This window comes from Doryrhamphus excisus, chromosome 5, assembly GCF_030265055.1.
Source record: "Doryrhamphus excisus isolate RoL2022-K1 chromosome 5, RoL_Dexc_1.0, whole genome shotgun sequence".
NCBI lineage: Eukaryota > Metazoa > Chordata > Actinopteri > Syngnathiformes > Syngnathidae > Doryrhamphus > Doryrhamphus excisus.
In genome coordinates, this window is record NC_080470.1 from 6,767,132 (window position 1) to 7,023,713 (window position 256,582).

A 256,582-nucleotide genomic window follows, 5' to 3' on the forward strand; every position below is an offset into this window, starting at 1 on the left:
CATTCACAATCACTTAGGTTAGAAAAAGATTCCTCTTGAAATCAGTGAACCCTGCTATTAACGTGTATTTACAAGATGAGACGGAAGCATCTTCTGATCTCAAAATCATTTCCCCCGACAAACCAATAAATATATTGCATTTTTCTTCCTCTGTGACACAAAGGAACCAATTGAGCAAAATTCCTGCAACTCCATGGTATAGGTATAGTATGATTGCAAGGTGAGTACTTGCGTAGCAAAAATGTGCTAATTACCACAAAAGGGATCAATAATTAGAGGGAGGGAATTGAATTGTGATACTTTCATTGTTTCGTGTTATACTGTGGAACCCTAGAGCACCGTTAAATGTGGGTGACATCATCTACAGTAGTTTGTCTCACCTAATTGGTTCCAGATCCAATTAGGATCTTCCAGATTCCCGTGTTCCTTATACAATGTGTACTGTAAATCAAATATTTTGGATTGGAGAATAGATCAACACCAAGGGAAAGGGAAAACATAATAATAATGCATTTGTTTTTGTTTACAAACAGCAGCTTTTACTGCATGGACGAATCATGTAAATAGTCAATCAATGCATTTCGAATACAAGAAGTGAATACGGATTAATAAAACGTGGGCCGTACACTGACAAAGTGTCTTTCTCATAATGGAGCCATGAACACTAATTTTAACTGAGGCCAGTGAGGCCTAGAGGTCTTTGGATGTTGTTGTGGGGTCTTTTGTGACCTCTTGAATTAGTCATCGCTGCGCTCTTGGGGTCATTTTAGTTGGCTTACCACAGTTGGAAAGGTTCACCACTGTTCCATGTTTTTACCATTTGGGGATAATAGCTCTCACTGTGGTTTGCTGGAGTCCCAAAGCTTTTGGCACTGGAACTCAAGTGTGATAATCCACAGTTATGTTTTAAAGGGAGGCAATCAGTTTTTCACACAGGGCTGTGTAGATATATATATATATTTTTCTCCCATAATTATAAATTCTCATTGCTGATAATAGGCTGATAATAGGCTGATAATAGACTGATAATAGGCTGATAATAGGCTGATAATTGGCTGATAATAGGCTGGTATCGGCGATACAGATCCAATATTGATAGTGAGGCTACATTCACACTGCAGTGTTTGATGCAAAATTCAGATTTTTCTGTGTCTTTATTGCACAGTATTTCAAATCAAAACATAAAAAAAGATTTATTGACGTATTTAAACCCATGAATATATTGAGGTAGTGAGGTGTTACAATACAATACAACCATGCTAAAAAAAACAAAGGACGCAATCACATGTCATAACAAAAGTATCACTATTTTCATTTCAGACTCAGCTTTAAAACATGAAGAATCTGGTATCAAAGTATCGATATTTTAGTATTGATCAACCCTTTACTAGCGTGTTCTCTTTAGCACGTTTGCAATTTCATGTAGACAGGAACCAAATGATTCTGTGACCTGCATATGACTAATAAGAACATTTAGAAACATAAAGTGGGGTATAGGCCTAACAATTGTTTTACATCCAAAAAGTAATACTGTTTCCCATTTCATTTGACAGCATCACAGATACAATATACACCAGAATTGTTTTGTCGGGTCACTCGTCAGAGTAGAAACTTTCCAGTTCTATTCATTTTAAAGCCATCCTATAGTAGATACCAATTAGACCATCTGTCATACACCTTCCTATCTTCTCACCATATTAACGACTCTGATCCCAATCGAGCCCCTCATCCTACAACCTCCATCCTCCCCTTTGAAATTCCATTCTGCTTATGTCAGAATCTAAATGAGTGTGTGTGTGTGTGTGCCTGTTCATCTGCACTAAGGGGTCAGACTTGGTTGCTAGGACGATAGGTACTCCAACAGCTTTCTGCACCAGCGCTTTGAGCCTCTAACCCTCCTCAAAGAATCTTGGGAAAACAATCAAAATCCCCTCCAAATCTCTTTCTTCTTTTTTATTCCTCTCTTTGTCCTTGTATCCTGACCTCTATCTCCCCATCCCTGTTTCTCTAACTTTGGCTGAACCCCAATTCTACCCCTTGGCCCTTCCCCTTTGTCGTACCTCTACGCATTAAAACTTAGGGCCAAGGGGAAGAAAATGGGACACCACTTGATTCTCATTACATCATCAACCTTCACTGATTTCTGACTGTGACATAAGCAGATGAGATAACTAAATTGTTCATAATAAATGTTTCCTACCAATACTTTTTTAACATTTTTCAGGCTTTTTACAAGCGAAAATGCAGGTGATAGCTTGTAAATGTGTATTTATGTGGACAGACATTTTTATAACATGGGCTTGGGAAATGGAAAAAAAAAATGAAACCATCCATTTTTGTTTGGACATGGCCATAAAATGGTTGAAAAAGCTTTTCAGGGTGAGTAATGCAAGCAGGACTCCGATCACGCCTGAGCGCAATAAGGTCAACCACTGATGAGCAATATAAGTCAACTAGATTTTTAGTCAAAACGCGCACAAATTGAAGGCTGTGAGAACATGTTCAAAATCTTTAACTGAACTGAAAAAAAAAAGGTTGACCAGAATATTTGCCAAATGCCAAGACCAGTCAAAGTTACAAAAACTTGCTATCAATAGTCAGGTTGAATGCCCTGTGAACTGCCTCACTGAAATACTGTAAATATCGTAGATGTGGTTGATCATTCAGGGGCAGGAGATCACACACTTGTAGAATATGGTAGTAAACAACACTTATTGCCAGACCAAACTTATCTGCCACTTGACCCACTCGTGTATAAACCGATAGAATCTTTCTTCGTTGTAAAAATGCTTTGCAAAACCACATCCATTTCATATTTCTTTATTTCATTTTGTGCAATCCTTTTTTTGCAACATATCAATGTGCCTTTTCGTGCGATTAGATATAAATATGTTTGTTTAATTGTGATGTCCTTTTTATCGCACACCGCTTTTCTACAACTTTCAGTTTTTTCTTAGTAACTTTGTGCTTTTTTGTTTTATTTTTCCACTTTTATTTGATATTTGGTTTCGTTCACCGGCCCATAAAAATGCAGTCCACAAATGCCCCACAGGCCGCATTGTCGACATCTCATATTTCATAGGCTGCATACAGGCTTCCACAGTGGTGCACACACACCGGGTTGAGAAGGTGTGCTCCGGCAGACATCCCTGGCACAAAGACGGTGTTGTAGTCAACGAGCCTGTATCGGGAGGAGCTCTGTGTGACCGGCCAATCACAAAGCGTGAAGAGTGAATACATAATGAGCATGGTCTTGAAAAATGGATACGGATAATGACAAAATGTACTTATTCCGTACTCGTATCTGGCAAAAATGCATTATCTCTATTATATTATATGGTCATATTAAATGCTTGAAGTCGGGTGTGGATGTATTCGAAGATAAATTGTTAAGTGTGTGTCTTGCTTTATTAATAATGGCATTTTAGCAATCTGACAGTTTTCCAGCATTAGAGTTTGTGTTTTTGTAAGCAGCTAAATGGCGCAGTGGGTAGTCTGTGTATACAGGCAGTGCTGATGTACAGCTATTTGGAAGTTTCTAAAGATTAAAGCGATATTTCAACTACCACTTTTGAAAAAGATTCCCCTCCGTTTTAGTTTTTTCACAGTTTATAAACTTAAATGTACTCCTATCCACTTTATCGTTCTTGCCTTTCTTCCCCCGATTTGTATTCCCTTCTGTTCACTTCCTCAGCCCTCAGTCAGTCAATATGACACACATCAAACGATGCCCTTTTATTGTTTCAGATGCTAATTTGGACAAGAATCAGAATGAAATAAATGGCTCCTCATAAGTGACTCGTTCATACACAATAGAAAAAAATGTCGGATTTAACACAATGGCATTTTTTCATCCTTTGTCCTCCTTTAGCGCCCCGCCTCATTTACATTTTCGGGAATATCCTAAAAAAAAGTCGACCCCAAAATGTTCAACTCTGATTATCATTACTAATGGTGATGCGGAGGCAGGCCTTTACATGGGCATCATGGGAAAAGGGAGGTGTCACAAGGACAAATGCAGCCTTTTCTCTCTTTGTGAGTGGATAAATGCTACATGTCACTGTCATGTTTAAAGACGCGCCGCATGATATCTTTGTCATCGGGGCCGACAGAAATCATGGTTGGCAGCGAATGGCATGCCCACTTGTCACAACAAACCCCCGAGAGAGCAGGATGGAAAGGTGTAATTTAGAATCAAATGAATTATCAATGACTTTACTAAGCATGTCAGAGAGATGAATATGTGAAAGAAAATGTTAATGTGAAGTAAATTACTGGAGCTTCAGAAATTATTTCTGCTGTAGTACAAATTTAACAAGACCGAGAATGTCCTTATTGAATTTGGGATTGTATAGAAAATAATCAAAATCTGGATAGATAAAAGTGTCATCTGTAAAATTTATGAACTTGCTTGATGTACCTGTCAACCCAGAAAAGATCTCACAATGTCTGTGCCAAGGCAGGGGTGACCAACGTGTGGCCTGGGGGCCATTTGCTCACAGCATTGAAGCACGTTTGAAAGTTAGTGCACTCTGGGAAGATGTATAGTCAATTTCAGTAGCCAGTAAGGAGCAGCAATAATTTAATCCAGTTCAATTTTTATACTATATAATGCCAAATAACAACAGCAGTCATCTAATGACACTTTACACATGAAGGTCACGTTCATAAATGAGAACCATCAAATGTCCAAATCTCCTATTTACAGTTGGTCTTTCACTGTTTTTCCTGAGTAGCCTGGGGAAAGCCCAATTATTGTCCAGACCACTACTTTGAAGGAAGGTAGTCAACTGTTGCTCCACAGAGCGCACCTCCGGCTCCCCACGATCCACAGCGCAGTTCGATCTGTAATCCAGAGATGACAACATAATTTACATGAGAATACTGTTCCAACTCCGCTCCATATACGAAATGCATCGTTTTTTTTCTGGAGGCGCAGAGTTTTCACCTCAGTCACTAAATCCAGAAGATCCTTTTGCTGCATACTGACAGTTGCACCAAGACACAAGCAACAAAGGTTCCACTGCGTCCGTTAATTCCCTGAGATCCAATGCAAAGCAGCGGCGGCTAGTTCCTATACCCCCGGTAAGATGTCATTTTGTCGTATTGGCCGGCGTGGTGCAGGAATTTGACAGATGAGATGCAGGCGGTCGATCTCACACGAGTTGTTGTTGAAGCACATCTTGATCTGTGGAGGGTGATTTGACTTCGTAGTTGAGTCAGTTACTTAATTCCAACAATCTTAAGTCTACAATCTATAGACCATCCTGCTTAGTATCTGGAATAGATTGCGGCGTTAGCCAATGGGGAGGGTAATTCCGATGAACAGATTTGCCTTCGCAGTTGAGTCAGTTGCTTAAACTCCAATGACCTTAAACCCACAAGATAGAAGCTCCTGCAGATTTGCCTTCACAGTTTAAGTCAGTTGCTTAACTCCAACAACCTGAAGCCAACAAGATAGAAGCTTATGCTTATTATCTGGAGTAAATTGTGGTGGGGGTAATTCCGAACAATAGTTATTGTTTAGGTAAGGTGTACGACAAACCGCCATCTTGATCGGCAGTATGGAGAAAAAGCAGCAGCAGGGCTGAGATTTGGTCTCTTGACAATTGACAATGTGGACTTACGGAAAAATGGCTGAGCTGGAAAATATACTCAATGTTTCTAAAAAACGATTGCGTTGGGGCACAGTTGTTGCCCTAATAGCTAAACAGCACAAGTGGGTCTACTAGTAAGTCTAAGTTGAAGTCATAATTTATCTACTTCACAGGATATTTCATTTGCATGTTCTCCTTGTGCTTGCACAGGGTTTCTCCATACACTCAGGCTGTGTAAAGACCACATAAATATGAGTAATTTTAAGTTTTGACTGTAAGAAAGGAAAATTTTTAACTGTAACCCATCAATCATGCATACCATATTTTCTGGACTATAAGTCCCACAAAGCCAAAAATGCATAATTCGGGAGAAAAAAATATTTGATACGTTTTGTATGTATGTTAACAGTGCTGCTGGGAAGCTGTTATGTATTCAATAGAATTGTTGTCACAGCTTGTAAAAATGTATGCCTTTTATTAAAAAGACACACCTTACTTTATGCTGGTATTAAAAAAAATCAAAATTGGACATATTTTGGGAATGTTATTGTTACATTTTTTTTGCCTAAATTAATTTTTTTTCAAGCATGAAAATTGTTAAATTAAATACAATTTGTTCGAGGATGTTGATGATATGTAAAATTCTACATTGGTCACTAGGTGTAAATCACGTTGCTGTCGTATTTGGCGAGACATCCACCAGACTTGATTATTGATTATTAACAGATGCAATCATCCCTGAAAACCCCAAAAATTCCACAACAAAAACAAAGGCCACTGTTGTGGCTGAAACCCAAACCAAGCAGAAACGCAATTCTGAAACCTTGACGTATTCCTCATTCAACATATTAGAAGGTCGTGCACAGGTTTTCTATGCAATTTCTAAATAAGTAATTGTACTTTACCTTCTAAATTAACTTATCACGGTCTTGTTTGGAACCAATTAATCATAAATCATAAATGATAAACGAGGGAGAGCAGTTATAGCCATGAAAGGAACTGGAAGAATCGGGAAGAAACATCAAACTTTATTGATTTTTTTGTATTGATTGGCATTTCCAAGCAGTTCATATTTCCGACAAATAATGACAAGATTGACATTTAATGTGTCTATTTTCAGTGCATTTATTGATAACTCAAAGATAGATTAGCATGCTGATAGATCAGAAGATTAAAAAAAAATAGTTACACATCATTTCCATCACTTTCGTATGATGGACAACAGGGGCTAACACGCAGCTTAATCCACACATCCAAATAGAAGAAAAAAACTATACACAACGTCAGTGAACAATCACTGTCTATCTCCCCTAGTGAGGAAATAATTGAGAAAAAGCAAAGGACGGACCAAGAACAAAGAAGCAACACGGGCCTTAAAAGACAATTTGTCTTCAACCTTAAGACACACACACACACAAAGTTCTGGCTGGAAGGTCTGGACCGGGTTATGTCCAGGTTTTCAGGTAAAAATTGGCGATGAAAATTCAGAGCTGGCATCACCGTTTTTCCTGATTATATACTCCATCTATAAGCAAGATAGATTTTGAGCCAAGGAAATATGCTAGATAAGATCACACAAGGACTAGATATAAAATGCAATATGAAATATTAATAATTAGACCAATGTGAGCAGATGTAAATATTCTTGCAACTCAGGAAAGAGTTTATAAATACATATAAAGTACTTTATTAGCACAATAATGAAACCGCTGCAGTCGGACAGGAAACCAACTGAATCCCAACCATCGATGTTTTTACATTGGTATCGATTAAACATTGGGATCGATACGATCGATATTTGGATTGATTCGCCCACCACTAGTATTTGAAAACAAGAAGACATATTTCAAAGATGAAAAAAGGAAGTTGCTTTTTCAATTCATTTATTTTTTAAACAAATACGTGCTAAAATGTTAAAATTGTGCAATCTTAAACCTTGATAAAGGCTAGTAGAGTATAGTCAGTATAATAAATCCGTGTTAGCATTATTCTGGCAGCGGTCCATCCTCGCTCTATTGGTGGCGACAGTGTTGCTTTTAGCAATCATAATCTTTTGGGAACTCCCCATAACGATCCATAATAATTATTCATTCATTAATTTTCTACTGCTTATCCTCACGAGGGTCGCTGGGTCCCTGGATTGGTCGCCAGCCAATCACAGGGCACATATAGACAAACAACCATTCACACTCACATTCATACCTATGGACAATTTGGAGTCGCCAATTAACCTAGCATGTTTTTGGAATGTGGGAGGAAACCGGAGTACCCGGAGAAAACCCACGCATGCACAAGGAGAACATGCAAACTCCACACAGAGAGGCCGAGGGTGGAATTGAACTCGGGTCTCCTAGCTGTGAGGCCTGCTTGTTAACTGGCCATAATAATTATGTACTCATTTTTTTGTAAGTGAGTGAAACCGTTATTTGAACTTGACAAAGTTAACTGATGACCACCATTGTAGTACAGTTGAGTTCTTTTGGGGGAATTTAGGTTTTGTTGAGCTGCATATTCAGCACAAAGTCTGGGTTGGTTGAGCCACTTTCACAGAAATACCCCCCCCCCTCTCCTCCCTCCCAACACATACAATCCATGGTGGTGGATAACATTAGATGGACAACATCCCTATTCCCCATATTGACATGTGAATGTGTGGCTTTGTGTGATTTTACTACTTCTTCTGTCAACTCTGACTGTATCCAAAAGCACACCCACCGGTATCTTGGCAAATTCAAGGGTGAGACAAATACACCCATTTCCCCCCCATTTCCTTCCATCGCTCTCCTGGCCTAAATGCTGTTTTGACAGTCATCATGGGTGAGGCTAACAGGTCTGCACAGACATGTGAAGTGTGTCTGTCAAATTTAGGGTTGGGGAAAATGGTTGCCGAGAGGACTCTGCTGTTTTGCAATGTCTCTCTCCATTCTTTCAACATACTCTGCGGTTGCTTTACGATGCATAAACTCAATGTAAGAGCCACAATTTTGATTTTTCATTTGAATATGAATACAAGTGTCTTTTGGATTGTGCATCTTGATTGCTATGAGCATCAGGTACCAAATATTTCCATGTGCTGGGAACAGTTTCCACTATGACTTGTCAATCATCCATACATCTGCAGCCAAACAGGACTGAAAGAATGGATGTTGGGATGATGTTGTTTTTTTTTTAGCATGACACCTTCAATGTTTGTCTGACACCACGTCAAGGTGATGATAGCAGGACAGAGTATAAACTGCAAATTGTCATTGATTTGCCTCAACTTTCATGTACCAAGAACAAGGTTTGTTTTACTTCCCTAGGCTCCAGCACCCCAGCAACCCTCGTGAGGATAAACGGTAGAAAATTAATGAATGAATGAATTAATGGTTCTGATTGATTTTCCATCTCTCTCAAATTCATAATGGCTTGTTTTTCACCCATAGGCAGCTCTCTGGTTTCAATGTTGTTTTCACCTCTAATTACACATTCAGGGATATTTATTGTTTGAATCGGCAGTGTAATAGGACACCTGAGCAAAAGAACACACCCACCAGTCACATGTTCCAATACTTTTGCTCACATGAGAAATGGTAGGTCATTCATTCATTTTCTACCGCTTTTTCCTCACGAGGGTCGCGGGGGGTACTGAAGCCTATCCCAGCTGTCTTCGGGTGAGAGGCGGGGTACACCCTGGACTGGTCGCCAGCCAATCACAGGGCACATATAGACAAACAACCATTCACACTCACATTCATACCTATGGACAATTTGGAGTCGCCAATTAACCTAGCATGTTTTTGGAATGTGGGAGGAAACCGGAGTACCCGGAGAAAACCCACGCATGCACGGGGAGAACATGCAAACTCCACACAGAGATGGCCGAGGGTGGAATTGAACCCTAGTCTCCTAGCTGTGAAGTCTGCGCGCTAACCACTAGACCGCCGTGCCGCCCAGAAATGGGGGGTGATATATTTAAATTGGGTATCCAATCCAGATGTAAATATTTCAATATGAAAGTTAATATGTTGCTCTCTGGTCTGGCAAAAATAAAGTTCAAATTCTTTTCTAGGGCACACAACATACTGGGGGGGGAGGAGGGGGGGTTGCTGTTATGATTCTGGGATTTGGAATCTCCGTTTGACGTCATAGTGCAGGGGTGTTAAAGTCAATCCCACAGCGGGACCAAAAGTCCGACTGATCGTGGAGGGTGTGTTCACAATCGCAACACCAGTGCAAATGTTCAACAGCAAACACATCTCGGTTACATTTAAATGAATTAAAATATAAATTAGTATTTAAATATTATATATTGAAGTTTCCAATGCTAGTTTCTAAAGATTATTTGGTTCATCTGTCATGTTGCCCTGTGACAAACATACTTTTCTGAGCTTGGAATGGCGTTCAAGGTTGCTTTGATAATGAAGTTCTGTCCACCTGTGCAACAGAAACTAGCAATAAAATACAATTGTCTGCTCTCTCTGCCACATCTGCACCCTCCCGATTTCCCCACCATCCATCAGCCCCTCTCCATTAGAGCAAAGGTGTTCGACGCCACATTGAAACATGTCTGCTGATTAATTGCTGCCTGATCACTTCTGATGCTGTTCCCTGCTAATTTCTATCTCGCTTGGATTTTTACAGCCAGTAGCAGCCTGGGTGTGAGGGTTTCAAGTGCTAATTGCACAGTATTTGTTGCTAATAGGATAATAATTGGAGCAGGTGCAGATAGCTGGGCGGTTATTTGGAGAGGAGAGATGTAGTTTGGCATGGTGCCAGGGATGCATGCTGTGCAGCAACATTATGCCCACGTAAAATACATACTTAAAAAAAAAACAGGCCCAGTGGGAGGGAAATTATCATTGTCCTTTTTTTTTAAACAAATATTTCCCATCTAACTCAATCAGCTTCCCAGGAAATCTTTTACATTGTTTCACAATTTGTATTTGCAGTAATTTGCCACATTTATCTACTGGTTTGTACCCCCTACCCAGCTCCCCCCACCCTTTTTTATTTCCTATTGCTTTTTCCTTCATTCATACAACACAATACTTTACAGAATGAAGCAAGAAATCACACTGATGGTACAATCCAAAACTGTATATACATACAATATACATGTGTAGGGGTTGAGTATCCGATACTTGTTCCAGCAGTGCCCAAACTGGTAGTTAAAACATCGGAAAACAATGTCTTGAACACAATATTAATTTAAATACTACAATAATATAAATACAATTATTACAAAGTAATACATGTACCGACAACAAATAATAATTACCACCGCAAAACAAGCAGCATTACAGACCACTGGGAACTTGTTATAATATTTCCAAGTACTTTAAGTGCACACATTCCATACAATTCAAGCAGTAATTGATTATTGATACACAATTCTGATTATGTTAGACTACCCTTATAACTGTGTTAAGTTAATTTAATTAATCCTTTAGCTAGTTAATACTTTCTTTAATCTAGTTAATCCTACATAGAAAATGAAGTTAGTTAAACGACCTGCTTATGTTGTAATGTAATATTGAGTATATATTGATAATGTGATGTTATTTGTGCTGGTGTGAACAGCAACAGTGGATGCGAGTTGGCACTGCTGAGCACTGCTGTTGGCGATAAAGTCATGCTTCTGTTGTGACGCAACCTTACTTACTGGTTCAGGTGTCTGTCTGCATGAATTTGGCAGGGAAATGCCATTATGGTATGGCGTTTCAGTTTCAGTTTTAGTGCTCTCCAGTTTCGGCTTCAGTTTCAGCAATAAATTCTGTCCTTTAATGGGGACATGACAGAAAATAATAGAGACCCAGTGGGCTAAATCGATGTCGCTGATTGACCAGGCCTTCACCATCGTTGAAGATAGCGACCTTACCCTTTACAGCCATAGTACTTCATACATACTTCTGATCTTTTGTTGATAGTAGTGATGTCATCCAATTTAGTTTTGGCTGCACAGTGACTAAGTGGTTAGCGCACAGGCCTCACAGCTAGGAGACCCGAGTTCAATTCCACCCTGGGTCGGCCATCTCTGTGTGGAGTTTGCATGTTCTCCTCGTGCATGCGTGGGTTTTCTCCGGGTACTCCGCTTTCCTCCCACATTCCAAAAACATGCTAGGTTAATTGGCGACTCCAAATTGTGAGTGTGAATGGTAGTTTGTTTATACATATGTGCCCTGTGATTGGCTGGGGACCAGTCCAGGGTGTACCCTGCCTCTCGGCCGAAGACAGCTGGGATAGGCTCCAGCACCTCCGCGACCCTCGTGAGGATAAGCGGTAGAAAATGAATGAACAAAGTTATCTATATTGGCTTATAAAATATATAGTCCATCCCTAGTTTACAGGGAGATTTATTACATACGGTAACTTTCTACAGTTTGGGTAATGCCATTAATCTACAGTAACCGTGTGACATGTGTGGACAATAGACTGCAGAGAGACGTCATCTAGACAGTTCTCACACCTTGGAATGGAATTTATAAATGGCGGTGTCTCACCAGCTATGAACCCCAGCGTTCATCACTGAAATTGTAGGTGCTGTGTTGGACATTTTCACACTTTGATAAAAGGTTGTCCATTTACAGTTGTGAGAAGAAAGTACATGTGTAAATAGTGGAAAAAAGATCTGGTTTAATTAGATACATAATGGGGGGGATCCTGTGAAAGTGCTGAGTAACACCTCTAACTCTTTAAAGCAGGCAAATCTGCAGTAGAGTGAGAAGCATCTCCTCAGTAAGGTCATGCTTTCAAAGAGTGCGATGCCATATTCGGGCAGCAATGGTATTGTCATAATCGCCCCTCTCATGTTCCCCTCTGAGACTTCTCAGTCTCGAATACGGTGATGATATTAATACTAATCGTAATATACCCGACGATAGATATAGGCTCTGTTGCTTTGAACTGTAAATGGGTTGTGTTCGGGGGAAGAGACGCGATTAAGCGCATCCAGACTCTATAAGACGTTAAATCTGGAGAAGCACAGGCGTTACAGCCCCCCCCACTATAAACAAATAATCCAACGCTCCTTCCAAAACCCCCCTATGCCATCTCAAATCAGTTTGGATTAGGACAGAATACTGGGATGTTCCCTTTAATGTCATACTAAGAGAGTATGCATCTTCGCAACCCCCCCCCGCCTGCACCTCCACCATGCACTGTGTTTAGCCCCGCTTAGCCAAATGAGCTCCTAATAAATGCGCCGCTGAGCCCCTGTGCTGAGGAGCCGCTTATAATTGGAGGGCTTTCTTCTTCGATTTGGAGGAGAGTATTAATGAAGCGGTAGAGGGAAAGGTGTGTTTTGAGGGTGTGTGCATGTGTGAGAGTGTTTGTTAGGTGGAGAGCATGACTGGCGTCAGTGGGTGAGAGTGTGTGCAAAAGGTGGAGTGTGTGAAGGCAAAGGAAGGTGTGAGCGTGAGAGAATATATATATATATACTGTGTTTATAGTTATTATGTGTACGTGCGCCGTACCTGTGTCTCGTTCATATGTAAATGAGGCTGCATGTCTTCAATTTAAAGCAGCGGTTTACTCAACCTGATATCATCAGCCCACTTTGACTCAATTGAACTCTTTTCCTCTCCTATCGTTCTCGCCCGTTAATTCCTGCTTGTCACATCCCAGTGCTCGGAAGGATATAGTTTTGTACTCAACAATAGGGAAATTATAGGTTAATAGATATGGTGCATTTTGTTTGCTTGGAGCATGCACCATTTAGAGACCCTCGGGTACTTAATTGTGTATCCCTCTTGGACTTCACAAAGCGGTATGTGTCACTATAACACAATGTTGCTTCGAATGGAGAATACAAATGTTGAGCACATGAAATGCACTTTTTAAAGTATCATATTGTGCATAATAATCAAAATAGTTGATTGATTCTATATAGTGCCTTATACAGTACCTTTATATTGTACCAGGCACACATTGGTGTTGGTAATGTACATCTGTTGGTAATGTACATCATCTACAGCTGAAAAAAAAGGTGTAGGCATCACTGGAGAAAAGGTTGGTTAAGTGTCAATAACAGTGACCTTCCGGTTTCTGGATGACCTGCTCTACCTGTTGAGTCAATGCCGCCTATAGTTGCTCAATGTGGTGTATCCATCCATCCATTTTCTATCCATTCACTCACCCCCAAGTCATCTGGGGTATGCTGGAGCCTATCCCAGATGACTTGGGGCGAGAGGCGGTGTACACCCTGGACTGGTCGCCAGCCAATCGCAGGGCACATATAGACAAACATTCACACTTCACCTCCCACACTTTTGGAATGGGGAGAACATGCAAAATCGACATAGAGATGCCCTAGCAGAGATTCAAACCCATGGCTTCCTGATCTCCAGACTGTATGGCCAACATGCTAACCACTTGTGGTGTAAAAAATTACAATAGTAAAAGAAAAAAGCAATTAAATTTAATAAACAAGAGATGGCTGTAAACAGATGTCCCTTATTGTTATTGTGGTTGATTGGTTCCACACCTGACCCCGATAAGTGAATTTCTGTGAATTAGGATTCAGTATTTATAAGCAAAATATTATTATAGTAAGAAGATAGAAACCTACACACATTCATACAGTCCTATTTTTATTTTAATCATGAAATTGGGCCATAAGAGTAAGAAATAGATTTCCCTGTGCATTTCACACAGAACCCAGCAAAGCTGTATAACACTTTGGCATTTCGACTACTTCTGTGTCAGCCTCTGGTGAAATACACAATTCTTGTCAGCTTGTGGAAATCACCGGGTGTTGAACTATGTATTCCAAACCTGGCATTGCAGCCCACGCTTCACCTTGCTTCTGTCATGACACTGTTACTACCTCCAGATTCTGAAAATTGCCATTTGGTGCTGTTCACACAGAACAGCATAACCACAGTGATAAAAATAATGGCAGACATCAGTGACCTTTCATGGCTACGGCCACGTGTTTAAGAGTAAAGAGCAGAGTGGGCCTGCCATGTTCAGCTTTATCACCAAATGAAGTGACCCTGGACTCAACTCTGACACAACAGTGTGATGGATGGGAGAGTGATGAAAGAGTGTTTGAGACAGCTATAGGAAGAGATTAGACACCTTTGTGATTATCTATGGTGGGGTGAGATGTTTACTCAAAGTATTTCTGACAGATGTTATGATGGATGTATTCCGTAATAAAGTTTATTTCTCTAGTGATGGTTGCCCCCTAAGGTCCTTGGCACTTTTTGAATATTTTGGTGGCAGGGTCATATCATTCTGTAGACTACAAAATATGACAATGTTTCTCTTTGTTTCCTGTATATTACCTTATTTCAACTTTCATCCATAAACAATGTATTTTCCATTATTTTAATGTCCCCAATTTAAAAATTCTGATGTTGACAGGTATGGTGTGGATGGCTAAAATTGGCCTTTGAACTGTGCGGAACAAAGTCCATCCATCCATCCATTCACCCGCCCATTTCCTACTCGAAGTGGGCCAAGTAAATACTACACGTCCAGTACTGCTGATACCACAACCTTTTCTTGAAATTTGTCAAGATTCAATGATTTTGTCTTCAATATTGGCATTAATGACTGTAATGCACTGCATGGGTGTAGTAAGGTGTCTTCTAGGAATGAGTCGGATACTCATTATAGACAAGTATCCATTACAGATAATGCATTTTTGCCGAGTACATACATGAAGCGAGTACTGCCCATCATTGGAATCCTCCCACAGAGGGAAAGTCAGCGTTTTTTTAATGCAGTAAAAATATTTTTATGCTCTGCTGAATATAATTCCTAATATCAGTGTCATTAGCACTGTAGTACCCAATCAAACAATGAAAAGACCATTAGATATCGATCAGTGAGTTGGAGGGATACTCCCAAACTCCCAATCTACTGTGTTGTACTATTATAATTTGTTTGCGTTCAGAGTGAACTTCCTTTTTTTGTATGGCTATCTATGAAAAAAAGGGATTCACCATTACATTTTCAGGATCTATAAATAGTGATTTGGGATAGAGAATAGATGAAAAAAGAAGGAAAAACACAGATTTAATACCAGTGTAAATGTAGGGATTAAGTGCGCACAAAATCTAGTAGTAGAGAGTTTAAAGTCAGCTGCAATCAGTGTGCTGCCTTAAATTCTAGTAATATGGACTCAGGCGGGGTGCCGGACTAGCGATAGAGCTGTCCTTCATATAGTCGGAATGTCTTTTCTTGGAATTCCCTGATGTAGACATTGATAAGAGCTAAAAAGGGGTTCAGGGCTTTATATCACTGAGACGGAAGAAGGAAGCACAGCTTAGTACTTGGGAATCATGTCCCACCTGAAATCATAGTCGTGTATCGTTTAATGAAAGGCCTTGAGCAGTGACACTTGCTGAGGAGAATTCCTGGATACATCCCATATGATATGATAAAAGGAACCAAAAACCATACATATATCATTTGTGAAACTTCCAAAGGATGAGACCCGGTGTCTTCCATCGCTGAGAAAGGCTGGTCATCTTGTCTGATGAATTCAGTTATTTTAACGTGCTACCCCCACCAGATATTTTTAGGAAATTTGAAGGAACATGATGCCCGAGACGTGACACTGCATGCAGGGATCGCTACGGGCTGCATGCTGAAATAGTGCTAACCACAGGTGATCGGCTTTTGAAAGGCACATGCAGACCGCATGCTTTTTCACGAAAATCACCCAATACTGATCTGTGGCTGATTGATCAGAGCATCTTTAGTTGTCTGCCATCTTATGGTCGACAATTTGATCTGTAACACTGTACTTGTATGGTTGATTAACCCGAACTCTGCACTTTGAAAAAGAAAGTGAGAAACACTATTAAATTCAAGAAAGAGCTTGTAGCAAATTGTGAAGGTCTGACCTGTTACAAAAGGAATGAAATTTAAAGGTTCTTTGTTAACACAGATTGCAGAGGGAACTGTTTGAGGGAGACACAATGATGATTGTACCCGCTACTGAAGTTTACAATAAAATTTAAGACATATGTATTTCACATTGTATGTCACATTTGCAGGGGGTGCTGGAGCCTATCCCAGCTGTCTTGGGGCGGGAGGCGTGGTACATATAGAAAAACAACCATTCACACTCACATTCATACCTATGGACAATTTGGAGTCGCCAATTAACCTAGCATGTTTTTGGAATGTGGGAGGAAACCGGAGTACCCGGAGAAAACCTACGCATGAACGGGGAGTACAGGGGTGGAATCGAACTCGGGTCTACCAGCTGTGTGGCTAACCACAGTGAGCAGTAAAAAGGGACTTGAATAGCAATGAGGGTGAACCATACGTCAAGAATATATATTTTTATGGGTGTATCAATTAGTCACAGCTTTTCACCTTTCGCTGTTGGTCCTGAATGCAACCCCTGTTAAAAAAAGCAGCAATCTACTGTCCTGTAAGGTTTAATGTAAGGTTCATGGATGAAGCCGGAATGACTACAAACATTGTTGTAGAAATCAGAATAGGATAAATAGGATAAACATGTCTTTTTCGACGCAAAACATTTTACGGCATTGAAGAATTTCTTATTTCCACCAGCCTACACATGATGGGGCTTTAACCTTGAAATATAATAGGAATACAGAGATGGAAAAATAGAGTTAAAGCAACACATCATGTATAGATAAAATTGTGCATCGCCACGAAGGAAAATACAACAGATTTGCTTTGGGGCGTGATCAGTGTGTCGGTGTTAATAGCGCAGGAATAAGAAGAGCCAGATTTGAATGTGTGTGTGTGTGTGTGTGAGCAAGCCACAAGGTCATGTTCATTATGCGAAGCAGCAAAAGAAGGAATTCTACCCTGAAAAGAGGTTGACCCCAGCCATACAGCGAGCTGCCTACAGAAAAGCCAGTGTATGGAAAAAAGAAGACAAAATGAAACAAGACAAATAGAAGAAAGAAGACGCAATGTGTCTCTCATCAACACTGACAATAAGGTCTTGGCTGTCTTTTGTTGATTCTCCTGTCCCTCCTCTCACTCTGTTTTCAGTGCTAATTTGATTTCTGGAAATCAGGGTTTTGTCTCATCAAGTGACTGACAGTTGCCGTTGCGTTAATGAATGCTGAGTGAAAGAAAGAGGAAAAAAGATTGGTATGGATAATGCTTCTCCTGCTTTTGCCTCTTCTGTTATATCAAGCTCCGGTAATTAATTCACGCACATATCTGCAACATTAGTTCCAGAGGAGATAATTAAGAAAATGATTTTGGTATTGTTCCCCAGCATCTATCCAGACAACGCCGCTATCTGTTGCTAGAAAAGCTACTCGTCACCAATAACATATCTTTAAAGGGCAGTGCTTTTGCATTTTGTAATTGCATGATGGATTTGAAGCAACGCTATTAATTGAGTGTAGTATCAAGTGTGCATGTGTGTGAGCTGTGAGAGCGAGATAGTGTGTAAGCATGTGTTTCACCTATCTCTCGGCCCCATTCATTGTCATTTGCCAGTGATTTATTTTACCCCAATCAAGCAGCAAACTTTTTTTTTTATTTTTTTTTATTTTAGCATTGAGCGTTGGGCTACTGCATTTTATATTTTATTGCATTTTTACTGTTTAGCTAGCTTACAAATTTCCCCACTGAGGGACGAATAAAGGCATATCTTAAGGCATATCTTAGCTTAGAATCTTGGTTATGAGGCCTTATTTTTATGTGAAATAAATCGGAGAGAAGAAGATTATAGTCATCCCTCATTTATCACGGTTAATTGGTGCCAGACCCGACCTCATTAAGTGAACTCAAACAAAATATTTTTGTAGTTAGACCATAGAAAACCTGTTTAATAATACATTTTATTTGTATAGCGCTTTTCAAAATACTCAAATACACTTTACAGAAGAATGAAGTTGAATAAAGCAAGTAAACAGAAAAGAAGACACACCAAAATACAACATTCATTGGTTAATACACAGTTAAAACATGAGTAAAAGCATTAATAGAGCCCTGTAGACAAGAAATAACACCCCTATATCTACCTTTACACTCCTATTACCCATAGCAGACAGAATATAATCAGAGAAGACAAAGTAAGTCATTCAGGAAATGTCTTCTGGACATCCAGGATTTAGACCACAACAGCAGCTTGTTATTATGATTATGAAAAATATGCATGTTCGGTTAATTGGAGACTCTAAATCGCCTATAAGCGTGAATGTGAGTGTAAATGGTTAGTTGTGTATATGTGCCCTGTGATTGGGGTATCCCCTGCCTCTCGCCCAAAGTCATCTGGGATAGGTTCCAGCATACCCCTATGACCCTAGTGAGGACAAGATAACAATAAATGATAAATGATAACGTCTTTATTATGTCTGTTTCCTGTTTAGACTGAATGATTCGCCTTTGCTCTGGTTAAAGGCAGCTGGAAGTGACCCTGTGTATGTGTAATTAGGGTTCTATTTCATCTGATGGCTGGTTCATTATTGTTCCTCGGACTATGGTTACCTGAGTGTTTGATGCATTATGCTGCATTTATGTTCTGTTTCTGTTTCCAGCTCCCATGCTGTGTTTTGTGTTTGCCCTAGCTGTACTTCCTGGTTATTTTATTTTTTACTTTGCCTTTGCATGAGCTTATCTTTTGTTAATTATAGACTTTATTGAACCAACCTGCCACCATTTCCTTGTATCCCGGGGTAATGCTACATGAAATCATAGCGAAACATGACACTTTTCCTTTGATATTTTCTGCCTCCTCAGTGTCACAGTGAGCCACTCACCACTCTACTGTAGTCTCTGACACCCAGACTGAGCACACTTCCAACTATTCACATTTACCTCAAACTTCAATCATTCATATCCACATTTTTTTTTTTACCAATAGAAATCATTGAAGTATCCCAGGTCTATTGCTGTAGAGAAGTCTCTCACACAAAAATAAATGCTTTGTACTCTGGAGCTTCCAAATATGCATTTTTAATAATATAACATGTACTTACATCTGTACAAAGATATGTGATTGACAATGATGCTTGAAGTTCTGTGGTTCAAGGTATTCCATTTGCTTTGATGAGATGTTATGAGAAACCTCTGTAGTGAGTAGCGGGTACAATCAGAACCCAGTAACTTAAAAATATACTTAAGGAGGAGCCAGGGAAAAAGTACTGATAGTACTATTGTCCAACTCTGGCTCCTCACTATCTGCCCCGAAGCAACAATGCAGCAGGTGTTTCAAACCTTGTTGGTGGTACTTTGCATCCAGCTGTCAAGCCTATTTTGTAACATTAGCCCTGACAGATACTAAATTGTATTGCTGTAAAAGAAAATTATTCCCCTCAAACATGAATATTTTATATAAAGTTAAAAATACAGTATAAGTATAGTGATCCCTCTTTTATCACAGTTAATTGGTTCCTGACTTGACTGTTGGAAGTGGCTCATATTCATCAATCAATGTTTTCATAGTTGGAGCACAGAAAACCTATTTTTTTAGAGCCCTCTTAACATGAAATAACACACCTATAGTCACCTTTGCAGCCATATGACCCAACATAGTATAATGATCACAAAAAGGAAGTCACGATTCACGCTTGTGTGTGTTGTAATAAATGTGGTCCAGGGAATTACATGGGGGTTCAGACTTGAGTGGATTACGGCTTCTAAAATTTTTTCCCAATCATGAAAATTTATATTTAAAAAATGCTCTATACAACACATATGAAAAGTGTGTAACACATCGGCTGATATCAGTATTGGAAATTGAGAGTTGGACAATATCGGCATATTGGTTTTCAGCAAAAAAAATGATGTCGGACATCCCTAAATATTATTCTGATTATGTAGTTGTTATTGTGACTGAGATAATTCAACCATTAAATTGTTAAAGCCTGTTGTACAGGCGATCTGGTCTGGTGCTTGTGTGTCTCACAGAACAGACACATACAATATCAGTGTAGAATACTATATCAGCTCTTATACTAATATTTGTATTTTGGTTAATTTAGACATTTTCATGCTTGAAAATTCTTAATCACAAAAACATATATATATGTATAAAATGTGCTTAAATATGCAGTTTTTTTACTAATAATAACCTGTATTAATTTCAACCGTGAGTGTGTATCAATACAGAACTATATTAGTTTGTATATTTATGAATATGTTTGCTGAAAAGTGGTGAAATGCTAAAGAGATTTTTGATTTTTTAAAACTGTATTCCTGTTGAAATGATCCATTAAATTGTTTATGCAGCCATAAGCTGAAGTTATCAATCGTCTACAAATAAAGTTGTAATCAGTCAAGTCTACAATGTAGGCATGGTGTGTGTGTGTGTGTGTGTGTGTGTTTATGTTAGGGAGGAGAGCAACTATGTCATGCAAGCACATGTGTCATGATTGATTTAATAATGTTCTAAAGTTAAAACAAAAGAGCTTAATATACAATTTTAATTCTTTTTATGTAAATCCTCTGACTTGTGAGAGGTTTTTGTGTGCTCGCGTGCCAATAAATTGCAAATGAATGACACCTTTAAAGCGTGACTTTATTAGAAAGCTTATGATAAAGAAACAACAATATGCCAGGTTAGCATTCATGCGCTGCCCTTAATTTTTTTTTTTTTTTTTACTCTCCACACATAATTGTTGCAGCACATTCCTGCACCATTTTAATATCAAACATGTTTTCAGGGTCACAGCACAGACACACAGAAAAAAAAATGCGTTGAGGATAAATTGCCATACCTTACATTTTCCTTGAAAGTTGCTTGACATGCTGAAATCTCCTGGTTTTGCCTCAAATTGCAGATGTAGCCTGAAAGAATTTAAAAATGAATGCAAATCTATCTCTCTCTCTCTCTCTGCCTGAGGAAGCGCTATCTGTCCTTTGATTCCAGGGTGAGACGGTTGCATTTCAGTGAGGCAGTCAAAATTGCAGCGGTTGACTTAATATGGATATGCAGCCATGACATTAAAGAGCAAGACATAATTGAAGAACATAACTACAGGACATCCCAGAATAAGGTGGGGTGATGGTTGTCACAGTGACGAATTGGCCATAAGATGTTGTAGCGGAGAATGTCTTTTCTCCTTCAATCTGTCACCCTGTAATTTCCATGTCAATCTGCATCAATGCTGCATCTCTAATTTCGACATCCTCATGCTAAAATGATGCCTGCCGATAGCTTATAGCGTATCCAAACTGAAACAATACTTCAGTCTGACTCTTTCCAAAGAGCACCCTAATACACATCAATTTAATGGCTCCAAAAGCAGAGTACAGCAGGTACAACAGTCTTGATCATTGCTTCTGCATTCTCCTTCTCCTGGTCCCTGTAGTCTGTTTTAAAGGGGATCTATTATGCTCATTTTCCCACCCTTTGTATTGACTTGTGGACTCCTATAGAGCAGCTACACACAATAACCAGCACAGAAAACTTTCTAGATCTTCCAGAATCTGCACCTATTACAGCTGTACTTCCAAAATGGTCTGTTTTGATTTATTCCACCCATGGCACGCCCACTCCGATGTGATTGGTCACACTCTCAAAGTGCTTCCTATCTCTGAACAAACCCCAGGAGTTGATAATAAATAAAGTCTTTGGAGAGCTAATTGTTTAGGAGCTACTTACTAGCTGGAGGCCCCTGACTTGCCGTGAATGAACTCAAAGAATAGGCACGGCTGGTGCTCCTCCAACCTCGCCTGCCCGAGCACTCATTGTCGCAGACACTTTGTCAGTGGAGCTCAGGAGAACCGGGAAGCCTGCATTGTTTAACACGAGAATACAACATTCTAACTGCATTTGTAGGTCAGAAAAGTGGAAAAAAGTATAATAGGTCCTCTTTAAGCTACTTCAAATGTTTATGATGTGCTCCAGGGTTTGGAGCCATCCATCCTTTGTATTTCTTTGTAGACTGGGAGTTTTCCAAACAGCAATGGATCTCCTCATGTGTCCACTGTAGCTTTAGGACCCATTGTTTCACACTTTTCTTGCTCTTTACTTGTCAGTTTTAGAAATGGTTGAGTGTTTGTGTTGTATCTATGATTCAGCTAACCTCGCTCCTGTGTGTGACATATCCGTTTTTGGCTGAAGAGCAGCAATGAGTCGGTAAAAGGCAGCGATGGCAGCCTCCGCCAGGAACTGTCAGCATGTTGGTGTGTGCACACACATGAGCATGCATTCCAAATCAATGAATATATCTCAAGTGAATTGCAGTTACCCAAGGGCATCATCATGTTTGCAAACAACTACCACACACACATTCGTACACACACGCACATGCAGGCACACTCCCTGAGGAGTAGCGATTGTTTAATGATTCAATTAGCTGTGTAGCGTGCTGAGAGCTAGAGGCTAGATTGAGAGATAATTGATAAACATGTTTAATCCTGAGTGAAAGAGGTGGGGTGAGAGATAACACCAGACGGCAGGAAGGCAGTGCACGCACAGTTCATTTGTTCCGAACCAGAACGGAGTTACATGTGAAGCAGTGGTCTTTAATAAAAGAATCAGCATGTATATTGTATGTGTGTGTGTGATGAGTAGCTACGCAATTCTTGTTAATTACAACAAAATTTTGGTTTGGGCAAGTTTGATACCAGTGTTTCCAGGAGTCTAGTGGGAATATTGCTCCATGTGGTAAAGATGACTTCATGGAAGTCATCCTTGCTATACATCCCCAAATGCTCTCAACTGGATTCACATCAGGCCATAGTCAGGCAGGGAACGACAGCATCCTATTGAAAAATACGGTTCCCATTCATCACCTCCACCCCGGACATAGACTCTTCGAGACGCTCCCCTCTGGCAGGAGGCTGCGGTCCATCAGGACCAAAACCTCACGCCACAAGAACAGTTTCTTCCCTGTCAGCCTCATCAACAAGGCCCGGAACCCCACCTGACACTCTTCACACCCCACCTCTGCCTCATCCTGCCACTTTGACACTTTCACTATATGCGTTACATTAACGCCCAGTTTGGACTTTTAGGAAAAATAATCAGACTGCACTTCCGGAATAACAAACAAAAAACAGACTGTGTACATATACATATTTATACAGTTTATTCTGTATATTTTGTATTTTTCATTCTTTTTTAATAGCTGTGTCTGCACCTACTATACCAAAAACAAATTCCTAGTATGTGTTTGATCATACCTGGCAATAAACCCTTTTCTGATTCTGATAACTGGGTGCCGTTTGACACCCCTGCACAAGCTTTATTGTTTCATTCGGAAAAAAACCCTGATCATGATGGTGCCAGGAGTACAGAATTCAGGGCTGCATTACAAAGTTGAGACTGGGATGTTCAGTGCCTTGCTCAGTGGCACCTTGATATTAGTCAGAAAGCAGACAAGAATTTTTCCAACAAAGTCTCTCATTTTTGTCTGCAATTCAACACAAACTCTGACCCTCCGATTCCGAAACCCAAGTCCTTACTGACTGAGCCTCTGTTCATAACGTTAGAGGAAAGAAATGAAGAAAAAAAAAACAAATATTCTCCCTCTGCTTTGGTCTCTCAGGTGAACAGCAGCCAGATGGTAAACGGCGGCATAAAAGAATTGCTGTGTGTATGTGCATGAATGCGTGTGTGTTTGTGTGCGTGTTATACAGTCATCTGTGTCCATTTCAAAGGCTCCTCTCAAACAGACATCTCCTTTTAATTCTACCACCCAGCAGGATACATCTCTCTCTCTCTCTCTATCGCTCACTCTTTCGCTCTCACTCGCACATACACACACAGGCACACACTCCTCTCTGTCTGGGGCTAATGGGGTGCAGTGAGTGTCTCTCCGTCTGAACAGGGGGTTCTCTTGAGGGTGGGCAAAGCTCTGAAGGTCCTAGGTCCTTATCATGACATGTTAGGATGTGCCCCTTAATAAGGGGCATCAGTTTGCTTCCTAATCTGGGTCAGGACCCTGATTTGCCTCCTCACACAAGAACAATTTTGGTGTGAAAACAGACAGCTGCAGAAGCTGGAGTACAGTATACTATGTGTTTGTGTAGATTTCAGGTTCATGGTGTATGGTCATAACTTGTTGATTCTATTGCTGGGAATATCATTAACAATTTAACCTGTTTTGAATGCCAATAAATAATTGATGATAAATAATACTTATGATGTTATGCGGACTACATGATAATTGCTAGGTCCCATTGTAAATTTAATATTTAATTTTAATCTTTTCAGTTATTGCATTATTGAACTAGTACTTCTACACACAGTATCTATATTTCATATATGATTTTTTTGTTTTAAATTTTGATGACCATTATGTTACCAGGGTCCGCCTGTTATTCTGCAGCCAAAGGCCAAGGCAGGAAGGTAAAGTCAATGTTTTTTCGAAATACAAAAGGTCTTGCTGATGTCCCCTGTTTATCATCCGCTCTTGTATACACACAAACGCACACACACACACACACACACACGCAGGAAACACAAATGCAGGCCCATCGAGACACAGCAAACACACACACATAGAGCAGCTGTTTAAACTCTCCCTCCATAGACTCCATACAGTGCTGAAAGGCAGCATATAAATACATTTCACTAAGTGTGTAATATGGAGGCAAACGGTTGCAGCAACAGCTCAACAGCAGATTAGTGTCTCATTTGTGTTTTTTTAAGAAGGAAATGTTAAAACGGACAAGAGTAATGTGAAATAAAATATGTGTTGTAATGTTTTAGAGACTAGAAGTACACATTAGGGGCTGCACAGCGGGCGAGTGGTTAGTGCGCAGACCTCACAGCTAGGAGACCAGGGTTCAATTCCACCCTCTGCCATCTCTGTGTGGAGTTTGCATGTTCTCCCAGTGCATGTGTGGGTTTTCTCCAGGTACTCTGGTTTCCTCCCACATTCCAAAAACATGCTAGGTTAATTGGTGACTCCAAATTGTCCATAGGTATGAATCTCGCCTGAAGACATCTGGGATAGGCTCCAGCACTCCATGCGACCCTAGTGAGGATAAGTGGTAGAAAATAAATGAATGAATTAAGTACACATTAGGGATTATTGCTCCTGGTGGTGGAGATGGCTTCACAGAGGTAGGGATGTAACACTCTCTTCAATCATGACAGATGCTTCCTACAATATGTACACATAGCTAGCTACCATCTAACACCCCTGCACAACCAGAAGATGCATTGTTTCATTGAAGGAAAAAGCCCCCTAGATCATGATGGCGTCCCCTTCTCTGTGCCGTGTAGATTTCCATTTTTCAAGCCAGTTTGTTGTTTTCGCTATTTGTCTATAATGGCTCTCACTGTGGTTTGCTGGAGTCCCAAAGCTTTTCACACAGGGCCATGTAGATTCGGACTTTAATAATACAAAGTTGCATTGAAAAACTGCATTATGTATTCAGTTGTGTTGTCACTGACTAATATTTAAATGAGTTTAATGATCTGAAACTTTCATGTGTGCCAAACATGCATATACACACACATATATAGGTAAGTTGAGGATGAGAAATATATATCATCTTAGTCCCTCACCTGGCCTCCACACCTGTCCGGCTAATGTGGGCCACACCTTAGACCAACATGCTAATGCTCACTCTCTCTGACTGCTCTGCAAACTGTTACTCCGCTGCAAGACCAAGCCTGCCCCTCAAACTTTGTTTTTCCTCAGCATATGTGTGTGTGTGTGTGTGTGTGAAAGCGATGCAGGGCTAGGGCGTTGCTCCGGCTAGTTTACTCACTCCGAGCAAACAAATCTCTGATGTGTTTTTCTAGCCCTGATAGCTGCAGCTGACATCAAGTCGACAAACTAGGAGACGTAAAAATCTATTCCTTCTATTTTTATTTTCATCTTTTTCTTTATTCTTTTCTAACTGTGTTTTGTTAACAGCTTTCATTTTTAGCGTTCTTTTGTCTTCATCTTCCAGGTCCTCCCTCAACGCTGGTTTCCTTTCTCTTTGCATGCTCAATGCCGATCCACCCCTGTCTTTCTTTCTTTGACGAGAAAGAGAAAGCCGTAACCGCAGACGTTGTATTTAAAAAGGAAGTGACTGAGCCCCGCTTCTCACACTGTTTAGTGAGCTCTGTTACTAATTTGTATCCACGTCTATGAAGCTCCTGTTTGTGTGTTTGTTTGAGCCCAGCCAGGTGCTCTGGGTGTGAGCCAACCCAGATTAAAACCTCAAATCCCATTTCCTATTATATATAGATGTTATAATAGCTTGCTTTGATGTATTTTTTCCTCTTCTATTGAAAGTTTAGTTTGCAAAGTCACAGAGGTGCTGAGTAAGTTTCATGGCCTCAGGCTTCGTGAGACCATTTCAAAACAAATGCACAGGAATCGCAGATGCAGTCAAACATTTAAAAAAAAAAAGTCCATGACCTGTCACCATCACAGCAGAAAGTTATATCAGTACAAAATCCAAACATCTCTCAACACAGGATGTATTTGTTTAATTACAAACTTTAATGATACTATATATTTATTATGCTCAACATTACCAGTATATATTTGCCAATATATAATTTCTTATGATACTTTTTTCCGATTAAGACATTTACATCTGTTGAAAAATGTCATGGTTTGTATGACAAAGAAGAAGTTCTTGATCCAGAAGTGGGATGATACTTCACGTTCACCCGTGTTCATTGAAGTGGCAATGGTTCAGTGGTGGAGTGGTTGTTTTCCACCCTGCAAGATTTGGTTTGAATATAATGATATGAATATGTCAAGGTATCCGTGAGCAAGATACTGAACTGAAGATGAATTGTCAGAGTGTGTCAAAGTGCTTTGAGCACCTTGAAAGTAAAAAATACAAAATAAAACACAAGTGACAGCACATTTTACCATTTAGGCAGAACGCCACAAGAGTCCTTCTTCCACAAACATTCCCAGAACTCTCGGAGAGATGGACGGGTTCATAAAAGTTCGGCGAGTCCGTAAGAAGCATTTCATATACAGTCATAACTCATTGCGGTTAATTGGTTAGTGCATTTTGGCAAAATAGGATTAATTTTGACCCTCTAAATATAGTTTTTAACATCGTTAGAGCCCTCAAGAGAGGAATTAACACCCCTATAGTCACCTTTATGCTCGTATTACCCAATTATATTAGACATGAAATCAGAAAATAAGCAATTTGAGACAAGAATACGACACTGTGTTGCTATAAATATGCTCTTGTGTTGGGGTTCAATGTTCAGTGTAATCCCATTTCAAATCTTACTCCAAAAATTCAGTACAGTGGAACCATTAATCCGTTCCAGAAGGTCAGGTGAAACTAGAAACCAAATACTTTTTTTTCCCTAAAACATATTCAATGAATCTGTATCTATTTTTTTAGTAACTTTTATTGCAAACAAGCATTAAAATGAAACAGTCTGTTCATCAGCTGATCAAATGTTTTAGACCACAGCCTTTAAAAAGCAAAACCTTGGCAAAAATGTGGAATTCAGTGTAATTTTCTGTCAGGAAAAAAAAATGTGATTGCAAAGGCAAAAAAGCTTTCTCTCATTGAACATGGTTGAATTGTTGAGCTACATAGCCTGGAAGCAGTAGGACAATCATTCTAAACTTCTTCAAAGATCCCAAGAGTTAATTGGTATAGACCCCAAAAATGTCACAGGCCCTGAGCCGGAGGATGCGATTGGCTGTCCATCAAGACATGAGATCATCCTCGGGCCAAATGAAGGTTGTTTGTTAATAACCATCAGTCCACTTCTGTGAGAGAAGGGATTAAAAACAACAATGAGGGTCCCATCTCCTTCAATGCCACAAAATTGCCCATTTGGAATTTGTACAAGCGCATTCAAACATGGGACATGGATAGGTGGAAAAACATTATTAAAAATGTAACCTTGACGACCCTGATGACTTCCAATGTTACTGGCATTACAAGGAGATCTAAGGTGTGTTCAACATGGCATTGTGGAGGAGCGTCAAAATTGCCCAAAAAAATTGTCAAAAATATTAGTCCATATTTTTTGTTACATCAAGAAAATAAATGTTTGGAAAGAACAAAAAAATTAAGTAATCAACAAACGTGACATTGACAGTAGTGGTGTGTTGCCATCCATCCTTTAACTCCCCTGGTGGTTGAAACCCTGGAAGGAGGTATGTTAAAACCTTGTTGAACTATTATGGGTGGTGAATCATACCTTCACTGCTATACATATACACATGCACACTCACTGTGGTGTTTTGACTGGTATGTCAGGGTTAAGAGATCAGTGCAGACCACCCTAGAAGAATGAAAAGAAGAGGAACGGATTATAGTTTTAATGTTTTTTCCTCTTAAATCAGAATGCTGACATTCAAAACACAACCTAAGGCATGAACAGTAAAAAAAAAGGGGTAGTGCGACATACATACATGCAACATCTGCATTTGAAATGCACAGAAAAAGAATAAAAATGAATTATATTGGAAAATGAATGTAGCTGTTTTGAAGATTGTTTCACTTAAAAAAATTAACATTGACAATTAAAACAGCCGTACAAATTGAATATGTACATCAAAGTTTTTGCAAAAACTATGGATGAAAGGTCATGGCAACACATTAGAATACGTTTTTCTCCGTCTGGGGACCGAGTCCAGTCGGTCCGGTTTGTGTTGTGTCTCTCCACATCACAGCTAAGCCTTCTTCTGTGTAACCTGTGTTCCCTTGTGTTTAGTCTCACGGTAGAGCCGCCCTCACTCTGGACAAATACCTTCCGGAAAATATCCGCTCCGCCTCAAAACCACTTCTATCACTGGCCCAGACAATGCACCTCACAAAGACCTTGGAAAAGACTGGGACTACTACACTAAAGTACCAGCACAGGTTTACGGATTTATTTAGCGGTACTTCAAATAGTTTGCTTCAGTACAAATGATTTCCCACACCATTTTTATTGTAGTGTATATATTTAATTATACAAAGATTAATTAATATAATAATCCGCTTATATGCCGTTTATCAGGTTAAAAATCAAATAAAACTTTATCTATAAAGCACTTTTCAGGGGTTTTAAATTCAAAGTATTTTATGGACTATAAGTCACCCCGGAGTATGAGTTGCACTAGCCAAAAATGCACAATGAAGACCAAAAAAAAACCATATATAAGGTAGTAATGATTTAATTTTATTTGAACATGCATCAGGTTACAATTGAATGCATCACATAATCAATTCACAGTTCCACATTTACAGTTGTTCACTTTTTGCCTTCCTTAATTTTAATTTTAATTTTAATTTTAATTTTAATTTTAATTTTAATTTTAATTTTAATTTTAATTTTAATTTTAATTTTAATTTTAATTTTAATTTTAATTTTAATTTTAATTTTAATTTTAATACTGAAGTACAAGGTAATGTAACTAGATAATGACGTAATGGTTACCATAGTTACCATCAAAATAGTGATATATAACACAACATGACTTGTTCAAGACTCCTCATCCTTGTATTTAGCAAACATGAACTGCTTGTATTGGTTCTTGAATTCTTGAGATCCTGCACTGGACAATATGTTTATATTTATATTTACCTTCCAGTGTTTCCATTTTTGTGATATTAATTTGTAGCGTTGCCTACCACACACTTTGCCCTCTGTTTCCTTCCCAGGTCGCCTGTATTTCGTGGAGGGGTGGAACAATGAGGCACACCCGGAGCCGATTGGCAATCAGTACACTTTTTACGCATGCATCTCCACAGGAAGACAGCGGATCATTCCTTTTGCATTCCTTTGCATGACTACCCCACATCCAGTCCCTGAGAGAGCTACTCCTCCTTTCTCATTTTCTTAGTTTTTGTCAGTCTTCCATGACGGCTGCATGGGACTCTTTGTATTTTCTATTATTGCTCTTACTCCTTTTTGGTATGGTTAAGAGTTACTTGGCTATGTCTGTCTGCTTTGCCTCATTGTGTGATCAGTTAGGTTTGTTTCACGGGGCTTTAGTCACCTTTTGTTCTTGTTTTTGTCATTTCCACGCATTTGTGCTTTTCCTTTGCTGCCTCTGTCGCTCTGTCGCTAGTAAAAATTATAGAATTACAAGAAAAAGTCATAATTTTATGAAAATAATGTAATATGGGGGAAAATAACATTTTAGTAGGACAAAGTTGAAATATCATTTATTTTCTAGTATTAGGGAAACGTTATGAGAATAAAGTCAAAATATTATGAGAATAAAGTCACAATTACGTGAATAAAATTTACAACAAGTTGTAAACCAGTTGTAATTTTATGACATGATAAAAAGTTGCATTGTAACAAGAAAAAAATATAATACATAAAAAATAATGTCATTTTAGTTGCACAGTGTTTTGGATTTGGGCATTTTTGCTTAAAATTAATATGTTTTGAAAATATTTGCACTTCTTTATCATAGAAGTGACTGCTTGTACTGTACATTTTTACCATATTTTACATACATTTTCTAGGTATTCTGAACTTCTGACCTTATCTTTATTTATGACCTGAGCCAAGAAAAAATACACAACTTTTGTACCAGAAGCATTTTGCTTGTAAATGAGTGTAATTTATGAAAAAAACAAATTAAAAATGTTTGACACCCCTAATCTAATATGAATAAAATGTAGATTACTATAGTAATAATAATTAATTTATATATAAATAATTAATTTATTGTGCATCAAATGTTAGCAGGATCGAAAAAAATACACTCCCACATCTTTAATCTACTTAAGAAACTTAGCTAATAGACATGGTCTATGTTTACACACACACACACACACCAGTACACACAAATGTTCATACTATATAGAGACCAGACAGGTTGGAATGAACAGCATGCACTGCAATGTTTTGACAAAGAGTTGGGTGTCGAGTGACAGGCAAAGCTTTAACTTGACATCAATCTGGACTGACATCCTCAGCACTGATCTGATACAACAAAAGCACTTCCCTTCCTAATTAGGTACCATATACTTTTAGATTTGTATCATCAAACTGTTGTGAAAAGATATCATCAGAATGGAAGACGTCTAACAAAACGTGTCTTGTGAGCATGTAATTTAAGAAACTGCGGGTTTGCCTCGGTTTGTGTAATATTTCGTAATGTATTTTTATCAAAAGCATCCCCGTTGGCATAGAAACCGGAACCGGAAATCATTATTCCCCAGCTACATCTCCCGCCAATGACATCATCAGTGGTTGACTCTGTAGTTCTTTGCTAACTCACACAGTTACACCACAAGTCACTGGAAATAATTCATAGCAAAAAAAAAAGTAGGTGTCTGTGTGATTCTGCGCTAGCTTCTGCGTCATAGCCGTCTTTGACAGACAGACAGACTACAGTACTTTGTCAGCAATCAAGTCTCCAATCAAGGTAAAAAAGACAACAAATAATGTAAAACAAATTCTGGTTTTGTCCACCTCCCGGACCAGAAAAGTGTTGTTTAAACACACTGAAAAAATTAGAATTCACGACAGCCGCACACCAGAAAAATGGGCAAAAAACGAACTGCGTAAAACTAATTGTACAACTGTTATAGTGTTTTGTGTTAACTGATGAATTGGTTCTGTCCGTTAACGGAGGTTCCACTGTATATTTATGTGATCATTGCAAATAGCAAGCATTATCATCTTCCAGAATGGCATCACACACAATATTAGTGCTCATAAGCATAAATATGATGTTTATAAGTTGGTAGGATGATAAGTGAGGCATCCACATTTAGTTTCTTTGTGTGATTGTTGTCAGTTAAAACATCCGTCTTTGCCTCAATGTGGGATAACCTGAAATTGTTTATCAGGAACCAACTTTTTGGCTTCGGACCATTGTTCAAGTTGAGGGATGTGCCAGAATCGGGGTGGGTGTGGGTTGCCTCTATTGAATGCAGCTTAAAGTCTAACTCTCGGTGAAGGGCCAGGCTAGTTGTCTGGGAGGGAACCTGTTGGAAAACAATTACCTTTTTCCTGTCCGGATTCACGGTGATATTTTCACTTTGAATGGAATGTTCAGTTAGCATAAAGTTGTAAAGCTAGATTTGAATGGAATGCACTGTTAACCGAAAGGATTAATAGAAGCTTTGACATGAATGGTGGACTGACTTAAAGGAGAGGAAGATGTCTGGGGCAGTTCTTAGAGTTTAAGCATCACTCATTCATAAATATAGCAAATGTTCCCATCCCTCTTCTCGCTATGTCTCTCACCCATACACATACACACTTACTTCCTGTTGTTGGTGTTTGTGGCATGTCGGTCTCGGTCTGGTCTAATCCTCACACTTCAGCCAGACAGACAGGCCCACCCATGTGTATGAATGTACACTTAAGTAGAACATGTGTTTCTGCATGCTTGTTTATGTGTGTGCATGAGCGGGTGTGGATGACGAAAAAAATAATTATGAAAAAAAAGTGGGAGGAGCCACTTTGACATTTTACATTTTGTACATCAACCCATGTAGATATGCAAATAATTTTTTTGTACTTCAAGAAAAACAATCTGCATCTTTGTGATATAAATATAAAGTGTTTAAGTGCTGTAAACCTTTTCTTCTTAATTCACATTTTTGTTTTTCCATGTCTACTCTTGTGTTAAAAAGCCATTGCATTTCAGTATGTGGAATCAAACTAGTGTAGTAAGGACCTCAAACAATGCACAAGGATGAGCGAATTCAAGAAACAATACAAGCAGTTGATGTTTGCTAAATACAAGGATGAAGAGTCTTGAACCAGTCATGATGTGCTATACATATCACTATATTGACACTTACTATGGTACCCATTATGGCATTGGATGGTCATGTCACCTTGTACTTCGGTACGAGGTGCATTATTAAAAAAAAAAAAAACCTAAACTATATTAGGAAAGCAGGAAGTGAACAAATCTTTTCCCTGTCTTTGATATTTGTACATTTGTATGTATACTTTCTTGCACAACTTATAAAGCTTCACTGCCTTTTATTATATTGACAGTTACTATGGTAATGATTATGTCATTGTATGGTCATATCACCTCGTACTACAATACGTGATAAAAAAAAAACTTAAACTATATTAGGAAAGCAGGAAGTGAACAAATGTAACAGTTACTGATTGTAAAAGTACCAGATGGAGGGGTAGGATTTAATAAGCTTTGCTTCTTCCTACTCCTTTTAGACATGTGGAACTGTGAACTGATTATGTGATGCATTCAATTGTAATCTGATGCATGTTCAAATGAAATTAAACAATTACCATTACATTTACATTTTCTGAATATACACACAAAATATTTTGATATTAACTTTTTTTTCCAACATACAAATTTTCCCAGATATGAAATTTAAAAATGTTTTTTCCTCATAATATGATGACTTTATTCTCCTAATGCTGTCTGTATTATGTCTGCTTAGATAACAAACAACTTTAACCAGGCAGTTGTTGGTTTGACTCCCAACCAGTTGAGACGCTGATCTTGCACCTGCTCCCTGGGTAAAACTTGCATGTGCAGTACTGCATTAGTTCTACACTTTTAATTATATTGTGTCATATGGTTATCTGGTGCCTGAGCTCCTGCAACTTAAAATGTCAACAATATAACTATGACTTTGAGGATTAAAAAAAAAGTAATCCATGTTCAAGCCATCCCCAGCTGACATTAAAAGCTGAGTTGCATTTTATATTTAAGTGAGACATGTTGCAACTATACTTTATGCACCGCATGTGACAAATAGCTAATCTTTATTTATGCCATGCCTTGCCTGTCGTATATTAAGCTGCAACTGCATTATGGCCAGTGGCAGGTAAAATACAGTAAGCCTGACTAGATTTGGCAGCACTCCGACACACACTTTTTTTTTCTTCTTAAATTACAGATATATTATATTAGATATATTATATAATTATATACATGTTCATCATCCACAATCCACATGAACACATATGTCTTTCTCTTTTCTGTGCGTTTTAAAGATACGACAACAGATAAAAAGCGATTACTCAGTACTACACGTAAAGAGACCCTCTGACACAGGCCGCTATTAAAACACTTGAAAAACCTCTAACAATATTGTATATACATGCTGTAAGCATGTAGTAACATATATATCTATGATAACATTTAATACAGTATTTTGTGTACAGCAATACCGGAACTTCCTTGCTCAGCGCATTGATTCCACATAGGGGGGTTGTGAGTGCAACACTGACACTCTGCTGGCAAGTCTGTAGTGAAGCTCGTCCACTAGTAGCGAGCCAGTGTGTTCGATCCGCCTAACAATGTTTATAATAATGATAATAACAATGTCACTGTTGTTTGGTTAATATGGACACATTATATGTAAATGTGCATTGATGGCATTTTTGGAGACTTTTTCACACACATAGCCACAATATATCATTATAGTAATAAATAATAAGTACATCCCATACATGCAGTAATGAGTTATCTTGTTTTAGCTGTTTTAATATCTTTAAAACATACGTGTTTCACATAAAGATTATGGATGATGGACAAAATTCCCCCCAAAAAGCCTCATAAGTTGACTTGAAAGTTGAAGAGTCACCATGAAATTTGGCACACATGTTTAGGAGACTGACAAGCACATAACCGTAATCAGGCAACATGTCTTTGCAGGGGAACATGAGGCCGTAGCAACTCATTGTCTAAAACTTTGAGGATATCTGCATTACATACACGGTAGTACTTTATGTCTTCCAAACGGCTTTTAGCACAACCTAAAGGGGGTGCCACATTGATCAATACGTTGATCAATCTGGATAAACATCCAGTATAATTCTATGATATATTAGACAATGATGTTAGATCAACATCATGAAAAGTAGCATGTGTTAAATTCCTTGATCCTGTTTGAGGAAAGCACTGAAAAACGGATTGCAGGTGAAGAGGCTTCTTGCGAAGATGGGTAATTTACGTGACATGATTACACCAGCATGTGTGTGTGTGTGTGAGAGAGAGAGAGACACACAGGAAAACAGCCATGAAATCAGGATTTAACATCAAAATGGTTCTAAACACCTACAAGTATGAGCACAGGACTCACTTAAAACAAAGAGTGAGGTTCATGATTGAAAGAAAGAAAGAAGGTGGATAGTGTGTTTGGTGGTGGGTTGGGGGGGGGGGGCAGGTATGGTGCAGCAAGATGAGTACAGGGAAAGTAAGACATGGAAAAATGGTAATAGTAATGGTTTTATTTCTTTTGAACATGCATCAGATTACAATTGAATGCATCACATAATCAGTTCACAGTTCCACATGTCCAAAAGGAGTAGGAAGAAGCAAAGCTTATTAAATCTTACCCCTCTATCTGGTACTTTTACTATCAGTAATTGTTACATTTGTTCACTTCCTGCTTTCCTAATATAGTTTAAGTTTTTTTTTATCACGTACCGAAGTACGAGGTGATATGACCATACAATGACATAATCATTACCATAGTAACTGTCAATATAGTAAAAGACAGTGAAGCTTTACAAATGTACAAATATCAAAGACAAGGAAAATGTTTGCGCGGACGCAGGTGACGGACGGCATGGTCAAACTTGCTGCAAAGCACCTGAAGAAACAACACAAGACTGACATGATAACATCTTCTCTGAATCGTCCTTGCAGCTGCTGGAGTAAGGATATGTGTCTTTAGAAGTCTGCCAATTTCACTTATTTGTATTTTCTATTGTCTGAACAATGCCTATGAGCACTGAGGTGATCTTTATGAATTAGTGTCACTTGCAAGCATCTAAGATGTCATACACCACCTAACTTAATCTTTTGCACAATGGACACATGACTCAGTGAATATCCACAAAAAAAAATAATTAAAATTAAATACAATACAAAAAAACTAAAGATTTACACACATTTTGACACCTTGCCGCTCTCCAGGAACGCAGCCTTGCCCTGCAGCTTTCACAAGTTGACAGGGAGAAAGACGGAGACAGTGCACAACTATGCGACTACTCACACAACTGTAATTATTGCACATTTTGTGGCTCAAAATCTCCCTCCGCTACCTCAAAATGAAGGCACAAATATGACTCCAGAGATTTGCACCTCCAAAAAAATGCTGCTGGTTAGGACTGACTGTTATAACTAAGGCTCCTTTCCCCTCAACCACCATCACTTGCCATCACAAGAGTCGTAGTTTCGGTCATAGAGCTGATGCCGCTAGCCCAACCCAGATGAAGATCCACAAAAGTAGGGGTGCTCAAAGTGCAACTCAGGGCTCATCTTTTAAACTATGCCATGATAGCCCGTGGTGTTGTTTTTATATTTCCTGGTTTTAAAAATTAATTTGGAGCAAGTTGCATTTTAAAACTCATTCATTCATTTTCTACCGCTTTTTCCTCACGAAGGTCGCGGGGGGTGCTGGAGCCTATCCCAGCTGTCTTCGGGCGAGAGGTGGGGTACACCCTGGACTGGTCACCAGCCAATAACAGGGCACATATAGACAAACAACCATTCACACTCACATTCATACCTATGGACAATTTGGAGTGGCCAATTAACCTAGCATGTTTTTGGAATGTGGGAAAAAACCGGAGTACCCGGAGAAAACCCACACATGCATGGGGAGAACATGCAAACTCCACACAGAGATGGCCGAGGGTGGAATTGAACCCTGGTCGCATTTTAAAACTTTCATTCAAAAAAATCATAAATACAAATTAAGCAAATATAAAGGTGAGTATCTATGAAGGAATACAATTCCGTGCTAATGCGATTTGGGAATGTACAACCACATCCGAGGCCTGCCCTTATACTGTGTGACATTCTAGTTCACCTATTTCTTTTTTTGGCCGTTTTCTGGATCGCCCAAGCAGTGTTGGATTAGCTGAGTTCTGCTCCGTTTACTTCCACCTGTCAACGCTGTTAGGCCTTGTGTATGTGTGTGTATGTGTGTGTGTGAGAGAGACTACCTTTGAGAATGTGTGTGTGTGTGTGTGTGTGTGTGCATTCAGCCGTGAGAAACTACCTCTAAGACCCTGCATCATGGGTTCGTGTGTAGGTGACAGCTAAACAGACCCACCCATTACGCACACACACACCGAGGGATGCCACACAAGCCAAATAAGTTATATCGATATATCAAATATCATCAGTGGCGATACCCAAAATATGGACTTGATACCTTGAACTATCCTCCTGATATGTTTCTTCAACTGTGAAAGACACACAGCTAAAGACAAAAAGTAACAACAGTGTGTTGTCATGTTGTGTGGTCCCGTGTGAACACGAGGAAGCTGCACCTCCATGCTTCACTGACACCCCCCCACCCCCCCAGCATCGAGAGCCTGCTCTGGCCTGTTTGCAGGAAGTTTCTCCCCAGCTGACATACATGCACTAAATGTTAAGATGGTCCTCGGGATCACCGTGGACCTCAGAGACAACGTCTGAACCTCTGCAAAAACAAGATCTTGAGCTTTGCAATGGAATTTGTATGCTTGTCTGCAGAGATATCTACACAATCAGTGAGTGGTACATCTTAACCCTCGCCACTTACATTAGGAATTAGTTATTCATAAGCACATACTGTATGTTTTGGTCTCTTATGAATGTATTCTGTGCCTGTAATGTTTGAAATCTTCAGTTTCCTGTTGGGATGTTCCGATCAGGGTTTTATTATGCCAATACTGATCCTGATTATCCACAAGCTACCAATACCATTTACATACATAGATGAGTGTAAATGTTTAAATGTACTACTGGCTATATTTGGAGAAATGGAAATGGCCAAGAGCAACTCATATATGTAACGTTTATTTTTTGTAGCCAAACAAAGCCAATAAGATTGTTTCAGATAGAACTCAAAGTGTGAGGTGTGACAATCTCTGTTTAGCTGTTCTGTCAGTCACAAGGTGTGCCAAAGAGCTCTGTTCTGGGCCCACTTCTATTCACTATTTATATACAGTAAATAATGTGTGCCTTGATGTAATAGATACAATAGATCACATTTATGCTAATGATGTGGTTATTTACTCATGTGCATCATGATTTACAGTATATAAGATGTTGAATACAAACTAAAACGAACATTTACATGTATGTATGTATGTATTTCCCATAAGCCCCCTCTCAATAAAAATACTAATGTTTCCTATTCGGTACCCAAGCATCATAACCAAAATTAATTTGTGATTGAGAGTGCAGCCCTTAAACACAACAGCAATACCAGAGCCTCCAAATGAAACGGAAAACTTTTCAGTTCTGCTGTGTCTTCCCTTCCTGTGAGTTCAGAGAGGGGTGGCGTGTCTAAATACCTGAGTTACTGTGTAAAAGAGAGAGAGGGGGCAGGAAAAAGGTAATTAGAATGCAGTGATTAATGTACTAATGAGTTTATTCTCCAAGGGGATTAACATGGAAGCTAATATCAGTTGTGCTAAAAACACTCACAAAATTCCAAAACACAGGAGACAAAAGGACGTCAAGTACGTAGGATTTACGGGTCTAAGAGAAGAAACAACATACGTGTATTTGGTGTTGTTTTTAGAGTTTAGTCTAGTTAGACTAAACACTTATGTCTTTCTCTTTTCTGTACGTTGTAAAGATACAAAAACAGCTAAAAAAAAGTCAAGATTCAACACATACAGTACATGTTATCATGAAAGTGCCTGTTACTACTTGGTTGCTGCATGGATATAAAACCATAAAAACTCATTAGAAGTTTTAGGCCACATAGGTATGTTCCATTACATGCATTTGATGTCTCTTTTTGGCTGTTTTTGTATCTTTAGAATGCACAGAAAAGGTAAAGGCAAGTGTGTTTCATTCATTCATTTTCTACCGCTTATCCTCACGAGGGTCGCGGTGGGTGCTGGAGCCTATCCCAGCTATCTTCGGGCGAGACGCGGGGTACACCCTGGACTGGTCGCCAGCCAATCACAGGGCACATATAGACAAACAACCATTCACAACACATTCATACCTATGGAAAATTTGGAGTCGCCAATTAACCTAGCATGTTTAATGTTAAAGTACCCGGAGAAAACCCACACATGCACGGGGGGAGAACATGCAAACTCCACACAGAGATAGCTGAGGGTGGAATTGAACCCAGGTCTCCTAGCTGTGAGGTCTGCATGCTAACCACTCGACCACCGTACAGCCCTGCAAGTGTGTTGATAAGAAAAATAAGGATACATAAGGATTGTGGATGATGGGCAAAAAAAGTGCAGTTTCCTTAAAAAGGATGAAATCAGAACTGCCCATTAGCCAATAAATGGTCTTCTTTCAGCTAAGAGGACTCTGCATGTGAAGAACATGGTTTCAACTAAAGCAAGAATACATAATGTCAACATAGTATGATGACATATACAAACTTTTTTTTTTCTGATTAGGTGCATCAATGTACAATTTCCAAATATTACTATCATCCACTGCAGACGTCCCCAAAATAAATGTGATTTTTCCTCCAAGTGACGAGATGTTGACTTAGTCGAAGTGAGAGGAAGCTGAGACAAACAAATAAGGGAAACTAAAAAGAGGCGAATATGTATCCTTGTAAGCAAAGATAGGTAGAGTGACACTTGTGTTGCTTTATCCCTATTCTGGAGGAAAAGGAGAGATTAAGACAATCTGCAGTCGGACACCTTCCCTATGCCAAGGTGCTTAGGGACCCTCGGAGCAAAGAGGATTTTAGGAGAGAAAGGACTCGTGGGATAGTGTTGAGGAATCTTAGAGGGCATTAGTACTAACAATCTCTACCTGAGATAGAAAGTGAGAGGACCATATTCGCAGCACAGGACACTTTTGTTGACAGTTTTAGTGAACTTCTGTAAGACACAAACACACACAGTACACTTTAGGAGAACCTATCTGCACACACACACACACACACACAGATACATCAAAATTCTCTCAAAGGTGCTTGTTGTGTTTCTTTTCTGCTGCTGACAAAATTCAACTTGCATTAGTCAAGGTGTCATCCTGACCTACACGACCTGTATTCACTTCACTGTGCTACTGACAGCCAAATGTTGGAAATGGAAAGGAGTTTTATTATTATTTACAGCAGGGGTGCCCAAACATTTCCACCCAGGAGCTGCAGACAGATGTTGGGGGACACTTTGATACATTTTGTGCATTAAAGATGCTAAAGCCGATCCAGTCTAGGTCAAAATATGCGAAGATAGCTATGTCTTATACGTGAGAGTGATATCAAATTATATACTGTGGAATTTTGGTTAGTGTACGCCCAGGTTTTTGCCTGTATTTTCAAAAATGTGTACTTCCGGGTTAGCCTACTATATGGTGTATTTTTGTCACAAAACATCCTTGTTAGCAGCGTGTTTGCCTCCTCGTCCCTCAGCTTCAGCACCCATCTATGACATCATCACCTGTTGACGATGTAGTTCTTTGATAACTACTAAAGTTAATTGGTTTTTTTTATCGATGACGGCTGCAAAATCCCACAAGAGCCAAACAAATTTGCATCTTTCTGCACTTTTACAGAGAAGGTGAGAAATATTAAGGAAATAATTCATAGCAAAACATGTAGGTGGTTTTGATCTCATGCAGAGATGTCATTGCCAACAATCAAAAAAATTATTTTCAAGCACGCAGCCAGGTTGCACAGGGCCATGTGTCGTAAGTTTAAAAGTACATCGTGTACATTGGCCAGCAATTACAGTGGCTTCACTTTTGGCGGGCGGCGGGCAACGTACTCCTCCAGTTATACACTCCTGATCTCTGTGGATGCACGGCGGCATAGCATATCTGACATTAATGGCCATGACAGGCAGCTTCTCTTGGCCAACTCTCTGGTTGTCCTGGTCAGAATAGCAATTGGTACTTTAGGAAACCAATACGCCCATATTGCAATTAAAGTGAGCGGACTACATCGGACTCGTACAATGCCCACACACATGTGCTGGGTGAGTGGCCTTACATGAAGTGCACCTAATTCTCACGAGTCACACACACGACTTCCTCTATGTGCTGCCCACGGCCAACATATTTCCCCAAAATTGTGTAAGTCCTGGTTTACTTTGTGTGATCAGGTTGGATCCCCTGCAAAACGGTTGACTCAGTATTTTGCATTAATTCTTTTTTTTACTGTATTTCTGCATTTCACAGCAATGCTACATTGTAGCAGAAGTTAACTGTAATCTGACTTTTGCTAGCTTGTACCTTTAAATGAGACATTGATGAATTAAAGTGGAGATTAAGGTGAGAAAGATCATCTACGAGAGAGTTTATTTGTGAAGTTGAAACATGGATTGGGATGATTTTGGGATTATAGGCTGTGTGAGTTGAAGCGTTTGACTTAAAAAAAATCCCCTTGTGTGCAGTCGTGCTGTCCCGCTGCTACACTCACATGTGAATATTGTACACAGATTCACACTGTGATCTGCTTTTTTTCCGTTAAGATCAGCTGTTACTGTCTTTGTTAAGAAAGTGATTCATGTGGCAGTAGAAAGGCCTCCCGGCACTCTGTGTGTGTGTGTGTGTGTGTGTGTCTATGTGTGTGTTCATGCCCTGCAGCTGTGAGAGGCAACAGAAGAAAAACCAACCTCCCTGCTTCTCCATAGAACATAATGGCAGCCTCAAAAACATTAAGTTGTGTTCAAAGCCAATTGATATGGTTTTGAACCATTTGTCTACAGCGTCTCTACTCCATAACTTTCTCCCTTCTATACAATTGTAGGTCTTCTGTAACAGGTGGGCCTTAGAGGAGGCCCAGATCAGTATGATGGATTGATGGTGGCAATGGATGGTGCCAACCTCTGTGACAAGGAGAAGCAGCTGAAACAGAAGGTCCCCTCCTCTTGATTTGCGTCTATGTGAGTGCATTTGTTGTCACACTGCATTGGCAGGGGTGGCACCACCATCTGCCGTGCCATGTGTATTTTTGTGTGGGTGTGCATGTGTGTATTTCACGATGGAGACAAGTTTGGATAAACGAGTGATTAAGTGTTTTCGGCTGCTTGATGTAATTGAATAGACTACTGGCACTGGTAGATCTACAGTCAGCTGTATCCATACGACATTAGGCTATGGTTGACCTGCTTGGAGCACATGCAGTGTTTGCTTACCAAGTGTTTGTGTGCAGAAATCTCATTAAAGGAAATGTACTATTTGTATTTGCTGATTACAACATTGTTTAGGTTTTTTAATATACATATATATAATTTTTTGTTAGAGTCATTTTTGGAAGTGGAAAAAAATGCAAATGTAACGAATGCCAGCTGGTGTGGCTGTGCAGAAATACGTTGGACGACGACTTGACAGCTTGACAGCTAGTATTGCTGAACACTCATCTTTGGTCCCTGGTGTGTGCAGGGGTACATAAAGTCTTGTTAGATCTAGAATTTCACTATTTCCTGTAAACTAGTGGTCAAAATGTCATTGTCCTCTCATTCATAGAACGACTATTACCAAAAATAGCAGATCATTAACAAGACAGGACCAATGAGGATCTCAGTATCCTTTACAAAGTAATCTTTGACTGATGTTTGAGTTGGTCACATGTTCAGACACAGTCTCAAGTTCTTGTTTTTTAATGCACAAGATTAGACACATGCAATCCAGAAAATGATATGTAAATGTTACACTTGCCCACTTAAATTGCCAATAAAAGCACAAATACTGCAGATTTCAAGTCTGAAAGTCTGTAAAATTAAATAATTTAAAAAAAAATCCAAAAATTGTTACAACTATAATGATGAAAATGGTAATATTAATGATTATTATAATAACGGTGATAATAATAACAATAATAATGGTAATAATGATAAAGATTATAACAATAATGATAATAACAATAATAATATTACAATGACAAAAATAACAGGGGAAAACAAGACTGTGGCATGAACATGATTATATCTTGCAAAAAGGGGTAGGCATTTATAAGCTTTTGCTTCAGCCTACTCCTTTTGGGCTTGTGATCAGATAGTTGAATACAAATGTAAATAATGGAAAGTTATATTTTGATTGAAATTGTAAGAAATGCACTGTAATGTTTCATATATTTGCCCCCCCCCCCAAAAAAAATCTTCTCCTTATATTTTTTTATTCTCCTTATATTTAGACTGTCACTTGACAGTTTTGTCCTTCTGTCTGTCTTCTCTATTTCCATCTCCACTTCTGACTTGGACAGAATTCATTGTGGTCGACTAAAGCAATACAATCTGTTGTAATTGCACTTGTCTGTCTGCAGCCTATTGACTATCTGCTCAACTGAAACCTATAAATGTGTGTGTGTGTGTTCCGGCCTGCTTAGTTGAAACCATACCACTCTAGGGTTCCACTCTAGTGTCACACAGAGGTGATGCATTCATGGCAGACTGATTCAACTGAGAAATGAATGTGTAAAAATAAGTTTTATGGTAATGATCCAAATAGTGTTGTTTTGTAGTAGTCATTTCAGTGTTTCCTAGGCCATAAATTAATTACTGCTGGGAAGTTACGATGGAGTTCCGTGAAGTCTGCTTAGCAACAAGTGGCCAACATTATGTAAGCAATTCTGCTGATTATATACTCAACAAAAGACATATTGTTCACAATTCTGTCTCAATCTATGCTAGTGACCATTCATAATCCATCCACCTCATTGATGTGGCATTGCATGTGTGTTCTTTAGGCTTACCACGATAATAGGCCTTTTATTATAGCCAGTCAAAGGCATTAGTGCTGTTAATTTTGACTCATCAGTGCTGACTAATACAGATTTTGACAAATCTGTGAATAGAATTACAGGCCCTTTGAGTAGATATAAAAAATGCTACACCTAAATCTAAAAAATGGGAGCAAAAACAAAGTGTTGCATTTATATTATAGTCGCTTGTACATTTTTTGCTGCATCTGTACAACATTAAAGTTGCCCGAAATCATTTTTGTTTGCTATATAATTTTGGATATTTCATGATAAACTTGTAGTAGTTAACTAAACTTAACTAAAAAATAATGTTATAATGTTAAATACTGTCAATATTTATTGAAATTGTAAACAAATGTAATTTACAATGGCTCATGATAATGAAAAGGATGGTGAATGTGTATTTGTTTTAATTCCAACATGAGAATGGTATTATATTATTGTTGTAATTCCTTTAAAACTTTAGTATTCAGCACCTAGTATGAAAAAAAAAACAAAAACGCCATTGATTAAGGAATTGCTACTTCTAATCAAAGGTACGACAAGTCCTCGTGTGTTCGGTCAAACTCTGTATCGGGGCATCTGCCTCATCCACCTCTCTAGTCATTTTACTTCCACTCATCTGTCCCCCTCCCCACCCCTCTTTGACTTATAAGCTTTCGCCCTCTCCTCCCTCCCTCCTCGTCCTACCTGCCAGCTGCCGCTCAGGGCCTCCTGGCTTTTACAGTTTTCCACCAGACAAAAGAATGGACAGAACTTCAAAAAAAAAAGAAAAAGAGAATGACTAACAGCAATGAACTTCTTTGTTCTGTGGACTAGTTTACCCTCATTCGCTGCTGTTTTATCCCTGAGGGAGTTTTCATGGTCTCTGGTGTCTCGGTCATGTCTAACGGTCACTCACACCATCTTGCCCTCACGACTTGAACTACAATGGCCCTGTTTTCTGCTAGAGCAAAATGAAGGATTTTTATCTGTAGGGCTTCAACAGATGCTCAGTCTTTCCTTTCAATCAAGGCTGACCATGACTGCAAGTAACATTTTTACATTATGTCTCATTTTGTCTGGCTCTCAAGTGTTTTGGAAAGTTTTTCTCGCCTGTCCTCACCTGAGCCAAGTACATTCTCATCGAGACCGAGCTACCCAGCTACTTGACCACCTGTCTGCGCTCACCTTGTTGCCCTTGGGCCTCTTAATAATAGAAGAGGAACTAATTTTAAATTTGACACCAATGAATGATTGCCTGGCTTCAGCTTTACAAAACGTCTCCTCCATGAATTATTGACAAAGCAAAATCCACTGACACTGAGTCCAACTGAAATTGATTATTTATTTAAGAGTATGTTTATTGATTATAATAATTATTATGGAAACAAACCTATATGACCCTGTGTAAAAAAGTGATTTCCCCCTAAATGGGTCACCCTTAGCATTTACAACTGCAATCTAGCATTTGCAATAACTTGGTATGAGTCTCTTACAACGCTGTGAAGGAATTTCATCCCACCCATTTTGCAGAATTGTTGTAATTCAACCACACTGGAGGGTTTTACAGCATAAATCGCATTTTTAGGGTCATGCCACAGCATCTCAATAGGATTCAGGTCAGGATTTTGACTAGAACACTCCAAAGTCTTCACTTTGTTGTTCTTCATCCATTCAGAGGTGGACTTGCGTGTACACTTGCGTGTACACTTGGTGTGTTTTGGATCATTGTCCTGCTGCAGAACCCATGCTGTCAGGGACAGAGGGCCGGACAGTAACCTTCAGGATTTTTTGGTAGACATCAGAATTCACGGTTCCATTTATCACCAGCTCCTTAAGCAGCAAAACAGCACCAGACCATCACACTACCACCACCATGTTTTACTGTTGGTATTTTTTTTTAAAAATGAAGCATTACTTTTACTTTGGGACACACAACTCATCTCGTCAGACCACAGCGTATATTCCTAAAGGTCTTTGGGATCATCAAGATTCTAGCAAGACTGGGACAAACCTTATTGTTGTTTTTGTTCTGCACTGGTTTTTGTCTTGGAGGTCTGCCTAGTGTCTTTCTTATGGTAGAGTATTGAACAATGACCCTGGGAAAGTGAGGCTTGCAGTTCTTGGGATGTTGTTGTGGGGTCTTGGATGAGTCGTCATCAAGGTTCACCACTTTTTGGAATTTGTGGATAGTCACTTTTTCCACACACGGCCATGTAGGTTTGGATTTTAATAATAAAAACAATCTAAAATCTGCAGTGTGTGTTCAGTTGTGTTATCACTGACTAATATTTAAATTTGTTTGATTATTAGTGTGAAAAAAAAGAAAGGAAGAGGACATACATGTACAATATATATTATACATACATACCTGGACAGGAATCCGGAAGCAGACTTAGTATTTTATATTTATAGTCGCATTAATATAAAATATAGTATTTTATATAGTATTTTCTGTTGTCATAAATTAATATGATATTATGAGCACAGTTACACTGGCCATAAAAAATGTATTAATTTATATTATTGTGTTAATATTGTGTAAATATTAATTTATATTTTTCAGTTGGGGAAATTAAGTCAAATGCTTGTCACTGAACTAAATGTGAATTTTTTTACAGCTCATGGGTGAGCTGGAGCCTATCCCAGCTTACTCTAGGTGGGTAGTTTTGAATCTTTAATAGCCTAAAACCAAGTTTTATACCTATAATACCTGTTTGACATTGTTCTATTGTGCATCAAATTCAGTGTACATTCTACACTCAAGTATGATCACCATCATTATCTTATGTTAACCTACATTTTTCTTTCCTAGCTGCTAAATCCCACCCGGCAATCCAGTTGGGAAACACAGAGAACCACAACAGAGGAAAAACTGGTGCGTGAGTTTGATGTAGAGTGAGGATTACTGAAGCTAATACCAGGTGTTAAAGACCAATCACCCAGTCCATGTACACACAAGTACACACACACACACACACACAAACATGTGCGCGCCATAGCCTGTCTCCAAACACTGCCGCTCTCCATCAGCACACAGATAAGACAAACACACCCACAGAAAAAAAAAAAAACCTGTGTGAGTCATTTCACACACACATACAGGTATGCGCGGATATGTACACCTGTGAGCTCACAATCTGAGTGAAAAACATGTATACATTAGCACACACATCATAGTGCATTTCCAGAGCTGGCTCGGAGCCTAAGCTGCTAATTACACCTGTCCTGTGTGTGTAGGTGTGTCTGCATGCGTGTATGTGTGTGTGTGTGTGTGTGTGTAAGAGAGAGACCTCTCACTCTCAGTGCAGTGTCAAACAAGCCAACTTTAAACAGCAGAGAGTGAGAACCTCGGGAAGCTCCTCTATAATCCATATTTAATGGCTTATTTTGTTGCAGCTAGTGTTCAGCCTGTGTTTTCATTACGATAATTAGAAGGATATTTAAAGACACAATCTGTTCCGCTTATCATATATCTGCGTGTATAAAATGACTGTATCAAATGGCACTGCACATTTTGACCTTTTTCCATTGCAGCCAAAAGGTGGGCTGATGTCAATTTATTCCATGTTCATGCCCAATATGCTAACTATCCATAATAGAACATGTATGGTTTTTGGCTGTTATCAGGGCTCGCCAATAACGATGTACCGATGGCCCGGGGTTAGTAAGTTAAAACAAAATTAGGGCAAGTAAATCCACATTGTGCACTTTGGCATGCCATACTGCCAAGAGTTTTTTAAAAAGCGGTTCTTGTTGGGTGTTGGTAAAACACGGACTGCGTAATTCCGGTGGTAATTTGCAAACCAATCCTTGCAAGTCTTGAAACGGACCAATCAGAATCGTTTATTTAGACGATTTATTAGTTTTACCAACACCCGTTCTTGTTCGCAATCAACCAATCAGCGATCGTTTGACTAGAAAAACATCTATCATGGCGTCCCTGCCAACATTGTCTAATTCTTCAACAACTTGTGAAGGAAAACACCAAAAAGTGATGAAACAGTGCCTCCTAAACAAGTATTTTATTAGCGGCAGCAAATCAAATGATGGCACAGGTGAGTGAATCACATTGCTGTGACAATTTGAAGCGGTCACAATGAAACACCACCGATTAGATCCAATACCAAGTGCTGATTTTGCACAAGCGACAAAATCTAGCGGTTCCATTTCTCTGTGTATTTTTCTCACCTTTGCTTCACAAATTATTGTTTGAGCGTTGAGCATTTTTTTCTGCATTAAAAACACTTTACTAGTACACAAATGTGTTTATTCAATAATGTTTCATTGTGGTGCACAACTTATAAAAGGAAGTCTAGAAGTCTCTTGACAATCCAGATTTCCATGCAACGTCATGATCTATGTAGGAAAACCACAAGAAATGATAATCATTTCATCTTTATTTGAGATTCTCATGTGATGCCACAAAAAATAAATGATATCATTATAGTCTTTTCATTTTACATGGGGCAAGTTCGGGCAAGTAGTTCTCACCTTAAGGATTCCCCATGGGCAAGTCATTTTGGTTTTTAATGTAGAGCCCTGGTTATAAACAGAATGGTAGCACAGTGGCAGTATATGTACCACGTCCGACTTGTGTTTGCGTGTGGTCACTCTGGGTCCATCCCCCAATCAGGGGAGTAGCACCAGATTCTGGTCCCCCCAGTACATTCTAAAGAAACTCCCCCCACACCTAAAACCCCTCCCACCACCGCTATTACACACACACACATTGCATATGTTTTAGGGACAGTTCCTCCTGCTGCTCAGAGTGCGCCAACTTTCGAACACATTGCAATTTTATGTCTTGCTGTTTCCTGATTTAAGTACGCTGATGTAACACACACACACACACACAAACACTTCTTTTAGCTAATGATAGCAATTTGACAAAGTTTAGCGACTAATAGTTATTTCATGAATGTCTGATCAGTTTTACAGTATAATGAAATATTGTGCACAAACATGTTTTGCAGGTGCAACTAAAGTTCATTGCACAAAGTTCATTGCACATTCTCATTGTTCTGATATTCCGGTGTATATGTGTGTATGCAAGCATGCATATCCCTCAATTATGGCTGTTCTGTCTCTTCATGTGTGTGTATGTGGGTGTGTGTGTGTGTGTGTGTGTGCCCACAATTGTGTCAAGGATGAGGTGTTGACAGAGGAGGAAGGTAACAGTTCCAAAGTTTTGGAGTTGAATGCCTCTACGGATGCCTCTGGCTATAAAATAACCACAGATATGTAGTACAGCACAATAATGGGTGTTAAACCAGGTATTGGAGAAAGGTTACACATATTTATCACGCTGACCTCATTGCGGCATAACCCAGGGTCACATCCTCTATGACACCCGTTCCCCCTGTATACAGAAATATTGAAGGTGATAAGTGGTTAAAACCAATTTAATGTTGATATATGCGAACATTTCTGAACAAAACATTTTGTGTTATAGGTGACAATGTAAATTAGTGTCTTAACTAATAATTACTTTCATTTTTAGAAAGGTCCCAAAAAAAAACCCAAGATGAAAACTGTCCTGGGATGCACTCTGGACACTCCTTCTCTATAAAATGTATTTAAAATGTATTTTATTTAATTTTAATTATAAAAAAGCACAGGTCGTCAATTAAATTTAAGTCAGGTTGGTTTTTGATTTTTTTTTCCCAGTGAAGGTGTATTACTCTACTCCACTAAGTGCTTCCTAACTATGAACCATATAGGGAAGTCCACCCCTCTGTGACATCACAAAGGGGCAGTTTTACTACGCCTTTTGAAACCGAGCATTTTCAGCCATTCCAAACTTCTTTCAGGGCTCACTTCCAAATGTGCAAACCTCATTATCTGAAACTTTTGCTTTGTTTAACACTGGAATACAACATTCTAACTACTTTTCAAGGTCAGAAAAGTAGAAAAAGCAGAATATGTCCCCTTTAACAGTTACTTAAAAGCAAAATTTTTTGAAGATTTGATCATATTTAAATTTTTTTACAGGAAGGAAATAAATCCGTTGAGATTTTTACACTGAGAATTATATCCAATGTGTATTCAAAATCTTTTGAAGAGCAAAAAAACTGAAGAAGAAAAAGCAGTGGCATTTTTAAAGTTGAACAATCATAAAGGTCATACCATTTGGAAAATACTTTTTTGTTGTTACTAAAATGTTAACTTGTGTTCACACTCAAATGAACTGAATGTCACTCAAAACGCTCGGTGTGGTGGAAAAAGGGTATTGAGGAAATTTGTTTTGTGTTGCATATGAATGAATATTGCTCTGTTTTGGTGTGGAAAAAGTCTAAACAAAACAAAAATAATATCTCTTTTGCCCTGAAAAGGTCAACGGCAATTGTATGTAATGTAACAATTAAGAACTAAATCTTTCAAGGCCCAGCCAGCTGCTGAGTGTGTGTGTGTGTGTGTGTGTGTGTGTGTGTGTGTGTGTGTGTACAGGAGGAAGTGGTAAGGATGAGCCTCTGTCAGCAGGCAGGATTAAATGCACAACAGCGACAACAAGAACAACCTTTTCAGTACTTTTCATCAAAGATCCTCCACCAAGGTTCACACACTCACTTCCACACATAAACCAATGCTTCCTGTACAGTTTGACACTGTGTGACTAAATCTGTGTTCACACTAGGTGCAGCACACCTGTTGGTGTGTGTGTGTGTGTGTGTGTGTTTGTGTGCAAGCCCTCTTTCAAGCAGCAGGGTTTTAGCAAGTACTCTCAGGGTGATAATGCTGTCGATTCAACTCCCCCCAACCAAATACACCTGAAAACACTCACACAGGTGTGTGTGTGTGTGTGTGTGTGTGTGTGTGTGTGTGTGTGTGTGTGAGTGGGGATAGGAATAGGAGGGAAGGTGTGAAAGGGAGGGAAAGTGAAAATGGCACACAACCACCAGTTCTCGTGCATGAAAACAAACATACAAGCTCACTCTTATATATATTTTTTGTTTCCACACACACATATACACACACAGACACACAAAGGGAAGCAACATACACATTTATGCAGGATTTACAGGCAGGGGATTATCTCCTGAAAGATTATCTACAATGTGAAACACAAGGAGTGCTTCACCTGAACTGTAAAACTAATTCAATAATTACCTCTGCCAGGGTGGTGTTTCCTTTCCACTCTAGTTTTAGTTGGCTGGGTGGGTTGGTGGTTCGGTGCCAGATCCCTGTCTGTCATTTCTAAATCAGCCCTGCTAAGTCTAACTAGCGGTCAGCACAGACAACCCAGTTTTTCACAAGTAAGTGGATGAGAATAAAAAGATATTCTCCTTAAAGGGGACCTATTATGCTCATTTTCGGAACTTTGTATTGAGTTGTGGATTCAAACACAAAGCTTTCTAGATCTTCCAGATTCTGCACCTCTTTCTGCAGTGTTACCATTGACTTCCTGCTTCCGACTCACACGGTTTGTTTAAATTACTCTATTGGTACGCCCACTCTGCTGTGATTGGACACACTTTCAAGTGCTCCTGAGGACTTCCAGATATGTATGTTTCTGGAAACTTTTGTCAGGGCTCACTTCCAAACCTCATTATCTGACGCTTTGGCATCGTTTAACATGGAAATACAACATTGTAACAACATTTGAATCCCAAATGACAGGACAATACTAGACAAAGTGTATTCCTGTACTTTCTTTATTTTGCAGTACACATTCTAGTTGAATTTACATTATTATTATACTTATTTAAATACTTAAATTTAATTTGGAAATGCATGTCAGTGATTCTGATTGTGCTGACGGTGCACCACACGTTACAAACATGACTCGTTTTTTTATTCCATGACAGATTTAATAAGAAATTGTAACAAAAAAAAAAATCTAAAGTAACCTTTTGCTCTGTTTCTGTCTGATTTCTTCCATTCTACTTGCTCTACCTGTGTGTGTCCTGTTAATTATCAGACCACACAGGATTTAGCAGTTCGCTGTAAGAATAGTGTGTATTGTCGTTTCCATGGTAACATAATATATAGGGCACACTGGAGGTTTCAAGCCCTACTGACTCACCTGGTTTGCTACTTTGACAAAGGCTCGCACGTAGCTTTCAAGTGGCAGTTACAGATGACTTCTGCCTTCTCAACAAGGTGTTACATGTAACTCACATGCTGTACGTGGCAGCAAACCTTCACCACAACCCACAACTTCACAACTTCACTACACTATAACCTTTGTTTGCAGTACTTAAATATTTTCTGTTCTTACTGTGACTTGCCTCGTGTTCTTAGCAGGAATGACACTTGACGGATAATACTGGAATATTGGTTAATTATTGTTGACATTTTTGGGAATGTTGATAATGGTAATGATGAATAATCCAGCAATGTGCAGTTGCTCATTAAGAGGATAACGAAAAAAAAAAGAACTTTGGTCAAAAAATGTTTTTCAAATTGTTTTCAGATACTTCTTATTTGTTTTGTTATGAACTGAAAAACATTTGTGTTTTTGCCTTCTACTATATATGAAGTACCTGAACCCTCCTTCAACAGTCTTATCACCTCCTGGTGAGGTTGCGTAAACAATCCTCAATCAAAATCATGCATTGATTTATAAGCTTATGAAATAGCGTGCATTTGACTTGTTTGAAAAATGTATCTGTAGTCGACAGTGCTGTTTGCATATGTCAACATTTTTCCTCACGTGTCAAGTACCTTCCAGTTCATGCACGCCTGACCCTTTGAGGATGCATCGTTACTGGAAGTGCAGTATTGTCCAATTAGCAAGAATGATCATATAATGCTTACATTACCGACATTAAACAGGATTTAGCAAGTCATTGTGTATAATAAATGTTTCTGAAATCAATGTGCACTCAAATTATACACGAGGCTACACTCATAGTGGCCTCATCTTAGGTTCATGTAATAAATAATAGATGTCTATGTAGGTTGTGATACAAAACATAGCCAGTCAACAGTACCAGGGCTGAGAAGCCATCTCTTTCCACCTGGTGCTCCAGCTCCGAGTAACCATGTATAAGATAAATTTTAAATGGCCTCTCTTAATCATACTAATGCAAATGCAAAAGAAATTCATATAAATACGAATTAAATTCATTGTCTAATTAATACTAGAAGTAGTTGTCTAGTGAATTTACTCACACAGCATGAAGCTAATCCAGGGTAATAACAAACATTGAAGCTTTGTGATGGAAATATCCATGGATGAATGATGGATAAAAACCCAACAACATAAACAAAAACAATGGTGAGCTCACACTCTAACATTGGTGGTCTTGACGTGTGTGTCACTGTCAACTCACTCCCACCGAGTGAGCATGCATACAATGTCTATATTCAGTTTAAAGTCATGGAAACGTGCGCGAGTGGATGTTGTGTGTGTGGACCACATGAGCTCATTGTAGCACTATGAATGGTAATCACACAGACCCCTCTCAGCAGCCGTGTGTAACCCACTGAAACCCAAACAGGAGATGGAGTGTGATAATGCAGACACACTTGCACACACAGATTGATAGGAGACGCTGGGCTATTGTGGAACTTGAACCCTCATGTCTCACTAGCAGGTGAGCTCATGTTTTGGCCGAATAAAGAAGAAGTGAACGAGAAAGAGAGAAAGAGGAAGACAGAATTTAAGAATTTCATCTTAGAATGGCTTCACAGTCAGAAGATTGAGAGTTTGAATCCTTTTTTGGGGCATCTGTGTGTTTGCATGTTTCCATGCAGGTTTGTTCCCATGCCTGAAGAACATGCATGTCCATTGGTGACTCTATTGTACGTAGGTGTAAATTGTTATTTATTGTCTTTGTTTATTATTGGCTGCACCCATGCTATTGGCTGTTTGATCTGAAAATAAGGGAACCAGAAAATCACATGAATTTAGACAAACAACAGGAGACTATGGAGCTATGTATGGCAGGGCTTCCGGGTAGCACAACTGGGCTCCAAGTGACAGAAAAGCTGGTCATGTAGTCTGAAGCATTCAATTATTCTTCCGGTTATTTGCTTATCCTTCGGGCTGAACGGTGGTCGAGTGGTTAGCGCGCAAACCCTAGGAGACCCGGGTTCAATCCCACCCTCGGCCATCTCTGTGTGGAGTTTGCATGTTCTGTTGCATGACTGTTGCTGCACTATGGGCCTCCAAAAATGTCAGGTTAAATTAATAAGCAAGATTTTGTATGGTAAGTCTTGCAGAATGCTTACTTTCATCACTCTCACACATCATAACGTTATTGCCTGCACAGTATGAAGCAAAGAGAAATGGGTGCACATTTTTATTATATCCTATACATTACCATATTTGTTTTCTTGCCTAAAGTCTTCTTTTATAAACCCTGTCAGCCACACAAACAAACACATTCACATACGAACACCCTGAAGACCCCCTACCATCTTCTTGACCTCTGACCTTAAGGTGTAAACAAGTGCAAACTTAGAATAATCACCTTAATTAGTTTGGTGGCCTGGAAATACTAACATCTCACTTCTTCCAGCTCTTCTTTGACACATTTTAAGAAAAAAAAAAAAAGAAAGAGAAAGACAGCAATCATGTCTACACAGGCGGTCCTCGTTATGATGTTTCATGATTGCACGCCCTTAAATTAATACTGCTCGTAAAGAAAAATACAACTAGTCATGTGGGTGGAGCAGAAGAAAGCATAAACCACTGAGGACATCACTTTTCATCTTTTTACTTAACGTTTTTGCAATCAATTATCATTAACATTAAAGTTGGTATCTTTGAAGACGTCTAAGCGCAGGGATCTTTTATTACTATATTTTATATGCTCTTCATGTGTTCTGTGTACAGTGATACAGACTTGTATCGCTGTTATTTTAGGTATTTTTGACATTGTATTTTTGGACCTTGTACTATTGGGGATATTTCAGGATCTTTCTCACAAATTTTGAATTATAGTATTAAACCTATACAACAATTTTAACTGTTTCATAAGCGATACATTGACTTCAATGTGCAGAGACTCTGTTAAGAGGACAGATACGTCAATGGCTGAGAAGACACAGTCGGGTGAGGAAAAAGGAGGGAAGAAGAGACCCAAAAAAAGGAGGGAGGCAGGGTAAAAGGGATGTAGGGAGCAATGGAGGGCAGTCACCTGTGGTGTGGGAATGGAGCAGCACTCTCCACGGGGGTTGGTGGTCTCTTTTACCCCCTCCTCACACTTACCTCATCCCCCTCATCGCTCCGTCCTCTTCCAGCTGCAACAGAGCCTCATTGGGAGGGGTGGAGTCATGCACAAAAAAAATCATAGAAAAGTGAGGAGAACGTAAAGATGACGCTCGTAGATGATAATTTAAATGGACTCTACTTTGTGTGCTAGTAGCTTTAAAAATGAGGGCTCTGCAACTAGTTTGCTACAAAGTCCTATTTTGCAAATCATCATTTTATGTTAAGTAACATGTTAGTAATAATTTCCTATTCAAAATAATTCAATTCACAAATTTTCCATTTTGGGGAGAGTCAAGATTTCTTGAACTTGAACTCCATTGTGTCAAATTTGCTTCAATACCCCATTTTTTCATCAACTGTTGGCAGTATTTCCAAAACTGTGAAGACAACTTATCAAAGTACATGTGATGACATCCCTTTTAATGGCCGTAGTATGTGTGTGTGCTGCCCTCTGTTCCCTAGGCAGCTGCTTCCAGATGACCCCCAGCAGCGAGCTGTCACTAGACATCTGCATCACACACACTTGTGTGTGTGTGTGTGTGTGTGTGATTCATGAATTTGAGTATCTGTACGGACATACAAGTGTGGTGGCCTCTTTTCTGCTTGGCTGGGCTTCTGTCACAAGTATTTGAGGCGTCTCCCAGCCACACACACTGACAACCGCTAACATACACAGAAATGTAGCTTTGGTGGGTGTCATTCCTCAACGCATAATAGACCTTCAACAAGGCCCAAGGTTTCTATGAAACACCAAACCAATAAAATAGTATCCTATATCAGCCTGGCAAATGAATCAGAAAAAAAAATTGCAAGATACAAGCAGACACAAAGTCAGAATGTTCAATTCCCAGTCGTCTCCCTGTAGACATGACAAAACATGACTATAGTCACATTTACGTATACTCTTTTTATTTACAACATATTGCGCAACTGCAGGGTCTTGAGACACATGCTAACTCGCAAACTAGAGAGCTACCGACCTAAACGGTAGTCTCCAAGTTATTTCCTTTAAACTTATAAAGCCAAAAACGTACCACTTCCACACGGATAGGGAGGATAACTATTAACAAGTTATTTAACCTTTAACATGAACATTAATCAAATGTAATATTTTTTTCTGGGTACATGATACCATACAGCATCCATATCAAACTTGCGCGGGCCACACTAACATTAAACTTTCATATCAAGGCGGGGACCTCAAACTAGTGTCCTGCTGGCCACATTTGGCCCACGGGCCGCGTGTTTGAGACCCCTGGTTTACATGCATATACCGTATTTTCTGGACTATAAATCACTCCGGAGTATCCTCAACGCATAATAGACCTTCAACAAGGCCCAAGGTTTCTATGAAACACCAAACCAATAAAATAGTATTCTATATCAGCCTGGCAAATGAATCAGAAAAAAAATGCAATATACAAACAGACCAAGTCAGAACGTTCAATTCCCAGTCGTCTCCTAGTCGGTCTGCTGCGGACACAAGCTGCACGTCTGACAGAGCAATCTCCTCTAATCTGTTGAAACAATGTGATGAGGTGTGTGTGTCAGTGGGAGAATAGAGTATGGGTAGACTCGGGTCCCACACCACTGTGATTGGGGTCAAAGGTTGTCAGGGAACCGGGGGGCTGTCATGCCCCATTACATGGTGCTATACCGGACAGAGCTAAAAGTGCAGCGCACTAAAAAATGGTTTAGGTCGCTTAATTAACAGCCTCGTTTTACACTCATTTGGACACACACATACTGTACGGCGGTGCTTATTACGATGTAGAGGGTAGAAAAGTGCATGTTCATATTAGCGTACTAAAATAAATCATGTCTTATATTGCATTAGATAATTATGAGGCCAGTTAGCAATGACACGATGCCACCACATGCGAAAGGAGATCATTTGTAAGCATTTTGACTGCTCCATCACAGGTTGATCACCCCTGAAGCATGAAAACGAGCACTGAAGAATGTTGATTCGAGAGGTTTATGCTTTCGTCAGAGCCCATATTCCCACCAGCATATTGTCTGTTTCCCTGACAGACGGTCCTCACGGCTGTCCACAGTCTATTCATCACTCCAACAGGTTGGCTGACTTTATGTCTGCTCACCCTGCAGAGAGACACGTGATGATGGAGAGTACGGCAGGTGTGTGTGTGTCTGTGTGCGTGCATGCATGTGTTTATCTTCATCTTGTCTGGTTAAACCTTGACATGCGTGATAGGATAAAAGATATAGAATTGACTATTAGCGATAAACACAGTTTTATGTTCTTCCTCAAGGTCAAATTCCAAAACTTTTGAGAACATTTTTTAAGTTTTGTCAGCAATTTTATATCAGTTTAATCAGAGTACATAAGTATTTAGTATCATTTATGTACTGTTTACATGCATATACCGTATTTTCTGGACTATAAGTCGCTGCGGAGTATAAGTCGCACAAGGCCAAAAATGCATAATTAGGTAGAAAAAAAACATAAATAAGTCACACTGGAGTATATGTTGCATTTTTTGTGGGTAATTTATTTTACAAACTACTTGACCAAAACAGACATTACGTCATCTTGGAAGGCAAGTTCTAACAATAAAAGAATAGAGAACAGGCTGAATAGGTGTAAGATATGCTTACACTATTTTTTAGTGATTTTTTTAGCGATTATTCAGCTACACAAAAATAAACATGAACAGAAAAGGTGTCCAGTGTTTATGTAACATAAATATTTTTTTCCTATGTAAGTCGCTCTGGAGTATAAGTCGCGGGAACAGCCAACCTATGAAAAAAAGTGTGATTTATAGTCCGGAAAATATGGTAAATCTAAATTATTATGTTTGTGTTTTGTTTTATGACTTAAAAAACACTTTTTAAAACACATTAAATTGTAAAACTGTTCAGATTAGGGATACTCCAATCAATCAATCAATCAACCACTGATCAGTATCGGCCAATTTCCATGAAAAATCATGTGGATTGCAGTCTGTAATCCCTGCATACAGTGTAGCATCTTCCTCCTACTTTCCTTTACACTGTGCAGATGTGCCAAAACATAAACAATCATGTCTGCTGTTTGGAAATGACCTGCTAAAACATGACATTTTAAATATGTAGTGGTGGGGTAATATGTTAAAAAGCTTTAATTTAATATGGCATTTGAAGAACCCTTGATGGCATATGGTAAGTTTGAGGCCAACAAGTACGACACTCGACATTTTTGATGAAAATTAATTCAGTTAATCGGACAAGATGACCGGCCTGTGTCAGCAGTGGAACACACTAGCAGGAAGTCCTGTTACGGCTCCAACAATGAACACTCATTAGAAACATTTATAATGAATCCACGGCTGCATGGCAGGCGAGTGGTTAGTGTGCAGGCCTCACAGCTAGGAGACCCGACTTCAGTTCCACCCTCGGGCATCTCTGTGTGGAGTTTGCATGTTCTCCCCGTATATGCGTGGGTTTTCTCCGGGTACTCCGATTTCCTCCCACATTCCAAAAACATGCTAGGTTAATTGGCGACTCCAAATTGTCCATTGGTATGAATGTGAGTGTTAATGGTTGTTTGTCTATATGTGCCGTGTGATTGGCTGTCCAGTCCAGGGTGTACCCTGCCTCTCGCTCGAAGACAGCTGGGATAGGCTCCAGCACCCCTGCGACCCTTAAGTGGTACAAAATGAATGAATAATGAATCCATGTTATCTGTATCAGATGATTTCACTCATGGATGATTGGTACTGGAATCAGCAGTGTCAAACCCTGACTGAAGCATCCCTAGTATAGATTCATTTCCCTTCATTTGTAGTTTAGAGATGCTTGAAAGGTGGTGAAAGTGGGCGGCTGTAGGTTGAGAACCGGTACTGACCAAAAACTATGGAGCACACCAACATTCTGAAACTGGGACTGGTTGACTGCCAGCAAAGGAGAGTTATACAAAAAACGCTGTGGCTCTTGTAAAAGTACATATAATCAAATATACAGTATCCATATAATAGCTTGTATCACATCATTTCTGTTTTTATGCTGCTACCAGTACCACCAGCATTCTTTTGCAGCATTGCCCTGTCGGACAACTTTTGCCTGTTGATAAGGACACACAAAGGTAACCTGTGAGAACTGTTGTTGCTGAGATGTTGGGATTCCCAGCAGGTCTGTGTGAAGTGGGCGGTGATGGTGCAAGCCGCTCCAAAGCAAGCAGCTCATGTTTAGTCGAAGTCGAATGAAAAAAAAAAAACAAAAACTGGCCTAACCTGTCCCATAGTCCTTCTGCTATGTCACTGATGGTGTGTGTGGGCTAACTTACCTCACTGGCTGCTGCAGAAAAACATCCGAACATTCATCAAAACACAGATAAAGATAAGGCGGACTGATGTATGACATGTCTGTTTTTACCGCGTGTCCCCCCTCACCCTAGAAGAAGAGAGAGGTAGGCACTACCTACAGTAGTGTTTGGGAGGGACAACCAACAGGTCACAGCTTGTTTTCAAGGCTTACGCTGCCACCAGGTCAAATGTCTGCCTTTGATTGGAATGCTCATGGAGTGCAGATAAGAAAAGCAGCATCAGTGATGTGTGGAGATCTTTTTCGGTTCTGATAACATTAAAAGGGAGTTCCGCCCAAGCATCTTTTTGAACAGTGTAGGTGGGCGAAGCATCCTAAAAAAAAATATAGAACATGGGTGGTTTTGCTTCCCTGTTGCCACAGAAAAAAATATGATCATGACAAGATTACAAGCAGAAACAGAGTCAGTTGTACTTAATGTAATTTACTAAACCAACACTTGACACTAGAGACCTGTAAAAGTTCTCATGTTTCTAGGTGAGCTACCATGCACCTGTCCAAAGGGCTTCGACCACACAAACCCTCTGTGGAAAATTACCGGTTATGCTTTGAGTTAGAATCCCTTCCTGCTCACACTTAGTTTCTCTCAGGTGAAGATGTGTATACAGCAAATTTTGATCTTTGGAATAAACTCCATGTGAGTTAAAATTAACTCAATCTGATTGTACATGCGTGACCATCTATTGACTACACAAGAGAGTTAATATAACTTTGCTTTTGGAGTTGATCTTTTACCCCCTATTCAGAGTTAAAACGGAACTCTTCTTGGTGTTAAAATACTAATCTTTAGAGAGTAAAATGTGACTCTTGAATGGAGTTGATTTATATATTATTAACTCTTAACCGGTGTTAAAAGCCAACACTTAATATATAGTTAATTTAACACTATTTAGAGTTGACATTAATTTTATATGAAAAAAATTATTACACTGACATTCATTCATTCATTTTCTACCGCTTTTTCCTCACGAGGGTTGCAGGGGGTGCTGGAGCCTATCCCAGCTGGACTGGTCGCCAGCCAATCACAGGGCACATATAGACAAACAACCATTCACACTCACATTCATACCTATGGACAATTTGGAGTCGCCAATTAACCTAGCATGTTTTTGGAATGTTGGAGGAAACCGGAGTACCCGGAGAAAACCCACGCATGCACGGGGAGAACATGCAAACTCCACACAGAGATAACCGAGGGTGGAATTGAACCTTGGTCTCCTAGCTGTGAGGTCTGCGTGCTAACCACTCACCGCCGTGCCACGCCTGTCTCCGCTGTTTCACAGTTAAACACAGTCATTTTTACGACAGAAATATAAAAAACATTGTATGATAAAGCCTATCTAACCCTGACTTATAAAAAGAAAGCTATTTCGCATAACCGTGTTGGCGCTACTTGGAATTGTTTCTTTCCTTACCGTTTTCGACAGGCAGACACAGACTGAAGAACAATAAACTTTCTCAGGAATGATGAACAGAAAGGTGGTTAGCTAACGCTAAGTAGTTTTTGTCAACAAACTGAGCAAAAAACGAAAAAAAAGAGCTTCTTTTGTGAGCCACATACGGCGGTAATACAAAAAAAAAAAAACAGTTACTCACCAACTCCAGGGGTGTGTCAGTGCAGGTCCCATGAAATCAACTCCAAAAAATGACTACTAGGGTTAAAAAAAATCAACTTCAAAAATTCAACTCTTTCACTCTTTTGACTTTAACTCCAGATTTTTCAACTCTAGAAATTAGCTGTGTATGGAACATGAGACACTGTGGGTAACCATTGGGTTTGGTGTTATGCTTTAAATACTTTAAAACAAGGGTGTCCAAGGTCTTTATTTGTCCTCTGCACCTTCCAAGAATACAGTTAAGTTAAAGAATACACCCAAGTCTAGTCAAAATAGCTTTGGTTTGGTTTGTTTTTGTTGCATAATCCTGCTTATTGCGTCTGTTGTCCAAATTTTTGTATTACTGAGTGACAGTTGCTGTGAAAAAGGTCACAAAAACAATAAAACAAGTGATGGGCTCAGACTCTAACTACTGTTTGTTAAACTGTTTGATTTGATGGGTACATTGGTGGTAAATGATGTGTTCAGTGTCTTGGAAGAGAATATTGCTCGAGGAGATCCACCCTTTACCATTTCCATGGTGACCCTGGATAACATTTATTAATCAATAATATTGATGGACCAGCATGCTATGTTATGTTAGTACTGGTGTCTTCAAGCGTAGTAGCCTATGTAGATAGCTTGTTGTTTAACTGTATGTTCATTTTGGAACATAATAAATGACGATCAAAGTTATTTTCAATAAACACATTCATTCTTTAATTTATGGCCTTATGTTAATTTTCACTTCCATTGTGTTGGCTTTTCTTTTCCGAGACGCATTTCCACCAGAGGAGACTGCCTTACGCTTGGGGGACATAATGAAGTGCAAAAAGTTAATTAATAAGCACTGTATAGCTGTGAATGGGGCCTGCACTGTTTTCATTTGCAGCGTGTGACAAAATGGATACAGCACACTGCGTTCTTTCAGCATGCAGTACGTATTCATCTGCTGCAAGTACTTCTCAATAAAGTCAACAAAATTACGTTTTTAAGGGATCATAAGCATGATTTACTATTTAGCCGCTTCTATGCTTTCTATTGGTGAATTGTCTGTTATACGTAGCTAAATGGGGATTATTGACGTTGTGAGGGTCCATCAACACACACTCACTATTTTGAGTCAACAAAACTGAACACAAAATGCTGTTTTGAAATGACAAAAGGGAGTAAAAACATGGCTCTGTGTGAAAAGGTAATTGCCTTCTAAATCTAATAAGTGGTTGGGCCACCCTAAGCAGCAACAACTGCAATCAAGCGTTTGTGATAACTTGCAACGAGTGTGTAGGAATTCTATCCCACTCATCTTTGCAGAATTGTTGTCATTCAGCCACATTGGAGGCCTTTTTAAGGTCAGGACTTTGACTAGGCCACTCCAATGTCTTCAAGGTGGACTTGCTGGTGTGTTTTGGATCATTGTCCTGCTGCAGAACCCAAGCTGGTTTCAGCTTGAGGTCATTCTTCAGGATTTTTTGGTAGACATAGAATAGAATCCATGGTTCCATTTATCACAAGTCTTCCTGGTCCTGAAGCAGCAAAACGGCACCAGACCACCAAATATGGGCTGTGGTTGTTTGATTGTTTGATGTGGGGTCTTTTGTGACTTCTTGGATGTGTTGTCGCGGCACTTTTGGGGTATTTCTGAGCCATGTAGATTTTTCTCCCTTTAAAATAATAAAAAGTTTCATTTCAAAACTGCATTTTGTTTGTTCACTTGTGTTGTCAGTAGTCACGTATACATGGACCCAAATATTCCAATTACATTCGGTTTATTTGCTCAAACTAAAAGAATTTAACCTTTGTATACATCTCATTCCGAAATAAAAGTGCCAATCCGAATGAACATATAATCGGATTCCCAGGGGTGGAATATTCCTTTCCCCAATCCAATTGAGGTATCTTGTACCCGCTCAAACAGAAAATTGTCAAGGTGCGTTCTTCTTTATCGTGTTTTTCTTCTTCTGGTGTTTATTGTTTATTAGCTTTCGGTGTGCATTACCGCCACCTGTGGAACAAAATCTAAACCCTTCTATACTTTATTCACAAGTCCAGTTTTATTAAAAAAGAAAATATATATCTATATAAAACATGTCCAGCGTTTAATTATAAAATATTAGCAAGATTGAATTTGATCTTTTCCTGTTTAAATTCATCCCGGGTGTGTTCTTTCAACACATGCTCATATATGATGTAACACGCAGCTCGAGACGTTCTTCACTTTTAAAAATAGAGGTGAACAATCGGCATGATTTAAACTGAATTTCAAGACTCGACGAACGGAAAAACTGTCAATAAGGAGTTATTCCAACAAGTGAAAGAAAAAGTCGATGATGTTTACGCTTTACTGCCCCATTGACTATTCTGTTTGATTATAACGGCACATGTAGACAAGAGATTGGAATATTCCTTTTCATGTATACCATTGTTTTCGGAAAAGTCATTCGGAAAGAGGAAAAACTCCTCATGTAAACGTGGCTACTGACTAATATTGAAATTTGTTGGAGGATGTGAAAAATTCAAGTGTGAAAAACATTAAAAAAAGAAATAAGGAAGGGGTCAAACACTATATCAATACAAATATATTCAAGTCATCTATATGAAGGACAAATGAACATTCTATTGGTTGTCTATTTGAGTCAGCTTTACTCTTTTACTAATATTATTCATTTAAGTTTCATTTGAAAGAAAAAACATTGTCAATGTTATTCACTTTGCTGAATGATGAACATGCTGTGAAGTATCTTTCTCGAAACTGTAAAATTATGATTGACCTTTCAGTTTGAGAAGTGCATAGAAATCCATATCATTCAATATATCAATGTCCTTCTCTCTGACTCAAGTACTGTACCGTGGTTTAATCCACAGATTAATTGACTCAATCTTTAGAGGCCATAACACATTGATTTGTCTCCAAAAGATCCTCCCTTTCTTCCATATGACGGCAGCAAGACAAATCCCGCCCCTACTGAACTTAAAGCCAATCCGTAAACAGGCGACATGTTTTAACAGACGTGCAGCTTTAACGTTTAATCACAAATAAATCTTTAATAATTCTTCAAGCCAAGAAGTATTATTTAGTGCTGGATTGCTGGTGAGGATTTTCAACATATTCCTTTTATAAAAGTTCAACTTTTAAGTTAAAGTGTTAATATGTTTGATGAGGGATGGGCTTGTGACTTTCATCTCTACCGCCCAACGCCATTTTAATATGTTACACATTAACTTTGCAGACAGTGTCGGAGGTGACAGACCAGTGTGTGTGTGTGTGTGTGTGTGTGTGTGTGTGGCAGAGGCGTGTAATTGTGTCTTTCCTCGGTTCTAAGGTTTGTTTTCCAAGCTGAGAGATGATTGGTACTGATAAGGTGCGGCTCTAAATATAAAGTTGTGAAATCATTAAAAGCACGTAAATATACCCTTCCAATCCCTTTACACTAATCCTCACCATAGCCAATGAAACTATTCATTAGAAAATCATCAGCTTTGCTACATTCCAGGATTTTTTGACTCCGTGCATGTGTGTGTGTCTGAGCGTATGAGTGTGTCATATGGAGCTTAGCTGCAATTATGCATTCGTGTCTGCGTGTTCATGTGTTGCTTGGGTGTTTATTGCTTATTTATGTAAATCACTGTGCCGTTTTTTGTATGAGTAAAACTGACAACATTAGCTTTAATCCTGGATAGAAAATATCAGACTTTATTTCTGGAAACGCTGGTGGGTTGGTCACCTCAAAATGTTCCCAGGTATGAGACGCAACGGCAAGTTTGATGAAGCATTCAAGTGGACTGTGTGAAAATGTGTACTACTACTACTATTACTACAAAGTCACCAGAGCTTGAATTGATCAAACTAAACCAGTAAAACAGGTTGCTTGCTTCAAGAATAGGACATACTTAATAATCAAACCTTGGTTTTCATCAAAATTTGCCTTGGTTTTTGTACATTATCGCACGTAACAAGCAAGGTTGGTTTACCTGTACTGTATCATTCTGAGGCATCGAGTGCCCTGACATCCTATGTGTTGCTGACTCACTGTCAGTGTGACTGCCTAATAACCCACCATGGGCACAAAGAATGTTTTCTTTCATATATCAACTCTCTTAGTAAAATGACATACATTTCCTTTTATGATTGTATTTTCATGCTCATAAAATTACAGTTTTTTTTTACATTCTACATTTTTTTTGTTTTTTTTTTCTAACAATTATGACTTTCATGCCACAATATTTTGACACAACCTAATTTTCCATAAATGGAACTTAAAATGTAAAGTGTAGAAAAGTGTAAAAAATACACATTATTCATTACATAATAATAATAATAATAAGAATAAGAATAATAATAATAATAAGAATAATAATAATAATAAATGACTTAAACATATTTTTTATTTAACATTTCAAATTTATGCCACTGAATGATGTCATTTTTTTCTCATAATAGTATCATATATTGTAATTATTTTAAAACTTCAACTCCAAGTTCAGAAATGTGAGTTATTATTATTGTGTTATATATTATTATGTGTTATTAGTGACATTTTACCAGCAGCCCCTGGTCACCTTATTTGTACACTTTTCGCGGTCAATTTGAAGCAATGTGTGCTATGCTGCAAATCACATGCCATCATCAAGATGGAAGCGAGGGCCTCCATTTCAGGTCAAGCAGTGGGTATCGGTGAACCTTCCCCCAGGTGTGTGTGTGTGTGTGTGTGTGTGTGTGTGAGTATGAGACCAGGCAGTCTACTTGGCAGCCAGTTTGAGGAAAGATTATCTTGACAAATTGGATAAACATCTTGTGTGTGACAGGATGCTGATGGAGGGTCCGCCTGTCCACACACAAACACACACACACAGTCACACACAGCTGGGTGGTTGGTTTGTTTAGCCACAGAGCGAGTGTGTCCTTGTTGCGTGTGTGCGAGTGTGAACCCAGCCTAAAGGCAGGTAACAACAGGTCTCCCTCCTCAAACAGAACATGCAGGTTCTCAGGTGTGTCTGCTTTCTCCCTCTCTACGCTGTTCATGTTTGTTTGTGTGGAAAAGGGAACTCCACTGGTGTATTAAGTTGCCTTTCGCTATACATACTTATTTCTCTGCGTTGCATTGAAACGATTATGCAGTATTATAGAAAGGCATCAGATTGACCTTTTCAATAAAAATGATCAAAAAATGTGTACTTGAGTGCAATATTTGAAAAGAAAAGTGGAACATTGAACCAATATGAAGTCCTCATCAAGAGGAGTTCCCTCCATATCCTGTAAAACCAGTTGGCCAATACTTCTTACACAGTGTGGTTTGTTGGTAATGCTTTAAAAAAAAAGATTGATGCGGTCTGAGTCTTTGCTTAAGAGATACGCAAGAGGGAGTCCCAGAAGATGCAAAAGTTGAATGAGCTTAAAGTCAACACATAAAACTGGTCAGTAGTGAAGATGTATCCACTCATGACACATATTAGGACCACACTACGGAAACATCCTAACAAGGGGCATTATTAATCAAATGGTGAAAAGAAGTAGGATCCCTTACTTATAAATCAAATAGTTCTGTAGTTAGAGCATAACAAACCTGTTTATGATCTTCTAAATACGGTTTTCAACATTATTAGAGCCCTCTGGACATGAACTAACACCCCCATAGTCAACTTGACATCCGTATTACTCAAAATAGTAGACAAAAGAGACAATAAGCAATAGACTTGTGCTTGTGTGTGTTACTATAAATGTGCTCCCTAGAGGAGCTGAGTGCCGGGTGTACAGGAAGTGACATCAGGGGTGCAGAGTTGCATTTTAGCTTGCCATGGGTTACAACCACTTGTGTTTTTATTAGGGATTTTTATTAGAGATTATTGGACCTGTTGTGAGAGTCTGGCTTTTTTGTCCCAATGAACATTACAGACCTGTGATTGGCTGGCGACCAGTCCAGGGTGTACACCGCCTCTCGCCCGAAGACAGCTGGGATAGGCTCCAGCACCCCCGCGCGACCCTCGTGAGGAAAAAGCGGTAGAAAATGAATGAATGAATGAATGAACATTACAGACATCTAGTGGCCAGTGTGGAAAACTACATATCATTCACAGCATCTTTGAAAACATCTTCTGAATGCCTTGTGTTTGGATTTTAGTTCATTTAGCCTTTTGTATGCATGAAAATGCTTAATTTAAGCAACAACAATATGTTAATATTGTTATATAAAATATGTTTTTTTTTACTAATAATAGGTCATATTTAATCACGAAACAGCATAATTTATTCATTAATATAAATATATATGGAAAACCATGACATAGTGAAGGTGCAAAATTTGAACTGCAAAGAACTGCAAAACATGTCCCAACACAGATTATTGTTGATTTTGAACTTGGTCAGTCAAAATGACAGTTATTCCAGAAGCTGTTGGCCAAAATGACGACTTTCAAGATTTCAGACCGAGTTTTCATCGTGGAAGGTTCCTTAGTCTGCTTTGTTTGCACTTGGCAGTTAAACATACTTTCACCATGCGTCATAGGGTTTGGGCAGGGCTGTTTATTAAGGGTGGTTTATTTATAGCATTGGTGCTATGAGCTAAGATCATTTGGGGTTCAAATGAGTTGAAATGAATTCAGGTTTTGATTAACATTCTGCAATTATATTTCCAGTACCAAATATCTCCAATGACAACAAAACAAAACAGGTAAACAAAGAGTTTAAATGAGTTACATCGTCAATGGAAAAATGCATTGTTTGATAAATTAGGTCATGTGTCGGAAGAGGCTTTAAGAGTGTGAGATTGTTACGCACTGGAAATACAGCAGGAGAGACTAGAACAACAGAAGAATGCATTACAAATAGATTGCAACATTGCCACCTAAGCTTGAATATACAGTAGTACTAATTCAGCATTGCTAAATCAGAAAGGTCTTTATAGGGAATTAGTGCCAACAAGTTTTTGCTTGTATTGGATGAATAGTTGAAATATGAGCCAAGGAAAAACCCATGATGTATCTGTGAAACACTGATTTATTCACTCATCAATTTTGGAAGATGTCTGCACTGGACCGAACCAGCCCATCAGAGTCCAGTATACTACCAACTACCAAAATCATTTTCATAGTTTCATTCAGTAACATCTCCATATTGACCTGAAGTTCCATCATTAAAGGAAACATGTACTTCATTTGCAATTTTTCCCATCATCCACAATCCTTATGGAAAACAAGAACAAACATGTATCAGAATCAACGTCATCTGGTCCAGCTGGCCTTTGGTGCTTTTTTTCCAGTTGATTTTGGGTAGGTGGAAAAGCGTTTCTCCCATTCAAGGGTTTGTTTGCAATTCTTTGTTGGTTGTGATGCAGTCTCTTGGAGCAGTGTCCTCCTTGCCAGATACACAAAGCATTCCCATTGATGGTAACACTGTGTGCCAGTCAGCGCGGCAGAAACACTCCATTTCTGTTGGCATGGCTTGGCAAGCTCCACGTTAACACCACCAAGTCATGCCGACACCGGTGCTGACTGTCTGGTACGACGTTTCACCCTCCCTCATTCTTTGTATATTCAGACTCAAAAAGAGAAGGTTCCGGATCTGGTTTTCCCAGAGTAGTCGTTGGCAGTAACTTTCACAAAGTCTGTTATTATGAGTAGTTGACGGAAATAGCATTAGTTGCTATGTGCTGTGTCATATTAATGTGTTCAGTTTTTACATACTATCAGGAATGTGACTGTTGCGTTTTATCGAAAAATTGCCAGCGCAAGTTGGTTATCTAGAACACACAAAATGAAAGATGTGTGTTCTTGTGTCCCATAGGAATGGTGGATGATGGGTAATTTTCTTATGTTTTTTGGGCCTGCAGTGAGTAATACTTGATTTTTTTGTGTACTACTTTACTTTTTTCTACCATAAGCCTCAGGATATGTTATAAATCACTGTCTTGCTGCATCCAAATTCGGCAGAAATAATCTTGCTTTCAACAACCCTGTCAAGTCAAGACAGAAAGCCTCTTGCCTTTGTCATCAGAAGGTCGTAACACACTCTAATTTTGGTTCTACTTACAATATGTTTTACAATCCTCCAGTGCAAAATGCTAATTTTGACATTTCCTAAACATCCACGGTATTTTCTGGTTAGGAATCGACTTTTGTACCCGATGCTTAACTTAATCACAATCTGCCTTCTACACCATCAATTCCCCTTTCAATACGAGTGTAATTGTTTATTTGAGCAATATAGCCCCTCGATGTCAGAGTGAGGACTGCCACACTGTCTACTATTGTCCTTTGCTACTGCTAATATACGATTTACTGACAGAAATGACCTTAATCCCTTGAGTGTCCCTTAAAGTCTTTTTGTTCTTCATGCTCCAAATACAATTACACACATCAGCACACAAGACGACATTCACTTCATCCTGAGCTGTTCACTGGTAATGTACGGTATCGTCTTGTTTTTTTTTTACAGAAAAATATAGATGGTACTTTGACACCCTGCCCACTTGCTTTTATAGTTTGGGTTCACGAATGCTCAGAGTTGGTGTCAAGTAAATAGTCTTTAGGAAAACAAACATTCATAAATATTCCTCAATGTATCGAACCTCGACCCAAAAGTGCTTGAAAAACACTACATCAATAAATGGGCTATTATTTATAAATGCCTTCACAGATTTTAAAGTGTATCAATTATTATATATATTTTTTGTTATTCAAAGCTCCAAAAATAACAGCATTAAAGGGGTCCTCTTATGGTTTTATGTAATAAAGTCACATGCACGGAGAGACTCAGTGATGTCTGACGACGCTGCCTTCTGACTGACCTCAAAAATGAACTGTAATATTATTTTTTTTTTATCTAGTTGTTCCTCTGAGGTGAAATGGTGAGAGTATTCCACAGCCCTTGAGGGCATTTCACATTGTGAAAGGTGTGGGTTTTCAATTACACTGTCTGTGAGTGTGGATGTGAAGCCACATTCACTTCCCTCATCTAGTTGGCACATACTGTATACGTGTAATAATAAAAATATACTATACAGTCCTACACCAAAATATAGTATGATTCTTACTACTACTAATTTCAGCAAAGTAGGATTCTTATTTATCAATCTAATTTTTCGATAGTTGAGCATAGAAAACGTGTTTAGAACCTTCCAAATAAAATTTTATAACATTACAGTTGTCCCTTGTTTGTCACAGTTAACGGCAATAAGTGAATTTCCGCTAAGTATGATTCCATATGACTAAAGGGACTACTTTTGTTTTTAGAGCATAGAAAACCTTTCTATGACTTTTGGGTTTTAACATTATTTGAGTTCTATAGAACCAAATAATCACTTTTACACCCCTATTTGTGCATTTTGCAGGCTACGGGATCACTGCAGAGATAAAATAGATAGCCACTGCTAGCATAGCAATCTAATTAGTTCGCCTCTCCAATTTACTTTTTCGAAACAAAGTGTGTTGTACCACTGACACCCGGAATGAGAAGATAACTTTTTCATTATTGTTATTGATTATTAAATTATGAATGTTGTTGATTATTGTGCCTGTTGTGAGATCATTTAAACGTCTGATAAAAGCCTGTTGCTACGGTGATAAAGTTTTTTCCAACATTACAGTAACAATACTGACATCTAGTGACTAATGTAGATGACTACATCATTTTTGAATGTGTCCTTTGAATGCCTTATATTGCTATTTTAGTTCATTTACATTTGAACCGCAAAGTGGCAAGTGATGACTGTGGTTTGTAAATATATAGTGATCAAGAGCAACAATGGGCCGCACAGCCTAATCACCAGTAATGACAACTGAATTATGTACAACTATCATCGCTGTACCATTTTTACTCACTTGACTATGTTTACTGATTAATCTGCTATCCATCACTATCAGCTCATCTCCACCCAGCAAACAGAGATATCAGTGATTGATCAGCTTGATCTGTGTCAAAAGGCAATGACCTGATCAATAAGGTTAAACACACTAATATAGTTCTTGAGAGTGTGCAAACGTGTGTGTGTGTGTGTGTGCATGTGAGAGAGAGAGTGTGTAGCTTGTGGGGGTAGAAGCAAATAGTGTAATAGAATCGGTTTCATCACCCGAGGCATTGAAGAAGAGGAGGAAGACACAAGGGTGGGGTGGGGGGGGGTTGGAGGATGAGAATGGGAGTGACATAAGAAGTATAAAATGATTAGGCACAAACACACACTCACTCACGTAGTGTCATCTTCCATCAGTTGCCTGCAAAGCTGCACGGTTATGACCACAGCCATGTGATCATTTACACTCATTGCTGTAGATAACCAGGGGCTACTGTTCTCACTCTGAACGTACGAGTGTGTGTGAGTTTGTCTGTGTGTGTATTCTGACATAGTGAGGCAGAACATAAACACTACAATAATACTGTATGATTTTTTTCCCTTGTATTGGTAAGATTTTACCTGTCCATTCTGTCATGTTATCCAGCATCCTTAAAGGCACCTTTGAGGCTGACACTCATGTGTAGTATTTAGTGCAACTGCCAGTTGGCAATCTGTTCAACTTTAAACTCTTAGATATTTTAGGTCCTGGTTAGAGCCTGTTTGTTTTCTGAAGGTTAAAGGGTAAAGCGTTTTGGTTTTCTCGCAAATTGTCACATTATGTATCCCTCTTTTGTTTATTTTCTACCGGAAATGGCTGTCCTTCTGGTAGTTTCCAGTCAGACACCAATGCATGATTATAATTTTTTTTCAACTTTTGGAGAATGTGGCCTATAATAAAGGATGGACTTTCTACATAACAATGAAGAATAACTTACCAGCTTGAATAATGAATAAATTGTTATTATGTAAAGTGACGTAGGGGATTTGGAAACCATTTGCAAACCAATTTTTTTTTATTTTAGAATACGGTAACCTACCGAGTCATTGAGTGGTCAAGAGTTGAACTTCGCAGCACAAACACTGAGGATAACCGTATATTTCAACATGAAATGGACAGGTTTGGCGGTGCGTTTAATATATAACGATGATTGGCGAATTAAGTTTTTTTGACTTTTTGGATAAAGACAAAACAATCAAAGAAATGAAAATCATGATCGTACCATCATGATGGCAAGTCAACTGAAGCATTCACGCCTGCATTAAGCTTAACTTAACCACGTAATCAACCAGACTACAACAGCATCAGCAAAACCATGCAGCATCGGAAGTCACACTCATGATAAGAAATATTTTATTTATTGATTAGCTTCAGTACAATAAGCATTATATGGTTCTTATGGAAATACATTCGGAAAAATTTACTTTCATGGCTGTCTTTGGCACAAAAGGTTGCCGACCCCTGACATATGGTATTCAAATAAAGCATCTCCACTGCAACCTCCTGCTCCAAACAACCAATCAAATTCATTCCAAATTGTTGCATCAATATTTTTAGTGTCATCTTTTTCCTCCACACATCAAGCAGCGACTTTCACAATCCTGCTTCAGCTAAGATCAGTTCAGTTTCATTGACTTTAATTCGCTTCCGCCAGGAGTTGGCTTAGACACCCATAAGATGTGTCCACTTGTGATGATGTGAATGTGTGTCTGTGTGATGTCAGCATCTTCGCCCGGTGGCCCATTGGTCTGATGTAACACCTTCAGTAACAGCTCCTACACAAAAGAGAGATACAGACAGGTTAGTGTATCCACATGAAAGTCTTCTCTCGCTCGGTGCAATCATCCACGTAGGATGAAGGCATCCGTGTAGGGAAGGGAAGGGACACTGCTTTTGAGGAATAATGGTAAAAGAAGAGTTGGGAGAAATGCTCCATGCATTTATGATTTATCTTAAATGTTTAGACGGTTTGGTAATTCAGTTAGAAATTAATAAATACATCAGAGAGAACACTATTTGGATAGATCAGGTTTCTGCGTAGAGTCAGGTACACACACACACACACACACACCAGTTTCTATAATGTCTTAGGAAAGCCTTAGGAAATGTATCGGAGAAGCCTCTCACAAGTGGAAAATCATTTTTGCTTCTCATTTTGCACAGCAGTGGCAAGAGAACACACATGAACAGTTTGTCATCATTCACTCAAGGTTTATTTTTCAACTTTTGGAGAATGTGGCCTATAATAACTGAGACATACAACGTACCCGGTCATTAGCATAATGCAAATGTGCAATATTTCCATCACTGCCTCTGTTACTTCCTCAATCATATTTGTTTTATTTAACAACCCAATACAATACACTCATATGTGACTTTACTCATCTGTATACACCAGTCATTATTTGCACTATGACCCATTTATCATTGCACTAAAATTAATATATCTGCAATATGTCTGCTCCTGCATATGCTCCTGTGCAATACTATGTGTATATGTTGGATATCTTGTATATATCTTGTTAAATTGTCTTTTTTACTCTACTTTTATACTTTATATACTTTTTTTAACTTGACTACTGCACTGAAAGGAGAAGCTCTCCAATCTCGTTGTACATCTTGTATAATGAGAATTAAAAAGGCCATTCCATTCCAATAAAGGATGCACTTTCTACATAACTATGAAGAATAACTTACCAGCTTGAATAATGAATAAATTGTTATAATGTAAAGTGACGTAGGGGATTTGGAAACTAATTTTTAATTTTAGAATATGTCACAGATCAATAAAATAAAACAAGATGTGGACTGAAAATGGTCCTTGGGCTGCACTTTGGACACCTCGGGTTTGTTAGTGGAATAGTTGCAGCTTGTAGAGCATTCTCAATGTTTACTGAACAATGCTGACACATCTTTGTAGTTACATATTTCACCAGCGGGACATGTGTTCAAAACTAGGATATTTTACAGACAGAAGAGGGTTTTTAAGCTCCGGGTTCTCCCGAAGGCCTTGTCTTTGTTTCTGCTTTCTGGCTCATGGAGGTGCATCATAATGCCACATGTATACTTCACTTAAAATGTGGGAAATTGGTATAAAAATTATGTCGTTATGCCTACAAAAACTAAAAATGCAAGAAAATATGGAAATGTTATGACAGTACTCCCTCCTTAAGATGACAGTCTGATGGATTTTAGTCCATTCATCAAGAGCATCGCATTGATGAGATAAGAGGTAACTGAGGTTGCTGGGCTCACAATCTCTTTACGATCACCTCAGAGATGGATGGGGGTTGAGGTCAGGGTTTTTATGTTTGTCCACATCCAACTTGTCCAAGCCTTTATAGAGCTTTCTTGATGTAATTCTGGAACAAACAATTCCCTATTCTGTTCATATCAACTTATTCAAATTTGGGTTGAAGATTCGTCAATTCTCCCCTTTTTATATCATATCTTCTCTGCACTGTAATATTCCAGTGTTTCACAGGGTTGTGCTATAATTCAAATCCTACAAAAATGAGAGGAATAATTTGTAGAGCATCTCTTCAAACAGCTCGGTTTTTAAAATTAAAGGCCTCTGCCTTATTTTTTTTTTTTTGTCTATTCTCATTTTAGTACAGCTAGTTTCCTCTTGATGGATTCCCTTTGTGATTTATCAAATACAATTATTGTGTGACTTATTTCGGAGGACCATTAGTATGTGTGTGTATGTGTCAGCTTGAGTGTATTTAAATAGCATTAAGTAATTGGAAAAACAGGACATTTCTGAGACAGAAAAAAAATAAATAGTCTTGGAATTACTCAACTACCCCCCCATTTTAATATACTCTCATCCTCGCCACGGCACCATCAGAGATGTTTAGAATATAAATTTATAATTATCTTTTGTATTAATAATTACAGAAAATTGGGAGAGGTAATCGTCTCGTTTTTCATGCTATGTCGATTGTGACAATGAGAAAAACCTCTGCTAATGAAGTGTAGTGGCGTCCTGGACAGTGCAGCTAATTGTAGAGGGAAGATTACAGCGCTCCTTGCTCCTCACTGGAAAAAAAATAGGTTATACTCATCAGTCATTGCTCTATAATATTTATTAATTATGTTTATTCTTAAATGAAGTACATAGACAGTAGGGGTACAATAAAAATTATGCATGAATAGACAAACAAAATGTTATTTAACTGCATCACAAAAAATGTGGGTGTATTTTTAATGTTTATTGTCCCACAAATTGAAGCAAAACAATACTATTGTCAACATGTATGGAGACCAAATAAACCACTGATGTTCTAATAATATTTAATAAACCCTAATAATTAGGGATGTCCGATAATTATTGGTACTGATAATTATTGGTCCAATATCAGCATAGAAATGCGATATTGCTTGATATTAGTATCAGATTTTTTTCCCGATCATGAAAACCGATACTTAAAAAATGCTGTATACAACACACATGTTCATTCCACCACAAGAGATATGTTATGTTACACATATTGGTATTGGCTGATATCGGTAAGTTGGACAATATGGACGGCTGTCAGCAAAAAAATCCAAAATGGGACATACCTAATAATAACATTAAAAAGAAAATTTGTAAAGTTGGGGAATTGTCGTTTGTGACATATTTTCTCACACACAATTTGTACTGTGTAACATTTGCAGCATTTCTTGAAAGAGGCTGGTTTGTAAACTAACTCATCTAAACATGCTGAGAAGTTTTTCATATTTAATGAAAAAAAGGTATTTGACCTAACATAGATTTCCAGAAAATTGCAACAATATTCTTTGTTTTGTATTACATTTTTGCTGTTTTTTTTTCTTGTTTAATTGTATTTTTAAAATGTGCTGAGGGCCAATAGAAATCTGCCTCTAGCCGTAAATGGGCTCAACTTGTAAGAAATGAAACAAAGTGCTTTAACATAAATATCTTAAATATGTTAAAAATGAAGCAGGGTAGTATTTCTAAATACATAATATTAACATGCTCCATATGAAATCATAACCCTAAACCACACATTTGTAGTGGTTCATACAGTGGCTATATGCCAAATTGGTGCAGAAGCTCTAACTGGTGTTTTGAAGTGCATTACGGTGATGTAAAATTGCTTGAAACAAACAAAAGATGCAGAATAAGGTATAGTCTAGTTCTTAATTTACATTAATCTATTGTGTATTTCAATTAAAGGAACAAGCCCCCAACAAATACACACAAATATATAACATTTTCACTTAGACCTAATTTGAAAATGTTGCCATCTGTATACCCTGACTTTCTTTATTGGGCTCATCCATATATTCCACGAAATACACGCAGCTAGCTAAAGACCCCTTTTCATGCATAGGTGGACAGGACCTTGGATGGACCAGTGACCACTGACAAGTCATTGACAACACTGACCCATTCAACTGGTTTCCTCACACTGCAAGCAGAATTCCACTTGCCTTAATGAGGAGAAAAACAAAACTCTTCTCAAAGTCTGTCACATCTCTTGCCCCACTGTATCCCTCCTCTACCCTTCTACCCTCCCCCCTCTGTTCCCTCTGCAGCTCAGTGGGACCCTCTCTCTCTCTCCCCGTCTCTTAACCCCTCTCACCCCCTCCCTCAGGGCAGAAGTAAACCACGCCTTGAGGCCCTGCTCCCATTGTGAGCCCTCTGCTACTTCTGTTTGGGACCTTTGTGTGCCGCTAATCAGGCGTGGGGCCATGCTCAGCCCCAAATGTGTGTCCGCGAGTATGTGTGTGTGTGTGTGTGTGTGTGTCTGTGTCCCTTGCCCTCATTACGTAGCCACACTGGGAGGCCAGCATGGGAAGTTTCTGCTGCAGTACACACCTCCCTCCATCACCCTCTTTGCTCCCCCCTAGCTGTCCATCACTCCCTCTTAACCCCCTCTTATCTCAACCACAAGACTTTGAGCTAAACTGCCTATTTATTTTTGCATCATAATCATAACTCAGTTCCAATAATATTACACAGTAACTGGAAGTTTTACTGGTTTGGAGTACGTTAAGGTTCTCAGGATGTTTTCATGGACTTGTGTTGTTGTCTTAAAAAGGTTTCTCAGTCAATATTTAGCTGTGGTAGAAAGTGCTAATAAAGTGTGAATCTCAACCATCAATAATTCCAACACAGAAAAATGATCACAAGTAATTCAGTAAATTTATTATCACTTTAAAAATATGAGCTGGACTGAGTCAACTGGCCGTTGCACTTTATTGCTCCCTCTGTCACCCGCTGGCTCCCCCCCCTCACCCTTCTGTTCCCTCTTTACCTCCCTCTCATCTGTCCATCGTTGCTTTTCACTTGCTGATTCCCGTGAACACCCCATGCCTCCCGCCTCCATGATGTATCACCTGTCTGAGAGGGTGCACGCTTGTGTGCGTGCATCTGTTTTGGTTCGATGACTTTTAGCTACCGTGCACCTTGACATGACGACAACCTTTGTTGTTGTTCTACACGAAGCTCATATTTCACGGCGGGTCAGAGAACAACGTCATATTTCAGACTACGTTAACGCTTATATTTGCTAATTGTGTCTATGTTACATGTCATTGACCTGGAACTGGGGAGAACTGGTGTTTGAGATGAAAGTTGTTACATTGGCCCACATAACAAATTGATTCAAGTAAAGCGATGCCAGTTTCACGTTTAGAAATAAACCCAACTTCAGCTGTAGTATATATTGTGCTAATTTCTAGCCTATTCCATGGTAGCTGGCTGACTTACTTTTGAATCATGGCCAATTTTGAGTCATGTCAGGCATTCTTAGTCGTACAAGGATAAAGTGAGGAGTTATATAAGCTCCCAAATTAGTCCGTAAAGTCTCTTTAAAGTTTCTAACAAATGCAATTGAATAGAGAAATATATGGAAAATTGCTAAACTTCTATATGTGAAAAAAAACGTACAAAGTGAGGCTGCAAAATTCAAACCGCAAAATAGTGAGGGATGACTGTATACGGTATAATGATATTTAAAGGGGACCTATTGTGTGTTTTCCACTTTTCTGACCTATAAATATTGTTAGAATGATGTTTTCTTGTGTTAAACAATGCCAAAGTTTCAAATCATGACCTTTGTGCACTTGGAAGTGAGGCCTGAAAATGTTTGGGATGGCTCTGAATGCTGGGTTTTTCTAACTAGGACTTCCTCATATAGGTGTGCCCGGGTACAAGCTGTGGGACCAATCACAGCGGAGTGGGCATGCCCTGAGGCGGGCCTTAGGTGAAATGAATCAAAATACGTGCAGATTCTTGGAAGATCTAGAAAGCTTTTTGTGCGTGTTATTGTGTGTAGCTGCTCTATAGGAGTCCACAATTCAATGAACATGAGTATGTATTATATATGTATAGTTATGCAATTAAGGGTACTGGTAAGTACCATACCTGTCAACATTCACATTTGAAAAGACGGGTAATTAACTCCCCTGACAAGAAAAAGTCTAACCGAGGGGTAAAGACCAACCATATAAAGACCACTGCCAATGCCCACCGCCAATGCACCACCATTGTCCTCGCAGATTGTTGTCCCTCAAGGGGGGATACCACCACCATTGTCACATGCAGTACCAGAGAGCTAATTTAACAGGAAGGCGGTAGGAAAGAAGTAAGGTACTATAAGCAGACCTTGGTGAAGTTATACGTATGTTCTAAACAGGCTGGCACTTGACAGTAAGAAACCCTTCATAAATCTGACATCCGATCTTACCTATTGGTGAATGGGCTCATTGGTCCATCCACTTAGATGCATGACTCATGTGTTAGGTATAAACAAGGGAACTCATGAGCCACTTTGAGTTAGTACTGAGCATACTGTATGTATCATTAGGCGAAGCAAAAACAAAAATAAAAGCAAACTAAGTGAAAGGTGTGTGAGAGGTCATATTCACAGTTATATATCATTATTTAGAGTTTGTTGGACCACTATGTAATTGAGTGTGCATGACGGAAGTCAAGAAATAGAAAGAGGTGATGATTACTGGTGACTCAGGGTTAGTGCGACTATAATCCCATGAAAATCTACACTCCTACAGGTGCTCAGTAAATCCCATTACCAAGCGAGGAGGTGGGGAAATGAGGAAGAGAACGCAGAAAACCTGTTACGCTGCATTCATCATGGAAGTAAAATAAAAAATATACAGTATTTATAAACCTCTCACAAACATTTTTTGTATGATATTTCACATGGTGTCAATGCATACCATTGAAGCTCACACTCTTATGGTCATTGAGCTTTGACTCACGGTTAATTAGCACATCATCTCAGTGGAGTTTCATTATGTAAATCCAGATGTACAGCTCGGATGTGTCTCTGCAGCAAAGTACATACCTCATCCTTTGATCCACTTAACAGTGAGCAGACCACACAGCTCTGAAGAGGCTTACGGCTCATTCAAAACAGCACCAGAGTTTGTGTGGCTTCTAATTGAAGGAGATCACTCCGGGGCATCGTTGAATTGGAATACTCAATAAAAGTTATAGCATTTTTGTGTTTTGTGGTGTGTAAATTGAAATTATATTCAATTAAACTCAATATTTTGGTTAAAAAAATATATGAGGTGTGAAGAATTGTGCACAAAAGATGTTCCTCCTTGTAGTAACTGTTTGGCTAAGTATCTTCCTGTCATCACATGGCTCATTATCCAACAACGGTGTGGTGCAGCAGACAGCTAAACTTTACAGCCTTGTTTTACACCGACATGTACAACGTGCTGTAAATGTGATCCTACCATGCTGTTTTATTGCTTTACACAATACTGTGTTCAATGCTGTGATCATCCGAGTTTATGCCGATCGTCAAGATGTAAAACTGGAATTAAAAAATACATGAAAAGAACACATTCTAGCAGAATCAATGAGTGTGATGTAATGTTGGAGAATGTTGTTCTTTAGGCATTGAAACATCTTACTTAAAATGTGACTACAGACATGCCTCGCCACTTTGCAGGTTGAATTTCATCCATCACGGTTTTTAAAAAATATATCATTATTAAATCATGTTGCTTTGTAGTTGAATATGGCGAATGAATCCAAAAAAATATTGAAGCAAATGTTACCTTTTTTTGCCTAAATTAAGCATTTTCAAGCATGAAAAAGGCTAAATTAACAAAAATACGTACAGTATATGAAGCATTCAGATTCGACACTTGTGATTGTAATATTACTCAAATATTACTCATGACTCAGTCATGTATGGTGAGACACACACACACACACACCGGACTTGATCACCGGAACAGGCGCTCATTGCAGGTTTGAATTATCTCACATCCGGCACATTAATCCATGATAAAAATATCTAATAGAATCAACTCAATCCCGACTGAAGGTCCGATGTCACTTCCTGTCCACCTGCCACTCAGCTCCCCAAGGAAAAGCTAGTGATTGGGGCACTCCACATCCTTTTTTTTTTTTTTTTTTTTTTTTACATTTTTACGTGTATTTTACGTTTTATGTGTATGCAATTTAGTCCACTTTTTTCCTGCTTTTAAAATCTTACATCTTACTGTTATCTGACAGCTGAAGTTGCTACTTACATAGCCATGTTTACATAGTATCACCCCCCCAAATCCATTTGAAATATTAATGTTTATCATCTTCTAGCAAGTGTGAATATGAGAAAAAGCGACACTTGATAGTTTACCGCTTTAGTACATCTTAAAAAGTGCCACTCATGTATTTTAAATTGAAGAAAAAACTCAATTAGTTTGGGGACCCTTGGAAATTTTGGAGCCCCAGGCAATTGCCTGTGTTTGCCTAATGGTAGGTCCATTCCTGAATATTATGGGTAATTAGTAAATAGTTTTGTGGTCATTCGTGTATAGCAGCAGTGTTTTACATACAATAAATACAGTGTAAGCAGCAATTAGGCAAGATTATAATTTAAAATACTGCAGTTGCACTATGTGTTTTGGAACGCACACCCCTCATTTATCAAGGTTAATTGGAGCCAGACCTGACAGAAAGTCAAATTCTTTATTTATGAATGGAATATGTTTATGATTACAGCATAGAAAACATATTTATTACCTTCTAAATATGGGTTTAACATTATTAGAGCCCTTTAGAAACGAACTAGCAACCCTATAGTTACGATTTCACTCATATTACCCAACAAAGCGGACATAGTAAGAGTAAATGAGCCATTTAAGACACAAATATGACTCATCCGCGTGTGTGTTTTACTAATAGTGTGTTCCCTCGGGCCCCTAAGTGACTAAATACACCTCTGATAATATTATGAATGATAAATTATACATACTGCAGTCAGATTTTATAGCCGTTATATTTGTGGAGTGTCTATAATGTCTGTCCCATTGTGATACATCACAGCATGTTTACATGTAGATGATCTTTGCATTGCTGCATTAGTTTGATTGTACAGTAACGCAAATATTATGACTGACGATGGCGTCCTCCTCTTAAATAATAAAAGGAAAAAAGCACCAAGGGCAGCAAAAGAAATAAACAAGGATAAGACTGCTCGAGCTTCCCGCCAGACTAGTAATGGAGGTTTGATTAGCAAGCATGTAATGTACTTTACCCCCACAGCTGGAGACACAGGAGGATGGTGAAAAGAGGAGAGGGATGGAGGGAAAGGTATTGCAGGAAGGAGGAGTGCGTATAGGCAGCCCTCTCAGCAGGTCCCCTCATCCCCCTTCCTCTTACACTACTTTAGATCAGGACAGAAGTCCCCCCCCCGTCCTATTCTAAAGCCTAACATAAACTCCACTGGTTGCAGCCCCCCTCACACTATCGCCATCTCTACCGCCACCTCCCCTCCTATAGATGCATCATGCTGTGTAAGCGGCGGGTGTGGGAGGGGTAGGATGGGGTTGGAGGTCAGAAGCAGGAAGAGTTTTTTTTTTCTTCCCGCCCCCATTAACAAGCTGCAAGTCTGCATGCAGGAAGTTGTTTGTGCACAGACAATACAAGTTTATTCGAATCCAGCAGGGGAAAATTGGCTGTGTTGTCACTCAGCTGCTTTTAGGGTTAAAGGCTCAAAAAAATGTTGAGGTAGCATCCATCAGTGTGTTGTTTTTACTGCAATAAAAAAGATGAGTGTAAAAGGAATTTGAAAGAAAAGGCCAGGAGGTAAGATGCAGGAATTCATCAATGAAAATATGTGACTTTTTCCTTGAGAATAATGTCATGAAATATTTTACTTTGCTAAACACATGAAATATCACAATGGTTGTTAAAAAAAAATGAAAATGAAAGTCCAACATGAATTTGCCCTTTACTCACAAATATAAGAAAATACAGTTCTAATAGATCAGCCAAAATCTAAAAACGAATGGAGGGAGGAGAGCCGAACGGATGCTGTTTCATTCTAATCCGTAACAAACTTTACTTTAAAGAGTGGACTGTTAGAGATGTATACTTGCTGACTTTATTGTGAACTTCAGCAGCAGGTCCAATCATCATTACACACACTGGTCGGGCTCACTTTCTGCAACTTGTGTGAAGAAGATCCATTACATTACAAACCAATTCCAACAGATCTTCAGCAAAATTTTGGCAACTTTTTGATATTACGGTGTGTTATTTTTCAGGCAATACACTGGAACATAGTACTTATTAGGAAATAGCTAAGGAGTTGTTGATGTGTCTCTTCTATGAACAAATAAACCAACATGTGGATGCTTTGTTAAGTCGTTCAATAGCACGGAATGATATGTGGGCAAACTGACTACTTTGCCAGGCACACGAAAAAATTTTTGGAGACAACTTTTGTTGAAAATGGATTGAAATCCTACAAAAATTGAGGTTCTATTGGTGCAAATAATGAGTAATAAATACTATTAATGTGTATAACAGGTGGAAATGGACAAGAGTGTTGATTCAGGACTGTTAATTGATACAGTACAACAGTACATAAACAATTAAAAAAAAACAATTAATGAAGCAAAACTTCTTTACCCTGTGTACCTCCCACCATGCCAGATCAGCATTTCTGCCCCCCCACCCCACCCTCTGCTTCACTGTGCTGTCGGCTCAGGGTGTGAGCAGAGCAACGCTAATGTGTGGAGACACCTGACAAGCTCGCAGGCCTTTAGGGCTAAGCCTAACCACTCTGGACCCAAACCCATTGGGAATTAAACCTGCAAAACCAAACAGTCGCTGTGGGAGCTGGTTGGCATCTGCTGGGCAGACGAGGGAAAGCGTTTTCTAAAGGAAAGCGGTGGTGAAATTGTATGAATGAGAATGAGTTTCAACTTTTTGGAAGATTAAAATGACTCCAAACTCATTTTATTATTCATGTCAAGCGGTCACATGAGGAGCAAGTTCAAATAAAACCCTGTCTAAAATCGGTGATATTATATCTGGCAGATGCGTGTATTTACTTGACATTGATAGACAGAAAATTAGAATTCCTAAATGCTTTTTGACAACAAGAGGGCCAAGAGTTAGTCTAATGTCCCTACAATGTGTTTGAACTAGCACTAAAGCTCTTTTCCAACAGTCAGAGTACAGTAGTGCATTAAGTAAAAAAAATTAATGAGGATTTCCCAGTGTTTAAAGTACAGTAGCTTGTTAACTCCAGTATCTGTTAAGCCACACACGGCCCCTCTCTACTGTCTCTCTCCAGATGCCCTCATTAATTTTAGATTGCCTCTAAATGAGTCCCCTTCATCGTAGCGGAGGTTTGCTAAATTAGATTCATTTATATTTAAATTGTGAAACAGCCATTGTTAATGAGAAAATTGTTATTTTGGGGGTTATTCTAGATTAGCTGATAGTTGGGCAAGTGCCGAGTGGACTAAAGTCAATAAAAGAGACCCACATTTGGAAGAAATACAACATTAAACCCATGTTAAAATATCTGTCTTCTATTTTAGAATTTGGATCATCTTTATTCTTGTTTTAACCTCCCAATACTGGGGGTAACAATAATTTCAGTTTTCGGAATAACATTTGCAATAAATGTGCAATAGATTAGCTTCAACTCCTCCCCTTCTCTCTTCAATATCCTTCACATTACTCAACAATAATGAATGATAACAAAAGACGATCGATGAACTGATGGAATCGGAGAAGAGGTTATACATAAGTATCACATTTGCATCTCACAACAGACAATTTGTGGAGGAAAAAAAATCAGCAAATGTTGAATTGTGAGTATGTATGGTATAAATTAATAGTCATAGTCACCATATCAATGCTATATATATGCATGTAACGTGATGCATATCAGCTGAAAGCCCAACAAAAGCATCAGACGCCAATTCAAGCCACCAGTTAAACAGAAAAATGTCAAAAACACGTGTAAAGTACAGGGACTAGCATATGTCGCAAACAAGTCCATAAAATGGTAAGACTTCCCCAACAAACTTTGACTAAGTAACAGTAAAGTGCGAAAATGACACATTATGAAGCAATGATCACAACATGAGAGCTATGACTATTGAACATGCATGCTTTGTGCCAAAATGTGTTACTTGCTGTCGAAAAGTGCTCACATGTAGCCAAATCAGTTCTAAATTGTCCATAGGTATGAATGTGAGTGTGAATGGTTGTTTGTCTATATGTGCCCTGTGATTGGCTGGCCACCAGTCCAGGGTGTACCCCGCCTCTCGCCCGAAGACAGCTGGGATAGGCTCCAGCACCCCCAAAACCTTTGTGAGGATAAGCGGTAGAAAATGAATGAATTCATTAATTTTTTGATGTGCAAACATATAAAATCGTCAAAATTCAGTAATGAAGAGCTATACATATCTCTTTTTCTATTTTTTTGACAACCATGTTCGAGGGCTGAAGGGTTAATTCATATTTTTACAGTGTAAGTAAGTAAGTAGGCAAACTCAAACTACTATAACCAGTAATAACCAAACAATGTGTCCACTTTTCTGCATAATTCATTCAAAAAGAAAATTGACAGAAAATGTCCCGAGCAATCAGTGCACCTTCAATGCATCTCCATCGTTTTCTGACAGTGCATGGAAGACACACACATGTTGACTCAACAGGTGTCTCTAGCATCCCATGATGCGCACAAAGACAAAGCAACCCTTTTGACCTGAACTGCTAAAAATGGGGGGTTGGGCTGCTCTGGTAGAAAGAACAAAAGACCAGACAGAATTTTCCTACTTTTCCATCAAATTTTCATCAGAAATGTACCTTATTTTCAAATGTAAATGTTGACAGGTATGCGACGGAGATGAGACGTTAGGTGGAACAAGAGTGTTTCCTCCATCCCCATGAGCCCATCCATCCAACCCACTCATAAAAACACACATCACACGGTGTTTTACAGCTGCAGGTTTCCTTACAAGACTTCTCACAGCTCCCAGCGTCCTATAGCAACCCCCAGCTTCTCTGCGGCAGGAATTTGACTGTTAGCAATCTAAGTGCCAGGCGTTTAAAACCCGAGGAATGCTATTGTTCTGGTCACAGCTGCAGTAGCTTGAGCCCAGCTACTGCTGCCACTGTGTGTATGAGTGTGTGTTTGTCAGTGTGTGTGTGGTTTTTTTTTTTTTTTGAAAAGGGGGAGGAAGGAGTGCAGGAGGAGTGGAAGGTGCGAAAAAGACAACTTTACGTGTTTCCAGCGCTCTGTGGTCTCATGACAAAGCAACACATAGTTGACAGCAATTTGACACATTCCTCATGCCCGGGAGGTGGTGTCACTGATGTTTCACTACAAACCTTAAAAAAACACTTACCAACAACAACATGAGGCGCAATGTCATACAATTTAATACAAGATATCATCTCTACCTTAATGTAGATTAGAATCTTCTGTTTTGACTGACAATGTCAAAGAAGCAATAATAATAATAATGGGAATGTCTGTTAATGTTGTAGTTTGCAGTAGTGTAGAAGGTCATACTACAGTCACACTGACTGAATGTTATTATATATTATAATAACCTACTTTATTATTATAGATTCTGCAGGTGCACCCAATGAAATGATCAGAGAGAGTACACTACATACGTATTCCCATGAAAAGTGTTGTTTTAAATAATTGATGGGTGTGTAATGGCTGCGCACAAAACATTCTTCCAACCCAACAACATTTGAGTTATGCTTGTGGATTATGATCCAGAACCTGGTATTTTTTATGTTTACATTATGCAGGCATGTAAAAGACTGACAGATGCACGGTGTGGAAAAACAAACGTAATGTGGTTGGACCAGTTCACAGAATTAAAGTGCCCACAACTCAGAGCAGCTATGTACTGCTGCTGTACATGTTGAGTCACTGTGGCTTTGTCAGTCCAGTGGACTTAAAGGCAAAAAGGTCACCAACATGCGCCGCAGTGATAAAACAAAAAAAAAAAATTGTGGTGGGTTGCTAAGTGAGTATAATAACTGTAGAGGTATAGTAGAGTTCTGCATTGATGTCTTTGAAATTATGATGGATTTTTCTTTTTGAGGCTTTTTTAATGCAATCAAGCATTCTTCATAACTTGCAATGTGTCTCTTGGTTCCATTAATGGTTCCATTTATCATAGTAAGTCTTCCACTGAAGCAGCAAAACAACCAAAGACCATCACACTACCACCACAACATTTTTCTGTTGGTATGAGGTTCCTGCAGGGCTGCACGGCGGACCAGTGGTTAGTGCGCAGACCTCACAGCTAGGAGACCCGAGTTCAATCCCACCCTCGGCCAACTCTGTGTGTTCTGGGTACTCCGGTTTCCTCCCACATTCCAAAAACATGCTAGGTTAATTGGCGACTCCAAATTGTCCATAGGTATGAATGTGAGTGTGAATGGTTGTTTGTCTATATGTGCCCTGTGATTGGCTGGCGACCAGTCCAGGGTGTACCCCGCCTCTCGCCTCTTGCCCAAAGACAACTGGGATAGGCTCCAGCACCCCCTGCGACCCTGGTGAGGTTAAGTGGTAGAAAATTAATGAATGAATGAGGTTCTTGTAGTGTAGTGTTACTTTTACACTAAATGTAATGGGGGACACACCTTTCAAATATTTCAATATCACTATTTTCCATTGGTTAAGGTACATTTGCTTTCACCTGTTTGTGTCGGTGTTTACACAAAGCAGAATGATGAAACAGCAGCACACCTTTGTGCTGTTTTTACAAGTTAAACAGCTATTCTTACATAAGACACAGAAAACATGCCACTTAAGAACACACAACCCACAGAAAGATCTTGAACATAGAACCAACGGGCTATACTATGTATGAGGCTGATGTGCTAACCACACTCCAAAGTTTGAGTGTAACTAATCAAGAGAGATCACCACGTGTCTTCATGCGGGTGCTCAGGACCGTTGATAAATAAAGATGGTTAGATCTTAAGCGCATGCAGAGTGTGTGAAAACACAAGCCTATAAAGACAATTCATGACACCGTCGTGAGCCGATATTGTATAACCCTGAAGGATTAAAAGTATTTTCAACAATAAATCACGTGTTTATGATACATAGAGCCGGAAAGAAACTAGTGGGGCAGCAAAGCTTCTCTCACTTTCACTATATTTCTCTCATTATTTCTCTTTGCTCCTGTCGGTCTTTCTAGTAATTACCATCCAGCTGCTTGGAGGAACAATGCTTGGCATTCTTCCAGACGGCTGACTTCATACACTGTGCCACGCTCAATTTGGAGCGCAACGGAAGCTGGGCATGACTGGCACCCTCCAGGGCATTACTGTGTCTCTCTGTGGGACCTTGTGTGTGTGTGTGTGCGTGTGTGTGCATACCCTAAATCCTGCAGTTCCTCTTTGCCATCCAGCTCATTCATTGTCTTGTCCTCTTTATTACGTCTTCTGTCATCTCACTGAAAAAGTAAAATACATGCAAAAAGTTAATTAATTTGTTGCAGTGTAAATAATGGATTGATGGATACACATAGTCCCGCAATGGAGAAATTCAGGATTTGCAAATCACAACATATTTTGATTGTGAAAAAAAAAATCTAAATCTAATACAATTTATTAATGAGTTATAGTATAAAGATCAAGACCATTTTCAATCAGCATTACATATAATTTTATCATACTATAATATAATCACCATAAGAAAATGAGAATTTTTAGAATAAGAATGTAAAACTACAGTTAATCTTAAAAAAAAGTCAATAACTTGAACTAGGTCACTGTTTAAAGTGAATTCTTTGATTCTCCAAGTGTTTTATGATACAATAAATTACTAACATCTCCATGATAACTCCTCTTTCCCCTTTAATGCGCTGAACTAAACTTAAGCAGCATAAAGCTTATCATGGTCTGATGTGTTGCGTTTATTGAGGTGCAAATTAAGCACTCCAAATCCAAACTTAAAATGAAAACCTCATTTTTATATGGGTCAAAGGAGGACATTGTTGCCCTCTTCCACTCTCCAAGCACACCCCGGCACCCAAACAGAGTATTTTGGTGAGAGATACAACATCCACAACTTCATTCTACATGGACAGTTTATACAGTCATTGTACACACTGTACACACATACAAAAACACACAATGCCTCTCTCACTACAGACTTGAGTGAATAGGGAACAGTACAACCAATCTCTTCCACTTTGAGTACAATGAGGACCTGTCTGCATCCAGTTCCCCCAATCTTTTTTTTGCCAAAAAAGCAACATAACGAAACACAACACACACACACACACGGCCCATCGCAGTAAAGCACTTATTTTTAGGACAGAAGCTCATTTAAAAAGAGGAGACAAACGGTAGTTGATCTGCTAAGTATAAAAAATGTCTGTGTTCTACACAAAAACATAAAGCTTCACAGTGCCTTCTGATAGTCCCAACATTCAGCTGTGATTCGACACTACTTGACACCACTTTAAGAGCACACACATTATTGTTTCTACAATACAACGCTCATAGAACTGTTTGTTGTTTCACCGAGAAAGTCACACTTTTCCTCCAAAAATCACTCCTCTTCTTGACCACGGCCTGATAAACATCAGGTATCTAATCTTTCTAAAAATCCCAATCATGATTTACATTTCTAGTTTAAAAAAAATAATCTGACAGGATTAATAAATCTTGCATGTCGACATTCTCCTCCGATTTCGGATCAACAGTTGCAATAAATGTGACTGCCGTAAGCTCCTGATCCCACTCCTTCTCTCTTCAAAGTGACTGACACATTTTTAAGCACAATTTAATGTACAAAATGTATCTGTATTCCCCACTATTTAATTATAATGTAAGTCACAGTGTAGAAGTTTCACTTTTGTGTCTCACAGCAACTACGATGTGTTCAAGGACCCCCAAACAAAGTGCAATATTTCAACGCTTGATTTAAAAAAAAAAAGCAGTGGAACATAAAATCTTACATTTAAACTATGTTCTTTTGTAAAATGGTATCATGTTTGAATACCGCAGACTGGTGATTTTGGAAAGTTTTTACATTTTACATTACATTCCTCATACGAATCCCTTATTTGCCGCGGATTCCTATTAATAAACTGAAATGTTTTCGTACTTAGAGCAGAGAAAACATGTTTCTGACCCGAATATTTTTTTTAAACATTATTAGAGCCCTCTCAACATGAAATAACACCCCTATAGTCCCCTTTACACTCACGTTACCAATATAGTAGACATAAATAAGACTTGTGCTTGCGTGTGTCGCTGTAAATGTGTTCCGGTGCTAGACAGGAAGTGACATTGGGAGTTCAGAGTTGAGTTTTAGATTGCCGTGGATGATGGCGACAACAGTAGCCCATGCTTTTATTAGAGATTGGTGTGCCTGTTGTGAGAAAATTCAAACCGGCAATTGTGTGTCTCATCGAACATTGTAGTAACATTACTGACACCTAGTGAACAGTGTGCAATATTATTAATTTATTAATATGTTGTCATATTTTTCTATTTTTTTGTTCCACGATGTGAATGAAATCTATGTTCTACGTCTGTTATAATTAAATCTATAAATTAAATGAATGGCAGATATGAGAAGTAACGTCATCCATCCTACAAGAGTTCCTTGTGAAATCGGTTAACACTGTTCCTGAGCGGCCTGAGAAACCACCCATATTGAATTTTAAATAAAACTCAATGCAATACACTTTGTTCTCATGTCCATTTGTTGTAAGAATTATAGTTTAGAAATAAAGTACTTGAAATTATGGAGTTACTTTTCAATCTCCCTCTACATATCATAAAGTATTTGACTGTCTTTGATTATTGACTTATAGTTCATTTAACCATTTTTTATGCCTGAAAATAGTTCATTTAGGCAAAACAAGTGACATTTATTGAAATGTGCATAATTCTGGGTCAATAATAAGTCTCATTTGGCCATAAAACAACATTCATTCATTTTCTACCGCTTATCCTCACGAGGTGTCGTGGGGGTGCTGGAGCCTATCCCAGCTGTCTTTAGGCGAGAGGCAGGGTACACCCTGGACTGGTGGCCAGCCAATCACAGGGCACATATAGACAAACAACCATTCACACTCACATTCATACCTATGGACAATTTGGAGTCGCCAATTAACCTAGCATGTTTTTGGAATGTGGGAGGAAACCCACACATGCACGGGGAGAACATGCAAACTCCACACAGAGATGACAGAGGGTGAAATTGAGCTTGGATCTCCTAGCTGTGAGGCCTGCGCGCTAACCACTGGTCCGCCGTGCAGCCCCATAAAACAACATGATTTTCTAAAATTAATATATTTTTGAAAAAAAACATGATCGAATGAAGCTGTAAAATTGGAAGTGTGAAGTAGTGACGGATTACTATATTACATGACATAGATGTAAGTATTACGCAGTTTTGTTTCTTCATGAGAAAACTTTGACAGAGAACGCATGAGGAAAATGGAACATGTGTTCTACTCGTAGTCTCACAGAAGGCAAGTCTGGTGGGTTCAGGTGGAGTCAAAGAGTTCCCTAACGACGTGTGGTTTTAATCTCAGTCTGAAAGTAGGTGGGGAACTGTATTGAAATTGTATTGTATTGCGAGGCTACTTAAGGTATTTATCTGCCATTGTTGTGATGGAGGGATGAGGTACTGAGATACACACAAAAGGAGGAATACATTAGAATAGGCTTTAGACTTTATTTATTTGCTATACCGTATACAAAGACAAAACTATCAGGAAACTTGAACCACGAGGAAGCAGTGCTAGGTTCGATGTTTTCCGTTTCAGCAGCTCACCTACAGTACGCCATGATATAGAAATATGTTAGGATGGCTTCTCACAGTTGGCATCTTTGCATGAGCTCCATGTCAAATGCAATAAGAGTAATGTCATTCCCCGCTTGAAAGGCATGCAGGCCGGGCTGGTGCAGCGTGGCAGAGAGCCAGGCCAAAGCAAACAGAGGTGTGTTTTAGATTTGACTGCTCACTCACCGGCTCTGGCAAATACTGACAATGAACCAAACTGTCTCATTTGGAAGATGAACGAATGTGGTTGCAGTACTGTTTGGTACTAATAGGTTTACCAAGCCTGTGTACATTAATAAGTATGTATTTAAAGTGTTTGTCTGTTAATGGCAGCAAACACCCAAGACGGGGCCCCCCAACAGTGTGCAGTGGGATTGTGTGTAGCTGGGAAAGGTTTTGGATTCTGGCTTTGTTTGTCTCTGTGCGCTGACATCACTGTGCTGATGGCACCAAATCCCTGTTCTCCCGCACACAGCATTTTCTATACAAAACACCACCACGTGCACATTGTGCACACATACGTGCGCGGTACCGCTAATGCCAGCTTGGCCAAAAGGGAAAAAAAAAAAATCCCTGCTCCACACATATGCCGACACCAATTTATGCACCAGTGATCTACATAGGCAATGTAGGGTGCCTGTCAGGTTTGTGGCTTGAATTGGCCTCATGTCAATGGCAAATCTGCATTGAAAAAGATGTGTGGCATTGTCTTATGGCCTCATGCTGTGTTGTCATATCACTCACTGACATGATGCTAAACTGGTTTGTAGTAAGGAGAATATCAGTGTTTCTCTCAGCCATGACAGGATCAACCGTTAATGGCCCCCTAATGGTGGCCCTCTCAGGTTTTTGTGGCAGTACTAATATACAACAGTATTAGTAGTATACAATAGATATGTATATGTACAATACATGGATCATGCTGGGACAACCAGTGAATGGTGAAAAACTTATGCCCATAAAAATGTCAATACTGATGTGTCTAATTTACATTTATATCTACCCCTCCAAGAGAAGACATTATACATTACATATACAAAAGTTGTAATATATATATATATATATATATTTCCATGTGACATTTGTCATTTTATTGACTTCCAGCAGGCGGCACGGGGGTCGGGTGGTTAGCACGCAGAACTCACAGCTAGGAGACCAGGGTTCAATTCCACCCTCGGCCATCTCTGTGTGGAGTTTGCATGTTCTCCCCGTGCATGCGAGTGTTTTCTCTGGGTACTCCGGTTTCCTCCCACATTCCAAAAACATGCTAGGTTAATTGGCGACTCCAAATTGTCCATAGGTATGAATGTGAGTGTGAATGGTTGTTTGTCTATATGTGCTCTGTGATTGGCTGGCGACCAGTCCAGGGTGTACCCCGCCTCTCGCCCGAAGACAGCTGGGATAGGCTCTAGCACCCCCCCCGCGACCCTCGTGAGGAAAAGCGGTAGAAAATGAATGAATGAATGAATGAATGACTTCCAGCATTTACATCTTATAGATATTAATTACTTCAGTGCCCATCAGAGCTGCAGTATACCCATGCATGTCGGCCATTAAGCTAATTGTTGACCCACACACAGCTTATTTACTCATAAGCTCAGCTATTTGACCGTGTCTTTACATAGCCTGATTAAACATTAATCTGGTGCCTTTCTCTTCCCTCCAGTACCTTCTTTGGTATGTATGAAGCTCAGGACAGGGAGGACTCTGCACTAATCAGGCTGACAACACTTCCTCTGAAACTAAAAAGGAGGGCTAATGCTCTCTCATCACTCCATGTTACCACTTATTTGCTATTTACAAAAAAATGCCAAATTATTTTCCCTGCTTGAGTCATTGAAACATCGTAGAGGATCAAACCGAGGTTGTGGCATGAAAAGACGATCCAGCAAGTTCGGTTTATGAAGTTGAAAATGCAAAAAAAGTGCAAAAAACGAATTAAATGGATGAGTTGTTTTAAATATTGCCACCTAAAAGCATGTTTGAATGAGTTAGGCTAACCTTACTCCAGAAAATATTTTATTGGAACAAATGATGTGTTTGCTTGGCATCTCAATACCTTTATGCTCAAATAGTTGGAAAATCAACCACATGGGAGCTTGAACAAAGGACAACACTAGTGATTTCTGTGACATTATAATAGTAACAGTATATTTATCCTTTCATGATTATTTTCATTTTTATCTGAAGCAAGAATGACATTATTTATGTGTGATGGCGTGATGGTTTGACATATCCTTACAGACACATGACCACACATAGAAATACAATACTGTACCAAAGCAGTGCTTACGTGCTCAAATGGCCAACCACTCACTCCAGGGACCCGGGAAGTGGCTGGGCTAGACCCAGCACTCACAGATACTCAAAGTCAATCAGAGCTGATGATAGTGCAGACATACACACCACACATCCATCCTCTCTTCTCTCTATCTCTCTCTCTCTCTCAAACACACACACCGTTTTTAGTGTAGTAAACTGGACACCTATGAAGGCGCTCTCAAGAAGAAGAAGAAGAGAAATACATTTTTTTCGTGAATAGCTGTGTGTTTTAGGTTTGTGTGATGAGTGAGAATGTAAAAAAAATTGATGAATGAGGTGGCATAGGCGACGCAAATCACCTTCGCATTACGTCAAGTTGAGACTATAAGATGAAAAATGACCAAATCACAAAGTTAACATTCATTATTTTTGATTTTTTCATTATCAAATGAGTGTTTATACTTTGTTTTCAGTCAAATTTGCAATCATAGTTATAATAATTAATAATAATTGTAATAATTAATAGTCTTGTGGTTTCCTGCTACATACGGTTTGAACGTTGTGACTTCACTATCACAGTTTTTCAAAAATATATTCATAAATCATTCATAAAACTTTGTGGTTGAATACGGCCTATTATTGGTTTAAAAAATGCATATTTAAGCAAATTGTATTTTTGCCTAAATTAACTAAAATACAAATATAAGGTATTCAAAAAATGGATTTAAAATACATTGAAGATTTATTATAGTGTTCTACACTGGTCTTTAAGTGTCAGACACACAAGCACCAGACTTGTACGTAGGAAAAACAGGCTCCTATTGCATGTTTGAATTATCTCACAGCAGGCACAACAATACATTTTTAAAATCCCTAAGCAAAACACCGGCTACTGTTGTGGCCGTAACCTACGCCAAGATGAGCGTCAACTCTTAACCCTGACATCACTTCCTGCCGGCCACTCACTCACATTTGTAGTAACACACATGAGCCCAAATCTTATTTATGTCTTCAATGGCTTATTTGCTCTTATTATAATAAAGGCCATTCCATTCCATGATATCTATATTTAATACGAGTGTAAAGGTGACTGTCGGTGTGTTAGTTCATGCAGGGTTCTAATAATGTTAACTGTAATTCCGCTGTGTTTAGAATGTTGTAAAGATTTTTTAATACTCTAACTACAAAAATATTCAAAAATCGTACTTTGCTGAAATTCACTTAAACCTTTCTTTCCTGTTTCCACACTTACTAATACATAAACAAGTTTTAACAACTTTCTAATAAACTTTTAATGACCACTCAAAAGGTTCAGCTCATCAGCAAGTGCTACTTAAAACACACACATACACACACACACACACACACGGGGTCCTGTCAGGGCTAACTAAGTGAAGTGGCCGACAGGGCAGCATTTGGATTGGCTGGACAGAGGTTGCTGGGGGTTACGGGGGATTTGGTGGACCACCTGCTGTGTTCCAGCCACCAACTGACTGAAAACATTTACATCAGAAACCCCTCGCAATGGAGACAGGTGAAGAAATAGAAAAAATAACATTTGGCACAAGGGAGGAGAGAAGTTTCATTTTTGGGGAAAAATGTTACCAAGATGTCTTTACCGAACAACTCGGACAATCAAAGACCCACCTTTCCTTGTTGCTTAATAGTCATGTCGCTGAAGTCATGCTGACCTTTAAAAGTATTTATAGGTACAAGTGATGGCTTCACAGGAATTTAGCCATTTTCTACCTGCTATAAAACATAAAACAAATATTTGGGTTGAGGATGTCATTTATCTCACAAATATTAGTTGTGGAGGGTTTCCATCTTTACTTTGAGCATCCATAACTTAGTTTTGCAGCTTATTTAAACGTGTTTATTTACTCATTCTGACACATGTGCCACCAACATTTTAAATCTGTGCTCGACATCAACTAATTAGGTCTCCAAGTGAACTCCAATACCGGACATTTTGGAGTGGTTGTCATGTGACTAAGGCAGGATACGACCTCCTCAAATGGCAAACGGGCTTTTAGCCTTAAAGGTGCTATGGACGTGTAGTTGTCACAATTGCAAATAATATATAATACACCACTCAAATTCCACTGATTCAATTACTTACAATTAATATATGTTCATTTTTAAGTATATCTGAGGTATTATGCAGAAAAAGAGAATTAATTTACTACAGTATGAATGCCCATTGCAACAGATCTATATCTAAGACATTTATTTGTATTTTATGGGGGAAAAAAATCAAAATATGTTTTATGTGCTCCATTTGGTCTGTGTTATATTCTTCATCACTTTCTTTTAAGCAGACACGGGTCTGGGTTCTTGTTCATTAAATAATAACAAAACAATACTTTTAACTTGCACTATTACTATTACAGTAATCATCATTATATTCTATTAATTTCCCAAGACATCTAACATGATGTCTAATGCCTGTGAACAGTTACGGATTTATATTGAAAAAAGGGTTGGCTGTCACTGAGGTGTATACAGTATTGTTATTGATAGAAAAGTAGACAAAGATGAGTTCAAATGTCAGATGTCAGCTATAATCAGCTTAATTTCAGTTCCTGAAAAACTTAAGGTGTCACAAAAGTTTTAGATGCTGAGTTTGGCAGTGGCCCCTTCACCTCCTAAAAATATCCATTCAATCTCCTCGTGTATATGAGCCCGGCTCATAAAGAGTCCCCCACAGCACCCCTGCTCTGTGTGTGTGTGTGTGGGTGTGTGTGTGTGTTGCTGGGTTGGGGGGTTGTGCTGGGCAGGGGGGTACTCTGACCCGCAGACTGACCTCCTCAAACTTCAAACTAAATACTTCTGGCAGTTACCACGACGACAGAGCTCTCCAAGCTTTATCCTACTTACTGACATGAGACGAGGAGTGGGGAGAAGTAGGAAGATGAGGATGAGGAGGAGGGCAGCCGTGAGAGACCAAAGACAGAGGAGATGGAGAGCGAAAGGTGTGGACATGGAGGGAGAGACAGAGATATGGGTGGAGAGAGAGAGAGAGAAAGAGAGAGAGAGCGAGAGAGGAGGGGGGTCAGCAGCCACGCAGAAAGCGAGAGTTGCTGCTGTTGCATCTCTGTGTTTTTCATGAGTAGACAGTTTACTGGGAGATTATTCACAGTCTGGTATTTAGCATTATTAGGCCACTGCTCCCCACCCATCATCCGCAAAACATACTGGGGTCTTTTGTGTTTGTTTTTCTTTCTATTGTCAGTGTTTTCCCTTTGTTAAAGATGATGGACCAAAAATGTATTCCATTTGCTTTGAACTGTTCTATATAAATACACTTGACAGTGGGTCAGGTATAAAATGTGTTTTCCACATCCTCAAACAAAAAAAGACTTGACAAAATATGAGACAATTCAATTATCTCATTATAGAGCACACCATTACAGGGCAAGAGGGTCTAAAGTGTCATTTTTGCCCATTTGGAGACTATATGACATTTCTTATTGGTCCGTAGCACATTCAAAAAATACAATTAAACAAGAAAAAAAAAGTAAAAAAAATAGGTGCCTGTTACGTCCCAAAGATGTCAAGGGCAAAAATGGGACTTAACAAAACTGTAAAAAGAAAATACCGGGCAAGGAAAAGGTAGCACACAAGCAGTTCAACGTAAATCAAGTATTTAATTCCAGCAGCAACAGAAAACAATCTGGGTATGGAAACAAAAAGCAATCCTAAACACCAGGATGCAAAAGAAACTAGTGAAACAAAACAATAATTGACACAAAATGGCTGAGTACACAGCAACACTTCCAAGTGAGCAGCAGGAGAGCGAAAGAAAGAAAGAGCACTGCTTGCTGCCTGCCTTCCTATATGGAGGCTCTACCTGATTGGCAATCAGGCACACCTGGGATGCACCTTCCAGGTGTGTGTCACCACGCTGCAGAGTTGGGGGAGGGGGGAAGAAAAAAACACACACACACACACAAAGCATCCGACACACTATGGGACTTTCATTCATTCATTCATTTTCTACCGCTAATCCTGGAGCCTATCCCAGCTGTACACCCTGGACTGGTCGCCAGCCAAACACAGGGCACATATAGACAAACAACCATTCACACTCACATTCATACCTATGGACAATTTGGAGTCGCCAATTAACCTAGCATGTTTTTGGAATGTGGGAGGAAACCAGAGTACCCGGAGAAAACCCATGCATGCACGGGGAGAACATGCAAACTCCACACAGAGATGGCCGAGGGTGGACTATGGGACGTAACAGGCCTAATACGAAAAAGTTGGGACGGTTCCATATATATTCATCAAATATATACAGTATATTTGCATGTCTACATAGGTTGATTATGCCTTTTATATCAAAACTACCCTATGACCTTTCAATTTTTTAGTATGAAACCCTCAGTTTAGAACGTTTTGTTGGGTTTATTCAATTTTATACATAGTTTTTTATTGGCATCAGGGTGGTATTCAAACAACAACACCATGTGTTACATAAAACATATTGATTGTATATGCAAATATTTTACTGTGTTGATAGCCATGGGAAGACTTCAGTCAGGGAGATGTGATGGAAGGCGACTCAAAATCAATAGAACCCATGTTTGTGTCCCCCGGCTAGCCGTCACTGAGCAGCCAAAAGACTGAAGTGACTGATACATCACTGCTTTAATCTGTGCTCAACACACACCTGGCTCGTTCTCAAGGACACACTCTCTTACAGATAATGTTACTCCTCATGACCCTCACCACACTTATTATATTTATAGTTACTGTGGAACCTTGATTTTTGGGATTAATTCATTCCAAAGGTCCGACAAAAATCAAGGCAATTTTTCCAACAGGAAATTAATTTGTTCCAGACACCCAAAAATAACTTATCGAAAATAATAATAGTTTTACATACAGAACAAAACGCGTTCACAATATTTTTGCCATCATGGCAGACTATTTGGAGTCACACTTGCTAAAAAAAATAAAACAGAGTGCATTAGCAACACGCAGAGTGAGAGGTCTGTGGACCAGATTTCACAAAAGAAAACCGTACATGGCAATTTTTTAGTTTGTTACGTGCAATGAAAACCAATTTCGGTCAAACTTTTAGATGAAAACAGAGTAGTAGTAGTAGTAGTACTTTCAAATTAACGGGTACTAGCAGGAAGCCCGGTCCTTTTCGCTCATAACATACACTTTCTTAACGATATTCTCATTTTAAGTGTAGTTAACTTGGCGGGGCCAAGTTAACTACACTTAAACTGTTTTTAAAATGTAAAGAATTTTAAGAGAATAATGTAAATAAAAAAATAACAAGGGAATGTCCTGTCAGTAATATTTAGAAGCATCGGAGACAGGATTACTAAACAACAAATTTGAAAAATTTTTAATGCGGTTGGTTAATAATGATATTTTGCTTCCTATATTTTTTTTATATACTTCATGTCCTTCTTGACATATGTTGTACTGATCATTTTTTTGCATTAGAAATGAACAGTGTACTCCAGTGTGCTTCCTCCCGGGTCACAGTGGGGATGGAGGATGATGTTCATATTAAAGGGGCCCCTGTGAACATAAAGTGCAGGCTGTCATGGCTAACAGTCCTGAGCCCTCCCTGGGGGCTGCGTCGCCGCCCGTTCGAGCTCCGCCAGTTGGTAAATCGGTAAATGATCTTGGCTGTCATTTAATCAATATGAACAGGCAGCAGCTGTCACACATCATTGTCTCCCCTGGGGGTCATTGTCAACACAAGATGAAAAAATGTGTGTGTGTGCCAAAGTGTGTCTGCTCTCATGTAGTATTTCATGCGTTTGTCATTAGCTGTTATTGAAACAAGCAGATGGACTTCCTGTAGCCTTGGATGGAAGCTACATCATTTATCAGATGAATAATGGCATTTGCAAACGCACAAGAAAATTACCGTATTTTCTGGACTATAAGTTGCTCCGGAGTATAAGTCGTACAAGGCCAAAAATGCGTAATTAGATAGAAAAAAAACATACATAAGTCGTACTGGAGTATAAGCCGCACTTTTTGCGGATTACAGACATTACGTCATCTTGGAAGGCAAGTTCTAATATTAATAAAAGAATAGTGAACAAAAAGGTGTCCAGTGTTTATGTAACATAACGGTTTTAAGTCGTTTGTTTTCTTCATGGCAGTCAGAGTAGCCTCCGCTTTACGCCAGTCCCTAACAAGTTCTCACTTACTTAAACTTTCTCTCTGCTGCTCGATTACTGTTTTCAGATGCTAATTTCACTACTTGCAGCTTGCAGTCTGCAGATCAGTGGTCTAAGCTAAAGTCGACTGTTTAAATATTGAATTGTTGAGTTAGTAGTAGGAGTTATCGGTGAAAAAGTCTAGAGTGCCCTCTTGTGGCTGTCTGTGAAATTTTATATATATTTTATATATATTCGCTCTGGAGTATAAGTCGCAGGAACAGCCAACCTATTTAAAAAAAGTGTGACTTATAGTCCGGAAAATATGGTAATTACTACAATTCTTTCATCATCTTTCATCTTTCAGGCAACGACATTTCGTTGGCAATTTCACTATGTTTTTGTGCAATGACAATAAAGGGAGTCTATCTATCTATCTATCATTTCAAATCATCCCGCGAGCAGTAGAATGGCAACCCCTAGAGCACAGACCTCAACGAAGGACAATAATTTGGAAGAACAACAACTTGTACAACTTGACATCCGCCTCTTGAATTGTGTCATGACTCAGATTGATGTAAATAAATATTAGGGCCACTCAAAAATGGAAAAAAAAAACCTCAATACTGTAAAAGTAAGTTAATTGAATTACAATAATAATAATAATAAAGTAAGCAATTAATTTGCAATGATTTTTATTAATATAATCTAACATTGGTTCCGATTTTATTCAAGGTCAATATTTGGCTCATGTAAACGATACCATGCAAAAAACTGTAACTTTATCCTGATTAAAAAAGGAGAACCCATGTGACTGGATACATTTATTCCATATATAAACAAATCCAAAGATAAATTATAAATACTATATAAATATTACTTCCATGACCACCAGCAAATGGTGAAAATCCGCAAATAATTGAGACGCCGATAAAAATGTACTTTGATGTTGACGTCCTCCTTCAATTTAGAGTGACTGATTATCCAGAACCCCCGAAGCTAACAAGCTAAATGCACAATCTAGGTTTAAGCCCGAAATATGCTTCACACACTTAAACGTAAATACATGCTCACCACTAACGAATGATAATGTAAGATGATTGATAAACAGACACAACCAGAGTCACATTGTAGAAGTTGAGCGGATTCTAAGTTATTGTCATTAATGCTTTCCATACAGTTCGAAGAAACCTGAAATGTACTCTTTATAAATTATTAATTAAAAATTAAAAATCCACAAATCTGGGCGACTGGGAATGCTGAATCGCGAATGTGTGTCGATCCCGTGTATATGATTACACTTGTTTGATGACTTAAACAGCACTGTTTGTCTCATCAGTCTGGATTGGTCTGTCGGGATGCTGACATCAGGGTTTCACGCTGCCGATTGGAACACCGATTATCAGTGATTGAAATCGGCCAAATTTTTGTAAGGAACCATAAAAACTTAATTTAGACAAACATATTTGACTTGTGAAACTTGGGGTTGTGACAACTTCTTTAAGGAGACTTCTTTAAGGATGTAAGGATGTACACTAGTGGAGCCTCCCGACTGTCACACAGATACAGGGTCAAGCAAAATGATCTGACACATTTGTAGGTTAAATAAAAGGCAAATAAAGTCAAGAAACAAAAAAGTGTTTTTATTTTTGCCATTTTGGCCATGCCATTTTGCTTTGTTTCTTTATAATGCCATTGTTTTTTGTTTCTTTTTCAGTTGCTGCCATAAATTGGACTGGTGAGCATCACGCTTTCATTGTGGAAACGTTTAACAAACAAATCTGTAACTGCAACACAACGAGCGTTCCGTTTGCACTTCAATCTTGGTAGACATGATCCCGTACCAGCTCGAAACACCATCTTGTTATGGGTTACCGACTTCAGAGCTAATGTATCTGCATTGAAACCTTGCACCACCAGAACTGATTTAATTTGTAAAAAATAATGAAACAGAATAGCATTATATGTACATTTCGAAAATAAAAAACACTTTTTTGTTTCTTTACTTTATTTGCCTTTTATTTAACCTACAAATGTGTCAGATCATTTTGCCGACCCTGTACAAGTCCATGCAACGTTTTGGCTGCGTTTGCTGCCGTTTGACTGATGATCACACCGTGAGCCTCCAAAACTCACCATACTCTGTCAAGTGTTTGTTCTTGGTGCATTAAATTAAAGCGTATTACTGTGCTCCCACCGCATTGCATGTGTGGGCAGGCCTGCGCAGTGCGAAGGGAACGCGCAGAGGACAAGACGTTAGGGCATGACACTGCAATGCATGCAGGGATCGCCTGATCGTCTGATCGTCTGATCGTGATCAGTGGCAATCAGAGCATCACTCGTCTTAATTTTTATTTCACAAAGCAACTGTTGCTCCAAATGTATGAGTCTGTGTTCATCCTCGTCCTTTTCTGACTCTGAGAGATGGCAAAGCCGGCAAAGGTTCCAGGATGTTAAACGACTGGGGGGTATTCCTCTCGTCTTTCTTCCTTTCCTTTCTTTCTTCCCTCCCTCCTGTGTCCAGACGTGAGATAGTGAAATCTCATCCAGCCACTCTGCCACCAGTGATAGCCAGCAGGGAGGGACATGTCATTTCACTTGTGTCCCGTGTGTGTGCATGCGTGCGTGTGTATGTGTATGTGTGTGTGTGTCCCTTGCTGTGCAACACACAATGACGAGAGCAGAGGGAGGAGGCAGGTGATAGGTGGGGGGGGGGGGTGACAGGGCTCTGATCTCTCAGATAGGGAGATAGCCACCTGATTCAAATGGCTCGCTTGTTCCCAGCAGTCACTTGATCGGCGTGTGAACTGACTCCTCTCTTATTTACAATCAGATGCTACTACTGACCTGCCCAACTCAGCCAGTCCAGAACCCCAGCTCACTCTCTCTGTCCTATATTTACCACGTCCCTCTCCCACACAGACATACAGATGGGTGAAGGAAAAGCCATGAAGGACACTTGCATGCTAGAGTTAGTTCTGCAAGGAGTAATCTAACCTTTGGAGCTACTTAAGGACATCTTTATCACTTTAATGCGTAGAATTAATGAAAGCAAATTTAATCTGTGACACAGTATGCAACGCAGTGGGTATATACTGTATGTACCGGTAGTTCTATCACGTCTACTTAAATGTTTTGATACACTGCAAGTATTGTATGGCCAAGCTCACCTGGTATGAAAATATGTTTGAATTTATTGGACATCTACAGACTTAATAGTACATGCAGGAGAATAAGTAATTGCATTTTATTTAAAATTCTAAATCATAAAGTGGAGCTATTGACTTTTTACTGCACAATAATCATTTGCAGTGTCTATGTGGTGACGACAGAATATACAAGTATCCTCAGTCTCAAGGCAGAGCTAACGGTAAGGCCATTCTATTTAATCAGAAAGATAAAAATATTCCTTTTCTAAAGGCTAAAATGCATACACAAATATAAAGTGGAGGAAATAATTACTTAGCCTGCTGATTTTGTATATTTCTCACCTTTTCAAAAAGACAGAATATCAACAAAACAATCAAGAAAGAACATGAAACAAAGGTTTTAAATTTGGACTTGACTGAATAATAAAAAGACATATTGTGGCAATCAATATAACAGTCTGACTCACAGTGTCATCTTTGATAGAAGGCTAAAATCCTCACACAGCAACTTAACACTCAACGTCACCAATACAAAGTCTTAAGAGCACATGCTCACACTTGTGTGTAACATTTTATTTTGCCATTCAACAACATTAGATAATATTGTGTTTGTACTGTTTTGGGGTCAAGACAGACTCAAACTGTTCTCAAATTTGACAGGAAACGTGGTTGACTTAAAGGGTAAGTATAACCATTTTTTTTTTTTTTAGATAGAGGTCCTCACTGTTTGAGGAGACACGTTCAGTCTATACTGCATCTGCCTGGCTGCCAGTCTGTAACTGTCCTGTCTGATTATCTCACCCAGTTGGCCCCAAGGGGACACCCATACTGAAAGAGGCCAGTCTTCCATTCAACAACAGCTTCTGTCAGAGAATCAGAGAGAGACCTCAGAGTCACCAGTTCTATATAGCCTGATAGCGACTGATGCAATCAATAGAAATCTACACTGCAGTCAACACATTCAACTGGAAATATTTTTTGGGGGGATTTTAAAGTAAAATGAAAAAAATGTGCTCTTCATAGAAATGTCTAATGATTGAACCAATGAGTGTCCACACAGATTGGCATAAGTTAGTTCTTGGTAAGACCCATGAACTTGGGAGTTGGCTTGAAAAAAGATCCTGTTTTCACAAGAACTCAGTAGAGTGTACGAATGGGTCCTCCGTCTTGATGACACGCTTGTACAGAGACGGGTGCAGGTTTATTACAATAAACTTTGACAGTGATCAGACCAAACCAGGATGGCAAACAGATATTTTACATATGAAATTGATGGCTACAGCAGTGTATAGAAACGTGACAATTTAAATGCATAACAAAAGGGCCCACAAAAATTCCCGCTCCCCATCCTTTCCTCTCTCCTCCTTCCTCCCCTGCGCAAGCAAGTGTGCCCCATTCATTGCTTCCTCGTATGTGAGCGTACACACCTACCTGTGCCCGCGCCCCTCCAGACCCCACAGATACCAAATACCGTGCTCTCCACCAAATCTCCTACAATGCTAGTGTGGCTTTAATGCCTGAAAATTAATGATTAAATATGAGGCCTTTTTATTATCCATTCCAAGTGTATAACTGCATTTAAATTATTTTTTAAAGGTTTAATGGCGTGACTTTTATGAGTGATATGAGTATTTATGTGAAAAACCTATGTTATCGGAAGAGGGAAAAAAATTTGATTATTTAGCCATTATGCAGACTACAATGGGAGTAAAGCAGCAGACAGGTCGTATGCATTAACCCCTGAAAGCGATACAGCATTTTCACATGCAGGAATGTAACATTTCTTATAACAAAAGGGTGTACACCTGCACCTGAAGAGTCTACATCCATCAGCTTGTGTTTTTTAATGAAACCCGTAACACAAATTGTGTTGTTAACTAATGTTTTGAGAACATATTAATTAAGTTAGAGATACTTGTATCTAATGTACAGATCCTTGAAGACACAGAAACACATTTATTTGCTTTCCCTGTCCTCCTTTCTGTTTGTGTGTGTTCTGCTACAAATTTGTAACTGTAACTTTATGTATGTATGGATTTTTACCTAAGTGACGCAGGGGCATGTTGTCACAGTATATTTTCACTGTGATGTGCTGTGTTTTCGTTTCATCGCACAGTGAGTATGTCGTTGTTTGATAACCACCTATATCAAATTTTTTTAACCCAATGTGGCCCATGAGTCAAAAATTTCACCCACCCCGTATCACGCCAATTTGCTTACGATATGGGTTATGATAATGTTGAACATTGGATTGGTTTTTGCATCTTTAATGTACAAAATGAACAAAAGTGAACCTGAAATTATAATAATAAATACAAAATATTGTCAATTAAAACTATTGTAAAAAAATATACTTCAACATTAAAAATATCATAATTAAAAAAAATGTATTCAATTTTATCCAGATTTTTTGTAATGGTGACTCATCCATCCTCAGTGGTGCTTCCTTTCCCAACTAAAATATTTCAGCCCCTGTTTTGTCAACATACAATTCTGGATGTGTCATATTAGAAATTAGGACAACCCTTGTTGCCCTGCTCTTCGTTTAATGTGCGAGTGGAGTTGTTGGTCAACAGTTGGGTTGGGGGACTTAGGAGAGGGAGGAGGACTTGGAACAATGGACGGTGCTGTTGTAAGCTGGAGTCGGTGGAGAGAGAGCGAGAGAGTAAGATAGAGAGAGAGAGAGACAGAGTCAGGCTGATGACAGAGTGAAAGAGGTTAGTGTCTATGCTGGGAATTGAGACCAGAGAAGGGGGGAGGAGGATGGGGTGTTCCTGTGTCTGTTGGCTTGTTAATGATGATTCAGTTCCATCAGCTCAACAGCCTTCTATCAAAGAATCTATGAATGCCTACAAACAACGTCCAGCATGGCCGGGGCCTTCAAAAAAAAACTTTAAAATAGCAGCTGTTAAACGTGATTAAAATCACCGCAATATCAACAAAATGTTTCAGAAAGTTGTATACAGTTTTACACACTGATATGGTATAAATAATCACCTCTTTCTGTCTCTGTAGCTCCCCATCCTGGTAGAAACTCCTTAAGCCGCTCATCAGATTCATGTTATGCTATAAAATCGTTCTTTGTTTAAAAAAACAACATGGAAATGGTCTTATTTTTTTACCCAACAAAATTAGACCATGAGTGCTTTATTTTCCTTGCAGCCTAGCAACTCCTCTGCCCCCCCTCCTCCTCTCCCAAAACCTCCCCAGGCCTGATGAGGAGGGGCAATCACCACCACAGCTACCAAATTTCCGGACAACAAAAGAGCAGCAGACCATGCAGCACTTTCACTTGTAGCTGCTCCCGTGCAGTCACCTGTTGCCTCATGCTGCTTGCAGCTGCTCAACAGTTTCCTCACACTGAGATGATCATGTCTGTTGCCTACGAGCATTTTGGTTTCATTCAGAAATGATTCATTTGGATATATGATGTGATTTCTGCCGTAACTGTGGTGAGAAGCAGTTGCGCCAAAGGCTGTTCCCTGTATCTTTCTCCGCTGACTGTATATAGCAGGGCGTAAAGCTTCTTAATTTGAGCTGCATTGTGCTGTTTGCATCAGCAGTCAGCACAGCCAGCCAAGCGTTTGACCTTATTCAAATAATAAAGAGATGCTGATCAATGTTGGGAGAAGAGACCAATTAGAGGGCTTTTTATAGTGTTATTATGGATGTATTAGGTCACATTTGTTTTACAGTTTCACATTTTTTAAACAAATGTGATAAAGTGATAATTTTTTTTAATGATTTGTCAGCTTTTTTTCCGCATGTTGACAATTATTGTTCATAATTAAACGGTGATCTTTGAAAATGCATCAAATGAGATGGAGTTGCCACGGTAATGTAGCATTTAAATAATGATCTCATCTGATTTATTAGTGCCAAAGTTATTTTTAGTGCTGGTTTCAGAACAGAGTAACCGCAGAGCAGGATTGCCCTAGACAACAGGCCTTATATTGTTGTTGGTGGGCTCTTCTCACAAATCCTCCTCCCCACAACACCCTCAGGGGCCTGCCCCCCACCCCCTTCCTGCACTTTCTCCTAGCCTATATGCTAATCTCATGAAGAAGCAAAATAGGAATATGTTATCAGAGGCGTGAAAACCAAGGTTCTGTGTTTTCTACACTCTTATGACTACAACTTGAATGGCATATTCCAACATAAAATCCATTAAAAGTTATAACTTCACTCATAATGACTGTAATGCATAGATCTGCCAAAGAAGTGCAACCTAAGTGAATTTGTCAAACACCCCCCTATCCCACCCCCATGCTGTCCTTTAAAGAGTAGTATGACAAAAATGTAGCGGTTTGTTGTGGCTGTAGTCTGGAGCGGCGATTCGCTATGAACCGTGCATGCCATTAATGATGGAGCTTTATGAAGCTGTCAGCATCAATGAGCAGGGATGATAAACGGAACTTGCTGGTGACGTGATGGTGGGGGTGTGTGGGGCGCACAGAGGCCTCGAGCCACCTAGAACACAGGCCTGATGGCATGCTGGTGTGTTAGTGTGTGGTCCTATTCACTGGGACTGTGCCTGTGTGTGTGTGCGTGTGTGAGTGTGCGTGAGTGTGTGTGTTCGCCAATGCAAGTGCAGGTGCAGGGAAAAGAAGCAGGCGGTGCTCTCTCTCCCTTTCTCTTACACATACACACAGACACCCACACGACAGCTCTCTGGTCTGACACTTTAGCTATTCAAGCCCTCTTGCAGAAGTAAAGATGGCTGATATCCTGCAAGGTTGTGGGTTGCACAACATGACACAAAGTAGGAATAACATCAGCCCTCTATGAATAATGACTGGGGAGAGAATGTGGAGAATTAAAACTGTATGTTTTAAGTTATATTTTTATGTTTGATTTAGTAAGGTACTTTTTATTTGGACTTTAGGGTGGGGTGACAGAGGGGTGTCACAATTTCACCAAATTGTTTTAGGACACATGACAACATGAACCTACAATAACCTGAGGTTTTAACCAGGTTTCATGGAGGTGGTATTGATAAAAGCCCCTTTGAAAGCTAGCCAGGAGAAACATTGGATAACCACACACCATGGCGGGTTATCATTTGTAACATCTGGGTTTTTTTTCCATCCCGAGGCAAAAAAGGCAGAGGCGCGCGCTTACCACCTGTTGCAGTCCAAATATCCTCCAGCGTCACCGCCACACGCTGCACGCGAGCCCCGGAAGTGGTCAGACCTGGTCGGGTGCTGGAAACAGAAGAAGACCAATACACACCAATATGCGCATTCAAGAAGACAAATAATGTTAGCAATTTTATAAACAATTTTAAAAAATATATTTTTTAATCATGGTGCTTTCATTGTTTGGATTTAGAGCAAAGGGCGATATTTTACATTTGGAGAGCACGACTAATTGCTGGCTAATTTTAAAGCGTTTTACATATTTTACTCAAAAACATGGTTTGTGAAACGAAAGCGATTTGTATGTATGTATACCGTATATGTACTTAGAGAAACCTCTTCATTATTGGACCTTATAATCTCAAAATTGAGATAAACGTGAGAGTCTGTTGGAATGACACAAATTAAGCAACATTTTTAAAAATCGTATTCTTGCTTTGTAACACTTCACCATTTTTTTCACCGCATCAAAGAATAAAAAATAATATATTCTGTCCTCGGGGCCTCAAAAGGCAGGATAGGCAGGGGTGTTCGTACAAAGAGAGAGAAAAAAGGCGACAACCAGAGACTTTCTCGTACATTCTTTATGACACAAATTCTTTATCCTCGGTGTTCTCGGTTATTAGAAATAATTGATCGTCTTGGATCAATAAATAATGAAGGGACCAACGATCCCTTGACCTCTTGTAGGCCCGGCTGGGAGACAGACACACATAGGGGGCCTCTTCAAATATTCATCTGCCGGTTAATGTGAGCTGCGCTCCCCCGGGACACAGCCTACAAAACACAACGGCCCCTAATCTTAATCTACCTCGCTGTGCCCGCGCTCGCATACACACACACACGCACGCACACACGCACACACGCACGAAGGCACCAGACCAGATTTAAAACCGTTAGTAATTCAAAGCGAGCTGTTAGCTCATTTTAGGGATTATTTTTTTTCCCCGAGATGAGAGCGCTGGCTGGCTGGCTCAAAGACGCGTTTGGGAAGGTTTTATGGAAGAGGTTTGATTGAACATTGTATTAAAAATACACAGGCTGGATGATATTATTCTATATATAAATATATATAATTATTTTAGAAAGAGGATAGAAAACGTGACAGTATATTCACCAAGAAAGTATTGTTTCATTTCGTTACAATTTTGAGCGTTATCCCTTACAAACTAATTGTGCAATGCAAATTCGAATTGTGCAAATGAGCTAAAAAAAAAACCCTTCCCAAGCTTTTTAACCGGTCCTCAGCTTGAATTGAACTCCTGAAATTTAAAACAAACAAACTTTTGCCTGATATTCCAATTTGATAATGACTTGCATTGTTTTAAAGCACTGAAATGAAAATAAAATGTAAATAGTAAGTCAATAAATGTGAATTATTTTGTTGTTAATTGTATGTGTCATGACATAACTTGTTTCCAGGTGTCATTCCAGTGATTTTCTTTTTTTTCTTTTTCTTTCTTTTTTTTTTTTTTTACAAAAGGAGCCATATGTACCTGCAGGTCTTGGGTATTTTGGTGGATTTATCTTCCCAACAAACTTGATGGGGTTGTGAAGGGGCGAGCATCCACAGTCACTAGAAAATAAAAACGTGGTTAACCCACGAAGCACAAAAGCAAGCAACTATTTTGAATTTTAAATGGACACTGAGCCCCACCAGGAGTGGTTGTAAACGCTCCAAATCCATTCAAAATGCAGAGAATGGGTCTTGTATAGAATAAAACATTAACATTCAGCCCTTAAATAAAGGTGACAACTCAACATGTGATCACACACACATACACACACACAATGGAAACACATAAATAAAATCAAAACTCAAAACATTTCAAGTATCCAAATTTCCAAAATTTATTCTTTTCAAACTGCATATTGGAAAAAAAATATACTCAGTTGAAATTGTAGCTGTTATAAGGATGGTATTAGTTTCAGTATATACATAGTGGTTGGCTTCTGCGTACAGGCCACTGTGTTTTTTGTGTTTTTTTTTAAATACAACTACAGGAATGAATTCTGAGATAAAAACATAAAATATCACAGTAAATATACAGAAATTGTACAAATCAAATAGAAAATAAAGAGCACAAGCGTCATACCTCAAACAGATGAGAAGTGGGAGACGGGAATATAAATTAACCTTGAAGATGTATGAGCAGGGGGGAAATTAAAACCTTTTAGTAATATTGACCTTAATTTAAAAGAAAAAAAAACAGTATTACCTGTTTCGTTTCATGTCCCTTTTCTTTCCAAAGTATGCAGTAAAAACGAGCATAACTGATCGCTCCAATAGTTCTGCATCATTCTTATATTTTCTGCAAAGCTGGCTTAGTTATTTATATATATTTATATATATAAAAGAAGGAGAAAAAAACGATGCAACCTCTTGCCGTTTAACAATTTCATCTGATTGTAATGTTTCTTTGATAAATACTGTACAAAATGTGATTGCAATAATAAAACATTTGATTGCGACTCCCAGTTTCTCGTCTTCCAAACTTCATCCAGCAGTGAAGAGGGCATCTCCCACACCGTTCCTCTACAGCTTCCTTAAAGAAATGAAAGGGAAAAATTTGTCCTTTTCCTGGTGACTTTTATACAACTTTTCCCACCCCATTTTTTTCTGTACAAAAATAGTCCAACGTTAAGTAGTCCACAGTTTGTTTTTATATAAAAGTTCATTTCCTTTTCTTTGTCATATGTCTTACATGTGTGTTAATGGCAGCGTGCCGTTGATCGTCGTCCCGGGCACGGTGCTCTGGTAGTGGCCGGACATGTGTAGTCTGGTCTGGGCCGTCTGCTCGCTGACCTCCGCCCCTGGCAGGTACATGCTGATCATGTCCCTCAGATCCCCGCTTTGGCACCCGGGGGCGGCCCGGTGGGAGGACGAGGTGACGATAGGCGGACTGGAGCTGCTGGACTCGGATTTGACCACCGATGAGGGCCCCATGGAGCCCAGGGCGGTCATGCCCGGTGTGGTCTGCTGGGAATAGGACATGGAGTAGGTCGGAGAGCCGTTCATGTAGCTCTGGGAGCTGGTCATGGTGTTGTACTGCAGGGCGCTCATGTCGTAGCGGTGCATGGACTGCATCTGGCTGGGGTTGTGCGCATTCAGTCCGGGGTGCTGGTAGCTCAGCTGGTCCTGCATCATGCCGTACCCCCCGTTGGTCCAGCCGTTCATGTGAGCGGCGTAACTGTCCATGCGCTGGTTCACCCCGCCGCCCAGCCCGGCCCCGACACCAACACCGACCCCGGTGCCCATCCCGTTCCCACCAGGGGCCAGCAGCCCACCCGGCAAGGTGTACTTGTCCTTTTTCATGAGGGTCTTGGTCTTCCGCCGGGGCCGGTACTTGTAGTCAGGATGCTCCTTCATGTGCAGGGCCCGCAGCCTCTTCGCCTCATCGATGAAAGGTCTCTTCTCGCTCTCCGACAGAAGTTTCCACTCGGCGCCGAGTCTCTTGCTTATCTCCGAGTTGTGCATTTTGGGGTTCTCCTGCGCCATCTTCCTCCTCTGCCCCCGGGACCACACCATGAAGGCGTTCATGGGTCTCTTGACCCGCTCCGGACTGTTTTTCTGGTTGGCGCCGGTTCCGGACGTGTTGGTGTTGCCCGTGCCCCCCGTGTTGGTTTGGGGGGCTGGGGGCTTCAGTTCTGTCTCCATCATGTTATACATCAGGAACAGCTTTGTCGGTGCGCGCTCCCAAAGCAGGTGAAATCGAACACACACACAAAGTCCAACAGGACAAGGCTAGGTGAAGATCTGCCAAAAAAAGTTACCTGTCGATTCTCTCTGTAACTTTTTCTCTGGCCCCCCCTCAAAAAAAACAACAAGCCGAGCCTCCACACACACACGCACACACAAACACACACTCGTCCCCTCTCTCTCTCTCTCCCGCTCGGTGAGTGTGTGTTCGACAGCCACACACGGAGCGCCTTCTCCCAAAAAAGGTCCCCGCTAAGCTGTGTCCACAAAACTTCTTCTCTCGACGCAAAAAAGCATCAACAAACTCGACTTTTTCTTCCCTGTACGCCCGAGCCCTGACAAGTCCAGATAGTTTTGGAACAAGTTAATAGACAACCATTCAAGTGACGCGGCTGTCAGCAAATAAATGGCCTCGACCTGGCCAATCACAGCCGGCTGGCTCCCCTGACACACCAATGGGAGGCTCTAATTAGCATAAAGGGGCGTGGTTTGTTGTGCCCTGAGAAACGCACTCACCCTGAATCTGCCTGGATGAGTCAATGCAAAGTACATATTTAGTATTTCATATGCAATAATAACACATACATGTCAATACTTTCCTAGCATCATGCAGGTAATGCTGTGAAGCGTTGCGTTTGCTTGACTATAACGATATTTTCGTTTTATAATTTAAAAAGAAATGTAAAAAAGTTAGCGATTAATTAAAAATATGAAATTGGCAAACGAATACAACTTAAATATATATTTTAACACACATACTTCTTTCAATAAATCAAACTACCCTGTGAGTCACATGAGAAATGAATAGTGTCACTAGGCCCTGAATGTAAAGGTATAATTGTTATTCCAAGTACCAGTAGTTCAATATCAAAACGTCACTAATGCCCCCACTTACGACCCCAATAACATAACAACACTTAAGTAAACTTTGTTAGTTAACTCAAAGCATTGAATTGCTGTGTGAATGTGTGCGGGGTGGGGGTAGGGGGGGGGTTGCTTGTTGCTTTTTAGCGTTGAAAAGAGTAAAAGGTAATCCAAGATGTTTTCCCATGCAGCCCCTTTTGTTTAGTGAAGTTGAATGCCGACACACAGAAGGCAGACGGGCTCATCTCAGCACAAATAAGCGCGTTTTGTGTGGGATGTTGTCGCTACATCTGTCCGAACAAAGACACAACTCCACTCCACTTCCACTGCCACAGTGCTGCTGTTGTTGGGGGGGGGGGGGGGGGGGGGGGTGCTTTGCTGGGGTGCTGCTGCACACTGCATGCAGACGATTTACAAGTGGACGAGGAATAAAAGTGAGGAATATTTTAAGGTAAAGAGTGTTTGGAGTTAAAGGCAAAGCTCAGCCAATCAGCCAATTAACGATGAAAAGCAACTTCTCTTCATGTTTTCAATAAAACGAAACCGAAAACCAGATATCAAGACACGAGGCCAGCCTCACACACACTTTAATTTAAATAATTCAAGCATATTGCTTTATTTTTTGTACAAACTTTCTGTACAGCCTCAGCTGGTGACACTTTTGAATCTCCAGTCTGAGTGCATATGGCGTCTTGCTGCGTGGCAACAATGCCGTCTACTGGCCACAGGAAGAACTACAAACAAAGTTGTATTGCGTTTAGCTACAAAAAGTGTTCAGTTTGTGTCCACGGGGGTTAATTAATGAATGGAACACGTTAAGTGAAACAAAATGAAATAACAAAAATGTACATGAATTATTGTATCAGTCATAGACACGAAGAAGAGATGATATGAAATGAATTTTGCTTTAATTGGGAGTTGAGGTCCAACAAACAAGACTCCATAGCTAATACATACACCTGGATTAATTAAATTAAAAGGAGTGCCTGTAGATCAAATCGTAATTGGGCGTGAATAGATCAAGCCTCGTTATTTTGTTTTAGCCATTTGATATTAAACGGAAGAGCAAGGCCCCAGTGTGCTCATTATGGCAACCTTACATAAGACGCTTCTTGCTCTTAATGGGCTGCGAGAGGCGACACATGCAGCTCGCAGTATTATAATGCAAGGTTGAAATGGGCCGCTCGGCTGCTATCTGCATATCTGCATGCTGTCTGAGTGTGTTCCCCGCTACCTCTAATCTGCTTATGATAATAAAGGAACAGCGGGGACCTGCGGCTCCCTGAAAGCGGGCCCCAGCCAGGCCGGGAATGGCCCTGCATCCACAATCATCGTGAATTAAAGCAGTTGTTTGACAAAAAAAAAAAAAAAGAAAAGAAAGAAAAAGCAAGCACTGCGGCTCCCTTGGAGTATTTGTAAAAGCCCCTATGTTGGAATGGGTGCAATAATGCAGCACGCCGTGACATGTAAAATGTTAGTTTGTGGTTGCACACACTACTCATAAGACATGCACACTTTTTGCATAAAAATCATTTTTTCACAATTAAGAAATGTATTTTATTATGATATCACAAGTGTATTAATATGTTTAAATGACTAGGTTAAGTTCAAGTGCAATCATAAATGATATGTTTTTGCCACTAGGGGCCGTACCAGGGACTGGAGACGCAGTCAAAACATCACCGCGCCTGCTTCAACAATATTTTGGAGAATCAATTCCCATTTAAAGAAGAGCCACTAAATTGCACTGACATTTATATCAAGATGAATTTTTACTGCGTCTCTAATTAGTTGAGAATTAGTTCAATGAAATAAAGTGTTTTCTTAATGTAACGTAATTGCATTATTGCACAATAGCATGTAAAAAAGTGACAGTAAATTAAAAAGTAATTATAATTTTATATGGGAAAAAAGTCAAAAACACGTAATGTTTAAATAACATGATAATAACTAATATTATTTAGAAAAAAATGAATGATAAAACGTATGAAAATAACATATTTCAGTATTTAATGTATACGGCAGCATACAAAATATAACCAAGTGTTGCTATTATTATTACTGTTATTAATAAATATGAATATTATTATTATTATCAGTAGTATTAGTACGTTTTAGACGGTCTGTCAAGCTTTACGGCCAAAGCCATGTCATTCCAGTACAACACACCCACCGCTGTCTCACACGCACACACATGCACGCACACAAACTAACCCACGGAAAGGCTTCTCGCTCCAACTTACTGGCACTTTGGGAGTGTTGCGTCTTCCTCTCGTCGTGATTGGCAGGGGAAAAAAAAGTTGCCTTTTCCTTCAACCACCGTCAAACCTTCTCCAGCAGTACACCGGCCACGAAGGCTCTACATGTCCGCTGCAGAGCTCCGGTCGCCCGTCGTCACATGTCCAAGTGAGCGGCACCCTCCGCGTGTTTTACCCCGACAAGTCCGAAGGGTTTCGATCCGACCACCGGCGCGCTGAATCCGGGCTTGTATCATCGTGGAGCCCGTCGTCAGTGTGGAGCTTCAACGTCTGCTCTCGGCTCGCCCTGCAACAAGAAAAGCCGTTTATGGCGACGCACAATGTGAAAAGGGGCCGATTTAAAAAGGAGAAGAATGCAAGCAAGAACAACAAAAGTCAGTTATAGCAAAGTCTATGCCTCTCCTCTCCTATCTTCCACCCCCTAGCTTAGCCCACATAATGAGCAGGAAAAAGCTTTATATTTTGTTCACTGGGTATTCACAGATAATTTGAAGCCATTGTTTCTGCCACAGATGGTTCTTTTTAATACAATAACGGTGCTCTTTGTGAATAGCGAGCCCACAATAAAAATCTAAAGCGTCCTCCTGAATAACCATTTTGTTCTCCCTTGTATAGGCCGAACAAAAGCAGCAGTGAGGTAATGGCCTGCCTTATTGAAAGCTCCAGAAAGGGGATTTGATAAAGATTCTTTGCACTCCTTTTTCCTTTTGCAGTACATGGCAATGCCAAAGAGAAAGTGACACTGCATGAAAAGGAAAAAACATGTTGGAAAGTGTTGGTTGCCTCAGTTTTATAATAATAATAATTATTATTATTATCAATAATAATAGTTAATGAATGCAAAAGTCAAAGGTGAGAGGTTGCATTCAGGCTGCAGCCAAGCACATCCCGTGGAAGCGTCTCATAGATTTTACAATGGAGCTTAAATCCAGAATACATTATTCTACAAAGGTCTGCCGTGGATTTGATACAATTTCCAGTCAAGTTGCAATTGATAGAATTAAACAGTCAGGGTGCATACACTTGAAAGCTCCGGTTTTTAATCCAACCTATTTAACTTCAATCCCCTCATCACATATCACATGCACTGTGAAATGTCATGGATGCTCGTATGCTAATAGGGTGGGGATATGGGAAGGGGGCACCATGAAACCCAACATAAGTTGCTGAGGTTGAGATGTGAGCCTGCAGGTATGCAGTCACGGACAAGCGACCTCAATCTGTCCACGGTTCATGTCATTTGTAATTAACTCATGGCTAATCAATAAAGCGTTTAACAGAAGCCACAATGGGCACACAGGGGATGATCCCAGGCCAAACATATTGGATGTCAACAATCATCACAAGGTGAGAACTCCCTGTCTATCAAAGGGGCCATAGGTGTGTATGTTTGTGTGTGTGCAACCTTTCACTTGTGAGGTTCTCAGTATACCATCCGCATCCATGACACCCCATTGTGGTCCAAGACAATCAAAGTTGCTTAAATACATTAACGATTGACTTCTAATAATCTCATCACAACTTCTAATATTGGAGACATTTGCAAATGGAAATATAGCACAATAAGTCCAAGGCCAATTGGTACAAAATGTATATTCATGAGGGTTTTTTCAGTATTTATTACTGCATAATGTCTGAAGTGGTATGAAGAAATTAGCAAGAAACTGCAACAAACTCAACAGGACGTAATCTACTCAAAAGATGAATGCTCTGGCTGAACTGAATCTGTGACAAAGCTCTCGGAAACTATAACATGGCAATGACCAGGATGGGTCACAAGACTCAAGGGCAAATTGGAAAAAGAGGAGAGAAAAGCAGCAGGATATAAGTGCTGCTGGAGATTTTAAGCCTCAGAGACAAACACAGAGGATGACACAGAGACAGGCCGAGAGGATCAGTGCTCTCGCTGTGAATAGGCTTAGTGGGGGAAGAAATGAGACTTTGACTTGGTATCTGATCAATCTGTGCTATATACTCTAAATTACAGACATGCCACTCATATTAGAGAACTAGAGCAACTTTAATTATAAACTCATCCGCAGAGGATGTGCAATGTGATAGCCAGGGCTGCAAGAAGAGCAACAGAAAGAGTCCGGTGGTACCATGGGAGCTTTGAAAAACTGGTAAAAGTTATAATACTTTAGAGTGAAGTTGAGCGTAAGTACATTTAAACAGACACAAACAAAACAAAAGTTCAACGATGTCAAATGCGTGAGGTCAATTCTTCTTTCATTGCACTTCGAACAGTGGAAGAAGTTCATTTGTGGCTCTACGTCTATATTCATTCAGTAATAGCAATAAAAGAGCAAACATGACACGCAAATGGAACTTAGCAGTGCACACTTCTCTGTCCTGGCTACTCAGTACAAAATGAGAAATAACACTATGCTTGGTGGGGGTGTCAAACTTGCAAAATACAACTGTAGGCCATTTGTAGACCGCAACAAGATGGAAGAATAGTAGATGCAGCCGATGAAGTCTGAGGGATGCTGGAGCCTATCCCAGCTGTCTGCAAGAGGCGGGGTACACCCTGAACTGGTCACCAGCCAATCACAGGGCACATATAGACAAACGACCATTCACACTCACATTCATACCTATGGACAATTTGGAGTCACCAATTAACCTAGCATGTTTTTGGAATGTGGGAGGAAACCGGAGTACCCGGAGAAAATGCATGCATGCACGGGGAGAACATGCAAACTATGCTACACTAAATATTTATTTTTGTTATACTTCTACTTTATAGAGTGGATCTACTTGAGATACACCAGATGTGTTTTCTGAAAGAGTTTAAACTAGCATTACCGACACCTACACTAAATTCTTGTTTACACTTATGGTGCACTCTTGCTGCTTATATTCTGGTTAAAATAGGCTGCCACCCATTTTCTATACTGCTTGTCCGCATTCAGAAAATTACAAACTATGATATTTCTGAGGGGGTTTCACACTATCACTGTATCTGAATATTATCATTATCATGAGCCATGCATTGCATACCGTATTGTGGGGTACCCTGATATACCCGGCTCTACTCTCAATACTTCATGCAGCCCAACCTCACCCAGACCCAACCTCTAGCGGCCCCAAGTAAATTTATTTGAAACCCTGATTTAGAGTCTTATTTTGGATCACAACGCTCATTTTCACTGCACGGGACTGTGGTTCTCAATCACAATTAATTAAACAACTTTGTTACTGTATATACATTTTGTACACACCCCTACTGCTACCCTTTTGTAGTCATCAACAAGCTTCTGGAATAATTCTGGATATTGGACCACTCTTCTTGGCAGAATTCATTTAAACTTTAAGGATGGTCCACCATTGCTTTGTTGGGTTGAAGTTAGGGTCTTGGAGGACCATTCCAGAAGGTACATTTTATCCAGCTTTACCTATTCCTGAACGTGTTTTGATGTGTTTTTGGGATCTGTTCATGTTAGAACACCCATCTATTGATCTGAAGAACATTTGAAGAATTTTGAGGTAGTTTTCCTAATTCATGATTCCATCCATTCTGTACGGCCCCAGTACATGATGCTACCTCCGCCATGCTTAAAAATTGGTAGTATTCTTGGGTATGAAAATGTCATTTTGCACTCTTTCAAATACTCTTCTTGATCTCAAGCATTGTCTTGGGTGAAAATAAAACTTTTGTCCCACAGAAGTCATCTGGCTTATCCTTCGATCCATCTCCAAATCTCCTTATCACTTCTCAAGAAAGTTAGAAATCGCTAGTATGCATTTTAGTCAGATGTTATGCATATTTATGAAAAGATTCAGATTTCAATCACAATGCGAGCTTCTCTTTATGCAAATGCACTGAATATAAGCTCATGAATATACAGCTGCCTCTCGATAAATATCATACAAAAGTTATTTGATTTCAGGAGTTCTATTCAGACAAAAAGGCTTTCACTTGCTGATTAAAGCACTAACCAATAGTTTACAATATTGAACTTGACAATTTACTGAATTTGAGAAAAAAAAACTATATCAAATATAGTTGATATTCCTGTTAAACATTGAAACAGTGTGTTCAGAAGAATGTCCAATGTCAAAATGAAAAACGTCAACACTGTAAACACCAAAATACTGATAGTGGAAATTAATTCCACACATGACAACATTTTCAAATGGGCCTGTCACGGTAAACATGGGCTTCAAATTTGCACCTCAGTCAGAGAAAGGATGATAGTCAGCAGTTCTCTTGTCGTTTGTTCAGGAACCGCAGGCAGGAAGACACACACTCGCTATATCCCCTCACACACAACAGTTGTTTGAATCTTTATAAAGTACACATACCTGGAATCTCAACAAATAATACCATATACACAGATTAAACACAACACTCCAAAAACAAATATTTGATGACCTCTTGCAAAACACCACAATTCTTGCCTTCAGTTCATGCAAAGGTTGTGTTTTTATACGTACAACTTTATTTGGTTGTAACATCAGCCTGTTTACATGGCTGTATGTCAGGATGCCCGAAGGCGCCAGGCTGCGCGTTTGAGTCCTTCCACAATTTACAGGGTAGGAGACAACATAGGAGAGCAGTTTCTTAAGGCCCAGAGTCAGCAGTTCATTTGCATCTCAAAAAGAAGGGACATTCCTTTGAGAAGAACACTGTCCGAATTCTGGATCGGGAGGACCGCTGAAGCCATTTACGTCAAACTAGAAAGGACCTCTTGTTAAATTATTCATGACAACAAACTGCAACATTGGATTGCCGGTATTGCTACTGCCACTCACGTTGCCCTATATGACTACATAGTAGGGGTGTGACAAGATTAAACATGACAAGATTTCTCATTCAGAAGAAAATAGGCCTGGGAAAATAATAATAATAAAAAATTATTAATTAATCACATTTGCTAATTTTGCCAGCCTCTATGTATTGCCATGTACATGAGTGTCTGTTTTTCTCGTCTCTCACCTCCAAACGGGCCCAATCTCCAATCCCCAATCTCCTGTTTTATGGCACCACTACTGCATAGTAACAGATTATAACTACCATATCAATATTTAGGGGGTAAAACCAGATGAAAAGAATCGTTGATCAGATTAACTACATTATGAGATTAATTTAGACCAGTTTAACATGATGCTTTACACTATAGAAAAACAACTATGATAGCTACAATAAATCAAAAGAGCCAATGACCATTCATTCCCAGTCGATTGAAGGGCATCAAGAAATGGGCTAATATAGCAGATTGGGTCAGTAGTAGAAGGGGAAAAGATCATCAGGATCTCAGATCAGCAAAATGAAGAAGTGACAGTCTTCTTTAAAGTATAATTTTCCATCAGTTGATTGACAGTGTTGCTTGATCCAGTCCCATTAGCAGTCCAGCTCAACGGACAACATCTGTCTTTGATTGACAGTTGCTCTGAGCAGCCTGTTACTGGGGCTGAACCACGCTTACCAGAAAGAAAGTGTTATTTAAAGACACCAGTTTAGTTTTGTGTGCTGAGACTCATATATTAAAACATTTCAGCAAAATCCTTTTTTTGCTAAAAATGTATTTGCTTTTCAACAACTTGAACTTGGTCATGTATGTGAAGCATTAGTAAAGCGATAAACAATTTTCCAAATGTCCTGTGCTACCGTTATTTGTTACTGCATTCAATGCACAGGTTTGAAAGATCCGTGTGAGTACACTTCAAAATGGCCACCAACCAAGCCCAATAGCGCAGCGACGATTCATCCAAGAGGTCACAAAAGACCCCACATCAACATCCAAAGAACTGCAGGCCAAACTATGATTCCACCATAAGAAAGACTGCATGGCAGAGTTCCAAGACAAAAAACACTGCTGAATAAAAAAAACACTATGTTGATGATACTCAAGACTTTTGGGAAAATACAAGACAAAAGTTGGACTTTTTGGCAGGTGTGTGTCCAGATATGTCTGGCTTAAAGTTAACATCGCATTTCAGAAAAAGAACCTCTAAAAACAGTAAAATATGGCGGCTGTAGTGTGATGGTCTGGGGCTGGTTTGCCCCACCAGGAACCTGGAAGACTAGCTGTGATAAATGAAACCATGAATTCTTCTGTGCTGAAAAAAACAGTTCTAGTTTTTGATAAATTCATGGGAGCAAGTAACCACGAGATGTTGGAACTCGGACTGTTGTAAACCAAGGACCCCTTTTATCTTGAGAGGGCAAATCGATTATACAATCCCCTTTGCTTTTGTTTTTTTCTTCCTATGAATGGGTATTGGATCTTATGTAATAGTGCCTGTAAAAACAGTTGATTATGTGTTCAGTGGTTAACCTCAGGTCATGGAGACATAAAATATATGTAGAGAGTAGTGTCAAATTCTAAATATTTGTGTATTCATATTAAATGTCATACATTCACTTCAATCGTCTTCATCAAGTATGCAACAGAAAGATTTGTCAAAGTTTTGTCAAAACTGCAATACTGCAAAGAAAACAACAATACGAAGCTGCATATCTGGGTGTCATGATAAGAGAATAAACTTAGTAACTTTGTAAAGTAGTTGTACAAACTGAATGTCAACATTCCCATACAAACCTAAACACTACAGTCTGAGTCCAGCAGTTGCTGTCTTTCTTGAGGGACATGGCACAGATGAATTATGTAGTATGAGGTATTATATTTGGAACATATTAATTATGTAGTATGGGGTTATTATATTTGTTAAAGCCACTTCTAGTTGACAGTTGAACAAACCCAACAAAACAGGGTTTCAGTCCAAGCAGTTAGCAGGGGGTAAGTCACTATTGCTGTAGCACACTGTACTGCTGATTTACAACTTCATGTAAAAAAAAAAAATCCAAGCTATTCCTTTAAATGTTATAATATTTCAATATTATTGACATCTCCCAAAAATTGTGCCTCACAATTTCATGGCACGTTACAATGTTTTTAATTGCAATCAATTGCATGTCCTTCCAGTTTATCCAAAACTTTATTCTGAATATTGTACATACAACTGGGTTGAAAATGTGAGTATTATGTTAGTTTTAGTAATTTTTCTCTGTCGATCAGAGCAAGTGTATCTTGACACATGCAACAGTCCTGTGCGCTGCCATTCACAAAAAGGTGTCACATACTTTACAATGTGTGTTGTATTGTGTTGAGTGTTTACAATCAAACAACAATGGTGACTTCTCACCAAAACCCTTAAAACTTCACTTCACTTATAAAAAAGGCTGTTGTGTGTTCAAAAATGGGACATATAATAAAATAGAAGTGTGAAAGGTCAGTTGCACATGTAATTAACAATGATATAGAACATAAAACTACAAAAATCAGCAATTCAGGAGAACCTTATCTCGTTCGCTTTCTGACAGCAGAGCTTCCGACCCGCACTGGAGCCCACTAGCAGTAAAGCTCATGGCTCAGCACACAAATTCCAGCTATTATGACACATGTATACATCCCAGATGCTTCTCACTCCATCACATACTCGTCTCTCTCTCTCTCGACCACTCCTGGTTTTGTTTACAGGCCAATTTGAATGTGAATGAATCTCTCTCGGATGTTTCTAGAAAGCGGTCTAATCCATGCAGGCTGCTGTGAGGCCCTGGCCCTTTGTTTGGGATTACTGCAGCTTAGCGCAGGCTAACAATGAGGAGATGAGCAGCTCACCTCATTGCCGCTAATGAAGTGTGGAGCGTTATATCGCCGCTAGCTGGCTGCTACCGAGCCGAAGTGATACCTTCACACCCGTCTGCGCACACACGTCCACACGTATTGCTACAAATGTGAAAATTGGTGCTGAACCTTTTATTTCTAACCATTTGAACTCAGTTTGTTTTTATTTTTTTATTTGAATTCCATTCACAATTTCAACCCCATTTTTTTAAATTGTACACACATTTCCATTTATTTATATGAAGCGTATAGTTGACTTCAATGATTTCACTGCTTTGTAAGCCAGCGGTAAAATGTATAAGCCAAGGTCACTGGGGTAAAGAAGCCACTGAGGCAACAGGAGCACCAGGAAGATTTTGGCTTGGCAGTCACATGCAGATAGCAGTTGTCCGTACTGAGAGTATGTTGGCTTGTCTTCTGACAAAGAGGCTGGCATTTCACTATCAGGGATGGAGGGACAAACCTCAATCACTTTATTGGTCCTGTTTCCGTAGCGGCTACAAACAACTAGACAAAACAATACAAACTACAACTGCATTCTGCAAAAAAGAATTATACTAAACCTTTAAAATCTGATGGCCCCTTGGATTACTTGACCCCAATGCATTTCTGTTTTTTCTTGAATATACATTTTTTTAGGTGTCATGTGATGATCACACAATATGGCTTCCTGAGAACAGCACTGCTTATTTAAATACATATAAAGGAGCTAGGAAATTCCCCAAAGCTCAAGTTTTGCTACTAAAAGGCCATTTAAATCCATCTAACAATTCTATAGGGTGTGGAATTTCTATATGCCACATACTCACAGGCTCAGTATCTTTGTATATTGTTTGGCAGGCTAAAGCAAATAACAGTGCATGCTATTGAAGTTATTTGCTCCAATTGTGTGAGTGTGCATGGTATGTTGCATAAATACATACAATAGGATACATACAAGAGTAGAAAACAGGTCATCACACAGTGGTGGCACTCCAACAATGTCAGATATATAGAATGTAGCAGATATAATAGAAATAGCACTTCTTACATGTTTATCTGCGTTCTTACACCAAGTTCGTCTGCATGAATACATGAAGTATGTATGAAGTCCTTCATCATTTTGCTGGGGTGTTTTTCCATGGGAGCAACAGTAATAATAAATAATTTGATCTAAACAATACAATCAAAAGTTGTATTTACTATGTTGCTTCCCAGTAGCCTGCTGTTGAGATGTGCCATATTTGCTGCTAGATTGTATTGCTCTGCCAGAACACCAGTTTATTTTTAGAAATATTTGATTCAAATGAGAGCTATTATGCTTAATGCACTTAAACGATGCCCAAGCGTCAGATAATGAGGTTTGCACATTTGGAAGTCAACCCTGAAATAAGTTTTGGATGGCTCTGCATGCTTGATTTTAGACACAGAGTTCTACTGCGATCCAGACTTCCTTATAGGGGCTGCAGATTGACTGCACTCAGGAAATGTGGACTTATGTATCCGGAAGTCCTCGGGAGCTCTTGTGAGCATGACCAATCATAGCGGAGTGGGCCGAGGGTGGAGTAACTTAAGCAGACCGTTTGGGTCGGAAGCTGGAAGTCCATGAAAAGCAGAAAGAGGTGCAGAATCTGGAAGATCTAGAAGGCTTTCTGTGTGGGTTATCCACAACTCAATACAAAGAGACATAAATGAGCATAATAAGTCAGGTGAGGGTGTGTGTTCTCATCTAGTATTAATAACGTTAGCGTTGTATTTATTACTTTACGTTGGGATGTTTTATGAGATGTTTTTTTTTAATGTAAATAACATTGTCAAGCAAACAGTTGTAGCAGAGAAAACACACCAGAGTTCATTTTAACCAAACATGACAATTGTACCTGCACCTACAGGAGGTGACTTGAGATGGGGACGTCTTGGTATGCATACTACCGGGATAGAGATATGCTGAATAAAATAGATACTGGAGGATTTTTGATACAGCACTTACATCAGATTTAATTAGAGTGTGTAGGTGTGCTGAATATACTCGGCAAGTAGGTATTGAGCGTGTATTGACATGCCTCTGAAATTACAGTTAAAAACATTATTCACAGCTCCCCTCATTTTGCCTTTGCATCCACATGCAAAGTGCCAGCTTGTTTACTGTCACAGTTTGGTGTCAAGTGTACCGCAGGCCGGGCGGCTCGAGAAACATAGACTCCCTACGTACACGTCAATATTTGAGGGAAGAATTCCTTTCAAGGACTCACCATGATTGAGGTGACAGGAATGCACATGTTTTTTTTTTTGGGGGGGGGGGTGGTAAAATAGGTCATTACATTTCAAAATGTAATTCTTCAAATAAACATCTCACGAGGGCATTTTATTTGCCGAGCTATTTCATTGCTAGAAAATACCATTATCAAGGAGGGAAGTCCGATAATATTGGCATAAAAAAGAGGTTCATTATATATATGATATATATATATTTTTTTCCACAATAATGATAATGGTGCCTTAAAATACGATCCACGATTTGTTTCGACTCTAGCAACCTTGCGGTCGAAATGAACAAAAATTGTATGTGACCAAACATTCGATTGAGGGAAGAGTTGCTGCCTTTATCGGTATTGATTCTTATCGGTATCGGTAACAAAGAATCTCTAGTGACAGGTATTGAATCACACAAACAAAAGCACAAAGTAAGTACTTCACCTGTAGGTATAGCCAACAGTACTATAGTGTGTCCAACAGACTGAAACCACAGCAATAAACTGAAGAAGCCATAAATGTTCAGTGTTTATCTTCAGGCTGAGAAACCTCACACCGTACTGATAATGTGTGTGCATGTGTGTCTTGACACAGCAGATTCAAACAGTGTGGTCCGAGCGAGTCGTGACACTTGGTGAACAGACACACACATGTCTGTCTGTGTACTATTTAAACAGTATGTGTTGAATTTCACAACAAGCTCATAAAGGATGTGGAGATGTGTTGGTGTCCACGGGAAAATAAATCAAGACTGTTTGCCTTACTTAGTGTGTCTGTGTGTGTAAAAGTTTAACAATGCTAGAGAGCAAATGAAAGATGAAAGCATGTTGTGGCTAAAATAATGGCGTCAAATATATTTATATATACCAAATTTCCGGGATTATAAGTCATACTTTTTATCATGGTTTGGCTGGTCCTGCAACTTATACTCCAGAGCGACTTATAATTGTTTTTTTTTTAATCTAATAGCCATAAGAGGGCGCTCTGGGCTCTTTTTTGAATCTGTTTTGTATCTTTTAAAACACACAGGAAAGAGAAAGATGTGTGTTCATGTTTTCCTTTAAGTGCTAATTAGTTTTAATTCCGGCAGAACAACAATTTTCAGAAGGAGAAAAGCTCAAAGTTTTATCCATCTTCTGCAGCATGCCGATAACTATGTATGTCCGATAATTATCAGGCCCATTACCGATAATTATCAGGGCCAGTACCGATAATTAAAATGCGAAAAAAATGCGATATCGGTATCAGATTTTTACCCTATCATGAAAACCGATATTTAAAAAATGCTGTATACGACACATGTGTTCATTCCACCTATCCACCATCCATGTCAATATCGGAATTGAGAGTTGCACAATATCGGCATATCAGTTTTCGGCAAAAAAGTCAATATCTGACACCCCAACCGAGTTTACAAGTGACTGTATTTAGCGTAAACATTCCAAACTTTTACTCCTATGTTAGTTGGCCAGGGTGTATTGTTTCTTTACTACCAACAACTACTGGCCAAAAAGGCAAACCTAAGTAAATGTTTGTGTAAATGTTAACATCTGCTCCTTTTAGTGCTGCCATGTTCCTCTGTGATATGCACACATTACTAATAGAATTGAATGATCACACAATGCCACGGTTAATCAGGCCACATGTCAACGCAGCAGCAAATAGGCTAAGAAATCACCACAGCTGAGATCCCAGAGTTGAACACTTCAAAGCCATGTCAAACATTTAGTCTCAAGATCCAATCTTTTAAAAGTGCTTAACGTTAAGTTATTAACTGTGAAAAATAGATGTCTTCAATAATGTTCACGTGAGCAGTCCGAAACACCAAATATTTCTAGGTTCCTGGGCCCAAACAATGGCAGCATCTGCTGCCAGGCCAATTCTGTAATGGACAGCCTCTCTCTCTCTCTCTCACTCTATGAGCTGTGAGCCTTGTTCGCCCGGCCAGTCACTAATGTAAATGAAAAGCAGTGGGACGGGGAGTTGCTAATGTGTGGGCAGGAACAAAGCCAGGGTCCCAATGTATTGTATCAGCTCTGTGACACATATCCCAACATCTCTCTTACGCACACGCATGCACGCACACACACACGCGCGCACACACACTCTCCTTTTGTCTTTATTGACATCTCCTCAAAATCAATAAAAATGATCTTGGAGTCCATCCCCATTTGGCAGCATCATCTTGAAAGTAGCTTCTCCAGAATATAGCAGCCATACTGTACAATGGTCCAGCCGAGCGCATGTAATTTACCATTGATTTCCCCCTCCACTCCTGCCTCCTCTAAGTCACTGCACACAACACAAAAAAATCTAACTTCATCACATTCACCGTTAATGCACATGCACAATAACCCTATTTTCTCTTGCCCTCTGGTAATTTCACTCTTTCTTTATCTTTTATGCTTTCTTTCTATTACATCTTTTTTCTTCCCCTTGCTTCATGCTTTGGCCTTTTTCTTGAAATCTCTTCACAGGTCACTGTTCTTTCACTGTAATGGACCACTTCTGCAAATGTTGTGTTCTCAACATTTTTTGTCCACTCTAAAATGAAGATGTTTCATATTCTGAAGCTCTGTAAAAATAGTACTTTATTTGAATTGTAAGTTAGCCCCAAACTGAATAATTACATTTTTATATTTTTTTAATATGCTAAGACTAAATATTGTATCTATTTGACCATTGTATTACATTTAAAAAAAACAAAACAAAAAAAACAAATATATATATATATATATATATATATATATATATATATATAAAATAAAATAAAATAGCGCAAAATTTTACGTATTTTCCGGACTCTAAGTCCCTCCAGAGTATAAGTCGCACCAGACAAAAATGTGTGGAAGTTATGGTGATCAAAATAAAATAGACCAACAGACTAAACAGACATCTGTTAACATAATGAGAATAGCTGTAGCAGATACTGGAACACAAGCCTACAATTACCATCTCGTGGCCGTCAAAGTGGGAAAAACACAGATATAAGTCACTCCGGGGTATAAGTTGCAGGACCAGCCAAACCATATAAAAAAGTGAGACTTGTAGTCCTTAAAATCTGGTTATTTCTACCTCTTTTTATAATTGGTTTATCTAAATTTGGATGTGAAAAAATATTTATAATATTTGCTATTACGACTTTTGCTTACAATCTATTAAATCCACTAATAAATTAAAAATTAAAGACTAACAACTTTATTGAACAAAATCAGAAAGTTAAACTTGCCAGCTGGAAATTAGCCATAAAGTAAATACATAGTTTGTTGTCGAAAAAACAGCTTACATTTTTTTAAAAGTGGACTTAGTGGAATAAAGGCGCTATCACAGACAAGACAAACAATAATACGGGAGAAAAAAAGCACTGCAAGATCACTTCCTGATTTCACCTCTGCACCACAGTAAGCACCTGCACACACAATACACCATCAAGCCACTCTAAATTAGTTCATTAGTCAAATTAAAGTAGTATTCACACTAAAACTATCACTATCTCACATAATGCACTTAAACCCATTTGTAGGTGATGCATTGCACGCATTAGTGTTTACAATACTTAATGTTACCATAAAATATCATATGTAGTGGCCATACACTGATATTTTAAAAAAAACGGTGTTATAATGCATGATCAAGTCAGTTGTGGCTGCTTTTACAAGTTTACATGCATATGACAACCAGTCAAATGTGTGTTGCGTATTTACATAGAGCACATGCACCTTTAACACACAGAGCTCCCAATATTTTAACAGTAAAAGAAAAAGTTAAAGAAGTGTAATAGTAACGTTAATAAAAGAAATGAGGGGAAGAAGCCATTTGTTGAAATTGACCACTATCCATTCTATTCTGCTGCATAATGGTGTACACTCTGATGACGTATATGACATGTTTTCCTCTTCATACATACGTACGTCATTGATTGTAAAATCAGAAGACAGAAAACATTTTGTCAAATCCTACCCTTAATCTAAGGATCTAGTTATATTTCAAATGTAACATTTATGGTATGTTCTCGCAAATATGATTACACACACACAGACAGCTGTCAATCAGTCTTTTGAGAGCGCTATGTTGTTGCTTACGTCTGACATCGTGCCTCAGCCACTCTAAGCCTATTACTGTATTCATTCACTGCTGTTCACAACACACACACAAACATTGGTGCTATCATCCAGACCTTATTCAGTAAGCCTAGCCTATCCTCCAGTCATATCGTACATCAGGCTTGCAACAAACACACCCTGTGTCCCAAACTCTCACACACATACACATACACACACACACACACACACACTATCTGAATCAATTTTTTCCAGAGAGGGGTTGTTGTCGCTATTTGTTGAGGGTATCGTTTACAGCTAAGGTGTTTGGAGAAAGACACCTCTCCCATGGCGTAGTGTGTGTGTGTGTGTGTGCAAGTGGGGCTTTGCTGTTTCCTCCACGTTATCAGTTCTATTCCAATGTATTTCTTATCGAGGTGGAGGTGTGAAGGGAGGTGGGGAAGGAGGGGGGTGGCCGACGACCGACAATACAAGCTTATCAAACGTCCTCAGCCATGATTCTACCTGTCACTCAAGACCCACATGCACACACACACACACACACACACGCACACATGCACACGCAGTATCACTAACAGCGAGCCTGTTTGATTGATAGATGGCTTTACCAACAAGTAGAAAGCAGGGATCAACATCACTTTTTTTCCTGACATACACTGACATAAACTGCGTATGGACGCGTGTGTGTTTGAAGTGAGCCAGAACATTCCAAAGTAACAAAGGTGGGATTAGGGATGCATTAGTTGGCCTTGCAGCAAGAGTCCTGTCAATAAGAGTGGCCAGAATAAACTGTGAAACCTCGATAAGAAGACAAAGGACAAGTGAGATAGCACCAAGAGGAGCGAATGGGAGAGGAAGGTGGAGGGAAGGATCAATAGAGAGAGAGGGAAAGATGGGTAAATGACATGAAGGAGAGAGAGAAAGGATCGATATGAGGAGAGGAGAGAAAGTTTTCACAAAAGAGTTGGCTGAAGATGGTTAAGGCATGGTGGTGAAGGGTATATGGTTAATATTGAAGGATGGAAGAGGAGAAGTTGGGTGTTTGGATTTAGGTCGTCTCTCATTTATCGCAGTTTATTGATTCCAGACCCGACCGTGTTAAGTGCATTTCCGCAAATTGAGATTCCCTATTTTTAATTGACTATTTTCATAATTACAGTGTGGTAAACTTATTATTAGAACCCTCTAGACATGAAATAACACTCCCATAGTCACCTTTACACTTATATTACCCAATAGACAATTGAAGATATATATATATATATACATATATATATTATATATTGAAGACATATTATTTACATACTGTATTGTATATAACTGAGAAAAACTGGGAAAAACTGTTGATTTTGTTAATACTTGGGTTGTTTATATTATTTATTTTTCTATATTGTGTATTTTGTACTGCTTAACTGATTCTGTACTCTTGCTGCTGTGCAATGCAAATTTCCCCACTGAGGGACGAATAAAGGCATATCTTATCTTATCTTAAGATATAAATAGGACTCGCTGCTGTAAATGTGCTCCAGTGGTGCAGACAGGAAGTGGGATTGTGGGTTTATAGTTGAGGTTTAGCATAGAGTGATGAGTGAAAACTGCAATTAAAGCCTGTTGTTCCGGGTCTCACCAAACATCACAGTAACATTACTGACACCTAGTGGCGAGTGTAGGTTACTACATATCATCACAATGTCCTTGATTGCGTTTTCTGAATGCCTTATATTTCTATCCATCCATTTTCTATACCGCTTATCGTAACGAAGGTGGCGGGCATGCTGGAGCCTATCCCAGCTGTCACTCTGAACTAGTCGCCAGCCAATTACAGGACACATATAGACAAACAGAAGGAAAGTCGCAAGCAAATGTGCAAGCAATGGCTAGTTTCAGCTTTCATTTCAGCAAAATTTTGACACAACCTTGAGGTAGAGAAACGATGATGAGGTCGTACGAGTGGGGTTGTGTGCTATTTCCTCTTCCTCACCTATATGCTATTTATCAATGGGTCAAATACACACAATTTTCAATTTGTTGTTGAAGAGCTTTTAGTCCTACAAAGACTGGCGCCATGAGAGGAGGTTGAAGGCCAGCCGAGAGCAGCAAGGGAGGGTGGTTGGGATGTATTGTAATTGTTTCGCAGACTGCCGTTAATTAATTTTCTTCATTTATACCGGGGACACTACATAGGCCTGGGAGCTATAGGTAATGATAAAGAGGGTGAGACGTGAATACACAGAGCGAGAGCTGAGGGAGGCAGAGCATCCTGTTACTGTCAGCAAGGCAGCGAGTAGCTCGCTGTCACACAAAGACACAATGAGCCCCTGCAACAAACAGCCACTTAAAAAGCAGCCTGGCAACAGAGAGCAAATTCAATTAGAGAAGTAATTAGTAGATACAGGACCAGGCAAGCAGGCTGCGGAGACCCCACAACACAGCATTTAATAGGTGCCAATAGGAGGGGGACGCCGTCATAATTAAGAGGCAATCGCCTATGTCAATGAATACCTAAAAATACACAGCCTCCCCAATGCTAAACTATTAATTCAGTGATCACAAAATATTTCAGAAGATGATTAATACAGCAAATTCATTTTGAAAGACTAATTTCTGGAAAGATAGCAAGACAATTGCACATAATGCATCATGACTGGCATTTATATTGCTAATTAATTTTTTTCTCTCCGATAATGTGTAGAGGGACTCTTACCATGCATGAGTGGGTGTTTATTGCCTGCGAGGCAGCCCTCGCTCAAATACACTGTTGAACAGAACCCGGAACGCCTCCTCATAGAACGTCGCCGCTCATGAGCGAAAAAGAAACAACAAAAATACAAAAACAAACCATTAAAAGTAAGTACAGCTTCTTCCCTTTTCCACCTCAATACCCCTCCGCTCTCTCCTCATGTAGCTCCCTTTCCACGCCAGAGCTCCACGGAGACAAAAGACAGCAATTAAACTAGATGATAAGGATGTGAAATAAATCAGCAGGTTATTGATTGATTTGTTTCTCTCTTGAGGACGGATGGAGCATGACAGTGGCTATCTCTTCACACACGCGGCTTCTCTACCTAAAAAAAAATAGCTTCCTCGCCCACTAAAATTCCTTAACATCCATTCAACAAGCTTATATACAAATGACTAAGATACATTTAAGAACATAACAATCACTTAAGTTAAATGTTTTTGTTGGTGCCGATGTGAGACGACATCCTAGTTTGTTCCTGGGCCTGATGTTGCTGTCACCACCTCAGTGTTTAAGTCATGATCTTGTCAGGAAGGCATTCATCTTAACAATAACAGGCCAAAAGAGCTGCAGGGTGACTCTCTCATTCAATATAGTGTTTCCGTTCCATCGACTAAAACATGCTTCAAACCCAACCTTGTAATATTTCTTAATTTTGACCTAAATTTGTATTTGGAGCATACAATGTTTGGACCGAGATTTCAAGGCAGTATGCATGCATCCATCAGCCAAAGTGGTCATATGACTATTGTGTAAAAAATGGCGGATGTCATATCATGTTGATATTAATCATGATTTCCTCTAGAAAATAAATGTAAATAAACATTTTGAACATTGTGTATAGGTGGGTAACAACAACAAAACCATAATGTAGTGATATATTTTTTTCTGAATACAGCACTTTGTTCGGCTATCCTCAAATGTTTTTGCTTAGTTTAGGTCACTAATAAAGAAAAAGTAAGTTAGAAGTGCACATTGACTGTAATTTCCAAGATACAGTATTGGACCAAAATGGGAAATTCATGCAAAATAAGGCAAACCGGTAGTTGATCAGAATGTACAGTGTGTCTACAAGCAACCAGTTCGATCAGAAAAACCCGTCTGCACATTCCAATATATTCATTTTAACATTGACATAAAGGGCTCTAATTCCGTACACCAGGCGTAGGCTCGGCACACCTGTCTTGCCCCAGCTTGTACTGCCCCACAAAATTAGACCCCATCATGTTTTGTTTTCATTTGCTGTAATCTTTTTCTTGGAAGTGGACAAAATGAGTGCATGTAGAGAAATGTCACAGAAATTGACTTTTGCGCCACAGTTTCTTGGAAAAGACAAGACAGATAATTATAAGCAGCTGGTGGAAAACCTCATGAAGTCCTACTAAGCCCTTGGCTCACTGAGATACGCTTTTTGCATTCCCATCTAGATTTCTTTCCATTGGCCAGTGAAGAAGAAAGTTATGAGCACGAGGATTCCACCAGGACAATGCTGCTATGAATCAAATCAAATAAAGATATCAGGGAAAGTTTATGATTGCTGACTACTATTGCAATGTGGTCAGGGATGAGTATATCAGACAAGGCAAAAAGCATCATTCAAAGGCAGAATAGAAGGGAACGTTTTAAGTGATACTTTAGCTTGTTTTTCCACAAGATATTCAATCACCTGAAGTCTTAAGATAGTTCTTGTTTATTTGTTGACACATAAAGAAGTGCAACTTAAATATTTCAAAAGAGCATTTTAGTTTGGAGCAAATGTATTGTATAAACAGATGTGATTTTGATGTGAAACGATATCATTAAATATCTTGAATACTATAGCTACTACATGCTAGTTAGCTATCAGTGTATCTTATCAAAATAAATTAGATTTATATCTGGCTCTGTATGTGCCCTGTGAAGGACTGGCAACCCGTCCAGGTTGTCACTGGAAACTTCCTAGGTTTGAATTTCATCACTAGATAAAAATATTCTCATATTTTGTTTTATCTTTGGCATGGGAATGAAACGCAGGGCCCAAGTTGAGTGGGGGCATGGGGAAGGGGGGGAGTTCAGGCTCTGATGATGAAGTGAATTTCCACATCCACATCTTTTAAATACAGATTTAGTTTCTCAGGCTTGGTTAAAAATGGGAGAGGGGGGGGGGTGAATCTCCATATGCAGAATTTACATATTCATCTATGACAGTTGGAGTTATTTGCTGCCCCATTTTTGAGTGATGTGAGCGAAAAATATCCATTTAGCCATATCATGGCGAATGATCAGGACTCATAAGCCAGGCAATAGGCTGAGAGGGGAGGATAACACTAATATGGCCTCACATTTCTTTGCAGGACTAGTTAATGCCATTCACTGAGGAAGGTAGATGATCGACTGGGGAGCAGAGAGATGGGAGAAAAGGAGATGGACATTAAGTGGCCTTCGGAGTCCATGGCTGCTGCTTTAAGAGCCAATTACCACTCTAATGGAGTTAATGCCAGAGATGAGATGGGCTTGCCAGATGAGAGGGGAGAGGATAGAGAAGAAAAATGACAGTGAGACAAACTGCAGCAGAGAAAATGATTAGTATTTGTTAATCTGATGGGAAAATCATTAAGCATCAAACGTACTGTAACACATCAGGAAAGAAACCAAAATGAGCCGGAGGGGCAAGGACACGTCGCACAAAATACACAGAGATGTGTCTCAGTCTCATGATCCATCATGTTAGGATGCAGATTAGAACTGTGATCTCCGGGCTTATAAACGATTTAGCCAATTACCAACGTTATCTAAAAACGCTTTAATTTGCCATTCAGAGCTGCAACAGGGGCCCTCAGAGCTGTCAATGAGGGTGATTAGAGCCCAGATTGCAGCTTCGGAGGGCCCAAACATCTGCTGCCAGAGTGACTTGGAGATGTCGATGCAGAAAAAAACAACTCCTCTTCAGAGCCTGGCATCTGATTAGCAAGGAGAAGACAGAGAGAAGAGAAGAGGAGATAAAGAGGATGAGCGTAGAGAGGAAAGAAGAAGTGGAAAGGCCTGTCTTGGTCGTCTGCCAGCGAGCACAGCGACAAGGAAGGCCCATCTGTGCGCCCTCACACTCAAGGCATGGCAGATGTCGAAGCAGATTGATTTTCATTCAGCTGCCATGATACCCAAGTGGAAAAAAAAACACACACACACACAATCACGGTGTTTGAAAGCTCCGTCAAGTACCCGTGCTGCTGTTGGCTGTCACTTTGCCAAGCGTTTTCTCTCCTTCCTGTCATTTCCTCATTCTCCAGCCCTCCCTCTCTCTTTCCCCATCTCTCTTCCTCCGCCTATCGCCCCTCAGCGAGTGCAAGCAGAATCTAAACGCCACATCTGGTGCTCAAATTAAATCATTTACAGTCCATAGAGAGAAGAGACGTTTAGTGACAATACAGCCGGTAGGGAATCAGTGTGCTTTCTCTTGTGGAGCTAACACTATCGTCTCTGCTGGCATCTGATTAGATGTCAATACAGACGTGTTCAGATATGCAAGACGCATTTTCTTGCACCATTCTGTAAATGAGAAGATTGAAAATGTCATGGAGACAGCCGATGGTGTGCCAGCATGGCCTCTGACACCTGAACTCCCTTGTGTCTCCGCTAACATCTGCACCTCTCAGTGTTGGCTTGACAAACTTATATCAGAAATACAGTAGATCCATAAATACTATAAAACACTGGCAAACGCACCTGAACATGATACGGATGATGATCAGTGGATGTTTAACACAATACACTATGGAAAACTTTGTGTACATTGCTGGATAACTATCAGTTTTCCAACGCCACAGTTTTTGTATGAGTCAGTTCTCTACACAGATTTCTGCAAAAATGTACCTCGGTTCTCTTACACTGTTTTGGTCCTTTGGTATTGCTTGTAACAAACTTGTATTTTATCCAAGATGCATGATGCACAAGAATGGACAGGCAGCATGCAGTGATCCAACTGAAGAGAGGAACACAACACCGTGTGAATGTGTGAATTTTTTAAGAGGTATTTTTGTGATGTAAATGTATTTGAATGCATATTGTTTTGAGGAGCCAAACTCTCTACGTAAGTAACCCCAGCAATTAACCGGAGCTACATTTCGCATCACCGAAATCTGACCAGAACTGGGCGGGCTAAGTTACGGTTGATGGACGATACCCCTGATGGGGATATCATACATTCATTCATTCATTTTCTACCGCTTATCCTTATGAGGGTGGCGGGGGTGCTGGAGCCTATCCCAGCTGTCTTCGGGCAAGAGGTGGGGTACACCCTGGACTGGTCGCCAGTCAGCCAATCACAGGGCACATAGAGACAAACAACCATTCACACTCACATTCATACCTATGGACAATTTGGAGTCTCCAATTAACCTAGCATGTTTTTGGAATGTGGGAGGAAACCGGAGTACCTGGAGAAAACCTATGCATGCACGGGGAGTACATACAAACTCCACACAGAGATGGCCGAGGGTGGAATTGAACTCGGGTCTCCTAGCTTTGAGGCCTACGTTCTAACCACTCGACCGTCATGCAGCCTGGATGTCATACAACGTCATTAAAAAAAATTCCCAACTATCCCTTTAAGTTTACACTCACAACACTCTGTGATGGTGAGGATTTGGATCTGACTTAGTCGATCTTTGGTGATTAACAATGAAATAAAAATGGTATCCTAATATGAAGTTATAATGATATCCAAATGTTATGACTTAGTTTCAAAGGCTGTATGTTTATACTAATGTGATAATGACACTTGTATGCTAACAATGGACAGCACTGCAGCATTCGCATGTTCTATCAGTGTTTACATGGGTCTTGTCTGTGTACTCTGACTTCCCTCCACATTCCAAAATTGGCTAAAATCGGTTAATTGGACAATCAAACTTGGCCATAAGTGTGAATGTGAGTGTGAATGGTTGTTTGTCAATCTGTGATTGACTGGTGACCAGTCCTGGGTGTATCCAGTTTCTTGCCAAATGTCAGCTGAGTTAGGTTCCAGCTAACCTGTGACAAGCAGTATAGAAAATGGATAGCTGAATGGCTAATGATACATTTTAATCAAAAACTCAAAAACTACACTACAAAATTTCAAGAATGCACCACTTAGGAGATATTAAGGAAGCGTGATAAAAACATGTTGACTAGTAGCCCAGCCTGGGAATGGAAGGACTTTTGTGAAATCCTTGTGGTCATCCATCATTATAGTCAGACAGCAAACGCCTTTGTTTGTCCGGTTCTGGTCCGCACTGGACAGGTCTGCATGGCTACTGGATAGACTGTAATGTGTGTGAGTGAGAACAGAGGCAGACAGCTGAAACTGTGTCAAACAGTGGAAGTGTGTGTGGCGGGAGGCAGTTGACCCGGTGTCAATTAGGGAGCCCATATCGTTCCATTCCCTGGGGGCGAGGCCGACTGAAACATTAAATCATTTCATTCATTTCAAACCGATCACGCTGTTTCCCCCCCTTACATGTCTGAAAGCTGAGGTTGCCTGCTGGTTTGCTGACATTTAAAGAAAAAAATGGATCAAAGTAGCTTAGTGAATTTAAGATGTGGCAGTAGAGTTATTCACATTTTAAGTAATGATAGACCAAAATATATACACATTACATAAAGTACTTGTAAGTAGTTTATGTGAAAAATGTAGGCGGTGTCTTAGAAAAGTCCACTATTGGATGATTTGATCCGGGGGAGTCTGATTCTACTATCAATCATACTGTCCAATCATACTAAAAAGGCCTTTTGATCAAGAATGTACCATTTTGACTCGGGTTGGGCATCATTTGAAATTGAACAATTCCGGTTTTGATTCCTATTCCTGGTTTAGATTCCATCTCCTAACGATTCTCCATTATGATGCATTTAAAAAGCAGGGTCATAAAAGTTTGCATAGAAGTTTTTGCATTGAAAAGAGGGTGCTAACCAGGGTTCTTTTTGGATGAATTGCCTTAATTTCCCTATTATTTTTTTTATATGAACTTTTAACTTCTGCAGTAAAGAAGGGAAAAAGTGATTAAAAAAATACAAAATAGGTGAGTAGTAAAATAAAGAAAACAGCAATAAATAAAAGTAAATAAGACTGAAAATAATGAATCATAATACAAAATGAAAAAAATAAGTACAATGATTAAATATTCATGCATGATTAAAACATCTGATAGAAACATTGCGTAATGATCAATAATAATGATCAATGCATGGAATATTGACATGCATTATTTAAAAAAGAAATTCAGTTTTCAGTTTATTTATTTATATATTCAGTTTAGAGTTTATTTCATCAAGCTGGCAATTGGCAATACATGAAAACTTGCTTGCAAAGTCTGATTTAGTGTTAAATCCAGTATTTCTGATTGCTGTTTGTTGGTGGCAGACTCCAAATCAGCTTTTCCATGAAATCCTCTCTGACAAAATGTGACAAACTATTGTTGTTCTTTGTCTCCATATCACTCTAATCCTCTTTCTCTCTCTCTCTTCCTGTCTGCATCCGTCCATCTCCCTTCCCAATTGCAGGAAAATGCCTCAGTACTGGCCGCTGTGAATGCACACACACACGCACAGAGCTAGACCATAGCGATGTGGGTCTTACTGGGGGGCTAATCTGTGTGGTCACATTTTGCATATGCATATGGGTGTAATAGGGAGCTGGCTGGGGTCATTTGGCTCTTGAACATTGCGTACGTGTTGGCAACTATGGCAAACTAACTTGATCGGACTTAGGAGAGGACCAAATGGATTTGGATATTAGAGGCACGTGCATGCATGTGTGCATGTTGGCTCATTCTCAGGTTGACATACAGTATGTCCTTGTGTCTGTTTGGCTGCTTTTGTAGGTATGCTGTGGATCAGTATAAGCCTTAAAAACCTATTGTACTGCAAAACCCCATCCTCGCTTTTATATTTTTTACCTCTTTATTTCATAGTCCGTATCCATGTTTCTGCTAATATGCTAAATACACAGAGGTCTAATACAACACAGTGTTCTGGATTTTTCTATTTCATAAAAAACATTTGCCTGACAAAAAGGCACTATTATGACTATTGTTATGACTCGACTATATCTATTTTTTTGTTTTTAACATTACTGTTAATATTTACCTTATCTGATAATATTTTGAACTCCCCTAAAGGATCCTGTGAAAACGTGAAGCATAATCTTCTGCTGCTCAAGCAGAAGCTGTAATTTTTAAATGTGATCAAAGTTAGTTAAGATTTGTCAGATCAAAACACAATCCCTGCAAAAGATGTGTGGTACTAGCATCATGCATTATATGAACTATGGTTCTTTAACATAAAAGTAATATACTGAAATCTGCAATATATTTTACATTTGTCCAGCGACCAGTCCAGGGTGTACCCCGCCTCTTGCCAAAAGTTAGTTGGGATAGACTCCAGCATACCCTGCAACCCTAATGAGGATAAGCAACATAGCAGATAGATGGATGGATGGTGTCTTTACATAACTACACATCAACATAAACAATTAGTAGTTACAACTGCTGATATTATTTTCATTTTTATAACTTGTAGTCTTTGTTTTAATTTGTGGAAAAATGTTCAACGGGTAAAGGCATCATGCTTAAGTCATGCATGCAATGTTAGAAAACATTTCGAAATGTCCCTTCATTGTTTTGTGACTCAGATAATTTAATAAAAAGTCTATTTAGACCTAGTATAATTTCTTAAGAGTGAAGTCAAAATGTCATTGCGTCTCATCTTGTGAGCCCAGTATCGTGTATTGTCTCATCTCATGAGTTGAGTGTGACACCTCTAGTTCATAGACAAATAGGCCTCTAACTTTGCTATATGTATTGCTGAATAGAGGAGGTTGGACCTGGCAAGCTTTCTTCGCACCTTTCGCGCGCTGTTTTGTCACAAATTGTTATTTCGCTAAGCTGAAAATGTGGACTCCTCTTCCGGTGCGCCGCCACGCCCATCTCGGCACAGTCCAGTCTACAAAATTACCAAATTGGCTGCGCACAGTGGTGCACTGGACCAAATTGCCACACAAACGTCACGCAACGTCACGCAAGGCCACGCAAGGCCACGCAAGGCCACGCAAGGCCACGCAAGGCCACGCAACGCCACGCAACGCCACGCAACGCCACGCAACGCTACGCCACGCCACGCCACGCAACGCTACGCAACGCAACGCAACGCAACGCTACGCAACGCCGCGCAACGCAACGCCGCGCAATGCAACGCCACGCAACGCCACGCAACGCAACGCAACGCAACGCAACGCAACGCAACGCCACGCAACGCCACGCCACACAACGCCACGCAACGCCACGCAACGCAACGGCACGCAACGCAACGCCACGCAACGCCGCGCAACGCCGCGCAACGGCGCGCAACACCGCGCAACGCCGCGCAACGCCGCGCAACGCCGCGCAACGCCGCGCAACGCCGCGCAACGCTGCGCAACGCCGCGCAACACCTCGCAACAGCACGCAGCGCCACCCCATGCCACGCAGCCTGAAATTAGAACCTATAGTGTCTGAATAAACTTCTAGCACTTTTAATGCAAAAAGTTATAGCAGCCACTTCCTTTACAAATGCCTGAAACATTAGTCCTAACAATAGCTGGGTAGCTGGAACATTGAGCCACTAATGTGAATTGACACAATTGTTACCACACACGCTGATATCCTATCGTATCTTCTCAGAAAAGTTTTCTCTATCAGCCTCTTAAATGTCTGGCCCTCAGCTATTACCCGCTTTTCCTCCTCCCGCCATCTCTACATCTTAATGCATTTCATAAAACATCAGGCGTAGAGGGAAGGGCACAAGATGGATGATGTGCTTTTTCTTTGGCAACAGCTAAAGGATGGGGATAAAGGGTTGAGTCCTGTCTGTCTATCTACCTGAGTCTGTCCGTCCACTTGCTGCATTAAGACGCTGTCCGGCTTCTTTTCAAAGCCAGCCACTCTCAACCGTCACAGGGCTTTTGTCCCCCCCTCATTCTCCCCATCCCACCACCGCATCAACGAATCCCTGCCTCTCAGCCCACCAATGAGTGTCTGTAATGGCCCAGAGGGGAAAAACTAAGAAAGTGTGTGGAATGGAGGAATGGAAAGAGAAAAAGATAGCGAGAGGGAGCAACTGGAGGGTGAAGGAGGGAAGGGACAAAAAGAGAGGAGAGGCTGAAGACGTGAAAGGAGACACAGGAGGAGATGAACGGAGGGGGTAAAGATGGGCAAGTCTTTAGGAGGAAGCCAGGCAGCACTAAGAGTCTCTGTTGCTGCCCAGTCAGGCCTGCCGTCCCCGGGGCCACTAAAACCTTCCCTCCTCCTCGTACCACATCGCCCCCTGACTGCTGACTGCCTTCATCACCCTTCATCACACAATATTTGGATTGCTATACTTGTAGGGACTTTTCACAGGATAAATTAAAACCAATCTAAGTGGCGATTGTAGTTCATGAAGGTTACATTAACGTTACATAACAACATAAGGCCTAACTGTTGTGCCTTCATAGAAATATGTTGGATAGGAAGACGATTCTTAATTGAAATACAGTAGGTTTAAGGTGGCTTTGTGTCATAATTTTTGCATAAACTCTCTGTTTTATAAGAAAAATTTAAGGCAAACAATCGACAAAAGGAGAGGCGTCTAAAGTGGGGTTCCCAAACTATTGGAGTGGGGACACCGATGCCAAGGCTGGACAAGATATTGGAATATATCAAGTTATTAACAGAAATTAATAGTGTAAAAAAACAAAAACAAAAAGGAATTGGCAGCAACAAGTGCAAAGCTTCATGTATTGGAAATCGACTCGTCTCAATGTGGTTCAAATTGATCCGATGGCATGAACTCTTATTTTGAAAGGAACTGTCAAAGTACAAGCAAACTAAACCCAGATGCCGACACATTACTTCAGAATAAAAAGGATGCAAAGGACAAAAAATAAATAAATTAAAAGTGTAAAATATATGGTACACACACACACACACACACATATATATATATATATATATATATATATAATTTTTTTTAAATAATAATTATGGGCGATTGTCTGCTCGAGATTCATTTTGCAGTGAGAATGATGTCACAGTTGATTTGTATGAGTCGGAAGTAGATTTCATAAAATATGTAAAATATTTTGATGAATAACTACAATTTTGTACATACTGCATAAAAAAATAATAAATACATACATAACATCGTATACTCAACTGTAAATATAAATATGTTTGGAGACAGTCTAAGATATTTGGTATATTCTGTAGTATACCACTTTTATTGTACACAAATACACCGACAGGATCACCACGAGTGTCATCTCTGCTCCAGTATTTGGTCCTCATAAGAGTGGCATCAGTAAAAGCATGTAGACACACACACACACACACACACACACACACATACACACACAGCTAGTGGCCTTGGGACTAATTGCTAGATTGAAGCAGATTTTCCTGTTCACTTCAGAGCTGTAATTGTGAAGAGAGCAGAGAGGAATGACAGGGCTTCAAGCTGAGAGGACAAATCACCAGGGGCCACCGATTATGATGTCGGTGTGTGTGTGTGTTTGGGTGTGTGTGTGCGTGTGTGCACAGAGGGTGAAGGGTTAAGCCTACCATCACTCAATTCCAGGTTTCCGTGGCACTGACCTCAAACCGCCACACATAAAACTCACACACACACATACTCACACATCACAAATGTTCTCATACGGTAGAACAACTTGAAAAAACACAAAGTGGAGGTAAGAAATCTGTGTGTAGTGCAGTTTCCTTTGATATTTACCAGAAATCATGTAAAATATGCAAATACTTAGCATATATGGGTCAAAGAGTAAGGGGCCCAAAAGTAGCCAATCGGAGTGCATTGCAAAGGCTTTCTTCTTCTTCTTTCATCATCATGGTTATCATAACCACATCGTGTCAGTGTGAAAATATGTAAATGAGACTGAAAGACCATACTGCGGGTACAGTAACTACACAAAAATATTTGTACTTGCTAATTGAACATGATGTCCCTGCACATTACTATGTTGAACGTCGAGTATAAACACAAAGACAGATGAACAGCAACCCCATTGCCTCTTTAGCACACTTCCTCCTCCTGCAGGAGCCTCGTCAGACTCTGCAGGACAAAATGGACTGAAAATGACAAAATGGAAAATACACATCATGGGCATGCAGCACAGCATGCTTTTTGCTTCACACCCGGGAAGGCCTGTATAGAAACAAGCACACAACAACACAACTGACTACACATGGAGCGTATCTTTTCCATACTGTAATTTGTTGAAATACCAAAAAGGCAGAATTAAACCTGTTCGAGCCAGTTAGTCAAACATTAGTGGAGTCAGTTCAGTCTTCTTACCTTGGAGTGATGTCATCAAGGTTCTTATGACAAGGCCTCTCGTCTTGTTCTCTGATTGGCTGCTGCCACATCAGGGTTACATCCATTGCAGGAAAACTAAATCAGAATCCGCTGCTGGGAGGCTGGAATATGGAGCTTCGCTCTATTGGTCCTTTTGGACAAATTATGTAAACACTAATACAGGACTTCTTCTAAGGAAAAGATTTAATACTCCTGTCTACCTGCCAGCCTGAACTTAGCGACTCACAATAATTATTCATGCATATTTCCCCGTCTATCCACTCACACAATTTGGCCTAGCCACCCTCATTCTCACTTCTCAACCTTTGCCTCCATCTGTATTTACCTGAGGTCCAGCCCACCCTCTCATCCCCATCCCAGTCTTGGAGCACCTACAGCGGGCCCAGCTCTGCGTTCCCTGCGTCTCCTCTAGCCTGCCTTCCCTGCCTCCCTCAGCTCAGGCTTTCTGCTCAGTGTTCAAGGGGAGAGCCAGCTAGGAATGCTGTGGCTCTAGACGTTTTGCCCAAGCCCTACGTCTCTTTCACTGAGGCAAGATTAGTTCATACAAAAACTCAACAATACACCACTGAAAGCCATTGTTGATATTCAACATTTTTCACATAGCGGAGCAGAATAGACAATGTGGCAGCCGGGAAAGCACGAAGTGGACTAGGAGGGCCGATGGCTGATGCTATCTCAGCCCAGTGAGGGCCTTAATCCTTTTTTTGTACATACACAAACACACTTTCAACATCTTGAAGACGGTAAAATCAATAATGCCCGCCTTTTTGTGTCTGCATTGGGATCAGTTGGTGGGTGAATGTGATAGGAGGAAATAAAAAGAATGCGTATTGTGTGCCTCTGTGCGCGTGTGTGTGTGCGTGTGTGTGTGCATGTGTGTGTGAGTATGGTATTGTGCTGACATATAAGAGCGTTCTATCAAAAGACTTCATGGTTCTGCAACAACCTCATGATCGCAAACAGATTTTTTTTAGTTTTTTTCAGTTGGTCAAATCCAAAACAATGGACTTTAATAATATTAATAATGATAAAAAATGGATTTAAAATTTCACAACTGAAAAAATGTGATATGGAAATACCACCAGTACTATGTCAGCTGTCATATCAGAATTTAGCTATTAACCACAAGGCAATAGCTGACTTAATTCTTCATCATTTTGTTTAATAATTAGAAAATGTCAAATTAGTATTTAGTATTTTAATTAATTATTATTTATTTTATATTTTGTCTATTTAAAAAAAATCAGACAATCAACCTATACAGTTTTAAAACATCCTACAGCCTTCCCTGACATCTCCTAACATGGTTACTATCTCGGCACATAGACAAGGGAGAAAAGAAAAATACATATGAATATTTATTTGAATGTAAATGACACTGTAGGTGCATTAATGGGAAGCTGAGCAATAAAACCTGATTGCAAACCTAAAATAAGCCACTCCTGTTGCAAGGATGCGGTGCACCATGGAATTCAGCAGTCTGAGTACGGCTGGGTAATGCGATGTCATGCACAACTCATAAATCACGCTCTGCTGACAGAAGCACTTCATGAAACGCGACTTAAAATGTTGTGTAACATTAGGAGCCACGGTGTCAAAGTGAAACGTCTTAATTGTGTGCTAATGATATGTAATGAATGTCATCAGCCAGGAGGCTTCTGCTAACGAGCTAAATGAACTGGCACTAATAGGCCTGTTTGCTTATCTAAGCATATACATTAGCTTCTATCATAAAATGGCTTCTGCTCTGATAAAAGGAGCGGACTGCTTCAGTCATATTAGTTCCAAACCATGCATTATTCCTTAAGGTTCTCAATTCTATTTTGCTCTGTTTTCCTCCTTCATGCTCTATCGCTATTCTACGCTCCAGATCCGGAACGATCCACTTGCCAGGCTTTCCATTATTCCCTCAAGTTCGGGAGGTGGCATAGAAGAGGAAGAAGAGGAGAACCAAGGGAGGGGACAGCTCCTCTCTCATTCACATTCTTTTTTTTCCCTTCCAATAGACCAATTGACAACTGATTGATGGCTTATCTCTGCAGCCTGACAACAAGCATTATTAGCATATCTAAAGCGGCGTACAGTAAAATGGGAGAAAACACTGAATTACATGTTGCCTCTGCTTCTCTCTCCACTCCGCACCACTCTCTATCTGTCTTTCTCTGCCTCACCACACAATCCCTCATTCAGACTGTGCAGACAGGAAAACAAAACAAAACAAGTATGAATCTTGTCTCTCGTGTAAGCCTTTAAACAGTGTAGCTTGACAGTTTCTTTAGAAGGCTCAGAAAAGGCCTGAATGGTGACACACATGTGCAACAAGTACACACATACACACAGAACATTCATCATAGATAATGGTGTGATTCCCGCTTTTGATATGCCCTTGACACATGACACAAAAGAAACATTTATATATAATATTTTCCCTTAGTACATGCATGCGTTCATGTTATGCATGTGATTTAATGTTCATAATATGGATTTAAACCAAGATTGCAGGTAGCAACTCCCATAAATTCATTAACACAAGACGTACAGCGGAAGAATGCAGTAAGTACGTCTCACATCTTTCTATACTGGACTGTCACAACCATCATTAAGGATAAATATCAGATCATCTACCCCACATGTGTCAAACTCAGGAACGGTGATGCAATTTTATCCGGCCCGTGGAACTGCAACACTTTATATATTACACTCTATCTGTACAAAAATGCATAACACAATCAAAGTTGATCATTTTAACTACAGCAAAGCATGCTGGGAAATCTGCAAACTCTTCCAGGTTATACAAATCACGGATTGTGATGCTTTTGTGTTGATATCTCGACATTGAGAGAGTGATGAGGAGGTGGTCGATCAACAATCACTTTATTAAAACTAGGCCAAAACCATAGTCGTATATTCATGGACTATCGGAAATTCAACATTTCAAGCAGGCATTAATAGACTCAATCATTCTGATATCACATTTTCCCCCAAAAATGGCCAGGTGGGTAGGGGGGTACTGTCCAGTTCGGATTGAGTTTGACACCCCTGGTCTACCTGGACATTGTACGGATGTCATCAAGTCTCTTTATTACAAAAACTGCCTACTGTCGACCGAACTATGCCAAAAATAACATTTCCAAGCTCAAATGTCCTCCCTGCCTGGAGCCATTTTCTATTCACTTCTGTCCTGACCTGCTTCAAGAAGTGAGACAATTGTGGCAACAAACCTACTTGCTGATCTCACTGGCTCATGATGGAGGTGACAAGATATTTGTTCATCTTTTGGCCTTTTTCAAAACAGGCTCTATTCGCTCTATTTTGATCTGAATTCAATAATCAAGCATCAAGGGCATTCAGGTCTGAGGTTGTTTATTCTCACAACAAATGCTAAAATGTTATGCCAGTTTAAGGGTTTGGGTTTATTAATTAACTGAAAATGTTACTTATCTGTTTCAGCATCACTGTGGGGAATTTATTTCAGTTAAAAATACTTTTTTGGATATCATCACAAATAAAGCCATAACAAATATCCAGTTTGAATCCACATCTTGTATTCTCTCACTCTTAGTCTTTCCTGCCTCCACACCCACTTAGGCCGGCAATCTGTAATTGTTCATTCATCGTGTGAATCTTTAAATTGGAGCCCGAGCTAGGCTAAGATAATGACTCACTCTCTGACATTAGCTATCTTAGCAAAATTACTGCTTGGCGCAGATCTATGATGGAACAAGGCTACAATGAGAGTGATTAGTCTTGTGTCTTCTATAGATGCGCTGCAGTTCAGCGGCAAACGGAGAGACACTGCTTTTCTCCCCCTCACGTCTCTTTAGCTATAAAAAGAGGTAATATAGTATAATAAGAGTTAGGTTGCCTGTTAGAAGCCTGCGCCTAGATATTCTGTGCATAAAAGTAATGAACAGAATGGGTGACAAAGAGCCGACCCTCACTGGAAATGGGTCCGACTTATTGCGGGCAATGCGAACCAAACTCTGACACCGGTCATACAGGGAATGAACAGCCCATACTCCCGGAGTACTCCCACAGAATTCCCAGAGGAACACGGTCAAATGCCTTCTCCAAGTCTACAAAACATATGTAGACTGGTTGAACAAACTCCCATGCACCCTCAAGGATCCTGATGGACGACCAGGACGAAAACCACACTGCTCCACCTGAATCTGATATTCAACCATCCGATGGATGCTCCTTTCCAGAACCCATGAATAGACCTTACCAGGGAGGCTGAGGAGTGTGATTCCACGATAGTTGGAACACACCCTACCACCCGGGTCTCTGATGCCCATGCGACGCTTCAGAGCCGTGTCATCCAGTCAATATCGATATGACCCATATGCTTGTTTTTTTATATGGTGCTTAAAAGAAATTTTGCATTCATTTTGAATGCTTCTTTTTGTGACACATTGCTATAAAAATGCCTTTGTGATTAGCAGTATAGTACACATATATTATTATTATTATTATTATATATATATATATATTGTATTCCTATTATTATAAATGCTAAAACGAGGTCAGGGGATGCACACAAAAAATGATGCAAAACCGAGTTTGCAGGATTTTAAGGGGAGAAGTAAACAACAGACGAGAAAAGCGTAGTGTGTCGGTCTCACAGTGTGAGGCTGCCAGTCAATGTGAACATCCCAAGGAGAGGCGCTTGAAATAGCCATCATTACCTGGCACCCACTGTGCACGACACGCACGCATGAATCTGCTAGTCCAAGCGGTGATATCCAGAAGACAAGTGATCATAATATTTCCCACAAGAGGAGAAATAATCAAAAATGGAGATGGCCTAATACATACGTACATGTGGTGTTGACTTGAATGTCTTAAAATAATAGTTCAGTGACTCATGGTTTATCTTGATTAAACTTGATGCCATACATACATGAATTCAGCACCCTGAAATTACAGAAAATCAAGAGTTTATCAAACCAGCAGAGAAAATTGGGGAAAAAGGAAAACTGAAAATGCAAAGCAGTAATAAGTAAGCAAGTAAGTAAGCAATGTACTATACTCCTTTGTCAGCAATATGAGTGCATTTTTAGTATTTTTCATGCTTCTTTTTTTCCTCAAGGTCCAATCTAATATGGCAGAGCTACAGAAAGCATTTGCGATATTTTATCCATGTATTGAACATACAAATTGTGTACAAAAAAATGCATTCGATGATTTGGAAAAAAAAAGAGTTAAGTTTCCTCACTGCACGTCACTGAGTACGATATACATTCAAACCCAGAAAGATAAGGCTCATCAAAATCTGAAGTGATTCGTACTAATCCTGTTTCTGGATTTTGGATAAGCTAGGAGGTCCGATTTCCTCTCTTCCCTTTCACTGGCCAGTATGGTATCGTTTATAACAAAGCATGATGCAAACTTATTGGAATAATCTACCTAATCACTTCTGAAAACCTATTTTGGAATATGAATCAACTACCGCTCCTGATGTTGTCTACTACTTTCTACAATCAATTACATGACAAGGTCCGTGATAATGCTCTTAACACACATTACTTGTAGTAATCCTCATCTCCAAGCCAAAGCTGTTGTATGTGGGCTGTAGTGCTGACAACAGGTGTTAAAGCCTCAGCTAACCCTGCTAACACCGCCTAAGACAGGAAATGCCGGAAGTAATGCTTAAGCGTGCCTACTTAATGAATTATGTACTTATACCTATGCAACTACATGCACCCATCACTGACTCTCATACCCAACGGGCGTGGATGTAAGACAAAAGCAGCATGTTAAATGCAGGAGATGATCGTTGGCAAGCATTTACATGATAGTTCAGCACCGCAGGAAATCGTTGGGCCTTTCTAAATCCTCCGGAAGAACAACTGTCAGCCCTCAGGCCAGTATATGCACAGTGTGTGTTAACCAAAGAATAGCGCATTTAAAATTGTAACTACATTTACCATTAAGCTTAACGCAGCATAAATCACTGACATTAGCACATGGCAAATCATTCCAAACAAAGGAGATATTAGCTTATGCAGCCAGGCGCTCCTGACAGGCCACTGGCATCCACATTCAAAACATTTAAAGTATTTTATGTTAAATTGTTCATGCAATTTCAATCTTGCATGGAGACACTGTAGAAGCAATTCAGAATGTATTTGAACACAACCTGAACAGTCCAGTTGCTATGGAAAATAAATGATCTGGATGAATGGCAATATTCACATTACTGTTAATGACGGTCACTCACAACTGTGTGGTGTTCACGGACACGTCGTAGTGCCTACACACGCACAGGAGTAGTCTCAGAGAGGTGAAAAACAGATATAATTCCATATTTAGAAATAAAAGTAGGCGTCTACTGCTTGTCCAAAGCTAAGCCAATTGATGCCAACATGTCGATCGCTCATCTATCAAACTTATTGCCGTTTTCAGGCATCTTTGTTTACACACTTTGACTGGCTGTCACTCTGCCTCACATAGGCGGCGAGTTATCCCCAAAGCTTCTGGCCTTCAAGTTCCAGATGTGGGTACATGTTCATAGCCGCAGAGTTCAATCAGAGCATTTGCACACGGACCTGGATGAGAAGTGAAACAAAAAGCTGAAAATGAAACCAGTCCAGTTGTTGCTGATTCAACACTCACAGGTAAGTTTAATAATAGGAGGACCATTTATTATATCAATCACCCCTGTGTCTGAGCCAATAGCATGAAGGGCCTTCCAGTCCTCTCATACTGTACCGAGTAGTCTTCATTGTGGGCAAAATTCCCCCACACAACACAATGTGTGTTCCAGCAGTGTGCTATTTTCCAGCAGTACATCAGACAGATGGGCACGCTAAGTCCACATTCAATGTCATTCCCATCTCGCCATAAACATGGCACACACCTCGCTGTGGCATAGCAAGCACATAGCACAAATGCCGGCAATGTTGGCACCTCTACATTCAATAATAGCTAACGTGAGTAGCTAAACTTTGCCAAATTGCTATCAATTGTTGACAACAAACATAACTAACATGCGTGTTACAGAGTGTGTACTTTACTTACACAAAGTAGGAATAAGGTGTGACATTATGCTTGCAGTACATTCGAATCTCACCAACCTATTTGTTGTTACTTGCCAAAGGCAGTCAAATTTTAGAGTTGTGTGCAGGAGAGGACAATCTGACCTATCTTTGTTGGAGGTCGGATTTTTTTTCTTCACGGTGAAACTATTAATCAACATATTGATTAGCGGTAATTATCATTCCACTGTGTTTAACTCAGCAGGTGAAGTCTGCTGTGTGTGTTTGGGTATTCATGCATGTATGTGTGCCTCCATACATGCGTGTGTATGTGTGCGTCTTTGTCTCGGCTGTCACCCTGAAGGTTATCTCTGTGGTGGCAGCATTGTCAGGTGACAGCCATATCCCATGATGCCAAGCGAGACGTCAAAAAGTCCTTCCAAACGGGGGATCCCTTGATGACTTGTAACACACACTCACACAAAACACACAAGGTATGTGTGTGTGTGTTGCAGACGAGGGGCTGCTCAGACTTTGATAAGCTATCACATGTCCCGGGCTATGGTCTCTAACGGCACATGAGTCCAAAAGCAGTGCTTGACAACCAAATCAAGCGCACCCAGCCTAAACACCATGGCAACCAAAACCAAACAAATACAAACCAGCAATATATAGAATAGATACATTTCAATTATTTACGACTGGTTTCCCAAAAAACAAACATTCCTGATAAGAGCGGGTAATTAAGAGAGACATGGAGGCGGTCCACTTTACCAATGTTCACAGCGCAAAGGTCATGAGGGTCTGCTATCATTCAAGCAAACAACTTCAACACAACTTATGAAAAATATATACAGGTAAACAATAAAATATTTTTGAAATTGAAGGATCACTCACCTAAAGAGCCATAGTCAATTTGCGTTAAATATGTACATAGATATTTTGCATTTGCATTTTTGGGGGAATACAGTCGTCCCCACTACATCGTGGTCCGAACATTGTGCTCCCTCACTCTCTTGGGATTTAAAAAATGTAATAATTACTAAATGGCCACTGTTTTGAGGTTGACTGTGGACTATTATTAGTCAAAAAATATTGCAAGACTAGTTATATGTAATAGTCTGGCCACTAGGTGTCAGTAAGGTTGCACTGATGAAACATGACATTAGATGAGATTACTTTCACTCTGCATCGAGTCGGCCATGACATGACATAGTGGAAAAATGTCCTCCTCCCATTCCGTGTGGAAATGGTAAATTTTCGTGTTTTTACTTTCCCTTCTTCCACACTCCATTTGAAACACTTTCTCCATTTTGAAATGGTGGCCGACTCTTGTGTGTGGATTACAGTTGAGCAATGTGTTGGAAATAAAGAATAATTGATGTGTAAAGGTGGATTTAGGGATGTTATTTCAAGTCTACGGGGCTCTAATAATGGTAAAAATTGCATGAAGAGAGTTTGAAAAAAGGTTTTCTGTGCTCGTAAGTATGAAAATATTCTATTTATTAATATTAAATTAAATGCACATATCACTGCCGGGTCTGCAACCAAAACAAGGGACGATTGCATCACGTTCACGATGTAACAGCTGCTCATAGTTGTATATTTATGTGTATGTTGATTATAGATAAAGACATAAAACCAGCATAATGACTGTATTTTTCCACATATGTATTAAAAGTTACTTACTTCAATACTTCAAAAAAAGTACAGGAGTAATAGGAATGTTAACACCTTTCATGTTAACACCTAGCATAATAGTGCTGAGTGTTTATATAAGTTCACACATCTAAAAAAGGTTAAAATGTTAGTATAACTATGCTAGTATAATGATAATAGCATGCTCGCGCCTGGCAAGATAGCATGAAATGTCTACTTAAGTTTATATTCAGAAAAATCGCAAAAAATGCTAGTATGTTCATGTTAGCATGCTAGCAATGCTAACACTACCATGCTAACACCTAGCGTAATAGTAAGTTGTGGATTAAAAAAATGCTGCTATGCTAATGTTAGCAGTAGCTTAGTTTGTCTTTATATATTTTTATTGTTTTTTGTGTAACTTGTTTTTGTTGTCAGGTATTCTTATATAGATGTCAGATTTGGATGGGAACCAAACTATCGGGGGGGGGGGGGGATAGCAAACAACAACAAAAAATCAGTCAATTCAAACTTACTGCGTGTCCAGTCCAGTATGTAACCATGTTTTGGCCTACGTCCGTGGATGTTGGCTCATGCTTCCCTCTGATCATGCAAAAGAAAAACAGTAAATTAATAATTTGTTCGACTGTATTTGCGGTGATCATATGTAATATTGAAGCAGCCTGGAAAAAGTCAAACAGGAATGTAAATCTCAATCTTTCAGTGCAGAATGACTGATGCTAAAAAGTTTTCCTCAGAAATTATAATACAGCAATTGTGCAAAACAAAAATCTAAAATAACATTACTTCATTTTGAAATTACTTATATAATATTGAGTAATGTCTACATTAAAATAAGAGGTCCACTTCTTTTACTAGGATATTTTCTGCTAACTCCAGTATATAATGTTTTGAGATGTAACATTTTTTTCTAGGGCGCATACAGTATTAGAAAGTCAGTCAGTATAGTCAAACGGTTGCAATCATTTGGAATAGGAAAGGCAGAACCAGTGAAAAAAGTACCTTTAAAGAAGAATGCATTGAATAAAACAGCATCATCAAATTAACAAACCCTCTCAGTTACCTCCTTTGTGTTCGAGATTTTGCTTGAATTATCAGGACAGAAAACAATTCATGGCCGGCAGTTCGCTCTCACACGTACATCATCAACATGCCATGTACAATTACAGAGTTACAGCGTCTTGGAAATGAGACATGACAGAGAAAACATGCCCGTACTCCAAGAACTGTGTTTTCCTTCACTTACTCGTATATGCTCTCTTTCTCTCCCTCTCTCTATCACGCACACACTGGCACACACAAACACACACACAGCATGAAGACACTGAGAGTTGTAATGTCACTGCTTCCATTACCCGTCCTGTCAGAACGTCACCCTGGTGATGGCATGTCGATTTTGTGTTGTCGCTATTTTGAGGGACACTGAAATCCACATGGTTCCTTGCTTGCAAGGTCTGATTGGTGTAGCTGTTTAAACCTTGACATGTTGTGGGCTATTATTTCTTCAAAACACTTTGAATTTAGGACCGAAATTACACCAAGAGAGAGCTTTTCACAGACAGACTGAAAGATATCACATACATTTCAAACACAAATTAGGTTAGTATAAAATTAAATGTGATGGGAAAACAATTTGGAAGCAGATATTTGGGGGACATTTGAGGGCCAAAGGTTACAACAAAAGTCTTGTAACCTTAGTCATCATCGGTCATAATGACTTTTCTTTACAGTCTGGCCCAGATACTGCATTGTAAATTAAAAATGAAATGATGTGAAAGTCGGGCTGCACAGCGGTCGAGTGGTTAGTGCGCAGACCTCACAGCTAGGAGACCTGAGTTCAATCCCACTCTCAGCCATCTCTGTGTGGAGTTTGCATGTTTTCCCCCCGTGCATGCGTGGGTTTTCTCCGGGTACTCTGGTTTCCTCCCACATTCCAAAAACATGCTAGGTTAATTGGCGACTCCAAATTGTCCATAGGTATGAATGTGAGTGTGAATGGTTGTTTGTCTATATGTGCCCTGTGATTGGCTGGCGACCAAAAAGGGCAGCTATTGCAAAAAAAAAAGGTTGGAGAGTTGAGTTGAGTGTTTTTGGTTGTATCTGATCATCTAAATGACAAATGTTCAACATATTTTCCCCATCTAGAGTCAAATCTCTTCCATCCAATCTCCAACCGTCACCATCCTTCTCTTTCTCCGTTCCTCTCGCTTCTCATTTCATCTGCTAATTAACTTTATTACGCTGATAGCTCCCCACTGCCTCTGACAAAAAACAATTACTATTTCTTTCCCCTAACCTGGCATCCTTTGCTCCTTTTTGGCAAAGAGCAGCAATTAGTCTTGTGGCTTTGTCTCTGTCTGTACATGGTCTTCAATACTTGTATTTTTATTATTTATTATTGTATTTTTTTTATTATCTTTGCAAAGCCGTGAGGGCTAGGGCAAGTATGACTGAAAAGCTTACACTCACTGGGTTTCTGAAACATTATGTTCATTTATTAAAGTGGTAAATGTCTTCCATTATTCCAAATGGTGAAAAATATTTTTTTCAGAAACTGAACGGGATTAATCAGTACTAAGTGGACCATATGGTCCAGCCAGCGCCTTGTTCTTCCTGAGCTCGAACCAGGGTCTGCAGAATCAGAATCAGTGCTTTCCCCAGCCTGACAATTCAACGTCCAGCAAGATTCTTAATGTGTCAGGGAGAGAGGTTCACCAGTGGACACCAATGACAGCAGTCTTTTGGCATCATGCCCCCCCCGCCTTTACGGAACCAGGTTTTCACTTGACCAAAGTGCATCTGACGTGGGCGGTCTCCTGTCTGCTGAGTAAGCACTCACCAATGTCTGGGTCCGATACCCGGGACTGCAGCCAAGTGGGCCACACATACGTACGTCAGCCCCATTCATCTGTCATGTGGCCATTGTACTGCAAGCCATAATGGTGCCCACACAGTTTGTGTCTCTTCCCACTACGTTAGAATAATGAGATTAAGTCAGGTAAACCCATGATTACAGATCCTGACTCAGACTGACGTCAGGTGTCGGTCTTTATGATCATTTATGGAGCTAAAGGCTGAGAATTAAGGCCAGTCACTTTGATACGCAGGCTGCTTATGAGATGGTACAGATACAAATCAGACAGTAAATTGTACTGCATCAATCAGATCACAATGTTATTGGATACAGTCATCGCAGTCTGAATTTCGTGGCTTCGGTCTCATAGTTTTTCATAAATATAATCCTATCAAAATTTTAAGACCATTTAAAAAATTGCAAGAATTTACATTTTGTATTGTTGGATGTTAAGGGGGTTCTAAATGAAGCTTCAAATGCAAAAAGGAGGAAGTGGTTTATTGCAAACAACCATTAACATGAAATAGGCTGTCCATCAGCTGATCAAAGGTTTAAGACCATGGCTCAAAACATTACAATAAACTCTCCAAACCAGAACAAAAACATTTTTCAGTTCGACTCAGTAATTAGTAGCTCCACCGTTCTTGTTAATCACTTCAAAACTTGGTTTGGGTATGCTTGATGTGAGTGTTTCCAGGAGGCGATTGGGAACATTGCTCCAAGTGGTGAAGATGGCGTTACAACGGGGATCAACTATGTGGAACTGATGGCTATTTTTATAAAAAAAATATTTCCACCTTTCAATGTCCCAGGTTTGATGCTCCCTGGCAAAGTCTCATAGGCAGTTTTGTGGCATTGAAGGAGACAAGGTCTTTGAATTAGTTTTGTTTTTGAAACCTTTTTCCTGCCAATGCCTTCTGATGGTTATTGTGGTGCAGTCGGCACCAGTAAGGGCCTTAATTTGGGTCGAGGACCGCATTTGTCTTGACGGCCAGCCAATTGGATCCTCCAGCTCAGTGCAGGTGTAATTTTTTGGGGTCTACCCATTGACTTTTTCTGTTCAAAACATTTCAAATGACTGTCTTACTGAGTCCTGTCTTACTGTCTTACTGAGTCCGACCTCAGCAGCTATGGCACACTGCGAGAGGCCTTGGTTCAGGAAGAAAAAGCTCCTGAGCTTTAGACATCAGGAGGGCATGACTGTGTCAATGCCTGACAAAAAATGTGAATTTTGAGCAGATTTAGGCTTTAAATTACAAGTTCCAAATGTCGTCTGTCCCACTCCACCTTCTTGCTTTTGCATATTGCAGCTCTACTTAAAACCACATTAAGGTCCAAATGTGCACAATGCCTAATATGGCAATTTTTCAACGGGTCTTAAGATTTTGATCAGGTCTGTATGTATAACTGTTTCTCATGTGGACCCTTGGGAAAATGAATTGTACACCACTGATCTCGATCACTGAGCATGACAATAATAATTGTAATGATACAAAATGATTTGTGGTGTCATTTGCCCGCTCTCACTGTTATGTCCATCTCTCAATCTCTTGGTCTCCAGCGGCAGACAGACAGGTTAGTATTACACTGTCAGTGATAATTTCCCTTTCATTTGTCTTCATTAATTATTGTCACATTCATCAGGATCATCAAGGCAAAGGGGTGGGGGGGGGGGGGGCTCTTGTGAGGATTGCACCATTTGGTGTTAAAACAGCATTGCTACTAGATCCCAAGGTGTGTGTATGTGAGTGTGTGTCCATTCGTGAGAGAAGAGGGATGAGTATTTGCCGCTAATTAGACCAAACTGTGTGATTAATTATACAGGCCACTTTTTCCTTTCCCCTGAGGGCTGAGGATGGTGATGTTGGTCAGAAGAAAAGTAAATATAAAAGGCAAGAGAGGAGACGGACGATATTTGTGAGACAGAAGTGGAAGCTGAACACATGAAAATATTCTGTAAAAAAAACAAACTCAGAGTGAGGGAATAGGAGTGAAAAAAAAGTCTGTTGAGAGAAAAAAAACATGAGAGAAATTAGAAGCAAGGGAATGTATCAGTGAAGTGAAGTGTTTTGTCATGTGCTCTCAGTCTAATTCCCACCTGACAAAGAAGCCTTGAATTGGGGGGAAATTGCAACTTGTCACCCAGCAAATAAACTGCCCTGATAACTGATTAATAAAGCCCACCTGGGACAGCTGCACACACACACACACAGACACGCTTGCATGAGGAAGCCGACACACTGTATGTAGACAGATATTTGTAATGTAAACTTACAAAAGGCACATTTAATCATGTAATTTACCTTACCTTAATTTACCTTATCATACAGTATGTCTATATGTTTAACTTAAAAGTCCATGTGTTACCATTATAAATGTCAGCAAAGGTGACTATACAATATCGATAGAAATAATACAAAAGTCATTCAAGGCTCCTGAGTGACTTAACAGTTTGTAGTATTTAATTATAATAAACTCCATTCCCGTGTGGATGAGAGCCTGAAACGATAAAATACCTGCATTGCCTCTAAAACTGGGCTAATTCAGCACGTCATGCATGAACGCAGCATGAATAAAACATCTGAGATTACGCCTTACTGCCCCCTTGAATAAGTAGCGATTTCATTGTAAACAATTGTTACAATTCAAATATGAAACTTGAATCAATCCCACCTGCAGGCATACTGAGCTAGCATGTTTGTTGCCATGTTGTCATGTCTTTTGTCAATTTTATGCCAAAATTGGCCAGTAATATCAGACATCCCTAGCAATACTGTATGACTCTTTCATATAGTAGATAACATCGATACTAACCTTAACACACTAAAACATTATTACATCAATAACATTATGCTTTATCCACTTTTCTGACCTATAAATGTTGTTAGAATGTTATATTCTTGTGTTAAACAATGCCAAAGTTCACATAATGAGCCCTGAAAGAAGTTTGGGATTGCTCTGAATGCTCGGTTTCAGACAGTTTTTTCTAACACTGACAGTGCCGGGCTTACTTATATGTCCTCCCTTTGGGCGTGTCTGGACGGAGGTCGTGGATGGACTAAATTAAACAGACCGTTTTTGCGGAAAGCACGAAATCCAAAGAACTGGGATTGGTGCATATTTTGTAAGAGCTAGAAAATTCCTGTGCTGGTCATTGTGTGTAGCTGCTCTATAGGAGTTAACAACTCAATACAAAGGGACAAAAATGAGCATAATAGGTCCCCTATTTTGTTTTTCTATTGCTATTCACAAAACTGCCTCACCCCTATATAGCTACATGATATTTTGTAACAACCTATTCTAAGCTAAATGTATAGTGTTTGTAATACATCTGGTACATCTGACTGTATATATATATTTTTAAATCTGACCATCTAGTAACCGAGAGGCAAAGACAACAACAATGGGAAAGGGAGAAAAAAATTCAATTACTGATGGATAGAGCTTCTGATAGACCAAGAGGATCAGCTCAGTTCTTTCGGTTTCTTTTTGCTCTCCTGAGATGATACGCGGGCTTAAACACACATACATACACACACACACACACACGGTCAATATTGGCACACACTGACCCACCCAGGAAAAGCCATTTAGAGTGACATCTACTCTTGGGGTTTAATAAGCCCCAACACCTCTCTGTCTGCCCTCATACCCCCCCTCTATTTCTAAACACACACGGTTGTGGCCCCTGATCTGAGCTGTGATTGGACAACAACAGTACGATCGAAGCCACGCAAACTGCCCTAGAACCCATACATGTGCATGTACGCAGACACACACACAGAAGCGCACACGTAAGCACAGACACACACACCAAAGCCGTCCATCTCCTCCAAACAAAACCTCTTCATCTACAGCACAATGGAACCTCTCCTGAAAGCCTATCATTTTCACTGGCCATGGGTCGAATGGTGACGGAAGGGAGGAGGAGGGAAGAAATGGGAGGAAGAGGATAGTGTTGAAAATTGGATCAGAGCCTAGTGTTGTCACTTGCAGTTTTATCAGTGGAGCCTGATGCCAAAAGGTCATCTGACATAATGGCTGATGAATTTAAAAATGCACCAAGCAGGATTTTCATTTGCAATTTTCAATTTAGTCAGGCGGAGCCTCTCAGCGCAGACCCTCCGATAACCGTCTCCAGCCTGTCAGCGCTATCGCAACCGCCTGTCACAAACATCAAGCAGCTGTTGAAACCAACAGGGGACTTTTAGAGAGATATTGTATAAATTGAAAAAAAAAACAGACTTTGAGAAGGAGAGACAGATAACAAATATATCATCTTGAAGGTTAAAAAAGGGAGGAGGTAAAGGGCTGTTTTTTTTTTTAACAAACTGTTGATTACGCTCTTGTCATGGCTTATAATATTACAATCAAACCTCGGTTACCGTATGCCCTAATTTATGTATGATTCGTTTTTGGCAAAAGTGTGTCAATTTTGGGTAGGTTTTCATACAATATTGACTATAACAAAGTAGTCTGTTTGCCATGTACTGTATCGTTCTGTGAAATCGAGTGTGGACAAGGACGGACAAACTGATCCGGAAAGCCGAAAAAGCTGTTGGCACTCAGTTGGAGGCGTTTGTAACCCTGAGAGACAAACTGCTCTCCATGAGTGTAACAGACTCATGCAGTTCCGCACACACAGTAAACGCTTCAAGATTTCATTTATTCCACATGCCATCTTTGCTGTCCTTGTAATTCACCACATTATTGTACTGTAATGTCTGCCATCCCTTGTATAAAGTGTACATTTACTTGCATTTGCCACATCGATACAGATAATTTTTATTTTTAATATTGTTTTTTTTTTTTACTATTTTTTGTTAATATTCCATTGCATTTTATTTAAGAGTGCGTCTTTTTTTCTTGAGCTACTGTAACCAAGCAATTTCCCTTGTGGCCAATAAAGTCTGTCTAAGTCTAACATGTTACACTCTTGCATTAGCGTGTCATGGTGCCAATTAAAGCTGCGAGTATCAGCATTTTGATTAAAAAAAAGGTGCAAAACACTATTAAATTCAACTCCATGCTTGCTTCAGCAACAACTCTCAGCTATTTGTCATTTATAATTATTTTATATTGTTTTCTGGATGTAAAGCGATAATTATGTTCAATTAAATTGTTAATATCCTTGTGTGCCAAAGGGTTCATTGGCTTCACAAGATTTCCACTGGGTTTTTGTATGTTTCAGCTTCATTGAATCTTTTGAGACTTTATATCAAAAAAGGAGATATAACTGTGCAGATACAGCACAATATATTTAATTTGCAAAATGCAAATTAAGAGAGATTCTAATTGGAGTGTTTACCAAAAATGACAAAATAAAATAGCAAAATGACCTTAAATCCAAGACTGCCTATCATATCAACAGGTACTACCTCGAAAAGTATATATATTTTTGGGAGTAAGGACTAAAATAAATTGATTTGCAGTATTACTTCTGTGACCAAGTAACTTACCTGTTCCAGTCATACACAGCTGAATGCAAAAACAGTTAACTTTCCACCTTGCCTTGTATGTCTTCATAGGACCCTTGCACCCAGAACATTGAGGGTGCTATTGAGGGTACACAATGCATTCCTCCAACACGATTATTTAGAAAGTCCTGCATGTTAAACAGGCTACATGGCTGCATTTTCACCCCCAGTCTATTATGTTTTCATGATATTGCAGCAGTCCGAGTCCTGCTTCATCTGTCAGTCGAGGTAGTGACATTTTCTTCCTCCTTTGAAAGTAACATCAGTGGTGCTCCATTGCTAGCATTAATTCAACCTTCATTATTGGTAATGTATGAGAGGTTTTAATCATTCTTAGTGTCTAATTACCATTTTAAATGTAGGGTCTTGTTTGCAGTAGAAAAAAAAGAGAATGATTAGCATGAGCAAGGAGCCAACGTTTCCAGAGCAGCCAGAACAGCTTCACATACTGTAGGTCCTCCCCATCACCGCCTATTCATCCCTCTACATCACACCTGACAGAAAGACAGAGACGGAACAACACTGGGAGAGGAATCTTGGCAGGGAATGCTGCCTTTGCTAGATTCATTTGAGCAGCTGTGTCTCATAAAGTGTGGCAATTAAAAAAATACTACGCGACAACACAATGCAAAGGTAAGGAGAATGGAAGGATGAGTAGTGAAGAGTTCTTGAAAAGTAACACGGGCCAATTTCATGTTGCAGTGCGTACTTATTAATTGATTGGATTCAAATGGTCAGTCACAAGGTGTACAGGTATGTTTTTTACTGTTATCATGTTACCATGTAAACAAAGTAAGTGCATGCATGCCACGCATTCAATGACGGCATGTGCTGGTACATGTCGGACTGCAGTATTGTTGTTTCTTAAGATGAAAACTTTCAGAGAAGTGTGTGCTTATTTACTGTGACCAGCAGTCACATTATAGATATGAGTACAATTTTAAAATTATTAAAAATGCTTTTGGATAAGACGTGGGTGGACAGACACTTTTGTACAATGTTTGCCTTGGTTTGCATTCACCTGCTTGGTTAGCGTGTTGTATTTGTACTTGGTTTGTTTACACAGCCATCTTTGACCAAGACAAAATCTGAGAATGCTTAGTTCCCCCTTAACTACGACAGCCTGTAAGGCACATACATGTAAGTCATGTAAGTCAAAGTGCCTCCAAACTTTGCTAACGGTGTCCACTATCTACTACAGGTAAAATGATATTAAATGATCATTTATGCATTTCATATGTCATGATTGTGGTGATGTTTTTTGAATGTAAAACTGGCCTCTCTGTATTTGTGTCCCATGAATGTAGTAACCATTAAGAAGGTTTATAAAACTAGGTAAAAGTGATGTTCAACATTCAGTTTTCCATTCATTTGTCATGATTTTTGCACCAATTTCCTGTATGTAAAACTATAACTATTGTCTATAAAATGTGTTTTTGGGTGTCTGAAACAAATTAATTGGATTTCCATTATTTTCAGAAAACTTGACTTAATTAAAAGTCTGTTTTGGTTTGAGTCAGACCTTCTGGAATGGATTAATATGCTAACCAAGGCACCACTGTATTAGTAAGGAACATGTGAGCTTCATGCTCGCTGGCCCCATCTATAGGAGTAACCTACCTTTACACTGTGGACTCTTATTGAGCAGCTACACATTACGACCCGTACAGAAAGCTTTCTAGATCTTCCAAATTCTGCACCTCTTTCTGCAGTGTTTCCATAGACTTCCTGCTTCCGACCCAAACGGTCTGTTTAATTTACTCTACCCCCCGCCATCCTCTAGGTATGCCCACTCTGTTGTGATCGGTCACACTCCCAAGCACTCCCAAGGACTTCTGGTTACAGAGGTGTAACTCTGTGTTAGAGAAAACTCTGTAGACCCGAGCATGTAGAGCCATCCAAAACTTCTTTCAGGGCTCACTTGCAAATGTGCAAACCTCATTATCTGGCGCTTTGGAATCATTTAAATGGCTCCAAAATACTCCGAAAAGGTTTTATAGTTTTATATACATACTGTGACCATGTAGTAACAGGCGCATTGCTGATTACATGTATAAATGATCACAATAACTAATATGAATTGGTCCATAATTTTAATAACTTGGTATTCCAAATGGAAAAACAAGTTAGAATCACAATTCTCAATGCATTCACTTCAAATGCAATTATTTATTTATTTTTATTAATTCAACATTAGCGCAGGCCACACAGCTAGGAGACCCGAGTTCAATTCCACCCTCGGCCATCTCTGTGTGGAGTTTGCATGTTCTCCCCATGCATGCGTGGGTTTTCTCCAGGTACTCTGGTTTGCTCCCACATTCCAAAAACATGCTAGGTTAATTGGCGACTCCAAATTGTCCATAGGTATGAATGTGAGTGTGAATGGTTGTTTGTCTATATGTGCCCTGTGATTGGCTGTCTTTGGATTTTATTGCTCTATATCGACCTCACCCAATTCCTTAATTTATATGAAAATCCACTCCACTGGCAGTGTGATCAATTAAGCAGTTTTGTGCACGAGCCACTGAAATGTAGCATACCAACAAGAGGTATTCCATTTAAAAGATAAGAAATTAGTGATTTAGAAAAGAAAAAAACCAACAACAACACAGTGGCCTTGAGAACATGGATGATGGTTGTTTGCCTCAGAGTGCTATAAGATAGATCTGTGTGTGTGTGTGTGTGTGTGTGCGTGTGTCTGTGTGTGTGTGTGTGGTAGGAAGGAGGTGCGGGGCTGTGTGACAGAGTCCCTCTGCATTAATTGCTTAAATTGAAGCGCTGCCACGTCTCTTTGAGAGAAGCTTTGATATGATAATGGAAGCCTTCTCAGCTCAGGAGAGGCTTGCTGTGTATGTGCATGCATTTGTGTGTGTGTATGTGTGTGTGTGTGTGCCATGCACCTGCCAGTACACCGCTGTTTCCTGTCACCATCAACATGAGAGACAGCCCGAGTCAGACCAACAAGACTGAAAAAGAATAGATAAAGCTCAGCACTCAACGTTGAGTGAAGATGGTGACCAGCCCGCAAGATTTTTGGAAGTAGTTTTTGTGAAACTTTGGTGTAGTTTTTTTTAAATTAGTAAAGGGGACATGTTGAATACAGGAAGTGCACAAACAAATGTATGACCAATATTTGACAAAACATTGATTGTCATGAAAGAAGACATTCAAATGACAAAAAAATGGTGTTGATTGGCCTTTGGATTTTCTATTTATTCCACCATAAATGCCAACATCACCTGAAACGCATCTCTGGCTGCTGACCAACCGACCAAAATGTTCAATTTCACAGTAAGCTAATCCTGTGATTATTTCCTTTCACTCTTTGAATAAAAGTGCTTATTTCTCTGACCATCTCAAATTCAGCCTTCTCTACAACCATCACCCGTGTCGGACGACAAAGTAAAGGCTGTGTTTAGTAAAATAAACAGCTAGTTAATCATGCACACTACATGATGACTAGATAGTAGGCTTGTAACAGTATGTGTATTTCATTTGGATCATTGTGTTCGGTGCAGAGGCGTACCGATTTCCCACGCAGTACACATTAAGTGAGGGGCAGGCAGTGTGCCTCGCGTTATGCATCATCTCCTTGGTAAACACATTCCGTGCAATGCAGCCTTTGCCTAGCAGGTGTCCTGGTAGTGGTAGTACTACTGAGAGTAGTACCAGAGCTTCCAAACTCTGTTTATCGTTTGGGAACATTTCACCTTCCTGGTGAAACATGTAAATAGACAAAAACAATTGGATGAGATGAAAACTGGGAGACAAGAGCTGACACTGCATTTGTCCAATGGCTAGCAGTTGGAACCTGCACTGTCTGCAGGTCCCATTTAAACATGATGAAATATAATAAATAAGTACAATATTATCAATTAACTATCTTAGTATTTCAACAACTTTTGTCCGTTAAGCTGCTTTTGCTTCTTTTGTTCCCGTTCCAAATGATGTGGTCATTCTGACTGACTAATTCACCTCAGTTCTTACAAGTCACCATTAGCCCTTCATCATCATGTCAATGCCAGCACCAATCAACTGCAAGTTGTCCCAATGATGTCATAGGTCAATGAGGCTGCCATTTAAACACTGAGAAGAAACCGTAACCGTGGCAACGATGGATATGTTTGCCAGTCATCACTGTTGTGAGAGGATTACTGGAAGTGAAGTGTGTGTGTTTACTCCAACTGGGTATTGGGCACTCAGTTGAGTCAGTGACTACCCACAAGGCACTGCTGCTCCAGTAGGAGAAAGGAAGTACTGTGTTCAAAGGTCTGACACACACACACACACACACACACAAAGAACGGGCAGATCAAACACACACACACGGACACACAACACAGAGACCTCCCAGATGCTTGCTAAGCCAGCTGACCTTTACACAGCCTACCCACAGCTGACCGGTCCACAACCATGTGACAAGGTGGAAGGCCGGAACTAACAAACCACCCAAATGCACCAGCCATTCTCAAACCTTGGATCAGGACCAAAAATGGGTCTTGCGTCAATTTGTATTGGTTCATGGAGAAGACCAAATAACTTTTTGAATTATGATGTAATAATATATTATTATGTATATATATATATATACATTTTACATTGAAGTCAGGTGAATTTGGAGATTGTGGTGACCTGTTAACAGGCAACGATGCATCTACCATACCACTGTAGTTTTCACTGCAATTCAGATTTTAGTCTATATACTAAACAATACAAAACAAATACAAATTATCGCAAATTCGAAATGGGAAATTAAAAATTTATTTCACTATTTCTCATAATTTGAAAGTCCCAATATACCAAATTAAATTATCAGTTTTATAGAAGATGCTTTCCTTCTTAATTGTTAACGTGTTGATGTTGATAGTAATATTGGTCTGAAATATTTGTCAAGTATGGAATATATAACATTAAAGGGGACCTATTGTGCTTTTTCCACTTATCTGACCTATAAAGGCGTTAAACGATGCCAAAGTTTCAGATAATGAGGTTTGCGCATTTGGAGGTGAGACTTGAATGGCTCAAAATGCTTGGTTTCAAAAGGCGTGGTAGAACTGGCCATTTGTGATGTCACGGGGGCCAGACTTCCTTATATGGTTCATAGTTAGGAAGCACTTTGGGCGTGTGACCAATCACAGTGAAGTGGACATGCCCGGAGTCTGGCCGTGGGTGGAATAAATTAAAACAGACCATTTTGACAGGAAGCACAAATCAAAGGAAATACAGCTGGAATAGATGCAGATTCTGCAAAAAAAAAAAAAAAGTTTTCTATGCGGGTTATTGTGTGTAGCTGCTCTATAGGAGTCGACAACTCAATAGAAAGGGTCAAAAAATTAGTATAATAGGTGCCCTTTAAACATGATGTATAATTCTGGAATACAAACTTATCATGGAATTTCAGTTCTATTTCCTTCAATCCGAATTTTAATTGCAATTATACTTCCTTTTTGCAACCCTAGTTCAATTCATGGAATTTTTGGGAATTTTTCCCATATGGTTCCAACAAAGTTTGAAGCAACGGATTTGAACCACAATGACTTAAGCCATCAAAAACATTATTTACTGTAAACTGTATGTATGTGAACACCAAATTTGAAATCAAGTTAACAAGGAGGAGTTAGAAAGGATTAAGGCAAGGAAGTTTTGTCCATATACTCTTGAGCCACCGCTCATTTGACAGGTTTAAGAGAGGTTCAGAAGCTGTGTTTTATTCAAACCGTGGTGCCAACTGACTGCCATACACATACAGTATAAGTGTGTACCTTTAGTGTGTGCTTCTACCCCCCTGTTGCCAAAGGCCTCTTTCCCATCCCTTGATCTGGAACAATGTGCTTCTGTCACAAAGACAGAGCATGTCTGAGAAACCGAGGGGCCCCCAAACATAACGCACATGCGCACAGACACAACACAACAGGCAGTTTAAACATATTCAGACAATAGTAAAGCAGCACTTCTGCATCCAAAACATCAACTAAGTATAATTCCAGTTTGCCACACATGAATGCAACACGACCGGGAGACCCCACTCACGCACAAACAAGCTCTTGTCCCATGAATAATAAGTGTTCAGCTATGGCAGAGGTCAATCCACGCTCCACTCCCCACAGCTTTCCCAACCGACGCCCTCATTAGGGAAATATTTGTCCCAGTTGGGAAGGTGGAACGGGTGAGAAACTGTAAACGAAAAAAATAAATAAAACTGGGAGGTGAGCACATTAGGATGTCAGATTTCAAGCACTAATTACATTTGAGCTTGTCTTGGCAAATGTTATTGGTTCAGGTCAAAGAGATGGATATTTAATCCATTCACATTAAAAATGTAGTGTGCTCATCTGCATTGTGCATTAATGCTTAACTGTATATCCCTAATTTAAAGGGCAGTGGCTGTATCATAGAACATCTTATTTACTTTTAAACACAATGTATTTAAACATTAGATCATCCTGACTCGTCCATATTGAACCACGTCAAAACAAAATCGGTAAACGCAACTTCCTCGTCAACATGCATCCACACAAACAGTTAGAACTCATCACTAATATCTCAGTGCAGTCAGTCTAATTGCACACATTCACCATCGATAACACAAACACAATCAAAGTTGCACAACAATTATATACGACTTAATGGAAAAATAAAGTTAAGTTTCTTAAAACAAACTTAAGTTTCAGTTGTTAGAGGGGCGAAGTAAATGCTATATAGACTGTGTACTTTCATTCTGGGCTCGATATTCCGAAATGATGATGCAGTCCAGGGCTGCAACCAAATATGGTCCGCTTATTTTTTTAGCACACATTGAAAAACTTTTAAATCGCGTGACTACTGCTATAACAATTGGCTACGGTGTTCCTCTGAAAGCAATATACTGTATCTAAGCAGTATAATGTATAATAACCAAGTAGCGTATTAAGATGAGACTTCTTTGATTCTTTGATGGACTCCACAAAACTCAGTGTGTTAATGCATTGCTAGACTGCATGCTTGAATGATACGCTAGCCTTTAGCTAGGTGGCGGCACTGCTCAAAAATAATCTACAGGCTGCTTTTGTCACAATCAGGCTTGAGAGCTTTGAGGTTCGAACCCCAGGATGCAGAGAACAGGACCATATGGAGGTAAAAAATATTTATTTGTTGCAAAAATTGCATTAGCAGGAAAAAGCAACTCAGGGAGTAGATGGACAAACGATGAACTAAATACACCTGAACTAAATACAAGCAGAAATTAGGGACAGGTGTGGGTGATTAGGGCAACAAAGGCAGTCAAGGCAAAACAGGAAGTCAGATACAAAAGTCAGAAAAACGGAAACTAAAGCCCAGCTAAGAAGGTAACTTGAGCAAACTGCCACGCAGGAGCCTACACAAGGCGTGACAGCTTTGTGTTCAAGCCAGCCACTCAAGCCAGCATGCTAACCATTAGAATTCTTAATATGCTGAAGTTAGCATTTTAGTGGTTAAGCTATTTTTATCAGTATAAACTTACATAAAGACTAAGCACTATCATGCTGGCTATTACTATGCTAACAATTAGCATGTTAAGATTGTTGTAAATAGTTCATGGTGTCATATTTTTTTAAAGAAAACCAAAACAAAACAAAGAAAGGTTATTTTCATGGAAACTATTTTTTTGTGTTAATTATGTTGTAGCATTGTTGTTTTGTGATTTTAGCTAAAATATATATATGGCTAAATTTGTCAAAGTGAAAGATATGCTTGAAATGTATCTTTTCACAAAAAAACTTTGTTCTTCATTTTTTTTTTTATTGAGAACTGATGTTTTGCTCCCTGTGATTGGCTGCCGATCAGTCCAGGGTGTACCCCGCCTCTCGCCCGAAGACAGCTGGGATAGGCTCCAGCCCTCCACCCGCGACCCTTTTGAGGATAAGCCGTAGAAAATGAATGAATGAATGATATTTTGCTGAAACTTACCTATATTCTACTGCTGATTACTAAGGAACGGAAAATGGTAGAAAAAAAATATTCTGATGAAAGATGAGCGTCTAATCTTTCCTTTTCTACCATGTTGATACAGCCCTTTTTTTCAAGCCCAGTCTTGAAAAAAAAATCAGTCAAAATCATCTTCAAAAATTATTCTAGTTTATAGGATCCAACTTGCACCAAAACTCGACTTATACTTGGAACAGAACTTGTACGTAACCTGAGGACCACCTGTATTTGTTTAGTAGTATGCCTGCATGCACACCGACGGCTAGTCCTCCTTGTTTTATCAAAAACGTATATTTATGACTCTATTCAGAATACATGATTGGAATCTGAGTGTAACACATCGCAGTAAAAAATAAGCTTTGGTGGTGAAATTTTACCAAACTCATTATACTGAGTAGCACACACACACCAACAGTCCTGCTGTGCCATTCAAAAATGAATGAGACATCCTCTGTTAAAAAAAAAAAAACGTGTCATGCATGAACACTAAGACCAGTATTTTCACAAACCTCTACTTTGAGATTTGATTTTTTTTATTGATATGTTATTCAAAAACGGCCTTGTGGACTTGGCAGTTCAGTCTTGATGGAGAAGGGAGATTGAACAGGATGTGGAAAGTGAATGTTAATAATCAGATTTTGGTTGGAAAAACTAATGCAAATATATTCTAACCAGTTCAAACTCTTAAAAATGTACTGATCACACTCCACATTCTTACAGTGTTGTTTAAGGTTCGTTTTATTGTTACTTGCCTGAACACCAAACCGATTTAATGAGAAAACTAATCTATTTTAATAAATGTCAAAACTTCTCATCAGGCCCACAGTTACTCATTGACTGACACTGACTTGCTATTGATGTAGGTATGAAAAGATAACTTTATTTTTTTAGTGGGGATGCAAGCACACACACACACACACACACACACACACACACACACCACTGTCAGTGGTTCACGCTTCCTCTGAATGAATGAAGCCTTCTGTTCTCTCTAGCTCTCAGCCCTCTTCATGCCTTGCCTGAATGGAAGTAACAAATTGCTGCATCCTCGGAATAATAATTAGCAAAGCCTTGAAGGCTGTTTTGTTCAAATGACCATAAGCAAGCCAAACTTCCTGCTTTCTCTGGTCACCTGACTGACTCCTATATTCCAAAAACGTGACAACTCTCAAATAAACTTTACATTTTTTACTTTGTTGCTAATTTTAAGTGTAGTAAAAACATAGCTTCATGTCCTTCTCGTAATTAGGTACCAATAGTGAAGAGAGATTCCTCCCGTTGCTGCAGAGTGAGCGCTACTCTCCAGCATCTCCATCAACAAGTCAATAGAGGTTTGGGCTTGCAGACATTAGTTTGGAAGACATAGAGGTGTGCAGGGCTTATTTTAAGCGTCTTAGTGATTCTCCCGGAGGTGAAAAACTGGTCTCTTTTAGGAAAATCAATCCCTGAGTAATTACCTACCAAACTGCCAGCATCTGTGAAGGACTACGGCCAACCTGATGCTGCAGAAACTACCGCGGTACAGTTCAATAAGAGCCTCTTACAAGTGCCCACTGTCTGAGACTTAAGAGAGGCGAATACAGTGATAATGGTAACCATGACGACAATAGTGATAAATATACAGCCATTTATCAAGTGGTGTTTGAGGAACACAAGTGCATAACAGTGAATGTAGCACACTGACAGCCCATCTATAATCCATCTATCTGTGAGTGTTGCTTATACAACTGTTTCAATTATTGTATAAGTAGGTTTGCTGTCATACGAAATTACGAGTTATGTGTGAGTCATGTGATTTCATTTATGAGGTCCTCAATTGAGTCTCCAGTTCTCACTTACTCCAATCTGTGTGTACAACAGCTCAAGACTAATCCATTAATTCATTCATTCATTTTCTACCGCTATATTCTCACGAGGGTCGCGGGGGGTGCTGGAGCCTATCCCAGCTGTCTTCGGGCGAGAGGCGGGGTACACCCTGGACTGGTCACCAGCCAATCACAGGGCACATATAGACAAACAACCATTCATACTCGCATTCATACCTATGGACAATTTGGAGTGGCCAATTAACCTAGCATGTTTTTGGAATGTGGGAGGAAACCGGAGTACCCGGAGAAAACCCACGCATGCACGGGGAGAACATGCAAACTCCACACAGAGATGGCCGAGGGCGGGGACCGAACCCTGGTCTCCTAGCTGTGAGGTCTGCGCACTAACCACCAGACCGCCGTGCCGCCAAGACTAATCCATCATATTTTTATTTTATTATACATCGTAACACCGGTATTAAAAGTGATATACATTAATCCCTCCTTTATCGGTTCCAGACCCAACTGTTCATTCATTCATTCATTTTTTACCACTTATCCTCACAAGGGTCGCTGTGGTGGACTGGTCGCCAGCCAATCACAGGGTACATATAGACAAACAACCATTCACACTCACATTCATACCTATGGACAATTTGGAGTCGCCAATTAACCTAGCATGTTTTTGGAATGTGGGAGGAAAACGGAGTACCCGGAGAAAACCCATGCATGCACAGGGAGAACATGCAAACTCCACACAGAGATGGCAGAGGATGGAATCAAACTCCAGTCTACTAGCTGTGTGGCCTGCACGCTAACCAATGACCGCCATGCAGCCCCAGACCCAACAGAAACCGAATATTTTTAGTAGTTAGAGCACAGAAAACTTGTTCACAACCTTTGAAATAAACATTTTTAAAGCCCTTAGAGCTATCTAACAATATTAGAGCGAACAGGAAGTGACATCAGGGTTCAGAGTTGAGTTTGGATGTCTTACGGCCGCAACAGTACCTTGACTTTTTATTAGGTATTACTGTGCCTGTTAATAATTAATAATTAAATTAATAATTGAAATAATAATGATAATTAAAACCTGCAAAAACCTGTTGTATGTCTTACTGAATATTACAGTAACATTACTGACACCTAGTGATCAGTTTGGAATACTACATACAGAGTCATTGAATGCATCTTTTCAATGCTTTAATTTGTATTTTAGTTCATTAAGCAAGTTTTATGCTTGGAAGTGCTTAATTTTGGCAAAAATATGTAAGAACTTGCTTTAATATGCATATTTTTGAGTAATAATAGGCCGTATTCAGCCACAAAATAGCATGATTTATTCATTAGTATATTTTCGGGAAAAATTTGATTTTTTTTTTAACCAGGAAGTGGTGAAGGATGACTGTATAAGTCACACTGGACAATAAATCGTATTTATCATTAAGCTATAATTAGAGTGAACTCTCCCAATTGTTGTTTTGTCTGTTAATTCTGACATAGGCTAAAAATTCTAAAAATACTACATCAAATAATATTATATTACTTTGAATATATTCTTAATTTTAGTTTAAAAATAGCTTCTGGTGCTAACAGTGTCTGATTCTGGCCCTTTGACAAATGTACTGTATGTCCTTGTCAAGTGAATAGATGTTGCTTCTAATAATGATAGAATGGTGATAAAATGAGTGGTGGTTTAGTGCTTGCAATATTTCTTACATGGTTTATGTTTTTTAAACTGAACATCTAAATACAGGCTTTTTCCTTTTCCTGTGCTATTTTTGGGGTGGTAGACTGCAGCATCAAACACTCCAACGGAGTGCCCTCAAGAGGTAGATGTACAAAATAACAGCCAAGAAAGGGTTATAGCTTGGTTGTACATGGAAAAAAATACTTCCTCTCTAACTTGTTGAATATTTAAGATATTAACCAACTTAATTTATTTTCAATGAAACATCCAAATAATATTCACTAAAAGATGATGTTGTCTGGTTAGCAGACATTAGATACCCAAGTCAGGAACTAAGCAGACAGGCATATTGCTGAAGCCTTGCTACTTTGACACCTGGGAGGTAATTTGCAGCAACACAAGGCGAGAGGAACATGGAAAAGGCTAAAATAGAGAAAATAGGTAAGTAAAATCCGTGTTTCATTTGAAATCCATGAGTTTGGAGGGCAGAGTTCAGCCATAAGTGGCACTGCTACAAAACAGCGCACACAATGAAAAAAAATTAATTTCACATTCTTTAATTTTCAGAATAAAATGGCTAGCCATTTCAGGGCGAATAATTGTTTGAACCAATGATTTTATCATTAATCCGACAGCAGCCCCTGAGAGCTGGGGGTCACACCAGAGGTTGATTAGGTACGAGGCTGCACAAAGAGCTCTCCAGTCGATGCCATTGAAAAGGACCAAGTCATTTAGATTGTGAATTGGTCCCGGGGCTGCAAGTCTTGCTCCATTACAGGCCATTTTCAATTTTAGCCTCACAATAAACATCAAGCTGGGCCAAGAAAATTACAGCATCTAGCCGAACAGACAGTCGGGGCATGGACAAGATGGCAAAACTGTGGGGGAGAGGCGGGTCAAGGAAAGAAGTGAAAAACTGGAGTACAAAAATGCCAACCTCTGCAACACACATGCAGACATGCAAAGATGTCAGAGTGACAGAGTGCAAATTGTGACTTCTGAGTTTTTTTTGGAGGTGCATTGCTCATGGACGCCTCCATTGTAGTCAGAATTCACACTAGCAACTCTATCCATCCATCCATCCTAAATCCATGAAGACTGTCCTGAAAGGATGCCATGCCTTTAAAACAAACCAACAAAACACATACCTGTATGTACAATGACTGTCTCAAAAAACCTCAGATACTTTAGTCACTTTAAAATAAGTTAATTTTGTTCCAATTAATTCTCCACTTATCCGGATACAGCAGTATATTTTAAATGGCAATTATTATCAAACTGTTTGTATTTGTCACGATTCAATATTCTATTACACACAAAAAAGGTGTCTGTCATTTTTACTAATACATTAGTATCTAATGACAAAGTGCACTGCGAACGCGGCTGCAAATGTTGATTGCTTACGTAGGAACAAACAACACAGTGTCAATTATATCCATTTAATTTGTGTGTCATCCACAATTCAATGGAGATCATTTGAATTGTGATGGCCACATATTGTGAGAAAAATGAAATGAAATCAAAAGACAAACCCATTATTTCACATTTCTTATTGTATATGTTTGTTAGCATTAAGTGTTTTCTAGTGAATTCATTTTCTTTCATTCCATAAAGAGAACGAACAAATAGTCAAAGGACCAAAGACGCTAAATGACTGCTCACTTAGCGGAAAATGCATGTAATATCCATATCCATGTATAAGTGTTGTATGCAATGGAGCAGAAAGTTCACCTTTCATTTTTACAGGAGACAATCAGAAACTATGAAAGATTCATAATTAGTTTGTCAACCCATCGGAACTTATAGGTGGTCATTACTCAATATAACAGTCTGACTCTTAGAATGCTAAAATTATCACACAGCAACTTAACACTCAAAATGTATACCTAAGAAATATACAAGATAAGTACCAATATGATTTTAAAACAATTATAACTTCATCTTATGCATTTCCACTCTACCAAGCAGTTCATTGGCCAATGGCGAATGTCCTAGAGCTCCGTGGCATCCCTGTTCCGGAGTGTACAGTGATGCCACGGAGCTCCAGAGAACCAGAGTATGGAGTGGAGAGAGCCACCTGCTGAGGCCCGGCAAGGTGTACTGTAGACGGACACATGCTCTGAGCAGCCCCCGTGCTGCCATGGAGCTTGGGAATACCAGAGTATAGAGGACCAGCTTGTAATAAAAAGTTTCACTTTTGCAACTCACAGCAACTATGCTGCGTTCAAGGACCCCACACAAAGTGCAAAAATGTTCAACAAAAAGAACAAAAGAAATAAACATGTAAAGATTGTGGGCTTTTTTTAACAGTGGTCCATGTATGGTGTATATATTAACCTGCTATCACATAGTTGTACATTATTACTATTACATATTTAAATATTTGTACATTATTACTAGTCTACGGAGAATAGGGAAAAATTGTGTAAAAATAAGGCAAATTTTCTGGGAAAAAATAAATATTTGCAGCATAGTGAATGCTGAATCAAGCCATTAATAAGCCTAAAATATAAATATAAATGAAATATGTAATAAAGCTATCAATATACTGCCATATGAGAGGGGCAGCTAAACAAAAACCAAGGCGATAAAAGAATCCCCTCTCTGTGGTGGTATTAAGGACATTAAGCACCAACATTTTTTCTCCATTGGTGGCAGAAAATCAATGGTCGCGGCCTGCGAGGACAGTCAGAGGCTAATTTTACCCTGCATTTTCTCTGCCAGCTAATCCCGCAGCCAGGAGCTCAAGCACAGAGTGCAAGAGGAGTTGAGAAAAGGAAGTGAGATATCCCTCACTAAATGAATTTTATCTGCATGAAAACAAAGTGACTACCTGAACAAAGTCTATTTTACAGAACGACTTCAATAGAATCCCTGTATTCTTCTTTTACTCTCTGTGCTGATTGGGAGTGTGTTTGTATATATATATATATATATATATATATACACATTTCAATAGAAAAATAAACCAAATAACTGCACATTCTCATTAAAAAGCATGAACGATGAGGTTTCGTCAAAACTAGAAACAAACATAACAAACAAAACTAGAAAGGAGACGTCAATGATTCCTATATCCAATGTAGACATTTACATTAAAGTTAATAATGATGGATTGTCCTACTTTCACATTTAAAAATACAATACAAGAAATACATTTCATTTCATTACATTGCTTTCTACTGCAGTCACGGGGTTTCCTGACACCTTTCTACCAATAGATCAGTGGAATAATGTAAAACCGTGAATCACATCAGCCACAGGCACAGACTTTAAGGTGTGTCTGATGACTTTTACAATCCTTTAAACATTTAAACCATTCCGTACACTCCTCTCTGTCAGTCCTGGAAGCTAAAAATAGGTCAGCGGGTTACAGGCCTTTAAGACAGCGGGACCCCAAGGTACTTCCACGTACGTAATGGCCGCACTGGATCGACATTTTGTCCACTTCTCACAAACAATTTCCATGGTTGAAAATGCCTCCTCGAAAAGAATTAGACCTAATAATCGCTCTTCGCTAGTTTCTCTCCACTGGTATCACTGCAGGCTACTGCTCCATTGTTGTGTATGTGTTCCACAGTGTTTATATCCACTGTGGAACACAAACACAACAATGGACAGGTGGACAGTGATAGGAGAGAAAGCAACTCTAGGGATTTTTTGAAAGCATATTGTTTTGAGAAGCCAAACACTTTACTTAAGTGACCCCCCCCCCCCCCCCCAACTAAGTGGAAAATCCCACCACAAGTCAGCTCACGGGGCAAAGTGGAGGTTAAGTCACCTTTGATGCATGGCACTACTGATGGGGATGTCATACAATTTAATGTCATAAAATCAGATCTGGGTTGCATGGTGGTCGAGGATTAGTGCACAGGCCTCGCAGTTAGGAGACCCGAGTTCAATTCCACCATTGGCCATTTCTGTGTGGAGTTTGCATGTTCTCCCCCGTGCATGCGTGGGTTTTCTCCAGGTACTCCAGTTTCCTCCCACATTCCAAAAACATGCTAGGTTAATTGGTGACTCCAAATTGTCCATAGGTATGAATGTGAGTGTGAATGGTTGTTTGTCTATATGTGCCCTGTGATTGGCTGGCCACCAGTCCAGAGTGTACCCCGCCTCCGCTCAAAGACAGCTGGAATAGGCTCCAGCACCCCCGCGACCCTCGTGAGGAAAAGCGGTAGAAAATGAATGAATGAATAAAAACCAGAAACATTCTTTAAAGACGAAAAACTAAGATTTCAAGCACCAAACCACTTTTTAAAGCTTCCATCCTGTTATTCCCACTCAATCAGGATGATAGAGTCATTTCCTGCCTTTGTCCTGGTCATTACTCTCGCTACTCTCTTCGGGTACACCCTGGACTGGTGGCCAGTCAATCACAGGGCACATAGAGACAAACAACCATTCACACTCACATTCATACCTATGGACAATTTGGAGTCGCCAATTAACCTAGCATGTTTTTGGAATCTGGGAGGAAACCGGAGTACCCGGAGAAAACCCATGCATGCACTGGGAGAACATGCAAACTCCACACAGAGATACCGAGGGTGGAATCGAACCCTGGTCTCCAAGCTGTGTGGCCTGCGCGCTAACCACTCGTGCGCCCGTGCAACCAAATTAATTCATATGTATGTCAAATGTTATAAAACATGAATTCCATTTGCAATGTGATTGGTCATAAGAGTTCAAATATTAGTTTATATGATAGGTGATTGTGTTCGTGTTGAATGTTCCGTTTTTTTTCCTTTGGAGCTATAAAAATAAATCAAGTCTGCATCTGGATGAAACTCTACCGCCTTTTCGCTTGTGAGATTCTACATTATTTCACAGCTAAAACACATTGGCAAAGATCTTTGCCCTAAAATTCCAGGTCTGTTTCATCCACAATATTTAATTCTAGCCAACACCCGCCTGGTGGTTAACACTCCAGACGCTGACTGAAGGGTCAGTTCCATTTCCCTTTGCCACATAATGTGTTGCACCAAGACATCCCCTCTCTATTCACATCTGTGCTGCCTGTGAAGGGCACCTAAATCAATGCATCCTTGGTGCTGCAAATCCACACACTTGCTGTGTTTACTGTGATGGGTTAAATGTAAAAAGGAGAATTTTGAGGGTGAGTTATAGGTTTCAACAAAATGGGATTGCTCAAACAAACTGAAAATAAGAAAGAGCTCTCTTGGAAATTATTAAGATGGTCGGCCATCTTGTAAAAACCGACTAAACATAAAGTGAGTTGGCGGTCAACCTCTCTTATCCCACTCTATTCCTCACATAAATGAAAAAAAGCACACTTTAATAGGATGATGGGATGCAGATGGGCAGTGGAGGAGAGAGGCAATGAGTGGTGATAAAAATGGAATGGGGAAAATATACAAAAAAACGAAGAACGAGAGGATAGTGGAGAAAGAATGACAGGAATAGGGGAGAGAAAAGAAGGCTGGTGGTCTCTTCCACATCACTGCCTCCAATTTAACACATGTGGTAAAAGTTAGCAGATAACACTGATAGTTTCGCCACTGCTTCGCATGAGGAGAGATGCACAACAGACCAAGCCACAGAAAGATTTCTTCCTCCTTCAGGCAGGTGAAAAGATGCTGGGGGTGATGCAGTCCAAGGACAAAAAGAGAAAAGAGGATGGCAAAGAGGCAGAAAAAACATTGTGTGTGTGTGTGTGTGTGCATGTGTGTGTGTGTGTGTTAGGGTGAGGGCAGATGTGTCAGTGACACACAGTTGAGATTAGAGTTTATTAACCCCAAAGACCCGAAGGTCATTTTACCGTCACCGATTATGACCTGCCAATAATTGATGTGGTCTGTGAGGATGTTGGGTCATGTCCACACAACTAGACACCACAACTTTTTGTCTTCTTTATACACTTTAGCAACTTACTACTTGAATGATCACCGGCCTGTCTTGCTATAAAAAAAGTAACTTATCACACAATTAACTCAGATAATTAACTCTATATATTGACATGTGCATAAGTGTCTGTTTTCATCATCTCTCACCTCCAAGCAGGCACTCTGTGCATTGGTTCAGCACCAAGACGCTACAGATAACAATAGTGAACAGAGTGAGACCTCCCGTCAGTCATGGAGTTGCAAAAAAAACTACACAAGCAGAGCCTTCGTCCTATCAGTCAACAGTTACTTAGACATTTGGTCGGGAAATGTAAATACAAAGTAAAGCCAGCATTGCAAGAAATGCTGCAAATGTTAGACAGTACAAATTCTCTGTGAGAACATACATGTCATGAACGGCACTTCCACAACTTAGCAGAGTAAAAGATTTCATATAAAAAGAACTATTGCGTGACTATATTTTACATTACATTATTACACTACATTATCAATTCTCCAAAACATGTTGACAAAAAAAAAAAACATGTTGACAATAATATTGTTTAGCGTGAATTTGCGGCACAATACACAAAATGCACCTGTATTGTTTTGTGATGCAATTAAAAAATATATTTGATTGTGCAGTCATATTTTTACATTGTACTTTTTATGGTAATGGTTTTATTTCATTTTAACATACATCAGATTACAATTGAGTGCGTCACATAATCAGTTCACAGTTCCACATGTCCAAAAGGAGTAGGAAGAAGTACTTTTACAATCAGTAACTGTTACATTTGTTCACTTCCTGCTTTCCTAATATAGTTTAAGTTTTTTTTCAATTATTTATTTTTAATTTTATTTTTGTCACATACCGAAGTACGAGGTGATATGACCATACAATGACATAATGTGTATCATAGTAACTGTCAATATATTATTACATTATTTTAGCTGTTTGAAGATTAACTATATCAGCAAGTTGAAGTATTTGTGATTTTAGAAATAAGGAGTTAGTATGTTCTCTGTATGTATTTAAAAAAAATGTATTTTAAAATCTCATCCTGTCATGTTCTCGTGGGCCCAATCTCATGTATCATCCCGTCCTGTAATTGAAAGATTGAGGCGAGATCATAGACAAACAGAGCAACTGACCAAATATTCATCTTTTGTTTGAGGCCACTGCATGGTTGCTTAAGGTGTGATCAAAGCAGCTTAATGATGAGCAGAGGAAGATGAATGAGGAGGGGCTTGAACCATAATGAGCGCCATGAATGACTACTCTGGTGGATGTTGGTCACCATTGTGTGTCTGTGTGCATGTAGGAGTGTTTGTGAATGGAGGCGATGGGCAGTGCAGATGGCTTGCATACAGCTAAAAGCTGCACGATTGTTTTAACTCAGCCAAGGTTTGGTAATGGAGGCTGTGTTGTTGGAGTATATTTAGTGACCACACGTGCCGGCCACTAATAGATTTGGATGGGACGAGAGGTGATAAAAAAAAAAAAATGATTCCACTACCACAGAGGGGTAAAATTGAAATGAAAATCAAACCCTTTTTATCTCCCACTTGAAGATAGCAGTGCTGTTAGTATGAATGAGATTGTGGTAACTGTGTGCTGGGCTAAATAATTCAATTTAGAAGAGCCACAATCAGATGGAGAATAGATGGCTCGATGCAGTGCAGTTCGGCTTCTTATAAGAACACTTACGTTATGTATCTCTAACTAGTCACATGTGCTTGTTTTACTATACACAACAAATAACTTAGGCATGTAAGACAGTGATAGCTCATCACAATACAAGATGATCAGTTTTGATGAGCACTGTAAAAAGTCAGGGAGGCACAGTGGATGAGTGGTTAGCGCACAGACCTCACAGCTAGGAGACCAGGGTTCAATTCCACCCTCGGCCATCTCTCTGTGTGGAGTTTGCATGTTCTCCCCGTGCATGCGTGGGTTTTCTCCGGGTACTCCGGTTTCCTCCCACATTCCAAAAACATGCTAGGTTAATTGGAGACTTCAAATTGTCCATAGGTATGAATGTGAGTGTGAATGGTTGTTTGTCTATATGTGCCCTGTGATTGGCTGGCGACCAGTCCAGGGTGTAACCCGCCTCTCGCTTGAAAACAGCTTGGATAGGCTCCAGCACCCCCGCGACCCTCGTGAGGAAAAAGCGGTAGAAAATGAATGAATGAATGAATGTAAAAAGTCACTGAGTGACCACACAACAACATTCTACGACGGAAAAAGTTGATATAAACTTGTCTGTATTGCCATCCGGTGTCAGTTTCCTATCATCCAGTCATCCCTCGATCCACCCACAGGGCTCTCCTAATACAGAGCAGATTATTCGAGTGCCTCTAAGCTGTCGCACAACACACAACAGTGGGTTCCAACAGCCACTGTTGAAAAACTAAGACGTTTTAATTTCTTACTTTTTATCGTAGCCATGCAGACCACTTTTGGTCTACTTCCCTTTTGCCCAGTTCTACTTGCAAGCTGCCCAAATCTCTCCTTCTCCCAAACCAAAATCCTTACTGCCCAAGAGTCTCAGATGACCTCCCCTCCCTGAAATCTGGCTGGAGCACCAATCTTGGCTTGATGGGTTGCATGGAATTAAAAACCAGGCAATTACAGTGAAAAAAAAACTGAAATCTTGTGTTTTGTATAGGAGTGGTGTGTCGAGGGGGGGAGGGGATTAGTCCAAAGCTGGAATGGCGGTTGAATCGTGAAGGGTCCCTGAAAGACGTCACTTGTTATTAGAGTGTGTAAACACTGCCAAGCTGCTGAAAAGCTGGTAAAAACACATCGGACATAAAGACGCAGCCTGTGGACACGACGTATTATCCCTAGTACATTAACTGGCTGCTAAATACTGAGCTTGAGGATTCCAACTCTCCTCCCTTTTCCATCTCTGTCTCCCAACGTTTCCCCCCCTCTGTAATCTTTTCTAGACAATACAAAAAGCAATACTGAGAGCAATATTGAGAGCGGAGGAGCAGCAAGACTGTTAAGAGTGTTGGGTTTATCTATCTAACACTGGCTAGACACTGATATTAAACCACTTGAGATCAAGCATTTTATAAATAAAATAAAAACATAAAGACAGTCTGCTGTCATTCAAATGTGCCTTGGAGTAGTCGACAATCATCTGCAACCAGACATGAAGGGTTGAAAGTGTTAATATATTAACACCAGCTTTAGGGTGGAGATGGGAGCTTTAATCATCCAATCCAAACCAAAGCAAAAACAATTAATTCCAACAAACGGGCTTCCCTGATGGACACAGAAAAGGCTTGATATCCTTTGGTAAAATCAGCATATACAGTAGAGTATACACTGTAGTAGGGGTACCAAGACACAAGAGGATATACAAGCAAAAATATATGAGAAAAATGTATGACAGATATTGTAATCTGCTAATTTAATTTCTAATACATTACACTCTTCTCCACTCTGTGTGTATGCTAACAGCCCCGCCTCCACCCAGCTGCACAACCTATCATCTTTCTTAAATACAAGAATGAAGAGTCTTGAACCAGTCATGATGTGCTATATATATCACTATATTGACAGTTACTATGGTACCCATTATGTCATTGGATGGTCATATCACCTCATACTTTGGTACGTGACAAAAATGAAATAAAAAAATTAAAATAATAAAAACTTAAACTATATTAGGAAAGCAGGAAGTGAACAAATGTAACAGTTACTGATTGTAAAACTTAAAGAAGCTTTGCTTCTTCCTACTCCTTTTGGACATGTGGAACTGTGGACTGATTATGTGATGCACTCAATTGTAATCTGATGCATGTTTAAATGAAATAAAACCATTACCATTACCATTGTTTACTCGCAATACATTCCATATTTAAGCCTTAAATATGACTTACACACTTAATAATATTATTAATGAATTCATATTAATAATGTAATAATAATAATGTAAGATGCTTGATGGCCAGATGGAATCTGAGTCACTGTGTATGCTTTAACCTTGTCCTTAAGATAACACTAGAGGCTAGCAGACTACAGTTTCTCCAAGCTGCATCTACTGTACATAACCTTGCTACTGTTGCAATATGAGACGACTTTCATTCATTCATTTTCTACCGATTATCCTCACGAGGGTCACAGGGGTGCTGGAGCCTATCCCAGCTGAGGCGGGGTACACCCTGGACTGGTCGCCAGCCAATCACAGGGCACATATACGTAGACAAACAACCATTCACACTCACATTCATACCTATGGACAATTTGGAGTCTCCAATTAACCTAGCATGTTTTTGGAATGTGGGAGGAAATCGGAATACCTGGAGAAAACCCACACATGCACGGGGAGAACATGCAAACTCCACATGGCCTAGGGTGGAATCGAACTTGGGTCTCCGAGCTGTGTGGCCTGTGCACTAACCACTCTATCGCCATGCAGCCCACATGTATTATCAAATATTTATAATGAGATACTACACGAAAGTGATATTTTGCTCTTTTGTTGAACAAGCGGTGTCCTGTTCCAATAACATCAATGCTATTGCCATCGTTGTTTACAGGCTTGCACCCACTTTGGCTGTTTTTGACACTGAAATACTAAAATGCATCTGCTCACCACAAAAAATGCAGATTGATCCATCCATCCACTTGTATTGTGGCCAATGCAGCCAAATTTCTTTATTTTTGCTAAACTAGCTGCTTTGCATGGCTTAGTATCATGAATATGATGATTACACCAGTATTCTTCGTTATTCCATGATACTCTGTAATTTCACTTTACTCAGTCCATGCCATGTGTCACCAAAGTGCCATTCCAACAACACAAAGCAAAGTAAGCCTATATTATGTTTAATATATTGCAACCTATACTCTTTATGTCATTACATTCCTCCCCCACTCCCTCAAGCCGGTGAATGAACCCATCTGCATAGTAAGATTAAGCCTGTAATTATACAGCCAACAGCACAAGAATTGTCTCTATACGTCTCGCACACACAACCTTGTGCACACAGAAACACACACACACACACACACACAAGGTGAGCGTCTGGCCCTGCAAGGCCATTATAGTAAACCATATGCAGCTTCTATTCACAGCTCCCTATTGTTCACTCCAAGGTAAGAAGGGGAGCCTTCAGACTGTAATCACCTGCACACACGCACACATTGATGTGGAAATGAAAGGAAAGAGAAAGTGAGAAAATAAATATTAGGATGGAAAACAGCTGCTTGTAAGAGGTAGCCGTATCTACCCGCACGCCGGTGTAGAGTATGTATCAGTTTTAGTGCATATTTGTTCATAATCAAATTCACTTTTGGTAACAGGATTAAACTAACTCAGTGTTAATGAATAAGACAAAGGAGTGAGAGCTTGTGCAGACTGTTGACCTGCTGTGTTGCTAGACAACAGATAAGATAAACAGGCAAGCTAATGACCTTCTTGGGAGCCACAGTCATTTTCAAACATGTACTAATGCACAAATACACGACTTACATTATCCTTACAGTACATCTGCCCAAAGTATCAATACAATGTTCTGTTTTGAGTGACACAGCCAAAGAGGTACTACTTTAACAATATGTTTATTATTGTATTATTTTTATTATTATTGTACTTAAATGTAATATTCAATTTGGAAGACAGTTGAAGCTGAGAAGTATGAGATTTAGAAGTCATAATCTTAAAGTAATAATGTAGTATAACAGATGTAAAGGCACATAAGATAAATAAAAAACAAAACAAAATTATAATTGTCCACCAAACTTTTTTATAAATACTTTATACACTGTATAATCGTTTATAACATTTTTTTCAGCAAAATAATATTGCACTTTTCTCATCAATTCGGGACAGAAACCAAAGATGAGGCTGCTGGGAGTGTCTCTTTTGGCTTTGTGGGCATGCCCAGCCTTCAGCCCGATTGCCCAGCCGATTTGTTGCAGAAATATTTATTTATTATTAATAATATTCCTAATATTAATATTTATTAATAATATTAATATTTATTCCTGACATTTCTGAGACCTGATTGAGCTAAAAGGGGCTTATCACTGCCACCTTTCCATAGAGAGAAAAAGCCAGCTGTTGTTTTTTGTTCATTGGTTTTCACTAGCTAGAGAGCAGCAACTATATAAAAATGTTTTTTTTCACTCATGTTGAACATGCTATGGTTCATGTTAATGTATTATAATGTAATAATGCAACATTACTAATATCTTGTGACCAGAATATTATATAAAATTTGTCTTTCGTAATTTTTTTAAACCACAAATGAGGTATACTCAAGCTCATCAAAAATGGTACAACTTTTACAACAAAGTAGCAGAATTTTTCCTGGAGAAGGACGTGTACTGTACTGTACTTTTATATATGATATTTTTTTTCACTTAATGAAAGAAATATATGGGACAAAGATGTATTTGAAAACATTTTGTTAATAAAAATGTTTTTTGGTTATCCTCTTAATTAATGTATTAACATAAAAATCCTCAAAAGACGTCAGTGCCTCACCAGCCGTGAACGTCACTGGTGGATGTGTGATTTTTCAAAACTCTTGTAGCATTTGCATCTTTCAGTGCACAAGAATAGGTGAGATTTGCAGGAGGACAACTTGTGGTTGGAGCAACCTCCCAACTCACCCAACCTGGCTCTGTGTGATTTTTTTTTCCCTCTTTTCCAAGCTCAAGATGTTCATCAAGGGACCCATTTTCAAGACGTGGATGACATCAAGATGGCCTTTAGGACAAATCCGCAAAGGATCCAGGAAGAATCCTTCCAGGAGTGCATGAAGGCGTTGCAGACAATCCTGGGTAAGTGCATCAGACTCCAGGGGGTTACTTCGAAGGGGAAAACTAGCTTGGATTTGAAATCTATATTTTGTGACACCAATCCTGGAACCTTTCTGACACACCTTGTATGATCATTTGAACTTGAGTTGAATGCAGTTGAATGCAAAATAATTATTTTGTGCATTGTGCAGCCAATTAATTTTAGATGTTGTATTATCATTCCATTCTGTTCAAATCAATAACAAGGATCAATTTTGACCAGAATTGTATATTGCTTGGTTAAAAGTGAAGCTGAATTGAAAAGCTATTAGGTATTTTAGTGTTTGTGCACTGATTTCATTATACAGCCTGTTAGCTGCTCACAGCTGGAAATTATGCAACACATATTTAAGTAGTCATTACCTGTCTGGAAAACAATGTATTGTTTTAGCATTCACGTTCCTTTCATTTCTATCCATCCACTCCTTTACTCCAAGCAGCCCACCCTTCCTGACATGCCTTTATTAGTTCAGCGTGGTGTTCATTAGAAAGACATACAGGTAGTGTAACCTCCCCGCCCTCTATGACTGTGAGGAGGCAACGGAGCGAAGTAGGCGGCCTATTCCCCTTCTCATTTTTTTTTTAACAAGCAGAAAATTGTTTTTATGGTGTTTCACGGCTGACAGCTTATGGTAATCCTGGAGGAGCACCGGCCTGGAAACTAATGAACTCAGAAAGAGAAAGAGGGAGGGAGATGAGTTGGCAGTGTATCACAGATTGGATGTGAGGTTGTACTTGTAACATTCATGCTTTAGATTCCCTTTTCCTGCATTTGGAGAGAATTGTGCTATGTTTAATTAAAATGCATTCAGCTCGGGAAGGAAGTGCTACTTTAACTGACCTCTGTGATGTAGTGCAAATAAGATATGAGAATGGTAGTGAGCAGATACCGCTAGTATTAAAGTCAGATGTAAAAGTTAAAAGCATATCAGAGCAATACAGTTACAAATAAATACTAAAAATTAGCGTCCAACTTCCCATGTGTCCAATCCTGTCTGTCTGTCAACCCTCCCTCCCTCCCTCCCCTCAAGCGCCACCATTTCTCAGCATGTGTGATGTGCATGCTGCTCCTTGCTCTATCAAGTCTGAAACAGGTGCTCTATAATAGTAAATTAATTAGATGGAGAAGATGCTCCTTGTTCACTGCTAAACCCCTAGTGGCCTGCCAGGATCTATCGCACACACACACACACACACACACACACACACACAACCACTGGGAAAAAAGCCATCTGGGCAAAGAATGATCCCATGGGACCATGGGAAAGTGTGTAAATATGTGCAGGCAAGTATGTGTGTGTGTGTGTGTGTGTGTGTGGATGAGAGAGAGTGATTTTGTGTGATTGGCCGTGAAGTTGACTGTAGTGATGATTTTACATGACAATTAACCCTATTAGCCTTGCAATGACTCATGTGTTTCCTTGCTATAGCAGGATTAATGAGACCTTATGTATCGAGAAAGATAGCAAAAATTATATAGATATAACTATATATACTATATATAACTATATATAACTATTTACTATATACTTCAGAGTGGTTGGCATGTTAGCCACACAGTCAGGAGATCGGGAAGATCTGGGTTCGAATCTTCGCTTGGGCATCTCTGTGTGGAGTTTGCATGTTCTTCCCGTGCGTACGTGGGTTTTCTACGGGTACAACAGTTCCTCCCACATTCCAAAAACATGCTATTGTCCATAGGTATGAATGTGAGTGTGAATAGTTGTTTGTCAATATGTGCCCTGTGATTGGCCAGCGACCAGTCCAGGGTGTACCCCGCCTCTGGCCCAAAGAAAGCTGGGATAGGCTCCAGCATACCCCTGTGACCCCTGTGACCCCTGTGAAGGTAAGCGGTATAAAAAATGCATGGCTGTAATTATATAAATCTAAAATATTAATCTGATAAAGGGCGGCACGGCGGACGAGTGGTTAGCGCGCAGACCTCACAGCTAGGAGACCAGGGTTCAATTCCACCCTCGGCCATCTCTGTGTGGAGTTTGCATGTTCTTCCCGTGCATGCGTGGGTTTTCTCCAGGTACTCCGGTTTCCTCCCACATTCCAAAAACATGCTAGGTTAATTGGCGACTCCAAATTGTCCATAGGTATGAATGTGAGTGTGAATGGTTGTTTGTCTATATGTGCCCTGTGATTGGCAACCAGTCCAAGGTGTACACCGCCTCTCGCCTGAAGACAGCTGGGATAGGCTCCAGCACCCCCCGCGACCCTCGTGAGGAAAAAGCGGTAGAAAATGAGTAAATGAATGAATAATCTGATAAATATAAAATATACTTCATATAACATATTATATACATATATTATGAAATTATACATTATACAGTGTAGTATTTCCATTAATCCAGCCATTCTCTTCCGCTTATCCAGAGACAGGCAGCAGTTTCAGTAGGGAAGTTCAGACTTCCCAGTCTCCAACCATCTCTTTCAGGTCCACCAGCAGGACACCAAGGTGTTCCCAGGCCGGTTGTGAGGCATAATCCTAGGTCTTCCTAGGGGCCTTATCCTGGCTGGGCATGCCCGAAACCCCTCACCAGGGAAGCATCCAGGAGGCATCTGACCTCGATGCCTCACCCACCTCAACTGGCTCCTCTCAGGTTCTTTTGATAATGACCCAAAGCTCATGAGGGTGGCAACAAAGATCGACCAGTAAATTGAGAGCTTTGCCTTATGCTGCACCAAAGACCACACTGCACCTCCTGTAGCCGAGGTTTGATTCACGGTTGTACCCTTTTCTCGAGCACCCTGAAAAAGACTTTCTCCGGGAGGCTGAGGAGTGTGACCCCCATGTAGTTGAACACACCCTCTGGTCACCCTTCTTGAACAAGAGGACCAATCCAGAGGTACTGTTCCTGACTTTCAGAGCCTTGAGAAACTCAGGGTAAAACCTGTTCACCCCCAGAGCTTTGCCACTGAGTTTGACTACCCCAGATACCGCTACCACAGTGATGGAACTGGTTTATGGAAAGTACAGGCAACCTCTTGCACAAGCTGGGGCTCCTTCCCCACCAGATAAGCCGAATTTGTCCACTGAATGTTGAAACAGACTAAACAGGCACACAACACACTGAAATTGCAAAAAAAAAAAACAGAATGTAACTGAATGAGAGCTTTGTAATGTTCTGACAGCTCGGTCTGAAGTCACCAGAGATAGACTGACATAGACGTGAGACACAAAGCGGTGAAAATGACAGTTGAATGTTTGATTGACAGAATGATCTTTTGATTTGGGAGTAATTACTGAAGGGGGTTGCGGCGAGGGAGGGGATACAAGAATACAAAAGCAATGTAAGGGAGGAGGAGGAGGAGGAATTTGGGGTTTAACTAATGTGGGGTTTGAAAGGGTGATGCCAACTGTTTTGTTGCTAGTAATTCATGATTGAATAAAATCATTGTACATGCAAACATAATTGATGTGGCTATAAATCAAAACTAAATAGGTTTTCATTGAGGTTGTGGGATTTAGGAATGTTATGTTTTCTTTTCTTACAAAAAGAAGACAGCCTAGGAAAACCTCAAAACTTCACATATATCACGAAAGACTATTTCAGTTTCAAAGGGCTCCTGACAAAATTCTACTGACATGAGAGAAGCATGATATTAACTTTCTTCGATGTCAGCAGTTCATTACTGATATCGATATACAGTATATCAACCAACACTGGTATTGGCCGCAGCTCTTTGCTCTAACTAATGTAAACTAAACATAACATGTTCAAAAACAAAACTCTGACCGTCTGAAATGATGTCGTTCATATCTTCATTGTTTACTTCAAATCCATCATGGTAGTGTGTGAAAGCAAAATCATAAAAACCACACATATTTGAAACACAGACCTGTCCACATTGCAAAACTGTCAAGGCTACAGGTTGAAATTCCTCCGTTAACATTCTCAGACCTGATCGACTTTTCAGTGTGAGTTCATCTGAAATGGGTGAATTTTAAAAACTAATAAGTTTACCAAACAACCTTCAAAGTTTATCACAATTCTCTGACCAAGTTTCCCAAGTGTGTTTTCAAATGTTTCCCAACATATGGATTATATTTGAAACAACCTGTTGTGGCGATGTTTAAATGACAAGTGACGGTCATGTAAAATATGAAAAGATTAAAATAAATCAAACTAAAATAAAATTAAATTACTCCCACTTGGTCCCACAGTTCACAGTCACCAGCTTATGTGCTAATTAGTCCAGACTTTTTTGGTAAAACTCCAAATTGTATGCCTTTAGAAGAATTAGACTTTGGGGGTCCTAATGTATGTTAAAAATGTGAAAATTGAGCAAAAAAAAACATCAAAGTGGAAGCATCCGTCACTTATTTGAAACTAACTTTCCTTAAAGGCAGCAGCTGTAGCATTACACAACCAGGGTCAAGTTGGTAATCAAATGTTTTCCCGTTCTGCCTCAAGGCTGCCTTGCTGACTGGCTCTGCTCAGTCCGCCAAGTCCAAATGTAGTGGAATGTGTTACAAGCATAACCAGATAGCAGCAGCTTCCGTGCTGCCTGAAATTCATAGCACCTTGCATGAGACTGGCATACCAGGAAGCAGGTGAAAACCATCACCAGTACACATTAAAAACTGCACACCTCTACAATGGGGTTGCCATTACAATGAACATTCAAATCATACTGAAACCCCCCCCGGCCTTTCGGAAGCTCTTTAAACATCATTGAGATGGAGGGTCAAAAGTCAGACAACATCCAGAGAACCGGATTTCATCACCACCCTGCCACTGTTACCACCCAAAAACAATGCAACAGCTTACTGCAGGGATTAGCTGTGAATATTAGGTTTTAAGCACACACACACACACACACACACACACACACACACACACACACACACAGATTTCTGGCAGCGCTTCAGAGCCTTGCCCATGTGTCCCACAGGTTTAGTGGTTAATCAAACAGAAAAGTGACAAGGGGAGAAAGGGCGGAGTAAGGAGGGAGGGAGGGAGCTGGCCTTAATGAAAGGCCTCCCGGCAAGGCAGTTTTGTGAGGCCCTCGGCGGAACCCCGACATCAGCCCTCTGGGGCCCTCAAGGAGCCCGCTCCATCATAGACTTGGAGCCCCAACGAGCCAATGTGTATGTGGGCGGTTGGGGGTGTAAACCCCTGAAGCAGATGGTCGTGAATGTTCGTTTAAGACAGACGATTGATTTTACGAAACAGATATGCAGCCTCGTTAAGCAGAAAGCACCTCTGGGACCTGGTGAAGGAGGGAGGAGTGTTTGAAGAGAGTGAGAGAGAGAGCTTGTCTAAGCATGGCCGTGTGCATGTGGAGAGGTGGACAGAGACAGGAGCAGAGGAGGAAAGAATAAGTGCACGATAGACTTTATTACTGGTGTCAGGAAAAAAAAGAGGAGCGAGAGAGTGGGGGGGAAAGAGAAGAGGATAATGGGGTGAATGCCAGCAGACTGCTGTTGGGGTTAATAACACACACATGCTCTCAAGGGAAGCTGGTGGGAAGCCCGTATTTGATCAGTGATTAAGTTGGTCAGAGTGTCTCTATTGTAGTTTGCATTGATGTGGAATATTTTCATAAAAGTTAACCAAAAATACTAACTTGGAGTCAATAGCAAACATAATCAGTCAAAACTATACATTGCTATTTTAAATTAAAGGCATAATTCATTGCACTGCATGGTGCAGGTTTACCGAAACCAGTATGTGATATGGTATATTCCCAAAGGGGACACTGTACATGGGTCATGGTGGTACTCTTGTATACACAAACAAGCAAGAGTGTCTGTGTTTTGTGTTCATCTCACCTACATGCCAGGATTAATGGCATCAAATCAATTAAATGAGATGAAAATGAACAATGGAGGAATGGCTCAGAGGATGGGAAACAACCAAGACTTGTAGAGTTGTAATGGGAACGCTGGCTGTCGAGGATCCAACAAGATGAAATAGAGGATAGAAGAAAAAAGGTTTCTATATACAATATTTCTTTCCGGAAATGAATGATGATGAATCATTCAGACCATAGGAAACCAGACCCAATGAGAATCATGATAGACATAATGTGTTTTTTCTAAAATACTACCAATTCATATCAGGTATGTGATGTTACACATATACACTCCTGATCAAAACTTTAAAACCAGGTGAAAAATTGCCAGAATTTACATTTTGCAGTGTTTAAATAGAATTTTATCATGCAAAAAGAAGAAATTGTGCACACGAAAAAATTTGGAGACAAAAAAAAATTGGAAATTGGAGACAAAACACATTTTAATGAGCAATGTATTGCAAGAACCTTCCATCCATCCATTTTATATGTAGCTTATGTTCACTAGGGTCGTGGGATTTGCTGGAGCCTATCCCAGCTAACTTCAAGCTAGTCGCCAGCCAATCGTAGGGCACATATAGACAAACCACCATTCACACTCATTCATTCACACAATTTAGTTACCAATTTAGTCATGTTTTTGGAATGTGGGAGGAAACCAGAGTCGCCGGAGAAAATCTATTGCAACAACCATTAAACCAAAATTCATCCGATGATCGAAAGTTAGCTAAATAACTAAAAAAAAAAAAAAAAAACAAACAAACCCAGAAACCTTCAAATTACTGTTATGCTGTACATTGTTCATATTTGATGTCATCTATTTATTCTCCACATTATTATTATTATTATTATGATTTATTATTATGCGGGAGCCAGGAAACGACATTTTGTTGGCAATTTCACTGTTGTGATATTGTGCAATGACAATAAAGAAAGTCTATCTATCTATCTATTTAAAAAGTAATGAGTATCTGCGCTATTCTTGTTAATCACTTCAAAAATTCATTTGGGAATAAAACTTTCTTCCATCATCAATGTTCCACATTTGGTGCCCTTGTTGCAAATTCCAAACCGGCACTTTTGTGGCGTTGAAGGCAACCTTCTTTTGGGCCTAAAAATGTCTTGTGTATTGACGAAAAGCCAATTGCATCCTTTGGTTCAGGGCTGGTGACTTTTTTTCTTTTTTTTGGGGGGGGGGGTCTATCACTTCACTGTTTTGTTCCATAACCCCCAAGATATTTTAAGACGTTTAAAATGACTCTTTTACCGTGTCCAACCACAGCAGTAATGGCACGTTCTTATGCAGCTGGACAATCCAACCGTGTTCAAAGAGAGAAAGCTTTTTGCCTTCGCCATCAACAGATCATGACAGCGTGAATTCTGTGTGTTTTTGACTCATATCTCTTATTCATGATATGAGGAGAAAACCCCGGGGAAATAAAATGGAAACCCTTTATCTGCATGATGACATTGGTCCTACATGTATATTCATTTTTCCAGGCCATGCTGTAACCTTTAGGCGGAGCCGTGATGGTCTAGGATAGCAACTCTCCGCTAAAGGTCTCGCTTCTACTGCGTGGTATTACACATTATTCCCCGGTCTCACATTCTGTATTAATCAGTGATGTGACACAGCCGAGAGAAAAGATTGTGTTTTCTTCCTTCCTGCATGCAAAGTGTGACCCGTTAGTGTGCCATCAAGCCTCGCTCCCTCGCTGTATCCTTTTAATTGGCTCAAATGATAGCCTTTCATCAATATTGCCTTAAAAATGCTTGGCATCTCTGTGAGTCTCCTCCCACTTTTTTTTTTCCTGCTTTCCATATTTCTTTGCTTTTTTCCAATCAAATCATGGTCAGCGAGGATCTCCACTGAGGCCACGCTGCAGCCAAGTCTTTGTGTTTCGGCATTAAGAAATTACCACAACGAGGAAGAGAAAAGAGGTCTCATTAGTCCCACCGTCACAAAGGAAGGAGATTATCAGTCAGCACACAACAGTTGGAGATTTAAATGACATAAAAGGACATTAAATGGAGTGGCTGTCATTTTGATATGATACCTCTATCTGAGGAGAAGGGCGGCTTTTACACATGATGGAGGTGCTACAAGTTGTAAGGAACTTTAGCCATTCAAAGAAATTCAGGAGAGCTCTTTGGACATGTAATATAACCATTTTCCAAATTGTGTTGACAATTTCTTGACAGATATTACAGAAATATGTTTGCACGGAAGGGAAAAAAAAGACAGAGATACATTCCTACGCTGTATATGCATTTACAAACCAAATTCACACTACATCCACATCCACAGTGAAAGCCAATTTCAAATAAATACATTTTTCTCTGTCTTTCAGCCTATTTTAGACCATAATCATTTGTTATTTCAGGTGCCTCTTTTATACATTTTCTGTTGAGAAACACTTCACGCTGGCTATCTTTTCTCCTGTCTGAAGTGTCTGCATGAAACAAACCAGCGGGGGATTGACACACACAAAAACACATTACGGGCAAGGGACACACATTTCTCCAGCGAGAGCAAAAAAAGATTTAAGGATGGCTGCTTTGAAGCCCCGCAATAACACGAGTGCTGTTTCACATCATTCAAATAGCAACACTCCAATGCAAGCGGCTGATGTTGATTTATTACAAGGGCCAATAAAAAATGGGTGTTAATTCCCTATAAAAGAGTGCATTGTGGCACAAATGAACTCGACACAATGGAGTGTGATTAATCGCATTACGGAGACATGGTGTGGTGACACAGACACAAGAACAGGTTAGAATCCAGAGTCATAACTGTCAACCATATATTGGCCCGCATTGATGCACGCATGCAGTTAGTTGACTGGCTTCAAACAGGCCGTTACAGTACAAAGTACCACTCTAAATAGAATAGATTCAGTTGATTTTTTTTTTTTACGTTTCACCATTTTGTGGGGAAAAATAAATCATACTTGATGCTAAAATTTCTCATAGGAATATCAAAATTAGACACCCTGAAAGTGATGCTTTATATCACTATGAAGATGAATCCACTGTAATTCTTAATTGTAAATCTCACTATCATTTTTTTGTTGTTTTGCTTTTTTAGTTTGAGATTAAAAGTGTAACCATCACACAGCCTTGGTTAGAGGTGCAGCTTCTCAGAGCAGACCAGTGATACGTGAGTGAAGTCTGGTGCTGTGATGCCATCTATTGGAGCACTTCATGCTACTATTTCAGGACTAGACTGGGGGGATAGCTCCTCATAGCCAAAGCTAGATGCAGAATGAAAATAAAATCAGCTACAAAACCATCATAATCTTCAAAAGTCAGGGATGCTTTTTGGATACTTAAATAGAAGGTGAGTAAACGATAATGTCATTAAAATTTAAATGGCGACATGAGGGAAATTTCAGGAAAATGTTTGCAATTGGTGAATGGATTAAATTTGACTGTATGTAAAAAGGGTATAAGAAAGCTTGGTAGTTGATTTACTTTATTGCTTTATTAGTGTAGATTTATTTTAAATGAAAAGCATTTGGAATATAATAAATGAAATAACAGAAAATCACAAAACTGATTAAAGCAACGGCACTCACATGCCTATTCCAAATATGTCATTATCCTTATTAAATTGTCTGCCTTTATTTCACCATCCTCCTTTTCTTCCCTCAATAGAAAGTCAAGGCCAGCTCTGCTGCTGATCCAGAGACCATATGCTAGTCTGTTTCTATATGATGTCTGCAAAAGCTGGATACATTTTTCATCAGGTCGGTTTGTAAATGAGATACGTCTATAAGACCCGTTGGTGCCGTCATGTGTTGAAGATAATTAAAATTATTATCTGGTTCTCTGTCTCTTGCCGTCTCCCCCTTGCTTTTACTGCAGGGGGCACTGATTGCACAAATAGGCAAAGTCAGCCCCAGTAAGTGGTTAACACAAAACAAGAAGAGGAATCCCAAACTGTGGAATAGTATAATAATACTACTAATAATAACGTTATGGTATGTTTATTTGTTTCAGACATGTGTAACATGTGTTAAATGAAGGAACGTCACATAGTTACAATTTATCATATCTGAAAAGGGGAAGGAAGAAGTAGAATCCTACCACTTCCCCTTGTCATTCATTCACAACATAACTTTTACTTGTTGGCACACAGATTTCAATTGGTAAAACTTTGGAAAACTAACTAAAACATTGAGGATGAGGTGCATCAATTCTTTGTAATCATAATAATAATACAGTGAAATTAATAATTAATGCAAAACTGTATAAACAACTCAAATAATGCATGGGGACTTTAACTTTTTTGCATAAATAACAAATAAAGGAAAATCAAGTGTGGTCTTGTCAACAATGTTATGCAATAATGCAGTTGATTTTATCTTTGGTGTCTCTTTCTGTTTGTGAAATTGTTCCACTGTAACAATTCACATCACAGCCAATCTTGGTCTCATTAAAAAGACATTTAAACAGAAATTGTGGAGTGTTATTGACGATACCAAATTGGTGTGTGAGATAAAAGAAGGATCATTTCAAGCACAGTCGCAATTTAGCATTAATGTGAACGCACTTAACATTCATGTTTGTGATTGTTTCTCTTGTCAAATGAGTTAAGAAGCCAAAAACATACCAGTTCCACACAAAATGGGAGGAGAACATTTTTGTTTTCATGACTTTATGCAGCGTTAAGGTAATGTAACGTGATGACTCAATTAAACTAATACCCCAAAAAGTTTTTTAAAAATGCATAGAAGAAGCCAATTTGTTTTGTGCTTTGTAACAAAGTAAAAATAAAATAAAATAAAATAAAATAAAATAAAATAAAATAAAATAAAATAAAATAAAATAAAATAAAATAAAATAAAATAAAATAAAATAAAATAAAATAAAAATAATATAATTAAAAAATAACAATGAGCCCAGATCTATATGAATGACCTATATGGCCATATATTTATAAGCAAGATTTTCATCCCTAAAGACACATTTTTCCACAGAGCATACACATATACTACAATGCAAACATTACAGCATGCTGATAAACAGACCACACGCATGCATGCAGGGAGAGATGTTAAGAGCAATGGCACGCACAAAGGGGCGCCCCTGAGCTGGAGAGCTGAGGGGGGGTTGGTGCCAATTGGTCAAATACAATAGTTTGTTAGCAGACTAGCATCTCTCCAACAACTAAACCAACTAGCTACATTTCTTTTCAATGCCAAAACGGAATGTTACTGTTCTGGCTCCACGGGTTCCCACATATCAGGACAATGCCGATGATATGATTTAATTAGTGAACAAATGCTGCACACATGCTGAGAGTTGATGTGGTGAATACTGCAGCTGTGAGTGCCTGATGAAAACGTATTTAAATTTGCTTCAGTGTATGAAAAGGTTACTCGGGTTGTGGGGGTATGCTGAAGCCTGTCCCAGCTGACTTTAGGCGAGAGGTGGGGTGCACCCTGGACTTGTCACCAGTCAATCACAGCCATATGTATACATATAATATAATATTACATGTGTTAATTCATTGAAATTTATTTTGTTTTGTTGGTTTATTGCAAATCACTTACTTTGTGATTGTATTGACGACATTCGGTAATACATGTTTAAAGGCGACTATAGGGGTGTTATTTCATGTCTAGAGGGCTCTATGGTTTTCTATGCTCTAAGTACAAAAATATTCCATCTACAAATAAGGAATCCTACCTCACAGAAATTCACTTCTGGAACCAATTAACCGTGATAAAAAAAAAAAAGGGATACAATAATGGCTTTTGTGTTGGAGGTGTTGCTGCCAGTATGGAAATGATTTAATTTATTTGAACATGCGTACAAGTTCCTCCCCCACCCTATCTGTTTTACATCGATTGCAATACATTTGTTCACTTCCTGTATTCCAAATACACTCTCGCTGGTTTACAATACTTGGGAAACTGGTAGGGTAATGTAATAATGTGGTAAAATAGTCGTCTAAGTTCTTGTAACCATAACTACTTCATATGACAATCATAATAAATAAGTACAAAATAAACAAAACACAGCTCGACAACTTAGTAGTTAGATACTTTTCTCCCAAACAAAAGCAACACCACTAAACACTAACTCATGGATTAAGACATCCCCCCGTGTACAGTCTACATGGTTATAAACACTTTCCGGAGGCTTTGCAGTTCAAGGTTAAATGCTGAACAGCTACCTGAAGCAACCCAACTCCCCTGACCTTGTCTGCAAGGACACTGTTCTCTTTCAGACCACTTCACAAAGCCCCAATTTCTTCAAGTAGGCTTAAACATATGCATCACTCACTGGCAACCTCATTTTTCCAAGTGACGGAAAAGAGAAATATATTTTATAATTGTTTGTGGGGATTAGTCAAAACACACTGAGGTGGGTAAATTACTGCAGTATGGCGTCGTTCTCGATAGAGTATGTCCATTCATCCATTTTCTATACTGCTTGTCCTCATTAGTGTATTCATTTGAGTTTGGGTGAGAGGTGAAGTACACCCTGAATTCTGACTATGAGGCAGAACCATTACTACTATTACACCGTCCTGCGGTTCTTCATATGTGTGTGACTTAATGTTGTATATTGAGGTGAAATCTAACCATCAAATGTATGCTTCATTTTAAAACAACAATCTGGCACATCAAAACAAGATTCACACACATTATGTTGTTTTTTTTTATGATAATCCCACTATACTTTAAGAAAGCGGCAAAAACACCACCATTCAAACTATTTGAAAACAAAAAAAATCCACATGTTGCCAATCATTAATGAAAATGAGCTGTTCTATGACTTTGGTTGATGAGTTGGAACGCAATAGCAAGCTTGATTCGCACTGACTGGGAATTACAAATGGCAAAGTTGTTTGGCAGTAACAGTTCACTTTTGTTGCTTGTTAAGCTTTTATAATCAAGCATCTCAGCTAAAATAATAAATGATGAAATAAAAATGTCATTTCAATGAATCTAACCATCGTCAACAGTCAAGAGAGGAAAACAGAAAAAAAATTCACTTCCACGTTTGAGTAATTGAAACCCCCGTTTTTTCTCTTAAGGCCTAATTAAATCTTCAAAGAGTCCACCTGTGTAGGCCGAGCCGGTGTTTGAAAAGCACTTGCTTACTGTATGAGGTTGACAGCCGTGGACTGCGAGGCCACTGGGTCTATCTGATAATTGACTGTCAAATAAAGGGCCGTTCCTCTCTGGAATCCTCTTTGACACCCCCATCAATTTGTCTTCACTTAGAGAAGGCCTCGCCCAAGCATCACACCCCGTCCCCTCCCTTCACCATTCCATTCACCCTTCAAACACCCCCTCCTCTTGCCTCTACACCCACTTATCTGTCCATCAGTCTATCTATCTACTGGCCCTGACCATTTATTTCTCAGCCTTTCTCCCTCCTTTGCTCGATCACATCAACAGCACTTCTCTTGACGTGCTCACAGCTGTTTGACAGTAATGGCTCTAAAAGCAGAGCGGGGTGACGGTCGATGTGTGTCTGTGAGGGTTTTTGTGTCTTTGTGGGAGACCTTGAGGCCTTAAGAGGCTTGTGAATGCTGCCATCAGTGACAAGCCACAGCTTTTCACATACACAAAATGCACATATGCAAATTTTCCAATCAATATCTGGTGAAAGTGTATTTTACATTTCAGTAAGGACAATTTACTGGAATTTGGGACACACGTATGTATATTAGGGTGATGTAAAGAAGCATGATGTGAACATAGCATAAGTAAGTACATTCCTGTTTGATTGATTATGTCTTTTAACCAAATCTTCCCTGCCAATGAGTCTTGAGACATATTGGCAATTTGTGTATTTGATGTAACAAATTAATGGAACAAAACACCTCAGTAGCGTGGAAGGATTATACACAGTCTGGCACCTCCTGCTTCCTCATACTGGTCACACACTGCTGTGGGATGGCATCTCATTCTCCAACCAGCATTTATTGAAAGTTAGCCAATATGTTACTCTAGCACATATAGCACGACCAATCTTATCCGAACTCCGAAGTGTTCAATCGGTTTAGGGTCAAAGCTGGTGGCAGACCATTTCATTCTGTCCACTCCCAAATTCTGGAGGCAATCTCTGCTAAGCTCCGCTCTGTGGAGGTGAGTGTTGTTATGGTATGGGACTGCCACTAGTTGTAAAATCTCTCTTCACTAAGATTGCCTTCAGTGATCACCGTCAGTGATGGAGAGACCGCCCCACACCAAAATATGTGACGGTATTGGCGCAACAATCAGCATAGAGTTCTCCACATCTTTTCCACACTCCGAGATACAACTACCATAGGCAGAATCTGGACTCATAACATTCCTAAATAGGTTCAGTTTCCAGTGCACGTGTGGCTGTCACCAGCGCAAACGGGTCTGATGGTGAAGGTCACTCATTGCAGACCTCCTGGTACCCCTATGAGACTTTATGAGACCGGAGATCTGTTACTGATCTGGGCAGAGAACCGCCATATTGGCCTGCAAATCTGTAGAAAACAGCCTACGGTTTCTAAGTGCTGAAAGTGTGAGAAAATAGTCTTCCAACGCTGTCATCTTCTTAGGATGCTTCGTGGAGATAGTGCTAGGGCTCACTCCAAATTATGCCGCAACTTGGTTTTGCGGAATACCAAAGTATCGCAGGGATTTTATCCAGACCAATAAAACATGGCATGCTAATTCTTGGAGCAGAAACCTTGGGTAGCATGGGTCCTGGGGGGTACCAGAAATTCTCAACGGAGACAGCACTATAAGCTCTTTGGCAACGATTTGGCAAATTTTTCATGGGCGCAACCTACATACTCAGCTGTACTGCTCATCCTGTAAACACATTTTTGTTGCCAAAGTGGCACCATTTAAAGGGTAATAAACAGGCTTTCAATGGTATAAAATCAATTGGCAAAAAGCAATGTTAGAACAAAAATATAATCGATCAAACACAAATGTCCTTTTTTTGTAGATTGCACACAGTATACGTTGAAATCAGGTATAAATCTTTGTCAGGTTTAAACGTCTCAATCTTATCAATTGCAACAAAAAACATAAGTGGCTTCATCTTTTCTGAAAAAAGGAGACATGTTTTAAGAACTGAACAAATGTCTGTGTGTACATGTGTGTGTGTTTTAACACACAAACATGTTATCCTCTAATAATTTGTGTGGCCCCAGGTTGTACATTGTGAGGCTGTCAGCTTGCCGTTTGATGGATGGCAGAAGATTACACAAGGCGATAACAACAGTGGCTCCCAAACTGGGGGCAATTCTCTGCGGGACATAGAGCCACCGTAGGGGTCGAGGGAGGACTACTGTAGAGGAAAAATATGGGTTTAAATTAAGTTTTTTGTTGCGGAACAAAAAGACTACAATTGTCAGGTGCTACTTCATGATAAAAATTTTAAGAGCAGTTGAAATATTTGGCAAGGGACGTTTACAAAAATGGACCCCAGTTTCATACAGTGCAGGGGTGGGCTAACTTTTTGACTAGCAGGCTGCATTGATTTAACAAAATTGACGGGGGGCCAGACTATATATTTTAAACTTATAATTCTAACAGTCCACCTGGAATTATTGTATCTGTAAAAGTGTCATGCAATCTGCTATATGAGCTTGTGTCCCTTTTTTCAGGAGCACTTTGTAAACAGCAGACCACATCAAATAACCAAATTGATTAAAAAAAAAAAAGCAACCTAAACCATCAAAACCTTCACTCAAGCCATGATGCCAGGTCATATGTTAAGTTTCAATGAAATACTTTGGAAAAAAACGGGCGGGCCGGATGTGGCCCCCGGACCGTAGTTTGCCCACCACTGATACAGCGGCTCCCCTCTGTGAAACCATTCCTACTAACCTCTTGGAAACACATCAAGCAACTTTTTGAGGGAACAAGAATGGTGCAGCGACTTATTACTAAGTCCTTTTTTGAACATGATTCTATTTTAAGGGGTTTCAGGGTTTTTTGAGCTATGGTCTTAAACATTCGATCAGCTGATGAACAGACTACTGCAGTTTAATACAGTATCCGCTTTTGTATAGTATCCCCTATCACTTATTGATCGATCAAACTTTTCTCCATGATCCAATTGTGGCGCTAACTTGGAAAACCCAAAGAAGGTATCATGTGATACACACATTTTTCATCCATTTTGTATAGCACTTATCCTTACTTGGGTCACAGGGGCCAATCTCAGCTGACGGCGGGTGAGAGGCGGGGTAAACTCAGGACTGGTCGCTATTTGATAAAATTTGACAAAAACTACAAATGCATTTGGATTTTTTTTTTATCAAACATTAAAATAAAAAAAAAAACATTTAAACAAAAGTTAGCATTCAGAATTTAGTCAATGGTCAGAAAGGTAATACACAGGTTCACTTTTCGTTATTTAACCTGATTGGATGTTAATAAATGGATTCAATGAGACAAATGCAAAGTGAAAATAAGTTTCTTGCTAGAAATTACATAACAATGACGTTGAATACTTTGAATGGCGACATATTTTACTCAACATGTAGTATTTTCAAGTCATCAGATTAAAGTCCAAGTCAAGTCATTGAGTCACTGATGTCAAAGCACAGGTGGAGTTGCAAGTCTTTGTTGATATTGTCAAGTCGGCACCAAAATCATACAAATTGTGACTTGAGTCCCTAATAACTCCAAAATTAAAAACTAAACTTTCACTTCATAACTGGTCTTCAACCCTGTGTTTTCATTGACCTTATTGGTTGAAAATGACTTAGTTTTCCATAGCTGCCCTCCTGTAGCTACCTGTGGGATAATAATATGACAGCCCCTTGTTCTTGTCTGTCCACTAATGCAGCTGTTAACACCCTCTCGCTATAACCCTCATTAGCTTATCAGGACAAGACAATAGGGGATATTAACACAACCAAGCCTGTTCGGGGGCCAAGCTGGGGTGTCACATCTAGATAGCAAGTAGTACCGGGGAGTATCCCATCCTTGTCCACTGATACACCTCCGTAAGCCTCTCATTGCCTTATCATCTTAAGACAATACCTCGGTTATTCCTGCTCTCCTGCTTCACAGTCGGTGTATTTACTGAGATATCCGCTGGTCATCCATTCCATACAGCCCCGATATTCAAATACCAACTTCACCTTAACCCCTTTGGATCCTCATTACCTTATCTCAAAAGACAAGGCAGAGCAGAGGTAGCTTTAGTTAGCTTAAGGTCTCTCTGATTTACTTTGCTAGCTTTTGGATTAGCAGCAAAGCTAACGCAGGCCAAGGTGAGGGCTGTCTTAATGAAGCAGCTTTGAGGCAGAAAGCTGGCTAATTTCAGCTCCTATCACCTCGAGCAGGACTCCACATGGCTCTCTGAGCGCCACACGGAGCAGCCGCTGAGACAAAGTAGCTGGAACGAAGGTTAATCCCTGCAATGGAGGAGTCAGGAGGTATTAGTGGATAAATCAAAGACCTGTACACACCTGTATTAAAACTGGGTGCCTGAAGCTAATATGTATAATGGAGCAAATCCACAATGTAACCACAATAAGTTGAACAACATGGAAGCTATGCTGCTGTATTTGTATGTTTTTGTCCACATTGAGTTTGTGATTTTTGTTCCAAAATACCATTGGTCATTATACCATGATACCATTGACTCATTACAGTAACCAATTGTACAGCAACCAGTGCCAAAGCTGACTAAAATATGTCAATTGCTAAGGTTTAAAAAGCAAAACCTTTTAAGGCCGTGCTTCTCCAATATTGGGGCGTTGGGGGAAGCGTAGCATTTGTTCTCTGCTTGGTAGCTACCAGGTTCTCAACAGAAAAAGCATGTTATTATGACTTACAAATATTACAAATAATTTCTCTGTGGTGATCAATATATTCAATTTTCCGGTCAGCCCCTGACCTTTGGTGTCCATCATGGGGTTTAGGGCTTGCTGCCACATCTGGCACTAAGGTGGGTAGTCCAACAGCGATAACAATATGAACTATGAATAATAAAACATCAACAATATGTTAACTTTGTTTACTTTGTAAACTTTGTTTACTATGTTTACTCTGTTTATCCTTGTTTACTTCTTGATGACCTTCTTTTGCAATCAAGCAAAAATGCAACAAATATGGCAAAATGTTGGGCGAAAGAGAACCATCAGATATCCAGCATGCCTTGCGGCAGGAATACAGTGTAAGGGTGTTTTTTTTGTCATGGGTATTGTCTGTAGATTTTTATTTATATGCCCCCATTGTACAGTAAGTAGTGTACTTTGTGCGTCGTGTGCTTTGATGTGTTGTAATTCGTGTTTTTGTACAAGCTACAGATTGCATCTGACCCTTATGTCAAGTCAAGCGTGCCATAGCAGTTCCAGTCATGTTGCCGGCTACAGTTTCAATGTTAAAGGTTTAAAAAAAAGGAATTTGGAAGATGCTTGGTGGGCCTGCAGTTTGCGTTAGAGAGCTAAATGCTGCTTGCTAAACCCATATTATGGCAAAACCAACAGGTAGTGTAATAACATCACATACCACGGTCCGGTCTGGAACCAATTAGGAGCAGACTTTGACAGTAACAGCGCTTCTGCTGGTTGCAGCAAAGTAGTACACTTTTGCCACAATAGATTAAGGACACAATTAATCAACAATCAGTTCCACAATATTGCTTTCGGGGCTTGTGTCGTGTATTAAACCAAACCAATGCGAACCAAACCAAATGCAACCAATTTTTTTTGTCCAATGGGAAAAGGAGGCAGTAAGAGGTCTTTATTTGTTCAAGAATAATTGCATCACAGTGCCCATTAGAGTGGAGACCGTGATTTGATAAAATGCTGTCTATCTTGCACTTACATGCACACACTGAAATTTTTTAAATATCCCCACTCCTAATACGCACACTTAAGCGTACTGTGCAAGGAACGCTCATTCATACACAGCCCGGCACCACCTCCACAATAATAATCTGTTCAATCAGAAGTCAAAGGTTAAACACAGAAGCAGTCTAAGTGAGTAGGTCAGCTAGCAGACTGGGGAAATGACAGGCTTAATGGCTGGCTACTGCTGTTAATAACAGCCCATTCACAGCAAGATGGCTGGAACTACAGCATGACTGACAGATACACACACACACACCCGCAGGTGCACGCTCAAACACACACACACACACACACATACTAAGATGAAATCAATGCTCGGCCCTCCTGTTCAATGAGCTGTAATCGGTGGTGAAACCATTCCGTCCGTCCAGAGCAGTGCAAGCCACACCTTCTTCTGTAACAGCCCATTAGCAGTTATTAGAGGGTCCTCAGGGATCTGTACGGGTCACATCTCTCTGTTGGCCTAGCCAAGATTAATACTGCATCAAGTGTTTGATGGAAACGTTGGCGCTTTGGTCAAATTCAAAATGATGTGATACTAAAGTGTGTCAAAAGACAAATAAATAATATTATAGATTTACAGTAATCCGGTATAGAGCGTTGTGTTTATGCGGGGACAGGTTCCCAAAATAGCTCTCAAATCCTATACTTCATAATTATATGTTTTAAGGCTGTACAACCCCTCATAGTACATTTTGTATACTTTTCTCAGATAACAAGGCAATAACATTTTCTCACATTTTACACAATCTCAAAGTTCAAGTTAAGTTATTAACATTAAGTTATTAAGCGACTTAAGCTTCCTTCATTAGCGTTTTTCTATCCTTGTTAAAACATAAAGCTCACAAGCTCCTGCCGGCTTGTGACTGTTTTTGGTGGGGCGGACCTGTGCTCACCCTCTGTTGCTCAGTGAGAACACCAAATGCGTACTTTCACATCGCGAGTATGCTTCTGAGAAAATATGTCATTGGGGTTGGAATGCCACCAGATTTTGTGACAGAATAGGCAAGTTAGCAACACTGGAGACAGCACAACACAATAGACAGGTTCTCCCTTAGCCAATAAGGATCAATACCAAATCTAGCAATACCGAAAAAACATTTCGGAAACAATACAAAACATAAAATCACTTGAGAACCTTGCACATCTTTCTTTCTTTTCTTCCTAAATAAACAAAGCCTACAAAATTATCACTTCCGATAAATATTATAAAAGATTTAAAACAAATTCTTTGTTCAAATACCATGGATTTTCATACAGTCAAGTTTTTTATCTTGAATGAAACCACTGCAGTTGGACAGGAAACTAACTGAAGCCTAAGTATCAATCTTTTTACAATATTGATACCAACATTGGGATCGATATTATCGATATATTTGCATCCATCCGTCCACCACAACTGTGAGCTCCTAAGATAAGATAAGATATGCCTTTATTCGTCCCTCAGTAGGGAAATTTGCAAAATATCATAATATGTTCATACAGGCATATAAACCTACTGACAGGTGAGAGCTATACTCTCTTCAACATGAGTATACAGCACCCTCTACTCGTGGCAGCAGTAAATACAATAACAAAGAATAGGCCAGGATGGATCACTCTAATACACCACAAGAACACAGAACACAAATCTGCAAAATATTAAAAATTGCACCAACAAATCCTTCTTGTCCTTTCAACCGACATACGTAATTGCTGAATGAAGAACACTCATCATTCATTCATTTTCTACCGCTTATCCTCACGAGGGTCGCTGGTTGCTGGAGCCTATCCCAGCTGTCTTTGGGCGAGAGGTGGGGTACACCCTGGACTGGTCGGCAGCCAATCACAGGGCACATATAGACAAACAACCATTCACACTCACATTCATACCTATGGACAATTTGGAGTCACCAATTAACCTAGCATGTTTTTGGAATGTGGGAGGAAACCGGAGTACCCGGAGAAAACCCACACATGCATGGGGAGAACATGCAAACTCCACACAGAGATGGCAGAGTGTGGAATTGAACCCGGGTCTCCTAGCTGTGAGGTCTGCACGCTAACCCATAGGAGGAAACCGGAGTACCCGGAGAAAACACACGCATGCAAATACAAATACACAAATACATTTTCAGACACGATGAGTTGACTTAAGGTTACTATAGGGGTGTTATGTCATGTCTGGAGGGCTCTAATAATAATAATAATAAAATCTGTATTTAGAAGGTTGTAAGGTATTATTTGCCCTAACTACAAAAATATGTATTTATATCCTACTTCACAGAAATTTATCACAGTCGGGTCTGGAACCAATTAACCTTGGGATTACTGTGGTGCATGCTAAGTGCTGTGTTCATTCCGTCACCCAATTCTTGTTTATAAAAATTATTGAAAATCTGTCCATCAGAACTGTTCAAAATGTTCAACAGCCCGAAATTAACATGACATTCATGCCCATGATGAAATTACGTAAACTTCTGACTGCAATAGTCAATGGTAGAGAGAATGCGGATCAAATTTGAGATAAAGAGAGACCAATATAGACAAAGCCATTTAACTCATTAAAGCACAAACACACGTTTTGTTTTGCTTTAAAATTATTTGTATGTATCTTCTACAGACCATCACTAGCCTTCAAAACCACTTCAGATAATGACAGGTATCAAATAACTGCCATTAGTGTCTGTCTGCCATTGTGGCACAAATAACAACATTAAGATGGTAATGTAGCCATGTGTGTGGAAGGGAAGGACTGGTTATGATCATTGTGGTATCGATAATGATTGGTCCGATATCAGCATAAAAATGCAATATCGGTATCAAAGCGATATTTGAAAATTACTGTATACAACACATATGTGTTCATTACACCACAGGAGATATGTCATGTTACATATATCATATCGGTATGTGTATGGGGTAATATCGGTATCAGAAATTGAGCATTGGACAATATCGGCATATCGGTTTTCGTCAAAAAAAGCCAAAATCTGACATCCCTGGTATACGTATATCGATCTTTAACGACCACACAGATGTAGCATCATCCCACCAGGACCATCCTTTGTTAAACTGCAGCCCTAAACAGAATTTAATTATTATTACAAAATGACTATCAGTGCCGTTGCCAGTTATTTTAGTTATTAAAATTTATTGTTGTTAATTTAGATGCATGCTTTGGAGTAATACAAAACTGTACATGGGAAACAAATTGTTCAATAAATGATCTTATTATACTGTCAATCAGTGTGGCACTTGATCTGGCCTCATTGCAAGTGGACTATAACGGTAAAAATACACAATATCAACTATTTAGGGGGTGATTCATTTCAAAGAAATGAGTTGTGTGATTTGTGTGTAATTCTGCTAACTAACCAACAAATAAACCAATGCCAATCCAAACTTAAAACGAATATGTTGTTTACACATTGACTCTACCTGCCATTTCTGTCTCTAATAATTCTCCTCTGCCCTGTCACCCATCACAGGTTCTGCGGGTATCATTTATAACTTGCGGGAAGAGCAATCACAACTTCAGAGCTACTGGATCTACACTGAAACAAAAATCAACCTCGCATCGCCAGAATTTTAATTTTTAATTTAATTTTCTTTACTTTATTTGCCTTTTATTTAACCTACAAATGTGTCACAACATTTTGCCTGACCCTATACAAGACTGGACAAAAAACTTAACTGAGTCACCAAACAAGGACTTTTTTTCACGTTTTGCATGTATGAACTTTAAGTGTTGAACCTCTTTCCACAAATTGAAACATAAATGAAACATTTGAAAAGTTAAAATAATGATGGCAGTTGTAGCTACTACTAATAATAATTTTTGTTGACATGCAGTTATGTAAAGACTATGGATGCTTAGATTGATCAGTATCGACACATGATTGACATATGCCGATAAATGCCTATCAATGGCGATCACCTGTGGCTAGTAATATTGCAGCCTGCAGCGATCCCTGCGAGCATAGAGTGTCTTGAGTAGCATCCTCCTCCAACTTGCCTTCACACTGCACAGACGTGCCAAACGAAAACAATCATTATGCCAACACATGCCATGAAAACTATCTCACAGTTAAAAGCCTTAATTTAATACACCATTTGTCAGAGTAAGGTGGGTTTTGGAGGCTTTCATTCATTCATTCATTCATTCATTTTCTACCGCTTTTCCTCACGAGGTTCGCGAGGGTTGCTGGAGCCTATTCCAGCTGTCTTTGGGTAAGAGGCAGGGTACACACTGGACTGGTCGCCAGCCAATCACAGGGCACATAGACAAACAACCATTCACACTCACATTCATACCTATGGACAATTTGGAGTCGCCAATTAACCTAGCATGTTTTTGGAATGTGGGAGGAAACCGGAGTACCCGGAGAAAACCCATGCATGCATGGGGAGAACATGCAAACTCTGAGGGAGGAATTGAACCCTGGTCTCCTAGCTGTGAGGTCTGCGCGCTAACCACTCAACCGCCGTGCAGCCCCAATGTGCTTTCACAGTTTCCTTAAAGGTGTCTCATCCGCTTAAAGGTGCATGAGTGATATATGTTCTTTTGAAAAACTAAGTCAAATACAGTACTGGCCCAAAGTTTGGACACACACAACACAACTGATGGTCGCAACTCCATTAATAAGGCAAGAAATTCGAACCTATGAAGTGCCCATTTCACCCATTTCAACCCATTTCAGGTGACTACAGGATTGAGCTCATTAAGGGAATACTAAGGGTTTGCAGCCTGTCAGGGGATTACGTCACATACATACCACATAGTGCAGTGCAGGAAACAGGGCGTTTGGTCATCTTTCTGTTGAGACTAAGCATGTGTTTGTCTTCATGCCTGTTTACCCAACCTCCCCAAAGCTGTACAAATAAGGGAAATGCTGCAAATGTAGGTCTAAAGTAGCAAACTGAAAAGGTATGACCTTGCAATACAAAGTGTAAGAGCAACCGAGGTCTGCATTAAGTTGAAAGCAATAAACCATCCAGTATATTCTATAGGTCATGGGTGAACTTGAGCCTATCCCAGCTGACTTTGGCCAAGAGTTGGGTACATCCTGGACGGTTGCCAGTTAATCATAGAACTAGACTCACATTCACACCTATAGACAATTTAGGGGCTATTCACACAGAAATGTTTTCAGGTTAAAACAATATTTGATCATTTCAGCCTCTCCTCCACATTGGCTTGTCGTTTCCATATAGACAAGCTACTTTTTGAAAATGATGACATCATCAACCTGTGGCTGTCACATGCCCAGAAGTGAGCTGTAACGACAAGCCAACACAATATCTGAATTTCCACTGACCTGACATTCTCCTGCTTTTTTCTTGTCTAATACTCCCTAAATGACTCACAGAAGTCATTCCACATGTGAACTTTGTTTTCACGTGGTTCTCTCTGCACGTCTGCACTGAACCTAACGTGCATATTTTTGCAATGTGGGAGGAAGTCATAGTTCAGGGAAAACAAACACACAGGGAGAACATGCAAAACTCCAAACAGAGATTCAAACCCTCGATCTCCTGACTGAGGCCAACATGCTGGCCATTGTGGAGCTGCTGTGTTTCCTATAAAATTTAAATAACGCAGGTCCAAACACCATCATTGATTCATTTTCATGCTGGAGCCTATCCCAGGTGACTTTGAGTGAGAGGTGGGGTCACCAGCCAATCACATGGTATAAACACATTTTTTAAATACATAAAATGAAATGAATAAGTATGAGTTATACAAGTATAAGTTTGAGAGGCAATACTCAAAATATAATAATATTAAAGCTATCCATACACATACAACAAACTTAATTTTCAAATATGTTCATAAGTAAGCTGGAGCCTATTCCAGCTGACTTTTGGGACAGAGGCGGGGGTACAAACTGAACTGTTTGCCAGTCAACCGCTGGGCACAGATACTGTAAACAAACCATCACATTCAAACCTATAGATGATCTCCATATTACCTGACATGTTTTTGAACTGTGGGAAGCATAGAGACAACATGCAAACTCTGCACAGAGAACCAGATTTGAACCAGAACTACCTAGCCATGAGGCAGACATGCTAACCACATACAGCATCGTAATGCCGGCGAGAGAACCAAGCAAAAAGTGACACTGGAAAGGTAAAACTAACTGACTCAGAAAAAGGTAATAATAGTAATAATCATAATGATAGTAATTGTAATGGTACATCCACAGAAGCAGGCAGACGTCTGTAGGCCAGATACATATTTAAAGGATAATAACAAAAATATAATATCAATACTTGGTCCAAATGAGCTCTTGCGAGCCAAGAAATGATGCTGAATATAAATGATGGTCTGACCTATAAAAATCCATGACAGCAGGCTCTCCAGGGGTCTCTCAAGTCGGAGTTATAATCCATGCAGGCAAACACCGGTTGTCCTTCAGTAGTCAAGTGCTCCCACTCCAAGACATGCACAAGAGCGGCTGAAGAAAATAGTTGAACAAAATCATCGCTCCCGCCCCTCTTAATCCTTCAAGTACAATGATCCCTGCATCTTCATCTCTCCTTCAGACTCCCATGTGGACGTGTTGCACCCCCAGAGCAGGGCCAACCAGATCCACCAGCAACAGCACAACAGGTAAGAAGAGATCAGCAGCTTCCCTTTTGCCTCCTCCTTCTCCAGCATCCACAACTGTGACTGTTCTTCGGCGTGTCTCAGCCAAGAGTCGCCAGGCACAGCTATCCTGTTTTGCCGCTCTTTGCCAAACACAAAAAGACACACATACATACACGGCGCACAGAGGAGTCCACAGGAGTCCACATGACTCCTCTGTATGTGTGTAAGACTGTTGTGTTTTATGTTTTTTTTTTTTCTGAAGCTGAGCTAACCCTGAGCCTGGGCCCAGTCAGCCTTTGAGATGCTTTCTATCCCACAAACACAAGACGGCTTTCATTATCTTGCCCGTCGCAGCGCAAGGCCTAGCTTCTAAAAGCTACTGATTTCTTTCTTCCTTTAGCCCTCTGCACAAAGGGAGGGCATTTTGTAAATTACTTGCTCGTTTCAGACCAACAAAAGGTACTTTCATTGAACCCTCCACCCCCCTACTGCTCTCCTTCTATCCTCCCGCCATTTGATTTTGCTCAAATTTGATTACAAGGCTTGAAAAAGAAGAAGAAGAAAAGAGAAGGGGAAATAAGAAAGCCCACAGATGGCATGTTCATTCAGTGCTGTGAAAGGCTTTATATGGGCTGCCTTTATACATGTGGCAATTCAAAGATTCTTCAGTCACTCTGCTTTAAAAAAAAAAAAAAAAAAAGAAACTTGACAAAATGATTCGTTTGGCAGCTATCTTATACAACCGATGAGAAAAAGAATGCCATTCTTAATCTTCTTCTTCTAAGTCAGACACCTTGATAAGGATGTGTTTATTGTGTCCCAACGATAACCACCTGACCTGGTCACATTCCAACACAATTAGGTCAAACACGGCAGGAAATTAACCATGAAGGCAGCAGATGTGACCATGAATATGAATTTAAATGGAAAAATAATAAATAAAAATCAAGCCCACGCCTACAGTATTGGTTCCCAAAGTGATAAAACGCAGATAGCGGTGAACGAGCCTCAGAGCACACGATCAAACAAGAAAGGAGCTAGAGCATGAAGTTCTTCATTGCTCTGTGAGAGTTATGTAAGTTATGTAACAAATAAGTAAGTTTGATTATGTTGCGTACAAGGATTTAATTTATATTGGTATTCCAAGCTCTGCACTGTGAAAACCTGTCAATGTATGTGTATGTGCGTGCCAGGATGAGACAGCGGGGATTCCTCTGAAAACGAGGCTTCAGCGCTGGTTGTATGTGTTTTCGTACATTGGATACTGCTTTATCATGTTTGTTTAACTTTCCCTTTCAATTTGGTATTGAATTAATGTGCAAACTTACTGTATAATATGCAATTTGCTTAAATAGTTCCACAGTTCAGGCGGCACGGCGGACGAGTGGTTAGCGTGCAGACCTCACAGCTAGGAGACCAGGGTTCAATTCCACTCTCGGCCATCTCTGTGTGGAGTTTGCATGTTCTCCCCGTGCATGCATGGGTTTTCTCCGTGTACTCCGGTTTCCTCCCACATTCCAAAAACATGCTAGGTTAATTGGTGACTCCAAATTGTCCATAGGTATGAATGTGAGTGTGAATGGTTGTTTGTCTATATGTGCCCTGTGATTGGCTGGCGACCAGTCCAGGGTGTACCCCGCCTCTCGCCCGAAGACAGCTGGGATAGGCTCCAGCAGCCCCCGCGACCTTTATGAGGAAAAGCGGTAGAAAATGAATGAATGAATGAGTTCCACAGTTCCACACAGTTTCCACAATAGTCCACTCAATCCACATTTGTTCCTCCAGGAGGATAATAATAGCAGTGTTGACACAAGCTTCACCTGACACATGCAACAGAATAGCTTGCACATCATGAACTATGACATGTTATCCCATTACCAAACCATCTAACACACAGACAAGTCAACTTGATAGAAGAAACCTTGCAAGGCCACTAATGGGCACAACTTCATCCTAGCTGCACTGCCCAGAGTCGGTAGAAGGTTGGCTCTTTCCATCAGTGTGATGACCCTCGACTATCGGATAGGTTACAAGGTGTCTTACTTTGAATGGGATTGTACTGTGCAGTGGTATGTATATATGCGGTGCAAGGCAAAAGTCTCCAGGAAGAGAGAATATTGCTGTTTTATTAAGCATCACCACAAGGGTGAGGAGCTCATTCATCTGGGAGGGGATCAGAGTTTAGCTTCTAAATAAAATGTAGTGTTGCTTTATGTCAAGTACATCATTCGTTTCTATAGTGGTGTGCATTCAGCGCCAGCAAAGCCTTCTCTGCTGGCCTAAACACAATCAGAATCACATTTACAACTTCCATCCATTCATTTTCTATTCCGCTTATCCTCACGTATCCCAGCTGACTTCGGGCAAAAAGGCGGGGTAGTACTTGGCGCCAGTCAATCTCAGGGACTGTAACAGTAAAATGCACATTCAAACTCCACACAGAAATGGCCGAGCAGAGATAAAACCCAGGTCTTTCAGATCTCCCGACTGTGTGGCAAATATGCTAACCACTCAACCACCGCGTGGACCCATTTACATCGTCATTTCTCGTATTTCATTAGTTCATTTTCTACCGCTTATCCTCACAAGGGTCGCGGGGGTGCAGGAGCATTAAAATATTTAAATATTGTATGTTTTTGTCTTGTTTTTAGATACAGTCGTTTCTCGATTGCTGCTTCATGGTTGACTATGGCCTATTATTAGTAAAAAAAAAACAAACATTTAAGCAAATGTTATGTATTATTGGCCTAAATTATGCATTTTCAACCCTAAAAAATATGTGAAATGACTTTATTGCTAACTACAAGCTTGTATTACTTCATAATTATTTATCACACAACAGGCACAATGATACAGAATATTAATAATAATAGTCATCACCATTATAATAACAAGCTCTACTGTTGTGGCCATGCTAACATTCAACTCTGAATCCTCAACATCACTTCTTGTCCACAGATCCGGAAGACATTTATTTAACGCACATAATCACATCTTATTTTTTATGATCATATCTACTATATTGGGTGATATAGGGCTGTTATTTCATGTCTAGAGGGTTCTAATCATGATAAAAATTGCAAGAATTATGGTAAGAAATTCTAGGCTGCACGGCGGTCGAGTGGTTAGCGCGCAGACCTCACAGCTAGGAGACCCGAGTTCAATTCCACCCTCGGCCATCTCTGTGTGGAGTTTGCATGTTCTCCTTGTGCATGCGTGGGTTTTCTCCGGGTACTCCGGTTTCCTCCCACATTCCAAAAACATGCTAGGTTAATTGGCGACTCCAAATTGTCCATAGGTATGAATGTGAGTGTGAATGGTTGTTTGTCTATATGTGCCCTGTGATTGGCTGGTGACCAGTCCAGGGTGTAACCCGCCTCGTGAGGATAAGCGGTAGAAAATGAATTAATGAATTAATTAATTCTGTCCGGGTAATTCCCCACTGAAGGTCCAGGTCCCAAATGTACTACCCTCTACTGTGTTTGTAATCCACATACACAAGCCACCCCCAATGTTCTCCTCCAATGTTTGATCAGCATTTGCAATAAAAGTGAATGTTGGAAGGGGTTCAGCCCCAGAACAATTCTCTCTTCAATTGCCATTGTTTTCTCACGACACAATCCAGGAGTAATGATAATGGAAGGACTAATATAATGTGTGAATAAATGTTTGGTGGTGTAGATTAAATACAGTTTTATTCATTTGTTAGCTGAAGAGATAAACATTTATTAAAGTAGGATCAAGACGCTCATAGAGAAGAACATCCATCTCATCAGCAGTCGGATATGGTTATGAAGAAATGAAGAACAAGGCCAAAGGTAGGATGTGCTGTGGTGGACGTACATGCTTCTATTTAGTATACTAGCTTTTGGCATCATACACATCACCGCAGAATGCAAAGGATGAGATATCTTTGGTCTGACAAGACAACAGCAAAAGGCAGAAGGAAGTATGGGTCGGGAGCTGTCTCTCTTCTTCTGGTCAGGAGGTGGACATTAGAAGAGAAATTGGCCATATAGTAAATCGCTCTTCTTTCTGATCTTGAGGATGTATTTTTAATTCAATATGTACAATGTTTTGCTGCATGCATACTGTATCCCTCACTACATTTACCCACATGGTGTGAATGAACACCATTTCCCACAAAGAACTATTTGATTTGGTCATTACCGTCGAGGACAGATATTCCCTCTGTGGTCAGAGAACATTCATAACTCAGCAGTTAGGTCTCAAAATACAGACATGAAGTCATTATTTTTCCAGATAAAAAAATGGAAACTAGGGTGTTTTTTTTCCCTTTGAAATAAAGTAAACTAGAGATAGAACTTGACCTTAATAATATTTCTCTCAGTCTCTCATTTTCAGTATTCCATCACAGGATTTGATAAAAGGATTATGCAACCAGCTTTATGCAGCCAATGTCAAATCTGGATATGGTGGGGGAGCTGTTTGATTAAATAATTCTTGTTTCCTTTTTGCCAAGCTAGCAGTCTTCTTTGGAGAAAGCAAAAAATCAGCGTTATGCCAGATTTATAGGTGTGCTCTGACAGGCTGTAAAATATTGTCTGCCAACAACAGATGGTGAACTACCTGTACCTGGAAATACATTACACAGAAATCCAAATAAATAAAAGAGGTTCTGAGTGGAGCTTCAAAATGCAAAAGAGGAAATGAGAGTGAGACAAACAAACATCTGAGTCAGCAATTTATAACAAACAAGCGTTAAAGCTGTTCATCAGCTGACTGTAGCTCAAAAACCTGAAGGCTCAACAAAATAGAAATAAAATGCTCAAGAAAATCAATAGTTGTATCATTCTTAATCACTTAAGATTAGATTTAGATCAGGGGAACATGCAGGATGGTCCAAAACAGTGAGGTTATTCCTCTGGAAAAGGTCCTCGGGCGGACATTGTGAACTTCAGCATCGTCCTGTTGAAAACCCAAGTCATTACCACACAGACCCTTTTCTCCCTTCCATCATGAGGGACGCCCTCATGCAACATCTCCACATAGTTTGTTATTTGACGCCCCAGCACATCTTGAAGCTTCTTTGTTCCGTTGAGAAACATCTAAGGTCTTATCTCATGTCATTGTCATGCCAGGAACTTATTATGCCTTTCAATGTCTGAGGTTTGGTGCTCTTGTGGTCTCTGAAGACATTTTTCTGATGGTTGTTGGACTGTACTCAGCACCAGTAACAACCTTCATTTGTGGCGAGGATCAGCCCATGTCTGGATGGACAGCCAATCAGACTAAAAAGTTTCAACGTGCGTCCAAACTCAGCAGCAATGGTGCACTGGAAGAATCCTTGCAATCTGACCGCATTCAAAGAGAGAAAGCTTTTTGTCTTTGCCATCAAGAGATCATGACAGTGTGACTATTCATTCGTTTTCTACCGCTTATCCTTACAAGGGTCATGGGAGGTGCTGGAGCCCATCCCAGCTGTCTTCGGGCGAGAGGCGGGGTACACCCTGGACTGGTCGCCAGCCAATCACAGGGCACATATTGACAAACAACCATTCACACTCACATTCATACCTATGGACAATTTGGAGTCGCCAATTAACCTAGCATGTTTTTGGAATGTGGGAGGAAACCGGAGTACCCGGAGAAAACCCACGCATGCACGAGGAGAACATGCAAACTCTACATAGAGATGCTGAGGGAGGAATTGAACTTGGGTCTCCTAGCTGTGAGGCCTGTGTGCTAATCACTCATGCTAAAATACAAATTTTTTCAATGATTTTGGCTTTTCAAGGCTGTGGTCTTAAACTTTTGATCAGCTGATTTTGATCACACTATTTCACTTCAATGTTTGTTGGAAATAAATATATAAATATATATTATAATATTATATTACATAAATATAAATAACATATATTTTATTGTTTCTTTCTAATTAAAACCTTGTGCAGGTGAAGTTTGACAATTTCCCGTGCGACTCAAGGTTTCTACAGTATATTTGAGACATTTGCTCTATGTTATAAACTCAGATTGGTATATCCACACCATTTGAGCAATATTGGGAGAGTCAAATACCGTCATCCTTGGAGTACCCCATAGAGAATGCCATCCTGGACAATTGCCCATGTGGCCCATAGCTAGAACCACACTGGTTGGGGGAATGCTTCCATCATGTTGGTCCACTGTGGACTTTCGATTTGAGTAGCCTATACTAAATTTGCTGTGGCTGTTGCTGTAGTAGTGCTAAAAATTGCTTTTTGTAAATATGAGCTTGGGCTTTTCTGATTTAAAGTTACATTACATAATCTGGTTGATTCGGTCGATTTATCTTCATGTTTGGATTTGATTTCTTCTGTTGGAAATGCAAATTGAGTCAAAACTATTTTCGTTTGCCTTGAGATTTGGAATTAAAATGTTCCCATGACAAAAGCAAAAGGCATTTCCATCTCGTGTTATCAAGCATCATCAGCAGGCAGAGCAGACTGCCATTTAAGCATTTGACCTCAGAGTTTAGTTATCATAACAAGGTTACAACCCCAGGACCTGCAGTCATTACCACAGACTACTCCAATTCCCCCCTCCTGAAGGTCTGATAAGGTGCATTGGGAGGCCATAGTCTGCTCGGGGGGACATGATTATGTATGTGTGACACTATTGTTGGAGTGCTTGCATTTCCACATGTCTTGGTTCTGCTATTTCTATTTTTCAGACACAATAAAGAGAGTAGTGTTCGCCTCTTGAGTGCTTATTCTGGAATGGACAGATTAGAATTAGAATTAAGATGATGATGGAAGATGATGACAGGAGACTGGGAGAGGCGTCACTGTATAGAGCTTGGGCTGGGTTTGAGTCTAAAGGCCTGGACTGTAGCAGACAGAGAGTGTCTTTGACTTGAGTGATGACAAAACTCACTGAAAGTTTGATCTTAGTTTATGTATAGTATTATTCTAGTGGTATGCAGCACATTATGTACCTGGGCCTTAAGTGACCCAATCCACCTCTTAATACCACCACTATTATGTCATGTCACACAAACCAATAATAATATACAAAAAATGCAATATAACAATGCCTGGCATTGGAGATGAACACCATTATTACTAAAGCAACAAACCCAATTAGCCCCAACTCCAAACCTTTACACAACGTCATCATCTAGAGCAGTTTTACAATCAATATTTTTCTAATATCATGATAAAAACATGAAAAATCAGGCTCACCGCTCACTCATCAGCACTGGTCTGGAAAATCCCCAGTGGAAGTGGAAACAAATTCCCAAACTGTTTTTACAAACCAGTTGAAAAATTGCAAGAATTTATATTTTGCACTGTTGGATCTTAAGTAGGTTCAAAGTAAAGCTTCAAAATACAAAATGAAGGTGCTGTTTGACGCCCCTGCACAACCTAAACTCCATTGTTCCATTGAAGGGAAAAACACCCCGGATCATGATGGCACAACTCAGGTGGGATCTCCTTGTCATGACCAGTGTCAGTGTATAAGCTACCAGGTCCGTCCAGTTCTTAAAACCTCTCTGCAGGCATTGTCTGATGGGTACTAGGCTGCTCCAGTAACCGCCTACATTTGAGTCAATGTTGCGGCTCAGGGCAGGTAACATTTTTTTTTTAACTCACACTTGGCCATACACTTTTCCCAGACCAGACCATGATACTGTATTAACACATACCTGCTGAATGGGTCTGAGATGTTTTTATTGGTTTTATTATGACAAGCTGCACAAGATCACTTGTGAAGTACAGACGTCCACTGTATCTTCATTCCGATTACTAGCAATTACCTCAGGCCAGACGACCTCAGTATTAACTGCAGGATTCACCAGAGGTGGGAGAAAGTCAGTGTTTTGCAAGTCTTGAGTTTTGAATCTCAAGTCTTGAATCAAGTCTCAAGCAAATGCCAAGTCAAGTTGATGCAAGACAGTTCGAGTCAAATCTGAAGTCATTGGCATGGAATTTTTGAGTCCCTACAAGTCATTAGCACTGTTTATTCATTTATTCATTAATTCATGAGGTGCTGGAGCCTATCCCAGCTGTCTTCGGACGAGAGGCGGGGTACACCCTGGACTGGTCGCCAGCCAATCACAGGGCACATATAGACAAACAACCATTCACACTCACATTCATACCTATGGACAATTTGGAGTCACCAATTAACCTAGCATGTTTTTGGAATGTGGGAGGAAACCGGAGTACCCGAAGAAAACCCACGCATGCACGGGGAGAACATGCAAACGGTGTAATCGAACTCGGGTCTCCTAGCTGTGTGGCCTGTATGCTAACCACTCATCCACTGTGCAGCCAAGCACTGTTTAGTGTTTACCAAATAAAACCATAAGACCAGTGTGACAAGAATAGTTACAGAAAAAGAGTGTTAACAAAGCATACAGGATTTGGTCTGTGCACAAAAACGGTATCTACATTTTTGTTGTTTTTCTTAAATCTGAGGCAGATTCTGTGGGAACTTACTGGCAACTATCATATTAGTGAATGAGGACACAATTTACTCAACACACTCTCTGAAAATGTATTTTCAAGTCATCAGACTCAAGTCCAAGTCAAGTTGCTCAGTTGAAAGTCCAAGTTCTTTGATAATATTGTCAAATCGAGTCTGAAGTTACTCAAGTTTGACTCGAGTCCACACCTCTGGGAGTCAGTCCCTCTCCACTGTATCTTAACAACTCTCCTTTTGCACCACAAAAGAGTAGAACTGTTCTGTTCCATTTTCACTCAAAATATTCCTTCATAGCCTTTGGACAAAGAGCGGCTGCTTGGAATAGAAATCATGTTGGGGTATTTAAAGGCATTTGTTTGCAGACGACAGACAACATAGTTCATTAAACCAGAAAAATCCCAAGAGTCCCATATTTAGAAGACTGAAACTTCAAGACAAATGTCTTATTTAGTTGAGAAAATGGGGAAAAAAAAACATAAAGTGAACTGCAACTCATTTTCTGGCAAATGTAGCCACCATTAAGACACCTTCTGATTAATTCTCAGCAAAGATGATTGGTCAGGAGAATAATCCAGAGGAGCTCCAGCACCACCTGTCAAATCCCTAAATCCCAAACTAAACTACACTTGTTCAAGTCATTTCTGAACACCTACTTACAAAACTTCTCAAATTATTTCTTATAAATCATTATACCGTTATGAACATTGGGGAAAAATGACTTTTCACTTGAATGGCAAGTAAGTCATCTCAGCACAGTATCTCCCAAACAATCAATGGAGTCACGGCATGGATCAAAACTTAATATCCTCCCAGTGTAGTCCCACGAGCAGAAGAAATTGTCCCTGAAGTAACGTATTGTCATGCCTAAGCAGTCCTCTGAATCCTAAACAGTCACACAACTTTTCATGCATCTCTGTTTATGCAGTTCCCAGAAGGCATTGCCTTTTAGGCTCTCCGTCCCTGGCGGGGGGGAAAAAAATGCTTGGGAAACAAACAACGGTAGAAAACAAAACAAAACAAAGTCTCTGGAAATACCTTGCGGATGCCCAGAGGAAGGCGCCGGACAGACAGATGAGCAGATAGGTTTCCTCTGTCCTCTCTCAGGCTGTCTTCCTCGCTCGGTGTGCTGTGGAGAGTGACTGCTCACAGCCTGCCTGGCATATCTAATTAGAGCCAGGCTGTTGCCACTATCTGGCAGAGGATCTACCTCTCCAATCTCTCCTGACTCAATCTTCCCCATCTCTGATTTCCTTTTATATTTATGCTGGAATATTTAATTGTAGACAAAAGGTTACTCCGGGCTCTATTCATTGCACACAGGCAGAATAATCTCCTTTAAAAGGCTTGACATTTCAGGCTTTTCAAAAGGGGCTGAAAAAAAATATATCCCTGCTTTTGTTAATCAATGAAGTAGAACTCCACCGAACAAAAGAATTAAATTGCTTGGTTGGGTTAATAAAACACACAGAAATAGCTGCTTCCTGTGGGCTTTTGTGCCTGCCACTGGCTCCCCCATATGCATCCAGCACTATAATTCCATATGATTTAGGGGGGGAAAAACTCTAATTTCTCCACACAGTTGGCTTTTTAAGTCCTTTTGAAAAAGCAGTCTGTAAGGCTGCCTGATTGGGACCTCTTGCCTTGGCTGCCAGACTAGCAGAACAGGCCATAGAAGGATGGATTCCAAAAATGGTCCACTACAATTTACAATTTCTATACTGCTTCTGTTGAAAAAAATAAACATTGTAATTATGCATGTGATATGGGTCGTAATTAGACACTTCACTGTCCCATTGTGTAAGCCGCTGACATGCTTCGGGCCACTGGTAAGAGAGAGAGGGCATGTTTTTTTTATTTTAATTACTCTTTAACAACAGTTTGCAGATGTTTATTGGATCTTCATTCCCATAACTAGCCATCATCTCAAGACAGAGGACCTCAATATTACAGCATTCCAACTGCAGACCCTATTTGGAACTCACTCCCACTACATTGTATCCAATGCATAATGGATACTGGAGGAGTGAAATCCATCTTTGGGATTTTGTTGGTATATCCCAAAGATATTAAAAGAAAAAAATGCATTATCAGATCAGTGACCTCCCTTCCTGGAGTGTGACCAACACACCTGCAACAGGCACGTACCCTGCCAACCCCAGCCCTGAGCCTGAAACCGGGAGGTATCAGCACACGCCACGCCGGCTCACCCCGCAAGCAAAAAGCATTGGAATGGAATGGCCTTTATTGTCATTATACAAGATGTACAACGAGATTGGAGAGCTTCTCCTTCCAGTGCAGTAGTCAAGTAAAAAAAAAAAAGTATATAAAAGTAGAGTAAAAAAGACAATTTAACAAGATATATACAAGATATCCAAAATATACACATAGTATTGCACAGGAGCATATGCAGGAGCAGACATATTGCAGATATATTAATTTTAGTGCAATGATAAATGGGTCATAGTGCAAATAATGAGGCATGATGTGCACTTCCTAAAATCGTTTAAGCTGACTGTTGTAACTCATCAACCACCTCCAACCATAACCCTTCCCCTCTTCCCTCAACCGCCATAGTTCTCCCACGACAGGAAGCCAAATAGCTCCCAGAGCTGACCCCACATGCCAAACCCTGGCAGAAAATCAGGGTGGTACTCAAAATGCGGCCCAGGGGCCATCATTGGCCCAAGGCACACTGCAGAAACAAAATTAAATGACAAAAAAAAGCAATAATGGTAAGAACACAGCAAAGGCGCAACGAGAAGAAGCTGAAATGTTGACACCAACAACCAATGACAACACAAAGCTATGTCAAAGCTTTTTGCATGTTTGTCACATATAATAAATGTTTCAGATCCTCAAATTAATTGAATTATTAGACAATGACAACACAACGATGATGACAAAGAGCTCAGTTTTGGTCTCTTCTGACCACATCACATTCTCCCAAGCCTTGTCTGAACCATTGAGGTGGTCACTGGCAAACTTCATCATGACATCTTGCATGGAGCTGTGGAGAGCTTTCTTGTATTTGTTCCATTAGTCTTATGTCAAAGCGATGACCACTCTAGTCTTGTGCAGTTCTACAATCTTGTTCCTGAGGTCAGTGGACAGCTCTTTTGCCTTGTGATCGGGGGTGGAGAGGTTTGCAAGAAAAAGTTTCTGCGACAGGTGTTTTTATTCACATTAGCAGTACTTTCTCAAAGGGACAGGACTAATTTATGTGCTTCATGGACACATAACCAGTCTGTGGGTGTCCGAACTTGCTGGTTAGGAAATCAAAATCTTATTTCCTTAAATGACACTGGTCTACAAGCAAAATGCTTCCAGAACAAAAGCAGTGATTTTTTTCTTGGTTTACATCACTAATAAAGAAAAAGTAAGTTGGAAGTACAGATTGGCAATAGTTTCTCAGATACAGTTTTGGGTCAAAATAGGAAATGTATGCAAAACAGTGTACAGTGTGTTTACAAGCAACCAGTTCTATCTGAAAATACAATAGAGTCATTTTAATATGTCTAGAGTTTTGACATAAAATGCTGTTCTCTTGGAAGTGGACAAAATACATGTATGTAGAGACATTTCATTAGGGTAGCAGAAATTGACTTTTGCATCAGTTTCTTGGAAACTACAAGGCAGATCATTATAAGCAGCTGGTGGAAAAACCTCCTACAGAGTCCGGCAATTACACTGAAGAAAATAAGTATTTGAACACCCTGCTATTTTGCTATTTCTCCCACTTAGAAATCATGGAGGGGTCTGAAATTTTCATCGTAGGTGCATGTCCACTGTGAGAGAGATAAACTAAAAAGAAAAATCCAGAAATCACAATGCATGATTTTTTAACAATTTATTTGTGTGATACAGCTGCAAATAAGTATTTGAACACCTGTGTATCATCTAGAATTCTGACCCTGAAAGACCTGTTAGTCTGCCCATTAGAAGTCCACCTGCACTCCATGTATTATCCTGAATCAGATGCACCTGTTTGAGGTCGTTAGCTGCATAAAGACACCTGTCCACCCCATACAATCAGTAAGACTTTAACTTGTAACATGGCGAAGACCAAAGAGCTGTCCAAAGACACCAGAGACAAAATTGTACACCTCCACAAGGCTGGAAAGGGCTACGGAGCAATTACCAAGCAGCTTGGTGAAAAAAGGTCCACTGTTGGAGCTATCATTAGAAAATGGAAGAAGCTAAACATGACGGTCAATCTCAATCGGAGTGGAGCCCCATGCAAGATATCACCTCGTGGGGTCTCAATGATTCTAAGAAAGGTGAGGAATCAGCCCAGAACTACACGACAGGACTTGGTCAATGACCTGAAAAGAGCTGGGACCACCGTTTCCAAGGTTACTGTAGGTAATACACTAAGACGTCATGATGTGAAATCATGCATGGCACGAAAGGTTCCCCTGCTTAAACCAGCACATGTCAAGGCCCGTCTTAAGTTTGCATATGACCATTTGGATGATACAGAGGAGTCATGGGAGAAAGTTTTATGGTCAGATGAGACCAAAATAGAACTTTTTGGTCATAATTCCAATAAGCGTGTTTGGAGGAAGAAGAATGAAGAGTACAATCCGAAGAACACCATCCCTACTGTGAAGCATGGGGGTGGTAGCATCATGCTTTGGGGGTGTTTTTCTGCACATGGGACAGGACGAGTGCACTGCATTAAAGAGAGGATGACTGGGGCCGTGTATTGTGAGATTTTGGGGAACAACCTCCTTCCCTCTGTCAGAGCATTGAAGATGGGTCGTGGCTGGGTCTTCCAACACGACAACGACCCGAAGCACACAGCCAGGAAAACCAAGGAGTGGCTCCGTAAGAAGCATATCAAGGTTCTAGCATGGCCCAGCCAGTCTCCAGACCTGAACCCAATCGAAAATCTTTGGAGGGAGCTCAAACTCCGTGTTTCTCAGCGACAGCCCAGAAACCTGACTGATCTAGAGAAGATCTGTGTGGAGGAGTGGGCCAAGATCCCTCCTGCAGTGTGTGCAAACCTGGTGAAAAACTACAGGAAACGTTTGACCTCTGTAATAGCAAACAAAGGCTACTGTACCAAATATTAACATTCATTTTCTCAGGTGTTCAAATACTTATTTGCAGCTGTATCACACAAATAAATTGTTAAAAAATCATGCATTGTGATTTCTGGATTTTTCTTTTTAGTTTATCTCTCTCACAGTGGACATGCACCTACGATGAAAATTTCAGACCCCTCCATGATTTCTAAGTGGGAGAAATAGCAAAATAGCAGGGTGTTCAAATACTTATTTTCTTCACTGTATCTGTCCTGATTAATGAATGACATTCATACCTCCAATGTGTCATTTTTTTCAATTGCATTCATTGTAGAAGAACACCACATGTCTGTTTGTTCATGCCTTCAACCATTCTTACTTCTATGTAATCTTCATGCCATATCGTGTCACGGCAGATGGTGAGGGTTTGTACTAACAGGCAATGTGATTTAAAAATGTGATGCAATAATGAATATAATTTAAGGCTCTGCGTTTGGAAACAATATAAACATCTATAAATACAACAAATGGACCACACAAAAGTTGATCTCATCATGCGTGTGGTCCTGTACTGAGACGACACCGGTATCGGAAGTGCTGACCTATCTTTGCGACAATTTCGGACCGTTTCCGACACAAACACAGGGACGTCAGAAAACATGAGGTCAAAAGTTATTACCCTCATCTTTATGTGATTTAACATAACAAAAAGAAATGGTAAGTGCGAGTTCGCATTTACCAAACAGAACGACATTGTTGTTGTAACGTCAGCATATGTTGAGACGAGGTTGCTAGGCTAACGTTAGCTCGAAACGAGTGTGCATTATAAAGCAAGCTAACCACAGTGCTTAGTTAACTTTAACGCCTGGATTATGTCTCTCATGTTGTGTGTCGACGTCACTTTGTACCAAGTTGTTTTGAGTCTATTTACGCCGCAGAAAGCGTCATACGGTTAGCTCAGCACGAATGATGATTTTGTGGTGAGTTACCTGCTCTTGGTGTCTCTATAGGCCAGCTCCATGGTGGCAGTGGGACTGGCTCTGGCTGCAGCTGGATTTGCAGGTAAGTACTGGTACTCTTATCGCCCCCGTATCATTATCTGCCCGCCCTTGATGCCCACCTTGGTGCATGGTCCTCTCTACTCCGTCACCCAGGTCGCTATGCCATGCAGGCTATGAAGCAGATGGAACCTCAGATGAAACAAGCCCTTCAGAGCTTCCCCAAGAATGTAAGTAGCATTTATCAACACTTGACATAATAGATTTGAGTAATATCCCCAAAATTAAGCTAAACTATTTTTTACAGGCCTTTGGAGGAGGTTACTATAGAGGTGGGTTTGAACCAAAGATGACTAAGAGAGAAGCTGCCTTAGTTTTAGGTGTCAGGTATGTGTTGTACCTTTGCAGCCCCATATTGATATTCCAGGCTGGTGGGGTTAGGAGGGGATATGTCCTAATGTTACTCTTATGTACGTTTTTCAGTCCCACTGCCAGCAAGATTAAGATCAGAGAAGCCCACAGAAAACTGATGATACTAAACCATCCAGATAGAGGTATGTGGAACATCCCAGTGGCAGTATATTGGGTGGGTGGTCTGTATGTCATAAGTAGTCATGACACATATGCATGCCATTTTTATGGATGCTGTGACACAAAGTGTAAAGAATAATAAATAAAAACATGAAAAGGCAAACAAAGATATGAATTAACATTTCTTATCTGCTTTATTTTATCCCGACAAACCCACGTGGGTGCTGTCATGTTAGTCTCAAAAAGTGTTGAATAAGACCTGAAAGTCACTTTTTTTTTTAAAAGATATTTTTTATTACCAAGTTAAAGCAGATCTTTCCTGCAACATGTTCTTATTCTCTGGCAGACCAAGCGTGTATGTGCTAGGGTTAAGAAGCAGTTACAATGTAATCTACTGTACAAAGTCGGGACGACAAGCTGCATACACAGTCCCATTATAATGTGTTTATAAGCCAGGTAGAAGTTAGTGGCACCACAAATAAATGGGAAACACTAATTTACCAAAAATTCTCGGTTACATCAGAGTGTGATCCCAAAGATTTCTTTGTGTGTTCTTCCAGGTGGATCTCCCTACCTAGCAGCAAAGATTAACGAGGCTAAAGATCTGATTGAAGGCCAGGCCAAGTGACAATGCTGAACCAAACCATCTCTTGTTCACTCATCTTGTTCTCTAATAAATCCCATTGTACAAATTATTACAGCTCTGCCCGGTTTTGTTGTATTACATGAAATCAAAATGAAGCAATTTCCTTTGAGGAGACAGGAACACACACTTGGGTTTTAGATCTACAGAGAAGATCCAGTTTATTTAAGAACTACCTGCATACAAAACATATTGCACATCAACCAACCAGAATGATCCTTTACAAAAAAATTTAAATAAAAATACTGTTGTTGACTCAACAGAAGAAGTTGAGCTGGCGGAACTCTGAGTAGTCCAAATTTGTCATACTGTGTCAGAGCCTCTCATGATGTAGTTTTTAGTGTCAAGTTAAGAGGTTGCCTTTTGTTTACCTTTTTCTATTTTTTTTCTTTAAATACTGTACATAAAATAAATAACCCTTCCTTTGTGGAATAGTCGTCCAGCCAAACTAAAGTGAAGAAACAGCACTTGTTAGCTACATCTCTGTTCAGCACTTAACAGGAACAAGGCAGTTTCCAAATACAATTCTTGACAGAAAGATAAGTTTCAGTGCAAAGGAATCAACTCTCCTAATGTTTCTTTTCCAGATATGCTGTAACATTTCCTTGTGAACAACTTGCATATAGAAAAAGAGAAAGCAGCTACATCAAACTTATTAGTATAGAAAGGATAAACATTAAGAACAGTCACACCTGACTTTAGAAGATATGGATCTGAAATTCTTTTCCGGGTCATTTCAGTGGTTGCGTTCGCCAGCCCGCGGTGCCAAGCAAACACTTAAGAAAAGCCGTCTGGTCCAACTGTTGCGGGTGAGCATCAACTACTGAAACCAAGCGAAAAGATTACAGATATTGTGCGGATCAGGTTCAAACTATTCTCAAGGCACAACAGCTGATCACATCAACGTCAAGCATACAGGGGCTTCCAATCGACCCAGCTGCACTGTGGCATTTCCCATGCACAAAACAATTGGAAGTGCAAACGACTACAGATGCACGTACTATCCTGAAAATGTTTTGGAAGCTTCTTCCTGTCCCGCTGGAAACTGCAGACTTAAAAAAGGGACCAAAAAAAAGCCCTTACCAAAAAAAGAAGTGCTGCATTAATACCACAGTATGGGTTTGAGTGGAATCCCTGACTACTGTAAATACTGCCTTCACACCCATTCCTTGGACTGAAAAATGAACATTTACATAGAGTCTGTGTGTTAGACTATCTTTGGCAAGCTTATACAGGAAGAGCTGCTATAAGAAATAGACTAACTGCATGGATAGTCGAACAGGCGAAGAGGAGTGTGTAAAGGAGTGCTGTGAGTACAGACCACCATAATGTGCACAGTGGAACAGGTTTCAAATTTCCCTAATATAAAAAAAGAACAGTTCCTGCTGCCATCTTAACATCCAAGACTCACTCAATCGACTGAGATTCCAAACAATAGCAGAAAAGCTGAAATATGAGAAACCGTTTTCTTTTGCTTGGGTCTGACTAAGAGAGACCGTTGACAGCAGACTTGGGGTCAGGGTCGCCTTGGCTGGACCCCTCAGTGGAAGGGTTTGGGGCCTGGGCGGCACTGTTCTCACTTTCTGTAGCGCTGGAACCATTGGTGGTTGTGGAGGCAGCCTCTGGGCTGTGCTCTGCTATGGCATTCACCTGAGCCTGGGGGTGGAAAAAAACACTTTCCCGACATATTCAAAGAATTTCATTTAGCATTAATCCAGGGGTGTCCCAAGTGCGGCCGATGGCTGTTTTTTTATTGATCTGCGGCAAATGCAGACAGAAAATCAGCAATTAAGTCTAAATATTAACAGAAATAGAGAATAATGTCAGTATATTATGATGAAAAATTGTAGTGGAATAAAGTTGAAACGTTAAAGAAAAAATATTTTTTAGAAAGGTTGTGTATGACACAAAAAAATAACGTAATTTTTGGAAAAGTGACAATATTAAGAGAAAAAATCAGCAAGAAGGAAGCTGAAATGCAGAACAGCAGAAAAAAAAGCTGTATAAAAATAAGTCAAAATATGAAGAGAAAAAAATAAAAAGAAATGGAAAAGTCACATTTACAAAAATATAATACTATGAGGAAAAACAAATAATACTAGAAAATACTAGAAATACTAGAAAATACTACTGGAAAAACAATTAGCATAGTCAAAATATTATATATATAATTTTTAAGTCGTAATATTTTGAGAGAAAAGAAAAAAGTTGTAATTTTGGAAAAATTACAATATTATGGGACTAAATAAAAAAAATTCAGGGAAGAAAATATACAAAGATTAATTAAGAGGAAAGTTTAAATATTTGGAAAAATGTAAAAAAATAAAAATAAGGGGGGGGAAAAAAAGCACAACGACCAATGTTCATATATAATAATAATGTGCTTTTTCACCTTCATCACAAAGCTGAGATGCAGTTTTTTCTTGATATACAGTATAACATCTTATCACATGTTGATTTACACAATATCAAAGTGACCCTTGCATCCTTTTTATTTTTCAGTATGTGGTCCTTTGTGGAGAACGTTTGGACACCCCTGCATTAATCTGACCAAGTCATGCTTTGTAAATACTATGACCACAGGCAGGAAAGAACATTTAAGTACAAACCTCATCCTTGTTTTTCTTGGTGTCCTTGGTGGTCATCTGTCTGCTCTGAGAGTCGGCCCTGGACATGAAGTCAGCCACTGTCACTGCAGAGAAAGAGAGAGAAAGCGATCAGATTCATGAAGTTTAACATCCACTGGCCATGTGGAATGTGTGAAAGTAAGAACAGATGCTATGACATAGCCACCAAATTGACTAATGACTAACTGCAAGTTGTATGCGTCTATCAATCAGACAGATGTACATGAATAGTTGGTGTATGAAATATGTTAAAGCATGTAACTAATTTTATTGCCAACATTAATCAAATTATAATTTATTATGAATTAATTACATTCTTTTTGCACAACAGCAACTTGTCGCAGTGGCTGTAATCAACATATTGTCATTTTGAAAAGTTAGTTTCTGGCTTTTAAAGATATTTCTTTTCTTTTTTTTTTACAATAAAAAAAATTTAAAGTTTAATTCATACTTTTCAACAGTGGAAACTTCCCAAATGACAAATAAAGACTTAACAAACACAAAGCAACACACCATGAGTAAAAATAACACCCAGACAGGCACAGCAGCAGTATTAGTACTGAAGATCTTAATTCTATTCAAACCAGTATGGCACTGACATAGAAACAACCCCTTTCTGCTTTAAGATGAGAAGTTGAAAACAAATAATCTGATGTTTGACCGCAAGACCTTCACTTACCTTGTGTCAGCAAACATTCAAAATCAATAATTTTGTTTGATAATTTTACTCCAAAAAGTTGTCATTATTAGTGAAAACATATGCAAATAAAAGCAAATTTTCAGTGATAAAAATGGCTAAATGAACGAAATGACAATGTAAGGCATTCAGAAGATGTTATACATAATGTAGTGTGATGGTGTGCGTGCGCCTTTAAGAAGCAGGCCTGGGAATTTACATGTATGGTAGCTAGCTCCTGTAGATTTTACTGTGGAGTGTTAGAATGGTTAGCAGTGTGGACCGTGCCAGTGGCTGGTGTGAGTCGTGGCTGACAGCAGCTCATGTGTCAGTGTTCATTGCGCCAAATTTCTAAGATAAGCTGTCTAAGACAATTAATTTTTTTGTAATGTCAACGATATTGGATTAAAAAAATATGGAAATGACAGGATGGGAACTAAAGACTAAAAATGCATGAATATAAAACTTAATATACAAGTAATCATTATTTGGTCTCATTATCTGGCACAGTGAGACTAAGAGGAGGTCAACTTTACTCTAATACTGCAAGCACATGCAGATGGTTTAAAAACACACCACTTCAAAGCATTTGAACTGTGAAATTATTATCCTTTCATCTATGATGGCTAAATAAGTTGACACATCACACAACAGCAGAACTGGTGCAAAAGGCGATGTGAGCAGTGTTGATACCTGGCTGCCTTTCTTCAGGCAAGCGAATACGACGTCGTCTACTACGATTACGGCGTTGAGGTTGAGCTTCAGAGTCATCTATTGGGAGATTGGGAAGTGGGAGCTAAACAGACCTGTCTTGGCTAGTGCTGCCAATTACATAGCAAATAATGTGGCGTGCTAAGCAAAGTTTTTTTTAACGAAAATTCTGCTGTTTTACAATTCTCATGGCGAAGGCGAAGTGATCTTTCCTTATTTTGTGGCTTCCATACCTATTCCATTTTCACTCATTGAAGCATTGTCCGACTCGCTCATGCCATCCATCATAGTGGCATCCTCATCTGTTCTACGTCGTCGAGATCTTCGCCGACGGTTGACAAGCAAGTTGGATTCACTCGCATCTGTATCAGCGGTCTGGTCAGTCTCTGTGTTTGTCTCCGAGGCAACATACGCGCTGTTGTCATCCCGAGGACCTGCTGTAGAGTCATTCGTTTATTTAAACAAAATACTCACCACCTCCTTTTCTCCTGAAGATGCATTCTCACCAAATTTGAAAATGCATTTACCTGAGCTGTTACTGTATCCTCCTCTTCCTCGTCCTCCTCGTCCTCTGCCTGGTCCTGGTCGCCTGCGACTGTCCCTATGTGGACGTGGGCCTTTTTCCCTTTCCCTGCAAGTCAGTCAGCCAATGCATCCATCAATTCCAAGCTTTCATGTGATAAAAACAACAAAAAAAATAGTACAGAATGATTGGTAATAAAATCAGACACTTAACTAAAAAGACCTAAAGATCTAAATTTCACTAAGAACACTGAAAGAGCATTTTGCACAGTAAAACACTCCTAACCTATTCTGCTCCTCTCCAGCCAGAGACCAATCGCTGACCTCATCTCGACGCTCACCATCAGTCTCGGAAGCATTGGACTGCTCGGAGTTGGTGCCTAGCAGAATCAAAGAAAGGGTCACCCAAGAAAATGTATATTAATACATATACAGTGGTGTGAAAACTTACATACAGTGAAGAAAATAAGTATTTGAACACCCTGCTATTTTGCTATTTCTCCCACTTAGAAATCATGGAGGGGTCTGAAATTTTCATCGTAGGTGCATGTCCACTGTGAGAGAGATAAACTAAAAAGAAAAATCCAGAAATCACAATGCATGATTTTTTAACAATTTATTTGTGTGATACAGCTGCAAATAAGTATTTGAACACCTGAGAAAATGAATGTTAATATTTGGTACAGTAGCCTTTGTTTGCTATTACAGAGGTCAAACGTTTCCTGTAGTTTTTCACCAGGTTTGCACACACTGCAGGAGGGATCTTGGCCCACTCCTCCACACAGATCTTCTCTAGATCAGTCAGGTTTCTGGGCTGTCGCTGAGAAACACGGAGTTTGAGCTCCCTCCAAAGATTTTCGATTGGGTTCAGGTCTGGAGACTGGCTGGGCCATGCTAGAACCTTGATATGCTTCTTACGGAGCCATTCCTTGGTTTTCCTGGCTGTGTGCTTCGGGTCGTTGTCGTGTTGGAAGACCCAGCCACGACCCATCTTCAATGCTCTGACAGAGGGAAGGAGGTTGTTCCCCAAAATCTCACAATACACGGCCCCAGTCATCCTCTCTTTAATGCAGTGCACTCGTCCTGTCCCATGTGCAGAAAAACACCCCCAAAGCATGATGCTACCACCCCCATGCTTCACAGTAGGGATGGTGTTCTTCGGATTGTACTCTTCATTCTTCTTCCTCCAAACACGCTTATTGGAATTATGACCAAAAAGTTCTATTTTGGTCTCATCTGACCATAAAACTTTCTCCCATGACTCCTCTGTATCATCCAAATGGTCATATGCAAACTTAAGACGGGCCTTGACATGTGCTGGTTTAAGCAGGGGAACCTTTCGTGCCATGCATGATTTCACATCATGACGTCTTAGTGTATTACCTACAGTAACCTTGGAAACGGTGGTCCCAGCTCTTTTCAGGTCATTGACCAAGTCCTGTCGTGTAGTTCTGGGCTGATTCCTCACCTTTCTTAGAATCATTGAGACCCCACGAGGTGATATCTTGCATGGGGCTCCACTCCGATTGAGATTGACCGTCATGTTTAGCTTCTTCCATTTTCTAATGATCGCTCCAACAGTGGACCTTTTTTCACCAAGCTGCTTGGTAATTGCTCCGTAGCCCTTTCCAGCCTTGTGGAGGTGTACAATTTTGTCTCTGGTGTCTTTGGACAGCTCTTTGGTCTTCGCCATGTTACAAGTTAAAGTCTTACTGATTGTATGGGGTGGACAGGTGTCTTTATGCAGCTAACGACCTCAAACAGGTGCATCTGATTCAGGATGATACATGGAGTGCAGGTGGACTTCTAATGGGCAGACTAACAGGTCTTTCAGGGTCAGAATTCTAGATGATACACAGGTGTTCAAATACTTATTTGCAGCTGTATCACACAAATAAATTGTTAAAAAATCATGCATTGTGATTTCTGGATTTTTCTTTTTAGTTTATCTCTCTCACAGTGGACATGCACCTACGATGAAAATTTCAGACCCCTCCATGATTTCTAAGTGGGAGAAATAGCAAAATAGCAGGGTGTTCAAATACTTATTTTCTTCACTGTATTTCAGATCATCAAGCAAATTTAAATATTAGTCAATGAGTACACAACTGAACACAAAATGCAGTTTTATTATTAAGGGAGAAAACAAATTCAAACCTAAATGACCCTGTGAGAAAAAGTGATTGCCCCCCATTAAAATGTAACTGAGATTAATTGAGATCTATCAATCTTGAAAAGGTTATAAAGCCATTCCTAAAACTTTGGGACGACAGTGAGAGCCATTATCCACAAATGGTAAAATCATGGAACTGTGGTGAACCTTCTAAGGACTGGCCAACCAACCAACCAAAATTACCATTGATCCAAGAGGTCCATACCAGTGTGTGGGTGTGCATGGTGTGTTGCCTACCATATCCTGTGCTGTAGTTGTGGCCTCTGCGTCCACGACCCCGGCTATTGTAGGAACGACCGCCGTGCGACGTCGAAGATGAAGCGGTGGCACTGCCATCTGTGTTATACCCTCCTCCTCCTCCTCGCTCCCCCCGATCGCCCCTTTCCCTGTCTGCTGTTCGATGGCCCTGAGTGATCTGACGCAACTGTTCATCAATCTGCATCCGCTCAAGCCGAAGCTGTTCAACCTCCTAGATAGATCATTGTAAAATGTAAGAATAAGGTTAGAGGAAAAAGGAATACAAGGCAAGATCACACAAGAACAGTAAATAGAGAATGCAAAATAAATTTGCAGTTCTTACAGCGTATCTAACAAAACTTTAAAGAACTCTTTTCTCATATATACTCATCATACACACATCTACACATCCTGTGTGCCGTGAGCGACTTATTCTCAATCGTGCTAGGTTGCATCCTTGTGCAATATCCACAATCTGTCTCAGCTCTTCCTCTAGCTGCTGGCTCTGTGCAAGAAGCTCCATCATGTCCTACACATACAGTGAAACACCAACATGGAAAAAGCCAAAAGCACAAAACATGCATAGAGCACAAGACAAATGTACTTATTAGTTATGTTCAGAATAATACCAGTGTGTTGAAAAAGGTAAATAAAGTTCCCATAATAGCTTTATTACACTAAAATGTTATAATACATTTATTAGGTTAAGGTTTTTTGAGCACTTTTTGCTGCTACTATTCTGAACATTTTGTAGACAATACCAAGACAATACCAAGGACAGTTAGGTAGTGGAAAGATTCTATGGTATTAATTTGTGTTATTAGTACCTGACAAAACATCCACAAGGGCTTTCTGAGACGGTAATTAACAGGGTCAGGCATTTTTAGGTTAAATAAAAGGCAAATAAAGTAAAGAAACAAAAAAGTGTTTTTATTTTCGAAAAGTACATATATGCCATTTTGCTTTGTTTCTTTATAATGCCATTGTTTTCCGTTTCTTTTTCAGTTGCTGCCATGAATTGGACTGGTGACCATCACGCTTTCATTGTGGAAACGTTTATCAAAACAAACAAATCTGTAACTGCAACACAACGAGCGTTCCATTTGCACTTCAATCTTGGTAGACATGATCCCGTACCAGCTCGAAACACCATCTTGTTATGGGTTACCAACTTCAGAGCTACTTGATTAGCATTGAAACGAAAATCAACCGGCCGAGCTCGGAGCGCCAGAACTGATTTAATTTTTAAAACATAATGAAACACAATGGCATTATATGTACTTGTCGAAAATAAAAACACTTTTTGTTTCTTTACTTTATTTGCCTTTTATTTAACCTACAAAGTGTCCGATCATTTTGCCTGACCCTGGACAATCCAAGCCAATGTCTACAGGAGTTTACAGAAAAGCTTCATTGAGACTACTAATTACACTGAGAAAATGTTGGTATTTCACAGTTTGTTGAAGCCTGTTAGATAAGGCTATGCATATTGTATGCAGGCTGTGTACAAGTCAGGTTGGTAAGATGTAAAGATGTAAAGTCTTGCTACCATGTCTCCTGTCAAATATATGAGGACCAGGGTGGGCTACCGTTGGAAATGGAAAAACCTACTGTTGGTGTTAGTGACTCATCATCTGTATTTTATTTGCACATGTATTTGCACAGGCCGAGTGGTTAGCGTGCAGGCCACACAGCTAGGAGACTCGAGTTCAATTCCACCCACTGCCATCTCTGTGTGGAGTTTGCATGTTCTTCCTGTGCATGCGTGGGTTTTCTCCCACATTCCAAAAACATGCTAGGTTAATTGGTGACTCCAAATTGTCCATAGGTATGAATGTGAGTGTGAATGGTTGTTTGTCTAGATGCCCTGTGATTGGCTGGCAACCAGTCCAGGGTGTACCCCGCCTCTTGCCCAAAGACAGCTGGGATAGGTTCCAGCACCCCCGCGACCCTCATGAGGATAAGCGGGAGAAAATGAATGAATGAATGTGTTTGCACACAGTTTAAAATAACATATTCAATTGAAAGCTGATTTGACTAGCAACTACCCTGGTGGATGCTTTGCAATAGCCTTAAAGCTGTGCTGGTAAACTGGTGACAAGCAAGCAGTCTCAAAGTTTAATGTACAGACACAATTCCAAAATGTTTGATTTCAAATTTTGAAGGCTGCAATTGTACAGAGACGCTCCAGAACCATTTTAAGTTTATAAAGTTGCTAGCAGGGGATACGTGGCAGCCAATGGCAGTTGAGCAAAGGTCAATTCAGCACTGATTTAAGTTAATTCAGCCATCCATGGGGTTCTGAAGCTATGGGAATGTATTAATGGGGTAATTTTAAACAACACATTCACGCATACACAGACAAGCACGCTCTTACATTGAGGTAAGCGATGTGGTACTCCAATAAAACCTGAACATTTCCAATACTCTCCCTCGTACCGACAAAGGTAAAGGGGACCATTCCCTGTGTCAACACAACCAAAAAACACAATGCACAAGTCAGTATTTGGCAGTTCTAAATCCAGCATGGCACAAAACTGCAGTATTCTCAGGTCATCAAATCGATCCCAATTGGACTGGATCGATTTAACTCCCCAAGAATAGAATGACCTGGATGAATGAGAATATTCACAGGCAAAACTGCAATAGCAGCATGCCAAAGCAACATACTTCTTGCCGAGGTTGCTTGTTGTCATTGTCTCCTTCTATCCTGACCCTGACCACTCCAGACTTGTCCACAATCTCCTGAATGACCTTTCCATTCTTACCAATGACTTTACCTAAGGGAAGAGAGGAGTTAAAAGGTAAATATCCAAGTGCATCAAATATCTTCTTGCATTTTAAAAATACTATTGCCATCTTCAGTATATGTGATGCAGCTATTCACATAAAAAGCATTTAATCTTATAATTGACCACCAGTTAGGGCAGCAAAAAAAAAAAAAAATCGATTCACACTAAGATGCCATCTAATTTCTAAATGATATTTAAAAAGTTTACTTCGCTCCCAAGTTTACTGAATCATACATCTTTACTGAACAACTCACACCGCCTTGGTGCCAGTAAACCTCATTCATTGACTTTTCTTTTGACTTGTCTTTATTAAGGTGCAAGAAAGTACTGCCACTGTCACAGCGTGCCATGTTTTTTACTCAATTGAGTATTTTCAGTCATTCTATTAATTTCTATGAGGAAAGTCCCCCTCCCCCATCAAAAACCCAATCAGTTATTTTGCCCCCTCGCCCTTTAAAGGAAAATTGTTAAAACATCAAAATAGCTGCAAAACATTAGCTTAAAACAACATCTCATAAACTTGAAAAAAAATTAATCTTTCTTTCACCTGTTTTTTTTTACAGAATAAAACAAATAGAGGTGCAGTGTGCATGTTTAACTGATGCCAACCGGTTAAACCTTATTGCAGTACCTGACACCTCAAGAAATGTGCAGCAGTGTTAGTGTACTGGTAATTGTTGTATGTGTGTCGCTGCTATAATGCCTCTCTTGCGCTGCACACTGATTTACCTACGGGTATTAAAAAAAGAAACCTAACCTGACCTGACCTGAATTGACAGCCTGCTTCTTTTAGCTCACTGGCTATGGTGGCGAGCGGCTGTGACCAACCACATCGGTGAGTGAGGAGCTCACATCCAGAGCAAATTATGAGTCTCCCACGGTTTTGATTGGCTGTCAGATTTTGGGGGGAGTTTTGGGGTATCAAAGTAGTTCAGAGGAGAAACTATTTTCTTCTGAGATGTTTTATGATTTTATCGTGGGGGGAAAAGACCTGTATATCACGTCTCGACCAATGCAGGCAGGCACTCCCTTCCTCATCCAATCACCAGAACTAAGCTGAACTAAGCTAGGTTGCATTCACAGTCTTATAGAAAATATATTTTTTAACTCATTTCAAACATGTGAATTTTCCCCACTCATTGTGAATGGAGCCACAACAAAGAGGCTAAAAAGCTGTGGGTTGCCGACATATGATGTACTAGTTAGTGTCAAAAATGTAACTTTAAGACAAGAGTTTCAAATATTGAGTACATACCAACAAGATTTCTTGGTACCTGGACAGAATCCTCCAGAAATTCTAGAAGGTTCCTTGCCTTTTTCACTGCTTCTGCCGTCTGGGGAAAAAAAAACACGAGGGAGCCTTAAACATAAAACAACACAATAAATGATCTCTGTTTTGTGGTAGACTATAATATATTATTAGTCAAAACATATTGAAGTAAAAGTGATATGCAAAATTCTGGTCACTTGGCGGCAGTAATAACACAAAATATTGAGACATTACTGTACTTTACATTATCTACGACATCACCACCAAAGTGGTCATGGTCGGCATATCCAGATCGTGTCAAAATAACCACTTCATTTAACTCCTACTGCATAGTTGTTTATTTATGCATGACAGCAGTTTAAAAAACAATTGTGAGTATGAAAGTGAGTACCGTATTTTCCGCACTATAAGGCGCACCTAAAATCTGTTTTTTTTTTTAAAAAGCTGACTATGCGCCTTATAATCCGGTGCGCCTTATATATGGATCAATATTGAGCCGCGACAGGTCTCGCAACTTACGGTAAGCAGCCACCGACTCCATTTTTCCCGTAGAAGAAGAAGTGCGCTGTGCATACTGGGAAATATTAAACAACGATTCACTTTCATTTGTGCGTTTGTATAAAGACCCTGAAATGGCTCCTATTAAGAGACACGCTTACAACGCAGAGTTTAAACTCAAGGCGATCAGTCACGCAGTAGAACACGGAAATAGAGCAGCAGCAAGAGAGTTTAACATTAATGAATCGATGGTGCGGAAGTGGAGGAAGCATGAGGATGAGCTGCGCCAAGTAAAGAAGACTAAACAAAGTCATTTTGCACATTACGAGTGTCACTATATTGCGATTGCACTAACGTTTAATTTACCATAACAGTATCAGACGGTTTTTTGCGCGTTGACTAAATGGAGGAAAAGTAAAATGTTATGCCTTGCTGTTGTTCAAAGATGTTAAAGATGTGTCACGAAAATGCTTTACCTCAGAGAAAATAATAAAACAGCTGTTTATTCATTTTGGGAGTGAATGGAGTTGTGGAAAGCTTGTTTGTTATCTATTAATAAAGTTTGACTGACCTATCTGACTGTTTTGTTGACATTCCCTTTAGCGCGGCACCATCTAATGGTTGCATAACGTAACTACAGCCTCTACTGTAGCGCCTTATAATGCGATGCGCCTTATGTATGGAAAAAGTTTTAAAATATATCATTCATTGAAGGTGCGCCTTATAACACGGTGCGCCGTATAGTGCGGAAAATACGGTACTTTCATTTTGTTATCGTTTTTAGCAACCTTTTTCGCGTGACCCCAAGAAAGTACAACTTGTGTCAGCAGCTTCTTACAAGAACAAGTTGCTCTCAAATTATTCAACACCCATGAAAGTCCATGCCTACTCAATAGTCAGGAAGATGGCAACAAAAAAACGACAGGACACTACCTCTCCATAAATTCTGAAGGTAGCAGTCTCCTCATCCAAATCAATAGCAGTGACACCTGCAACTTTCCGTGCTTGCTGAATGTTACTGCCATGACTACCAATGGCCAGTCCCATCAAATCTGGCCTCACCGTAAACTCCTCCTGAAAGGATGACACCAGCTGTCTGGAGTTCTAAACAAACAAAAAAAAAGCAACAATTGTGAGGCTGACACTGGCGCTCCATATCCTATGGAATTATCCAAAGACTTGCCCAGAAACAACACTTAAACCAACTGACCTCAAGGTGTTTGGTTGCTTCCTGGTTGCGAGACATTAGCAGAAGCTTGGTTCTGAGGCTGCGGAGGTGCATGTCACTCAGCAAAGATACACGCTTCACTGTTGACTCATTAGTGGACTACACATAAAAACAGATACATCTACATTATTAACTTGTGCATTATTCTTATTCATGTTTTTACCTCTACTTGCAGCAGCATATCATGAGTATGCAATTATAGACATATAAAAAAACAACTTAGAATAGTGACAAAATGATAGAGGAAAGCTTGTTACCACAATGATTAGCTGGCTGGTCTCGGGGCAGTATGAAACTTGACAGGCTCCCACAGCTTTTTTAAAGTCTTTATGGGCATTATCATTCTGGCACCTGAAATGTATAAAAACTAACTTTTTAGAAATTACTTCTAAACTAAACCTCTTCACATTCAAATGCAAAATGTTACTCTGAAAAGGCTACTACAGCCTACACGTTCCTTGTTAAAATTCTGTGGTACTCACGCCTCTTGTAGATCTTGAGGAACGTGGATACTGCACTTGTGAAAGTAATTCTTTGTGATTTCCTTGTTAGTGTTGACTGGCCGCAGGCGCTCAAAGGTCACTATCTTGTTGTAGGTAGCGTCACAGGCAGCATATTCAATCACATAGAACTGAAGAGAAATACTGGTTAGGTTCTGTTTCTTGAATATGTGTAGATCAATGATTAATTGATATTTTGGTATATTAAAAATCGCTTTTTGATTTTAAAATGTAAATGGGCTCTGATTTCATACTCTCAAATTTAATAATAATAATTGCTGTATATTACAGTAGGTGGTATACAAAAAGTGTCTCACAGAGACCAAACTCACATCTCCTTTCATCATGCAGACTTTAGCCAGCCACCAACCACAAGGCTCCTGCTCATTGGCCCTGGAGAGGATCTGACAAGAAGACAGAGATTAAGGGTGTACTCACTCAATCGTATGAGTGCTCTGAACCGCACTCAAGTTCAGTTCCCCATCCTCTGGCATTTTGGCCAGGCTCGGCACACACACACACACAGGCAACAAAGCTGAATCATACAATTACTGTGATACGATCGCTCCTCAAAAGTTCTTTCATAATTTAAATAAACTTCAAAAAAGGTTGCTCTTTAGTGCAATCGCTCCTCTCGCAATTAATCAATGACAGCCGCAAAATATTATACCGTTATAATTGTTGCAAAATTGTACAAAATGTTACGACTAAATTCAACAGACAGAAGTGTAAACACGGAACTGTAAAATGTTTATGAACGATTCTTTCATGTATTCTCCTTCTGTTAACACACATGCAACTCCAAAGTCATGGGTTGCTGACCAAGACACCACGAGGCCTTGTGCGAGTAAGCGAACAGTAAGAGAACAGCAGATTAAAGATTAAGATGAAGATTAAATTTGGGACAAGTATGTCAACCGTACCTCCACCTCTTCACCCTCCTTAATCTCCTTCTTAGCATCAGCAGGAGGCGGCATCCTGACATCACTGAAGGGCACTTGTCGTTCTGGTTGCCAGCTATAAACGAGTTCATTATCAGCATGATTTTAGAAATCATGAACGGGACATTTATTGGAGTAGAAACAAATGTGGGATAAACAACTTACTTGTTTTCAAAGGCAATGGTGAGCGAATCATTGTGGATATCTTTGACCAAGCCCTTTTAAAATAGAAACAGACAGGAATAAATTCCTCAGCAAGACATCAAAAATGACCAGAAATAATGACTCTGAAGACTAAAATAAAACAAGGAGCTGAATCAAAATGCCCCAAGGGATTTTGAAGTGAAGGTATTATTTGAATAATTTAATGTTCATGTTCAACGTGTGCCCAAAACGACCTGAAACTGTGATTTTGTCCTTGGTATGAATACAGGTGTTGCTCAATTTGAGACAGCAAGTATTCACACTGAAGTACACATATTCTTGTCAGGGCTGCACACAAAAACATGAAAATTACAATACTGACTCATATTAACATGCAATCTTATTTGTAAATGGCATGATGGGAATGAAATGCCATAACTTCTCTCTTACAGACCATGAATTGAAACTAGTGGAGTTAGCTTAGTTTAGCAGAGCATGCTATGTGTGTGTGTTGAGTTTTACTGCTTGTTAATGTGAGCGAGCATTCAAGGATGCCCGCTGATGTTGTGCAAGTTTTGCGTGAAACAGACAAGAGGCACATATTATCCTTGCTCCCAACTTGTCTCCTATTAATATCTTATATCAATAACCATGCAATCGGAGCTGTATCATCACGTCTTTCTTCTTTGCACGGGCATTACCATGTGTTGAGGATATTGTAGCAATGTCCACAGAGGCCGATATCCCCTTCGAAAAGTTAGCAAAGCTCCATTCGTTTTCAACTAACAGAAGTGCATCTGTAATTTAAAACACTGAACTATTCTATACTATAACTAGTCTGGTTGAGTCATTCCCATATTTGTGTACAATTAAAAGAAGATGTAGCCAACTTTAACAAAAACTGCCCATCAGAGTTCACATATGTACAGCATACAGCCGTGCTGGCTGCTCAATATCGTTTCCATCACTTGACTCATCACAGGCAATTCAATATGCGTCCACTAAATTAATGTGATCAATGTGTCTACTGGTGATGTTTGTTGCGACTTTCTTTTTCTGAATCATTTCCTGTTCATTTTTGCATTTGGAGAATAAATGCTAATTTTTAATGAACAACTCATTTTGTGTATTCTTCATCTGTGAACACCTTCCACCTTACTAGCAGCTGTAGTTTAGAACGTTCATCTACTTCTTGAAAAGATGCTTGCTCTGTGCAATCTTCCGTAACAGTCCCAACTTAATCTTCCGTAACAGTCCCAAACTTGTCCTCTTACGGCCATCTGCAGTTGGGTACTTTTCAGAAGAGGCTGTGCGTTTTGAAAATATCTTTCAATGTTAGATTTTTTTGTTGTTAGCATATTTTCTCAACTTAACAAGCACAAGGGTAAGCCGTTGGTAGTGACGGCAAGTAGTGACCCCCTTCATTTGCTCATCCAATGAGCAGTCACAACAGTGTAGATGCATTTACACACTTGCAGTGAGTGGGATATTTCAAACTCTTAAAAAATGCACATTTCCTCCTCCTCTTTAATGTCAAAAAGAAAATCTTGGCGTGGGAGCCGCAACAAGAAGGCTGAAGTGCCTCGAGTAACTACTTATGTTTTCTGTCAGCTAATGATTTAGCTACTTTTATTTGACTAATAATAGCTATCGTTGAATATAGCCTATTGTAACAACAAGGCAATAAATTGTGATCGCCTCTCTGAGACAGCTTGTGTGTGAATACCAACAGCCGTGAGTGACAGCCATGGGTTATTTTTTTTGGGCCTCAAGAAAATAGTTTTTTTTTTCAGAGGGAATTAACCAATTCGGGAATTCTGTTCTCCTTCAATAGACGGAATGGCAGAAAATAAACATTATTTGAAACAAAGCTTGAAGGTGTACGGAGTGACTCATTAATGATCAGTAAGAGCAAAAAAAAGATCAGACGGAAATCGGTGATATGGAAGAGGGGAAAGAGAAAGCAATCTTACTCTGTCTAGAAATAGCATTTAAGGTTTCAGTATCAGTGACCCTCCCCTCTTCCGTCAGCTGCTCATGACTGACAAGCAACAACTGTCTCCTACGTACATTAAAAAAATCGCTTCGACATGATGGGAGTATCAAATAATAGACGGCAATGGCGGCGTTCAACTTCGCTCACTCACTCACTCACTCGCTCGCTCGACCTTTCGCATTATTCTTTCGTTAGTTCATGATTACGTGATTCCATGCATATTCTCGGACATTAAAACACCTTGCTAAATAAATAACAGTAATATTTAAATAGTAAAAGACACACGTCTAAACTCCTCTGTGACTACATTCCTTGACGTCAGCTTTTTGTTAGGTAACTTAAAATATACAATTAAATAACAATGCAAAGTGAAGCACGTGACAGCAACACTGCAGTAAAGCACACTACTATTGCTACTACTACTGTTCATATATCATATTATTATGATTTGCTCTGTTTTAAGTAAGATCAAGAGGTGGCGAAGATTCAGCATCAATGCTAGCTTAGCCAGCTAATTGTTGCTAGCACGGCTAATAGGGTTACGAGCAAGTATTTAGAAGGGTTAGACCGCGTCTGAAAACGATGGCCCCCTCCAAGAGGCTCCAACTAATGTGTAGTAACGCCACATGATCATGTTCTGTACTGATAGCAGAACCATAAGCCAGTATTTACCTTGTAATAAGCTCCGTTGGAGCCACGGACCTCCACCTCCAGTTCTTCCATATTGGACACGCAAGGGATGCTGGGACGACAGGTGCTCCTTAAAGCACCAACGACGTTTGTTTCATTGCATTGCTCTTCGGCCAGTATGATTGTTTCACACTGACATGATAGCATCATTAAGTTTCGACAAAAACATACAGCGGCTATAGTTGTATGCTGTTGAAGTAGTAACATAAAATATGCAGATTTATATGCAGTAATATGCATATAAATTATATAATATAAATCTTATCTGTAGTAAAATATGCAGTTATGCTTTGCAGGAGAAAAGTATGAAAGACTGTACTTATGCTTTTGAATTAATTCTGATTTAATGATGTTAGTATTTAGTATTTTAGTATATAACAAACCAATCATCCATCCATCTTCTATGCCTCTTGTCTTCACTCGGGTCACAGGGGTATGTTGGAGCCTATTATCCTAGCTGACTTTGGGACGGGGTACACCCTGGACTGGTTGCCAGCCAATGGCAGATTGTATAATTATTCATACTGAAAAATGGCAGTAGATACTTTGCAAAAAATGGCAAAATATCAATACTTTCATTATAGTGGTGTGAAAAAGTGTTTGCCTCCATCCTGACTTCTTATTGTTTCACATGTTTGTCACAACCAAATGTTTCCGACCATCAAACAAATTTAAATATTACAACACAACTGAACAAAAATGCCGTTTTTTTTAATGAAACATATTATTATTAGCAGAGGGAAAAAAATACAAACCAACATGGTCCTGTGTGAAACAATATTTGTTCCCCAACTCAAACATAACTCAGATTAATTGAGGTCTGTTGACCAGAAAAGGTTATAAAGCCATTTCTAAAGCTTTGGGACTCCAGCAAACCACAGTGAGAGTCATTATCCACAAATGGCGAAAACATGGAACAGAGGTGAACCTTCCTAGGAAATTACCCCCCAAAATTACCCCAAAAGCGGTCACAATAACACCCCACAATAACATCGAACTGGAAGAACTCACTTGCCTCAGTTACGGTCCGTGTTAATGACTCCATCATAAAGAAAAACACTGGTAAAACAGCAAAATACAGTGGTGGCAGTGTGATAGTCTGGGGCTGTTTTGCTGCTTCAGGACCTGGAAGACTTGCTGTGATTGGAACCACAAATTCTGCTGTCTACAAAAAAAAAAAAAATCAGAAGGAGAATGTAATTACAATAACATGTTGAAGAATCAATACATCTAGGCCCAGAAATATTTGGACAGAAATTTACTTTCATACATTCATACATTGGTTTAAAAAAAAAAAAAGAAAAAAAAAATCACACTTACAATCAATGAAAGAACCTACATTTTCAGAAGCTTGCTAATAATTGAACTACATGCAATAATTGTAAATGTAACAGTAGCTTTCCATTATATGGATGAAAAACCTTTGCCGCAAATGAAGTCTGGAGGTCATGGACATCACCACAGCTTTTTCCCTGCATGGAGAAGACCTTGACTGTTTGTTTGTAGGTCTTACTGTAGTCACTTTTGCCCTTAGTCAGTGAAAAGCAAAGGTATATTGGCTGAGTTTAGGTCACTGACTTGGTAACTGAAGAATATTCAATGTATTTTGAATAAATAAATGCATATATTCAAAACATTTACAATAAATCTAAACAATCAATGCACAGTATTTTACGAAAGACTGTCAAAAACAGCACCGTCTTCTTCTGTATTATGGAGTGTATTTTGGCAGTGCTGTATGTTGGTTATTTAAAAGCATGGTAAGGGCCATAGCTAAAGCTTTATCAGAGCAGTCTGCTTGTAGTGATCAAGGTGAAAGCAAGCTGAATACTTATAAACAACCACTGTGACACCTAGTGGCCAATAGTTGTACATGTCTAGACTGTATTTTTTTTTATAAAACATGGTTTATTGTTTATCAGATGGAAGTTTTGAAAGGTAAATACAGCACATGATTATCCCATCACATGAAGCAAGGCACTGAAGTGATGGGGCACTGCACCAAAACATACCATAAATACATCTTACAAAAAGTGCAAATTGTATGTTAAAGTGCACTTTCCTCACTTGCCACACACATGTGCAGCACATATAGTATATGCAACAGTAGTAGGTTTTCATTATACTATATATGTATATATATATGTGTGTGTGTGCGTGTGTGTGTATGTGATAACCCCTGATAAAAAGGAAATGCATTTCCAATTTGCTGTATATTTTTTCACAAAGACCCACAGAGACGTCAGAGTGAGGGGCAAAGCAGAGCAGCCCCTCCCTAAATGCAGAACATGCGCTGTGCATCATGGGGGGGGGGTCCCATTTTAAGGTACAGAGGTACATTCTGGGCAAATGCACAAGAATGCCCAGAGAGGAGAAAAAAAGAGTAGTCTGACACATGCTTGTTCCCATAATGGTCAAGAATAGGAAAATAAAATGGTGTAATGGTAAGTGCTGCCTTATTCTGCATCAAAACAATTTAGTGAACAATTTGTTTCCTATGTATTTGTATTACCTAAAATACACACAGCTACTCGGGAGGGCCCTGAATTTGTGGCTGTGCCCCGGCCTGTGATGCAGACATTTTGTAATGGGCAAGGGTCCCGATTTGGCTAGCAAAATTACCTCTGTGCTTGCTTCACTCCAATGTCTACTTGTTGTTTTTAGGATTCATTTCAAGATCATATCGCTTGTTTTTAAATACCTAAATGGGTTATCCCTCTCCTATTTATCAGATTTGCTGTCTTTGCACACCCCTGCTTAAGCACTACAGACTAAAAACAAGGAGTCACAGGGCCTAAATAATGGACCTCTGCAGTCAAACTGCTGCTTGTATGAAGTGATTAAATCAGCACAAAAGACACACCTCTTGCCTTTCAGACAATATAGACATTTTAGGACCATTTTAAATATAACAATAAAACAAATAAAATCATCATAACATGTCATCAAATGTTTTGTTAACTGGTATATATGTTATAACTGGTTTAATGTTCCACCAGTCCAGGGTGTATGCCCAAAGACAGCTGGGATAGGCTCCAGCAAACCTGCAACCCCAGTAAGGCCAAGCGGTATAGAAAATAGATGGTTCTACCCTTGGATATTAATTCTGAATTTATTTGTATTTTCATATTTTTCTTGATCTGTGCAGCATTTTGGCCAGTGTGAAATGTTCCGTGCCTTGCATGCTGAAAGGTATATTAGATGTTAATATATTAGATGCTAGACGGCACAATGGATCTCTGTATATGTACAGTATAAGCATGCATTATCCAATAAGTGAGCTTATGGGCAAACTACTATGACATATACAGTATGTATAGTATATAAAGATGTGATAATCCCTCGTATATATTGCAGTTAAGTGCAATGTTAAATGTATATCTGCCAAGTAGTAGTTATTATTATTTATTTATAAATTATTATCTATTTATAAATTAAATCAAAAGCAAAGTCAAGGCTTCAGAGTAGTTTTAGCTCTGCCAGTGTCATGGCGACCATGTTTGTCTCACCAAACATAGACACATCACTGACACCTACTGACCAGTATAGAATACTATATATTATCAAGTCTTCTGAATGCCTTGTCTTTTCATATTGGAAAAAAAATAATTTGGGCAAAAACATCATAAAATCTTAAAATTATTAATTAATGTTTTTAATTAATACTCTATATTTCAACTATGATAGAGTGAAGCCACGAAATTCAAAGCACAAAAAGAGTATTGTATGTACATGATTGAAAATGTTTTGAAAAGGATGCATTGGATTCTATTATTGTAGTGCAGGTGAAATGTAATTCAATAAACATTGCACATAAGTGGTAAATAAGCATCACATCAGCATAAATATTGAATTATTATTGTGAAAACATAATATTAAGAGTCCTATTTTGATGTATTTTCACTCTGATGAGACAGAATGGACAGCTGGATTGAAATAAGGTGTGTTGGTGTGTAGTGTGTGCATTTGTGTGAAAGTGTGTGCATGTGTTCAGTCCCACGGTGAAAATATTCCACTTGGTCTGAAGACATTACTCCAGACCCTCACGGTCTGCTTGATAGTCGGCCCTCACGTTCAGATTTAAACCAGTTTACCAATTCCATTATGCTAAGCCTGAACACTGGTTGAAAAATGATGAACGATTATGTGAAACACATAATCTCCCTGCTGCACCATCATTGCAATATGACAGCCAAATTTCATTCATCCTATCCAATTTCTTCCTTATTGAGGAGAGAAAATTACTGGTCCCAGTAATCAGATATGTGGTGAGGCTATGTGAAGTTAAGCTCACTCCCATTAGGCTTGCTGCATTGCTCCTCCTGTAGTCAAATACACACACACACACACACACGTTCCACATGTCTGACCCTCCTCACTTCTCATCCTTTTTCCTCATTCCCTAACCCATTTCAAGGACTATTATTTGGCTTTGATATACTGTATTCTCTACAACATCATCCGTTAGTGATGCAAGTTTGAAACAGAGTGTCCTTCAAGTGGCTTAAAGCAGCAAACAGGCATTTATGCCTCACACACACATCAACGTCTTGCTTCTTCTTCCTCCTCCTCCTGTTCTTCACAAATGTTCTCTTTACAGCTCACCACATCAATTTGTAAAATAAGCCAAAGTAGACTTTGGGCTGTGGATATAAATCTGTGAAAATGACAAATAATAATAATGAAACATTATCTGTTACCAATATTCATTCCCTCTTTCTTTGTGGAGTAAAATCACCTGTGCCATGCTAGAATAAACACCATCATTTGCTGCTAATACACCCTGCATATCATAAGTGCATTGAGCCCACGACTCTGTTTGTTCTCCTCCACGCATGTTCACTTTCACTATCCAATTGGGGAATGCATTATAGGTGTAATTGAAAATTAGTAGTACATGTTTTTTTCATAGGGTAATTTATCAGGTCTTATTGTTCCTGTATGACACCTCCAGGGCTTGTTTCTAACAAGGTGCCTGGAGCACCAAGAGGCTTTCTGCTTGCCTGGGCCCTGCAGCGCTCTCTCGGCTTTGTCACTAATTGTGGACTCCTCTCCAATGAATTGTGTGATTCGGCTAAAAGAGCTTTTTGGCTCAATGCAATGAAGCTGCCGGTGACGCTCTTACCATTATCAAAGATACTCTTGATCTTTTCAAAAGCAGGAAATGGATTTTTTTTTCCCAAGCCCCTGTTCAATCGCACACAGGGTAGAGAGAGAGAAGGGGGGGGAAGTAATTTGCGATGCGTCCATTAGTTCTTCATTAAAGCAAGATTAAATTGCACCTCAAATCACATCTGCCTTTGCTTGAGTAAAGGGTGACAGTTTTCGGGCCAAAACTAATTACTAGTGCCAATGAATGAGAGAGGAAAACAGGGCTGTTTTTACATGAGATAGTGTGGCCTGTCATTATATTCAGACTAATTCCACTCTGCCTGTTCTCCTAATGAGACCAGAACGTCGTCACATCTCTCTCACTCTCTTTCTCTGTATCTGCACCCGCTCCAAATGTATAATTCTGATAGCACTTGGAGTACGCATTAATTAATTTTTCTACGAGACCCGCTACAAGTGCCAAATGTGCGATGCTCTCAATTATCATTTGGAGAGAAAGAAGAGAGGCTTTATTCCAACCCAGACAGACAGACAGACAGACAGGAGAGGGCAAACTTACTTCCTGAAACAATCAGGGCATAAAAGGAAAAAAAAGTTTGAGCTGTATTTCATTGATTTCCAGCATTGTTTATCGTACATGTGAAGTTGTGAACTTGGAACTAACAGTTTGAGTCCCTGTCTTCAGAAAAATAACTTTCTATACAGCTTGTCGCCATTGGTGGGTTGAAGCTTGAACCTGCTGACTAAAAATCTGACAAGGGACTAAGAATTTAAAGTTGAAGTTAACTCAGAATGTCACTGCCACATCATACATAGTTAACTTGATAGTGTCTATATAACTATAGTCTAGCTTCTTGCGTTGCAGATGCTGCACCTCAGAAGAGAAGAACAGAAGGCGCTTCCTTGTAAAGAGTCTGTATGGTTTAGAGAGCGGGTAATATACAAACAACCATTCACATTCACGATCTATAGTCTCTAATTACCCTAACATGCATGTGGGAAGAAGTCAGAGTACCCTGAGAAAACCTATTTAAAAAAATCCATCCATCGCATCCATCATAAACTGTAAATCGACAAGTTCCCATCCCTGACAACAGTATAGTGATACAAACACGGTTAAAATTGTGGTGAAAGGAATGGATCTACAATGAAATTAGGTTCATGACTGTCTCTTAGTAGAAGTTAACAAGAAATCATAGACACCATAGTTTGGTGCTGTGTAAACAGGAACGGATATATATATTTATATAGAGTAGAAATATAGAGTAGAAATAAAGAGGAAAAGATGTAAGAATGGGTGGGTGAATTCAGTTATTCCAGTTATCGATGGTAGTGATATCTGGGGTCATAACAGCGTCAGCCATGAACTCTCAGTGAACTCATGACGAGCTTGTCAACCAATATATACAGATCAATATAAATGTTTGACTCACAGTGTCGTCTTACAAGTACCGCTAAAATCATCACACAGTAACTTATCATCCAAAAGCTAGGTAAGGAATATGAGACAAGACAAGTATCAATACATGTTTTGGGAAAAAAAAGCCACTTAATACTGTAATGCATTTTGTCCCAGCAAAGCATTTAATTGGTTATTGCTGTCAGAGGCTGACATCATTGCAGCGCATCGACAGCAATAACCAATTAAATGCAATTTTATTGCAATCATTTTGTTACAATTGGTATTGAAGTTTGTACATTTTGAAAATAAAAAGAAAGCTATATGGTAAGTTGAATGTTCCATAAGTCATACATTCAGTACTACGACCACATTTTAGGGCAAAAATATATTTAAATGCCAGCTTTGATGTCACATCACATGAGGTGTAAGGTAAGACCTCAGCATACCTTGGAGGATTACCTCTGTGCATGTGTTTTGGTTTTCATTTGGTTTTTACGTGACATTTATTCCAAAAGAACAAGCAGCTTATGAGTGTTAGAAGAGGAAGAAGTAAAAGACGATCCACTGCAAGTTACATGACGTAGCTTCATTCAAAGCAGTAAGACTCCAGCTGAACAATGCTACTTCTTTTCAGAGCAATGGTAGAATATTTTATCATAAGAATAATGTCAAAAAATGACATGTGAGGTGCATCTGTAAGTCATTGGAACAAACACGGTTCTATTTGCATTATTTTGAATGTGGAAAAAAAGTCTATTCAAATGTCACTTTACTTTGTCAACAGCTAATGGTAATTATTTCATAACATTTGCGAGAATATTACATCTGTGTTGAAAAATGACCCTTCTATCATGGTAAATTTAGTACACTGCCAACACACAGAGCTTCTTCCCCTCCTGTGCTCCCCTGGACTTTTCACCCTCTCTTTTCGGATCACACCTCTGCAGTACTGGGTGTTGAGGCTGGTTAGATTAGTCTAAGAGCTGAGAGCAGCCAAGTCACACAAACAGGATTTAGCATGTTGTCTCACAGTGGCAGCCTTTCCCGGGATCACATGGGTGCTGATGAGCCCCGAGGCATAACATGCTTATAGCAGATACACTGTGATTTACAGAGAGAGGAGAAGTGCAGCGTACACCGTCTTAAGATGTGTGCATTTGTTAACAGTGCACAAAGTTGAGATGTTGGCATCTTTAAATGAGTCAACAATGTTGCAAGGCTTTACCTCGACGCCCTGCATAAATCTCTTAATACACATTACAAGCTTTTCAGAGTTGCCAGCTGATTAGCCTTCTCAAGACGATTTCTGCCATCCTTAAACTATTTTTTTTTTTACATACAGTGCATTTTTTTCTTGCAAGGTACCAAACCTCCTGTCCTTGCAAAAAATATACATGCACTAGCACTAATTTTTTTTTAAGCAGAGGAATCGCCCCACCAGTTTCTGCTGAAGTGAGATTTGGCTGCAGAGACTGCACTGGTTCCAGAAATTCAAACCTCATACCATTCCAGGCTGGGCTTATGCTAAGCTTGTTAGTATGTGTGATGCTGGGACTGATAGGGACCTCTACATTACCATACCGCAGCTGAATTAACTATGATCTTCCACTGCACTCAGAGAAAAATTGGCCCACGGAAGTTTTGCAGTGTGCAGGATATTATGATAACATGCTAAACTAAATGTTTATAATCTACTTAGTGGAGGACCAGGGTTCAAATATGTTTCTATTCTCGGCTTATTAATGCTCCCACAGATTTCATGTTCCACCTTCAGGATGGGCACATGAAATATGCACAAGGAGGTTGGAAAATAAAATATCTTACAGGAATTATCGGTTCCATAAGAAAGCATGCTGCCGAAACAGACAATCGACTGCAATAAATATACAGCGGAACGCTGGCTAGTGTCATTAATTTGTTCCAGAAGGTCAGATTCTAACCGAAACGGACACTAACTGAATACATTTTCCCTTAATTCATTCTAGAAAGGCAAACATGTTAACACAAAACATGTATTAACATGCAGAAAACAATTCCAAATGCATATAAAATACATATAAATGTGAATGACAGGGATAAAAGAACATTTAAGGTTACTTTTACCTTCATTGAAAATGTGATTTTTGATGTGAGTGTTGCCAAAGACCAGATGTGGCAGCAAAGACATCACACAGACACCACTTTCCTATTTTGCCATGAGTTAGTTCTGGAATTCAATAGTGTTTCTCACTTCAGTAACCCAAAATGGAATTTTGAGATAGAAGGTGAGAAACACCATTGACTCGGATTTAATTGAAGCAATACCTCGTGACAAATCAGGAAGATGGTGTTCGTGTTGTGTATCATTGTGTATTGTTCCAGATTGTGTCTTTGGGAAACACATCAACAATCGCATCTTCACTGAAGATACAAGTAACCTTAAATGTTACAATGTTTTTTTGGCCAGCTCCTGTGATAAATATAAATACAGTAGTCAAAGCATGTAGACTGCAATATTTTCAAAGTTTTCTTATTATAGCTCTTGTCTTATTTTGATAAACAGTAATTTGGTGTCATGGAGGGCAGCCTGTGGTGAATGGGATCTGTCTTTCTGCTATTCATACCATTTCTCAGAGGGACTAAGACTCTCTCTTTCTGTGTTGACACATATACATATCACACAGCGGGATTAGCATGACGCTCACTGTAACAAACCTCTCTTTTGAGGGGAAGAAAAAAAGCACCCTATTCTATAGTGGAGGTGCCCAGCCAGAAAATAGCATACTTAGACAACAATGGTGTGGTAAGTACCTTAGCAAGGATCAGCACTGGCAGAGTGAAACACATTACAAAACAATGGTTGACTGCCTGCCTGCTTGGCTGACTGTCAGAGCTGTGATCCGCCATGAGCCGCCATGCTGATGTTTGTCGTGCAGAGACACACATCATCATCTCGCTCCTCAGCACAGTAAACACTGGCGTGAATGACTGGTCACAGCGCATCTAATCCTCCCTGTAGACATATCTCCCATGATCCTCCTTTGCGTGTGTCATGTGATGCTGAACCTTGACAGGACATGGACGAACGGTCCACATTGAATCAAGTCCAATAATGTGCTCTTTACTTTATGTGTTCAAATTATTAATCACATAAACTATATACATTTTACTCTTATAAAATTGTTCCCACTTCTCAAATATAGTACTCCCTCATTTATTGCGCTTAATTGAAATGTGAATTTCTACAAAGTACGATTTCCTGTTTGACCTAAATTTAAATTTTTTAACATCATTACAGCCCTTTAGACATGAAATAACACCCCTATACTCACCTTTACAATACACTTGTATTACATAATACAGTAATCAGAGAAAATAAGCCAATAGGTCCTGTTGTACAAGTTTTCAATTCTGGTGCATGTGTTACTAGTGACATTTGGCCTTTTTGAAGTACACAAGATGCGGTGAGATTAGCATGTGGTGATAAATGACTGTATAACCCGCACAGTTGAAATCGTGGAAAAAATAATAGTGGCTTATACACCGGAAATTAGAATTAGTATCATTCATTGACTTATTTACAGTTATTTATTTTGAGTAAAGTATCACTTAGTGGCTGCACAGTGGACAAGTGGTTAGCATGTTGGCCACACAGTCAGGAGATCGGGAAGAAATGGGTTTGATTCTCCGCTTAGGCATCTCTGAGTGGAATTTTCATGCTTTCATAGGTTTTCTCCGGGTACTCCGGTTTCCTCCCACATTCCAAAAACATGCTCGGTTAATTGGCGACTCCAAATTGTCCATAGGTATGAATGTGAGTGTGAATGGTTGTTTGTCTATGTGTGCCCTGTGATTGGCTGGCGACCAGTCCAGGGTGTACCCCGCCTCTTGCCCCAAGTCAGCTGGGATAGGCTCCAGCATACCCCCATAATCCTAATGAAGATAAGCGGCATAGGAAATGGGTGGATGGGTATTATTTTGTATTTATTTGTAATTAAAAACAATGTTATTCCATTTCTTCTGTGAGCGTATGACAGAGGGGGTTCCACATTGAGTAGGGTTGGCTCTGGTCTGGGATTTTAGGACTACATACAGCACATTTACAGGTTCAGTAATACACTAAGTGTTAAGACCTCATTCATATATAACAGTACAAAAATAGGAACAGCACATATAGAGCTTGTACTTTGAATTATGCAAAAATGACCCACAGAATGACTAGAAATTATTACCTTTATATTATGTGCTTAAAATTACACATTTTACATTCCAATATTTTGATATGATCTAAATCAGGAAGTCAAATGTATTCCGGTTTTATTATTGGGCCAGTAATGAGTAGAGATTGTTTAATACCAGTTAAAAGAAGAAAAAGGCCTCTGTAAGAAGAGGGGGGAGGGGCATTACTAATGATATAAGAGCAAATGTTGGAGCATCCCCTGGAAATCTAGCAGAAATCCCCACGTCGTTCCTGTCCCCTTTTAATGCAAACCAAATGAGGCTGAACTGTAATAAGAAGCTTCCCAAATTAGTTTTGCAGAAAATTGCAAAGCAAAAAAAAAAAAAAACCCGGACTACTTTTATCTATGGATTTCACTCCTGCATAAGCAAAAAAAAAAAGAGGCAGACCCTCCACCGACATTATTTGGATGACGTTCCATCAGTAGCAGCAGCAAGAAATAACATTGTGCAAATTCTATGCATGTTAATGATAAATAGAAATCCACCTGCTCACAGATAAAATGAGTTTAATTTCCCCCCCACCCGCGCCCGTGTGCCTGCTTGGCCTTTTAGAAATTACTTATGCACAGCTATTATTAAAATAGGACCAGAGCAAATGAGAAAGAAGCGCTATCTCTGGAGAGTGGCTGGCTTTAGCCTGCTGCTGCAGCAAGGACTCTGTGCTTCACACAGTCAGCGTTTCTTTCTCTCTCTCTCACCCACACACACACACACACACACACACACACACAAGCCTCACTCCCTCTCAGCTTTGGTGGCAGCTATGACCCTGTGTTTACTAAATTAACCCAAATCCTTTTTGGAGAGTTTTATAGCGTAATGGAATTTGCAAGCTTTTTGAGAACATCCATATGAGTGTCTATTTACTTGCTAATACTAGTATACCAATGGGACAATGCATGTGTGTGCGCCAGACTATATTCTGTTCACTCACGAGTGTGCATGTGTGCTCTTGTTTTGTACATAATTTGGTTGGTGGAAGGAAACGTCTATTGAGTATACTATGTTTATATCGCTGACTGGGAATGTAACAACTCAAGGCTGGCACATAAGGATAAGTGGTGACAAGGTGTATCTCTCCTTGGATAAGAGTATATGTATGTAGGCCAGGTGCCAAAAATATTTAAAAAGAGTTCATAACTCTAAAAGTATTCCAACTTATGGGTGTACTGTATTTTAGTTTTCATCGCAACGAAGAATTTATAAGTCTTTTAGGTTTTTATTTTGAGCGAGAGGCAAAAAGAGATGATGACGCAACTATTGACTAATGGAGTCATTTTAAGCCATGAAAACGGCCACAAGGTGGCAAAAGTGCATTTGATAAGAGTTTGGCAGAGGTCATAACAGAAAAATCAACAATAGGAAGTGAAAGAGCATGGAGGGGTGTAGCGTGCACAATGTTACACATTTTCAAGGCCTGCACACACATGTGAAAACTGTAAATAGTTCATGGATATTTGTACATAAATAGTTATTTTGATGTAAAACAACCCGCTTTGGTGTCGTTTATGTTGTGGTATAGTTGTTTACATATTGGAGCTGTTACAAAAGCAAAAAATATTTGTGTCAAAGTGAAAGTTGTGCTTGAACTGTATCTTTTCACAAAGAGCTGGTTTTGTCGATTAGTTGGGAACAGATATTTCCTGAAACCTACCTATATTCTACTGCTGATTACTAAAGAATGGGAAAAGGTAGAAATCAAACTTTTTTTTCTCATGAAAGATGAGCATCTAATCTTTCTTTTGGGCCTTGAAAGATGAGTCAAAATGGTCTAAAATGGCTGGTACTGAAGGGGTTTTGTCTTTTGAAAAATGGCTGGGATTGAATGAGTTAACAAATTCTGTACATTTCTACTATTGGCCTTGAACACTTACAGCACATTTGACATATTTATTTTAAAACCACACAAGCTGAATGATGTTTTGAGGTCTGAGGGCTATAATGTCGCTCCCAGTCATCTCCGCTAAATTAATAATATTTCAATTAAATATGTATAAAAAACAAGAAACATTAATTAAATTCCATATTAGTATAATGTGAAATACTGTATTTCAAATTAAATTAATTAAGCAGCAAATATGTAGAACTCAGCATTTGTTTCTAATAATTATTCACTGGTTAGGAGGGAGAAAAGCAGGTCCCTGGTGTTGTCAGAACTCGAATAAATGCACTTCAGTATCCACCACTTGCACGATGCAGTCTTAAGACTACAATTATGTCAAAACAGGTCTTAATAGTACTAACAGTAAAGTATATTTTTGTACTTGGGAATCGGGCCCTCCAGTGCTTGACAGGTTTTCTTTATGCCCGAGCACTGAAGTTGAAATTACTGTGGCATATTGTGATTATGTCACTACCTCGTGTTTCTAAATGATATGCTAGTCCACAAATACAACAGTTATCATTATTGACATTTGAAGAGTGAACAAAACCTTTCATGACATATTGTTGTGTTTACATGTTACGCCTTTTGATGCCTGCAGCCTATAGTTTAAGTGTGTCTATGCTAATATGGTATATTAGTATCAGTAGATAGCAGCCTGTCCCAGAGAGAGAGTGTTTGCCCCCTTCCGGATTTCTTATTTCTGATTTGTTTGGCACACTAAAATGTTTCAGATCATCAAAAAAAAAAGCTTTTATTAAAGGAGAACAAAATCCAAACCTACACAGCCCTGTGTGAAACAGTACATTAATATACACATAGAAAGTCAGTCAAGGAAAAAAGGTTCTACTAGACACTTGAAGATGGTCGTACTGCATGCAAACCAAATTAGAATTTTATACAGTTTCGTCAACCACTCTAAGCCATGGCACTTGTCTGTTTCTCACCTTGACAGAAGCGCTTCTAGCAATTCTCTGATCTTAAATATTGCAGATAAGGCCACAAGAAAGTGTGCTGTACTATAGGAGTTGCAGCACTTGTCTTCACAAACCAGCAAAATATAATGAATATGCTAACCTTCCTTCCTTGTCCTTGATGGACATACCAGACTGTTTCACACTCTGTTGCTAACAGTTGGTTTAGCAGACAGTCAAAAAACTTCTAAAGAGAAGTTTTCGATGACTGCGACAGAAGTGCGAGGCTCTACAGTCTTGTGGCTACTGGGAGACAAGAGGTAGTGACAGCGACAGGGTGCGAGTGATTGAATGGCAGAGTACCGTGCACCTTTAAATTCCTCATTACAGACTAACGCATCGGCACCACGTCTGATCCTATTCCATTACTTACTTCTCTCTCTTGTCATGCTCACAGAATTCAATGTACTACATTTCATTGTGGAAAATGAAAAATGTCATTTTCTCCTTCTTTGACTATCCCGGTTCTAACACTAATTTAAAATGTCTCATCTTCCTCTGGATGTTCAACAGTCTGATTGCCTCGTCTCTCAAGAAAGAAACCTACAAGGAGGAATCCCTTCTCTTTATGAAAAGGAGTCCAGGTGGGAGCTGAGGAGGAGGAGGAGGAGGCGGAGGATGGAGCAGTATGATTCATGAAGGCGAGAATCTGCTGCTTCATCAGAGTCGGTCAAGCAGGACAGCTGCTACTGCTGCCTTTCCTAAACTGGTGGAGAGACCCTCACGTTCAAGGACAAAAGGCCCTCTTATTCCTTAGGCTCCATCCTCCAGCAGCCACAATGGCCAGCCTGTCCTTGCCGCTTTTCTTTCTCAACCACTTTTTCACCCTTGGCTTATTGCTACACTGCAGGGTCAGGACTTTAACCTGCCTGGGAAATAAAGAATTTCAGGTCTGAATTAAATAATAGCAATGTAGCTGGGCTACAGGACGAACAACACCCGGAATAGACTATTTGAATAAAGTTGGAACACTGCCGTCCTCCTTTGTTATCATCTATATTTGTTCAAAAATGAGTGACCAGTAAAAAAGGAAAGTTCTAGTTGTTATTACAAACATGGACTTTGTTATTTTTCCCTTCTGAGCACAGCCTCAACTGTCATAATGAAAAATAAATCATATATTTTTAGTCAACATCATGACTTTCTGTGGCCCGGTAATGTAATGTCTTCAATGTACTAAGTGTGACATCATTATTCTAGCTCATATGAAAGGAACCTACACTTGACGGGGAGAGGGCGTATGGGAGCTGGAAGGTGTTTGTCACTGCCATCCTTCTACAGAGAGGAACAGGCAGCGTTTGTTTTCTTTTTTCTTTATTTTATTGGAATACATAAACATCAGGGCTGGCTATAGAATACTTAATTTATTTTAAACAAAATTAACATTTGCTGAAATATGCTATTCTTAACTTATAAGCCGTATTCAACTACTAAACAGCATTTATAAACCATTATATATCTGAAAAACTGTGATAGAGTGAATCTGCAAAAATCGAAGTGACGAGTACTGTATTCTCTTCTTTTTCTTGTTATCCTAT

General features: G+C 39.6%; 3 protein-coding genes and 1 long non-coding RNA gene across 15 annotated transcripts; 1 reads left to right on the forward strand and 3 right to left on the reverse strand.

Moving 5' to 3' along the window:
- Window positions 1–72,147: 72,147 nt before the first annotated feature.
- LOC131129406 (uncharacterized) lies at window positions 72,148–218,385 on the reverse strand. 2 transcript variants are annotated; one of them, XR_009129837.1, is made up of 7 exons: window positions 218,285–218,385; window positions 151,682–151,748; window positions 114,485–114,785; window positions 109,174–109,253; window positions 107,661–107,743; window positions 87,559–87,635; window positions 72,148–72,670 (listed from the first exon to the last, which is right to left on the reverse strand). It is a non-coding gene; the product is annotated as an uncharacterized LOC131129406 (long non-coding RNA). The 2 variants fall into 2 exon arrangements; XR_009129836.1 differs by lacking the exons at window positions 151,682–151,748; window positions 218,285–218,385 and adding an exon at window positions 142,507–143,006 and having other exon boundaries at window positions 72,152–72,670.
- Window positions 109,262–112,555, reverse strand: sox2 (SRY-box transcription factor 2). Its single transcript, XM_058072953.1, has 2 exons — window positions 110,383–112,555; window positions 109,262–110,223 (listed from the first exon to the last, which is right to left on the reverse strand). Exons 1-2 carry the CDS (start codon window positions 111,345–111,347, stop codon window positions 110,214–110,216), a joined length of 975 nt encoding a protein of 324 aa, XP_057928936.1. The 5' UTR covers window positions 111,348–112,555; the 3' UTR covers window positions 109,262–110,213.
- Window positions 218,386–222,847: 4,462 nt separating the features above from the next.
- dnajc19 (DnaJ (Hsp40) homolog, subfamily C, member 19) lies at window positions 222,848–224,519 on the forward strand. Of its 2 annotated transcripts, none has more exons than XM_058073499.1 (6): window positions 222,848–222,940; window positions 223,287–223,338; window positions 223,431–223,504; window positions 223,582–223,661; window positions 223,758–223,828; window positions 224,366–224,519. In XM_058073499.1, exons 2-6 carry the CDS (start codon window positions 223,296–223,298, stop codon window positions 224,431–224,433), a joined length of 336 nt encoding a protein of 111 aa, XP_057929482.1. In that variant the 5' UTR covers window positions 222,848–222,940; window positions 223,287–223,295; the 3' UTR covers window positions 224,434–224,519. The 2 variants fall into 2 exon arrangements, with proteins under 2 accessions (XP_057929482.1, XP_057929481.1); XM_058073498.1 differs by having other exon boundaries at window positions 222,871–222,993; window positions 224,366–224,518.
- A 64-nt stretch (window positions 224,520–224,583) lies between these two features.
- Window positions 224,584–241,539, reverse strand: fxr1 (FMR1 autosomal homolog 1). 10 transcript variants are annotated; one of them, XM_058073490.1, is made up of 19 exons: window positions 241,436–241,539; window positions 238,789–238,841; window positions 238,606–238,699; window positions 238,015–238,086; window positions 237,665–237,813; window positions 237,440–237,533; window positions 237,165–237,281; window positions 236,888–237,058; window positions 235,442–235,520; window positions 234,065–234,174; window positions 233,772–233,858; window positions 231,795–231,923; window positions 231,395–231,626; window positions 229,271–229,364; window positions 228,990–229,093; window positions 228,696–228,899; window positions 228,445–228,522; window positions 227,058–227,140; window positions 224,584–226,104 (listed from the first exon to the last, which is right to left on the reverse strand). In XM_058073490.1, the coding sequence occupies exons 1-19, from the start codon at window positions 241,484–241,486 to the stop codon at window positions 225,934–225,936; spliced, it is 2,172 nt and encodes a 723-aa protein (XP_057929473.1). In that variant the 5' UTR covers window positions 241,487–241,539; the 3' UTR covers window positions 224,584–225,933. The 10 variants fall into 10 exon arrangements, with proteins under 10 accessions (XP_057929473.1, XP_057929472.1, XP_057929471.1 ...); XM_058073489.1 differs by having other exon boundaries at window positions 233,772–233,864; XM_058073488.1 differs by having other exon boundaries at window positions 228,696–228,896; window positions 233,772–233,871; window positions 234,063–234,174.
- Between the last annotated feature and the right edge of the window lie 15,043 nt (window positions 241,540–256,582).

Coding starts and splice junctions, on each gene's coding strand:
- fxr1 (XM_058073487.1), bottom strand. CDS start 241,486: ATGGAAGAACTGGAGGTGGAGGTCCGTGGCTCCAACGGAGCTTATTAC. Junction 237,282..237,439: donor CCAGCCAGCTAATCATTGTG/GTAACAAGCTTT, acceptor TTTTATGTGTAG/TCCACTAATGAGTCAACAGT. Junction 231,627..231,794: donor GGCACACAGGATGTGTAGAT/GTGTGTATGATG, acceptor TGATCTATCTAG/GAGGTTGAACAGCTTCGGCT.
- sox2 (XM_058072953.1), bottom strand. CDS start 111,347: ATGTATAACATGATGGAGACAGAACTGAAGCCCCCAGCCCCCCAAACC.
- dnajc19 (XM_058073498.1), top strand. Junction 223,339..223,430: donor GGCTGCAGCTGGATTTGCAG/GTAAGTACTGGT, acceptor TCCGTCACCCAG/GTCGCTATGCCATGCAGGCT. Junction 223,505..223,581: donor TTCAGAGCTTCCCCAAGAAT/GTAAGTAGCATT, acceptor TATTTTTTACAG/GCCTTTGGAGGAGGTTACTA.